Source organism: Drosophila innubila (assembly GCF_004354385.1).
Source record: "Drosophila innubila isolate TH190305 chromosome 2R unlocalized genomic scaffold, UK_Dinn_1.0 1_C_2R, whole genome shotgun sequence".
Taxonomy (NCBI): Eukaryota; Metazoa; Arthropoda; class Insecta; order Diptera; family Drosophilidae; genus Drosophila; species Drosophila innubila.
The window spans coordinates 9,540,891-9,815,779 of NW_022995374.1; the positions used below are offsets into that span (position 1 = coordinate 9,540,891).

Sequence of the window (274,889 nt, forward strand, 5' to 3'; positions counted from 1 at the left end):
TTATCAACTGATTTGCATATTGCGATACACAGCGACAAGTGAGAGTAGGTCGGAGAAATGGAGAGTGTACAGAGGAGAGAGGGTCTGAAAATAAACACTAAGACAGTGCATCTTGCGATACTACGGATATACCTAGAAATTCACTCCTCTACTCATGTATTGAACAGGAACAGAGCTAAGAGATTCCTTCCCTGCCCGACCCCTTTGACAATGTCTGCTACTCCTCCAGCAGCTTTGTGAACTACGCCACGTGGCAAGGGCATAGAATAGAGTCATAAAATTGAATTGGTAATTTTTTGTGTTAAAAGCAGAAATTAAAATAAATTGAATTGCTGCTAAGACGCAAAGATGCGGCAAATAGCAAAGCCAAGGCGCACAAAATGAAAATGCAAAGTACAAAAAAAAAAAAAAAAAAAAATGAATAAGAAAAAATAAAAATACCAGAACCCAAAGGCAAACGCACAGAAAATGCAAATGAGTCGCATCGGGAATGAGCGAAAGGGATTGGGGACAGGTTCTTTGGCTTGCCTTCGTTCTAGGTACAAAATGAGAGCAAAACAAAAGTAAAATGCTCAACGAGCTGAGCAAAGTGAAGTAAAAATCTTGTCGTGACATAAATGCATTGTTCTTACTATCTTACATACAAAAAGTTACAGAAATGTCCAGTTCACACTATATAAAAATAAACTTATGCTTGTACTTTCATGTATCAACTCTTTGGTGACATCTTTTCATTTTAAACACAGCCAGAAAAATTACATTTAAACATAAAGTTGTAACTTTAAATTTAAATTGTAAATTTTTTTTAATTTAATTTTTTTATAGTATTTTAATTGTATATTTAACACTTATATAAATCTATATTCGACGAGTTTTTAAATTGAAAACTCTTTCCAAACTCCACAAATGACAGATGCTTTGAGATGTTATACAATGATTAAATCATGTCCAATTCAGAACACATCATAGAGTAGCTCGTGGTCGTTCAGTTTCTGGTTCCCCAGTATTGTATTGTATTTTTTTTTCGTTTTGTTTTATTTTATGGCTGCCATCTTCCTCGTCTTATTGTCGTATTCCCCGATCGTGTTGTTGTTGGTGTTGCTGTTTTTGTAATAGGATTACTGCATAAATTAAAGTATTTGCCGTGGCATCATCCAATAAGATTTGCAACGCCGCGTTGGCATTTCACCCCTCAACCCCGCCCTCTCTTTGACCAACCTAACGAGCTACACTGTGCGAACATCAAGAATCGCTAGGGAGATTGCGAGGGATAAGTGCGGCAGTGAGGCGAAAAAAAGAATAACAAAACAGCACACAATATAAATAAATATACGATAGGGAGACTAACAGAGAAAGAGCGCGATATAAAGCTCGAAGAGAGAGAAGAGCAGAGGGGTGCATGGAAAGTGGCTGAGAGGCACGTAAGAGTAAAGTTTATTGCATAATTTTAGGCGGCTTAGTTAAAGTGTAATGTAAACACCACTAAGGGCCAAGACAGAGCAAAAGCAGAAGTAAAGAAAGCTTAAGAAAAACGAAAAAGAGAGAGAGACAGGCAAAGATAAGACAATAAAATTGCGGATTATATGAAAATAAGTCATAAAATGAGATTAACAACGTATGAAAAAGAGCCTCAAAGAGACAAAGACATGGAAATTTAGTTTAACAACTATAAATTATATCAATTAGTTGAATAAAATTAATAATCAATATTACTTTCAAGTTTCCCTATACTTCCTTTTACAATCATTTCCCCACGAGTTCACATATTTATATAACTCAGCTGGCTTTTTAATATTTTTATATTGAAAATATATGTACTTATTGCTCATGTAAAATTTACCAATACACAAATTCCATAGTCTACTTTTAGGCTTTTAGTTGAATCGCGCTTTTAAGCTAAGCTAAAACATATTATAGCCCAAAAAAATAAGCCCCAAAAACGTACCAAAAGCCAAAACTTCCGCTCGGCAGGAAATTCCAAGCTCAGCAGGGAATACAACATCGACTACTACAACAACAAAATAGAAATGGCAACCAACGATAGGCAAAGGAAAAATCACTTCAAAAATTTGAAACTAAACACACAAAAACCGCAAATTTCATTTTGATAAAATTTTAATTTGGCCAAAAGCACGCAGTCAACAGCAAACTAGACGGCAGTCGGAGACGGAGAAGCGGACCTCAGGACCTGAGGACCTCAATGGTCGGAGTGTCTGTGACCCCAAACGCGCCTCAATAATTCAAAGATGTTAAGCCGCAAATTGGCGATGGCATTGGCAACGTTGATATTAGGCAGGAGGTGGCATCAACATCGGCATCGGCATCAACATCAGGATACCAACAGCTGGGGCCACACGCAGACAGGATACACATCCGCTGGGGGTTACACACACACACACACACACACACACACTCTCTCACTCTACTGCTGGCTGACACGCACGCATTAAATTCTATTGGGTGCTAATGTTTTTTTGGCCCCGCCCTCAAACCAAGCATCAGCTTCCCATATCAGAGGGCAACAATTTTCATAAATTCAGCAATGAGCCTGTCGACACACACACATTCACGTCCTGTTCGCTGCATACGTAATAAAAATACGTTAAAATGTTTGTACCACATACACAAACACGATGCTTATTGCCTACTTCTGGGCGCGTGATGCAGGCGCTGAGAAAGAGCAGACAGGAAGCGGGAGAGCGCAGACGGAAGGAGGGAAGGGAGCACTACGGACTGGGGGCACTGAGAAGGTCACGGCAATGTTGTTCATTTATGGCAACATCCGTTAGACAACCGTATACCATAGCAATATTAAAGTGCGCCTCCAAATGTGCTATAAAAAAGTGAAAGACGTGAAGACATTTCGAAAAACAGTTGCCCCAAAAGTTATTATTGTTGTAATATTACAATTTTTAATTTTCGTGAAATGCTTCCTGTTCAACATGGGCGTTTTTGATATTTAACAATGAAAACATAGTATTTAAATATTCATCTTTTCTACTTTTCTATTTTACAATGAAAACATAGTATTTAAAAATTCATCTTTTCTACTTTGGTAAAATTAGGAGCTAAGGCATTTCGAAAAACAGTTGCCCCAAAAGTTATTATTGTTGTAATATTACAATTTTTAATTTTCGTGAAATGCTTCCTGTTCAACATGGGCGTTTTTGATATTTAACAATGAAAAAATAGTATTTCAAAATTCATCTTTTCTACTTGAGTGAAAAAAACAGTTTCCTTAAAATTTTGAAGAGTTTTTTCCGTATTTGAAACAGTGATTATTTATTAAAATATTCGAAATTGAATGAAAACATATCGTAGAATTTATAATTATTAGGGATTCCAATAGTTGTTATTGTATTGATATTAAAATTATTACTTGTTCGTAGTCTGATTTTTTAATAACTAGATGATTTTAGTATATACGAGCTTATCTTCTCAATACATATTATATTTTATACTTTATAATATATATTAGAAAGTGAAGACATATTTTGTGTTAATTTATCTTCTCTACTTTGGTTTAATTTCAGAAGTATCCCTGTTTTAGAACACTCTCCCTGTAATTTCAAAGGAAACTGGCATCCGTTTTGTATTCACGCTTATGCGCGGTCTTATCGGCGCCTTAAATAAACATATAGGGGGTTGCCATAAAAATTTGCATTTGACTAATGCCACATACAGTAAGCGACGCGAATCCGATAAGCAGCTTCCTCCATGTCTCCCACTCATTTTCCCACATCAAGACGCGCCTTAACCCTTGCACAACAACGAAAACAACAACAACAAGAGCTACAACAATGGATCTTAAGGACATACCAATGCGATTGCCGATTTCTTGAGCGCGATACGTGCAAGGATTTTTTGCCAGCATAGTTATGTGCAACCATCTCAGCACCCTCTCACCCCTTAGCCATTCCCACCACCAACCTTCCCTTTACGCTTTCCCATCACAACACTCATGTCCCTTATCAAGCTTCCTTCATATAGAAGGGGGCGACGTTTTTACGCTATTTCCTATTAAGCTATTTGTTGCCAGTTCGCCTTTTTCTCCTTTATTTCATCCACCCACCCCTCTGCCTCCCACTGCTGTCCTTTTGCCAAATTCGTGTATAGTAGTTGCATAGCAAAAGATACTACTAAAAGCTTAACCCTCGGCAGACACAAAACGCACACACACACACACACACACATAGACATGTGTGTGTCTCGTTTATCGATTTTCATCGCACTCAAATCCCCTGCGCCTGTCTGCAATAGCACCCTCCAATGCTCTATGCATATCTGTCCATGTGTATGTGACTGTATGTGACTGTTTGTGTGTGTGTCTGTGTGTGTGTGAATTTTTGACATGCCAACGCATTTTAAATTTGCATTTTTTGGCTCCGACACTGGCAAAATTTTTAGCTAAAAGCGATAGGAGTGTATCATATACTTGTGTGTGTGCCTGTGTGTGTTGGAGTATGTGGCATGTTAAAGTTGGCAAATATAAAAATTGCCAAAATATGCCGACTATTGCCACGCCTAGAAAAAGTGTGCAAGTTTCAGAGGCAGTGGGAACATCTGCCAGCAAAAAGATCTCGATGGCAGTAATCCTGACCCAAGACCCATATATCATAGGAGACATGCCTGCCAGACAATGCTTAAACCGCTTAAAAAAATAAGTATATGTGCACACCTTAAGAAACTTTTTGTTATTATGTACACCGCGAATATCAGGTTGTAAGACCATATGGAATTTTTATTTCCAATTTTCCGAATAAAACTTAAGTATCAATAAAAGTATTACAGATAGAGCCATTATGTTTTTAGTTCATTCAAAAATATATTTTTTTTAAAAAAATCTAATATTGTGTATGTATGATTGTAATCTAGTGTAATTCATTATGTTTTAAAGCGAAACTTATATTTACTATTATTTAAACAAAATTAAACTAATTTGCCTAGTTATTTTAATTTTCTGGATATTTTAACTAAGACAAGACCGTATATTTGTAGATTTGACTATTAATCTTTCATACTACATATCTATCCTATTAAAAGCTTCCAAAAAAGTTTATCTATAACAGTTTGAAATACACAGATATCCTTCTTTTGGCATAGCATGAATCCAAAAGTCAATATGTACACAATTTCTTAACTTTCGTTTTTGTTTTATTAAATTTATGTGCAATGCCCACATTTACCTTAACACACGCACACTCACACATAAAGGCAGCTACAATAAGTCACTGTCAAAAGCTGTCTCCGTGTGTGTGCGTGTGTGTGCGTGTGTGTGAGCCACAGCCTGCCACTGTGATTTTGAAGGTAACTTTTGTGAATTTTGTGATTTATTAATGCTGATACATTGGCCAAAAACCGAGGCGACCTCAAGATTTCCCAATTTTCTCAACACTTTCACAAATAATATTTCCTTCTTTTCACAATTTTTGGCCCACATAAATATTAATTAAATTTGAAATTCGACATAAACTTTTGCTTTCACTTTAAAGTCCCCGTCGTTGTCTAATTAATTCTTGCCACGCCCACAATTAAAAGCAACATTCACACTTATTAAAGATTTTGTCAAAATGGAGGCCATTGAAAAGTCAAAAAACATAAAAAAAAATATAAAGAAGAAAACATGAAAAGGAAAAGAAAAAGAAAATGAAAAAAGGCACCCAGAAAGCAAATTGTTCGAAATTAATTTGAATAAAATGTCTGCGGAATATGGCAAGAAGTTTTGAGATTTGTTAGATGTCAACCGCAGCGAGAAACTTTTAACTTTTAGCAAAATTTTTCTACCCACTTATTATTAAACTTTAAATTTTTATTATAGTATTTTGTACTAAATTTATAAATATAAATATATAAATTTATTCCAATTGTGTTTGAGTTCGAATATTGTGTGAATGTGAGTGTTATCATAATATAGATTTGGTTGTCAGCAACAGACGACACCAAAGCAGAAAGCAGCATTCCCACTTAGAAAAGATTATGTCAAAACGGACACCATTAAAAAGAAAAAAATAAAAGATAAAAGCAGCATAGGAAAAAAAAGAATTCCATGAAGCAAAGTGTATAAATTAGTTTTAATAAAATGTCTGCAAAAATTCTTAAATTTTGATTTATGTTAGGCAGGGTCAACAAGTTATATCTTTTAAGTTTTATCCTACAGTTGAACCTGTGAGTCATGTTGCATTGGGAACATGAGTTTATTCGTAATTTAGACATGCTTGCCTGCAGCGCACGTAATTGTTTTAAGCCGCTTCATACACCTATTCTTGGCTCTATGTTGTCTAAGCATAATCCTATTTTTCGGTAATCGAATAAAGCCAGGCCCTGAAAGCACTTAAGTCAGAGCCAATCTAATCTAATCAAATCAAGTTACGCACAGCAGTCAAATACATACATGTGTGTGTGTGTGTGTAAGTGAATAGATGTTAATGTGTATGTATTGTCCGCACTCTGCCATATCGACACCAGTTCAAATAATGCTGATTAAATGAATTAAGGTCAATTAGTTGCTTAGGACTTTTGATAGCAAAATCAAAAAAGCAAATTATAAACGGCATTGTAAATACAAGTGCAAGCTTAAATTGGCCAAAAGTTAAGTTGAGTTAAATGTTAAGACACTCAGAAAGCAGATCGAACGGAAGTCATTAATATCATTAATAATCATCTTGTAGGAATATTATAAATGTATTCGAACGTGCTTAAGAGAGCAGTTGAAGTCTGAGCACGTATACATTATAATTTATGTACATATATTTACAATGCCTAACAGTATGTATATTTATATTGATATTTACTTCGCATGAATATTTATTTTTAGAATTTTAAACAATTCCTTGCTTTAAGTCATCCATCAAAACAGAGTCTGTGCAAATGTAAAGCTCAAAAGGCAACGAAAAGTTGCCTTTTTCTGTTTACTCACCCAAATGTGTATTGCGTTGTCGTATTTAATAATAATAATAATACAAAAAAAACCTTTTTACTTAACAAAAAGTGAACGTAAAAGCGTAAAAAGGGCAAACAAACTCAGATCAAATGTCCCTTGGGCAGTTAGGCGCGCCTAAAAGACGACTACAGCTGAGCACACAGGGCAGAAAGTGCGATAAATAAATTGCACAGAGCTAGGGACAAGGGCTGCGCAATGTGGGGTTTGAGGAGGAATTGGAGGGTTGAGGGGACCACTCTGCATTCAAATTCTGTTAGCGCTCTCTGGCCAAGAGTGCACACTAAATGCTCGACTGCCTGAAAGTATGCTTTCAATTGTGCGCAATGTAGTACACATCGCCCAGCAACAACAAAGCTCGAGCCAAGTATGCGTGTGAAGGTGTGTCTGAGTGTGTGTGTGTGTGTGTCCATTGTGCTTCGGTTGACTAGGTGTGAACAAACGTGCGAAAGCGCCTAAAAACAGGCAACAGACAAGAGACGACAAGAAATGAGCAAATGGGCGCCGCTTCTCCACTGTTGTCGTTTTGCTCTGCTTTTTCCATGTTGACTGCGACTGTGATTACGATTATTATGATTATTGTTTACTACGAGCAGCTAGGGCCAGTTGGCAGCTCAGACAGAGAGACAGAAAGACAGAGGGACAGAGAGAGAAAGCTAAGACCCAACAAAAAGTAAAAGCAAATATCATAATAAAAGTTCATAAAATAAAAATGGCGCCTCCCCTTTGGGGCAATGGCTGTGCCAACAATGCGACACGGTCCCGCTAGTTTTATGTGCCACATAAACATTTCGCACCTCCTTTCTTCCTCTCTCTCTCTCTCTCTCTCTCTCTCTTTCTCTCACTCTCTCTCACCTATTGCTTTTTGTTGCATGCTTTTTGGCGCGCAAAAACTTTAGCAGTACCTGGCATTTTATTACTTGTTCGTACATGCCGCTATTTCGCTTGTCGCATTGTTCTGTGATACCCTACAACATATGCAGAGGGAGTGTGTATGAATATTATAGTAAACGGATTTCATTTACACAGATATAATCGAAATTAAAATATGTATATTCGAAAATACAAGATCTATCAATAATACTACAAATATTTTTAATTTTCATTGCTTACAGGGTATTATTATATCGATTTGATTTCGCTAGATACTAATTAACATCATTATGGTACAAACAAAAAACATACCAAGTAATTAGCAATTATTCATCAAGTCTCGTACTGGGTATCTGACAGTCGAGCATTTTAAAATAACACTTTCTTGCCGTGTATTTTGATATGCTTGAAAGTGAATTATGTTGGACGCTTGGCAAATGAAATTAAATGTCAAGGACCACTAAAAAATAAATTTGTATAAAATATAAAGGGGAAAATTAAAAGTTCAGGTTGTCACTAACCTGCGTAGATGTGTTGACGTTACGATCTGTTTTCGAGTCCACTTTGCCTAATTAGATGTCGTGTAAACTTCAGAAACAGTCGCCAAGTGAAGAAAACTCGTGAGTTTTGTTTAACAAGTGCAATGATTGAAATTAATGAATAAATTGTAAGCAATTCATTAATTGTTAATTGTTATTTATTAATCTGTTATTTGTTCACTTATAATAAAAAAAATGAGCTTCAGGTGTGCTTTTAATCAGATAGGTTTCAAATATTGTTTGATCAAACAAATGAGATTTAAGTTGCACTTTTCTTTTTTACCGGTGTGTAGAAGAGAAAGTTTGCAGCACGAAATTTTTTGGTGATTTATGATAATTTAACACTTTTTTATATATTTGTTTCGCGCTGGCAAATTTTGTGGGCAGCGCGCCTATTGCCAGTACTTTTTGCTGCGGACGCAAATGTCGCACGGCGGAAACGGAAACCGGAAATTGCGCGCACAACAAGCAGCAACGACGATGGCGACGGCAACGGCAATCGCGACACGTCGCGACACGTTGTTGGGAGTAGTAGTTGATGCTGTTTACTCACAATTGAAACCACAAGCTCGTTGAGTGTTTCACGTTCATGCGAAGCTTAATGCGTATTTAAATATGCTTGAAATGCAATTAATTGTGATTTTTATTCAACACAGACACAGCTATTCACACGCACAGGCACACAACGACAGATAGACAGCCAGACAGACGGTTAGACAGCCGGACAGACGGTTAGACGGTCGGTCAGACTGTTGGGCACAGCAATTAATTATGTTTGCCTTGTTGTGTCTCGTATTTATTGTGCATATTTAACATGTCAGCGTCGAACTTTTTAATGAGTTTCTCACTCGCGCTAATGACTGGCAAGCTGGCAAATGCTACGGCGGTATAGTAACGTTTTTTTCTTTTTTTTTTTTGTTGGCCGCCCCGAAGGAAAACTCGCAATTAGCTCGCGGCTTTGAGCGAAAAGCAATTTTCACAGCAAATATTCACTCAAACGTTTTTGCAGCGCTTTACACGTAGCGTAACACCAAAAATTCTATCAACTTTCCACGACGCACGTCCGATGTCAACGATAAGCGCTCGCAAACTGACGTTGCAAATGAAATGATGCTCGCATTCTATTGTCAACTGCTTCCAGTGAGCATTCGCTCTCAGCGCCATCCCTATGCTACTCTCTTTCCATTAATTTCTCTCTCTCGCTCTCTCTCTATCTCTGTATCTCTCTCTCTCTCTCTCAGCTGGCAGGACGTGCGCGCTCTTCGCTCCTTGTCTGCTGTTTTGGCTTCATGCCGGCATTATTTTTGTTTTTGTCGAGCACGCCTTTGTCGGCATTTACGACGTCATGACAACGTCAACCTCACTCCCCTCTCTGTCCCTGCCACTGCCTCAACCGACTGCACTTTTTAACGAAATGTTACCTTTTATTTTTACTGCTGCCAATAAATTAGAGCTCATATTGGGCTTTGGACTCGCACTATTCGTGGACCTTTTTATTAAATCCATCTTACTACAATGCAATGAATGAGTCCATTTACTAGTAACAGACTCATTCAAGCCATAACCGCAGTCGATGCTGCCTCTGCCTCTGCTTCTGCCAACGTCGCCGACTTTAGCGGTCCTACGACAAGTGCACACCTGTTGTGCTTCACGCAGGTGCTAGGGAGTATGGCCAAGATATTATTTGTGAGCATAAACATGATTTAAATATGAAACGAAACCAATTTATTTCCTTTATTTTTTCTTTCTATATTTAATTTACATATGTTTTATATACATATTATTTCATCCAAAATTTAATCTTTGCAACAGTTCCCGATCTGCTTTTAGTCAATTAGCTCTATACTTGTCTTTCACACCAGATGAAATAAAATTCAGTCCAAACATAAATCACTGAGAACTTTCTTGGAATTTACATACACGCATACATATGCAAATATCAAGACTTGCAGCCACAGATAGGGATGGAATTCTTCAGGAAACTATCGATATTGTTAAAATAGAAAATAATGCATTTATAACGATCTTACCGAATTCATACATATTTATTTGTATCTTAGATTTTATATCAGCTTAAATTTCAAACAGTAGAATGTTCTAATAAAAAAATTTTAGATGTAAATTTAGAAATTTTTTCATTATATATTTTTTTGACCTTTAAAAATCAAGAAGATTGGGAAAACAATAAAATAGTGTGTCTGTATTCATTTGAACCATGGTTCAAATCAAATACTTGGTTTCCTATCGAAACATTGCTTTTCTAAAAAATTTTGAAAGTCTTTTGTATAAAAATATAAATTCACGATAATATCGTACTTTTGTAACATCCCCAATCTCAGTTGCTATTCAGCGTGGGCTAAAAATTGTTTCGTTTGTCTCGCCTAAACATCATTAAAAATATATTCAATTAACGGTTTCGAGTGGCAGGCCAAAAACAACAACAACAACAGCAACAAGAACAGTACATTGCATGCGGGGTTGTCGAGGTAGTTCCAAAAATAGTTGCAGTTTTGGCAAAAATATGTGAAGAATGAATAACGAGCTAAACGAAGAATGAGGGATGAGAGGGAATGTCATTGGCTTTGCACACACACACATATACATTGTCATAATTGTGGAGTTGTTAGTGTTGCGGTTGCATTGTGAGCTGGGACGGAGAGTGCGGGAATTGAAATTCGGTTTTTGGTTTCGGATTGTTCTGAGTTCAGGGGTTGCTGTTGCATCTGCTTGACAATTCAACCCAATTTTTATATTTTTTAGCTCACGTTGATCCGCATGCTAAAGAAATGCGAAATGTGAAATGCAGCATTACGTAATACCCCTAAATAAGAACTCTGACCCCAGGGTACGACTTAAGAGCTCTACATTTAATGGCTTCCTTGGATTACAAGCAAGTTTTAAGCGATGACGTAGCGCAGTTTACCAGACAACTTTGTGAGCCAATGCACTTTTACACCCAAATGATTTCTATTATATTAATGTTAGCGGGGGAGGCAGAGGGGGAGGATGAGGGCACAACCCTTAAAATGATGACACTCTCGATTGAAATTAAATCGCAGATCTAAGTTTGAGTTGGGCACGCGTCAAAATTACTTTCTTTTCATTTGGTTTTATTTTTGTTTTGTTTATGTTTTGGCAGTTTACTAGTTTTCTGTAGTGTTTACGGGTTCAATGTGTGAACTCTAAACTATCAACTGCTGTAGGGTCAGCTTACATACATATAAGCGTTTAACTGTTCCCCTTTTCAAGGAGCAAAAGCGCAACTAATGCTGTTTTGATTTACTGTGTGTGCGTGTGTGTGTGTGTGTGTATAGGTTTTGTGCTCATTCAAGTGTTAAGTGTGTGAGAAAAATTACAAGCATTGCCAAGTTGGGAAAGGGAAAAGTGCACGTGCAAAGAGAGCTGTTGAGAATAAGAAAATATATGCGAGTCAGCATTGCATTTCCGTTTAAGAAAAGTTCGTAACAACTTTAATGCACATTTCGGCAAATGCTGGCAACCCTGGCAACAAAGAGAGTCTGCAGTGCACGGCCCTCTTAACTGCACGCCCAGTCAACGGTTAATGCTCTCTGCGCAGCATTCCAGTGAGCGAACGCACGCTTCGAAGAGAGCGTAAAATTGTAAGCGCGCTCTTTGGCAAATGAAATGCTAAGCATAGCGGCAACAATAACAGGGAAAAGGAAAGGCATAAAACAAAACATAGAACAAAACATGAAGCACAAGGCAGCCACAAGTTAAATTTGAAATTTATGTTTAACATTTGAGGCATTACAAAATATGCAAATAGCAACAACATGAAGAATAGCAATAACAACAAGAGCATCAGCAGCAGCAGCAACAACAACAAAGGCAGCAACAACTAAACACAAATCACGCAAATATAATTTATTATTTTGCGCCTTATCCTTGAGCCGCAGCCAAGGCGCGTCCTGATGTGTTTGTCTTTGCCTTCAGCTTCTCCCCCTCTCTCTCTATGAGCCTTCTCTCTCAAGTCTTGCTTCCTCTTCCTTTCTCGCTCTCTCTCTCTCTCTCTGTCTTGATGTATCCCCGGCTCCTTCGTCTTGTGTTCCTTGGCAAAATTCTATGCTTAACGCCATTTTTGTGTGCGAGACACGATGACGACAAATTTTCAACGTGCAACCTGACACTGAGCTGAGATTTTCCAAATTCCTTGTCTTCACTGCCACCCCTCCAGCCCCCTCCGCCCTGTCACACCTCTTTCTTCTGTCCAACTCTATGATTGCTGCATGCATGCAAAACTGCTTCACGACTCCAAGTCGACTGTTGAAAGGATTAGACCGGCTCATGTGTGTGTCTCTCTCTCTCCCTCTCACTCTCTGACTCTCTCCTTCTCTGTTTAGATGGTTGGGAGGGAGTAAACTGATTGCATGCGAAGAAGAAGAGTATGGTGAGGGGAGAGGTGAGAGGTGAGAGTGGGTGATTTTCTACTGTGTGCCGAGTGGGTGGCAACAACGTAAAAAGTATTTGCACAACTCTCAAGTGGGTCAAATGATTAGGCGGCATGATGAAGTGCCTTTGCCACTTGAGCCGACGCCGACGCCAACGTCAAGCCGACCCGCTCTCCCCGCCCCCCTGAAGCTTTCTCCAGCATTGACGCTCACCGACAGCGTCTAACGCCCATCCAAAAATAAACAGTTTAATGTTTTGAATGAGCAATTGAATTTGATTATGCACGAATGTGTAAGCCTCTATGTGTGTGAGAGTGTGTGTGTGTGTGTGTAAGCGTGTGTTTTGGGGAAGGACCTCTGCCTGCAACTGTGGAATGTGTAAAGCAAATGCACTTGCTGAATGACAACGTGTGAAGGGAGAATGGAAAACGAGTGGAAAGCAGAAGAAAACAGGTGGAAACTGGCTACATGTATCTGCACTGTGATAAATGAGCTTACGTGACATTAGACAACACCTTACGTAGGATTACGTTGCAGCATGATAACGTTGAAAATTGACAAACACATTACGTAGCTCACAGTCTTTAGCCCTTGTATTGTTACGTCAAAAGAAATTAGTTGAACTGAGACTACGTAATATTAATGAGCAATTCAAAGAAATAAAAAATTTGTTTAGCGATATTTATTAAATTTGCATAGCGTAAATATTGAATTTCTATATCAAACGTTAACTTTCTTTTAACTAAAATCTAAAGGAATTCATTAAATTTAAATAAATTTCCATAACGTAAATATTAAATTTCTATATCAAACGTTAAGTTTTTTAACTAGCAGAAAAAATATGAAATCTAAAAGAATTCATATTGATATGAAATTTATGTGTATTTAAAGTGTAAAGTTGACTAGACATTTTCTTTCAAACGATTTTCATTTTGGTTTAAATATATTTACATAATCAAAGTAAATACAAGTGATTTTCATTTTAATTAAAAGAGATATTAATATTTGTGCAATAGTTGTTATTTATAAAAGGCTAAAAGATTGCTTAATAAACCACACGATTTAATTGCTTTGTGTGAAAGCGAAAAGCAATCAAGTTCTTCTTGCTACCTGAAAATATTAAAAGTCAGGAAGAGAGAGAGAGGGAGAGAGAGAGAGAGTGAGTGGTAACTGGTGTTCTTGCCCATTTGGGCACTGGCCCAAAAATTTCAACTTTCATTACACGCTCAGGAGCAAGAAACAATGGGAACAACAACAGGAAATTGCTACTTAAAGTCAAAGCCAATCTGCGGCAATGTTGCCAAAAATGAGGCAACAAGATAAAAGCCGAGCACAAAAACCATTGCCAACAACAAAGGCAGACAAAATATGGCTGACAACCTATCGACCGACCAATGCTGTCGAAACGCAGCATCCATTAAACCAGAGACAAAAACTCAACGAAATGGCGACGACATTTAACGTTTTAAATCTGATTATTCCACAACAACTGTCAATAATGTTAAAATGCTTACCCCATAACACCATAGAAGCGTCAGACGAGCTAAGCCCGCCCCAATAAATGAGCGAGGAATGCGCCCAACCGCCTCAACATATCTACCTATAGACCTTTCTACCAATCCACCAATCCACAGCCCTCTGTGCACTTCCCTTGTTGTATAAAAACCGCAAACAACGCGAGAAAATTGTCACCAAAAACCAAAAAAGAAACCAAATATGAAAACAGGCAAGTGGCAAGGGGCAAAAAAATTGTGTAAATCAAAAATATAATTGCAACTGATAACAACATCAATAACAATAAGCAGGGTACCAGAGGGGTATAAAGGCCACCCGATATGATATGAAAGGTAGGGCCACTGAACAACGTGGCGAATTATAGACATAACAATAAAGGATAAGGCACAAAAGCAGCTACCACAGCAGCAGGACTATCAGCAAGATTAAAGACGCACTCAGAAATACCCTATAGTAATATTAACAATTACAGAACTAGCAGATGGCTTACTGAAATATTTAAATGTTTGCGAAATATTAAAATCTCAGGAAATATTTTGATCATCGGAGTTATTATAAGAATTTTGTACTTGAAGCCAAAAATTTATGTTTTTTTATTGACTATTTGCATGCTGAGACAATGTCATTTTCTCCAAATCATGTCTTAATTTAACAATAACTCTCTAAATAATTTAATTTTGAATTTAATAACCTAAAGTTTGTTGAGATACGAGGAAAGAGTATTAACAATATGTCGCTATGTTTGTTCCAGCCTATATTTCAACTGTCAACCCCTTTTTTTTGTTCTATTTAAGGAACAGGGTAGCGCACAGGAGGCGTCTCTAGGTGCTGTCAAAATAGAAACCAGTTACAAATTCAGAGTCTGAGTTTGGAAGTTCAGCTGTGGCTAATTTATGGGCGTTCTCTTAAAGTTTCGTTACATTTTTATGCCATAAATCTTTTCAACACCACACACACAGACACACACACACCATACACTCGCACTCTGATAATAGACTCCACTTGAGCTCAGTTCACTTCTTTTCAACACTTGGTCTGCCGCTTTTATTTACTTCATATTAATATTAAGTTCATTGTGTCAAGTTGGCAGCACCGATTTCTTATTACATATTTTCCTTTTTAATTTTAGTCTTCTTGCTCAGAGACTGGAGTTGTGGGTCGTGATAAAAGAAGAAATGGAATGACACTTTGCCGGATTGTCTGCTGTTCGCCTGGCTTCGCAGCGGCTTATCTTTTGGCTGCCTGGCATTTACATTCAACGCTTGACAGCTTCTTTGCAGGCGTCGGTGGCGTTGGCAGCTCTACGGCTTGGGTGTGGGCGTGGCACTTGGCGTATTGTGTTGCGCTCAATTTTTTTCGTCTTCTTTTTTTGTAGGGTACTTAAAGCTGCTTAAATTTAAGTGATTTAAATAATTAAGGTGGTAATTATAAAAAATATATATATTTAGTACTCTTTGAATTTAATAAATTTTTAAAATTGTATCCTATAATTTTTTGAAATTTACTTAAAGCTGCTTAAATTTAAGTGATTTGAATAATTAAGATAACAACTATAAAAATATATATATATATATATCCTCTTTCAATTTAATAAATTTTTAAAATTGTATTTTAATTTAAGACACTCACATAATTTTTTAAAACTTAAATTTTTAAGAGTTATTAATTAATTTTAATTTAATTTATATTAATCTAGCTGCTTAAAGCTTGTATTTAGTATAATAATTTATGACAACTGTCAGATTTTATACTTTATTCAAAGCACTTGACACTTATTAAGGCAGAAAAACTTATTTCCAGGTTAAAATCAACACTTGTCTAACTCACGCTCCTTCAACCGCTAGTTAAATGTCTCATGTAATTTCAAACGTCATATCTCAAATTAGCCAAGTCACGCAGAGTAATTCAAATCCCCAAAATTCGTTGGTCATTAAAAATTGTGAAATAATTTCAGAGCACGCTTCAATGAAATAATCCAAAGTGTGCCTGCAATTACTTTGATGATGATGCTGATGCTGATGCTGATGACGTGCATTATAAGAGTATAGGTACATCCCCCAGAATTAGTTTGAAATCCAAATCCATGCAAATGCTCGTCGTTCTCAAATGGGACAATAGAAGCAAGAGTCAGCAGATCAACCACCGAGCGTTGACTCAAGTGTCGAAGCTTAACGTCTCTCAATGGGGAGTCGACAATGTCGTGTGTGTTCTCCCACAGTCTTTAATCAGGGCGTATTATCAGTCAGCTATGATATATAGCTATTTGTTGCCCATACTCGAGCAGGCACATCTGTCGTGAAATAAGTCTCTCTGAAATGAACTGGGTTTGTAATAAGTCTGTTAATAATATTTAGAATTTTTTTTTTATTTTTGCACAATTGAATCACGTTTTATTTTTCAAAAAGAAATATCTAAATTTCAGAAAAACAAATCATTATCTTATTATATTGCTTATAGAACGTTACCTAACTATAAACAATATTTTTAAAAGCCGGATCCTATTTTAAGTATATCCAAATTTTACAAAAAAAAAAATGCTATACGCTACAGAAAGATAGCTTCCGAGCTCCTTCCAGAAGAAAGTGAATTTTAACTCGAGTTTTAGAGCTGCCACAAAATTTATTCTAATATCTGCTGTGGGATTCCATTGTACGACATTATACAAGATTAAATTTGAGCTAATAAAATGAAACAAAGGAATTTTGAATTGAGTTGACGATGCTTTTTCTCAGTAACCCCTCGTGCTGGTCCTTATGCGATGTCTGGCACACAATCCACAAATTATGCCACCGCTTTATAACAATTGTTGGTCCTTATGACCATTTTGGTCGGCAGGAAGGCTTGCCAAAATGTTTTGGGCCATGGCCATTGCCATTGCCATTGCCATTGCCATTGCATGCGGGTAAAATATTTGTGTCTTTTGTTTTTATTGTTGTGTGCTGTTGTTATTGTTTGAGCGAACAAAAATTGAGTTAATTATCTTGTCGCATAATTACAAAAGTTAAAACGACTCAAGCGAGCCGCGTTGGTCACTTTTTTCCGGCCTCTGACGTCCGAACATCCGATGTCCAGAGTCCGGAGTCCAGAGTAAAAGTCGAGGCAATTTCACGCTCTGTCACAAATGCGAACGCAACGAACGCATTTCAATTTTCTTAATTTCAGTTAATAACTCAACAAATACGCTGGAAGGCAAAGAACTTATAAATGCAAATATTGATAGATACTTTGAGCGTGCCAAGGCAGCAGGCAAGCTAATGCTGCTGCTTCTAGATGATAATAATGTTAATGATAATGAAGATGGCGAGAACGACGATGAAGTTGATGATGAAGATGATGGGGAAACTGCACGCAGGGTTTTGCGTCGAAACATGAAAAGCACTTGCTCGTCCAAGTGGGTGAGGGGAGGTGGAGGGGGGGAGCGAACTGGTCGGAGAAGTCGGAGAAGTCATATACTTGCTCGCACTCTTGCTTATGCCAAAGACAAACATTCAGATGGGCCACAAGGGGCCACTGTGGGCGCTCAGTAGCGTGTTTGAGTGTGGGCGTGGGAGTGGGCGTGGCAGTTGCCCGAAGCATAATGACAATTACAGTTACCGCGTGCGACGGCTGCCAAAGAACTTTTTACTGCTTCGCCTTCGCATCAACTTGGCAAATAAATCCGTTCAAAACGCTTGAGCGCCATATCAAAAGACCCATTCGCTCAATGAGACACAAACAAACAGCAGCAGCAGCAACAGCAACAACAACAACAACAACCACATTACAAATATGAAGCTGCTTTAGTGGTGATACCCTCAAGGGTCGGCTGCTAGAGAGAGAAATTGAAAGGGGTGAAATAGCTAAACATGACCTCGAGCAATGCACGCAGCAAATTCAACTCAATGCCCATCCTTGCCATTGCCAGACTGAAGTTCCAGAGTCCTGGACTCCGAGAGTCCTGGCGTCTCCTGGCATCATCGACCACGAAAAAAAAGCGTGGCAATACAAATAGAAATAAGGCAAATATACATGAGAAAACAAGTGAAAATGTTCTTACTAAACATGGGGTGTACTCCACTAGGAAATACCCTAACTGAAATGATCTGTTTCAGTTCTTTAAGAATTTGATTTTACAATTTTAATTGTATTTTTACATTTTTTATATAAGTAATTATTTTTTCAATTTCAAAATTTATTTAAGTATCTTTGTTATTTAATTGCTTATTTATTGAGTCATTTGCTGTGGTTGATAATAAATAGATAAGCATTACATTAATAAATATAAAAAATTTTACCAGCGTATATATTGTTTTTGTAAACTTAAGCAAGAATATTCGACAAAAAAGCGTTGTTTTAATTAACTAAACTATTATTTCGATTAATTTTTAAACTAATGAAAATTCGAGTTATTCTGACTTATGAAAATTTACTGAAAACGAGGAACAAGCGGTTCTAGTCTAAAATAACTTCATTCGCCTTTCTGAAAATAAAGGGTATAACAACAACAACAACAAAGCTAAAAGCAACCACTGACACATGCGTTCAGCATTGACATCGCAGCGGAAATGTTAAACGCGCCATGTTGGAAAACTCGACATTGCGTCCAAATAAAATGAACGTTGTTTGCGCAATGAAATGCATGATCTGTCCATGCACTCTCCCATCTAATAATTTCACATTTATACCCAGTATTCTATGAAAATTTCTAAGAAAGAGTATAATAAGTAGAAGTAAGTAAACTCGGTTAAATACTGTATCAAGTTGGTTTCCAAGTATAATAAAATTGCTAAATACTCTCCACACTAAACAGCAGTTATAAAATAAGAAGGGTTAAATTCAGGTTTCTTTTCGAGGTTTATTCCAGTCCCGGCTCTCTATCTTTTTTTATTTGCTTGATTTTTTTTATTTGTATCCAAACAAAACCGCAAGTTGGCCAAACGCACAAACAAAGCTAAACAATTAGAATAAAATGCGCACTTGGGAATTGAGCGATGTCCAAGGGAAGATTTAAATAAGCCCAAGAATATATCTGCACATAAATGGAACAAACAACGAAAACAAATGAAAACCATTAAGTAAATCATAATCTTGTTTCTGAAAATATATCGCAGTTGATAACTATAGCGTCAGAAAAGAAGCGCGTACTGTTTGGTATCTTCTAATAATAAAAAATAATAAAATATTGTTTGTTTTTGGAGAGTTATAATTTTTTTAGAAACTGTACTAAATTATTTACTCTTTAGAATACCAAAAAAAAAATTTAAGGATCTTTTAAAAACTATATAAGCTATTTTTTTTAGTTTTTTTAAACATTACTTGATAATAAAATAAAATCAGAAAATAAACAATTTAATAAATAATATAAAATTTTAATATTTTAGAACTGTAAAGATTTAAAAAGTTATGAAATAAGTTAGTATAAGTATTTAACAATGTGAAATGTCATAAAAAACAGATATAAAATCAGCATAAGCTCAGAATGAATGCTATTTATGGCAGAGACTGGAAAACATTTCATAACCTAAAGCGCTAAAGAAAAATGAAAAATCATGAAAATGACAATGACAATTGCATTCGCTTTCTGTTCTTGCTATTGCTTTTATTGATGTTGGGAATGTGGATGTTGAATCTGCGGTCGCACACATAAATCGAATAGCATTTTTGATTTCGATACCCGCGAATAATGAAATTAATCGGCTGTAATGGTTTATTGTGTGCCACGATTGTGGAATTTGTTTTCTGTCCCAGCCAAATGGCGTAGAACCCCAAATATAAAAAAAATACGAAATTGACCGCCAAGTCGTGCACTAGGAAGATCCCAACTTCTGGCTATGTAAAATATTGAGTTGTCATTGAACGTCGCGTTGCCATAAATAAACCAAGGCTAATGGTGCGCGGGTCGAGCAATTTTTGTTATTTAGTGCGGTTAAAAAATGAAACAGGAAACGGTTTCAGCCGGACGCAGCGCTATTGCCAACTTGGCCATATATCAATGGATTACTTTAAAATGGCAGCAAAATGGCCGCTGCTCGAAGTGACTGTCAACTGACGCGCTCTTATAAGCTAATAACCGAAATAATCATCATAAATCCATAAAAGAAAATCTCATTAATCCGTCCCACGCATTTACAATGGGTGACAAGTTTTGATGTGCAAAAGACCAAAAAGGAAAGAAGAAAAAAATGAATGGAGGTAAAAAGAAAATGAAAATGAGACACACGTCCTGGTCGTCTGTATGCATAAGACTTATAAGCTCATTCCTTGCCACACACATATACACTTCACATTCAAATTACTACACATTATGGGTATAATATCCTTCAGGATCTTAACACACACACACACACAGGGTGTTCCATGCTTGACACGTTCGCTGGGTTAGCGTGGCATGTACGTTGTATGCTGGCATATTATAGAGCTCGGGGCCAAGACTGTAGTTGGAGGAGAAGGAGGAGGAGGAGCTATGGGAAAGGCATCGACAGTTGACTGCCTGGACGCTAAATTGGCAGTTGATTAAGAAGACATCATTTTCAAGTTTAAATACAAAGCAAATACTATTTCTAGATGTGTCAAAATTTACAGTGCATGGCAAAAGTATGGCCTTAATGTCAAAAAAGTCGTATTAATGTATTTTTTTAATATAATATAATATTAATTGAAATAGCTGCTTAAAAAACACGTTTCTTTTTTGAGTACAACTTATTTTACCTATTTTTTCTTTATTTAATAAAAACAAAAATTTTCTAGGCATAACTTGAAGACTGAAATTATGTTTTTCATAAATTTTGTTGCTTCCTTTGCTTTGTTGTGTCGTTTTGTTTTGTTCGTCAAACTTGAAAACTGAAAACCTCAGCGAGAACGCCACGTAGCATAACTTGCGCACACAACTGTACTTTCACACACAATTTCAAGTTATAATCAGGGCTCATTACTATACAAGACACGTTTTCAGATTTCGCGTGATTATGCGCCGTGTCTCAGTCCGGGCATCAACTGAGAGGCAACTGAGAGGATCTGAGAGCTTGAATTTCTAGCGTAGTGGAGAAAGTCAAAAATTAAACTTGAAAATAACTTAAAAGATACATTCTGTGTATCTTGCAGATTTGGATGAGATAGTCGGGTTCTGAGTACCATAAAGTCAGCTGCCTGTTAACTACTTTTTCTGGCCCATGCCAAATGCTTATTGTTGTCATTTACAAGGCCCAGTTTGAAAGCATTTTGGGAATGGGAGCGAAAACTTTACGCCTTGGCGAAAAATATGCAAATTATAATGAAAAACTTGACACTTTACATGCAAAGGAACAATGTTGCGACGAGTGGGGTGGGGAGGGGATGGGAGGGGAGGGGATTTTATGCCATGGCTGATGCAAATCTGTGGCACTCGATTTAGCCAGCCAAATGAAGCGTTCGCACTGCCTGCGCATTTTAATTAAGCAACCAGCGAAAATGCTCATTCTCAACGTAGTTGCCATTGTTGTTACTGCTTTCCCTGCTCCTGTTCATGTTGTTGTAGTTGTTATCGTTATCGCTGTCGCTGTCTCAGTCTCAGTCACAGTCACAGTCGCAAAGTCACACGGCAAGCGCGAAAACTGTTACAAAACTAAACTTGCCGAAACGACAATAGCAATGGAAAGTTCACAATGTTAAGCCAAAAACGCCGCAACATTTGCATAAAGCATCTGGAACTGCAACTCTTAATGCAACCGAGTTTAAGCTTGAGTTCGACTTCGACTCTGAGTTCGACTTCGACTTTTGTGTTTGCCGCTAACAGTGAACGTTAACGAAAATCTCAAGAAATTTTGAGCATAATCAAAAGTTCTTAAACTTTTGTTCTGCTCAATGTAAAAATCCTTTACAACAACACAGTTAAGGTAACGTACGTGTTAAACCCGAAGCGTAATCCTTAAGAAAACAGAAACAATCTAATAAGTACAGACAATGTAATCTGATTAACAAAAAAAAAATGTTCTGCAACTTCACCCAATTTTTAAATATATATTAAAACAGTGCCTCTAATAAAATGTACCTTGTTCCGCAAGAAATCCTTTAAAACATAGTTATTCTAGGGTCAAACGAGAAAACATTTTTTTTATGATTTCTGATAATGAATGAATTATCAAACTTAAAAAACTTTAAGAAATTATATTATATTATATACGTCCTTAAATTGAAATATTTTTATTTAAATTATGTATGTATTATAATTTTTTAATGATTGGAAAACAGAATTAAAACTAGAAAACATTTATTTTTTAGTTTGAAAAATCTACATAATAACAAATTAATTATAATTTATAAACATAGACTTTTTACTATTTTACACAGCAATGCTATAAACTCTTAAGGCAGAACAATGTTTTGCCGTAGTTTACAAAACATTATAATTTTTTCATGATTGGAAAACAGAATTAAAACTAGAAAACATTTTTTTTTTAGTTTAAAAAATCTACATATGAATAAATTAATTATGATTTTTAAGCATCGGTTTTTTACTAGTTTACACAGCAATGCTATCAACTCTTAAGGCAGAACAATGTTTTGCCGTAGTTTACAACTTGAACCAAACGGAACCCACAAACCGATTGCAGTAAACTTTTGTACAGTATTCTTACCCACACACAACAAAGTTATAGAAATGATGGCGGAAAATTACCCTAACGAAAGGGCTTCCGCTACTGTACGAGTGCAACCTTTTTGACACAACTGTACCAGGTCAGCATTTGCGGGGGCGTTTTCAGTGTGACCCAAAACAAAAGCAATTAGATGACATTGGCGACGTTACCATTTGTTTGGCTGTGATTCAGATTGTGCGGGCGTCGCGTCGCTTGTCGCACGCAGGAAGAGCCACTAAAAAGTTTACCAACGCGATTTTCTTGCTGAAACTATAAATTTACAAGCCGCAGTGGTGCTACAGTGTTGCCACAATGGTGTTGCCACCGCCAGGCAACGGTTATGGCCAGAGTCGTGAGTGTTTCGTGACACCCGAATATATGTGTGTGTGTGTAAGTGAGTGTATTAAAAAGCATTCAAGTGAACCTGTGCCGTGTTCCGTGTTTCGTGTCGTGTCTCGGGCCGACAATTTTCCGGTCTTTCAACGGTTATTTGTTGTTTTCCTATTGTTGTTGTTGGGGATTTTTATAGCCATTTTCGTTGTTGTTGCTGCTAGTTTTTAAAACTTTGACTATGTCGTTGTTGGGGAAGGAGGGATTGATGGGATGATTGTCGAGGTTTAACGTTTCGGCTGTTGAGCATTTATCTCAGCACCCTCAAAGTTTTACAACGACTACTCTCGTACTTGTATAATACCTAAGCCAACAACAAAGCGCACGGATTTCAAGTGGGAATAAGTTTAATGATCGAAATAATTCAACATGTGCCAGAGTTTGGGCTTAAGCTTGTTTATGCCTGTTTATGACCTAACGTGGGTCGACTTTAAGCACATAAGCATGCCTTTTTTGATATACATTTGAAAATCAACCAAATTAAACACATTTGTCGTTCAACTTGCTCTCGTTCGTATCAAAATTATACAGTTTACTTATTTCTGATAAAAATCTATAATGTCACGCTTTATGAGCTGTCTGCTGAGGAAGCTAAGGGTGCAGTCCAGAGACCAAGGATCATCTGAAATATATCGCCAGTACTCAGAGAGCAAGTGCAAGAAACCGTGTCCCATAGGACCCAAGCCGAGAAACAGTCGCGATCCTCCGAACTGTTATGAACCGGAACGTCTGGAAACGACAGCTTTTAAAGTGCCGCCCTTCATAAAGCCCAAGATATTCAGACCAATCCAGAGGAAGGAGATACTTGGCCCCAATGCGAGCAAATGTGAATGCTATAAGAATCCAGAGTATTATAGCTATCATCGTTATTCGATCTATGATCTAAAGGCAGCCACAAATGCGGTGAAGGCGTGTATTAAATGCTGTGAATAAAGCGTGACATTATTGACACACTTACTTTCGAGTAAGTCCATGGTATTATGGCACTAATCGTATTAGTTGGTCGTTAGTTAGGCGTTCTCTGCTGATGTTCCTGCTGCTGCTGCTATCAGCGCCAAATGCGATTTCCGCACAATGAGCCGTTTGGTGGCTCTTGCTTCAACTTGCTATCCTCTCTTACTGCCCCCTCCCTACTCCCCACTTCCCACTCGACTCGCCTTGCTTCGAGCCGGCTTGTTTCCGGTTTACGTGCACCATTTTTCGTACAGGTGACATAATGACCCGACTCTGGACGTGCAGTGCTAACACGTAATTAGAGAGACGCGAGACGATTCTCGTCCTGGCAACTTTGTAATTTAGCAAATCGGTTTAGCTGGCGACAAAGAATGACAGTGCCTTCAAAAAGCAGATACTCCTAAATGGTTTTATTAAATTTACAAACATTAGCCTCTTACTTACACTGCCAAGTGACAGTTACTTGAATAGGTATTACTCTCGACAAAGGTGTTAGTTGAGGCTCAAAATTGAAAGCTATTGACAGTTGATGTTAAGGTCATGAGCCAAGGATTCCATTTGTGACACCAGCAGCAGCAAATATGTTGCCTCACATGCCCAACTTTGTTCATTTATCAATTTTAATCGCATGCAAATTTTATGCAGGCTCCCCATTAGCTAAATACCCTGAGAGAAACTATGTTTCTCATATGACAACTGGCTGTTAGTTTTTGTTAACAACTTTCGCCTTGGCTTTTGGACTTGTCCCAATCAACAACCTCTTCTATCCTCCGCTTCTCCTACACACCAATTCCATTTACTCCAAGTTTGGTCGCGATATTTGCATTTTGGTGACATAATTTCAGCTGCGAGTGTATTGTCAAATGGAAGGATCCCAACCAAACAAGAAACATGGCCAAAAAAACATTTGCATAATTAATGAGTTGAGGGCAGGAATTCTGTTAGTTTTATGAATTCGAAAACAGGCAACATAAGAAGATTAGTCCAGTTAATCAGGCTGGATAAATACTCGTACTATAATAAAAATATATTGCTGTATTATTTATTACAGAAAATTCAGCCGGAAATGTTCTGTACAAGCTCTCAAACATCCCAGAGCATTATAACTTTTAAAATACGCAATATTAATCACTGAAAGAAACATAAAATATTGCATAAAGTATTCCATCATCGTTCAGAGTTGAAGCTGAATTGAATTCTAAGGACATGTCAGAGGTAATGGCTCCTGGTTGTTAGACCTTTCATGGTTCAATTGCTTTGGATTTGCCAAAGAGCTGCTTGGTTTGTGTTTATTCCAAACACCTGACTAACGCTAATTTCCGTAGGTGTTTCTTTATATTTTTATTTTTATTTTGTCCTAGATCTAATGACATTCGTGTCAATAAAAATGATCAATCATTGGAACAGAAGAACGTTTTTGAGGGTAAGGGAACAAAGCTGAGGTTGCTGTGACTTGAGAATAAAAAGGTTCTCAATATTCGTATCATGGGTTGCCTTGATGGATGAGTGCAAGGAACGTGGCCCAAAGCAACTCCAATCCAACCCATTGGCAACATTGTCAAGCCAGTATTGAGGCACGTATTTGACCGGCAGCTACTGCAAAAGTTTAACACATTCAGAACAACAATAAAATGTACAAATAAGTTTTAATTGTTTTGAACAATTAAAAATTAAATTCAAAAATATTTACGTAAAATGCTATGGTAAAAATTGTACTTTCATTCAATTTGTGCAACTGTTCGAGTACGTGAGTATACGTGAGTTTTCTCTCTCTGTGAATGTGTGTGTGTGTGTGTGTGTGTGTGTGTGTATGTTTTGGCTGTCCAAATGCCGCTGCTGCTAAACAAATTAAATTAGACAACTTTTATTCATTCGTTTGACATTTTTATTTGTTTTCAAACTCATTTCGTGCAAGGCGAGCAAACAACTCCAACAACCGGACAATTAACAACAAATACAATTTGCAGACTTTTGTTTAAAATTTTCAGCAACTGCTGTTATTTAATTGTTTGTCAGGCATCTCTTATCTGTCCCTGTCCCCCCCCCCCCCTCTCACTCTCTTTGAAAATTTAATTAAATGCCATTTGCATTAAGGGGAAATGTGATAAAATGATTAGCATTTTAAAACTAATATTCAATTTATGTCACTTTCTTTTTTTTATACAATGCCAGAGTGATAAGAGACCTTATCGCTTACTGATTGTCAGAGGAAGAATTGAACTATACAAAATCAAAATTCAACATCGCGACGCTGCTTTTCAATAACGATAAATCAATTCTGTTCTTTGTTTGTTCTTTGATCATATGCCATCAAGAGAATCAAAGAGTATACGAAATTTAAAATTCAAATTTTATTCATTTCCTGAAAAAAAATATTTTTTGACGGATTTCGCCAGAATTCGACTTTCATGTTAAGGGTCCCCCCTTTAAAATATTGAAAATATTAAATTTTAGATCTCAAGTTTCAACATCTTATCAACTACTTATATTGTTATTAGTATAAAACAACACTTAAACAAAAATCATGAGAAACTGGACGTAAATTTTGATTTGTAAAGTTGCTAGGTCAGAGGCTTGAGCAACTTTGAACTGTCATAACTTTGTTAAAACCCAACCGATTTTCAAGCGGAATGTCATTTTGATCATGATTTGGCCTCTATATTCATTCTGTATTCAAACTTTGTTCAATTAGAAAAAATAATTATTTTCGACCAAGATTCGATTTGGATGGTAAGGGGGGACCCTTTGAACTTTTGAAAATTCAAATTTTTAAATCTCAAGTTTTCACTTTTAATCAACTGCTTATATCATAATTAGTAAAAAACAACACTTTAAACTTGATTCTAAGACGTTTAATTTTTTTGTCAAAAATCATGGCAAATCTGACAAAAATTTTGACTTGTAAAGTTGCTATGTCAAGGGTCTGAGCAACTTCAAACATTCACAACTTTGTCGAAACTGAACCGATTTTCAAACGGAATGTCATATTGCTCATGATTTGTCTTTTAAAATTATTCTCCATTCAAATTTTATAAATTAAAAAAAAAAAATATTTTTTGACAGATTTCGATTTTGATATGAATATTGAATTGAATTTCAGATCAAAAACATCGAATTATTTTAAAAACAACACCTTACTCTTAGAACAATACAACATCGTCTAACTGATTGAGACATATTAATAAAAATGTGAGAGCCACACAGAAAATAGATACAACTATCATATTAATGAAACCATAAGAGTTGTTATCTTCCGGCAGAGCAAGAAAATGAGAAACCCAATACACCTGAAAGGTAAATGATAAGATCGTCGATCGTCAGACGATTGCATCGAATTCATCAATATCAGTTCGTCTTTGACAGAGGAAACAGCAGCGCATGTTAAAAAAATAATATTAATATCTAGCATTATCTGTAAAATTTATCGAGGAAATATCTTATCGACAATGCCACTGCAGCTGTTTAAATTGTTGCTACCGTTGCTGCTGTTGAAAAGCCTGAAAGTGTCTGCCGAGTGTTGGTGAAGTGCGACAAGTGAATACTAATGAATATGACTCATATTTACTCATTTAACAGCGCCACAATGCTTTCATTTCACCTGGCTAGGACCCTATGAGAACAAAACGAATCTTCCCAAGGAGAGTTGCGAGGCAAGAGTCGGTGACTTTAATGAAATACCTTGTGAGATGCCCCTGGTGGCCACTTGTGAGTAATCTCATTATCAGTATAAATATATATATGTATAACTGTAAACATCTCATGTGTTATAGACAATGATACTGTGCCGGATGTGAAGGCTCTCTGGCAGAACGATACATTAAATCGTGAGCATTATTTGTGCCAAATGTCGCCCGGATACTCCTGTGTCAAATACTCGTACATATTCAAGGGCGGCAGTAAGTTTCCTATAAATACATATATAGCATCTACTAACTAATAACTTTTAGTACAAAACATAACGTATATGTGCGCCAAGGTGAATAGCACAAATGGATGCTATCGACAAACACATTCATCGGGTATGCAGGTCGAGGCTTGTGTCTGCACCTCCCGAGTGGGTCTTATACCCTGTAATGGCTGTGCAACAACGAAGACTATACATGTTTTGGGCTTGGCCTTAGCTTTGTTCAGCATTTTTATTATTGTCAAATAAACATGAAAGTAATGTACTCGATATCTGGCACTTCACTGGCAATTTGTTTAGTCAACGTCAACAATGAATGGGTCATGGGGGGATGTTGTTACATTGTATATGTATATTACTCATATACAATATTTATGCTATATATAACCTTTGTGGAAGCTAGCCCTCTTCGCTGTGTAATGTGACATTTCCGCGCTTTTGATTTTGACAAGTTTGTACGAATTTATGGGCGTTCTTTATAGGCCATATTTTATTTTTTATGGCTTTTCATTGGTTTCGCGTTGGCCAAATAAACTGCTATTATTTATTTAGTTGGCCATTAATCAAATGCAACGATGACGATGACTGTCAGCGAGGCATCTATTTAAAAGAATTGTCTAAAATATTTTAGACCAATCTGCAACTGAGTTATACAAATTGCTCTTCAGCTGTCGATATAAATAATACAAGAGTCCGATTTGACTTCAGCTTAGAATCTTCTCGTATATTAAGCGATAAAATTGTACAACGCTTTTAGCCAATTTTAAATTGGTCGTCTGACATTTGTGAAACGTGTTGCCAGTGCCAGACAACAGAAAAATCTCAACTCAATAATAACAATAAATAAATAAACAGTAAATCAAACAAACCGTAAAATATTGTCACAGACAGCAGCAGCATAATAATAGGCTGCCAAACACACAGAGGGAGGAGACGGAGATAGCTGGCAAGGCGACCGTGGCCAAATAGCAAACAATGCACTCGATAAACTGAAAGCAATGGGGCCCACTCTGCGTATGAGCAACGAATGCAATGAACAATTAAAATGCTGAACCGGAGAAGGGGTGATTGGGGTGAAGGGGCTTGGCTGTGGAATATTGGTAATGTCCAATGTCCATTAGCCGGCCCAATGCATTCAAATAAACTAATTTTAATTCCTCGCTCTGCGGACGGGTCACGCAATGCAGCTCAATTGTGAGTCAAATTGGTACTCGTACTATATTGAGAACGAAACGGGAAAATTGCTGACTGAGCCAGTTACTGGCTGGGTAGACGTGGCATCGAATATACGCATATATATATTTATTTTATTTAAAAACAATTTTTTATATTTATATTTGCCTTTTAATGTAAACCAATGCGTAAAGCTTTGACATTACTTGTGTTATGAGCGCGAAAATTAACATTTCAGAGTTGCAGTTTTTATTATTCATTCTTTTTATGATTTTATTGAGAAATTGCAGTAAAGGAATTTATTTAAAATATCTGCATTATTTTTGATATATTGGAAGTAATAAATCGATTTTTATTAAAAAATGTACGACAAATTTTTTATATATTATTAAGTAGATAAAGTATCTGAAATCCAGAAGAAATAACTGTTTTTATAAAAGACAACAGAAAGTTATAAGAGCAATACTTCCATGTTCAGTAAAGAAATTTTCTACTCTTAATTAATGTACATAAGCTTCTGCGTAACGTCTGTTATCCTACACAGTTTTTATTTATATCTAACCAATATATCACATATAGTATAGTTATGGGTAACAGTACAAATTGCAAATACAATTCGATATGCATAAACAGAACGCCTGAACGCAGTGCTTATCTTAGCCCCCTTCCAGACCAAAACCGACGCTTTCAGAGTGTGAAAAATAAACATAATTTGTTGTTGTTGTTGTTGCTGTAGTTTTGTGTTGAGGTCATGAGTATGGTTCCTAATATTATGGCATGTTTATGCACTGCCTATAACCAAATTGTTGTTATTGGCGCTGTGGCTATTTGTTTAGCATTTGCCTAGACAGTTTTATGTACAGTTAGATAGATAGCTGGAACCGTCATGCAGCCCACGCGTCGTATGTGTAATGATATTGATATGAATATAATTTATATGTCTGCGACCAACTCGCTTGTTTAACAAGCAATAACAATAACCAATGCCGATGGCAAATAAATGTGATTAGCTTTAGCACTTCCATTGATAAAGCCACATTTAGGTTGCATTTCAGCCAACATTAAAGTGCATACTAAATTGTATTGTAAATGTAAATGTGAGCATGGTTTTGAAAAATATTTTAATTTCTTTTTAAGAATGTGTTTTTTTGCTTGATTAATTTATCTGCATAATTATGAATATTTTATTTAATTTGATAAATGAAATGACCTGAAGATGAACCATCCTATTGGTTATTTAATGAGTTTGTATGCAAGTTCATGTTTATATGGAACTTTCAATAAGTGCATTCATTCATATTCACCACATGCTCAATTATTTATTCGCTGCATTTGCTCCACTTTTCAAAATGAACTAAATTTTCACCGCTGCTTTTTGTATTTATTTTGACAAAACCAATGGCAAGCACAACGAGGAAAACCACAAAAACCGCAACGAATTTAGCACGACGCTTGACCGGACCGTGGAAGAGGAAGAGGAAGAGGGAAGAGGGCGCTCGTGAAGCTGGATGCAGACTTGACTGCATTTGAATGCAACGGCGAACAATCCAAAACAAAATGGCGCCTGCTAACCATTGAAGTGTGACAGGCAAAACAAAAGCAGACTACAGACTACAGACTACAGCATAAAAAAAAGTGAATACACCAAAAATTAAGCATACGCCGCGTGGGTGACTGGCGGATAAAAAGAATTTGGTATTCAATCGCAATACTATTGTACATATACATATACAGATATGTACGTGTGAATGTATGTATGTATGTATTAGCAACAACACCAAGCAAAATGCAAATGAAACCCACCGCAGCGCGTCTCTGCCATTAATTGGCAATTTATAGCAGAAGCAAACCACATCAGGCACGCCCCCAGCACCACCAACACCACCAACACCACCACCCACTGCATCGCAATTCGCATCGCCCATTTTCACGTGCGCGCTCAAGTGTAAATTATCATTTCCAGCAACGGAATTTTTTATACAGCCGCAAAACAAGGCAAGAGGCAATGCTATAAAAATGTACATAGAAAGCGACATTCAAAAGCCAAAAAAAAAATATTAAAAAAAAAAGAATACAGTCACCAAACTTTAGCCGGGAGCAACCCGTCCATGACGACCGCAAAAGGCGATATCCTCCAAATTGTCCCGCCGACGAAGCGAGAGCGGAAGATAAAAAAGAATACACGTTTGTATTTCTTGGAATCAGACGAGCACACACTCTATGCGATTGTAAAAAACTTCAATCTTTGCCAGTACTAACTGAAACTTAATTATTAATCATGATACAAATGTTTCAGCAAACTATGAAAAGTTTCGCACGGCACAAATCTAATAATTAAGTGATAAAACTCCTGATAAAGAGTATAGCAAACCCAAGCGGCAATTTATCGCATTTTGCTGTGGTCGGCATTAGTTACGCTGAATTTTATCACAATTGCAATTCTTTCTAGACCCGCCAAAAAGGATTTTTGGATTACAGCCAAGCAGAAAAGGTAGTTGAGAATGAGTCAAAGTTGGAGATGGACTTGCAAATGCCTTGGCAACTGACCGAACGTGCAGCCCACAAATAGCCACATTTCTCGCCTTTAAATATAATCATAATTCGGTCTGATTTCTGCTTTGTGGTCTCTGCAAATGATTAACACTGCGGCCCCTTGGCTGCGTGGAAGGGGGCGTGGCAGCCCGTCCATTGCCAGAGCCCTTGGCTCTTTGGCTTTTGGCATACCACTGAGTTAGTTAAAGAGTTCAACACCAAAAAAAATTGCATATTCTTGAAGCCTGATTGCTCATTAGCAAATTCATTTGGCTGCACTCCAGTGCGAACCCTTAGCCTGACTACCCCCTCCCCCTTATGCAAGTACGTCCCTAACTGATAACTAAAGAGCATTTGCATCTCCGCTTCGAGTTTAGGAAGTGCTAAAATATCCAAAAGAAAAACTTAGAAATACTCTATAATGCATAATTAAGATTTTTTATTAGTTTAATTTTGTTCAGCTAATAAATGTCCTTTTGATTTCTATAATATGCTTTTAATCTTATCACTAAATAGCTGAAAAATAATAGGTGATTTTTTCTGATTCATCTTCTGAAAGTAATTTATATGTTATAATGAGTTTTAATTCGAATTATTTTTTCTTTAAAATGTTTTCAATTGTCAAACTTTATCGTTTATCAGAAGGACTTGAAACTTTAGAACTGTATTTCGTATTAGCGAATTGGAAAATTGCAGAAATGCTTCAAAATTATCATTTTGCGGCCTAATGACTTGTGCACAATGTCGCGGTGTTGAGAGATACTTGATACTTGGGAGAGCAGCTCACCAACTGCGTAATGCTGGAGTGTGTGCTTCTCTAAGCCTCTCCCAGTTGCCAACTTGGCGGAGTGGAGTTGAGCACAAAATGTTTGCTTAATTGTCAAAATTTATGTTGGCGCTGCTGGGGGAAACTATCTAAAGACCAGATCCACAGAGCTAGCTGGCTATGACTTTGGGGCATAGTTGATGATGAGGTATGAGAGGTTAAGGGTGATGATGATGAGGATGAGGATAAGGGGATGAGCATTAACCCAGTTAACCCATTAAAGCCGTGTCATAAATTCAAAGCCCACAGCACAACAACAGATTCGGCAGCAGCAGCAACAACAATTACAACAGCAACAACAACATTATGACTTGCTTTGTGGCTTTTAGTGGCCAGGCTTGGCACCGTTTTTCGACTCATTAAAGCCAACTTTACGCAATTAGCCTAATAAGCCGCCCATAAGTAGGCTACAAAAAAAGCAACAACAAGACGGAAACATTCACAGAGGCCACCTCTCAAATTTACATCACTTTTGGGCGCATTTCGCATTTCGCATTTTTGCTCAATTAAATTAATTAAATAACAGCTGAAATATGCAACGAGCTTGATGAAGAGATGACCCAACTGATGGCTGGCTACACAAAGTATTTACAAAGGGTCGTGGGCATAAAAGGCAAAATTGTCACAAAAGACCTTTGGGTCACAGTAATGAAAGCTACAGATGCAATCAATTTGAAGAACAAAAACCAAAAGGGTTTGACACATAGGATTACATACGATAAAATGTTTAAAATAAGATCCTAACTATAAATAAAGGAATGTGTGATGCCGATTAAATCTGTCTGCGATTTACTGTGATATATGCATAAATATATGCATAGACTATTAATTAAAAGTTAGTATATAAATCAAACACAATTTTGCAAACTAAAAAGTACTTTTACTATCCCCAGCTATTTTCCACTCTTAAAAAACATTTTTGTAATTTAGTTACTTTTTCTTTTACACATAAAAAATACTTTGGCAATCAGTATAAAAATACTTTTTAATTTATTTATTATCTGGTATAATCAAAAAATTATATTAATCAATTGAAAAAAAGTGGTTTAAAATAAAACTAAAAAATTACTTCACTTACATTTCATTTAATTCTGTTCTAATATTCATAAGTATGTCTGTAGTCATAATAACTAATAGCGATTATTACAGTACGTGTGTGTGAATAGTTTAAAATTTGAATTTTGACTACTGGCGGGTCATCCCCCACCGTCTGGAACAATTCAAATAACAATTAAATTTGGAAGTCCACAGGAGTGCGCAGAAAATAAAATATAAAGTCGATTGTGAAACGGAATCGACAGAAAGTCATAAAGTTAAAAAAGAAAAACACTAGGAACATCTACTTGTTGTCGGGACAGGCCATCTGGTAGAGGAACTGGATGATTGTGCGGGTGGGACGTCCCGTCATGCGATCCTTGAGCAAATAGGGCAATGGATTGTGGCGAGTCATCATGCCCACGTTGCGGATATCAATGTGGGCCCAGTCCACGCATGGCACCAGCTCATGGAGCACGGCAGCTGCAATGCAACTGGAGGCAGGACCACGGCCACGATTGCTAATGTCAAATGTCAGATTGGGCGTGACCAGTTGCTTGAAGTAATTCCAAAGGGGCAAACGCCAGACGCGATCGCCAGTTAGACCGCCAGCCTTTTCAAACTGCTTGTAGACGAAATTTGAATTACTAAAGATGCCCGCCGCACTGCCTCCAAGGCCAGAGCAGACGCCGTAACCCAATGTGGCCACGTCCAGGATGAGGCGAGGCTTGAAGCTGCTTTGGGCATAGAGCAGGGGATCCGCCATGACCACTGTGCCCGCCTTGCTCACATCCACAATGCCCAGTGTCTTGCCATTGAGCAGGGTGACCACATCGCCCGGCTTAACGGCCATCCCAGATGGCATATTCTCGCAGAGCGGCAGCACCGCGCTCACATTCAGTGGCAGCGACAGAGCAGCCGCTGCCCGAATGGTGGCCACACAGGCGGCTGCTCCGGCCATGCAGCCGCGATACATGTGCATGCAGTCCTTGGGACGGAGGCACAGGCCGCCGCTGTTGTAGGTTAATCCCTTGCCGAGCAGCAGGATGGGCTTGTCCTCGGGTGCAGTGCCACAGTAGTTGACCTCCAGCACGACGGGCGGCTCACAGCTGCCCTTGGCGACCATTAGAAATGAGTTCAGACGATTCTCCTCGATCCAGTCCATGGATCGTATCTCCACACTCACGCCACATGGACACAGTGCATCCACAGTGGACTGTGCGAATATGGTGGGAGTCATTTGATTGGCCGGCGTATCACACAAGCGTCTGGCCAAATTCTGTGACTCGGCCTTGAAGAGACCACGCGTCCAGGCATCCACCTCGGGTGAATCATACAGCTCCAGTTTGGGTATAAGCGTGCGATCCTGCTTACGCCGATTGCTATTATACCGCCAAATGGCCAAGGCGCTGCCCTCGGCCGCCTGTTCCGGATACTCCATGGAGTCCACAAACACATCGGTTACGCCCTGCATTTGCAGTGCTCGAGCTCCAACTCCAGCGGCAACTCGCGCATTCTCCATGCCCTCGTCAATCATTTCCAGGTCATTGAAGCCGGCACCCTCCTGACCCAGACCCACCACAGCAACGGAACTGAACTCTGCGTCCACATTCATAAAGACAAGTCCCTTGCCGAGATCACCCCTCATGCCCGTCTCGCGCACCAGCTCCGATATTTTGCCCTGAGCCCGATCATCGAACTTCTCACCACTGGACGTCAGCTTGGGATCCTTGTCGCCCTCCTTGGAATACACGCCCACCACAACGCCCTTGACCACGCTGCCTTCCTCGCATTTAAGGGCAAAGTGTCGAGTCTGCTGACTGGTATTCAAAGCACCTCTTGACAATAGTCTTCCCAAGACATTTTTGGTAGAACCCGCATGTCTCAAAGCCAACATGTAACGCACTCCTTGGATAAACTTCAGGTTCTTGTTCAACGATTTCGCAAGGCAACTGCTTAACATCATCTTCGATATTTGTAACAAAAACTATTTTAGTAATATTTCGAAAATTCTTAGAATATTTTTGTGATGTGAATGTGGAATGTGACCTAACTGTGTTAATTCTTTACAAGTGCTTTAAAGGAGTCTAAATAAAGCGTCGCCTCCTACAATTTATACATTTTGATGCTAGAAAGGGAAAAGTTCACCGAAAATGCCGAATACATTAATGTAAATACAAACTGAACACATTGTAGCCAGTTTAGCTATTTTTCAGCGGCTTACAAGATTTTAAAGCTAAAGAAAAACACTAAAATCATAAATTTTAACTCTAATTTGCTTCCATATATTAATTATAAATATCTGGCTAGTTCTAACGGTCAAAAATTGGCAACAGTGACTGAACATCAAGTTTAAAATGGAATTTTAATCATCCATCCATATCATCGAAATCTGAACAGATTTATCGTTTTATATATCTCAAATCCTGGAAAAATAACTAAAAATCAAAATTATTAACCAATATTTTATAAGCTCACAAAATTATTTAATAATAACTTGTAAACTTATTTAATGTTATAACTATTATAGCTGGTTTAATTTTAGCAATGTTTATTTTAGTACTTGAAAGAAAACCTCAATCACAAACATTGCAAATTGAATATGATTTCTATGCAAAATCGGTTAGCTTAACCCTATTAACCTTATTCCTCATCAGAGTCTTGCTGATTGTTGGGCTTCAGGCTGCCAAAGACCTTGGCCGGAATAGCTTTCTGCTCGAAACGTAGTTTCTTCATAATTAGACCTTCATCATCGGTTTTAGTGGCTGTTTCAGCATCTCCGTTTGCCGTTTGTTCAGTGTTTGCATTTTCCTCGTCTTCGTCTTCATCTTCATCCTCATCGCTGTCGCCAATGTCAATCTCATCGGGATTGATCACAGTGTTATCCTTATTCTTGGCCCCGCCTTGTGTCTCGCCACGCACAAACATAATATTTGTGGCAGCCCTCTCTGTCGGCATCTGTTTTGCCTCGGCTGCCGCCTGTCGCGCCTTCTCCTCCAGCAAACGCATAGCATCGGATCCTGCTCCGGCACCCGCATCGGCAGCAGCTCCACTGTTCGTATTGAGAAACTGGGCGGCCATCATATTGACCTGCGTGTTGTAAGTGGCCTGTACGGAGCGTTTAATGCGCAACATTTCACGCATCGTATCCTCGTTGCCATGACGCACCTCAAACTCCTTCCACGTCTGCCAGAAGTCAGCCGTAATGCGAGGATCACACACCTGACGAAAGGGAATACAAATTGGGTTTAATTAATTACTAATCCAATGGAGTATTGACTCACCTGTGAACAATGCGCATAGATGGCTCTGGCGCGATCCACTTCGCCAAGCTTCGTCTCCAGCTCCGAAAACTTGACACACATGTGCCGCATGTGCTGTTCCGGCAACGCCTCAATGGCCTTTTCATATATTTCCCGAGTGCGTGGGAGGCCATAAATCTCGGCTGCCTTCTTGATGAAAATGTTGTACATGTCGAACATCTCCTCCTCTTTGACAGCGCTCGTGGCGCGATCATAAACAGCCATGGCATGGCGGGCGAGTCCGTGCTCCTCCTCCAGCTTGGCATAGAGTAAATAAAAATACTTGGCATGCTCCGGCGGGCACTGATCCAAGCACTGCTCGAAGAGATCACGAGCGCGCTCCAGTTTGGTGCCACCATAGCGTTCCAGAAACTTGGATAGATACGAATTCCAAATGTCATAGACATTGGGCCACTTGAACAATGCAATGCCCTTTTCATAGGCGCGATAGGCCTCCTCATAATAGTTGTGCTCCTCAAGAAACATGCCATAATTGATGATTATTTGAGGCGTGCAAATCTTGAGGTCAATGATGCGTTCATAGACTGCCTTACAGGTTTTGAAGGTGCCAAAAGACTCTTCTAAGTCGGCGTACATGGACCACACTTTCAGTGATTTATACAGACGCGATTGCACTGTCTCCGTATCATCATGATATGCCACCTTGCGCTTAGGCATTGCCGTGGCACGTTGCATCAGTTTGAGGGCCGCTTCAAACTGTTGTTGCCGCAGCTCCAACTCCGCCCACTCGCACCACACTGCCGCCAAGTGCTCCACCTTGACAAACTCCACCTGGGTAGCTCGCTCGAATACCACGCGTGCATCTTCCACCTGCCCGTTGGTCTCATAAAACTTGGCAAACTCCACCCACAGTGTGTGGAGCTGACCCACCGCCAGCTTCGGCTGAACTGTCTGCACCGCCTCAGTATAGGTGTTAATGATCTCCTCGGGCTTATCCTCGTACAGTTTCACCCGCTTGTGCCACTCGTGCACGTTGTGCGGATTCTGACGCAGCAGAACACTATTGAGCAGCAGTAATCGACGTTCCATAAGGTACTCGAAGCGGGATAGTCGCAGCTCTACATCAATGTCATCCTCCTCGTTGGCCTCCTCGTCGTTGGCCACCTGCTCCATGCGTTTATTCAGCGACAGTTCCTCGAACTGGGCATATTCATCAAAAACTTGGGTGAAATCCCGCACAGTTGTCACCGTTTGTATGGCCTCCTCGTATATGTCACGAGCTCGATCAAACAAACCAGAGCGCACATAATAATCCGCCAGTGAGTTCCACAGATGTCCCAGTTGATCCGTGTAGCGACGCAAGCCACCACGAATGATGGCATCCACATTAAGTGAATGCACCTTGTGTGGATGCTTTGATATTAGATCGCAGAGTTCGTTCCACAGCTGATGATTGGATTTGCCATGCTTGGAGACAAAGTGCTCGTTATCCACAATATGAGCCAGTTGTTGTGCCGCCTCATCCAGACGATCAGCTTCCTGGTTAAGAAAGGGTTAAGTGAGGTATGGGTATCAAATTGACAGACTTACCTGCAGGTATGCCACATATTCTTCGGCATCCTCCGGAAACAGCTTGAGATAGCGCCTGTAGACACGCAGTGCTGTTTCGGGCATCTCATATCGCTGCACAAACTTCAGATACAATGGCCAAATGCGTCCGTGCTGTGTGATCGGCAGTGCTCGCAGTGCACGGTCGAAGACGTGGCGGGTGCGCGTTATGCGGCACTGTGAGCTCATAAACACGCCGTAGTCCATCCATATACGTGGCATCTTGTGCATGAACACCAGTGCCCGTTCGAATGTGTTGTTTACCTGCTCGTACATCGGATCCGTGGGTATCTTTCCCCTCACCTGCTTCCTGCGTGTACGCAGATAGTTGTACCAGATCTTATAGCTGCCGGGCAACTCTTTGAGTGCCCGCTCGTACACCAAATTAACACCATTGTTGGGCGCCTTCGCCTTGTGGTCAATGTAGCGCAGCCAGTGTTTCACGGAATACGCATTCCGTAGAATCTCCTCCTCATACGGCACGTCTTCCTCGTCCTACAAACATATGAACAGTTAAACAATTACTGGCAAACTGTAATAACTGCATACTTACAAAATTAAGCTCAATATGAAGAGCCGGTGTAGCTTTTTCAACCATTTTTCGTTTATTTTCCAGCAATAAAACAAAAGCCGCAAAACGTTTTCATGCGCGTCCGATATCAGCTGTTGATGGCAAGGCTGCCACCTATTTAAATTAAACAGTGCTACAGTACACTGCTGTTGGTTTTTAAATAACTTATCGATAACTAAACTATAGTGCTGTAAAAAACTTCAAGAACAGTGTTGTACATCAGCACGCGGCATCTTTTTTTGGCGGCCATCACAACGCAAAACTGAAGAACGCAAGACAAAACGCTTAAATTAAATGTGCTAACAAATAGTGAGCACATATCTAAAAAAAAAACATTATAAAACCAAACGACTTGAAAATGTCCACGGGCGCTGCAAGAGTTTACATTCAAGTTGAGAGCGAGGCCGAGCAGCAGGAGCATCTGAAGCAACAACGCAAAACTCTAAAGCCATTGCAGACAAACGCCAACGATAAGGAGAATTTGACTGGACCAGGTCGCGTCTCCATCGTGGATCAACTTAGTCGCTTGAAAGCCGGCGTGAATCTAACGCCAACGCCAAAATATGGTAAACGTAAATGCGTAGAAACGGGTACGGGACCCTCAACAATAATAAGCAAACAGGATGCGGACACACAAACTGAAGAGAACTCAATTCAAGAAGCCAAAGATGCTGATAAGCCCATCACAGCGGAAGATCTGACCAGCGAGTGTGAGCCGGGCGAGAATTACTACAAACTGTTGGCAGAGCAGCGACGCGCTGCACTGGAGAATTCACTGATCGAGAATCGTCATTTGCACGAGAGAATCGATGGCTTGGAGGAGGAGATAAACATAATGCGCAAGGAACTGGACGAAGCTAACAATCTAGTTGAGGTACTCAAGGAAATATGCGACGAGAATGAGAGCGAAGACCCGGAGGCAGAGGCGGAAGCAGAGGCATAGTTACAAAATGCTATTTACCAATAAATACAATTTTTATGTTTTTACGTTTAACATTATATTAGATTATATTATTATGAAAGTAGTTGTAGTCGAATCATTTCAAATTTCTTAACTTATTCAATTACACGCAACCACAATCTCCAACCCAATGGACTGGTCTCACTGTACTCCAGCAATAAATATTTACTAGTTTCAATAAATGGTTGTTTCCTCTGAATTCAAGTTGTGTTTTACTTCAGCCAGTCTGTGATGATCTCCTCGTTGTGATAGGTTTCCACATCAAACTGTAAGGATGTGGAGATATGAGTTGATGATATCTGTATATTCTCATATAACACTTACACCATCTGCTGATATTACAATGCATTCCTCGTATTTGGGATCAGAGACGTCTAAATCATTGTCGGCTGAATTCAAGTAGGCCGAATCCGCTTTGGCCGCTGCTATAAGTACGGCTGTCTCAGTGTCCGGCACAATGGCTTCATCATTGTCCGTGGCGGACACTTTGGCCAGCCGGGTATCCGCATCATCGGGATGCCCATGGGCGGACTTCATGTGCAGCCGGAGGGCAAAGGGTCGGGCATACTCCGCTCCACAGGTAACGCACCAGTATTTATTCGACAGGTGCTGATTTTTTATCACCTCGTTGGTAATGTTCTTGGCGTCGCCAGTTCGATGGGTTGCCATGTGCGACTTGACGGCATACATCGAGGCAAACGGACGATTGCATACGGCGCACTGATACGGCTTAGTGTGGGTGTTCTTATGCGCATACAGCTGCACGGAGGTGCGAAAGGATTTGGGGCAACTGTCACAGACGTACTGACGTTCCGTGCTGTGTATCCGCAAGTGATGAGCGTAAACCGTGTGCGACTTGAAGCTGTCCAATGAGAGAGAGAGAGAGAGAAGACTCCTTCAGTTAAGATACAATTTAAAAAAGTTAACAGTTAATTACCGCTTATTGCAAGTGGTGCACACATACGGACGTATGTTGGTGTGTGTGCGCAGATGTAAAGTCAGGGAGTAGGAGACTCGAAATGTCTTGCCGCACACCTCACAGCTGTAGGGCTTCTCTCCCGTGTGGATCCGCTCGTGCTTCACCTTCTCGTAAGGCCGCTGGAATACGCGCTCACAGTACTGACAGGCAAATCCGGGTTTATCCTTGCCTCCGGCAGTCTTGTTGCTATTGCTACTATTGTTGCTACTGTTGTTGACCTGTTGACGATCGTGAATCTTCAGATGCATCTCGTAGTTGGTCACTGTATCGAATTTGCGATTACAAATGCCGCAGGAGAACTGATTCTGACTCTGATGCATCTGTTTGTGCACCGTCAACAGATTCTGCTCAAAGCTGCAATGGAAATGAACTTAAGATTGATGCTGATTGAGATGGAGATGATGTTGCTACCTCTTGTTGCAGATCTCGCAGTAGAACTGATCCAGTTCGCTGTACTGCTGATGAGCACCAACTGGTAAGGCATCCTGTATGGATTTGGGAGAACGCTTGTTGTGGATGCGCATGTGGAACTTGAGGCACTTGGCCGAACTGAACTTTGTCTTGCAAATGCTGCAAACTGTGCTCGTGTTGTTGCTGCTGCCCGCCGCAATGCTCACGGGTAATTTGCGACGGATTGGAGTCTGTGTTTTGGCAAATTTTGGATTATTCTTTTTGGGATTTGCCTCGCCCTCTGGACAGCTGTGCTCCTCGGCGCTCTGTCGTGTCTCGAATATGCTATGGCAATCAAAGCAAAAGTAGCGTTCCGATTTGTTGGGACTTTCCTCTGCTTCAGGTTCAACTTCCGCCTCAGCTTCCGCCTCATGATCGGGATTAGCTTCCTCTTCGAGAATGAACTCTGTTTCGGCAGCATCATCGTCAACCACTTCCCAGAGCTGCGGTTCGCTAACATCGGCCAGTTCCTCAATTAATTCATCCTCAATGACAACTGAATCATCGTCGATTGTCTCCTCATCGAAGTAAGTTTCATCTTTTACCTCAACGGCATGAACTGTAACCTGGGATCCAAAATCAGCAGCGCCTGGACAACCGTTGGGTCCACTATGAGTCTTGTCGTACGACTCGATGCTATCGAAGTGATTGCCACAATCCTCGCAGTAGTAGAGCTCATCAGAGCTCGTATTAATTATGAAATGGTCAACATTGCTTAGATTATTTGACTCCACGTGCGACTGCGACGTTGTTGCTGCATCGGACTTTTTTCCAGTGCGACCTAAACGATAAACAATTGCTAAAGCTAAAAAGTTAAAATAAAAGAAACTAATGTTTCTATATTATACGCACCTGACATGGCATTATTTCGATTAATAAAAAAATACACTTGATTTTTTATGCTTGCTTTTTTGATGCTCACATAAAACCAAGGGTTGCCCACCCGGAAAAAGTTTCCGATCTGGTTTGATTTTTTGTACTTAAAAAAAACAAGTACATTTCCGAAATTGGATGTTTTTTTTATTTTTGTACTTATTATCAGATTTTTTATTTTCTAGACTTTTTTAAATTTTTGCATAATTTTTTTTAGAATTTTCTTGATTTTTCTATATAATTTTTTTCTTTTTGAATTAAGTTAGATAAACTTCTCTTCCCGACGGCTGACGAACTTCAAACCTTTTTAAATGTTAAGCTTAATTTTTTCCAAATCTTGAATTTAAAATTTTCATAAATTCATTTGAAACTTAGCTATTTTTCGTTCGTATTATGTTCAAATTTCGATAAGTTTTGAATATTGTTGTGGTGGTTGTCGATAGTACAAAATCTGTTAATGCTCTGTTATTTACATGCAATGAACATGGCTGCAGAGCAAAGTCTGTTAACACTCTGTTATCTACGAACAACATTAGCCGTTATTATTTAAAATTTTATAAAAATGTAGTTTTTATTGTAATTTATTTTCTCTATGCGGTTGGCGCTATGTTAGGCGTATATACAAAAACAATGTAACAATTATCAATATCAAATATTAAACAGTTTTCTTTACAAGCTATTTAAACACTTTAAGCAGGAATGATTGCAAGTATATCTCACTGACTACAGGGTACAATTAGAGCTAGGGCGACCCGAAACTAAAATATTAACGAATACAACTGACAGCCAATGCGCTTGCAAACATTCGATACAACATATGCGCCTGCCGAAACGGTTACGAACAGCGTCAACCAGCCAAGAAATGTGAATTCACCGACTCGCGGCCTTATATGTTGCTGCAGTCCAAGCCAGCCGCCATTGTCGATAAGCCAGTAGACCAGATCATCCTCAATTATCTCAGCCAGGCCATCGACCAGACACTGCAAATAGTCATAGTGGCCCTGACGGACACAGTCAATGGCAAATCCGCCGCAGACCGAAAATATCGAGATTATTTTGCCCCAAGTAATGCTTGTGCGAAAGAGATCCTTGGCAACCAGATTGAGTAGCATTGGCGCCATATCGCTGTCCTCCAGTTCGCCAAAAGGCGCACGTGACAGCTGTCTGGAGATGTTCGTGTAAACACGAGGATGCATACGCTCCAGTTCTTCCCCCATCTTCAAAGAAATTCAAATGTTCAAGTGAGTTTCACAAAGGAATTCATAGTTATTACTCACGCTATTGAGTGCTGGAAACACTTCGTAGACGACATGTGAAGATGGTTCCAATATGTTACGTAGTCTTTGCGTTACCTTGCGATTCAGAACCCCCGCACGTCGCAGTCGTGCTCTAATGTACTGTCCGCACAGGCACTTGCCCTGATAAATGAAAGGAATAACAACATTCAATTAATAACAAATTCAATCATATCAACTATTATATTCTATTCTGTATTTGATCTTTCGCATGTGGGGCCATCAGTGTCAGAATAATAATGTGAAGCATACAGATCGCACCACCTAAAGGTGTATTCATCAATTCCAAGTCAAAATTTCCGGTAAGTGGGAATCACGTAATTTATGAATTCTGGAAACCGTTCTACTCTTCTTTAAATTTTCTGTTGATTTTATCGCTTTTCGGCGCTTGCACTAAAAATCTTTTCCAGTTAATTTTTGAATATACCCTAACAAATGGCATTATTATATGGACTGCGAATTTGTTACATGTATTTGTACACTTTGTTCAGGGATTAATTTTATAAAATCTATAGTATTTTCAAATTGCTAAAATTTGATTAAATGCAACGAATATAAAGTGTATATTAGTGTATTAAGCCGTCGACAAGCAAAAAACTGATGAATTTTCAATCTTTTTGGCCAAACAAAAATTTTATTGGTGTCTGCGCTTTTGAGGTTCTCGGCATCACAGCGCAAGTGACACCTGCTAAATTTCATTCACACGATTTACACACCGCAAGATGGTACAAAAATGAAAGCCAACATTTAGCATTAAATTCAGTTCTCGCAAAAATACTACAAACACGAAATATAATGTACACATTGTATTGTATAGTTTGGGCTCATCAAAATGTAGAACACTAGAACTGTGAGATAATAATATTTATAGGGATGTAAAAGCCGCCTGTTACACACATAACTGCAGAAATGTTTATTGTAATTGAAGTATTATTATTAATCAAGATAAAAGTATTGTAAAACCTAATTATCCGCACGGTTGCACTTTTAAGAAGTAATCTCTATTAGACATCACAGAAGTATCTTTTATCAATTATATTTATCTCATATGTGCATGTTTAAAATTATATGTATGTGATACTTGTTGTCAGTTTAATTTACAATGTCATGCCGCTCACAATTGTTATAGACACTCACTGAATTTTTTTTTCGCACAATTACCGTTTGTCATGCCAACCAATTTTTGAAAACAATCAACAAATTGTGTCTTGGCGCCAACGTGGCATATATGACATTGCAGGCTGGAGATCGCCAAAAAAAAAGTTGGCCTTGTCCTGTTATTGAAATGTTGACAAGTCTATTGAAAGGTGAAACCAGTAATTAATAACCAGCAAACTAACTCGATAATTTTTTATCAAACGGTTAATCACCCCATCATGTGTTATTTACTCTACTTAGGCAGTCATAAATCTATCAAATTTGTTTATATAGCACTCTTTAAAAGCAGACATAATTATTACCACCTGATGAGCTAAATATTTAGACTACCCGCGTTTTTAAGGAATCCATCATCCCATCTAAACTCGTGGCTATTAACTACATTTGTGTAAACTTATTTTAAGCATTTGTAGAATTTTTTTGTTACTTAATTCTAATTTTTTTTGCAGCTGTTTTTCCCTAGTTTGTTTAGGTTTACTTTTTAAGTGCAAAATAATTGTTTAAGGTAGCCAAGTGAATATATCTTCGAGCAGGGTATTTTGTGCTTCCTTGTTGTAAGACTGATTTCAAAAAGATTGTAGTCCAGTAAAGATACTTTTAACAGGCTTTTTATGAAAAAACAAAAATAATTTTTAAATTAAACTTCAGTTAAAAAATCGTCTGTGTGCCAACGGTTTTTTTTTTTTCATATTTTGTAAGCTTTTATCTGAGATAAATGATATCTTTATAGCTTGTAATAATTATTTAAGTAATACATTTTATTGGTATTTATATAATGTATGTTGTTACACAATTCTCTTCTGAAATGCAACATTCAACTGTTTATCAGAAAATGATTAACAATTGCAACAAATTCTGCAGTTATCGCTGCTAAGTAAATATTTCTAAAATATTATTTAATGGCAAACAAAAAAATGTAAACATAAATCACGTAAAATGGGTGCATTTCATATTAACTTTTATTATTGTTATCAGCCGAGATAAACAAATTGCTGAATAAAAACTTATGTATGCGAGTTCTACGCGATGTAAGTATACCCTATAGGAATAACGTCAGCAGCGCACTAAATTTATTGGAATGCTTACCCGCCTCCCCCTCTTCTCACCCTAATTACAAATTATGTTTAACATTTTTTACTTTTTCTATAATGTAAACAAGAATGAGACCACCGACTGTTTTTTATTTACCTAAATTTATATCTAAATATATGAATGTGCAGTTTGTTTGCACAGCTTTCAAATACCCTGTTATTGTTGAATGTGAAAGGATTGTGATAGATCGAATGTCAAAGATAAACATATATTTTTTTTTATGAAATTTACTTTATTTTATGCAATTTTTTTCTAAAATTGTTAGCTAAAAAAAGGCGTTTTCTGAAAGATTTATTTTTATCCCTTACTATCATTTTGCAAAAAGGGCTGAGTTTCCCTATATCTCATAGGCTTTATACGAAAATCAACACATAAAAAGAGAGATTTTAGATTCCTCATTAATAAAAAAGAGTGATTGCGATTCAACTTTTGGCTGAATATAATTAAAACATCACGTTGTCATAAAATGCAGGTATAAATTACACTTGGAATAGGGTATTTCAGTAGTCGAGAACACGTCGTTGTTGTTTTGGCTTTTTTATCGCGCCCTCTTGCTGACATACCTGATTAATAATTTCCATTTTGTACTCCTGATAGTTGGTCATGGTGCGTGTACTGCTGGCTAGCGATGAGGTGGAGGCAGCTCGTGTCATGTGTCCAGTGCCACCCCCCGCCCCCGTTCCCGCACCACCACTGACGCCGCCCACATGCAAAGATCTACCGTTGAGCGGAGTTCGCAAAGCTTTCCAATCGCTGCTGGCTGCGGTGGCAATAGTGCCTCGTCTATTTGCCGTGTAGATCTCATGGTCCAATGAGGAAGACTTGAACTTGGCCAGCTTAGGAGTGCTGGATGTAGAGGCGATCGTGTTACCAGTGTTGGTCGGTGTTATGGCCATCGTCACTTATGCTTGGCTGCTGTTAAACAATTGTTGCAGCCTCTCTCTCTCTTTCACTCTCTCCTCTGCCTTCTCTTGTAAGCTCTGGGTGCATGTAAGTTGTGTAAAAGTTGAGCTTTTATTATTATTATAGTTGCTTTGCATTCGCCTTTCAATGAACACAGCTCGTTTTGCGCTTTTTTGGAGGTGGTTGAGATTGATAAAATGGGCAAAACAAAATAAAAATCGACAATAAATATTACGCGCAAAGCGTAGAGCAAGCAAACATACACGAACGGTGCACACAAAAGAAAACAACTAAAAACTTGTTGCTGCTGCTACTTGACGATTGATTTTTAAGCTGCCTGTTGCTTTCTTTTTACTTTTGTTTTTGTTTTTGTTGTTGCCTTTATTTTACCTTTTGCTGTGGCGCGTGTTATTATTGTTGCTTTGCTTTGCTTCACTTCACTTTGCTTTGAACTTTTAACCGAGAAATATATGGAAAGGCAAATGTTGTGCAAACGTTGGGGTACAAGAGTATTGCCTGGCGCTCTGCCTCGGTCACTAATTTAGCGGCCGCGATGTTCTAACGCGTGAGAGTGTGCGCCGTTAACTCAGCTGCTGTTTGCTGCCTTCTCGCATGGCTGCGCTGCCTGCTTTGGGGTCGAGCTCCAAAAAAAGCACGCAACAAAAGCTTGCGAGAGCGAGACGACACTAGCAGCTTTTCGCTAGGTCTGTCACTTTTACACGTACATTGACACCAGTTTGGCGCTCAATTCAATTGCATAGGCAAAGAAATTCACATACAAGAATTAAATTCAATAATCAACTATCGATAATGTGCAACAGAAGGCTGTTAACTGCAAAAAAATTACGCTATTAAAATCGGGTTTATAATTAAAGAAAAACACATGAATTTGAAATTATAGTAAGCTAGAGAGAAACGCGCGACACCTATCGGCCTGAAAGCTGACTTATATAGGTTAACATTGCAATGGTAACATTACCATGTTACCACTGTGTTATGTTAAATAACAGTTTAATGTTAGTTTACATGGCGCGTAATCTAATTTAAATTTTAGGTAATAAAAATTGCAAAATGCAATAGCCTTTGGCTGAAAAGCAAATAAATTAGTTTTTGTGGGCACTTTTGCACAGATTTAGGAATAATATTAATAGCAAAATATAGCTGAAAATATATTTAAAATATTTTAATTTTTTTTAGCAAATTAAGTTTGAAAATTGTTAGAGCTAGCTATAAAATGCTAAGTTTGCAACAGTGGTTGGTAGTTCTAATCCCAAGGTCACACAGTTCAATTGCGGGAGAAATCCGCAACAGTCGTTAGGTACAATATTTTATGTTGCCCGGCGTTGCCCGTGTGTCGAATTTTATTTGACGAAAAACTTAAAAAGGTGCATTTTACAGATATGATATTGTGCGAATATTCCGGATTAATGGTGGCAAAAACTCAATCTTTACTTTTCAGCCTTTACGCATTAAGTTTTCCTATCCGACAAATTAATTTTTCCAAAAAAAATAAAGTTGTGGTAGTAGTTCTGTATGTCGTGGTTACACCCATTATAAACATTTGATTAGTTGCAGGGTATTCAGAGTACTTAACTCTAGCAGACCATTCACTTTAATTCAGTTGATTTTTGTGCGTGAGACAGATTGGTCGTTGTTGAGAAGCATTGCATCGAAGTTGTTAACAAATACATACAAATACATAATTTTACAAACATACGTATCTTGCCAGTTAACCAGTTTTGTATATAAGCTATGAAATCGTTTTGTTTAATAACTATTTGTTTTCTATCGATCGTTGGCCTTCCATACTCTTCAATTCGTTTTCATGTTTCTGCGTATGGAGCAACATTGGATCCAGTATCTTATGCACCTTTTACATTCCAAAGGCAAATCAGTAAACAGGCACCGAAAACATTTGATATAATTAATGAGTGGAAATATATTGACTTTGAATATCCAACATTTGTCGAAAGACAATTGGCCATAATGAATGGGTAATAAATTCTTATAAATACATATATACATACATATATTTAAGAAAAATTAAATGAATGAAATGAAAATGTGCAAAAAAAAAAGCTTTGGAAATACCTATTTAACCACGGCTGCCACATTTGCAACAAAAAGTGGTACATTTTTTATTCGTTCGGTACATTTACTTGCAAGATAAGAAAAACAGCTGGCACCTTTATTTTTATTTTTTTTAAAAGTATTCAAAATAATTTCTGCAAGTGGCAACGCTGCATGTAACGGTTACGCTGCGCTAGAACGTTCTCTCTTATTTGAGAAATATTTTCAATGTACAATAAGTATTATTGTTATTATTAGTATTAGTAGGTTGTTATTACCGAAAATATATTTAAAATTATTGTTTCATATGATTTTCTTTGCAGCGACTTTATTCCAAAGAATAACTTGCCTTTGGGAATTGATGTATTTCGAAACCGCCTGTTCATCACAACACCGCGCTGGAAGGATGGTGTGCCAGCGAGCTTAGTGACCGTACCATATCCGACAAAAGAGATAAGTCCTGCAGTTCGTCCGTATCCCAATTGGCAGGCACACAGTAGTCCCTACAATCCCGACTGCTCCAAACTAATATCGGTTTACCGCACTACAGTTGATGTTCAATGCAATCGACTTTGGCTCATTGATTCTGGCATTGTGAATGCTACGATCAGTTTAAATCAAATATGTCCACCTAAAATTGTGGCCTTTGATTTAAACACCGATGAAATGGTCGTCCGATATGAATTGCCAGCATCACAAGTTAAACAGGATTCATTGCACTCAAATATTGCAGTCGATGTCAGGAACGGAAATTGTTTAGATGCCCATGCTTTTGTTACGGATGTCTGGCGTTTCGGAATTGTTGTCTATAGCTTGGAAAAGAACAGAAGTTGGCGTGTGACGAATTTCAATTTCTCACCCAATCCAGTGGCTTCAGATTTTAATATTTATGGCTTAAACTTTCAATGGTTGGATGGAGTTTTCGGCATGAGTCTCTCGCATGATCGCCTATTATATTTTCACCCGATGGCCAGTTTTAAGGTACGTAATAGGATATTTGAATCCCTAAACTTATATTCATATTAACTAAAATTATTATGTTAGGAATTCATGGTGCCGGTTGATCTGCTAATAAATGAATCTCTTTGGACAAATGGCACTGTGGACACAGCCAAACTATTCGTTACGGTTGGTGATCGAGGATTCAATGGCCAATCTTCCACATCTGGAATTGCCAGAAATGGAGTGATGTTCTTCACCCAAGTGCATCGGGATAACATTGGATGTTGGGACACAGCTAAACCATACACTAGAGCAAATTTGGAATCACTTCTCGATGCTGATAATTCTTCCATGTTGATTCAATTCCCGAATGATTTGAAAATTGACCGCAATGAAAGGCAAGGCGTATGGGTAATGAGTAATCGTTTACCGATTTACTTATATAGTCAACTGGATTACGGAGATATAAACTTTAGAATTTTAAGAGCAGATGTCGACAACATAATTGCCAATACCATTTGTAATCCTATTTCCGAATCGGCCAATAATGAAAAAATCGCTCTTGTGTCAATAGAAGAAGGTCAATGCTATTAAATGAAAAAAAAAATAGCATAAAGTAAATGAAATTAAATAAAAGCAATACTTAAAGTCAAATTATTTGTAAATACAAGTTTCTCATTGCATCAAAGAAAAGCCCGCATAAAATTATTTTAAATACTTTATTTTTGCTTAAGAATAATACAAAGTGATTAATTTATTTTAATCCAAAGTACTATACCTCTAAAAGACAGCAGTCATAAATATTTCCATTAAACTGGATAGGAAAAAAAAGCGTATGTTATCAGTTTGTAAATCGTTGGTATATTTTCGGAATCAATGTGTTAATGATAAAGCGTAATAACATGAAAAGTAAAATTAAGCCAAATACAACACCGATGATTAGTGTCGTCCATTCCAGAGGACTTAAGCTACTAGTGGTGGGTAATACGTGCGTGTTGATGCCGTTCTGAAATTAATATTTAGGTAAGTTTATATTTTGGTACACTTTTTAAATACTATTTACCCAACCACCATTCTCGTTTATCCAGGGAACCAGCTCATCCTCAATAACTTCGGAGACGCTCTCCATAAGCTTTGGCAAATATTCCGGGTGTCCTTGTCGCACACAGTCCACGGAGAGACCGCCGGCTATAGCAAACAACGATATAACCTTGCTCCAAGTGATCTCGACACGAAATAGTTCACGACCCACAGCTCCGAGAAGTAAACTGACAGCATCCGGTGTATGAAACTCCCCGCCAGGATTCCGACATATCTGTCGAGCGACTCCATTATAGACTCGTGGATGCATGCGTTCCAGTTCGTCTCCCAACTGCGAACAAATTACATTATAGGAAATAAGTTTGTTATTATAACTGACTCAGTATACGTACCACTTGCACCGCTGGAAACACATCCCGAACTATACCTAGTGATGTGTTGCTATTACCCAAAATACTGCGAATTCGCTGTAGTCCTAACTTTTTATTAAAAAGTCCGGAACGGCGTAGACGTCTTTTGATGTAGTGTCCACAAAGACAACGTCCCTGAGGAAATAAATGTACATATATTGAAAGTTTTAACATGTTGTTTTAACTTTAAAGTTGTTAATGTTAATCTAAATATATTAGAACTTTTACAAAAATCTTAAAAAAAAATCAAATCTTCTGTGTTACTCTTCCGTTTTAGACCCTGTACTCTACTAATAAAAAAAGACCCTGTACTTCAAATATACAAAAGGTCTATAAAGTTTGTCAAATGGACGTTACATTTATCGAAAATTCTTATTATTCTTATCCTTGATCTTATTTGGAATATGTTTAAGCTGAGAAACTTATTTATCAAATCTGTAACTGATATCAAGAGTTGATTGCCTTTACCTGGGTAATAATGTCCTGAGCAGGTATTTGAGCCGCTTTCCAGCCGATTGTATAGGACAACTTTCGGGTGACCACATCGCTGACGTTGCTGAGTCGCCTCCGAGTCGTCTCCCTCTGACCCACCTCAAGTAACGCCGCTGAATGGAGTGTGGCGGGAAAACTGAACTTGCGTCGATTCTGCGCCTGAAGCAGGCGTTCACTTTGTGTGGTTGCCATGGGAAAACCGTTGGAGAAGTTGTCATTATTCGATGGAAACGAGGTGCCTGGCATTGTGATCCGATCAAGAGATTCTGGAAATCATAACTGGAGGCAACATCATAAGACTAGTTGAGTTGTCGTTGACTTTTCATAAAAATATCGATATCATTAACTCGATTAATCAAAATAATCAAGTTAAAGTAGTGGAAAATGGTTCCGCGAAAATCCAGTAGTCTCTTACTTAAAAAATAGTTCAATTACGATTTAAAAAGTTAATTGAAATGAAATAAATCTTGAGAGCAAACTATGATCAAAAAGACATTCCGCTTGGATGTCGAAAACTCTGTGTGGCAAGCGTAGTTCATGTTAAATCAATTAATTGCCATTCGATTTGGCTGATGTGGCAAATTTTTGAGCGTTGTTGTCAATCTTTTGGGTGCCGGTGCCCATGAGAGATTTTTATCCGTATCTGTATCGGTTTCTGTGTCTTTAGATGTATCTGTTGTGACTGTCGCTGTACTCGTGGATTTCAGAATGGCCTACAAGTCAAAAACCTGATACAACAACGCAGTCTACAACAGCAGCCGCAACAACAATGGCACAGAGTCTCAGACAAGCGATTACAATCAGAAATAATTGCCTCAAATCATAAATGTCATGTTGAAATTGCATTACATTTATAACTGACATTATGAGTCTTTGGAGGCTCAAAGACATAACATTAAGTGCATTAAGTGAATAATAAAGAAAATGATAATCAGACATTAAAAAAATTGTAAATATTGCATTTATTAAGCTTGAAGAGTCAAATTATAGCAAAGACTGTAAATAATGATTATTTTTTTTTTAAATACAAAAGTCACTCTAATCATTATTTTTTATAAAAAAAAAATAAAACTCAAAAATAATGATTATTTTTGATAAAAAAAAATAAAACTCAAAAATGATGATTATTTTTGATTTAAAAAAAATAAAACTCAAAAATAATGATAATAAATGATTTTTATTTTTTTCGCTCAAAATAAAATTCAACAATAGTTTATTGCCTTATTTTAACACAAAAGCCATAAACTATTGTTGAGTTTAATTTTGAGCGAAAAAATAAAAATTTTTTATAATCATTATTTTTGCGTTTTTTATTTTTATGTTCAAAAATAATAATACGTAAAGGAAATCATAAAAATCATTATATGATCATTAAAACGTTATTTTTAAAATAAAACTTATATGATTACAGTCCCTGAAATAAAGTCTTTATATTTATTTCCGTTATGAGTCCGTCAAAAATGGCATAATTAATATAGAAGACTTATATAATACATGTTGAAGCTGGAAACTCAATTGAAGAATCTATTTGAAGTCTAATATATGTGTAAATTTTTTGGGAGTTCAATGTCGGAAGAGAATTACCCACACAATAATCGATGGCTTAGGTGCGATTAAGTTTAGACCACAAAAACGCCTCAGTAAAATACAAAAAAGATAAGTAATAAGCGGATTGAGAGACTTTGATGTGTTGTGTACTTTGGTTTTGTTATTGTACAAGCATTACAGTATTATTACTTTGCTTGACCATCTTTGGGCACATTAACGAAGCGTCGCTGGCGTCGTTGGTTCGTTAAGATTGATTGGCGCTGGCGTCTTTTTGTTTTGGCCATTTCAAACGGATATCTGCAGTATGTGGCCAAAATGTTGTTGAGAATACTCGTACCACATGTTGTCATTAGTTGTCCGCAAGCGGCATGTCAAATGGCAAATGATTTGTAGATTGTGGCCGGACTGTGACAAGTGAATTGAGTGAGGATGGTCATAGATACGGGTGTTGGGAACTGCAATTCTCCGGGGAGTACTAACGTCAATTAGTTTTACATAACCTGGCCTAATAAATGCGTATCGTGATTAAGGAAAGTTGTCACTACCAAATCGTGTACTATGTTCATATAGAAAGTAAGTTTGTTATTTGAACTCCACCAAAATGTATTCTACATGTATTTGGGTTAACTTAAATCACGATTGCGTCGCCTTATAGTACCTTATAAAAGCACGCCCACACCTGGATCAATCAGTTAGTGATCGAATAGAATGTCAACCAATTGGACGTATTTAATAATTGCCAGCCTAATTTCACTGGTGATTTCACCAGCGTACGCGGATGTGGCACATTTCTTTGCAGCTCCCGCCGAATTCGGCAGTTATCAGCTGCATGAACATTTGCCTTTTCAACTGCCACTAACACAGTCCACTCTCTATGGAGCTCCAGTGGCTGCCAATCCTGTAACTCCTCCAGCACCTGTGGCGCCTACAACGGAATTCAGTCTGCCGGAGATCATTGAGAATCGTAGTGTCAAGAGCTTAAATTCAGGACATGGCAGTTTTATACCCCTAAGTCAACATTATTTACCACCTGCGCCTGAGGAGCGACCCAGCTATGAAAGTCCCAAGCCTAGGTAAGTCGAGAATACCTTAAAAATGGCTTCTTTTAACCGCTTTAGACTCCTTAATTTAATTGTATTATCTTACGTCTCAAAACTACAAGGATTTCAGTTTAAATCTTCTAAAGATTAAGATTTCAAGCTATAAGCTATGCTTATTGTCTAAGCTTCAAATTATTCAATTTATTTACTGTTTTATTTTTTAAAAATTTTGGAAAATCGGTTTCGTACCAGTTCCGGTAACCGGTTTTTTTTGTCGGTTTCGATTTCAAAATATCGGTATGATTTCGGCTCAAAAAAAAATTAGTTGTTAAAAGGTTTTAAAATAATGTAATACAATAACAAACATTTTTTTAAATTTCAAAAAAGAACTATTTAATAGGATCGATATTCAAATTAAATATTAAAATTAGTTTGAAAACCGATAATTTCACCTTAACAACATAATTGAAATTAATGCTTTAATAAACCGAAGCTAACCTTTATGAATGAATCGGTTACTAATCGGTTACTATTTCGACTTGAATAATTTCGGTTTGTCGGTTTCGGTTAAGGTTATGGTTACCCATTTGAATCGGTTGATAAAATTTAAATGTTACAGTTTCGATAACGGTTCTAATCCCTTGTTTTATTTAATTTTACCAATTTTTTTTTTTTTTATTAATCCTTACAGTGATGACTTGGCGGGTTACTATTATCCGCAGCCCAGCGTCAGCAGCACCACAAGAATTCCAACGACAACAACTACACCCCGGCCCATAGTTGTCCAGGATCCCGGTGAGGAGAATGAGTTTGGGCAATTGCCCTCACCTGGCTATGATTACCAAGCGCCACCACTGCGACCCTCGACCCCGGCGCCCGTTTATCTGCCGCCCGCTGAGAGCAATCCTGAGCAGCAACAGCTGCGTTTGCAGCTGAAGGATATGCGCTGCCTGCAGTCGGGTTACTTTCGGGCTGCACTCAAGTTGGATAGCTTTCTGGGCGCTGCGCCAGTGTTGGACAACGACAGCGAGAATGTGCAGGACAAGCACTGCGAGTTGAAGATGTCGCGCAGTTTTCTGCTGCTGGACATTGCGGGACCGGACTTTGAGCGCTGTGGAGTACGCGCCTGTGGTCAGGACTTGTGCCTAAGGATACGCTTTCCAGCCATACGGGGACTGCGCACCGGAGGCGACTCCATTCTGACGCTGCACTGCAAGACGCAGGAGCGGATTGCGGTCAAGACACATGCCCTCAAAATGGGCGTGGCCAATGATGTGTGGGTATTGAATGGAATTTGTGGCAAGAGCGGCAAGTGGATAATTTATCATTTAACCCAACAAACAGGCAATCACGCAGCATTGGCACCTATGCCCATGGAGGCAACCAGAATCCCTTTCGCACCCATGTGGAACTGTTGAGGCGTGGCTCCAACGGCTATACGAGGCACCTGGAGAGCAATGGAGCCGTACAGCTGGGCGAGGAACTGTTGCTGCGGGCACATGTCCTGTCAGGCGATGGTAATTGATGTTGTGATTAAAATAATTACTTGAAATGTGCCACTTTCCATATGATTGCAGGCTGGAACTATACCAAGCTCAGCGACGTACAGCTGCAGCGCATCTCGGCAGCCGGAGAGCTCCTGAACAGCGCTCAGCTGATCACCTCACGTGGCTGCCTCAATCCGGCCATGCACAGCATCTGTGCTCACTCCCCCAACTTTGAGCCGCCCTTGGGTCAAAGATTGCAATTCCGGGCCATCATGTTTCCGGGCATGCACAGCGGGGATTTACTGGTCATGTCTATGCGCATAACGGGCTGTCTGGAGCGTGAGGATTGCCAGCTGACGGCGCAGGATTGCCAGCCTGGTGTGGCACAACGTCGACGACGGGATACTCTTCGAAGTACACATGGTAATGCCACAGAGGCATCGGAATTATCCCACATCACCTTCAGAGTGATTATGCCAAGCATGGAGCAGGAAATGCAACCAGCATTGGTAAATGATGTGGCCAGAGAGAACGTGGCTGAGATGTCCAAGTCTGTGGCCTTGTTGGGTAGTCTGGGCTTTGTGGTGCTGCTCTTGGGTGTGGCTATAATAGCAGTTTACAAGTTGGGCAAATAGTCATATAGATAGCTGGAAATTCTACATATTATAATGTGTTGATAACTGATAATTATCCAATTAATGCTTCCTATAAGTATGTTCCATTTATAACAAAAGCTAAAATTTAGAAAATAAAATACCTTTAGTGGATGTTAATTTTTGGTTTCACATAATTCTGAACAAATTTTATTTTATTTTTTACTTGCATTCCAACACCACACCTTTTTATTAAAAAAAAAAACATTAACATCAACTGAAAAACCTTTTAGCTCTCCAACAGTTCTATCTTTAGCATAAATCTTAGTAAAAATAATAAATAAAAAAACTGCTGCTCCTTGTCCAAAATTGCAGCTGAACTTATCACTTCAGCGGAATCAGGAATGGGCAAATGTTTAACCATTTTCAGCTACCAAAAAAAAAAAAAAAAAATACAGAAATTAGCACTTAATAAAATGTTATTTATGTTCAAGTCACTTGTAATTGGACGGCCGAAAAATAAAAGCAAAACAAATCTTAAAACATGACACGGCGGGCAACTGATTTCCAAACTGCGCGCATTTCAAAAATTGCAAACTCTGATTTTTATGGCCAGACTCAAAACTGAAATTGTATCACGTTTTCACGCTTGAAGCACATTTAATGAAACCAAATACGCGAAGAACTCGCTTTTTTTGATTTTGGCTTTGTTATTTGGTGCAATTTGTAGTCATTTCTTATGTTAATTCTCGTATCGGGCTTAGACCAGTTGGACCCTCGCGACCAGCTCAAATGGTATCCAATTAGCAGTTGATTGACGGCCTAATCCAACATGGGGGTTCGAGTAGTCACAGAGATAATTATTGGATTGGGTGTTAGGCGATTATGTGACCACATAAAACACTCTATATGAACGCATATGGAACCATTAGTCATTTGGCATTATAGATAACAAATATTGATAAGCCAAAGCATCAATATGTTGAACTGGATTCAGCATTTACGAGTCTATAAACTACTTAATATTCTTTAATAATAATAATTTTGTAAAAGTCGCTCATCTTTTGTGTATTTTATTATGTTTTAAATTCTGAATTAAGTGGTATATAATGAAACACTTTAATTTAATATTAATATAATAGAAAAAGTTAAATGCATAAGAATTTCAAAGTTCCCTTGGGGAAGATTCTTTCAATTCCCTTTCTCATAGTTACCATGGAATATCTGTTGTCTGTGCCTCTTAGTTGTAAGCTTTGAGATGAACATCTGAAGAGTAGGCAACATGTGTTGCAGTTGTTGCAAGTTTGGCCCCAAGCTCTTCGCAACATTGTTGATCACATAACTGAAGAGTGGCATGCACCTTATGGTTGGCTTTTAAGCCTCCTCAGAGCTAATTAATAAAATCGACACGTTTGCCGCAAAGTTGCTTGTGTTCCAGGCTAAAGGCAACAACTACAACAGCAACTACAACAGCAACAACAACAACATCATGGATAACAACTACTTTATCTTTGTCGCAAATGGCAGGCAAAATGTTCACTTGGTGCACATAAATTAAGTGTCGAACGTTCATCCGTCCGACTGTCCGTCCGTCCATCTGTCCGTCTGTCCGGCTGTGCGTCAACTCCAACTGGCGCTTAAGTCTTTAGTTGATACTCGCTTTGGATTCGGTGAGTACTGAGCCAACAATCAACACTTTTTATTCCGCAACCGAATCGGCCGAATCAACTTGACCAGGCCTAAACTATTTTCATGTGTCTTACTCTTGTACTGCTTAAATTAGCCACTACTTAGTGCCCAATTTAGCCATTACTGATAAATATTTATGACTTCACTTCATCTTGAGTCAGTTTACAGTATTCGATTTTCAATGAACAGCAATTGATACAAGGCGCAAGATTCTATGAATGGACTCAAAGCCAATATTGGTATTTATTGTATATTTAAGACTCATCCAAGTAATTCAGTGATTTCTGTGCTTAGTCTTTAGCCAACTAAAGAGTTAATTAACAGATTAACAGAACGATACAAAATATATATATATTTAATTTAATTATTTTTGCTGGTCTCATTTGAAATATTATTTTCGAATTAACTATGACTATGTCAATAAATCTCAATTGTGACAACATTATTCACTCCTCCCATTAATGTTTAAGTGACATTCCTATTGGTCAATCAAAATAATAATAATTTCAAATCACTTCAAAAGTCACGCCTCAACCGACTCATTAGCAACTTTTATTAACCAAATGTGTCGCGTGCATTTTTTGTAAAATTCACATTCAATTTCCAATTGCCATTGGTTCGAACTGCGAGTAAGTTACGCATTTTGGCTAATACAATGCGAGTTTTTTTCTCAGTTTCTTTTTTTCAATTGGCCATTGATTAAGCCGGCTTTGCAACTTGTTTTTGTCTCAATTTCTGTCTCCGGCCAAGTCGCAGCAATATCTCTTTTTATTTTTATTTTATTTATTTTTTATTTATTTTTTTTTTGGCATTTTGAGCATGTTAACATTTGTGTTATTGATTTTTTACAACAGTTGACAGTTACGCAGGCGCTATGGACGCCTATACCAACCTCTTTCCCTTCCTGTGCTCACCCCGCATTTAGAATGACTTGATTTTATTTTTGGAATTTAATTTCAGTTGACTTTTGCATTTTGCTCTCAATTGGCGCATGACAAACGATTCGAGCAATTTGACTTTCGAATTGTGATTGGTTAATCGAATTGCAGATCATTAAAATGCTATAATACTCTGATTTACACTTAATTGCATATTTTTCTTAGTTTAAACTTTAAAGCAACCACAGAAAAGCTCGAGGCAATGCACGACTCGGATATAAATGTTTAATAAATAAATACCATAATATTTTCATTTAAGTCACAATTACATGGGATTTTAATGCAAATCGGCTTGCGGTTTCTGGTAACTGTGAGTATGCTCGACTAGCAGCTACCTTGTCAATATGCATTTAAAATAGATATAGCAGTTGTTAGTTAAAGCTAATCTTATTAAAATGAGTCAATGAGTCGGACGATCCCATTGAGCTCAATGATGTTACAGGGTATATGTTGCCCAGTAAGTATACAAATTTTGTAAGTTACGGTAGCTGTTGTTTTTCAGAGTTATACGTAACTTACAGTTAGCAGGTGCTAAAATTGAATGTGGGGGATCATTAACTACTCGTATTTTTTGTTGTTGATTTTGCACTTTTCATTTCAGACCATCACAGGGCGAACTTACGTCATTCAATTCAAGCGTGTAAAATAACTAACAACTGGCGATGGGTCTTGTTAATTGCAATATGGCAAATATTGTACAATTACTCTGTGAACCGGGGAGAATTGCGGGGAGGCAAGTACTCCGGATTCATGTTGACTCAGTTACCCACTTGAATGATATTCTTTTGTTTATTTGCTAATGTCTATTAAGTGCCCTACTTAAGTATTTACATTTCTGTGTTTCAAAATGACAAGTTTATTGTGCATTTGCGCTTATTCTATATTTATATTTTTATTGCTTTTTTGAAGTATTGTCCGTTTTTATTTTTGTCCGTAAACTCTGTTTGTTTAGTTATCCAAGTGCGAAATAAAAAACCACATAAAGTAATATTTATAGCAAAGTGATTATTGCACTGGTAATGTAGGTGTGTAATGAAACAGTAACAACAACAGCAACACTGCCAAACACAACAATGGAACCGAGAAGTTAATTTAATTAAAATTCAGTTGACCTCTTCCCTTCCAGTGAGTGTATAAGCAAGAGAATAAGTGCGTTCAACTTGTTGATTTAGCGAATGGCCTTTGCCTTTGACTGGCTCATCGCTTTATTTAATTTGTATTAATGCAATAATTGGCTAAACAAATGATAAGGACACACCAATGTTTCTTATCAGCAAACAATTTCATTGATACGCGCACTCTTTCTAATTTATCGTTTATCTCTCCGTATCGGATGCCCGCTTTGATTCTGATAATGGTTTTTTGTATTGTTTGTGATAAATTCTAATACAAAGTAGAAACAAATTAAATCAGACGTACATGTACCGCCAGCTGTAAGCCGAGAGCTGAGTTGCATAAAAATAGCTTAATTACCTATGTATGCGCTCTGCGTTTTTGGGGTCTTGAGTATTCACGGTCACAGTTTTAGCTGAAGGTTTTTATTGTTATTGGGTCTATTTGTACGTACGTTTCCCCACATACAATATTTTACTTTTATTTTTAATTATTTGAAATAAACAAGTGGCACGCAAAAATCAATTGATTTTTATTTAAATTTTGCATGCTTTATTAAATATTTTAAATAAGTATTTATATATTTACTTATTGTAATAAGTAGAACACACAACACTAACCAATTAAATTTAAGCGGAAGTTAAAATTAACCGTGCGACAGCGTAAAACAGCATTCGATTGTTGCCCGATTCGCGTTCGAAGTAGTCGAGCGTTGAAAATGAAATGAAAACCATAAACAAAAATGGCGCGATGATTCAACTGGTTTCAGCTGCAGCTTGGCAGCACTTTAGTCTATCGCCCGACCGCCACAATCTGTCGACCGTTTGAAACAGAAATCACTGCTATTTTATTGCTAGCTCTGGCTATTTTCCGTGTTCCGTGCTTGAAAAATTTTTAATTGCTATTAGCCGAAAATATGGCCATTTACGATTTATAGTCAGCTATGTTTTGCTTTTAATATTCTATCTAAAACTATGCAAAAGTGCACTCAAAATAGTTTAAGAAAACTGCCCTCAAAATTACCAAAGAGATCATTTTTGAAAAATGAACTAGATCAGCTTTCTAGGTCAGGCAACGTTTTAATGAACAGCGACTTTTTTTTGCAAGGTGGCAACGTCATTGAACTTTTTCAGAACGAAACCGACACAAATGCAATATTAATTAAAAAGTGCAATAAGGAGGAGTCTGCGCTAGCTGTGTGACCTTTAAAATGTCGCTGCGAATTGTGAAATATCGTAAAACATCTGAAGGCCTTGTGCCGATGACGCCGCCTGTGGTCTTTAGGCCGAAAGTGCAAGTGCAGCCACAACAAATTATTAAGGTATACAAACAAACGAATTAATAATACATACATACAAACATATTCAAACCAGCTGATTTGCCGTGGACACTACGGTGTGGCAACGCTCAGCACATGTGGCTCAATAGAAATTTCGCAGAACGTTGTTTAGTTTACATTTAAAGTTTAAACTATTAAAACTATGAATTGCAGAAGCTAACAGGAACAAGCATTGCGATTGGCAAGATACCAGAGGGGGTCATCATCAAACCGAGCATGAAACGAGCCTCCAGCATCACAACTCCCAATGGTAAGCAAAATTCTAACTACGCAATCTTATCGGACTCAAGTAAATTGTATTTTGTAGCAGCTCCTTTGTTGAAGACTCCAAAATACGTGCTGCAGTCCAGCAGCTATGGTACCACATCAACCTCATTACCTTGGCAGGCGTCGGCGCCAGTGGTTGGCGTTAGAAAGGAATCGCTGGGCGAAGCAATCAGTTCCCTGCCACCCAATACGATTATCAAAGCAACCACAAGACATCCATTGGCCACGAGTAACAATTCACTGCCAGGCTATGTCAGTGCTCCCAGTACAGCTGCTTCTGCTTCTGCTCCAGCTGCAGCGCCTGCAGTGGCCTCCGCCGTGCGTCAAGCGGTGTTCCTTAAACGTGACATGCCACAACGCACGATGCGTAGTATGACGTTGAGCTCCATTGACATGGCTTCCTCACTGCATCTGGGCGTATCTGACATGCATTTGCCTCTGTTTAAAAGGCACATTTGTAAATATGCAAACTTAACCCATCTGGACTGCTGTATAACCCTGAGAAAACTGCGTCTGAATGAACCCTTCACGCTCCTCGCTGAGTTCTTTGAGCTGAGTGAGTCCGAGGTGAAGCAGACCTTCAAACGCACCATTGTCAAGCTTGCCCGCTGTCTGCGTCCGCTCATATGCTGGCCAGATGCTAAGCATTACTCGGAACGCTTAAAGCACATGCCGTTGGCCTACAGGTCTAATCTGCTGCATGTGCGATCTCTGATTGAGTGTGTAGAGACGGAGGTGAGTGCGACACTCAATTTTGGTTGCTCCAGCTACAAGTTTATACTCTGCCTCAATACAAATGGTAAGTGAATATATTCAATAGTTCCTATTTATTTATTTACAAATGTTAACTACTTTCAGGCATCATAAGCTATGTGTCGGATGCCTTTCGTGGTGATTGCGATGACCTGCAGCTGTTTGAAGCGAGTAATTTTAAGGACATCATACCCAAGTACCTGACACTATGCGCGGAGCCAGGGAAAGCAGTTAAACGAACGCGTAGCTCATACAAAACCAATGAGGACGACAGCCCAACGGACGAGGAATGTGATCCGCAGGATGAGTCCAAACCAGTGCTAAGCAAATACGACGAACAAAGGTTGGCTGGACAAATGGCCAACATGCAATCGTTGTGCGTGACGGATGGAGCTCTGACCTCGACACGTGCAACAAACCTCCAACTGCCCACGTTGCGAGTCAACGAGCCCGCCTGTCGGACACAAATGCGGCATATGGTTGACACACTGAGACAGTTCAAAATGCTAGAACACTGCTCTTTGCGGCAGACATCGCTGTTGGGCTACCTCAATGAGATGCTGATTGTGGCTGCTGCACTGTGTAATCTGCAGCAGCAATAGCATCCCATAATTATGTTTAAATTATAAATAACACCTGTTTTAAGGTTGTACCACTTGCTGTTTATGTAACATGTTACCATTACAATTTAAATTTTGATACTAAAACTGATTTCTTTCTGCCAACTTTTGCAATTACGTTCATGAAAAAGCCCTATTAGGTTTTAAGTTGCCATAACGTGTTGTTTTGTATGCGTTGCAACAGGTTGCTGCCGTTTCAATTGCAATTTGACTTTGTTGGCATTTAACAATTATGTTTTGCTAATATTTACATTTGTATGCGGTACCATGCCTGCCATCCTATTGTCTCATATACAAATATACTATCAATTCAATGGCAAACTGACAAACTGATGTCGCCTGTTGCAACCTTAACTGAGAACTTTATTTATGTCTATTTACGCAACTGTTCTATTTTTGCGGCTCTCTGTTGTTTTTGAACTGCGATCAAAGTATAAAACGATTTCTCCCATCTAGTGTGGATAGAAAGAAGAATATCTAACGATCTATGAAATAATTTTAATTTATTTTGAATAGATACCTACCCAGCATAAATATCTGTACTTAATTAAACAGCACAAAGCTCCGGATCAACAATCTCTATTTCAATGTGTACTTAAGTGTCAACGCCTTGAGAAAAGGTTCGGGTTTTTAAATGTTCGCTAATTAATTTTGGTAAAATCAGGCAAACAAAAAACACATGTCAAAACATATAATTTTTTTACTTTATTTATGGTAAAAAGTACGTGTTCATACGTATGCTACAAATTTAACGAAAGTTTTGAATGAACCAGCTGCAAAGCAATATCATCCATCGTGTATAAAGTATAATAAAAAACGAATGAGCAAAAATTGCTTGTTTGTTGCTCACATTTACATGGAATGCATTTTAAGTTCATACATATTCAGGGTGTATTTTCAATTGTTTTTAAATTTTTTTAACTAGGCACTATGCCGTATGGAGTAATGTATCAAACTGTTCGGTTCGGTTTCCATTTTGTCATCATTCAAAGAAAGTTTTTTAGCTTAAGCTAAAATAATTAAAAACTTGCTTAATTCATAAGTGACTGCGTACTAAATACAATAGTTATAAAGATATATGCCTGCCGTAGCTGAAGAAAAATACAATAAAAAATACAGAAACGAATTTTCGTTTTTGGACACTGCGGAATTTCCAGTCATCACTTCAAGTAGTTTTCCTCCAATTTTGTGCGCTTTTTGTGTAATATAATAACAAGTACGGTGTTTTTTATTTTTTTGGGAATGGTGGGAATGTGCATGATGTTGGGAGTTTGGATTGGGTATTGGATTCTGCTAGGAGTGAAGCTCTCAGAGCTTTTGAATAATTTCGAATTTCTTCTTTAGATCAACGCTCTCGTTCTTCGGATCGTATTTCTTCTTTGAGGCCAACTTGGCGCGCATTTCGGCAACTGTCAGTGGTAAATTCAAACTTCCCGCTCGATTCATGGTCATATTGGACGCTGGCATTGTGGGCGTGGCACTGCCATTACCGTTAACACTTGGATTGCCGTTTGTAGCGCTGGTGGGGATGTTGTTGTTGTTGGTGGTGTTGTTGGTGTTAGTGGTGTTGTTGGTGGCGGTGCTGCTACTGCTATAGACGCTGCCATTGTTATTCATGTTGGCCACTGTGGCCGATGGAGGCGGCGGTGTGTTCAACATCATCATGTTGTTGTTATTGTTGTTGCTGCTGTTGTTGCTGCTGTTGCTGTTGCTCATAGCTGGCGGCGGAGATTTGTTGCCATTCTGAATTGTTGAGATTGGAGCTACAGTGGCGGGCAGGATGGGTGTGGCTCTGTCCACCACATCCATATCGCTGGCATTCATTGTGCTGCCACTTTGAATGCTGCTTGCATTCGAGACACGCTTTGTGCTGACCACACTGATGCTGCTAATGTTGGCACTGGCTCCAGGAAGCTCCTGCTTGGTGCCCTCATAGCTGGGCGGACTGTTGCTGCTGCTGTCGCTGCCATTAACAACTGGCGATGACGATGGCGATGGCGCTGGCGATGAAGATGGCGCTGGCGAAGCCGATGTTGAAGTCGTTGTTGTTGTTGCTGTTGCCGGTACCGGTGCCGGTGTCGCTTCCGCCTTTGGCGACATCATGTCAATGGCTTTGCCATCCACATCGATCAGCAGCAGACGCACTTCATTGGCAATGGCCTTGATGCGGGCAACCACTTGTTTGTGTGTCTCGCTGCCAATGGAAACGCCATTGACTTCCAGAATACGATCACCCTCCTTGAGGCCAGCGGACTCCGCTGGCGAATTGGCATCCACTTTGCCAATGAATTGACCCGGTTTCACCTTCTCCGAGTGCAAATTGAAGCCATAGCCATCAAAATCGGGTCGCTTGACTATATGACACGTTTTGGTCACGCCCGGCGGCAATGTGGGCGGTGTGGGCATTTTGGGCGTGGTCGGCGTTGACATGGCTGCAAGTTAACAAAAATAATATTGTTTTATAAATGTTGTTGGACTACGAGTAAATGTTTAAAAAGTCCGCGTACTTTTTATCAAATTTTCTTATAGCACCTTTTTATATTTAAGTTAAAATTTATATATATTTTATTTTAATTAATTGTTTTTATTATATTTCCTAATGTTATCATTATAATCCGACTTACTTTTAACTATTTTTTAGTTTAGTATTTTGATCAATTTTTTATTAGACTTGCCCCACTGTGACAGAGATATGAGCCCATGGAAATTGTTGTACTTTCTGGTGTTCTTGTTTTTACTGATAAACATTCAAGATTTTTCTAATGAGCAGTTGTTTTTATCTGTGTATATAATACACACATAGTTCTGCAAAGTTTTGCTCTAATTAAAATGCCGCAAGTTATTGACGGTTTCCTATTAAGTTTAAAGTTATCAAAGCAAAGCCAAAAGGCCAGTAATCTATATATTTGTGGGTCAACAAACTAACATACTATGAGTAAGTGTAATAAACACCTTTATGACATAAGCTGAAAAGAATTGAGTATTGATATGAGATCCATGATAAGCACATTTTACATTCAATTAGAAATTCTTGGAGACTTATCAGCATTGTCTTATCACTTGCCCTTTTATTGACGGTATTTTGACACACATTCCATATTATGGAGTAATCTTCTTAATTTATGAATTTAAGTAGTTGCTATATGCACTTTGTTTTGCCTTACTTTAGCTTAAACTTAAGTTCCCCTTTTTTAGCAATACAATAAGGAATTCCGATAGCATGAGATCACGGGTTGAAAAGAATTTTACAATTTGACATTCTTATCGTGGGCGTAACGTCAGGCAACGTGAGTTTTTTGACATTTTAAGCCGTTCGAAGTACGAAATTTTATAATTAATGAAATTTGGTAGATCAACAACTATTTGATGGATTAGGGAGCTGTTTTGCGCATTTTCATTAACAAATCAAAGTTGTATACAAAATTTGAAAGTAAATTTTCAGTTTCTGAGTAGTATGATGCATCTTACTTGAAAGTATTGTTGAATTTCAACGACCCTTACTTAACTTATTCGGACACGTGAATGCCATGCATTATAAATTGAAAGGCCTTTTTGTTCCGAACTTCCTTTAAATATATTTTCACTTGCTTGAATCAGAATTAAATACTCGCATATACTTTATTATTTGCTGACTCATCTTTGGCAAAGGCAAACAAAAGTGTGTAAGATTTATGGCCAACATCTCCGTTGGCATAACCCGTAATTGCAGCCGTGCGAATTAATTTCAGCTTTTGATCATCAGTTCTCAGTTGAATAAAGCCTCCGTTCCCTCTCGACCCACACCTGATTTATTTAACAAAAATTATTGTTGTTTTTTTTAACTTTAAAGATGCGCTCAATAGACGACCTTGACTGCTGGAGAACAACAATTTGAGGTTCGCCAATTTCAATAGTAAGCGATATTTAATGAAACAAAGTAAACAATGAGGCGCAAAAAACTGAAATTGAAACTGAAAATAAGCAACGTGTTGTACACACGAAAAGGGGCACGAATTCAAAATAATAATAATAATAATAATAAAATAATTGTGCATGGTATATTTAGACGCGCATGTTTGTAGGTTTTTAGTACTCTGTCGTATTAGGAAGCGGAACTGACATTTGAAAAGCATCATAAATATAAATAAATATAAAATACAAAGAATTACTATTTGAACATTAATTGCTGGCAATTAATTAATAGGAGAACATACTCGTGTTTGTTAGCACATAAACAAGTCTGTAAGTAAAAAAGCTAAGTGCTTTTTTATAATAAAATCTAAAAACTAATTTGTCATCCCTTTACTTGTCAATTAAAATGGTTAATGTCAAACTATCGACACACTTGGGCTTAATATACCCAAATATGCCTGCCTCTCAAGCAACCCACAAATTTCAGATTTTAAAGTCGATGAAAACTAATAAAATATTATGCACATCATGTCATAAAATTCTTCCATAATGGCATTGTTTATAAACCGATATTAGAATTAGTAAATCGCATAATTCGTGCTTTGTTATAGGAACAAATGCCAATCAGAAGTATTTATCATAATGCTGACCATATTATTTATTAATTTGCGGCTTCTAGTTTTCGATACAGCTCATTTTCGTTTTCATTTTAGCTTTCCATTCATGATTCTCCCTCTGACGAATTCGCTTCTCTCTTCCAACTTGACGAACTGTGCAAACTTTAATTGAATTTGCAATGAAGCATGAAGTACACACAAGTTTTATCAGTCACAATCGAAAATTGCCCCCTGTAGCCCTGAATCTGTCAAATTCTATTGTATTTATTTTTGTACTATTATATTTGTTGTTGTATTATTTCCTTATTTAAGCGGTTTCTCATCATTAAAGCAAATTAGCCGTTAGCTAGCAGTACAGGTTGTCTGTCTGTTTGTCCATCTATTTGTATACCTCTTTATTGTTGCGATGTGTGAGTCTATATCCGTCTCCAATTCTCCTGTTACGGCTATTTCGCACACATATCAAACGCGATTATAAAGTCGACTTTGTGTATTCGTAGTTGCCGTTAAAAACTATTGTTAGAACATTATGTGAATTTTACTGACGCACAATTAAACGGAAATTCGCGTTACGTTTAATATCCGCGGCATTTTCCCAAGTGAAATATAATTAATATTTTTTGGTTGGTTTTTTTTTTTTGTTTAAGGAAATATTGCACTTGCTGACGCGAAATTTAATTAAGTTGACGATGTTTCATACTGTTCGAAATCAAATATTAGCACGCTCTGAAGCGAATATGCAAATTGAAACTGATAAACGAAAAGCAAAAAAGGAAACGCCGCGAACTAAATCCAAACAGTTACGGAATTTCTCAGATAAGAATTCGTTGCACAAGTTTTGAAAAGAACACATACTACTCGTACTTCTGTGAGAAATAAAATACATGTACTCGTAAGTACATAATATTGTACTATTGTTCACGAGTTCGGTTGACATACATGCTGAGAGGCTGCTGAGTTGAGATTAGTTGAACCACTATTATGAAATGTGATGATGTGAGAATTTTAACAACAATATGCTAACAGAAAAGATAGAGAATGACTCGTTTATTCGAGAGTAGTAAGAAACAACACCTTCAAATGTCACCTTTAAGTGAATAAAGACATTACGAATTTTTCCTTATTCCAATTGAAAGAGTATTTCTTATTTCTGTCCAACAATCCAAATAATAAAGATACTTTTTCGTAATCTGAATAAAGTTTCCTGTCGAGATTCTTAACACATTAATTACTGAAATTTCCGTTAGCTTTTTAGAATGCTCAAGTATTTCTTTACTTTACTGGATTTAACTTCCTTTTGGTTCGTATTTCAAATGAATTAAGCAGCTTAAGCTTAATGGGCAACATTAATGCTTAATGCTTTATAATAATTTTGAAAGCAAATTATATTATACTTTCGAAATATTGCAATTAACTCAGTTGCACAGGCAAATAGCAAGTTTTGTTTTTAAGTATTATGGAAGCCCTTCACCTTTTTTAAATGATGTATCACGAGTTATTTTAAAGATTAGGACAATAATTATCTACCAGCTGGCCAAAAGTCAAATTATAAGAAAAGCACGTCACAAATATAAGAAATGTCGATAATCACACTCATAAAAACAAATAAAAGACAACGTAGTAAATTAAGCACTTTAAATTTTTGGCTATATAGTGTAGATTTCAACTGTTTGTCAAGATTTTTTAAAGCTGCCATAAAAGAAAAGCTCATAGGTGAAATCCGAGCACCCAGAACTTTCACTGTCACCAGCTTAAGTCGTATAAAGTTGGTATATATATGAGTGCATAAAGCCCATTAATTTCAATGTTAAACACAAAAACTCTGCACCGACTGCGAGCCAGCAACCTTTGTAAATGATATAAGTATGTACTCATATCAGTAAAATTTAATACACATTTTAATTTTACTGGCGTGTGACTTAAGTAGCCAAAAAAAAAAAAAATAAATAAAGAATGTAGTTTATTATCACATTTATTGATTTTAGACAAGAATTTTGATTTTGTTTTTAATTTTCATGGTCTAGGCTGTAAAATAATCTTATCAATTTGAATCTCATTGTAGCTCAAGTATCTGGCTGAAGTTTCTATTTACAATAAACAATGACGTCAAGTTAATTAATATAGTTACGAGAATATGTACACACTCTCTGTTTACTGAGTTGACACTTTCGGTTAGCACACGGCCAGGTACAATAAGTGTCTTTTTCTTATTTTAATAATTTTTTTATGCCAACTTGGAAAGTGCAATTACTCGCAGTCACTTTCATGAATCACTTACAAAGATCTTCACATATTGCGCCCTGGGCAACCAAAAACTCATTAGCAGCTCTTAAGATGCGCCCAATGAAGAGACCCAGTCGAGGGTCTCATTTCCCAGAGATGCTTTCTGTCTCCGATCTTGGTGTTGCCCTTCCCCGTTTCTCGTTTCCCCTTTCCCGTTTCTGACTGAGTGGCTGGCGTTGTTGTCGCTGTCGCTGCGGGCATTGAGAATTGTTAGCAATGTTTTCTTGCCACTCTGGGAAACTCGGAGAAACTGGTTATGATTATTGTTAATGCCCTGTTGCATAGCCCTCAATGGGGTATGCCAGTATAAAAAATGGCAATATCAATGGTAAAATCAATATTGAAGTGTGTTGTTGTTTTAATCACTCTCTAACTGTTTACTCATTAATTTGTATATATTTCATCTAGGGCATTTTATAGCTGAGCTTACTCTCTTCATGGTGGTATTCTGACGCCCCTCAGATTTCACGTTGATATTCAATGACAATAACAAACAATCTGTGACCCGAAAGCCCCACCAGCATCAACATTAACAGCAGACACCTGCACCGCATAACTTGAAGTATAGTCAAGATCGTCTCGAGATCGTTTTGAATCCCCTCTACCTGCTCACTCAAAAGATGTTTGCTGTGCAACAATTAAGCACCCTCAATCTCTAACCAGTATCTGTGTAGACATTCTCCAACTTTATTGAGCTGTTTGTAAAAGCTATGAATAAAGTTTTAAACATTCAAAGAATTTCATTGAATAAATGTGAATGCGAATGGATTGGCATTGAAACGATTTTAAATTGTGTAGTATTACATCTAACCATGTTTTGTGTCTTTTAATATGCTCAAAAAAGAATTTCTAAAGAATATAAATTATTCAAGAAATAAACCGCATAACAAATGAGAATTGCTAGTTAATCAAGACAGTCAAGTAACTGACTAAGAAATATATTAAAAATAATTAATTATAAGATATTTAACATAAGTTCTGTAGTTGTCGATGATTTTTTAGTGTCAAAACTTGTTGAGAATAAATATTTGTAGGCGCAAAGTGCGAATCTGTCGGTATATATAAGTTCACAAATTGAAAGAATGCCAAGTTGGCGACATTGTCAGGGTACAGAAACTTTTAGCACATACTTGTACAAACAGGCAAACCACAACAACCAACCAAGCAACAACAACAACAACAACAGGAATTACCAAATAATAAAAAAAAAGTGTAAAGATCTCGTCTGCCTGCGTCCAGAGAGTCGCTTAGAAGCGATGCGAGTGCTCAAGGCATGAGTGTAAGTATGAGTATCTGTATCTGTATCTGTATCTGCAGCTTGGATGCTTCAACCTCAAACTGGCTGCCTGCTGCTGGGTCGCAGCCTGTTCCCCGTTCTGAGAGGTCGGGTTTACCAAATTCATTTTGAAGTTGCTTCAAATTTTTCGTGCATCGGTTTGTCGGGAATTGTTTTAGACTTTTTTCTCTTGGTTTAGCTTGAGAACATAAAAATTGATTCTAGAACCTGTTTTAGGCTTTGAATTGTTGGGTTTTGTTTAGCTTAAGTGTGTGTGTGAGTGTCCATGTTTTTTTTTTATATACTCGTATATTTTTGCCTTTATACTTGCTATGCTCTTTGGGTCTGCTCTTTTAAGACACTTCTCGTCTCTTCTTTGACTGCCTTTTAGCCCAGCTTGCTGAGATCAAGTTTGGCTTTTCGATCTGTTTTTTGTGTCGTCTATAAAAAACATTTTTTAAGAGACGCTTTTTGTTATTCGGCGCTTTCGTTTTCGTTTGTTTTGGGGCGTTGCAGCCGACGAAATGGACCATCCATTTAATTAAGTAGATATTTCGTATAATTTAAGCATATTTCAGAAAATAGAAAAAAACAAATTGGAAAGTTCCCCCAGCAAAGTGGAAAAGCACAAATTTTAAACGTCATTAATAAATCAATATTTATTTATACAACTTTTCTTAGAAAAATCAACATAATACAGGCCTTGAAAATAAATATTTTAAATAAAATTACTGACTCATGGCAGTCAACATTCTAATAGATGATGATTCTCAACTTAACTGATGCCAGAAGCACTTCATAAATTCGCAAGCCAAATGAAGATGCACAACAATAATAATTAGGAAACTTTTCTCAAATTGAATGCGATTGTAATACCTATTTATAGACCTGACATCTATTTTATGTGGGAGTTATACCTACAGCTATCTATTGTTTAGCGGTTTCATGCAATTGTTTAATATTTTCACATGCCAGTCTAAATGAATTATATGCAATGCAAAATTTAACTGAATAAATATGGGAGTTTTATGAATATTTAAGGCAAAATTGGGAAATTATGGTATTTATACAAACTAGCATAGTAAAGTACTCGTACATATGTACACAGTATGTGGTTAAACTCTTCTTAAGACTTACAAAGGTATATTACTCAAATAATCTGATGTAATTGACTAATTCAAAATTACTGACATTTATTCGAACGAATTTGTCAAGAACTTACAACAAAAGCAAGTTTATTGACTTAAAAAGTATAATTTTTTTAGCGCAAATTAAAGCCCACTCAGGAATGCGTCAAAAAGAGGCGGTCTGAAATGGAATCTTGCTAAATGATAAACTTGATCGAATACTCAAAGCCAAGATCATAAATTAAATTAGCATAGATTGGGAATGGCAGAGAACGCACCGGAGCTGTCTCCGTATAGTCTATAGACTCGTTTTAATATCTTACATTTACACTACTCACCAATGTGGAAAACGACCAAAAGAGTTGAAAACCAGAAATACACGCGACAAAAATGCACAACAAGAAATCAGGTGAAGTAAACCGGTGAATTAATAAAAATGCTCATACAAAATAAATGCGTTGACGAAACCTGCTCTGAGACATAGCTGAAATTCCAGCCTAGAGTTAAACTTACTCAGGCCAGCGTCACGAAAAAATAGAAAAACCCAACCAAGTTAACCACGAGCTGTGCTAAATGGCAAGACTATCAGATACTCTGTATTATAGAGTCTAAAAGCAGGTCTAAAATATATACAATAAAGTGCATATGAACACATGTACATATTTACTTTGAGAATTATTTTTATATTTTTGATAACAAATTATACATGCATACCTAAAAGGCCTGTTTGCTTTTGTTTACACTATAAGCCCACTTTGATTTGCTGCAGGGTATTAAAATAATAAAAATCGCATGCATGTCGCATTTGAAAATATACGCGCTGAAAATGGCCTTATGCAATAGCTCAAGCTGGGTACTGGAGGAGTTGGGGGAGAAGGAGGACGGTGCTGGGCAGCGGCACAGTATGCACAGACGTGGCAGCAAAACACACACACACACACACACAGACTGACAAATAGCGCAAAAGGAGCCGCAGCAAAGTAAATTAAAAGAGCAACAATTATTATGCAAGTTGTTGCTGCTGTTTGCTGGCCATTAAAAACCGTTAACAGGCCAACATATTTTGCTTTGGCTAAAGTTATAAATGTTTATTATTATTTAGTTTATTTAGTGTGTGGATTTTTAAGCTTGATTGCTCATAAGCCGCCGCTCTAAGCCGCTTTGCGTGTGCCAATTTTATGAGCAATTACAACAAAAATCACAAACTAAATAAATTAATATACGCTTAAATGTTGATTGCTATTGAAAATTTTATTTTCACGGTATTATAATTTTTGTTTTTAATTTAGTGCATTTACTTGTGTGTGATTAAGTATTTTGTGCAAACATAAAAAATTAATGAAAGTATATAATTTACAATTAACTTGTTTATTAAAGTCGTTTTAATAAGGAAATCAATTTAATGACTGTTTTGTATTATATATGTATGTATATTTGTTTGTTTTAAGTAAAGGTATGCAAATATTTAAAACAAGAATTAAGAACTACTTTGTGATATATTATTTGAAATAATATACAGTAATACTTATTGAAATTTAAATGTACTAAATCTTGTCTTTCAATGCAATAAATGTTACGTGACAGAATTATAAAAAATGCCTTTTAGGCAAGGGTAACTTAATAATGAATTCATTTTTCAAGTTCGGATTTTAAAACTGTAACCAGGACTTTCAAACTGTGCCAAGGCTGAGGCCGCACAGTGTGATATTCGAATTATATAAACTTTATAATTTTTCTAGCACTTTTTTCACATGCAAATTGTGGTTTTTTACAGCTCCTCCATCACTTACCGCTTAAATAAGCAATCCCTTGATCTGACTTTGTTTGTTTTTTGTTGTTCTTGTTGTTGTTATTGTTGTTAGCAACGTTTTAATGCCCTTGTTAATTCGCAGCGTGTTTTTATTGTAGTTGTTGCTGTGCACTTTTTGCAATTACTTTTTAATTGTATTTAATTTTATTCAAATTTTATTTCATTTAACTTCGGTTTCTTTTCGGCGACACATACACACATGCAAAGGCACAAATACATAAGCAAGCGATGTTTCGAGTCAAAATCAATCAACAACAAAGAAAAGTGGTAACGCCAGAGACGCGAGAAACAGAGACGAAGCGGAGCCGGAGACGGAGACGGAGAAGGTGAATTGCGAAGATAAAGTGTGAGGCGCATGCGCACGTAAAATAATTTGTTGCTGTTGTTTTGCTTCCACTTCTATTTTTATAAATGTCTGTATACCTCGAACGTTCGCTCGAATTCACGAAACGCTATCGAAATTCTCGCGCTTCAACGTTTCAACCGTTTTCGCGGGCAAATTGTTACTGATTGTAACCGGGCTAGCGACGAAACTTCAAGAGGGCTAGTCCCAAAAGCCACAGGTGAGCTCAAAGCTAGCTAGAGATGAGCGATTAATATCGAAATGTGAGTGTCTCGTGACTAAGTATCGTTTCAATGGAAATATACATACATATGTCTAAATTTTTTTTGAACAAATTTAATAAAATTTGAATGCAGAATAAATTTAGATGCCAAACCATGATCAAGATGATATTCCGCTTGAAAGTCGGTGACGTTTTGCCAAAGTTATGACACTTCGAAGTTGCTTAAGCCTCTGATCTAGCAACTTTACAAGTCAAAATATTTCTTAATTTTGACATGATTTTTTACAAAAAAATGAAAGTCCTCAGAATCAAGTTTAAAGTGTCGTTTTATACTAATTACGATATAAGGAGTTGATTAAAAGTGAAAGCTTGAGATTTCATATTTTGAATTTTCAAAATTTCTAAGGGTCCCCCCTTACCATATAAATCGAAATTTGGTCGAAAATAATTAATTTTTCTAAATGAACAAAATTTGAATACAGAATGAATATAGAGGCCAAACCATTATCAAAATGACATTCCGCTTGAAAATCGGTAAAGTTTTGACAAAGTTATGACAGTTCAAAGTTGCTCAAACACCTGATCTAGCAACTTTACAAGTCAAAATATTTCTTAATTTTGACATGATTTTTTACAAAAAAATGAAAGTCCTCAGAATCAAGTTTAAAGTGTCGTTTTATACTAATTACGATATAAGGAGTTGATTAAAAGTGCAAACTTGAGATTTCAAATTTTGAATTTTCAAAATTTCTAAGGGTCCCCCCTTACCATCCAAATCGAAATTTGGTCGAAAATAATTAATTTTTCTAAATGAACAAAATTTGAATACAGAATGAATTTAGAGACCAAACCATTATCAAAATGACATTCCGCTTGAAAATCGGTAAAGTTTTGACAAAGTTATGACAGTTCAAAGTTGCTCAAACACCTGATCTAGCAACTTTACAAGTCAAAATATTTCTTAATTTTGACATGATTTTTTACAAGAAAATGAAAGTCCTTAGAATCAAGTTAAAAGTGTAGTTGTATACTAATTACGATATAAGGAGTTGATTTAAAGTGATAAAGAACAAAATTTGAATGCACTATGAATTAAGAGACCGAATCATGATCAAAATAGCATTTCGATTTAAAACGGGTCAGTTTTCTTCAAGTTATGACAGTTGGGGAGTTTGTCAACTCTTTTACTTAGCAACTTTACCACAACCGTACCGGTACAAGCGTTTCGGGTTTCTTGAAAGACAATTAATTTCGGTAACGGTGTCAATTCCGGTACTAAAAATGAAACGTTTAGTTTCGGTTAACGGTTCCGATACAGGTTAAGGTGTTATTCCCTGGTCTTGAGATATTATAAAATCAAATACTAACTTAAGCAAATACCTTATTTTTATACTAATATATGTATGATTTTTATCATAATAAATTTTCGAGTTAAAAGCTCAAGATAACGCTCACCTCTAGCTTTAAACTTGATATGAGAGATAAAGAGAGAGAGAGAGAGAGAGTGGCAATCGGAGAACGGGAGTGATTCGGTGCAATCAGCTGACAGCTGACAAAACACATCTTATAGCATACTTTTAGGGTGATGAATGTATATAAGAGGTATAACACTTTATCAACAGAGTAATATACGAACTGCGCCCAGTTAATTGAATAATTCAGGGATTTGATTTAACTCTCGAGCGTTAACTCTATTGTCTGTCCACAACAGAGGACCGGTTATCAGCAGTAGCCACCGTTGTTTCCAACTGACTGCATCAGCTGTATGGCATATCAATTAATTTGAAGGACATACGAAGGATGAATGCAAGTGAGATGTGTGCAAGGCTCGTATCTTGTGGTAGACGAGCCAGATGCAAATGTATCTGGATGCTGTTTTGAAGAGGTCTAAAACAACAATATTTTAAGACATTCTCAGATAAATGCTTTTTGCATTTTATTTACAAACTGTTATTTTGTAATAAATTATTTAAACCAATATATATTTTTTTGTTGAATACTTTTGGGGATAATATTGATTATATTTTGCTGTGCCTGGGAACTTTCTGCATCGAAGGGCGCCTCCTTCGTGGTCAGTCAAACGAGCCTTTTGTTGACAACTGTACTTTTGTCTTTTGACAGCTGACAGGTGGCATTTTGAGTGGTTACTGACGTGTGCGATGGCAATGATTGATCGGGGTGCAAAAGTAGAAGTAAAAGCTTATGGAATTTATTTAATTTCCGCATGGGCATTCAAGCAGTATGCGTCAGGCAGCCCGCATCCAAAATTCTATCTGTTCTGTAGGCTACGAGAATTGTGGACCAACAAGGACAATGCGAAATTTGAGCTGATGCAGGACAGATAATAATCTAAAACGAAATTCGAGTAAGTGCTCAAAAGTGGAAGTGAAAAAGCGCGGCCTCTCAGCGAGTCGGTCGCTTTGCTCTCTTATCGTTTTAATTAGTTTTATAAAAGTTGGCAAACAAACAAACCAACAAACAAACCAACAAACAAACCAACAAACCAACCGTATAAAGCGACAGAGAAGAGAGAAAGATGCCAAAGGACGAGGGGTTGGACATCATATTTGCTTACAACGTTATGAAATTTTGCTCGTGTGTGCTCGAAAATGAACTTATAAAATTGCTAATTATTAGAGGACCAACATACTTTCAGCTGCAGTTTAAATAGTTTCGAGTTCAAATTGCATTGCAAATGCATTTAAAGTTTACACTTTACATTTAATTAAACTTAAAACCCATTTTGGAGCCCACGGACACACCTTGGCAGTAGCTTTATTTATCTTGACTATGGAACAGCTGGCTGCGAACTATCCTTAGCCTTAGTACTTTTCAGCCATTTTATCTGCATGCATATTTATAAGGAATTGCCCGAAATTAAATGCAACTCTCCTTATGGACAGTGAAAACGGTGAAGTGAAAACGGTTAAGATTAAGCAAAATACTTTAGCATTTTCTTTGAAATTTATATGCAGCAAACAAATGAAACTGTGCGACGGGTGGATAATTTTACCTAGAAGCAAACGGCTTAAAAAGTTGTGCTGCTGAAAAGTGAACTTTTTAAATCCCCTTCTATAGCGGATAAGTTACGACGAATTTGTAATAAGCAGAATTCGCTATATGTGAGTAAATTTAGTCAGTAACCCAAACCACAAAAAAAAAAGTTATTTAAATAAATGTTGATGATTAAGTTGAATTGTTTTCTCTCAGTACATTCGATCGAAAATTATAAAATTCTGTAGACGCCAGTCGATTGCTCGATGATCTGGGCGATTTCATAAGAGATCTAAGTGTTCCACAGTTGCGTTGCTCTTTTCCGGTATGTGGGCTGGTGGAAAAGGGAACGAGAATGGAACCGAAATGAACTTGATTTCGAAAACCGTGCAAAAATCGTTCAATCATTTAAGTAAAATGCCAGGCGATCAGCATGGGCAGACAGTGAAACTGACGCATTCAATTCAATTGCCAGCAAAAAAGACCCGTAAAGACGTTGAAAAACATGCGCCGTCATAAGAGAGCGACGATAACCCTCGCACACAACAGACACCCATACGAAGAAGCACATACACACACAAACACACACATATTTCGTTTGGCTCGTTCTTGGTTTTCGCGTTGTCTCGCTCTAGCTTCATAGCCGTCTGCATCCGGCGGCTGTGTATCTGTCTCACTTCGATACATAGCGAGCATTTTACAGTTTTGTATTTTGAAACGATCATGCGGGCGTATCAAAACAACAACAGCGATGAAAACTAAGAGACGGCGCTGAATCGTTCGCTTGTTGTACATTGCTGTGCCCCTGTTAACTACATGGATCACTTTATCGATTTTACAAATGAAGAAGCAAAAATGCGATCGATTGTGATCTTAAATCGGAATATTGTACACAAAATAAAGATCGTGCACAGTCGCAGAGGCCACACATAAACTCTGAGCACTACGACAAAAGCGCCAAGTGAGCAACGGCAATCAGATGAATCAACTCGGCAATATTGTTGAAAGAGCATTTTCCAACTGTTACTCAGTTGATAATTAAAAAATACAAAAAATGTACTTGGAGATGCCGGGGATTGAACCCGGGGCCTCTCACATGCAAAGCGAGCGCTCTACCACTGAGCTACATCCCCATGTTGATGTGCCAGAGCTAAATGCTAACAAGAGCTCAGGGCTCAGAAGGCAGTTGAATATTTTTTGTATTATTCAGTAGATTAAATGTAAATAAAATAGCTTGCAATACATATTCTTATGTACATTAAATACCAATTTGTAATATTTATTTCTAATAACTATATTTCACTATATTAAAATTGCAAGTAACAGTAAGTTTATTTTGATTGGTTTTGCTGAATTTCGATTCATTGCGCATGTGGATAAACTCAAAACTCGTTTGCTTCAACTTGGCATTACGCTGCGGCTCTTCCAACGGGGATGTAGCTCAGTGGTAGAGCGCTCGCTTTGCATGTGAGAGGCCCCGGGTTCAATCCCCGGCATCTCCAATTACATTTTTTGTTTTTTAAAATTTTTTATTTTGACATATTTAAAATTTGTTTCAAATTTTGGTTTGAGCGATTTAGTGAGTCTTTCAATGCTTTACATTCTAGCTAATATCCAAGTTGCTACTGTGGCAACTGCTCTTTGTGGCCTTTATGTTCCTTGCTTTGGCCTGGCTGACTTGATTTATGCGCAACGAGGCGGCAATAATGAATAATAATATTTATGCCGATTTACGGCTGCCAAGCAGGTCTGCATGTCAATTGGCAAAAGCACTAGCGTTGCCAGACGGCTATCAGAGTGAGCGAAGGAGGTAAGCCGGGTGAATCGGATCACAGCTGAGCGAACTGACTTCGGGCAGCGACTTTGACTTCTTCTTGCCATTTTAGCCACAATGCAGTCAAGTGGCTAAAGTGTGTCCTAGTTTGTTGTTGTTGTTATTGTTGGAGCTGTTCAGAGGAAAGTACACACATGTACTGGTAGAAGAAGTCAAACGACAGGGGCGGAGCGAAGGACTTTGCATATGCTTTTTGTTTTGACTTTTGAAATGAAGGAAATTGCCTGTTCGCACTTTAGCAGAGTTTGGTTGGTTTAAATTAATACTAAATTTTGCATGAGCTAACATCGTTCCCTTACCCAGTAGCTACCAATATCACAAATTGATTTTGTTGAGGGCCTGGTCATGTTGAGAGTACATACATACATGTCCATATACATATGTACATTCGTATTCAACAATGCTGAATTATGTTTTAATGTTTTTATTTGCCAAACAGCTTGACGCTCATCAAATTTCATTTGATTTCTGATTAGAGCATATTGCCCATCAATTAGTAGTAACAAAAATCTGGAAATTCTACAGCAGCTGGCACACATCACATAAATATAATTATGCCAAGTTTTAAATGTATGTATGCAAAATTTTCGAGCATATTGAAATTAATTACCACAACGACGTCTGTTTTTGTCAGCATTCAAATTTCTTGCTTTGGGTATGTGTGTGTGTGTATGTGTTTAAGAGTGTAATAAATATTATATAACAATTGGCTAACATACACACACAAACACGTTTCTTATGCGTCTGCGTCTCTCAAAGGACTCGAAGGCATTATTTAAATAAAAGAAAATACAAATCGAAATTGTCACTTAGAATTTATGTAATTGCATAAACACCGCAAGGACTAAGAAATAGACATGCACACAGGCATGAAAATTGTTTATGGCCTATTTTGTTACTAAATAATTGACGTTACAAACTAAACAAATGACATAACCTCAATTTTGTGACAGGCGTGTCATAAGTCGAAAGTGTGCATGGCACTTGGTTAGGGATTTGAAAGTGGAATTTCTCTTCAGTTGAATTGCCTACAATTGCCTTAATGGCTTAAGTTGTTATCACAATGTGAACTATCTGAAGTACTCTTATTTTATTATTATTGAACAGAATATTTGAAGTATTGATTCTTTAGTACTTTTTGTTAATATGTAAAACGTATTCAGTTAAGTCTCACAAAACTACTTAAATTTAAGATTTCAATGTTTTTCTTAAATTCCATAACAGTTAAGTTAACCAAACTTACACACGACTTAGCCACTAAGTTTTCAAAAAGCTCAGTGCTTAGCCACAAATTTGATCAAATGCAGTTGAAATATACATAATACTTATTAGAAACCCAAATTGACATTTGCTGGATGTTAATTTGGCTTTAGGATGCAGCTTAATCACATTAAAAGTGCATTAAAAATTCTCTTTTCAGCAACAGAATCATCATCATTGCCAGCATTGGCGTCATAATCAAAATCAATGTCGTTCTGTGAAAGTGAAAAACCATATTTCCGTTTTGAGGCAACGTGAGTGTGCAACTATATAAGAACATATAAGGACAACTCTCTGTGTGTGTGTGTGTGTGTGTGTGTGTGTGTATCTGTTTGAGGGGGGAATTCATAATGCATACAGTATCGAAGCCATTTTGCATTCAAATTCAATTGTGCGTGCGTGAAAATTGAATTCCCCAAAGCCTACAAGCATAATGCACTAATGTGTACTATATATAGTACATACGTACATATGAGAACATTATGTAAAATTTAAGCGCTGTACTATTTTTTGTCGGGGATTTGGCTGAGTCCAATTAAAGCTCTAAGCGATCCATTTTGGCGCTGATAATTGCAATTGCAAGTGTCAAAAAAGGAAGGAACAAAACCCCAACAAAAACATCGACGGTTCAGTCTCAGTGCCGACTTCAACACAATCACGTTTCAATTAACACACATGGTCAAGCCAACCCACTCCCTTTGCTGGACGATGCCAGCTCTTCCTGGCCATATTCATATGTAAAACACGCACGCACATCGCCCCGTCCTATTCAGTTGGTTTAATGGGCGTCGGCTGAGCGTTGGCTGGTCCTGGACATCATAATTCCGGCCACAATTCCCAAACACCGCAAAAACAACAGTAGAGCACAAGCCAAACTCTGTCTGGCAATGCAGCAAAGCCCAAAGTGCTGGAATGTCCCCGTTTTGAAGTTTGAGTTGAGTTTGGAGCCATGCTACGTTATTCCCCCGTCATTACCCCACACTTGTTACCACATCATTCCGTTACCCCGTCAACCCGTTACCCTGTTACCCCCGTTACTCTGTTACCCTCGTTACCAGTTGCTGCAGTTTGTCGAGTTCTATGGGGCGCATGAACTAATTACGTTAATATGCGACAACGTTTTCATAGGCGAAAAATGTGTGCTCCACAGCGGGAGGTCCATGAATTGGTGGAGATTGCGCGGGGCATCCACAGTGAGTGGGGCCAGCAGCCTGAAGGGTGAAATGTGGCCAGGGTCAGCGCAATTGGTTAAAGGAACAGTGGTCCAAATGTGTTGATCGACGCACTTGGTTTTGTACTAAAAGAAAGAAAGCAAAATGAAAGACTCTTAGATGTACTTTTGAAATAGTGTTCTCTGAATTTTTGTATATTTAATTTAATAAAGTTTTACAGTGTCCTCATTTATGAGTTAAACTTGCTTTGCATGCTTTACTGATATGTGTTTAAGTTAAGTATTTCGCTTGAGTGAACTTATCCACATATGGCAATATCTTTGTGCAATCAGATGCTTTCATGAGGTCAACTGTAGCATCGATGGATTTATGGGTCCCCAAAAGCTGTAAGTAGAAAAATAAAAAAGAAAATAGAAGTAGATCATTCTTACAAGAAAACAGGATAGTAAAAAGATAGGTTTAATCGTCTTTATCTGTGAAGTTGCTGATTTGAATTCTTTATGAAATATAAAAAGAACTAAAGTATACACACTCTCTATATACTTGTCTCTAAAATTTAAATTCTGGCTTAAAAATACCCTAAAATATATCCAACATTTTTCTGCTTATTTTAAAAATGTATTAATAATTTTGCAAGACTTTGAAATTAATATACCCTTTTTTTAAGCATTCGATTTGATGGATTTAATATACCTACATGAGAGCCTTAGTTTCGGTGCAGATAATTGGGTTAAGCTTGTTAAAAAATGTAAAATTAAGAAAACATACAAGTGATACAAGAGACAATTTTACCCTGAAGAATATGAATTGGAAATTTTTTTGAAATCGTCTATTCCATTATCCGTATCAGCAGTCAGTGTAGCTTGATTATTTCAATCAGCTTCTGGCCCACATCAGCCCTCAACGAGCTGGAGACCTTGCAACTGTTTAGACATTTGGCTATTAGAGATGCCAACGTAGACGTGGAAAAGTGCTCGGGATGTACGTGTTGAATGTCGGTTATCATATCAGGTGTAGAACATGCTAAAACCCAACAGCATTATCCAGGGCACACTGCCAGCCTAAAACGTTTTTGCATTCATAAATAAGACATGCAAGGAGCTTGCATCAACAACAACAACAACAACTACAATTGTGACACAAGCTGTACAAATCCCGAGTTGTCCATCTGCTCATCTGACCATCAGCCCATCAGCCCATCTGGCCATCAAGCCATCCAAACCAACAGACCAGACCGTCCACATTCGATCATTCACTCACGTATGCACACAAAGCTCCACGGAGGGGGGTTAAATCTCCACATTGCGTCAGTTGCGTGCATTACACAGCAGGAGATGAGGGAGGAGCAGAGACAGTGGAAAGTGGGAAGTGGAAAGTGGGAATTGGAGCAGGAAAGGGGGGATACATTCTCGTCAATGTCCTTATCGTGCCAGTGCTGCTGACAGCGCCTGCTGTCATTCATTCATTAATGCATTTTCCTGATTTTCACTCATTTAACTCCATAGATTTTTCATTTTGCCTATTACGAGGCTGCCCCATGTACTGTTGTGTTGTGTTGTGTCAGAGCCTTCGTCCTGTTGGCTGCACTTCAACTTCCCTTCTGGTCATCTGCTGCTCTGTTTTGTCCAATCGCTTGCTATGGTATCGTATGCTCTAAGCGCCTGAAGCTATGCTTCATTTACTTTGTTGTCAGTGGCCATTAGTTTTGACGCACTTTGGACTGGACCAGGTACCAGTTGTTACCCTTGATGAGTATGCCCCATTGCCAATGGGGCTTTGGTATACCAATGCGTACGCAAAGTGATTTGTGTGGCAATTCTAATAGAGTTGCAGCCAGCTAAGCAAAGGAAATACAAACTTACTAAACTCGCAAGTCAAAAATTCTCATTACATGCCTCCCGATTAGATTAATCCTTTTTCAGTTTTATTTATAAATTTTTTAAAATTTAATTCCATACACAACAAAGCAGTTAAGTAAAGGCACTAGTCACTTTGCATAAATTCTTGTTAAATAGAACCCTTTACAGAAATAGTTTCATTCACTTTAAAAAAATGTCAACAACCACAAAAATGGAAAATAAAATGCAGCTAATTTATTTGCAATTTTCAACGTGGTTCAAGAAATAACTGAAGTGCGAAAGTAATCCAGTCCTTTACTTGACTAAAAAGAAGTATAAAAATAAAAAATAGCAGCTTCAAAATGGCGACAAAATATGCTGCGACTTTTTCTACGAACTTTAGAGGAAGGTATAGTAGAAGGTTTTTGAACTGCCCCTTTGCCCAGACAATTTGAGGCAATCATGCACTCGTTAATCTTGCTCAGAGCCCAAAATTAATAGTTAACCTGGCCAGCAAAAGGGGGGGGTTAAGGGTGTGGCTCTGGTCAGGTTGTATGGGTCGAAAGAAAAATGTGTTGTCGAGCAAATTAAACTCGTTCTAAATACATTACGATAGAGCTGGGCAGCTCCTGTCGCGTTCAAGGAGCTGCTGCCTAGAAAGACAAACAGAAGCGTCGGGTGACAGACAACAACAGCAACAGCAAACATTACAACAACAACAACAGCAACAACAACATTTAGAGAAACAACAGCAAAGGCTAAACAAGATTAATTATACCTGAAAGCCAAAGTCAGTTACTCGCTGCCAGGCGTAGCCTTTTGACTTTTCAACTGAGCAGAGATGCTCAACGCTAACGCTGACGTCGACGTCGACGCAGATGCCAACGGCGACGGCGACGGCGACGGCAGCAGCGACGCGACGTCGACAAGAATTCCTTGTCATTGCCCTCGAGCGTCATTTAGTATGAACATGGTCCTGATTCGGCCGACGGACTGCACCAAGGACGAAGAGCATCGCATGGACTCTGACTTCTGTTTACTTGCTGTCTCTCACTTTTAGTTGTTGTTGTTATTGTTGCTTAAATGCTCGGAAAATCGAGTTGTAGATAAAACGCAGCTGAAGCTATAGAAGTGTAGTCTGTTTTTGGAGAAAAAGTCACTTGAGGTAGTTGAGATAGCAAAAAAAAGGACAAAAAAAAAGGAAAATTGTAGGAAAATCATTTACCATGGATCTGGGAACTTAACAACTTAAAAGTAAGCGATGTAATGAATTTTCGCAAAAAATTAAAATGTTGTTTGTCTATTGGGCTTCAAACGCAAGATGTTTTATTATCATTCATATAACGTAACAGATAAAGTGATTTTAGAACGTAAAATAAATACATATTGAAATATAGTGAATTTGAAGATATTTAAATTGTACAAAGTTGGGAAACTTTTTGTATTTTTATCTCCTCTAACCTCGCAGCTCTTTAGATTACGATTTCGATTCCGCAGTCCTTCATCCAACCATGTTGTATCCTTTATCTTCTTCTTTCTTGTTTTCAGAGTGCGTCGTGTGGCTGTTGTTACTGGAGAGTAAAATGTTTTCATTGTATGGAATATGCTGGCAGACGATTTAGCTTTCAGCTCTTTGTTTTTATTTTTGTTTTCTGTTGCTGTTGCTGTTTTTGCTATTGTTATTGTTATTGCAACAAAGCTGAATGTGTTTTTGCTGTTGACACCTGAAATGCAAACACATTTGCCACACTTGCCACAGACGCCGCACAGCAAACGGGATTCAAATTCTGATTCAGCTTTGCAGCAGACGCAGCAGCTGCTCATGTGCAGTGCATGTGTTAAGGTTATTTTTGGGTGTGTTTTGGGTGTATTTTGGCTATGTTTTACTTATGTGAATGCACATATATTTATGTGCATTCAGTTGCCAGTTGGCAGCCTGTGTAGTTTTTCCAAATGAAACAATCTGCAAGGACAAACTCATGTTCTTGTTTTCTAGGTACAAGCAAGAGGTACATATACCATTTGACCTCCTCGTCGGAGATCACATTTGAATCGGGTTAAGTACAGAGCAATTTCAAATATGTCGAATGTCATTTTTATTATTTGTTAGCCAATATGTTATACTCACCTGTCAACCTTCTATCTATACACTAAATATTTTAAGCAAATCATATTGTATCCGTTACGAAAAGCAAACCAATTTATTTCAAATAATGATACTTTTGTAAAACATGCACAAATAAACAAGTATACAATGAATAATTTACAATTTCTTAGTAAAGAAAATTAAATAGAAAAGATTTCTTTAAACTCATCTTAACTTCTGCTTACCTATCGATGCAACCCTGCGGCGACCTTAGACCACATTTGCATTAAGTGCCACTTAACATGGAATCTCAATATTTTATGCAAAAGTAGCTAAGTTACAACTCTGTTATTTTTTCCGCATTTTTCTTTGTTACAGTGAGCTTTCAATATCTTTTTTTACAACAGACATTTGAGACTCAGTTTCTCTGATTTTCTCCTACTATCTGTCTGACATCCAGTTGGATTGTCTGTCCACTACATTTTGGCTTTTACATTCAAATTTCTCAATCTAAAAAACGGAATTTATATTCAAGTGCTGCGATTATTGACTCTGGCAACAGCTATACAATACATTCAATAGAAAAAACATAGATAATATTATTACCAACGTCGGGTTAGATCAATTAAAGTCGTATCAAGTAAGCTTTGATTAAGTAAAAATAATTTTGTTTGGACTCACTTAGAACAAATCTAACCTTAGCCTAACTTTTTCATTCAGCCACCTCCGACAATTGATGCAATTGCGAAATGAACTTTTTGCTTTTGGCCCGATTTGACCTCTGGCTGTGCAAGTGCAAGTGCAAAGTCAAAACTAAAACGGTTTTGTGCATTTCAACGATTACCCAACGCAGCGTTGCATAATTTCAGCATCAAATATTTAACGTAAATCTTTTGTGCACAATCAAACAGTTTTAGCTGCTTCGCGATTCCCGTGCGCTCTTCTATAGTATTTGCCAAGTTTGAAGTTTAACTAGTTTTATTTTCTACTTTTTCCATCGCCAAGCGCAGTCAAGCAAACGTCTAAAGGCAAACAAACTTTTTCACCAGCGTCAGTTAATTTAGTCAGTTCAACGCTCACTTCTCTCCTTCATTTCATCTGCCCCTCTCCGTTTTTAACCTCACTTTACCTTAGCTGCTCCCGTTGAATGAAATGCAGTGAAAGCAACAAATTCCGTGCCGCACTAAGAGTACATTCCGGGAGTATTACGACTACGTTTCATTTCTTTCCGCAAACCATTCAACGAGAAAGCCTTAGTATAATTTTTAATATGAATTTCTACAGAATCAACAGAGAATTTACTCAACCTTCAACATGGACTGTGTATTCCTAGAGCTCTGATTAAAATATCATTAGGCTAAGCACCTAACTTCATATTTCCGGTAAGTAGATTGACACTTTAACCAAGCAATTAAACTCGAGAAATAAATGATGGCCAGTATGATATAATATTTCTAAGAAGAGGCAACGCACAAAATAAATGGTGCAACAAATTAAGTGCACTAAATCAGTGCAATTTTCATATCGAAATACATTATTCACAGATTTCTCGTTTTGTTTATTTGCAATAGATATTTGGATACACCTTTCTCCTTTCCCAAAGCAAACTTTATGTTCGGCAAAAGTGCTGCAAGTGGCCATATTTTATGTTCTTTGAGCACTGCAGGAAAACAGTATGCAAATTTATGGTTAGACAAAGTTGTGTAGACATCTAGGAAAAATAAAAACCTAACAGCACCTGGAAAAGTCAAGTAGACATCTAACTGTATGCCTGGTTTATAAGGCATTAAGGTAGCTTAAGTTTTTTAATTTTTGGCTAAATTTGATCAAGTGTTATATCAAATTCAAATAAACAAAACATTAATTTATTTTTTTGAATGTAGGAACAATTAACAGATGATAAGGATTATCTTCAAGCTTTTCATTTAGTAGTAAGTCCTTTGATTTGTATCTGATGCAATAAATTGAACCCTTTAATCGTTTCAGAAACTTGGCCTTAGTGAACTTATTATTCTAAGTGGTTTTCCATTGAGTTTCTTTTCCGGGTATTTGCCCAATCAAAAAGTTGTAAAGCGGCTTTTGTGCCAAAGTTGATGGCTTTGTATTGCGCACCTGGAGGCGCATTTACTTTGGCCTAACATTTCAATTAGGAGAGCAGCACATTTTTAGCGTTTTTGTGCTGATCAATTGGTGAAAGTTTTTGCCAGCTAAACAATGGAAACTCTTTGCAGTCCACCTCCCCCAATAAAGTACAGGCGTGTCCCGAAAGCAAACTTAAATTTATGCTCTGACCGAGAGTTGAGTTTATCTATCTTAACCAAAGACACCCTGTGCTCCACCCGCTAACAGCTCTCAATCGCAACCCGAAAGCCAAACCCTGCACTAATTTGTCCTCGTTATGCAAGGTAAGCCATTCATTTCACCTTGGCCAAGGAGAAGCCACCGTCTGGATTTCCTGCTCCAGGACTCTTAGACTCTCAGACTCCCAGACTCTCAGACTTTCCGACTACCAGACTCTCAGCTGAGACTCCTTCGCTTAACTTGCACATAATTTACGCACGCACATTTGTCGCTTGCTATTTCGCTCGCACACACACCCCTACTACCCCTACTACCCCTACTACCCCTACTGTCCGTCTGCTTCTCAAAAGGGCGTGCTACGTACCGCTCCGCTGTCCTGGCATAAGTTAATGCGTCTTTATAGGCAATAAAATTTAAGTTTCTTGACTGACTTTCTGCTTGTTAAATTTTTCATGAATAAGTTTCGCCTCCAATAAGTTTCCCCTCCCTCACCATTCCTCAACGAACCACCTTGCGAAAAACTTTGGACAAAACTTAACAGAATTTAGTGGCAAACTGAACTGCGGCACTTTGTTCGGGGAAAGGGTCGGCATTTCGGTTACATGGCTGGCCAAGGCCCCTCTTTCAGCCCTTCCCCCCCTCTGCTACCGTAAGCAAGTAGTTGTTCTTGTTAATTCAAGCGTTCGGTTAGTGCAAAATTAAGTTTGTGGTCTGCTCCAACAGCTCTCCTTCGTTTCTCTGCTGCCGAAACATAATTACTAGTTAATTTTTATTAAGTTACTGGATGCGATGTCTGCTGTACTCGGATAAGACCAGATTATAGCGGCAAAAGTTGCATTCAACATGACGTGGAAATCAGTAAGATATGCGAGATTATCTAAGTTGGCTGTCCGAGCGCTTCTCGATAAGTTTGGAGTTTTTCTGATCGATTCCAATCGAAAACTTTTGAAATTGCATTTTTAAATTTGTACTTAACTCCCTATTTACCCATTAATACACAGTGTTTGCTCTTAAATCATTCCATAAACTAAGCATTTAGTACCCCAAGGGAATTTATTGACACGTGTTGTGACCAACCCTTTCCGAGACAGCTACTCATCGTCTTTCAGCTTTCAGTTCTCAGTTGGATCAGGGGAGGCATATATACGTGTACATATATATATATTTAAAGGGTGTACTACCTTGTTTTCGATGTTGATGCAGATGCCTTTAGGTGTGCGACTTGTTGTGTAAATATTTAGCTTGACACTATTAAAATTTACTAAAAACAAATGGCTCACAGCTTAACATGTGTGTATGTGTGTGCGTCACGGCAGTTTTTAATTAACGTGATTAAATTAATTTCATGAGCTCGCTCTGTCTCGTTCTCTGCCAGTATCCGCATCAATTGCACTCGTCTGAGCTGCTGTACTCTGTAAAATAGTTGCTGCTACTGAAAGGGATATCATACAGGTCAAACATTTTGTGTCAATTTAAAATATTAATTAGATAATTTACGCCAAAAGTTTAACTTATTTTAATAATCTATAATACTCAGCATGCTTGTGAATACTGATGTTTACTTACATTCTCTTACAGGGTATCTAGAGACGAGCAGACTCGCTGGGAGTACCCTTATCGGTTTAAACTCACTTAAAGCGACAATTAAATTTTGTTTGTTGTGAGAGGACAAGGACGACCCTGACATCAACAATGATAACGACAACGACAACGACAATGACGTAAACATAAACGCCACGTTACGTGTTATGTATAACGTGAAATGATTTTTACGATGCTCGACGACCGCACCACATGTCTCATCAACGTCAGGACACAACAACTTTCAGCTTCACCAGATCCCTCAGACAGCATTAACAACAACATGGGAAAGTGCCTCCCCCTTCTCTCTTCGCAACCCAAGAAGGGGAAGCATCGTACATTCTCAATTGGAGAACAGTTGGGGCTGGGCATGTAGGGGAAGATAATATAACAATTTCTATGTTGACTTTTATAACCTCACTTTCATAATCTCACTTTCCCTAATTGATGTGCGTTAAGTAAAATTAAGCTATGTTCAGGCATCATCTCATCCGAGGAGTGTCCGATGCAACTAACAACAGCTGAATGTAATTTTGCAACGCCATGTTGCACTGGCAGCATCCCCACAGACATTGTCACGGGGTCACAACGGCCCCAACCCCCCATGGCAACCTAGGGGTTAAAGCTGTCGCTTTTGCAGCGCATTTGTGTGTGAAATACACAAGTTGCATTCCAGTGTGAGTGCATTGGTGCACCAGCAACTTCTTTAAAAGGAAAAAAAAAAAACAATGCGACCTAAAAGAAAAGAAAGATAAACTTTAGACTAAGACAAGTTTCCTTTTCGCAGCAAATTTTCAGCTGCCATGTGGCAGGTAGATGTCCTTTATTCCAACACTGTCACCTGGGAAATTTAATGTGCTTGCGTGCGCTTAACATACCCAAGCTTATCAGCCAACCCATTCCCGCAACTTTTATGTTTCGAGTACATTTACATTTTATAACTACAGATAGAATATGTATAGCTATTAAATTTATGTACTCTTGATCAACAACTAATTAGAGCAATTATTAATTCAGAACATTTAGTGATAATTGTTACTATTAATTACAATGATATTTAAAATAAGGCTTTATTTCCCTTTATACGATAATAGCAAATTGCAAAGCCTTCTAAAATACCCACAAAGGCAAATAATTTTATACCCGCATACATTAAATCACTTAGTCATTTAGCAAAAAAAGCTACATTTGCCACGTCATTGTTGATCGTTTGAATAAATACCCGTTTAACCAGCAGTGGGTATAATAATTTTGCTTCAAGCATTTCAAGTGATTTTATAAAGCACATTTCCTCACCACTGTATCAACGAGCAGAGTGGCGCAGTGGAAGCGCGCTGGGCCCATAACCCAGAGGACCGAGGATCGAAACCTTGCTCTGCTATGTGGAAATCATTACTTTTTTACATTTTTATACCCTGAGCCCATTGAAAATGGGCAAAAAAGGGTATAATGTGTTTGGCAGAATGTATGTAACAGGCCGAAGGAGGGGTGGCAGACCCCATAAAGTATATATATTCTTGATCAGGATCAACAGCCGAGTCGATCTAGCCCTGTCCGTCTGTCTGTCCGTCTGTCTGTCCGTCTGTTTGAACGCGTCGATCTCAGATACTATAAGTGCTAGAGACTTCAAATTTGGAATGCAGGTCTGTGAATACCATACGCAGGTCAAGTTTGTTTCCAATTTTTGATGCCACGCCCCCTTCGCCCACAAATTGCAAAAAAACGATTTACAGGCGCAATTTTTGACATAGCACTCCCTAACTGAACAATCAGTTGAGAAGTATGCGTGTTAAACAACCCTGAAAATTTCAAAGCGATTGACCCATAAATAGAGAAGTTATTTCGGAATTTACATTTAATTCAATAATTACACTTGCATGGCAAATCAAACGTGCTAGCGAGACAGCATGATCACGTTTGTATGCAAGGCGCGCGCAAAGACAGAACGAATAAGTACCCATTTTTTTTTTGGTACCAAATAAGAATTAAGCGATAAGCAAAAATATTATCGATATCATGTAATGAAAATGTTAATGTATAATTTATGTATATACAAATATACAATTTGATAAAAATATAATTGTGTTAATATATAAATATGTATTTTTGCATGGCAAAAATCAGCAGAAGCTGATAGCTATGTATGAAATTGCATGAGACAAATAGCGATCATTTTGCAGCACTACTCTTGCATCTTTGCCGAGCACTGAAAGCTGCAAAATAATAATTTTAATTATTAATATTTTCGATTCCTTACACATATATATAATAAGTATCTGCTTATTATCGTTGTAAAAAAAAACGTAGCATTTTCCGCTTTAAGAATCTCATAAAATTAGACATTGCCTTTTATTTCAAATTTCGCGCGCACTGCAGCAGCCTTTGGCAGGCTTGAATTTGTTGCGTAAGTGGGAGAGAGTGAGAGAGGAAAATGGGTGCTGCCAGATTGCAGGCTGAGCAAAGTTGTAGTTTGTGGCTACTCTTGACACACGCTACATCGATTGCAAGCGATTACGATTACGACTTGCGATTTACCAATTTATCAATTTCTAATTAGTTTTAAATAAGTTTATTATATTAAAGTTTATTATATTAAACTTATTTAAAATTAATAAGAAATTGATAAATTGGTAAATCGCAAGTCGTAATCGTAATCGAGTGATGTATTAGTTCAGTTCAGTGTCTGCAGTGATAAGCACAGTGATTTAAGAAAACCGAAAGTTGTTCATAGTTTCGCGTGTGTAATTTTTGATACCCTGAGCCCATTGAAAATGGGCAACAATCAACTTTTATAAAAGAGTACATGGGCTCAGGGTATCCTACTGTCGAGCGTGCTCGACTGTAGCCGCACCTCACCGCGAGCGAAGCGAGCAGGGGGCGGAGCCCCCTTGTTATTATTATCTAGACCCAGCCAAAATAAATAAAATAAAAAGGCATTTGCATTTTTTTTAAATTTATTTCATGTGTTTTTATTGTATTTCATGGTTTTTTTTGTTGACGTTTGTTTTTTTTTTAATGTTTTACTTTACCGCTAAATAACTTTAAATGTTGTATTTTTTATCATAATTATTCATACAACTTGTTATTCTTGTAGTTGTTATTTCTTAGCTTGTTGTTCTTGTTTTCGCGAACGCAACAATTTCGCTGTTTGCTGTGCATCTTTTTATTTATCATCTTTACTCATCTTGTTCTTTACATGTATATAATAACTAAATTTGCATTATAATAATAAATATAATAATAGTTAATAATGATTTGTTTATTAAATATCTTTAAAAAATGTTCATTTTAGGAGTATAATTATCATCATAATTTTTATCATTACCTTTATCATCGATGTCAAACGAACTGAAAACGAGTTACATATTTTTGTTTGTTAATAATATATATTTCTTAGTTTTTCTCGTTTCCTCAGTTTTAAATTATTTCTCATTTCCCATCGCTCATTGCATTACTGCCTTCACCTTAATAACTATTATTTCAATTTATCAATGTTTTGTATATATGTATAGTTAATTGTATATACTAGTTTATTAATTAATTTATAATAAGTATATATATGTAAAATACAAAATAATACACACGTATTATTCTTGCATGTATGTAAAAATAATCCTCAAAAATATTCAATATGAACACAAAAAGAAAAAAAATTAAAACCAACAACAAACAATTTTTATGAATATCACAAAACATAAAATAATATTAATAATAAGTGAGATGAAAACATAGAACATATAACTGTCAACTTTATAGTTAAAACAATAGCTGGACTACGTCTGAAGAACAACACGCTAGCCATACATATAAAACATACAGAAAAATTCGTTGATATCACCTGACAAAAATGAAAGACTACTTACAATTTACACATGCATATTTATATACATACATATGTTACTATATAATATAAGTATGTATAATGCATTATTAGATTCAATTTGCATTTAAGTCAAATTATAATTATATTATAATATTCGCACACTAAAATTTTTCACACCTAGTTACTGTAGTTTTCTTAACTTTTTTCTTATTCGTTTGCCCGTTTGTTCGGTTTTGTAGTACAACAAAGTTATTTACGTTTCATTACACTGCAACATTGAATTTTTTGTTCTTTACTTTTCAATAAACACATCACATCATATTCACAATTAATAATCATAATAATCTAATAGTATATATATATTATGTATACGTGTAAATATAAACTAAAATTAACAATAATAACTATGACTTATGATCAAACATAGTACTCATTATTACATTTAATTATTTTTTTTACTGGTTCTGCTATTATAATTAGAAATCTTCAAATGCGCCATATACAAGCGTCATGTATTACATAAGTTTTAAGGGTTAATTATGTACTCGCATGTAGAGCAAAACCAACTAAAATCTATGAAACTAGAATTTATGTAAGTATCAATAAAAATTATTCAATGTATTCATTATAAAGTTGTTCTCAATATACGCACATGATCATGACATTCGCTTGATAAGACTTTAAGGCAAATAAAAGTTTCGTTTCTAGTTTACATACACTCGAGATTTTCATATCGTACACCCGTGCCATGTAAATAAATACATGAGACTACCGACTCTCGACCAATGATTTTCGACTCACGATTTTCGTCTCACGAACTCTGGTTCGTTTGTCAACAAAAATTGCGAATTTCTTAAGTAAACATCTTATGATACACAGACTCTATGTTCATATTGTAGATGTTTTCATTTTTTACGTTTATCTTCAAATCTTATTAATTATTTTCTTCTTTATAGAACACTTATATTTTTTTTTACACAATAATTTTTTTTTTCTTTTTTTTTTGCTATATTCAGCTTATTGTTTTCCCAATTTATAATTATATAATTGTTAGAAACTGTTTAAAATGTTTTCGAGTTTAATGTCGTATTTTAAGTACCTACTAATATAATTTAATTTCTTTTTAATATGTTTTTTATATATTTTTTTAAATTTATCTTGTATACAACTTTGCTTTGTCGTTCCACTTGTTGTTTGAGTTCTTGTTCTTTTTGCTGTTGTTGTGGTTGCACATAGATTTAAGGTCTGCTTATAATGGACGGAAACTTATTAGGCATTTTTGTTGGAGTAGTTGTTTATTTTCTCTTTCTTCATTTAATGTCTATGGGGAGTATTTTTTATAAAACACTTGGTTAGAGATTTGATAAAGTTGTGTTTGGATTACGAGTTGAAGAGTAGACAGTTTAGAATATGAGTATGTATTATAAAGGGTACTGGTTAAGGATATTCTGATTGAGGAAATTGTATAGCTAGAAAAACCAGATAAGGAAAAAAAAGGAAAGTCAAAAGGAATTCGAAATCCATGGTGTGTGGAAAATCAAAAAAACAAATTTCCGTATATTATAATCAGCCCTTAAATGTATATGTATTTGTAAAGTATAAGTATTACACTTAAGACTTTGAACGATCTTAGCTTATGTTGATTTGTTTTTTTATGTATGTTTGAGATACTCTCGTCATTAATTTATTTTATTATTAAATGTGTTGATTAATGGAAACAATTTAAAATTATTTTATATTTTTTTTTTGGTACTTTATTATATTTTTGTCATATTTGCTTTTATTTCAGAAACTTTTCTAATATTGATTGCTACTATTTAATATATATTTATATTAAACTTTTACCTTTATCCAGTTTCTTTTTTACAAATAAATTGATGTCAATTCTGTTTACTCAATAATGATTATTTCCCTTTTGTTCTTCTTTTGGTTTTTATTGATTTTTCTTATTATTTTTATTTCTTTAAAAGATCACATTTCATGTTTTAGTTGCCATTAGTAAATATATATGTATATATAAGTATATATTTTTATATTATACGTTTATATACATAAATATATGCATATTTGTTGTATATTTATAATAAGTAGTTTTCCATTTGTAATTATTGTAATTGTAATGTTCTGTCGTGTTGTTGTATGTTACGTTTCAATTATATATATCAAAAATTAAATTTACTTACATCAGCTCAAAGTGTAAATCAAATCGGTATGAAACTTAAACTGCCCATTTCCATTTCTTATAATTATTTAATGGTTTACAATTACAAATAATGCATAGGAAGATACAGTACTTTTTTTTTATTTAATTATGTTTATTTTGTTTTTTTTTTGTTTCCATTTTCTTGCTAAAACTATTTTAAGTTATTATTTATTTTGTTAATGGTACTCACTTAATATGTGTCTGAGTGTGTGTGGTTGAGTGTAATAAGTATTTTATGAAATGATTCTTTTAAAATATTTTTATTTTTCTAGAGATTTCAGCTAAATTAATAATACACTCTTAAAAAAGTTAGCTTTCAGTGTTTGTTTAACTTTAAATTTTAAGTTCTTTTTTTCTATAATTTATTATTTTGCAAAAAATGCTTACAGTTTAATTTGATTATTTTTTAGTGTTGGTTTTTGATGCTTTTCATGCTGATGAAATTTCCGCTTCGTATTTTGTGTTATAATTTGTATATAAAAAAATATTTTATTTAGATTTGTTTATTTTGTTGTAGTTGCTGATTTACTTGTTCGTCTTTATAAAATGTAAAAAAGGAATATGATTTTAGTATTTTTAAAAAAATCCATTGAAATCTTTTAGCCTTTGCTTTTGCATTTATATTAATCTGTTGTTTTGTAGTAAATCGTTGTTGCAAAAATAGGACGTGACTGTACTTATTTATTTATTTTTTTCCTTTAACATACTCGTATTCGTCGTATTTCTTATTTGTTGTCGCTGCTAAACTATGGCCTAGGAATTTCTCGTTTTGATTAATTTTGACTATTTTCCATGTATATTGTTTTAGATTTCTTTTAGGCTTTACATCTGCTAATATTAACATTCCTTACTAAATCATTATTATTATTTTTTCTTGTTTTTTTTTCTTTATTTTATTTTTTATGCATTGAAATATGGAACACTAGAGTTTAAAATAGTTTTAAACTAATTTTAATGCAGCTGTTTTCCAATTTTGGTTTTTTAATCTTTTCAAGTTCAATTTTTAATTGCTAATTTATGTTTTTCATGTAACAACACTAAACATGTATATATGTATATATACACACATATATATATAATTTTTGTTTGTTTATTTATTTTTTTTTTTTGTAAGGTTTTCTAGTTTTAAATATTTTCACTTTATGTATGCCATTTATGTGTAAATCTGATGCTTACAACACACTTTCGTGAAAGTCTTGCTATACGTACGAAAAAGTTTTGTAGAATTCTCAATATATATGTTTTTTTTTAATGTTCATTTATTATTATTATTTTCTTTTTCATAATATCTGTTGCATTTGTAAATAGTTCATATCAACCTTTAATTTGCATTAAAAAATTTCAAGTTTATTTATCAAGTATGAGAGTGTGTGTGTGTGTTTAAGAGTATCTGCCTGCTAATATCCATTTCAGATGCAGGACGATGGTGCAGCTATTGTGGCCGGTGTAACGGTGATTGTGGTGGCGGGCAAAGCAGCCACTGTGGTTGCTACCACCGGATAATGATGGCCCACATACGCATGTTGCTGATGGTGTATAAGATTGTGATGTTGCTGCTGTTGCTGATGAGAAGGTCGTGCTTGTGTTGTATACTTCAACACATGTTGCTGTGGCAGCGAAATAAACGGTGTCGCCTGAATGGGTATACAGTTGGAATTGTAGTCACTACTTAGCACCAGAGTGGGTGCAGCATCGGCATAGTAGGCGGGCGCCTTGAGAAATGTTGCTGCCGGCGCCACGGCGGCAGCATACTGTTGCTGCGGTGTAGGCATTGTTGCTGTTGAGGTCGTGGACAGTGTTGTGGCCGAGGACAGTGTAGGCGATGTAGCTATCGAACAGGAGGATGATGATGAGGCCGACGAGGGAGAGTACGGAGAGTTGCAGTGATAGGTTATGTGTTGCTGCTGCTGCTGCTGCTGTTGATGTTGCTGATACATGTTGTTAGCGTGAGATACTGCTACTGTGTTGCTCATATTGTTGTGATAATAGTTGGTGTTGTTATTGTTTGCATGATAGCTGAACTGTTGCTGTTGTTGTTGTTGTTGTTGTTGTTGTTGTTGTTGTTGTTGCTGCTGCTGCGGCGGCTGCTGTTGCGGCTCTATGATGATCAAATTATTGTTGCTATTGTTATAGCCAGCAGCAACTGCTGCTGCTGCGGCTGTTGTAGTTGCGACCGCATTGCCGGCAGCTGCTGCCGCCTGCTGCTCACTGGGATTGGTAATCATGGCGGCCATTATGTTGGCCGGCGGCAATACAATTGGTATGTGATAATATTTACATTGCTTGCGACGGCACTGGCTATTGGCATGATCACGACAGACAGCAACACGTTGATCAATCACCTCTACCTTGTCATCTGTTCAGAGAATGTTGCATAAAGATAAACAAACAAATAAATTAGTAAGTGCAAGCATATTAAACATGTATATTTTATAAAGGTACTTTTTAGGGAAACAGTGAAAGCAATTATAAAAATAATTGTTACTTTTACGCTTTGGAGCAAAAGTGTTTTTTTAAAGCTGCTTTTCAAGTGGAATCCATATCTTATTTTGGAGGAAATATTTATGAAAGTCTGCGCTTCGGGAATTATTAGAACATATTGAATATGATTTGAATATTCAGTTATTATGGATAAATGAAATCGGACTTCAGTTGATTTGAGAATCTTGAACTTGAAAAGAATATCTAAATTCATCCAATTTAATTGTACATGGTATTAAAAATTTTAATATTGTGTATTTTTGTGTGTGTAATTTCTTGTAATTTGATTGAATTTAGGTGTAACCTAAAAAAAAGAACGGGAAGATTAAATTAAAATATAGCCAATAGAGCAAAAATAAAGACAACAAATCTTGTGTTCTCTCAACTACTTAAAAATAATATTCGTTTAACAATATCTATAAGAAAAGCACTAAAAGCAATAAAACTAAATGCTAAGAACTAATAACTAAATAACTTAAACACATGCACTTACCTTCAGTTAAATGAACGAATCTACAATTTAACCGACTGCACATAGATCTATTGAAATCTTGGCACACCGGGAGGGTGTCCAGTAACTATATAGAATTTTGTTTATTTGCATAAACATGAGATTTTTGGGTATGACAGGATGCAAACGTAGTAAATAAACCAATTGACAAAAAACAATAAATAAATTTTTTGTTGTTGAATAGTATTTTCAGGGAATTATTTTTTCGGGTATCGGTTGAAAAAAAGAGAAGAGCAGAAAAAGAAAAGAAAAAGAGCACAAATTAGTTATATTCTTATAATAATTATATGATATACTAGATTTGTTAATGGTTGTTAGTTTTTTTACGCTTGTTATACGTAATTTATTTAATGTTATTCGCTGTTTTATATAATATATGTAACTAGTATTTCAGTATGCAATGTTTTTCTCCTTCTTCAGAATTTATGGTACATTAAATGTATGTTAAACTAGGTGTTCACTTAAATAATCTTAAATTTAAGGAGAATAAATTATAAAATGGCGGCGCAAATGAATTTAAAATTCTCTTTGAAAGTTGGTTGTGAATGTATCCTGAAAATGGGTCACGTCAATAAGGATGTTAACGAGTTTTTGGTGTTTAAATGAGACAATTTGAATAATAAATTAAGTTATAATAATACAAAAAAAAACAGTGTTGCTGAATATAAATTTGATTGATTTTAATACTAAAAACTTAATAGCTAAGCTTAAAAATAAAGTTTGCCACAAAAGCTATAAGTAGAACTTAAGAGTTGTACAAAAAAGTTTGGAAATAAAACACCTTTAAAGCAGCAAGTATTGGACAACAAAAATATAGCTTTGAAGAAGCCAACTGTATATGGAGATGTCAAGAAGCTTTTAAGCACTGCGTAGAAAGAGTAGGAGAGCGAAAAAGAGCTTTTGGTCTGTAACACTCACTTTTTGATAAGGTTTAAAACGCGCCTTATTTACGAGTTATTTATGTAAATGTACATTACATGAAAAGGTTTCATATTGATTGATTGCTTAAGTTCTAGTGGGCTGTATTATGCAGTAACAGTTACATATCCTAATAGGCGGCACTAGAAATATAAGAAAAAAGAGAAAAGAGAGAGAGAGAACGTAATACATACGCAATGTTAATTTGTATACCATAAAATCATCGCCTGGGTTTAATGCCTTAGAAGAAACAGTCAACAAATTTAAAGAAAAAGGAAAAGAAAACTAAAATAAATTATAAGCTTTGGCTCGGATAGCGCGCAAAAGCTGCTAAGCTAACTGAAATTGAGAAGCTTAAAAGCTTTAATACAGCGATCGCCTGACATACAGAAACTAAAGCACGGAAAAGCTTAAGCTTTTTAATTTTTATTTTTTTGCGATACTATTATACGATTATGTATATCAAAAGTGTCTTTGTAAGGCGCGAGAAGCACACAAATTAGATTGAACATTTATTATTGAAAATAGGTAGAGAGTGAGAGTGAAAGAAATAGAGATAGACAGAGAGAGAGAGAGGGGCATATCGTATTCGTATTCAATGTAAATAAATTTAAATTACTCGCCGCTCTTTACCTAATTATGTAAAATGTGCCGTTCATTAGCATAGGACACTGAGTGTATAATACGCCCCGTTCCGGCTGGGCTGTGATTATGTCAAATAGAGAGAATATTGATTGTAGATTAGCTATATGTACGTAGTCTATAAGGTACAAGTATTGAATATTATTTCATTGTTGATTTTCTTTCATTTCTTGGCTCTGCATAATGCGCCTGTTGTCGTTTGCAAATATTGACGCCAACTACATATGTATTTTGTATGTGCCAGTAGCTCAGTGTGTGTTTGAGTGTGTGTGTGTGGGTGTGGGTGTTCATTTGGGAGAGGGCGTATCCCTGAATGCGTAGTGGGTCAGACAGTTGTGCAAACAGTTCCTAACAGCACTGACACTCAAAGGTGTGTCCATGTCATAGCGCTGACATCATCGCTGACAACGTTGGCAACGCCTTCAAAATGGCCGTCAACGCTTGTCCTTTCTCTTGTTGTTGTTGTTGGTTTCGTTGTTGACGATGATAATGATGATGTTAGTGTAATTGTTCTAATTCTAGTTCTTGTTGTTATTGTTGCTGTTGTCTGCCGTCGTTATTGTCCCTTGAGGCGCGGCGAGGCATTAAATTTTATTAACCCAATTCACGCAAAGAGTGTTGAAATGTGTCGCACTGAATCTGAATACCCTTGCACAGAACCAAATGAAATATGAGGTTTGTTTGGTCGGTTCGATAAGTCTCTGATAAATTATTTTAAATTCTGTGTTTACAACTTGGAAGCCAATTAAGGCACTTTAGCAAAGGTATCAGAGTTTCGGTGAACCGAAAGCTTTTTCCATTTCTTATTCTACGTTTATTTACCTAAGTTTATATATATATTATATACCTAAGTATGCTCTATAATAATAGACATTTTACAATGACACTTGACACTAGAGTGTTAAATACTTGCTGCTCTAATAATGCTTTATTTCGATTCTCTAGATTATATCAGAGTACAATTCATCACTAATTGAATTTGATGGTTAAATGTTTGTTTTTGTTTTTGTCACTTTTTTGCCTTCAGAAATTGCTAATTAAAACTTAGAATTAAAGAACAATAAACATAATGTATGCGCACTGTATGCCAACATGCAAAGCTGTCACATTAACAGCGATTTAGCATGCAGCTAACAGTATGTTAGCATTAATGGATTCACCAAGGCAGAGACTGTACCTGTCCACTTGCATCGGTGTAGATAACACAGGAAGCATTTAGAGGTGGTATTTTAGTGTTTGCTATAATTATCGATGTTATAAAATCGGCAGAACATGCAATTTGTTAAATGAATAAATTAAAATATATATAATATAAAAGAATGCGGCATTTGATTGGTGAAAAGGCATTGCAGGAAAGAAATAGAAAATGTGATCAAATGTTCGATAATTTTTTGTTTGTTATTTGTTGTTGTGGTTTGATTTTCATAATTGCAGTTCGTTGTATGTTGGAATCCATGCAAATGTGTGTGTGTTGTGTTTGGTTGGTTATTCAGTTGCATTTTGCCATATTTAATCCCGATCCGTGCGTGTATTTTGTTTTCAAAATATAATATTTGTTGCATGCAAATTTTATAGTAAATTTCGTTAATTATTATTATATTCATTTTCACGCGAATTTGTAAGCATGTAAAAGAAAAAATAAAATTAGTAGAAAAAAATAAGTATGTATGTATGTATAGACACGTTAGAGAACAGAATAAATTATTTGGCATTAAATATTAATGTTAAATGAAAGAGGATTTAATAAAGCATAAGTTGCATTTGCCATTCAACAAAATATTCTTTTATATTCCACTTGAATTGAATTGTTTGAAAACTCAGTTTAATAGATTGTATAACATTATAAAAATATGAATTAAAAACTTGATTGCCGTCGACTTCTAAAATATCTACTGCCTTATACTGTGTCCTATGTGACAATGAAGCCATAATTACTTTCAAATTATATCAATAAGAATAAAACCCATGAAAAAGGGAAAACAAACAAAAAAATAGAAAACTGTAGGCTACACAAAAACAACGAGTTAATAAATGTAAATTAATGACATGTTTTTCCATGTTCGCCCATTTGTGTTCTGTAATTACTGCGGGGTTTTTACACTGTACACAAGTTGTAAAACAAGTTGTGTGCACCAATATTTTGTTGAATTGCATATGCAAATGGAAAAACGCAGTTAAAACTATTTAGATTAAATTAGTTAAAAGAGAATTTAAGCATAATTATATGAGCGTATTTATAAGAAAAGACTGTAGCTCTAAGCGAATTAAAATATATGTTGCATACATTTCAGCGTCTATGTTAAAAGCCATGTTAATTGTAACCAGGGGCTGTAAAAAAATGTATAAATTTTAAACAAGAAAAAAGCGCGCGCAAAAGCGAAAAGAGCAGCAACTGAAAAATAAAACAAAATTCATGAATCTTTGGGAAGGCAAAAAAAAAAATAATTAAATTAAAATACGTAAATAAATGCAGCACGGCAGCAAATTGTATTTGAAGCGCATTTTAAATTGTTACTGGCGCAGCAGCTGTAATTAAAAAACAAACAGACAATTTAAATACTTGTATAAATATTTATATATATGCAGTTAGTTCAAAGCTCTGGATAGACTCAGACATGTTACGCACGCATAAAAAAAAAAAATACAAACAATGCGAATACTTACTACATTAAGTACATACAAACAAGCCTGTAAAGGTTGATCAATCATAAGTAAAGATATAGATAATATATTTGATTAAATGAGTATTTATGTAATTATATTGCCTTGTATGTGTGTGCGTGCTGTGTGTAGCAGAGTTGTTGTTGTAAGATGGCTAAGATTACTGTTGATTCATTTATTGTCAGCTCAAATAAAAGGGTAAGCAACGGTTAAGACGCATCTGATTGGCAGATAGATGTGTGTGTGTGTGTATGTATGTGGGTGTGCGTATAATATGTGTACCTATCAATATAATTTAGTTACTTGGACATTACGCGATGCCGTTTGATTGAATGTGACAAATTAATAGCTCTGAGTGTTGGTGTTGTTGTTGTTGTGTGTATCTGTGTGCATGAATTTGTTTTACATGTGTTGTAATCAAACAGTCATACACATTACATTTTCAATCCTGCAGATACATAAAAAGAAAGAACAAATATGTTGAATGGAAAAAAAGAGTCATGTTAATAACATTTCAACAGGTGTGCCAAAAATTAATGTTTACATTATAGGTATGTATTTACTGTGTGAATTGACAGTTAAAGAGAACAGAGAATGAAACAACTGATGCTAGTCATATTATTCAATTCTGATTTAATTTAAAAATTAACCGAAATCATTTGCATTCTTGATTTAAAATTGAATTTCTCTATTCTCTTTACATCTTCGAGTGAAGAACTCAAAATAGCTTGAAACCAAAAGTATGACACATACGATTACTAGTACTTAGCGCCTAGTTAAGATAGTTACTAATTATAAAATATGTTTGATAGAAATGATTAATATACGTACGGGTATAACAGAAGCTATTTGGGCAGTGCACCAGCTTACCTTAAAAGTGCGTTTAGCATATACGAGTATTGTATCTCATTTACCATCATACCACATGCCTCAGAAGCCAAATACGAGTATAGTAAACAAACGTAATATATTTAGCGGATACTCGCAATTTCAATCACAGTTAGCATGATAGTGACAGCCACTTGCAACAGGACTGGCAACTTCAAATGTTGGCGTACAGTTTTTGATTTTAGATTTTTTCTGGTTTTTCGAGTTTTATTTGCTACGAAAAGTTCTTATTTCATTGATCACATGCTGAAAAATTACAATACGATACGCTCCAGAAGGAAAAAATAAATCATAATTAAACATGAGGTAAAACTTAATAACATATAGAAAAAAATGCACTTCCCATTTGACAGACAAAGACAGAGAGAGAGAAGAGATATAAATGATAGCCAATAAAAACATAAATGGACCGAGAGAAAGATAAAAAACGACAGCAAGGACGTTGAAAATATTACTGCATTGTGTTGAAACTCGATGGATACTTTTGTAATGCATTCAAAGATGACTGACAATTATATCTTCGTATTAAGAATGAAACTTATCTTGAAGCTTTTAAGATTTCTCTTCAAGATTTTATAGTTTTAATGTTTTCACAGACTTTAAACATGCCAGAGATTTTATAAATGACTGAAGGTGTGTCAATATAGTGTATCATTTAAGGTAGAGACAGAATGTTAAAAAAAAGTGAGGACAAAGAGTAAATACGAAACGTTTTAGCAAAAATTGAAACAAAAAAGTTTTTTGAAACATTACAAAAGTACACACATATATATTAAAATTGTGTATGTAAGCTAATTATTAAGTTTCATAAAATATACAGTAATAGTTTCTAGTCAAACAAAGAAACCATAAAGTACGAGTACATTTTGGATACCAGAGCTTAAGAAACCCAATTGTGGAATATTTGTTTTAGAACTACCGATAACTTGGTAATTCTAGGCTGGCGTATGTGTGTGTTGAGTACGTGTGTATTGAATACGAAACAAAAGTCGAGCAGAGCACACAATGATACCCAACAGTTACCAGTGAATTGGAAAGGCACAAAGGAAATGAAAATCTCATTACAAAGCTCATGAAATGAAAGCAGCAAATAATACAAATTACAACTAAAATAAAAATCAAAATAAAAAATAGTAAAATCATAATATATGATATGTAATAAGCAAACTGAAGAAACTTATAATATAAGACAACGCACAGCAAAACTTTAGGTACGAGTATTAGTAGTGAGAGAGAAAATTACGCAGAGTATTAGTGTTAGGTTTGCCATTTAGCACTTTCCAGGCTGATTGTACGAGTAAGTAAAAGAAGCAACAAGTTTTTACGGTTTTTACAATAAAACGTCTATATAATTTCAATATATTTTTGTTAATTTTTGTATTTTATGTATTAGTTTTCATGGTTTATAATAACGCATATTTAATAAGACTAATTTTCGTTTTTTTTTTTTTTTTTATATAGCACATAGAACATTTTCATTAGAGTGTATGCTTGTATTGGTTGCTTTGTGTATAGTTGTGTATAAGTTATATATAAGTATATCGGTTTTTTTTTATTATTTATTTTTATCAAACATTTCTCATTTTTTCATATTTTTCAAATTGTTAATAACTTAGATTTTTCTTTGCTGAACATACATGCAATAGTTTACTTAGATACTCAGAAACTTCATAGGGGTTTCATTTTTTCTGCATTAATATTATATTGATAGCACTAATTTTTGTAAGCTAAAAGAAATGGAATGCAAACTGAAAGAGCCATCGTTTTGGATGTGCTTATAGCCGTACATTAAGTCAAAAGATTTGTTGATGTTGGTAGATGGTTGTTTTCAGTGTGATGTGTAATTGTTTAACTTGTATGTTTCTCACATGTGTTTCACTTTATTGTTGTGTACTTTACAAATAACTGTGCAAAATTTTTGCTATTTTGTTTTTTTTTTTCATTAATTTCTTTTTTTAGTTTTCATCTACGAGTACAAAATATAAACTTGAAGTCTATTGTGGACATGCGATACTACGCTACACTTTTTTCTAAATGGACGGTACTGTACTTGAATTGTTACCTAAGAAATTTAACTAACTCGAATAAATGAATCAGAATCTGCCTCGTATGGTGTAAGGAGCTTCGAGGGCTCAAAAACTTGAACATGAATTCAGCTTCATGACTAACAATTGATTTCTGTTTTTTATATTGATTTTTGCACTGTTAACTCGATGTAATTGTTCTTTACTATCGTATTAGTTTTGTGTGCAGTGTTTTGCTTTGGAATTTAAAACTATTATGTGTATTAGTTGAAGCAGAATGGAAAACTGTTGTTCTGTTTAAATGTGCTTTGAAAATTGGAAGTTATAAATTCAAGAAAGCATAAACATTTCGCCACGCGTGAAAAAAGTTAAGAAATTTATTTCGAATACATATTTAAAAATACAAGTTCGTCATTTGCCTTATAGGCTGCGTCGCGCTTAGAAACATGCAGTGTTGTGTAGTGTCGAAATATGTGTAGGTAGAGTTCCTTTGGTTTACTGGTAGCGTATTTTCTAAATGTGTTTTGCACATAGATCTCTATGATTATTGTTTTCACCAAATTGCTAAATAGCAACAATTCTACAATTTTAACGAAAAACATACGACAGCTAGAGAACTTGACATATAGAGATTAATATTAGTATAAGTACTTTTAGCAAGACATATCGATTGTTTGTAGTAAGTATCTGCTATGCTTGGTATATAATAGTTTCATATTTTTCGGATTTGCTGTATGTTAGATAAGCATCGTTCTTATTATGTATTATAGTATATGTACGTAAGTATTAAGCCTGCCACAAGTCAAGCAATAATAGCTATATTTGAATATATTTTTAGATTTTACAGCTAGTTTCTACCACTAAACCAAAATAGTATTCGGTAAGCATACTTATTTTGCTTGCCATTATTCTAAGAGCTAAACATATATAGAGATAGGATGATTTTCCATTTTTATATGTATATACGATTTTTATTTTCTTTTGCGAAGGTTAAGGGTTATGAAAAAGCAAAAAGGTTGAAGCAGCTTAAGGACAGTCAAGACAGAAGATAGAACGTGTTTGTTTTGGATTGTTGTAAAAAATATGTTTAGGAAAGTATTCAGGTTTTATACTTAGATAGGCATTGCTAATCAAAGCTGGGATATGCGCAAATATAGCACAAACATAAAAAAAAGCTAGAAAAGATGGCCGTAAATGCAGCTCTGCCTAAAGCGCGGCATATTAAATGCGTGGCATGTGGCGAACGTGTCGTTGAGTGAATAATTATATTTATTTTCATTTGAAAAGGCTCGTGATCTGAATAGAATTAAAGTCAAATGGTAGAATAAGTAGATGTGTAAGAAGCGGCACAACAGAAATTTAAGTGAATACTAAAATAAATACCAACACACAATAAAGTATTTTTTGTTTTATAAGGATCAAACTATATTTAAAAAAACACACACGATATTTTAAATAAACATTAATAAAAACTATCGACAATTCAATTAGAATTAGTGGCAAACATTTAATCATTGTAAATACTAGAAATATGGTTGATGTAACGTAAATTAAATAATAAACGAAATTTTACAGAGATTATTAAAGTATGTATGTGTAATTATATTCATATAATAATATAATAATAATAATAAATGATCGAATTTATCAACTTCGAGCGCAGAGAGCGTTAAAAAGATGTTTCTAAGATCTAAGTGCGCAAGTAAGTGGCATTATTTTTTTTTTGTTTTTTTTAGGTACTTTCCGTCATTTATGTAGCGGAAAATACAAAAAACAATAAACGTCAAAGTATCTATTTAGAAATTGCAATAGTTGTAAGTACATAAATTTCATAACGTAAAAAATACATAGAAAACATATATAGAAAATCACACGAGATCTAATTTAAAAAAACATAGTTCTGCTGTCATTGATTTTATTTTTATAAACATACATTATTTTGTCGCATACATAACGTGTATGTAAATTTTGTATAAATAAGTAAGTATATTAAAAAATTTAACATGTTATAATACATCGAGAGATAGGAAAAACGAAAATTGTACATAGTTTAAAATTTAAAAGTGTCAACATAATAGTAGGAGTCAAAATCTTGAACATAACATTAACATAAACATAACATAATTTTGATGGCTTAACATTTTGAATGTGATTTGGATAAAAATGTGTGAGTGTGCGTGTGTGTATGTGATTATGATTGTGATTTGGATCTGGGTTTTTGGGTTTTGATAGTTGATAGCTGATAGATTAGTATGAGCGTTGTATAGCTAGGGCTACGAATATGAATGTTTATGTTTATGTTTGTATGTATATATGATTGCTATACGATTTACATACAAATCGATATTCGTCATGTTCTAATCGTGTAGATTGGTTTTGGTTTTGTGAGAGTGTGCAAACAGCTAGAGTACATAGTGTTGATGTTGTATATGTATTATATATAATATATAAGTATATATTAGCAGCATACAGCATGTATATTATAGTTTTTGTGTGTATATATATGTATGTAAATTTAAATTTAAATATATTATATATTATCGGTATATATATAATAGGTGTACTTTCTAAAACTAGGCAATATTCGTTACGCATGTTCGTTGTTCAACAATTCAAAACAATTAAAATTACAACAGCATTCACGATAGCTAACTACTGAGCTAACTATTTGAAGAGACAGACTGATAACTAGAGAGATAGAGAGACAGAGATAGATAGAGAGAGAGTCAGACTGAAAGAGGAACTGAAAGGTAGACGACAAGAGATAGCAATGATAGCTTAATGGCAAAAACATTTGCAGACCAACAATAAGTACCCAACAGCAATTGGTATTTTAATTGTATTGTTTTCCTATTAATGACATATTCGATAGAAGTGACATATGTTAAACCTTTTAATGGACTGATCTTGGAGGTGGAATAAAAATGGTTTGCTTTATCTATTATTGTATTGTGCAAGCTATCACAGTACTTCGTTATACCAAGTTGCAGTTTCGTTACTAATTCTGTTTCCGTTTCATTCAGTTTATTGTATTCTTGTGTATGATCTCGAATTAAAAAACTAAAAGCTTACTAAACATGATCAAAAAAGGAACTTAACTATAAATCTATATGATAACCAAAAAGTAAAGTGCTTTAAAAGCGTCAAACTTCTATAGCCTATACTATGTAAAATGGCAACAACTTAAGTCACAGTATTGGTATTTTCTGTAAAATGTATTTCCAAGTGCATCAAAAATCAATTTTCAAAAACCTTTCTGTTAATTGGCGGGCAAGAGAATTACTTGGAAAAGCAGCATATTAAAAGTATATTATTTAAATTATTAAAAGCATTTATAGAAGCTGTGTGAAAGCTTTCAAAGTGGTTGAAAGATCGCCAATAAAAGTTAAGTTGACTGAGCTTTAAGCAGCTTTCATAATTTTGACAGGCATTGCAAAGTTAAGAAAGCTCAAAAGCTCTCTCTGTGCAATAAATATGTTTAATATGTATGTCATGGTGTAATTCAAAATCTATAATTATAACGCTATCTAGAAGAGCCCTTTATATATATATATATGGTATAACTAAAAACTAATGTTCCAAGACAAAACTGAGGCACATAATCTTACGTCTTCGATGTGTACTATAAACTACTATTAAAAATACGTGGACCAACACTCTATATATATGTATTTAAGTACAGTTGCGTTGTAGTGACTTGTTCAGCTTCTTAAACAGCTGCTTAGGAGGTCTTCATTTTCTTGTACGGATTCAGCACCATGGCACTACCTTGTGCACCACTCTGTGCCGCTGCAGCTGCAGCCGCTGCATATTGTTGCGCCGTTGCCGCAGCCTGGCTGCTGGGCATGGCATAGGCATAAGCTGCGGGGGCGGTGCCAGGTGCAGCGGTCATAACGCCCGGATAGAAGTAACCCTGGGCAGCAGCTGCATACTGCTGTGGACTGGCGGCCATTTGCATGGGGGCAGCGGCACTTGGGGCACGCAACAATGCTGCCGAGGCGCTCTGAAGATAACCAGCGGTGCTCGGGGCACGCAAAGGTGTGCCAGGTGTCACAGGGGTGGACAGTCCCGAACTGGGCAAGGAACCAAACTGACGTAACTGAGCCTGAGCCTGAGCTTGAGCCTGAGCTTGTGCCTGAGCCTGCATTTGCAGCAGGGTTGCCATGGACATGGGTTGACCCTGCTGTTGCTGTGGCTGCGGCACAGGTTGCGGTGCTGCCGCAGCACCCACATAGCTCTTGTTGAGTGTCATTCCCGTGTAGGCGGCAGCAGAAGCAGCCGAAACGGGCTTCACGGCAGCATTGGCCACCTTCATGGCATAGTTCTTTTGGGCCACCTCCTTGGCAATTGCCGCTGGATCGGCATAGTAGCCTGTGGCAGGAGTCAGACCTGCGGCAGCAGCATAGGCAGCATAAGCCTGTTGGGCATAAGCAGCCTGGACATGAGCTTGAGCCTGAGCCTGAGCCTGAGCCTGTGCTTGAGCTTGAGCCTGAGCTTGAGCAACCTGTTGCTGTTGCTGCTGCTGTTGTTGTTGCTGTTGCTGTTGTGCCTGGACATAGCTGCTCGGCATGTTGCTGTTGCTCATGCTGACAATGGGCGTGGCATTTGAATAGCCGCTATACAAATTGGCATAACTATAAGCCGGCATTGCGTAGCTAAGACGCTGCAATTGCTGAACCGACGAAGCGACAGAGGAGACAGCAGAGTTGCAACTGTTGCTACTGTTGTTGCTGTTGTTGCTGTTGCTGCCGCTGCTGCTGCTGGTGGGAGTGGGCAATATGCCGGTGCTGTGACCATTGTGATTGTAGCGCTGATAACTGCTGATATCGCTACCATTATGTTTGGGCGCGTAACTGCGTTGGGGCGTGGCCTGAATATAGGCGGGCAAAACGGAAACAGAATCAGCATCAACTGTTGCTGTTGCTGCTGTGCTTGTTGGTATTATTGTGTTGCAGCTGTTGCTGTTGCTACTGTTGCTACCATTTTCAGCCTCGTTTGGCAATTCGTCGCCATTTAAGGATTTCAGATTATTATTAATATATGACATATATTTGTTGCTGTCGCCATTTGGCAGGGTCACGGGTTCGCCCAAGAGGACTGCTGTCTCGTGGGGAGAGGGGGCTGTTAGGGGGCTACCGCTACCATTGTTAAGGTCAGGGGGCGTGGCTGTGTCATCTGTTGTACCTGTTGTATCAATATCTGTTGCTGTTAATGTTGTTGCTGTGTTTGCTGTTGTTTTAATTGTTTGTGTTGTATTACAATCGTTAGCAGTGTTTGGTGTTTCTGTTGTTGTTGTTGTTTTTGTTGCTGCTGTTGTGTCATTATTTTCTTGATTCTGATGTGTGTCATCATAATCGCTAGCTAGCACTTGATTATCACGATTAATATTATTATTAGTAGCTGTTGTTGTTGTTGTTGTTGTTGATGTATTGGTATTGATATTGGTATTGGTAGTCATAGCAGTTACAGTTACAGTATTATTATGATTACTGCCTGTTGTTGCTGCTGTTGTTGTTGTTGTTGTTATGGCGCTACTTATTGCAACTTGTGGTTGTTGTTGTTGTTGTTGTGGGAGATACTCACATGACACTGGCACGTAGGGCTGCATTAATTGTTGATAGGTTGTCGCACCGGGTTGATACACTGGAATGCCAGACTTTTCGGCAGCTGGACGTTTGAACGGTACCATGCCAGAGAATTGCTATAGAATCCAGTCCAAAAATATGGCAAACACATCAAAGAAGAGAAGAAAACAATTCAAATCGATTAGGAAAAATGTATACAGCATAGTAATTTATTATAATATGAGTTGCACTTTAACCATACGATATATCATTAAAATCTAAATAGCTTACAAACGAGCTCAAGTTAAACAATTTGTTTCTTTATTTCAATATTTTTGAATTTACTCTTCATTTTATTAGACATTTGCCAATGTGTATAAATAAAACAGAGCAATATTGTTCAACAATAATCCAAATTATTCAAATTGAATAAAACACAAAAGCAGTACAAAATTATCACTTAACCAAGGAAACTATTTCATAAAGAAAACACAAATCTTTTCGTGCATTTCAAGAGCGGGCTTTTAATGTGCTACAAAAGCAGCTATAAAAGCAGTTAATATTACAAGGATACTGATGAGGTTATGGCCGGGGAATTCTTAAACAAAAGACAACTGAAATCTTAAACTGAAAATAATAAAACTATCACCAATTTAAATTTAAATGAATTAATGAACCGAATCTACTTATTCTTTAAATTAAATTTCAGTTATGTTAGGCAGCTGAACCAATTTACATATTTTTAAAATTCCAATTTTGTGCAGCTTTCGAACGCGTTAATTTTTTTTTTAAGATTTATATAATTTTGCTTTTTTATATATAAAAGTTTTAATTATTTAAATGATTGTAAATTTAAAGCATGCACTGTTGTAAAAAATTCATTTTAAGACAGTTTGCGTTTATATTATTATTTAGTTTTTTAAGCTGGGTGCCTTTAACTATGGAATTAAGATATATGATTTCTCTTGAAAATTGCAGATCTGACTTAATAAAATACAAAAGTATTCTCTTGTTCAGATTTCAAAAAATAAAAATTTTAGTTTATACTATAAGTACGAAAGAATCTGGTTGGAAATGACTAGGACTGAAAGAAATTTGCACAAATCCGATTTAGTGCTAATTTTTATTACTTGCAGTAGACATTGAAATTAAATTTGAAAACCATTTAATGTTAAGTACTATATATTTAGATTCTAGAATTGATATTCGAACAAAAGAGTTGTTCCTCAAAATCTTCTACATATTTTGTAGACAAGAAAGACAGCTAAATATGCATATTTATTAATTTTTTTTATTGTGTTTGTACTACTTATGATTGAATCTTTTTTTTTGTTGTGTTTTAATATGTTGCAATACTTGATGGATAGTTGTTCATTTGATTTGTATATTATTTGATATTTTTTGGAGTACTTACGAAATTTTCATAGTAAAATGAACCAACCGTTTTAACATCCATCTTTTTGGTAATTGTGCACATTTATAGTTATAGGTTTTATTATTATTGATGTATTCATGTAATTGTTATAATTGTTTATGATTTATTTATGGTTAATTTCAATGATTTGTGGTTGTTGATTGATGCATTTGTTGTTGTTTATTTATTTGGATTTTGGGTTAGCAGACATTTGTTGTAGTAGTTGTAGTTGTTGATGTTTTGTTGTTGTTGTTTTGTTTTTCGCATATATAATCCGCAATTATATTTGAATTGTTGGCAACAAGTAACATAGAGACACATAAAACAAACGAAAGTTGAATCGAAAAACAAACGAAGAAGAAAGAGAACACAAATGAAATTAGTGAATTTATTCAGCATAACTAAGAATGTATTGTATTAGCAATAAGTTAGAATATACTTAAACTAGCGTGATGTAGTATGTGAATGTGTGTGATAGATTCGTAAGAAGATAGGTACGAGTACGATTCAACTCGTATTCTATTCATGTAAATACTAGCCTAAACATACATAAAATATGATACATACAGGAATTAGATATATATATATATATATAGAGGTATATACATATAGAGGTATATACATAGTGATGGCAGACATTAAAAATGCCAGACTTAAGATTTATCAAAATGAGCAAAAGCCAGGTCAAATAATGGGACAGGCCGCAGAATGCATGTTCAGCTAATTAACCTGGAAAAGCACTTAAGCACTTAAGCAATTATCGTAAGCTGGCACTATTGAATGCAGTTGTAGTTGCAACATACATATACATACATAGTTGTGTGGTACCAACACCCGGATAAATAAAGAGTGTAAAGCGAAGCCGGAAGAACTGTCGAATTGTCGGATAGTCGAACAGTTCGTCATGCAAATGCGAGTGTGCGGGTGAGTGAGTATCTGGGTATCTGAGTGTATGAGTGAATTCGTTCTGTGCCTCGGCAATTATCACTTAAATCATTTTAATTAACACTTGCCAGGTGCGTGTATGTGTCTGTCTGTGTGTTTGTACATGTAATTGTGATTTATCATATGCTATCCTTAATTGGTACTACATGGAGCACGCAACTCGGCAATAGAAACGAGTCACAAACGATGATTGCAAGTGGAAGCTGATGATGGAAGTCAAATAGCCATCGTGTTGTATTGATAAATTGATTACTATGGTCTCACTCAGCGTGTGTGTGTGGAGTGTTTGTGCTTTTGATATATCTGATAATGGTTTCACTGACTCGCTAACTAAATGACTGACAGACATTTCTGATTTGCTGCCAAAACTAATAATAAACGTTAATTGATGGAACTTTGTAAGTGCATGTTAAATTAGCAAGTGAATGGGTGAGTGTGCGAGTGTGTGTAAAATTGCCGGGCTTATATACTTTGAAAGGGTTACAAATGTGCATACAAATTTTATGCAGCATACTTTTGCGCATCGCAAAAAAAATGGAACGTGTCCTTAAATAAATAATTTAAAGCCCAAAAGTATGCAACATAAAATTAGAAGTCTTCACGATTTGACATCAAAAACAATTAAATTTTAAATACCATCTATTGCAGCAAACTTTACACTGCTTTTTATGACTAGCTTAGCAGTTTTATTTTTGTATGCATTCGCATCTTGATAGCATGCACAAATCGTATGGCAAAAAAAGAAAAGAAACAAAAAATCAAATAGAAACTTGTAACTCAAAGTCGAATGCGCAAAAAATGAAACAATTAAAATAAATAAAATCAGAAACGAATCGAAACGAAACGAAACGAAACAATAAAAATGATGAAAGAAATTAAAGAAAATACCAGTGGAAACATTTCAGGATCCGCTGCCCGCTTCTTGCCCACTTCCAGTGGATGATGGCCCATGATGCCAGCAGCGGCAGCGGCGGCGGCAGCAGCAGCGGCAGCGGCAGCGTTGTTTGTTGTTGTTGTTGGTGTTGTTGCGCCAGCAGCGACGCCGCCGGCCGTTGTGATGGCGTTGTTGTTGTTCTGCAGTTGTTGTTGTTGTTGCAGATGGTGGTGTTGTTGGTGGGCCGTAAGGGGTGAGGTCTGTTGGGTGTTGTCATGTGTGTGTGTGTGTGCGTGTGTGTGTATGTGAATATGTATAAATGAGTTTGGGTCAGTTTAGTGTATTTTTTTTGTCAAGTTGCAATCGCATTGATTCCCATATCAATTAAATCAAATTTACAGAAATTATTATTTTAAACAAGCATTTGAATTATGCGTCAATTAAATATGGATAAATTCCATTTAAATTATTCAAGCAGCATTGGTGTTGGCATATTTAATAATTTTGCACATTTTTTGTTGTGGTTTTTTCATAAATTAATCAAATATATATATATATATATATATTTTTAATATTTGTAGATATATTTTTGTGCATCGTATTGTGTGTGTTTTGTGCATGAATGATTGTGTGTGTATGTATGTATGTGTGGTGTGTGGATTGTGTGTAGATACCATCCATCGTAGAAGCAATTACAGTGTGGCACAGGCGAACAGATGAAATACATAATAGTAGAAGAGTACGAGTGTTTTTTTTATAATAAGTATAAAATTATAGTCGAAACAAAACATAAATCAAGTTGAATTTAATATTTGTTCAGTTTGAATTAAGAAAATATATATTATGTAAGTAAGTATAACTAAATTAGAAAGTATTTTTTACGTTTTTTTTTTCTTTTAATGATATTATGATAATTGATTCCTGAATTCAAATTTTAAATTCGTAATACCTTATAAAAATGATTAAAAACAACTCATTAATTGTTATTGTAGTAAAAAGCATTGTGTTTAAATAAGCTCAGAAGCGAATATTGTAATATGTCAATATTCAATATGCCTTATTATTAATATTTAAAATTTATTTATATTGTTAAGCTTGCATAAGCGAGCAGCAAAAGCCTTAAATTATATTTTATACCTTATATTTATTTATAAATGAATACATCTAAAGAGACCATCATCTTACATATACCTTAAAAATCATTAATTTTTTAAAAATTCAAACAAATTGCTGGGAAACGCAACAAAATCGTATTGTTTATCAATCAGTTGTTGCAAGCCAATAGAATTATTATATTTATTTTGCTTTCGTTAATTTTTGATTTTGAAATATTGCAATATTATAATAAAAATTGATTCGATAATACACACACATTCTCGTTTGATACTTGAGTTTGGGTATCAGTTAAGAACTCGTAGATAATACCAATTGTATACCTAGTACCAATACCTACCGATGCATCGTTGCTGCTGCTTCACACATTTGTAAATCATAAACGAAAATTATAATAGAAACCATCTATCTCTCTTATGAGTGTATAATGGACGTTTATTGCTCACAATTTTAATAAGTTTAACACCACAATTTACAAAAAAAGACACAAAATGGTGTCACAGTTGAAACTCTCTTTGGCTTTGTAGTTATCTAGTTGCCCTGGACTAATAACAAAAAAACCGAACAGGTAAAAAATGCCAAAAACATAACATAACTTAACATACATTTAGGCTGGCACGCTGGGAAAACTCGAAAGAGTGCAAAAATTTGCATTTAAATGGAGTCACAGTGGAAGAAGGTTTCCCTTTTTTTTTTTTGGGTGTTGTGTTTTTTTTTTGTACTATTCTTGTTAAAGGTAGTCTTTGCAATGTACATGTGGCTTAGGTAGCTGTGTCCCCAATGCCAGAGAACTGTTTCACGTCACCGCCAATGAATGCTATAAATGGATTAATTCACTTGGGCAGGGCAATATGTGGACTGTCTATGTGAGTGTGTGGGTATGTGTGTGTGTAAGTTGTGATTCTGTGCTCTACCGTATTTTGGGGTCAACAGCGACTGTGAGAAGACTATCAAAAAAAGGGGCCAGAATACCACATAAAATAGTCGAAGACGAAATACACTTGAAATTATTTCATAGCTTAATCAGAAGATCGTATTTGACTTGAAAAATTTGGGATAATCAATACTAAATTTGTAGCTCAGCTAGAGATAAAGAATCTTTGAAATATATATTACGCGGAACTAGGAGTCTATCAAATCGCAATAGTCGTTTCGTGTTCTTGGGCAAAATGAATACAATTTGGGCAATACTCGAGATCAGATATTGAACTCGCAAAACTGACGCAGCACCGTTGCAATAGCCGTTGGACAATTCATTGGCATGGAAATCTCTGCTTTTAGTTAATTTTCCGGTTCAAACGTTATCCTGCCGACTAATCCGTGTCGTCGTTCACCGTGTCCTGCCTGCCTGCCTGCACTGGTTGGCACTGGTTGACATTTACATTTTTAGTTGGGGACAAAGACCTCACAGCGGGTCGTCCAACAGCCTGCCATTTTTTTTTGTTGTGGTCCTGCTGTCCTCGTTTACATAGGGATTATAGTTTGGGGTTGGGTCAAACTTGTTTGTGTCGTGGCAGGACGCAGGATGCGAGGCACACTTTCAACTGTAGATTTGTTTCGACAGTTGACATATTTTGGAATGTCCTCCATTGAAATATATTGCTCATTTTTGCGTGGAGATCGTTTTAATTTCATTGAGGCTTTACTTATTTTTTTCAAGTGTTGCAAAGCCCCTACAGGTCCAAATAAAAGTAGAAAGAAAACTCCAAATATAACCAGAAGTAAATAAATGAATTAATGCTTAACACAAGAGTGTGTGTGTATGTTTGTTTTTACAACAGGCTGTGGGAATGTATTTGTTGTTCATGTTTATGTTGTTGTTGTTGTTGTTGTTCTTGTAGGTTCTCTGTATGCGACATAAACACTTTTATATGTATAAAATTGAGTATTGTATTTGACAAGAAAATAAACTAACAACATTGAATAAAAGTTTTTTGAATGATTACCAGTAGATGTTAAGTAATAACTTGGGTTTCAGGGCTGCACATTAAAGTAGAGGGCTGGTCAGGCCAGAGTGGAAATTACATGAATTTTAATAAATTTCTTAAACAATTGTTTTTCCACACTGCCACTGATAACATGCATGAATATCCCTAATGATAATTCAATTGGTATATCGATATATACATAATTACTGATAACATATATAATGGATATACATACATATAGTTTGTCTAGGGACCGTTTAAATATAGGACTATAGTTTTTCAACTAAAATTAAAAATTATGAAGAAGTTAATAAAAGTATAAACAATCAATGTTTGTAGAGTAGCTATAGCGAGATATTACAACGTTAAACATTATATGTTATAGCTATTGGATTTAATGTAGTCAAAGTATCTTGTTTGGTACAAAAATGGCATTATGATATAAATAAATAATAGTTTGGAATAATTATAGCAGCGCTGCATCGGGCGTAAGCTAGGGGTAGAGGCAGTCGAACTTATATTACTAAGAACTTTGAATAACAATATCACATTAGAGGTTTATGAATTTCGATAAATTTGAGATTACCGATTGGAAAATTAACTAAAAGAATTTGAAAATGTTGTTACAAAACAATAGATCGAAAGATTGTAGAACAGATAAAATCAACTGCATAGTACATCATTTTTATTATCTACATTGATTGTGAAAAATTTAGAATATCTATATTTTAGTTATCTTTTAGATTTTGTTGCATTGTGAAAATGATAAGTGGACAACAAAAAATTGCATCAGGGATAACTTAAGTTTATAGTTTAAGGTTACGAAATATTATGGTATATTTTACATATTGAATACTGTAATTGCTAATAAGTAGATATATCAATAATTAGCTACAAGCTATTAAAACACAACTAGTATAACATTAACGAGGCATTGAATAATAAATAAGTATGTGTATTTATATGCATTTAAACGTTTCAGTACAGGTGCAACAATATACAGGTAAATTCGTTTTTTCTCGAGCTTATAATCACATTAAACCTGGGACCATAAATAAAATTATGCGATGCCAAGGCTATGTGTGTGTATGACAGAGAAAGAGATTGAGAGATGGACAAAGAGAGACACAGAGAGAAAGAGAGAGAGAAATGGTGCAATTTCAAAGGACAATTTGATACAATAATCACGTTTGTCGTGCCTGGTCTGAGGCTCGATTGAATTACGCCTAAAATGCTGCAACAATTTTTCACTTTATGCGATATTATGCTGCAATTATGTGTGTCATGTTTGGAAAGGGCAAGAGGACTCGGTAACGTGCGACTGCCATAGAAGCATGACAACAACAAGGACACAACGACAACGTTGTTTGCAGCGTCAAATAAATTTTCAGCCGAAAGCAATTAAGTCGCGAATTAAGTGCGGCGCATAGTCAGGACCCCATGGGCCGACAGGACCAGCGCCAGAAAATACTCACAGACAGACATACACAGACACATATATTTTTAAATATACAGAGAACACACATATGAGAGTATGGCAATCAGGAACGTGCGCCCACGTGTGTCTATACTGTGTGTGTGTGTGTTTGTGTGTGTGTCTCCCGTGTATGCCTGGCTGACTATACTGCGTGCTCAAAGTTTTAACGCGTTGTAATAAATGTTAATTTTCCCCAACGAAAATCAACATTTATGGCGTGTTTTATGTGCAGCTTCAACATATTTTCCATGTTGTTGAATTCCAGCAACGCCAATGCCTGTCAGTTTCTCTCTCTCTCTCTCTCTCTCTCTCTCTCTATCAGTGAATGTGCGTGTGTGTGTGTGTGTGCCAGGATTATAAGCTTGAGGCACACACACAACACTCATACAACATGTTTATTGGTGTGCATGTTGATGTTATTTTCTTTCTTGTCAAGCCAAATTGTTTAAAATGTAATTTCGGCTTTCATTGTTGTTGTGTTATTTATTTATTTAATCATTGAACACCTTTAACGCTAAAATTTCATTATGATTAAGAACATTCATGCTTAAATGTGTATAAAAGGCACGTTCGAATTGATATTGAAATTGGAATATGTTTGTATGAATATTTTAAAACAAACTTCAATTGAACACGTGTAACATTAAATCTAATGTCAATTACGAATTATACAATAATCTGTGAAAACTACAGCAAGAAATGGAATAAAGTTAAATGAAGGAAATGTATTCCATATCTGTCTATAACTCTTATTCAGTCATAATTAACGAGAGTAAATGCGCATTTAATTAGGCAGAAAATCTAATTTTATAGTTCGACCAAGAAATTTATTTATATTCTAATTACAACAGCAAATTACATGATTTAATAAATGTTTTCAATTTTATCCTGTACATATATTTTTAATTATTTTATAGAATAATTTAAATGCGGCTAAGCGTTTGCGGCATAGCTCTAGCAACGCAGTCAATTATTGCGCAACTTAAATATTGTAATTTTTGCTTTTTATTGATTTATTTATTTGTTTTTTTTTTTTTGTGATCCAATTGCTGTTTTTTATTGTTGTAGTTTTGTTTGCATTAAGTTAATTAAATTGTGTGCATGCAGCATTAAGTTTTCAATAAATTTGCTTTGAATTGGGAGAAAGAAAAAGGGTGACATTTTTGTTTAGGTGTCAGTTATTAATAAATTCAAATTGATGTGATGTTTAAAGATCCATTCATTGAAAACTCAAATCTATTCTAAAAAAATATATATAATACGTATAATACGTATATTTTTTTTTTGTAACTCTAAGAGCAAAAGTTGTTGCATACTTTGTGGCGCGTGTAAGTTACGTGGTGTGCTGGGAGTAAAAGTGTTTAATTTGTTTATCTTTGTTCAAGTGAGTTTAACGGATAACCGAAAATCACAAATGTGAGTTGCTAAGAAGCAAAAAAATTAAAAAAAAAAATATATATAAATAAAAATTAGGAAATTTTTATATTTTTAGTAAAATAAAAGGTAAATCTTAAACAGCTGCGCGCACAGAAAAAAACGAACACAAAAGTTAGGCTGCTTAAAAAGAAGAGAAGGAATGAAAAACAAACATTTATCGCTGTCCCATTCACACACAGGCACTCTGCTAACAACTGGAGTATGAGTGAATGAGACAGCTAATTGGGGGGAACGGGTTGGGTTTATAAGTTAGGATTAAAGTAAGAGAAAGTATAAAGTAAATATAGAAATAGCCATACCGCAGCTGCAGCAGCGACAGCGGTGGCGCGTGTTTGGGCCGCTTTTAATTGTGCCTGTAGGTGCAGGGGGGGATGAAAGTAGCGGCAGGGGTCACGTGCGCATCTGCCCTTCACGGCGTCCATGCAAACCGTTATGGAACCATCGTCGTGCCTTGCGACGCTCTCCTGCGGATGCGCGAACCGGCATTCCGACTCGGCCCGTTTGCAGGCGCCGCGCAAGAATTCGCGACAGACCTGGAAACACATTTTGAGGTTGTTGTTTTTTTGGTTGTTGGTTTTTTTTGGATTTGGATTTGGTTTGATACGGCGTTGATGTTGTTGTAGTTTATTGTTGTTGTGTTGGTTGCACAGTTGATTGCAGATTGCAAATTGCAGTTTGCAGTTGTTTGTTGTTGGTTGTTGGTTGGTTGTTGGTTGGTTGGTTGGTTGGTTGTTGGCGGGCAGCAATAGCAAAAGTGGCAGCAGTTGTGGTTCAGTGTGTGTGTGTAGGCGTAGTTGTTTTTTATTTGTTGTTCATTTTGTTTTGTTTCATTTTTTTGGTGGCAAAAGTTGCAGAATTGGGTGTGTGTGTGTGTTGTGTTGTGTGTATTGGAAATAATGGAAGGATATTCAGTAACATTTCATTGTTTGTTGTATTTGTATTTGTTGTATTCATCAAAGTAAGTTAAGTATTTGGAACGCAACAACTTTTTACTTTATATTTTTGCCAGTTTTCATTTTTTTTTGTTTTTTGTATTAGTGCCAATATGCAGTTGTTGTAGTTGGTTGCTTATAGAGCATGCTTCCATTTACATATATCGTATATATATAGTCAGTACTGATATACATATATGCATGATTTTTATAGCGGCTGCCAATTGAGATCTGTGTTAGCAGTTAAACATTAAGCTGCAGGAATTATCTTATGTTTTTGGCCATATCATATTATTTCAATTAATTTTGTACATTTCAGCGTGCCGATTAGTTTTTGATATTTTGGATTTCAGACAATCAGATTACAGTGAATAAAACACATACACGAAATAAAACAAAGCAAATATCGAGTTAGAAGTTAAATGCAAATATTAAATTAAAACATTAAAGCTTTCATTGCTTTGAGCCTAACAAACTTAGCTTGAGCATTGAATTATTGGGTAAAAGAAAATCGTGTTTCTCAACCGATATCTGTGTCAACTAAACAAGTTCTATGTATTTTTAAAGACTCACCGAAAACGGGCTACAAAATTTTCTTCTTGCTAGACCATAATTTTTAGACTATGAAAAAATTTAAATTAAACGAAATAAAGGCTACTATATTTTAAGAATTTGGTTCTCCTGCGTATTAAAAACAATGTTCTAGGAATATGTTCACAATAAACTACATCAAAATTAATAAAATACCCCTTTGCAAGACACTATTCAGTGGATAAGAAAACAATCAAAGTTATATGTATTTTTAAAGAACATAAAGTGCAGACAATTTCAGTTTCTTTTTTATTTTCAAATGCGCTGGAGAATATTCTGGAAGCGCTTATCGTAAGCTTTTGCAGGGTAGAAGCCGCTTGGTGCCGCGCATTTTGTTTTACAGACTAAGACAATTTGATAGATCAATAAAGTACACCATATACAAAAAGAAATAAAAGAGAAATCGAAATGAATTCGAAACGATTATATTAACTAATGGTCATATAGTACAAGATGAATAACGATTTTTGAAAGCAATTTGGCGATGTTAGAGAAAAGTTCAAATACGAATGTGTGTCAACGTTTTCAAATCAACTTTTATTATAAGCGAATTATTAATATAATTTGTTGTATTATAATTTTTCTTATTTTTCCCCGTTGTTTTGATTCTTGTTTTCTTTTTTGCGAACTGAAGAAAACTTATAACACTGTACATGGTTTTAGTTGCAACAGTTTATACATAGTTTAAATATTAAGTCTTATAAGAAGTAATAGTACATTAATTGATTGGCATGCCAAAAAACAAAATTGAAACAAGTCAAAACAAAAACATTTCTCTCGGCAATTTGTTTGGCATTGTCGACGAAATTAACGATAAACAAAATAAACATGAACGTAAGCATAAATTATAATAATAATCATAATCACAAAGATAATACATAATTTTATTGGCTTGTCTTGTAGTCAATAATTGAATAATTGAATAGAATTTTAGACACGTCACTTACCTCTAATCTGTCGGAGCGTGGAATTTTCTGTTGTGCCACCTGAACAGTTTGTGGCACCACTGGACCAAGTTGCGAGGCAACGGCCGTCGGATCGTGTCCCAGCAAAGTAGGCACTAAGTGTCCGGTTGTATAGTATGGACTATATGTGTTGGCTGGTATGCCAGTCAAGTATGGACTTGTTGCCTGCAAGTATGTGAATGATATATAGATCAGTAAATTAAAATGTGATCAACTATACTAAGTGCGAATAAATAAAATTTTTTTTTACAAATAAAAACTTAATTAAAAGCCATAAAGTGTTACTTAAACCTCGTCTTCTTTGGGGTTCTTAAATTTTAGTGCTATTAAGTATTATAAAATGTTTGCTTAAAATCCCCTTTTAATTAATTATGAGACTTATCACAGCCAAGTATCAAGTATCATTTCCACATAGATTCAAAGTGTGCCCTAATTTGTAGCACTCGGTAGCATTTTAATTTCCCTTTGCCTAAATCACCCTTAATACGCGCTAATGAAACCTCATGCATTTTTCAGCACACATCAATGTCATCAGCCCTTGGCTAATGGCCAACGCCGTTTAACAAGCAGCCAGTAAACCATGTTCAAATTATTTTAAAATTAATTTTCGATTTGTTGGAAAATGTTAGTAAAAAACGCCGAGTGTCGAGTGATTCGCTTGCCACCTCGGACATCCTCCGAGGCATGAATAATGCATGCGATAAACCGGACAAAAACTTCTTATGTATTCCTAAGCTTTGCCTAGTTCTTGTGCTACTCATTTTCGCACATTTTGAATAACATTTAACAATTTTGGGGGCACTGCGATATTCATAGTCATGGTCGCTATTCGCTGTTCGACTAGGGAAATGAAAATTGAAGTGGAATATCTGCTTATAAATATTCATATTGTTATGAGTCTCTCAGTTGCTAGATGGACGTTGGTTGTTGGCAGTTGGCAGTTGGTAGCGCTTAGGAGATTCAATTAAAGTATTATGTGGTTTTCTGGTCATAAGTACTTACCACAGCTGGCACTTGGCCCGATATGACCGGCTGGCCGGGTGCGATGCCCATTTGTTGCATCAGTGCATTCTTGAGGGCCAGATGATTTCGTCCGTTAATCAAGAGCTGATCCTTCAGATGTTGTGGTGGATGAAAATATTTGCACGGCGGTTTCTCACGATTACAACGTCCCTGCAAGTAGATAAGAACAAAGTTTTAAAAACTGCCGATAACGATAACAGTAGATTATTGGTAAAGTTCAGTAACCTGAATTAAAGTAAGGATCTTTGGTCAAGACTGGCAGATACATTTTACAACATTACAGACATTTTATACTCCCAAATTGAATTGAATCAAGAGAAATCATGTGTATTATTTATATTTGTATTTGTATTTCATTGGGGTTCATTTTCGAATCAATTTGAACAACAGCTGTAAATTACTGAGATGTTAAAGCAACCTTAAATGAACATTCACAGCTTATTGAACAGCAGGCCAACAGAAATCTTCTTGTTGCGACAGCAACGCTCCATAAATTACGGGTAAATTTATGTTAATATGTGTGTGTTTGAGCTCGAGTTGCCAGCTGTATAATTTATGTGGGACAGTGTTGGTTAACGCAAGCACAAATTGCCAAATTTAACATTAACAAAGTATTGTGCAGCGATTGAATAAACGGCAGTGCTTTAAGTCAATAAAGAATAAGCTCTGGCTTATATTTAAGAAGCTTAGATAAAGCTGGAAATATAAGAAAAGTCTACTAAAAATTGAAAGAAATATTGCACTCAGAATGACTCATTGCTTTCGTGTTACCAACTTATATTCGTTACAATTTTCATAAAGAGAAAACAATTAACTGCACGTAACTCCAAATATTTTGCTCTTGCATTCTAGTTGCATGCCACACTCACGTTTTCATGTTTCGCATACCGCTAAAAACATTTAAAAAAAAAACAAACATGCATTTTAAATCGATAAAAAGTAATTTCACTTCATTAGCACGGGTAATTATGGCCACGGATTAAGGCTCACACACAGGCAGGCAACCTTTTTATAAGTCCAGGTCTAAATGTCAACAATAATTATAATGAGACCGGGCCAATACCCCACGGCAATTGGATTGAGGTATGCAACATTGCATGTGAGCGTGTATGTGGTGAATTGGGTGCGCAGACTGTCAAGCAAATATGCATGTAAATTATATTTAATTCAGAGAAAATGAAGTTAACAAATATTTACACATACCCATGCGGACAGTACAGCAGGACAGCAGGACAACAGGACGTCAGCTGCGTGTCCTTTGTCCGTGCGTCATGCGCGAGCGTATATATTAAAAAACAAAAATATAAGCAAAAAAAATCGGAAAAGCTGCAAAATATTTATACGTATGCATAAATTGATTGTTTGCTTGAACAGCCCTCGGCACGAACAGTGTGCCACGTAGATGGTAATTTGCTTTTGTAAGGGTATTGTGATTTCATCACGAAAATATATAATTCTTTTAAAAGAAGACTTTTTATGGCAATTATATGTGAATAAATAAATATGGTTTCTCTGATTATTTTAATGTGAAACATACGTATACGTAATATGTACATATATGCATTAAATGGAACGGCTTAATATACCTTATTGTGGTAAGAAATGCTTATTATACAGAATCACCTTATATAACTGCTTTATATAGGAGCAGTAAGAGTATAAAATATTCGACATATTGGTTTGTTGTCATTTTTTGTTGTTTTTTGACCTGGCATTCACAATTTATGACGCAATGAAAGCCCTGCAAGATTTATAGCGTGAAAAAGAAAAAGAAAAAGCAAAAACGAAATGTGATTCGTAGAGCTGCTAACTTACAAATAATTGTAGTTGAAAATTTCTGTGCCCATAAAATGTTATTCACTGTTGATGTTGTTTGGCAAATAGCACGAATTGTAAAAATATTTGCACAACTATTTGTTTGCATATTTTTTAATGCCAATTTGGAATGACAAATGTTGGACAAATGAACAAAAAGATGTGTTCAATGAAACATTTTTGCAAATAAACAATTCAATTTGAATGCAGTAAATAAAATGTATTGATATTTGATTTAGCTAGTCAATTGTTTCGTCTGCATTAGACATTTGTTATCAATTAATTAGTCCAATTATTTATCACACACAAAATACAACATTTAAGTAAATAATTTGCTTTAATATTGATTTACAGATTTTGTTGTTTTGTTTACTGGACAGCAAGCAAACACAAATTTCAATCAGAACTACGTACAAAATACGCTAGCGCTCAAAAGTAGGCAACACTAAAAGCCAAAATCCAGACAGAAAATCCGTTAGCTCGATTGCCACAACGACACTTTTGGCTTATTTGTTCGTGCTTATTGGCGCCACTGACTGTGTAATTTTCTGCATCGATTGAGTTTATTCAACAACAGCAACAACAACAATAGTACAAAAAGATAGCAACAGATTTCAGGAGTGCAGCAGAAACTCGCTTGTATCTGTATCTGTGTCTGTATCTGTATCTGCAGATGTTTATGTAGTTGCATTTATATGTTGTAGCTTTAACTGCTTCTCTTTTTTTCATGCTGCTTTTGCAACAACTGTATATATCATGCTCTATCTCCCTCCGTTGTCATTAGGTACACTCTGCAGGCGATGCTTGTACTAATTTCCAATAATTAAATACAAATGTGATTTTTAGTATGCCACTGTAACTGCCACAGTTACTTGTTGCCATCGTATCGTCGCATCGATGGTGGCAGTTTGTTTCGTATTCGTATCTAGGTTAATTGCAGTTGATTGGCAGACAACCGTTGCCATGAAGTGTAGAGCATTTACAACATGAGCAAAGCGCCTGATTCATTTATAGCCAACCAAGTGGGTCAACTGGTGTTTGGTGTTTTGTTTAACGTTTAATTTGATAGCTAATCGATTAAGTGTTTGATTATTTAGCTAATTATTTATACATATAAATTATATTAAAGTTGTAGCAAGATTGGCAACAACTTTGGTAGCGTTTTCAAGACATTTTCGATGTCATTTGCAAAATATTCGCATTTAAATTGCATTTGGCATTGCAATCAAATAAGATATTTTCCTCTCATTTCTTTTCGGTTAAGAGAAGAGAAATGCTCTTGGAGGCTAGAGCCGTAGGAAGCTCTTTTGCACGTTTGTCGCATCTAATGGCTCCGTGGCAGACATTATCTCTAATGCCAAGCGGAGCTTCGTCTGCGTCTCGTATGCCAGGCCGCTGGCCAATTTCTTTGGGTTGAATGTGCAACACTTTTAGCTAGTCTTTTTCGTTTTCATTCTTTCTTTCTTTTTATTTTTATTTTTTTTTTGCTTCTGCCACACTAAACATTTTCATGTCATTTCGATTGTAATCTGCATGACTGGCTCCCCCCACGGACACGATACGCGGCCGGGAGAAAACCTGAAAAAGAAAAAAAAGAAAAAAACGTAGGAAAAGCGAGTGTGAAAATTGCAAATGGTGTCCACTCACGCACACACACACAGAGTGCAAGTTGGTGATGGTGATGGAGATGCAGGGTTGAAAAGAGACATACAGATAGACTGACAGACAGACGGACAGACAGACGGACGGACAGACGGACGGACAGCATATTTGCATTGTGCGCGTTGCTGGTCTCGCTGTCATTCTCACTGCATTTTTATAGCACCCTCTCCATGAACCAGTAGCCTCAGCCTCGAACCCTTTTTAGAGCAATTCTTTTTTTGTCACCATAGCCCAGCGCAGATTATCCGCTTTAAATTGCAATGATTACTTTTCCTTTCCTTTTCTTTTCATTTCTTTTTTCTTTTTTGGCTGATTGCTGGCATTGGTCTGGCATTTTAGAGCCATTTTTCTTCTTCGCAACGCTCGAAACAATGTTGCTGCCTGTCGCATTCGTCTGGCCGACGCGTCGTCCTCTGCCGTTGTAACGGTCCCTGAACTGAACCGTGCTGTGCATGTGTTGTGTGTTGTGCGTTGTATGTTCGTGGACTGCCCGGCTAAGGAATTTTTCATGTTTTCATGCCAAGTGCAAGTCAAGTCCAGTCATGTATATCGTCGCATCGTATCGCATTGCCGACATGCGTCTTGAGAAGGCGTCCCCAGCAGGAATAGGAACAACTGGAGGCATGAGAGGACCGATAGCCAAGGCACTCACAACGTTTGGCGTTTGCACGACGACGACGACGACGACAACGTTGGGGTATTAAATGTCATTTTGCATTTCGTGACAAGTTGGCTAATCTGACTCGAAAGTTATTTATTTCTTCTTTGTTGAGTGCAAAGGAATTTTTCTTGCACTTTGCTAGCATTTTACATGACATTTTTTTCCTTAGTTTGCTCAGAGTATCCTTTCAACTATTTTTTTTTTTATTTTCCTCCTTTCGAGTCCACCCCAACTTTAGCTACTTTTCTTCAATTTGGCGACGATAGGAATCGCCTTTGAATGTTAATAAAATGGATTTTTATGCAAATTTAAAACTGTTTGGCGGTTGGTTTGGTATGCATTACAAATGCCAGAGGGTTAGACTTAGACAATGAGTTTGCCATAAAATGCAAATGCTGTTTTCCCAGCTGAAACTGATAGCCAGGACAAGAGGCATTATGCAATATTAAAGCTACTCTTTTTATAATGTGAAATTAACCCACGAGTTACTGCACTAACTTGTTTGTAATAATAAATTTTTTAATTAAACCGAAAGAGTAGAAATTAAATCAATTTGTCGAGCAAATAAAAAAAAAGTCACATTTTTTTTTATTATTTTCCGAATTCTCGCTTATTTATATATTGTAAATGAATGTTTTTTAATTTGATGTACAATTTCTGTAACAAAATGTATTTATAACACATTGAAAAAGGTTTACCAAGATTAAAAACCATTCTGTGAAAACTTCAATCATTTTCAGTTTGCAGCTGCATTTTTAAGTCAGTTGTCTAATTTTAATTCAATTTAAATAAACTACAAGGTTTGGCACTTAAGCTCTCAATACATAGATATATTTTATGCGCATATTTTTAGTAAGTGGCAGTTGCAGCTAAAAACTATTTTGGACGCGAAACAAAGCAACTCAAATTGTTTCAGTTGTCCATTCAAAAAAAAAAAACACACACACATACACTGCTCACCAAATAGAGAATATCAAATGGCAATTTCGATTGCAAATAACAACAATAAAAAAAGAATTAAAAATAGAGTGAGAACTATAACGAAAATCAAATACACAAAGACACATATTTATAGTTAATAATTGCGAAAAAAATCAAATCAAATTTAAATGTGATTGCTTTAAAAAACCGTTGCAATTGCTGAAAATGACACGACTAGGAGATACTACGCAAGCGGCCAAAATGTAAGAGAAGAAAGAAAAGGGAAAAATATAAATTGGATCGCAGAAATTGACCACAGGCGATATGGCAGATATGTTTTTTTTTGTATTGTGACAAGTCAGAGGGTATAATAAGAATTGAAATTGGAATTGTGTTCTTCTTTTAGTGAAATTTCAATGGATGGTAAAGTCGATAGCGTGGCATTGGGAAATTAAAGTGGAAATGAAAATATTTTTTGGAAAATGCAAACAAATTGGTAAAGGCAAACGGTCAATATTTGTTTATGCATAGAAAGCAAGCCAGGCGCAACAACGCAAAGTGTTTGCCACGAACAAAACAAATGAATCCACATAGAATATGGGCAAAAGAGGGGGACGGGAAACTATCGTTTTCCGATAGTTATAGGATGGCGACCAACGGCGCATGTTAAGCGTTTTGCCACAGACTGTGCAAAAAAGTAGAAATAAAAAGCAGAAAAGCAACAGCCGGCATAGGTTCAGGCAATCTGACTGTTAGTCTCTCTATCCCACTGTCTCTTTGTCAGTCTGTCTGTCTCTGTTCTCTACTGTCTCACTGTCTCTGCAGTCACTGAACTCGTTGTGTGTGTGTGTGTGTGTGTGTGTGTGTGTGAATGTTTTTTTTCAATCATGCGTTCATTCATTCCATGACCGCCATTGCAATGCATACTTTCGGGATTTGCAACAGATTTTCACGCAATATGTGTATGCACATTTGCATGTGTGTGTCTATGTGTGTATGTGTGCGTGTCCTCTACGCGCAACTTCGTTGTGTCCAACACAATGTCACATTGTTGTTTTAATTTTCACGTCGCTCGGGCGACAAACATTTAGGGATTTCGGATTAGTTATCACCAACAGCAACTGAAAAACTCAAAATAAAAAATGTTAATCATAAGAGACTTTGTGCTAATTGAAACAGCTGCTAAAATGAAAGTACTCTTATGTGTTCGGCTGTGTCATTACATACTGTACAGTGTATACACTTTAAATGCATTTGAAAGTCATTGAAGATTTTTATGCATTTATGTTTGTCCCTTATTTACTTTTACAATTCTACCTTAGCTGTTTGTGCTACTCTGCGTGTTATTTTCTGTTTATCAGCTTCGAAAATCACTTAATTTAATTAAAGCGCAGGCGGAACAAAAGAAGCAAAAAAGATGGAAACTTGAGCATGATTTTCACGCCAAAAGGTATGAAATACCAGTCGAGGTCCTGCTCATTGTCCGTCCGAGCTGTCATCATTGGCATCATCCCACTCCTGACTGGTCATCAACGAAGCGTCATTGCTTCATTTTTTGTCCGATCCCGTGTTGCAGTTCCCGATTTCCCCGTATTTCCCAGTATTGTTTCTCTGCCGCGTTGAAACTACCGTGCAGCACCCCCGAATTAATTTCCGTTTTGCAAACCAATTGAAAATCCAATTTTCAATACACAAACCGTATAACGTAACTATGTATGTGTGTCTCCATCTCTTTCACTCTCTGTATACACACATATATATACCGTATGTAGATATGTTTAACTAGCATGGTATAGGAGTGATGTCTTTCTCATACTCCTGCTCTCTCTCTCTCTTTCTCTCTCTCTCTTTCTGTCTCACTGGCAGGCTGGCCTTTTATTCAGACCGATGCACACACGTGCAAAAGTTTCCTCACATTTAAAAGGGCTTTAAAAATGGCCAAGCTGGGACACTGACCAGCGGGCATTGCCATGTCATTTCGCCTAAAAGTAGGCAACAATATATGGGCATTAAACGTAAACCGACTGCAGGCCAGCGTTGACGATGGCCTCGTCCTGTGGTCAGGCCTCGTTCCTCCTTCCTCTTTCCTCCTTCCTCCCTCCGCATTTCTCGTTCCTGGTTGCTCGAGCTGGACGCGTGCTTGTTTGCATTGCCGTGTTTATTTGTATACAAACTCATGCGCCAGCCAAGAGGCGTCCATATGGCCACATAATGCACGCCATGGCGCCTGTGTGACAGCCCCCAGTTCGGGCTCTCTGGCTGCGGGGGCCTGAGCCCCAGCTTCAGTCTTCAGACTGGACCTGAACCTGGGCTCAGGTTTGCCCAAAGGCTGCGGGCTGTGAAAACGCTACGCGTGCGGTTGTTGTTGTATATGTGTGTATGTGTGTGTACATGTGGTACATTGATTTTTTTCTATGAACAACAACACGAACTGCATATAGGGAGACCCCATGGATTGGTTGGCAGCAGGAACAGTTGCAGTCCCCAGTTCACAATTGTGAGCCTCTCCGATGCGAGTTGACCACATGCTACGCTATTTTTTGCCGCTCTCCAAATTACAGACCACGCACAGTGGACTGAGGAGTTTTAAATAACAAGTACAACGACTCTATAATATTCTGTTGAGTTATTAAAAATTAATTGCGTATACAACAACAGGTATAATTAATATACAGTCAAAACTAACTATTATTATTGATTGAATTAGATTATTCCTCTTAGTGGCATTAAGATGAATTTCTGTTTAAATACAACATTATGTACAACGACTCGTATGATTAATTTTCAGCTGTCACATTTAAAGAATTTATAATTTTTGGTTTACAATTATTTTTTTTGTCTTTTTTTACAAGGTTTCGACACACTGTGCTGCGCTAGTCAATTGGGTTGCAGTTGATTTGTTTTCCTTGCCCTCAGCTCAGCTCCCAGTGAACCTGACGGCAGATACCCAACTTTACATATACATACAAAGTATGTATGTATATGAATTTAAATAAAGTTGTTGTTAACATTTTTATGTTGCGAATGAATTTCAACAATATTTGGTATTTTTGCATATAAAATGCACAGAATTTGGTTCAACGTGCTGTATTTATTTTTTCAGTAAATATTTTTAAATTTTTAAAACATATTTGATGTCTAAAAAAAGGCTCAGTTGGTTCTTATATAGCGCTGATAAATTCAAAAATCGATGACTGCCATTTCAAAACTGTTACTCAAAGTTGAGGCATCATACTCGTATAATTGCACAAATGTTGAAATATTTAGACTTTGAGTTGACTTCCCAGCAAAATTTGACTGCTACTTTTATCGCAGCGCGATATCGATACTTTCCAGAAGTGTATAAACACAAGCACACACACGCATATATGCAAACAAAATGCGGTAAACATTTAATGGCGAGTTTCGTTTTTGGCAGACATTGATGACTTTTTAACTGCAGTCATTTGCAAGGCGGCGGGCATCGTTTTTAAAAGCACACATATACACTTCCATTCTTGCTTAATATTTGCCTAGGCACACGCATACATACAAACGTATACGCATACACATCTACATGCATACGTACACACATATTTGGTGGCGTTTCCGTTTCCGTTGCCTCTAACATTTCTCCAACTTCTCACACACCTCCGGCAAGCCATTTTGCAGTGCGGCACTGCGGCATGCGGCATGAGGCATGAGGCGTGTGGCATGCGGCATTGCGGCGACAACATCGCGTGACGCGGCGATAAAAATAATCATCATCATAATGTAATATGAAATGGGACCAAGTGAGCAAAGTGAACGTTAATGTGAAGGCTGCCAGCAAAATGTGTCCCTTTACTTCTCGGTAATCGATTTTTGCATTTCTTCTACTTTTCTTTATTTTTTTTTTGGTGGACTTTCTTTCATTTTTATTTTTGGTGTATTTGCTTTCTGTTTTCCATTTGCTTGTAATGCGATTATTTTGTGATTTCTTTGCCGGACTTGAACGCAAGTGCCCACAAATTAATGAGGCTCCATAATAATTTAGTCGCTTCACACACACACACATTCCCATACACCCTGTAGAACAAACAGGGCATGCTTTCGTACCAAGCCCAGCCAAGGTCGTCAACATTTGTGGGCTACGAGCAAATTGATTTCATTTCATACATTTTGCGCCCTTGGCATATGTTGCCGACTTTTTGGCGCCCCATATGCAAGTGAGTGTGTGTGTGGGTGTGTGTGTGTGTGTGTGTGTTTGTCCTTTGTGACATTTGCATGGCCATAAAATAAGAAATAAAAGTGCGGGTCGTGTTCTACGGAGGCGCTAGCTGCTACTGCGGTCAAATAATTGGGTACGCTCTTATATGCCGCAAAGTAGGCAACATTAAATTTCTGTGGGTTTTTTGGGCTCTGCAGCGCTTGAGATGCTATAAACATTTTTATTGTCTGTGGGTGTATGTGTGTGTTGTATACATTAAAGCATTTAACTCTTCCCGAGGCGTGGTAAAATATGTTTAGCTCATCGTTTGCAATTATTATTGCATACTTATGGACGCGCATAGCTATATGATCATTTTTAGGGTAAGTAAATCTGTTGCCTAGACTTTGCTATTTATTAGACTGATCATATGAAACATAATAAATGGCTTATTAACTTAATTGCAAAGTTATACTATTTCTAAGTTCTGCTTCTTAAATATGACTAAATAAATAGTAATAAGTTTACTATTAAATAAATCCTAACTCTTTAAGTTCAATAGCTAACAAAAAGCAAGGATTGCTGAATTTGAGCGGCAAGTTGAAGTATTTTTTGAGATGCTCACATTGCAAACTAATTGAAAGGAAGGAAGTGCACAAAGCGCAAGGACAAAGTCTATGACAAGTTGTTGTTTTTGTTGCCGTTGTTGACTGCACACACACACACAAATACAATCACACACGGGGAGGGACAGAAGACACGCATTTAATAAATCCATCACATAACCCGCATTATTAAAAAGATCCAAGGTACTGTGTCCTGGCACGAACCGGAAAAGTTTTCCTGCAAACAAACTATATATGTTATGAGCAAACGTATATATGACGAGAAAAGTTGAAGAGGGAGAGGCCTTAGCAAACATGAAGAGAAATAGGAGACTAACTCAGAGTCAGAGTCAGAGACAGAGACAGGGAGAGGGACAGAAACAGAGAAGCGAACAAAAAGCGCTTATCAAATTTCCACAAACGATGACAATCAAACAACCATGTCGCAGTCCAAAGTCCAAAGTCTGGAGTACGAGGAAGGAAAATGTGAAGGGTTGCGTGGATGTGGCAGCATCCTTCGATGTATACTCGTTCAATCGAGAATTGCTGTCGAAACGAGATGATTGAGGTTTGGCCATGTGCCCAGCCATCTTTAGAGTGAATGTAATCGCCAATAAAGTGCATAAAGCGCATATGACAATAGCTCAAGCCAGAGCCAGAGTCAGAGCCAGCAGGACATCGAAAGGATTCAATCAATGTGCAAACAAAAAGGCAAACACAGACTGGACAGACAAGATCATCGAGCAAGGCACCTAAATAATTCAATTGTCCACACGATGTTGAACGATGCAACATGCGATTATATTTTTGTCCCGTTTCAGCATCTAGAATTTAACAAGGTTACTACTTCACGCTCTCTCTTTCTTTATCTCTATTTTTCTAGTTAGTTCCTTGCATTTCTTTTTTTTTTGTTAGCACCATATTCGCATTTGTTGGCATCAGTTGAGGAATGAGAAAGAGGCAGCTGTCAAGGCGCAAACTTTTTCCGCACAAAACTTTATTGGGCGGGTCGTCAGAACTACGTGCATAATACAAAAGTAACAACTTTATCGATTTACACAAAATGAGGCTCATTATTAGTTAGCAGCTGGTGAGCAGGACATCCCCGGACTCCCAGGACAACAGATGGCAGGATTGGAAAAAGGATTGACTAACCAAACTAACCAATTGTCAACATAAGTTTTTCTTTAAATATGAAAATCATAAGAGAGTGCTGAGAGGCATGAGATACAAAGAGAGGCATTTAAAAATTTAAATTTTGCATTCTCATTATTTTTTAAAATATTTTTCAAATGTACTTTTACACTTAAGACTTAATCCAATCGAGTCTTAAGAGCCTAACAGTTTTATAACCTGAAAAATCGTTGCCCTCAATTAAAGTCATGAACTTTTTGGGCTTGGACCTCATGCTCTCCGCTGACTAATCCTAGCCAAGTCAACCCCAACTTTTCTACTTCCTTCTCCGTTTCTACCAGCACTCAGTCTTCAGTTTTCTATGGCTTCCTGCTGTTCACTTGTCTCACATTTCTCGAGCATTTTTTATTGGCTTTCTTACACGCCACTTTGCCTTATTTTTTTTATGGCTTGCCACAGCAAAACCTTAAATCCCCAACACCAACATTCTCCCCCTGCAAATTCATCCATATGATCTAGCCCCCGCACACCTCACACCATGAAACAATTTTTTATGATTTGTTTCGCTTGGTTTCGTTTCCATTGCTTTCGATTTTAAAGGCTTGTCCATGTGTGTGTGACCTCCATCCCCGACCAACCGACAAGTCAACGCTTGGCCAATTTTTTATTGTTAGAAAATTGTTTTTTCTCAGCAGAAGGAAAAAATTGATTTCTTGTCTTTATGGCATTGTCCTTTTGCCAGCCGATGCTGTTGGCAAATTTAATATGTTATCCCTCGAAGTGCGTACGGCTTCTGATACTCTGCCAGCATTTATTTGCTGTTTGTTATTGTTGTTGTTGTTGTTATTTCTTTGAAAAATATTGAATTTTTGCCCGTGTCGTTTGTGTTTGTGCCACAAGCAAAAGGATAAAGGATAGCATCTTTGCCGTGTTTGCGCAAAATGAAGCAACCTAAAAGGCGCCAGTCAGTGGAAAATTGTCCAGTGAGAAAGACCTTGAGTGTGAGTCCTTAAACTCGGACTCGGTCCTCATGCTAGTGCTTATCTACGAACCGTTTGCACATCTTTTGTGGTTAACTCGTATCAGCTTTGCTTTTATTGTCTGCTTGTTCCTCACATGTTTTTGTAGTTATTGTAGTGGTTGTTGTTTTGGAAAGCATGTGTTTTATGTGTTTATGTCTTTCAATTGATACTTGTTCAGATTTTTCGTGCTGTTCGGCTTGTTGCAATTTTTCAAAGCTTTCCCTTACAAATATACGTATTTTGTTATGTCCAAATTGAATTGCATTTAATTTGCTGCATTGCTTTTGACCAACAAATTGAAAATATATAATAATTCAATTCGGTTGACAGCTTCATACAAAAACAAATTATAAAATGAAATACCTCTGTATTTTAAAATTTGTATAACCCTTACTTAAAGATATTGATGGATAAATAACGATAAAGAATAAAATTCCATTAACAAAAAATCAATTGAAAACATGAAACATAAGTTCTCACTGAGTATCTTTAAGTCGAAGGATTTTAACTTAAATATATAGTCTTACTGTCTTTTTTATTGGTCGTAAATTATGAAGTGATTTTCATTTTTGGTTATGATATTTACCTGCAAGAAAAGAAAAGAACAAAAAAATTATTTATTTTTTGAATATTTTGAGTATTTGTTAATTAATCATTTAATAGGCCGCAGTTGCAATTTCAACTCACATAGAAACATAAATAGTCCCAATAGCCTAACAAAGTCATAAAAAAGCATCACCATGAATTGTGCAATGCTTAAGTGGAAGTTGAAAAATCTAGATTTGAGTTGGGTTAATGGGGGGATTTTCAAAGAATTGTGGTTGCCTAAAGGCAATAAACACCGCCAAAACGATGAACAGAAAAAAAGAAGAAAAAAATCCAACAATTAATAAGAGAAAAGTGTCCATTGAGATTGATAGACTAAGGGATATCATTTGGTTTAATTTTTTAAAGAACTTTAAGAATGTAAGTTTCTATATTTAGCCTATAATAATATTTAATGACTTATTAAGAAAAGATTCTCGTTAACTTTATAATAAAAGCTCAATTTATGTCATTCCTTTAACGAGGAACTTTTTATGTCTACAGGGTATAGAAACCGACGTGCTTTAAATTTTCGTTTTTATGCAAGCAAACCTACACACACATGAACAAATATTCTAACCAAAATAAAGGCAACATTTTAAAATATATAAAGAGCATACACACACACACACACTTGAAGCTGGCAGAAATACATAAAAAATAATATCATGAATGCAATGACTTTTAATGTACAGTTATTGCGCAGCTGTCTGATGTGTGCTCCATCCCCATTCTGTAAAGCTTCAGTGGCCCATAACAATATATATGTTTATACAAACGTATATTTTTAATATTGCATACTTTTTGGCGTTGCTTACATTAAGCGCAATGCACAGTCGAGTCGAATAACATAAGCATAGCATACTTTTGAGCGCATTGCATGCATGGCATGTAGTCTGTACTCTGCTTACTTTTTTTTGGTAAGCTTCATTGCCACTTTACAGTTACAGTGTATGTGTGTATGGGTGTGTGGGTGTGTGGGAGAGAGAGAGGGAGAAAAAGAGATAGAGGCACAGTATCGTTTGGAACGACTGTTGCCCGTTGCACATACTAATAAGGCTAAGTGGCAATGACAAACACAAATGCATACATACATACATATGTATAAATAGAGTAAAGAGACCGACCCTCTGTTGATTTTTCTTCCCTCCCCCCTCTTTCGCTACCTCCACCTTCTACTCATATGTCGCGTTTCGTCCTTGCCAGTGCATTTTGCACACGCTTCGCATCGTTTCGTTTCGCTTTGCGACAAAATGTCAGTTCTCCAAATACCCCACACAGCAAACAAAAATTTTATGACTGTTGATGACCTCATAAGCATGCGTGTTTATTTCCTTTGTTGCCCGCCAGTGTAAAATCCCCGTTTCTACCGCTCTTTCCACAGTGTTACACACATTTTTTTAAGTTTTGAAATTTATAATATGTTCTGTTGGTCATTAAAATGCATTTTACAAACGAATACCATTGACTTTAAGTCAGCTTTAGTTATTTATTGCTCAGGTTTCGAACAGTTTAGGAACTTACATCAATGTCAAAGTGATTGTAAATAACACAGCATTGTCATTTCTGCTGCTATTTAAAGACAGCTGTCAAATTGCAAATTGATGCCTAGCACTTTTGACTACGACTGCGAGTATTTTCTGTTGCTATTTTACCTTGTAACTCTGCACACAAATTCCTACTTTCATTCTTTATTTTTTCAAATTCTGTTTTTCTTTCTACATTTTTTTTTTTTACTTTTGGCAAAGAGATGTGCGTACTTTGCTCTGCAGCTTGTCAAGCCATAAAATGTTATCACAAAAAGTATTTTCCAAGTCAGCGCACACACAAAAGTTTCAGACAGAGACAGACACAGGGTGTGTGAGTGAGAGGGCGGAAAGAAAGGACTGTCAGCTTCAAAGCAAAAGTTGTTGTAGCTCCTGCACACATACGCCCAGACATATAGTGAAAGTTACAAATAGAGTTGCCATAAAATTTCATATGCTTATCACGTGCGTTTTGCCAACACACACATACACACGGCCGACAGATGGCGCCACATCAAAAAAATAAAAAAGAAAAATTGAGAAAATAAAAACCAAAAAAAAAAGTAAAGTATTATTGTTGTGTTTGCTGACTGTACTTGGCGCTTCAGTCTAAAAACTTGCCATCGGGAAGCTTTTAATGTTGTTGTTGTTGCGGTTGTTGTCAGCATATTCACACGTTACAGTCATGGCACCGTTATGTACTGAGCTAACTGTACCGCGAGTGCACCCAAAATATTTCGTTTATTTCAAGCTGCCAACGTTGCTGTCAAGCTGCAGTTGTTTTTGTTGCTATTATTGGTCGATATGTGTCCATTTTATTGTCATATTTATCAACAACCAGCCGAAAAATAACAAAAAGGTTACAATTTCTCTCTTATTTTGGCTGCACGTCGCTGACATTGACGCATTTTTGCTTTATGCCACATCAAAAAATGCTCTAAAAATAAAACATAACCAAAACAAAAGAACGCATAACAACAATAGAAGCAGCAACAACAATAACAACAACAACAATAGAAGATAAGTCAATATGCCTTGCGCGCATTTCAAATTGTCAAATTTTTTTTTTGTTTTTTGCATAGTGTGTAGAAAATTGTTGTATCTGCAGTGAGAGAGCGAATGCATTCAGAAAATGGAAAATATGTGTGCATGGGAAATGCGTTGGCTGCTATTGTTGGTCACCAGTTGACATATTGCCAGAGATAAGCGTCAGTGTGCAAGTAGCTCCATATTGGATAAAAAAAAAAATAGCAAAACAACAAATATTCCACTCAAGTTGAGGGTTATCCGACATGAGCACAGGATCTATTCACTTTCTCTGCATGGTTAACAATGTGAAATGGTTTTTAGTCTTAAAACAAAACAATACACAATTGTAAATTTTGGAAAAAATAAGAAGCAACAGGTGCTACAAACAGCAGCATGTCTTTTATGATAACACCGTTAATGCACTAGAAAAAAGAAATACTAACTAGATATATTAAAAAAATAATGTTTTTTCTAATTCTCAATACTTTTGTTCAATATATTTTCAAATAACAAAAATATTTTGAAATAATAAAATATTCCTCGCCGCAGACAGAAAAAACCAGTTAGAGCACTCTAGTCGAGAGAGCTTGACTGTAAGATACCCTGGGCCCAGTCCTTAAATAATATTTGCACACGCTATATCTTTTACTATTATTATTGTATTCTAAACTAGTCTTTTTTTCTAGACTCTCAAACAAGAAAGACAAAAATATATGAGTTCTTAATAAAGTCAAAGTTATTATACCCGTTTGGCCCATTTTCAATGAGTATGGCGTATAAAAATAGTGGATCTAAACTCAATTAAAATGGCAAAAATAAACCAAAAAGTTGAACAAACAAAAACTTTTGTGACTGGCAGCCGCAGTTAGCTGATAAGCCTAAAAGTCGACTGCAAAAAAAAAAGTGCAGACAAATTAACGCTCAAATTTGGCATTGAAAGTGGCCCGCAGGATTGTCGAGCCAAAAAATACTAGAAATTGGATAAATACTACGTTGACTAAACAGAGACAGCGAGCAGACAGCAATGGGCCACATCTGGCAAATTGCAATATAAGTGTGGCATAATTTTTGGAAGCAGTGCAAAAGTTTTATTTGCTGTTCGAGTCGGCGAGAATGACGGAACGTTAAGTTGGCCAAAAGTTAAGCATTTGTGTTTAACACATGTGACCCAAAAAACTCATCGGATGCCATCTGTAAATTGCCATTTAGCTGAGCTTATTATGAACTCATTTCAAATGCAATAAAGTTTTCCAGTGGCACAGAAACACAATTAAATTAATACAAAGAGTATGAGTATGGGTTGAAATTCTTCATATGACTATGTAAATATTATATAAGCTTGTAGGCACAATTTAATGCCAGCAGCTAGTCGAAAAAACATCAAATTTGATTTTTATGTAAATTTTATGCAATGCATTTGCTCATTTTCTCCTCTTTTTTTATATGCGGTCAGAAAAAGCGAGTAAGCAAACACGCTACAAAATTGCTCTCCAGCCCAAGAGTTAGTGTCAGCCCAGCGGGTCGGTCAAACTACCCAACCAGGTGCTATAGAGAGTCTTAACGGCCGCCAGCTGTGGACCTGAGACTTCAGACTGACCCCTTAATCTGCATAATTTGTACAGACAGCAAAGAAAAAGTTAAATCAAAAGCAACAAAAAGCAAAGGAAATATAAGTAAGTAAACTGCCAAGGCAAAAGGTGGCAAACTTCTGCCCGCCTGGACATTATAAATAGTCCTAGATATTTATTTGTAATGAGTCTTGGTCTTGAGATTAGGGAGGATGTCGGTTCAGTATTGCACAGTCATTGGCTGCCTGGAAGGGTAGTTTAGAAACTGATGCTGTTTGGACTTTTGTTGGATTAGAGCTGAGAAAACACAGGAAACATCTGTTAAGGGTCGATTTTTTGGCGCTTAAAAAAGGCAAAGTTCAGTCTAATGATGACGACCACTAAGTTATGTTAATGATCGACCTAAAAACTTTATTAAAAACTACAAGCACTGAGAGCTCAACTTATGGCCACTCATTAAACTTGACATAGCTTATGATTGTGTATTTAGAACTGACAGACAGTTGTCTTGGGCTATTTTTGTTGAAGTACAGAGGTCATTCAACTGCCAACAACTGCCAGCTGAAACAACGAGTCCACCACAAATGAAATTTTATTATTTAATCAATTCGGTTGACTGGCCTATCATTTACCATTTCCACATAATTGAATTTATTACTCAAGTGTCGACAATTTATTATTAAATGACCAAGCATGACAAATGAATAAGACTTGCACGGAAAAACGAAAACATAATCGTTTTCAGAGCAGTAAAAATAGAGTTACATTTAAGGCAGATAATTCATGAGTATTTCATTTATATTGAAAACTTTTTAAACGAAATTTAATTATGTGTACCTATTTATTAATTTTGTTTTATCGTTATGAGACATTTCCAAAATGTCCTGCTGTCCTTATCACTATACAGAAATCCCACCGTCATTTACTGGATCTATGCCTTAGATTTAGTCAATCATGTCCAAGTTAAATGAATTTATCATGAGCTTCTCAGCTGTTATTGTCGTTTATTGTACTTGGGGGATACCGAATAACTGACAGACCCCCTTCGCGTGTCCTTCCTATTAGCCTCGAACCTTTTGGACAGCCGTTTGGCATTTGTGCTCACATTTCGACATATATAGGTAATGCCAATAAATATATGGAATGGCAAAATTATATCGATTGACCTGTGCGCCTATTCATGGGAACAGGGCAGGGAATTGAGGTGGACAGCCTACAACCTGCAGCACCTTCTCTTATCCTTTGCAGTTGTGGCTGCCATTTACAGACCACCCAATGTTTGATTGGCATTGGGAACAGCGGGTGTTTTGGGCTTTATAGGCCTTACTTCTAGCACGAGTTATACTCATATGAGTAATTCTCGTATTGTGTTTGCTCTTCTCTCTCTCTCTCTCTTTCTCTAGTTATTTTTTAGCATTTGGCAGCTAAACATGACAGGTGTTTGCTGCTAGGCGTGACAGGACGAGCGACTTCCGTTTGCCAATTTTAAGTGGTTTAAAATACAGTCGGACTGCTTAATTATGCAAGGCACAAGGCACAAGGCTTGAGGCTAGCTAAAGCTATAGCTATAGCTATATAGCTTGTCCAGTGTCCGAAATCTGCAGGAAGCAATTACGTGGGCGGCGGTCTGAAAAGGGTCTGAAATCGGATAGTGGTTGAATGTGTTGCGTTTAGCGACGGATTCCAAACGAAGGGTGCGAGTGACTCATGCAACCTATATATATATATATATATATAGTATTTGACCGGGCGTTGATGACGTCAACTTAGCGCCTGAACTGTAAAAGGGCGGATTGTTGAATTGAGCAAAAGTTAAGCACAAATCAAAGTCAAGCGAGTTTGCATTGGAGAAGGCACCAAAGAAAGGTTCAACACTAAAATTCCTATAAGACACTTAATTCAATTGGGTATCTGAGACAAAACAGAGTGAGAGAGAGAAAGAGAGGTAGGGTAGCAACCAATTGGGGGTTGTTAAAGAGTAGTCTTAGCCTTAAATTTGAGTGTTGGTTTGAGCTCAAGAGCATTGGGAGTTGAGTCAAATGTAAAGGGTGTCAAAGAGCAAGAAAGGAACTTGCTTTGAGTTAAGGGTTGATCTTCGCAGCGCTCATAAAGTGATCCAATTAGTCAGACACGCAATCCCATTAGATATTCCAGTGGCAAAATAAAGAAAAGCTCCAACTGAAAATTATGATAACACTACAATGTGTAAATCGACCACAAACTGCACAAACTTTGCTGGCAATTATATTGCATGAACTTTCAAATTCAAAGTCAAATTTAAGTTTTATTTAAGGAAAAAACTTTTGCAATTAACAACATCTATTAAAATTGAACAGGGCACAACGTTGTTGACAGCAATTTGACAGACATTGAGCAACAAAAACATTTACACAGCAAAATAAAATAATAATAAAAATAAGATAGAGGCAGCGAGTAACGAATTCCAGAACACAGAACCCTTATCACACCCCCAAAAAGAGTCAAGGAGTCTGTTAACTCAAGGGTTGTGACACTGACAACAATACTCGCAAGTGCGAAAGAAAAAGTAAAGAGAGCAGTCATAAGAATGCGATTGTAACGGAGAATGTAAAACAAATTTGTTGATTGTTGTCGCCAAGGACAATCTTTGGTCTGAATGAGAAGAAGTTAAAGCAAAAGAGGATGACACCTTAACCTTTCACCGGATCAGCGCCTATTGTGCTGACTGCCCCCGGGGTGAACAACAAAAACTGAGAAGGGTTCCGGATATGGGACACCAAACCGGTACGAGTACAATATCGAAATCTCGTCGAAGTGCGCTTAAGATTTATGAGCGTGTGCCCGACTCTATGCCATATTCATATTATTTATCATTTTACTCATTCATTTTTTCTGTTGGTCGGCAGCTTCTTTTGCATGCTAATTGCCAACGGCTTCTGTTTACGGGATATGTCTTCCTCACCCTGCGGAACCCGAGACCGAACACCCAACAGAACCGTTGAAACTAAGCCCAAAACTCGAGTTACGTGTGGAACGTGGCGCGTGTTATTCAGGTTTGCCTTTCACTCGCTTTACTTATTGAATTGCTGCGCATTTGGGACACTTTTTTTTTGTTCCCATCTCAAGGCATTATTTGCATTCATGCGGGTAATTTATGGAAATTTATATTGTGCCATTATCTGAACCTGGGACGGTGTCTTTGGCGCGTGTTTGCTGTCAAAATATTGCGTTCTTGCGGCTCATTGCCTCGGCTTAATCAATTAATAATGAGATTTTGAATGTTTGTAGATTAAATGACTGCAGATGTGCTCATAACTATGCACAGCAGACAATTATATTGTAAATTTCAAGAGCTTTATAAACCATACTCTTACAGTGATTATTTAAAATTGATAAACAGTACATACTTATTTTATATTTACTAGATTTACACACATTTAAATTGTAGTTACTTAGATTATTCTCTAATTTACTTGTATTTTAAGGAATAATACTGAAACTGTTAACAGATAACAGAAACAGAAAACAGGACAAAACTGAAATAGAACCTTTTACTGAAATAGTTTTTTTAAGAAGTCCTGGAACCAAAACCGGAACCTATATTTGTTTCGATTTGACTCCCTGACATTTCTAGCCAAATTTACATTTATTGATCGTTCTGCCGTATTTTCTCAGAAATATTATGACAACACCCCACAAAACAAACGCCAATAACCCCTTATTTCGAATTGTTGTCAGTTACTCCATTTTATTTATTAATATGTCCCCCTCTTTGGTATTTCACCATTTGCTTTTATTGTTTTATTTGGAGACAGTCGACAAAGACACCCTCCTTGATAATAGAAAGAACAAAGTCACCCAGGCCATAAAACTCCCCGAATAAACTCAATTACATAATAAAAATTTATGAACGCAGCAAAAGGACATTAAAATTTTGCGCTACTAGCAGCAATATCCTTCGAGCTACAACTTCCCACTTCTTCGATGTGACTGTAAATGTTTGTCCTGTTTTCTATTGATTTTGGGGCTGTCGACCGCCGACTTAAGCCACATTGATGAACATGGCCGAAATCCAAAATCATTAATACATATGAGACACAACATGGACTGTGGCTCCTATTCGAATTGGAATTGGTATTGGGATTGCGATTGACCCTCATTTATACGTATATTTCATGTAATTCATCTTAATAAAATGCGAAAAATCCACACAACAAATCCGGCAACTATAAAATAAATGTAGGTCCAGTTTCAGGCACTGCATAAACAGCTACCAAAGATAAAAATCAACAACATCAGCGCAGAGGGCAGTTTGTGAACGGCGCGTGTCCCATTGCGGAATGGGTTGCCCTTTGACATCAAATAAGTTTCGTGGCGTATAAAATAAAAAAAAAGAAATACACATTGGGGTTGCAATGGGTCAATTTATGCAAACACATGCGAGTATCTGTATCTGTAATTGTATCTGCGAATGAATAGTGAGGATAGTTTGCAGTAGGTGGACTAAGAAAACTGATAACTCGACCGAATATCTGAATATCGTGACCAAATTTCAACAGCAGCTGCTAATTGTGAAACGTGTGAACGGCATTCGGTTGACCTTCAGCAACTGAAACTGAACTTGTTATCAACGCAAAATCAAACACAAAATACACAAAAATAGAATAGAAAACCAAAAGATGAAATTCTAAACAAGTTTTTCATGATATTTCTGGGTTCTAATGATTTTGGCCCTGGGAAAGACAGCGCAACCCTTGAGTTCTCAACTGAAACCCAAAGATGTTAAGCATCCTAAGCATCAGGGGCACAACAATATATTTATAAGCACATTATAATGCATTGTTGTTGCTCTCTGTTCCTGGTTTTTGGCTCCTGGCCGAGTGTCCTTTGTCACATGCACAGCTCAGCATATTAATGATTTCATGTGATGTCCAGACTCCTCAAAAGGAGTCGAACTTGAAATGTTTAGGTTTCCCGTCCTTCCCATTCCCCATTCCCCATTCACAGTGGACAACCCTTTTGAATGCTGCATATGCACATACATAAATTAATTTTCTTGTTCGCTGAGTTTGATTTTCTTCAAGGGTTCTATTTGGTTTTCGTTAATGATGATCAGCATAAATATACCCTGAAAAACTTGTGGGCTGTTTTAGATGATTTGCTTTGGAATTTATTTGTTTGCTGTTTGACCATGGAAATTTAATATGAAATTCCGGTTTGATAACAATATTTAACGCTTAATTGCTAATGCTCATGCTGACACTGTGAAATATTTTGTGAGGTGTGAGAATTTCTATTGAAATTTTCATGATAAGTGAATAGATTACTTACAGAAGTTCAAGTTTAATAGATAAAGCAAAGTGTCAAAATGTATAATTACCTGTAAAGAGATGAAAAATAAATGCATTAGTATAGATTTTGAAGAGAGTGTTATTTATGATATATTAATATAGTCCTTAGATTTAGCAGAGATTTAAAAGCGTTAATTGTTACACATATAAAAACTGTTTATCAGCTCAAAATAAAGGAACATATTAAGGGTGAGTTTAAGCTCCATTAGCACGATTATTGTGTATTCAACACTTGATTTCTTTTCCCTTTCTTTGCAGATTCACAGACAATTGCACTTGAGTGGACATCGCACTTTAAATTAAGTCAAATGCCCGCCGAAAAGTAGGCAAACAATGACAAATTCCAGCAGAAGGCACACACACATACACACGCACACACACATAGCTCAATTGGCCATTAAATTTAGCTGGCCAAAGAACGACATCCGCCAGATACAAGATACATTTCGGACTCGTTTGCTCGCTCACTTCAAGGCCATTAAACGCGCGCACAAATAAACAGCCAAATAAGAAATCACAAAATAGGTGGCTTTGAGCTTTGAGAGGCTAAAGCGAGCACAGCTTGGGCAATTTTTAGCACTTTTAGCAGTCAAATCCACGCAAACCGCAAAAAGTCACGTATCCACTGACTCGTGCTAGAAGCAGCGATGAGATGTCAGATGAGATGCGATGCGATGTGAGCAGAGAAATGGAAAGGAGGTTTAAGGTGAGGTGAGGTGAGGTGACATCCCTAACAAGTCTACAAACTGCTCAAGTGCTCCAAAATGAAAACGTAGTGTTGTTGTATCCCATGTACTTACATTTCGTGTCGTCTATCGTAGTTACATAGCCTATCTCTTTCCCCCCTTTGTCGCCCACAATTACAAATCTGGAGGGGTCTTAAGTGAAACCCTTAAAGTGCCTGGCGATGGCAACGGTGACGCTTTAAGTGCTCAATGTGAACGCGTCGAGAGTAGCTGCTCATGCACTGCGAGATATTACTAATACCCAACTACAATTTCAATAAAATAAAATAGTGTCACTAATTTAAACTTCAAATATTTTTTTTTTGTATAAGAAACTTTTATGAAAAATATTAATATAATACAGAAAAACAAATTCTTTTATCGTCGAAGGCCGCAGCAGCCAGTACTCTATATTTAAATTAATAGTTGTAATTTAATATTACAAATTAACTGTATATAAATAAAAAATAACTGTCTTATCAGTGCATACATTATAAATACTACGAAAGTATAAAAATGAGAACTAATTAAATTATAAGTTCAACTCACTTTTGTTGCATGCATTTCTCTCTGTGTAGAGTTTTATCTTTCAGTCCAACTTATACCCCATATGTCCCATATCTCTCTCTCTCTCTGTCGCTATTTCTTTCTGGCTCTCACAAAGCCTTAGACACAGTGATATAACAAGAGCAACAACAACAACAACAACAGCAATGAAATCTTAATGCCTTAATGGGCCACACAATCTAATTTACTTTTGTTTGCTTTGCTCTGGCTTTGTCTCTCTTTCTTATGGCGTAGTTGTTGTCTCCTTCTAGTTCAGTTTCGCTGTATTTACTATAAATGAATTTCTGTATTTTTTTTTTTGCTAGAGTTTTATTGTTGTATTAGTTTGTCTGTGTGTGTGTGTGTGTGATTTAATTGTTGTTGTTGTGTGTGTTTTTTTTGCCGTTGCTAATGCCTTTGGCTTTGCTTTACCAATGTACAATTGTTGTTGCTATTGTTGTTATTGTGCTAGTAGTTGAATGTTGTGCTTCCTAATCCTATTAACAATGGCGGCAGCGACGTCATCGCCTTTGCTTCGTTCGCATTCCTCGTATACGAATATTTTTACCGTTTTGCCATGCGACGCCATTTTTTTATACGCTGTGTTTATTTGCTTAATTGAATATTGATTTTATAGCTGCCCATAAATATAATTTTCTTCTATTTGGAACTAAATATAACTAATACTACTAAAAGTGCATTGAAATGTATTTTAATGCATTTAAAGAAAAATGGTACATTTTATGTAACAAACTTTTATATATTTTTTTTAAAATCAAAATAATAAGTTTGTTGAATAATAGAAGTATTTTTTCTCAAAATTCTGACACAAAATATTTTCATGAAGTGGGTACGAACTAGTTGGGAAATGTAGGAAAATTGGAAAGTGAACTGAACCCGTCGTCAATTTACCGATCAGGGCTAAGTACCATATGCATTATTTTATTGAGCTCTGCTTTTCCATAAGTCCTCCATTCGCATTCCCATTCCCATTTCCCTGCCATGTGTCAATCCCAATCCCAAATGTCTGTGACTTCCGCCTCAGGGAATTTCAAGATCTTTTAGGCCAAGCGCCATTGAAGCTTCCTTCTATTTCTATGTGCATTATACTAAAAATTGTCTACAACATTCTTGCGCAGCTTAATCCCAGCTCACTATAAATCACACAGATGCACACACTCGCACTCGCACACATACACAGACAGACAGTTAGAAGACATAGTAAGCTCCCAGGCGCATATCAAGTTGAGTTTAAATATTCTAATTTTTTGCTCTTTTTTCTAGAATTTTTTTTGTAGCACTTTTTGCTGCTTTGCGAAGCTGAAATTCCCTAAAGCTTAACAAGTTTAAGTTGGCTGCAGCTCAAAAAGCTTGCAGAAATGCCTTTTTTTTATCTAACACACACACACACACACACACATTTGCAGAGATACTTTCACACAGCACGACGCACTTTAGCAGCATGTAAAATAGTTTTAAATTACACACCGAGCCGAGACCCAAGGAGCTAGAGAAATTCTAATTTAATTTAAATTTGGCATACCGGAGCGCCAACGGGTTTATTGTGAAACGGGTGCTGGAAGGGGGGATCGGGAGCGGGTAGGTGTAGGTAGGTGTGTTCAGATTCGCTTTAAGTGCACGAAACTGTCTCAAGTTGTTTGCCATTTATTTATATTTCATGCAAATTAACTGCAGCAATAAATTGGCAGCAACACTTTCCATGCCAAAAAAACTTGACAGACAGTGCAAAGGATTCAACAGCCGGATATGAAGGGATATATGTATCCGAGAAAGAGTGAGCGAAAGAGAGATGTGAAATTTAGCCAGCGAGAAAAAACCTCTTTTTCCGCCAGAGTTTTGACAGCCGCGACATTTTCTGCTTGTTTACCGCTTTTCAACTTTTTATCCCAAGCCAACTCAGAGTTGAAGAGTTTCACCTGCTGCTGCTGCAGCTGCTTACCTGCAGTCCCCTTCCTTCCCCTCCCCCCACTTCATTATCATCTTATGCCAAATACTGTCACATGTCAAAATCTGCGACAGATGCGTGTGGGCCAAAAGTCTAACACACCCTTTTTGTTTGTTTTTGTTTGTCTGCGTGTGCTGTTATTTAGGGAAAAGTTTGATGTCTTATGAGTAGTTGGCTTAACTAAATTAAAACTATGCCCAAAATTGATTTTGATCTGTCTAAGGAACAAAACTTGCAACATATCTCTAAAAAGTTCAAGAAATTAAGCTTAAATAGATTAGAGTTGACTTGGAAGCATGACGAGATGAGCAATTGATGTGGTTGGTTTTATATAGCCATATATTTCAATTTAAACTTTAATATTTTTTTTTTTTAATTAATTTAAAATAAAGAATCGAACCGAAACCAATAAAGGTTCTATTTCAGTTTTCTTCTTTCGGTATCTGTACCGGTACGTTACGGTACGGAACACAATTTTTTGAACGAATTTAACAAAATTTGAATGCAGAATAAAAAAAAATGCCAAACCATGATCAAAATGACATTCCGATTAGAAATCGGTAGAGTTTTAATAAAGTTAAGAGAGATCAAAGTTATTGAAAAATTTCAAGGGGTATGCAATGAAAATTGGATGATAGATGACTGAGTATCGAAAATATATCAAATTTTTTTGATGGTAAAAGTATAAGCGCAGAACCAATGTAGAGGCCAAATCATGATCAAAATGACATTCCGATTAGAAATCGGTAGAGTTTTAATGAAGTTAAGAGAGATCAAAGTTATTGAAAAATTTCAAGGGGTATGTAATGAAAATTGGATGATAGATGACTGAGTATCGAAAAAATATCAAATTTTTTTGATGGTAAAAGTATAAACGCAGAACCAATGTAGAGGCCAAATCATGATCAAAATGATATTCCGCTTGGAAATCGGTTAAGTTTTGATTAAGTTATGAGAGATCAAAGTTTTTGAAAAAATGTCAAGGGGTAGGTATGGAAAATTGGATAATAGATGGCTTAGTATCGAAAAAATATCAAATTTTTTAGATGATACAAATTTAAATGCAGAATTAATTTAGAGGCCAAATAATGATCAAAATGACATTCCGCTTGAAAATCGGTTAATTTTTAATAAAGTTATGAGAGATCAAAGTTTTTGAAAAAATGTCAAGGGGTAGGTATGGAAAATTGAATGATAGATGGCTTAGTATCGAAAAAATATCAAATTTTCTGGATGATACAAATTTAAATGCAGAATGAATTTAGAGGCCAAATCATGCTCAAAATGACAATCCGCTTGAAAATCGGATTATTTTTAATAAAGTTATGAGAGATCAAAGTTTTTGTAAAAATGTCAAGGGGTATGTATGGAAAATTTGATGATAGATGGCTTAGTATCGAAAAAATATCAAATTTTTTAGATGATACAAATTTAAATGCAGAATCAATTTTGAGGCCAAATCATGATCAAAATGATATTCCGCTGAAAAATCGGATTATTTTTAATGAAGTTATGAGAGATCAAAGTTTTTGTAAAAATGTCAAGGGGTATGTATGGAAAATTGGATAATAGGTTGCTTAAAATCGAAAAAATATCAAATTTTTTAGATGATACTTATTTAAATGCAGAATCAATTTAGAGGCCAAATGATGATCAAAATGACATTCCGCTTGAAAATCGGTTAATTTTTAATAAAGTTCTGAGAGATCAAAGTTTTTGAAAAAATGTCAAGGGGTAGGTATGGAAAATTGGATAATAGATGGCTTAGTATCGAAAAAATATCAAATTTTTTAGATGATACAAATTTAAATGCAGAATTAATTTAGAGGCCAAATAATGATCAAAATGACATTCCGCTTGAAAATCGGTTAATTTTTGATAAAGTTATGAGAGATCAAAGTTTTTGTAAAAATGTCAAGGGGTATGTATGGAAAATTGGATGATAGATGGCTTAGTATCGAAAAAATATCAAAATTACTAGATGATGGAAATTTAAATGCAGAATTAATTTTGAGTCCAAATAATGATCAAAATGACATTCCGCTTGAAAATCGGTTGATTTTTAATGAAGTTATGAGAGATCAAAGTTTTTGAAAAAATGTCAAGGGGTATATATGGAAAATTGGATGATAGATGGCTTAGTATCGAAAAAATATCAAATTTTTTAGATGATACAAATTTAAATGCAGAATTAATTTATAGGCCAAATAATGATCAAAATGACATTCCGCTTGAAAATCGGTTGATTTTTGATCAAGTTATGAGAGATCAAAGTTTTTGAAAAAATGTCAAGGGATAGGTATGGAAAATTGGATGATAGATGGCTTAGTATCGAAAAAATATCAAATTTTTTAGATGATACAAATTTAAATGCAGAATAAATTTAGAGGCCAAATATGGGTCAAAATGACATTCCGCTTGAAAATCGGTTAAGTTTTGATGAAGTTATGAGAGATCAAAGTTTTTGTAAAAATGTCAAGGGGTAGGTATGGAAAATTTGATGATAGATGGCTTAGAATCGAAAAAATATCAAATTTTTTAGATGATTGAAATTTAAATGCAGAATTAATTTTGAGTCCAAATAATGATCAAAATGACATTCCGCTTGAAAATCGGTTGATTTTTAATGAAGTTATGAGAGATCAAAGTTATTGAAAAAATGTCAAGGGGTAGGTATGGAAAAATGGATGATAGATGGCTTAGTATCGAAAAATTATCAAAATTTCTAGATGATTGAAATTTAAATGCAGAATTAATTTTGAGTCCAAATAATGATCAAAATGACATTCCGCTTGAAAATCGGTTGATTTTTAATGAAGTTATGAGAGATCAAAGTTTTTGAAAAAATGGCAAGGGGTAAGTATGGAAAATTGGATGATAGATGACTTAGTATCGAAAAAATATCAAATTTTTTAGATGATAAAAATTTAAATGCAGAATAAATTTATATGCCAAACCATGTTAAAAATGACATTCGGTGTTTGGTTCTTGAAAGAGTTTCGGTTAACGATTCCGATACCGGTTACGGTGTTATTCCCTGATTTTAAATAACTTTTGGTCAACTGAACTTAGTTGACAATAAACAAATATAAATGGCACATTTGATCTCTAAGTTAATCATACCTATTTTTAATAATTGTATTCGTAAACTTATGAGAAATATTATTTTGTTGTACCTGCATTACACTTGTATTAAACAGTTGCAGAATAGTAAAAATTCCAAGATAATTGCCACCACAAAGTTGGCATGTCTGAGCGAGCTCTTTGCCGTTGCAACGAGTTGGCTTTGCCTTATTGCCGGCATTCTCGACTCGTCGACTCCCATTTGCTTGCCACTTGCCAAGACCTATAGATACTTGTAGTCGCATTCATCGTAAAGCATAATGGCGCGACATTTGCACTCACGTTGCCGCACTTTGCGTGGCATGCAAAGCTTCATGCAGCTGTAGCGTCTGCCGAAGCCGAAGACATTGCAAATTTGTCGTGGCAAATGGAAAGTGGGGGGAAAATACGCATCTTGAAGATACTCGTATGCGCATCTCTGCAGTTGCCTGCCGCCTGACACGCTTGACAAATTCGCTTGCAATTATTTATAGAAGTGCCACGCCGGAGAGAAGACGTCTTCTTGACTACTTGACTTGACTGCAATTGCCGTGGCATATGAATGAATGAATGAACGACTGAATGAATGAATGACTGATACAAGCAAACTGTCGGCAACCCCTTCCCCTTCATCTTCATCTCCATCGTCCATCGACCATTTCCTTGAGCAACGGTGAGTGCTCCACTTTTTGGGCAATTTAATTATGAAATTCCGAGGAACTATTTTTATGGTAGCCTCGCTCGCCCGCTCATAATATCTGTTTCAATTTCGATTTATGTGCCAAGTGTCAGCTGTTATTGTAAATTGCATTTCTTTCGTTTTGGCAATAATAAATATTTATGCTAAATTTATTTGCATTTGCTTTTAGCCTTTCGACACTGTTTGGCAGTTCTTTTCCATTATTTTTTTTTCATTTTGCTTTTTCAAATCTATTTTCTGCTGTTCAATTTGTGTCAGGGCAATAGAGAAAGGATAGAGGGGATGACAGCTGTGACTCACTAACTGGCGGTTAATTAAAAAACTTTTTGCTATTTGTATAATTTTTAATAATTTACATGCGCCGTGCCACAAGATACGAGTAAAAATTATAAAACAAGAGATAAAGAGAAGTAAAAAGAACTGGAGCCAGTAAAGCGTAAAGTTTTCCATTTTTTTTTTTGTAATGGATCTATTTTTTTTCTTCCTTGTGTCCAGTTAGCTTGGCTAATTAAGCGATGCAACAAGTTAATTAGCAGCGACAAAGGACATGCTGCAGTAAAGCACACAGGGCTCAGGACTTTGGACAGCCCCATTATGTTGAAAAGTCAGAGCATACTTACAGGCGCTCGCTCATTATATCACTAATATAAGGATTTTTTTATGCTACTACTACCTACTACTTTTGCTTGTGTTGGGGAGAGACGAGAGGAGTTATGCAAGTTATTAGTGGGGCTTTGTGGTTGCGGATAAAACCTCACAAAGCGCCAGCTGCAGCTCCAGTTAGCAATATGTCAATGATTAGTTGCTTCCTGGCTGAGCAAAATAATCAGTGAGGCAAGTTTAAGCCCGAGCAGAGCTTGCATTGTGCATTGGCCCGAATTATCTTAAAGCTGTTGGCTTTAATGTGCACATACATACATATACATAAGCATATGTGACAGTTGTCATTCACCTGCAATCTTCATTAGCCACAACAGAAACACAATCAACGAAATGCAACCCACTTCGTAATTGTTCCACAATTTGTGGCAACGAATTTTAGTGCACATTTTACTCTTTTTTTTCTATTTTTAATTTTGGCAACCCTTTGAACGGATTTTCGTAATTAACTAAAATGGCAAGTGTAGGTCAATGGGGGTGGAGGGGGGCGCAAAGGAGCGCATAAATACCAAGTGCTCGACAGACAGTCAAGGATTTCATTTAGTTGCCAGTTTCTCCATTAAGCGTCGTTTAGTTTACCTATTTTTAGTCCCTCCCTTTCAAAAAAATTAAAAAATAAAACAGCCCTGAATTCTCTCCAGCAAAATACTCGGTATTTTTTCCTGTCCATTTTATTCTAATTTAATTTAGTTTTAGTGACATGCTCGAATCGTACAACTGCTGTTGGTTGTGTGTTGTAAAGTGCTGCAACTGCGACACAGGGTGTGTTGAGAGTGTTGAGTAATTGATTTTATGTGCAAATTGTGTGTGTTGCCAAGTGCAAGTGGAAGCTAATTTAACTTGAATACTCTTTCTCTATGCCCGTAAATTCAATATGCAACACAAATTGCTAAAATAAAGATATGATTAATGGATTCAATTATTAGCCGGGAACTAATTGAATGGATTATCAAAACAGAACAACAAACAGGCGAAAGCACTCAGCTAACTGACAACAATTGTGCTTCATGTTAAGATCAAACATAAAATTGCAATGACAGCAGCAGGAGCAGAAGTGCAGCTCCAACAGATCCTGCAGGCCATCAACTTGCACTAAAATGCAAAAAAAAAAATAAATAAATAAAAGAAAAAGCGCAAATAAAGTGAAAAAGAGAAAACAGATATCAGAACAACACTGACGCGTCCATCGAGTTTGGGTCTGAACCAGCGGGCGAATTACATTTTTCAATTAGTGAAATTAAACTTGAGGGGAGAAAAAAATAACACATTGTGGTAAATGCTGTTTTGCGGTGAGAGTAAAATATCAGAGAATATTATTTCTACACATGGGTTTTAAGTAATCGCAATCAGCTAAACAAATGTGAATTCAATGTTAATAGCGGAAAAGAAGATTGAAAAGAAATGAATTAAAAATGAATTGGGTAACTAACAAACAGAAAGATATTTCAAATTAAAAGAACTTTTAGTTAACATTTAACTTGACCATAATGAATATATAAGTTTAATCAGACAATAATTAATAATATTCTATAACTTGCCAAATAAAATTTAACAAACATGTTCTTCAAATGTTAGGGCTAAGAACAATAACAAAAGCATCGAAAAAGCAAATCGTTTGCCTTTGTTTTTTAATTTGTTCCAACAGAAAAACACAGCCCTTTCATTTTGGCCGGAAGGACTCGTCCTGTGGTCAGATTGCACAAACGGCAACGGATCTCAATGCGGAGCTCTAGTCCAAAGCTCGAATCCGAACCTGAGCTCGAGTCAATGCAAAGTCTGTCTGGGATAAGAGCAACCCCAAAACCCATCCACCCACAACCTCACCCACTGTTCTTCAGCAGGCAAAACATTTTGCGTATTTCACGTACTTTTTTTTGTATAAACATTTTCACCCTATTTATTTTATTTTTATTTTTTTTTTTGTATTATTATTTTATTTTTGTGTGTGCGGTGGCTGCCGTTGAGTTTTCAAGTTTTGTGGCAGTTTTGCGTGTTTGCTTATAATTTTGTTTGAGTTGCACTGCCACGCCCACTAAGCGCCCAACCACAAGCCCACCGCCCTAGCGACTTGCTGCAAATACAACGCAGCCAAAAACTACGCGACCGGCACACAGCAAATTTGTAATTACTTTTTCATGCAGCAATTAAAAATGGCGTAAATAGCAAAGCAATAGAGAGAAAGTGAGTGAATCAGAGACAGAGAGAGAGAGAAAGATGCATGGATAGAACGGTAGAAGAGAAAGGAAAGCCAAACTTGTAGATGGAGTTGGATATAGAGAGATAAACACTGTGCCGACCGGACTTGCCCGCAGAGTTGCCAAAAGTGGAGTTTTATTTTTGCCGCTATTTTAAGTGGTTTTTCACTTGTTTTAGTTTTCTTTTCATTCTCTTGGCTAACAACTTTAATTGAGTTACAGCAGCAGTGGGGGGAAAAGAATTGCGAGATCGGAAAATGGGAAGTGGAAATTAAATTATATAAGTTGCAGTTTATTGATTTTGATATTAGTTGCTGCATAAATAATCCATGATATTTAATCGTACAAACACATACATACACACAATGTCAAACAGGTAGGGAAAAATCGTATAATAATTCGTATTTAATGACATGCAGAGTCAAAAGGTTCTTGTAGTTGTTGTAATTGACGGCGTCATTAGCGTAAATTACAAGCAATTAAGTGCGCATACACACACACACACACAAACACACAAACACAGTAGTGCTTGCAAAAGCTGCTTGTTATCGTACTGCATCAGAGCACAATGGAGAAGAGAAGCGAGTAAAAGGCATTGCAATTGCATTGGCGATGCATTAAATTAATTGAAAGCATTAAACGCAAACAATTTAGAAACCTGTAAAGCCAAGGATACTAGAACGAGAGAGGGAGAGAGAGAGAGAGTGGAAAGGAGGGAAAGGAAGACCCTTTTGGCCTTTCAATCAATTTGCAATTACTTAAAGTTCATTGAAATGCGCTAAACACGAAATCGCCATAAAAATAGAGCAGCGTACTAAAATAGCAAATGGAAAATTGTGCTATAAAAACGTGCAGCTTGTTGCTAAATGAAACAAAATAGAAAATGTTGCATAAATAATTGAGTAGATAAACGTGGCTCACAAACATACATACAAATATGCTCGTCTGTATATGTGGAGACCTGCACATGTGTCGTATTCCCCATGGAAATCAGCATAATATCAAAGAACTAGTATCCAGGCACATCACTTAGTTGATATGGCTCAAAACACGATAGACACAACATACAACAAAAGCACAGGCTGCAAACTGCATTTGGTGGTTGCTTTATGGCCAGGCCAAGAAGTGGTGCAGGCGGGACACGTGACTTACCATTGACACGCCAACTTGTGTGTGTGTGTAATGTGTGTAACTTCATGTATTGGCTAATGCGTGTTTCATGTATGTTTTTCAGTTGTTCACGAGACAACACCATCTACGAATAAGATGCCCATTTCTACCATACAAGCTAGTAAATATATATAGACTCTATAGAGTATTATTTGCAGTGTAACATTATTACATCATCATTCCATTTGAGGTAGTAATTTACTACAGCTGCTTAACTAACGCCTCCTAATTTGCACTTATTCTGTTAGTTACACATTTTATCTTTAGGCAGAGTGATTAGTAACGGCTTAGGCCTAATTCAAAATCAAAAGTATAGTACCGAAAACAGGGGGAAAAAAAGGGAATCCTGAAAAAGTGAACATTTTGCTTTGTTGCGGCGCCTTTTGACGTTTTGCCAGGCACATTCTTTGTGTGAGTGTATGTGTGCGATTGTTGTTGTTGTGTTTCCCCATTATTGTTGTTGTTGTTGTTGGCCTACAAGGATAAACATCTAGAAAGGCGCTTTGCAACATGCAAATGGGGAAATGGAAATATCTCTTCCCTCGCAACCTTACAACGCGCAACTTTGTTGCCTATCTGTCTGTCTGTCTGTCTGTCTGTCTTTCGGTCTGTTTCTCCCTTTACCTATGCACACTTTTAGTTGCTTGTGCGCTTTTAATGCGCCTCTTTTGTCTCTACTTCTGCTTCTGTTCGGTTTGAGTTGTTGTGGCCACCTTTGCCATGGCAACGCGTTAAATAATGCCAAAAAGAACGGGCCATATAAAAACGTTAAGTGGATTGGGCGTATGTAAGGCAGGGGAAGATAAAGGCGGGGACGTCGGATGTCGTGTGTATTTGCAGCCATTGTTTCACACAATACAAGGTAATTATATAATTTTATTTATAGCCAGATAAGTGTGGCGAAAATGCAATTAACGCAAACATAGAAAGTGGTTATTTAGATGGTCAGCTTTAAAAATATTTGCTGCATACATTTTTGAGACATCTTTAACCCACACACACATCCAAGCACATACACGCACACGCATACAACGAAACAAAGAGCCATAACTTCAATTACGTGAAAAAAGCTGTCGACTAAAGGCAATTTATTCATTTGATTATTTAGCTACGGACCAAAGAGGAAAATGGAACGCACATGAAAATAAATATATAAATTTATTAAACTATAATTCAGATGGAAAACGGAAAAGCACTTTGGAGCTCATACCTAACAGCCCAGAGGAACAGAAGACGACAAAAGTGAGTGCAAAAAAAAAAGTGGCCAAGTCGCGTCGCAATAACAACAACAACAGCAACAGCAACAATAATAAACAACAACAAAAAAAGGACAATGCAAGAAGCGACAGGACGAAAGGACGACGCCATGTACATAAACAAGTGTGCATTACGTGGTGCGAGTGAAAACACCAAGAGAAAAGCAATAATAAAACATAGCCAAATGGCAAGCAAAATGGTATACGACGAGGAAAGGACTCCAAGAGAAAGTTGAGAGAGAGAGAGACAGAGCGACAGGCCGACTGGCAGGCAAATAGCACATTCTTACACCAAACTCAGCCGGATCCTGAATCCTGACAGTTGTTGTACTTGCTCGCGTGTCCCGTCCAAGTAGCGAAAAAGTTTTGTTTGCATGTCTGCGGTACATTTCCGCGACAGGCACAGAGCTCCGAGATCCCAACCGAGCCACGAACCGACACCATATGCTATATCAACTATATACATATACACGTACATACAACAATATGTGCTCATATACATAGACAAGTATATAGACTTTATTCGTTTTGCCCTGACAGCCATAAAAAACTAGAAACACGGCGCTAAAACTGCAGCAAATTATAGGTTACATTGCTCAACTTAAATTATATAGTATATTATGATATAAACAACAAACAGTTGAATGAACAGTTCTTAAAAGGGGTTGAGTAACTTGAATGTTATCGATAATTCTACACAAATTAATCAATATTCAACAATTTAAAGAAAACTAAAAAAATCTATATAAAATTTCTCAAATATACTATTATCTTTAACAATAATTATAAGAATACAATGTGGCAATAACACTTATTGTACAAATAAAACAAAAAATTGGCAACTATCGTTATTTATAATAATAAATACAATTATACATTAACCAAAACTCATTATAAAAGGGGTTTTACAACTTTAACGATGACTAACCAAGAATTCCTCGCTAATCGTTGACAAAAATAATACTTTATTAAAAAATTTTTAATACGGTGTCCTAATTTACAGACATTGTCTATAAAGATTGCCTCAAATATCACAATAATCGTTTTTGAATTAAGTCACAGTTATTTTATTGGTATAAAAATAAATATAATAAAAATATAAAAATTTCAATATAAAATTTTTCTTATATTTAATTATAGTAATCAATATTTATATAATAACATATTTTTGCTCTAACATCTCCAACAAATGCTCAAATATCCAATTATCGTTATTAATTATAATAAATATAAATGTTTGCATTAACCAACACTTCTTCGTTTCAATTTAAGCACAAACTGTGGTAATTGTGTCTTTAATCTAATGATAGCTTTGACTGGCAAGTTGCTTAAGCCTGAATCCCCCTTTTTAGGGGTCTCAGCAAAGTCAAACGACGCCATTGACCTGCTGTGACCACAACAGAACAAAGTAGAAATTGGCGTGTTTGCAGGAAAGGGCACACGGTGTCGAGCTCCAGTGCCTGTCTCACTGTCTCACTGTTCCACCCCATCTATAAGGCAGTGCTCCCCATCATCCCCCCCTGCACAACCCTCCAGCCCATTACACTAAAGTGACTGACTGGCGCCATAATGTCGCCTCGCCCGGTTCGCTTAGTGTTTTTGCTGTTGGTGTCTACTGGCGAACCATGTGGCGCCCAACCACTGAACCACTGAACCACCGAACCAACCAATCCACTTTTACCATATGTACAATCCCATATATTTGTGTACCTAAGCCAACGCGCTTTTTATTGTGCTGTGTTGAGAAACTTGCGAGTGTGCGAGTGTTGTTGTGTCCGTGTTGTTGCAAATAATAGTGTTGAGTGCTATTTTAGCCTTTTCCAGTGTTTATTTGCTGTTAATAAAGCGTCTGCTTGGCTCTTCGTTTGCCTAAATAAATAAAGTTATGAAGCCACTTTTACAATACAACACAATCCTTGTTTCTTGTGCCAGCTACAAATTACTTTTTCTATAATTTCCCTTTTTGTTTTCTTTTATTTCGTTTTTGCATATATTTTCATGGAATTTATTCGTATCTTTAGATCCAGAGCGCATAATTTCTAATATTTTTTCTAGCCACAATTCAGGTCCTTGACAAGCCTTGCGACTGTTTATTTATTTATTTATTTCTTTTTTTGCTACATGCTTGATAAACATCGCCGTTGCCAACTCGGAAGCCCTCTGACAATGACAAGATTTACAGCACCCCAAAGCAGAAAAAAGCAGAGAAAGAGAGAGTGAGAGAGAGAATGAGAGAGAGAGAGAGAGAGAGAGTGACAGTTGAGTATGTGAGAAGCGGCCCAAATCAAAGGCTTTGTGCCATAATAATCTGGGACCACATTTGAGATTTCAATGAAAGCTGCTGCACACACACATACACACACATAAACTCATACACTCACACACACATTGAAAAATGATTTATTTTCCATGTCGATAAGCGAAAGAAAAGCGTAACTTGAAACGTTGCCTTAGTTCTCTTCGGTTCTCTACCCTCGGTTCCTGTTTGGCAATAGACTTGGAGAAGTGTAGCGAATGGACGCATAACATTTTACACAATAGATTGAGCATTTCCGGCCAGAATGTAAAGAAACTTAGGACACAAAACGATGAAACGAAAGCGCGCCGGCAAAACATGTGTAGAAGTTTAATTTAATAAGTTTCTCGGTTATAGGATATGTTAAACATGACGATATTTTGTTGTTGAACGCCTGCAGGCCAACACACTCCTCCAACTTCCTCCCAAAAAAAAAGGGTCTAACACAAAAGAAATTCAAACCGAAAAAAAAACCATATATCTACAAGTTTGAGCTGGTCTTTTTTTTGTTGTTGTCCTGTAACATGTTGCTAATTTTGTATGTTGTAAAGTTTGATGAGGGAAGTTTTTCGTTATATTTTTAAAATGCTACGCTTCAGTTTAGAGGTTACATAAATCACGCGTAAAGTTAACATAAACTTTGACTTGTCGGCACATGTGTTGCGTAATTTGTAAATTTGTAGTACAAAAATTTAATGACAGAATACCAAAGAACAACACGACTTTTCTATATCTTGTTGTTATCGAAAGAGAATTGCCTAATTAAATGGCTTTTTGCCTAGCGACAGGAAGAAAAGGCCAAAGACATTTGAAAACATCTTCTTGGCATATCTCATTAATAAGCCGGGGAGTGAGAGGAGGTTCTGCCTCAAAGTTCGTTAGGCAAATACAAAGCGGCCAAGACGGCGACTTCCGTTCGTCTACGAGTTGCGACAGCTCAATAGAATGTGGCTCCCAGCCGGAAAGGGTAGCAGGGTAATGGAAAGGACATTAGACAGTTGCCGCAGTTTCCTGCGTGTGGCTGACAAGTGGCCCAAGCAAAGTGAATCAATTTGGACCAATCAAATAATGGTGCGTTATTCATTTTCGGTTCAGATCTGTCTGCGTCTGCTTTGCTAATTGTTTGTGGACCTTCTTTGTTTGGGATTCTCTGTTACGGAAAACCTTTAAGCGTTGCGCATTCATCGGCAGTTGAGTACCCTTTTTAAGGATCTTCTTTTTGTTATGCCTTTGGGTTTATTTACAGTCTGGATTCGTTTTCTTATGCCTTACGCTTTTGTATGATTCTATTTCTGCTAAAAGCGAAAGTGTTGATTTCTGCGTAACTTGAGGCAAAACAGGTGCATCCTGTTCAAAGAACTTTTGTTCAGAGAGAGGGAGAGATAGAGAGGAGAGAGGGAAAGGTAAAGAAGGAGGAACAACTCGTAGGACTGAAGCTGAACAACCTTGAAGCTGCAAAATCAAAGAAGAATTTCGCAAAGTATTGAAAAAGTGCGTGATAGATGCGACCTTGGCAGTTTTTTTTTTCTTGGTTGTTGCGTAGGCAGCGAATAAAAAACGTGGGAAAAGTTGCTGAAGGAGAACTTAAAGTACCAGAAGTTTATTTTAATATTCAAGTCAATAAGGATTTATCTTCAATTTACAGAGCTGCTTCAACTTGGAAGTGATTCAAAAACTAAAATTACTCATGGAGAAATAATTGTAATAATAGCTTTATAATTTTCTCTCAAGTATTTTACAACGTAGAAATTAAGTTAGTCTAACACATTTTAATATTACATATTATAGAGAATTACAATACGGTTATCACTGCCAACATTTCTACAAATAAAATTTAGTTTGAGTATGTTTTATATGCCATCATTACATTGGCCTTCAATCATCATTTGGCAAGGCAATTTGGGCACAGATGCCGCTTCAATTTCATGGACTGTTCGTAGCTGCCACACACAGTGCACCACAAACCACCTACCATTCGACACCACTGCCCATTCTCTCTATTTCTCTCTCTACTCCTCTCTGTTCTCTCTCTTCTCTCATACCGCATACGCACTCAGGCTCATGAAACGCGCCCGGCAACGAAATTACAACTTGTCAACTCAATCAAGCGCGCTTTATGCAGCAATTTCCGTCACTTGTGTGAGTTCCCACACACCAACACCAACACACACACTCGCACACACACACACACACCCTCTGGCAATAAAACGCACATAATCAGCTAATATAAAATTTGAATGAGCAAACTGAACGAGTGCTAATAATCCTTTTTTGATTTGAGAGCTCAGGGAAAATTAACAAAGCTTCTGACATATTCCATATTGTTGTTGTTGTTGCTGTTGTTGTTCTCCCCGTTGTCGTTGTTGTTGTATACTGCGGATTACCTGAAGCCCAGACGCCTAATATTATGCAACAGCCGCAGGCAATGGTATTACACTTGCAAAAAAAAAACACATTGAGTAAGTTACAAATTTTTATAAAAAAAATATACATATATAATTTATTAAATATATATTTGGTTAATAATAAAATAAATAAATATACATTTATTTTCCTAATTTACCATAGAGGTTGTTCGGTTTTCCTTATATTTTCTCTTTCTTTTTTTTTCTCTGGTGTTGGCTGCTGTTCAGCATTTTAATTTCATGCTGGGGCATATTTCCTGCCAGGCGACGATGCCATTCGGTTTAGCGAGGACATCCGCCGGCGCTTCCGGCAACAGTTGCCAGCTGGCGCCTTGTCCTTTGCCTGTGTCCTGGCCATGTTCCTGTTCGCGGCGGCAGCTACTTCAATTTGCCGCCAGCAAAGTAGCAAAAGACCAGAAGCTTAACGACAAGGACAACGACAACGACAAGGACAAGGACAGCGACAACGCCAACGATGAGATTGAGAATGAAAATCAAGACGAGAATGAAGAAGAAAATGTTGTTAAGCTGCTACTGCTGCGATTTTATGATTTTGCAATAGTTGCACAGCTTCAACGCGAATGTCTTAAAGTGCACAAACCGTCAATTAGCAATTAGCCAAGTTCGTGGTGGTGGTTTTGCTAAGCCAGCGAAATAAGTCCACGCATCGATTTCAGCACACAGCAAACTAATGAACTTTCAATCTAATCCCCTTCTCCATTACTTTGCGTCTTATTTTTGCCTTTAATTGAGAAAAATCAACAAATGCCCGCAGCTTTGATTTATGCTGCACATGTGCGTAAACTCCAGCCACGCCCACATCCACGCCCACACAACACCGCCCCCCATTCACAAGCTGTATTTAGTTAATTACTGACAAAGCATCTGCGATGCGGGCGATTCTCGCCCAGTGGCGACTTTTGAAATTTTATGTCTTGCAGAGCTCAAAGCGAACCAAAATTAACTCCCCAGCGTATCATTTGGCCAAAACGGGAAAACGGGAAATGGAAAACGGGCAACGGGCAACGGGTACCGAGAAACGTACGAAAAGTGGGCGGGGCCCAATGTTAAACTTTTCCTTAACTGCGATGCGACTTTTCCCAGTGTTTACGACTAAATTAAATGTGCATTAAATAACGGTTAACAACTGTCAGTCTCTGCAAATGCTGAAGATGCGATGATGGAGACAACACGATTAAATGGCACAAGGGGCCAAGTTTAGATTTGTATGCCTTGCACTGGTCAAAATCCATCTAATTTGGCATTTTATGTGACACACGTGGTGGGAGGGTCTAAAAAAGGAGGGAGCAACGTCTTTAGCCGAAGCAAAAGACAATGGGAGCATTTGGCTTAAATGTGTTGTTAAATTGAGATGATTAAAGCGTTGAAATTGGAATAATAAAAGAACAATGGCAATGAAAAATAAAATATCTGTTAAAGATTTGATAATTTTGAAATATAAAAACTGAATTTATTTTAAAGTTGCATAAGTTGAATTAACAATTAATTTATTTATTGTGAAAAATATATGTGTGACTATTTTTGGCAATGGCAATGAATAATGAAAACAAGCTGTCGAATTTGTAAATATCTGTTAAAGATTTAAAAATTTTGAAATATAAAAATTGAAATTATTTTTAAGTTGCATAAGAGAAATAATAAATTTATTCATTGTGAAAAATATATGTATAACTATTTTTATTTTTCAAAATTTAAAACAAATTTATGGCAGCCGCAAGCTCGAATGTTTGAGTTTCAGGAACAAATATAAAACTGTTACTGAAATAAGCAAAAATCTACATATAAATATATATGTTATGATATTAAATCAAATAAAAGTATCTAGATATATATATCAAGAATATGCTTAACAAATTTCCAGCACTTGTTTTATCCAGCAATTTGTATTTACATTCCACAGTGCCCTTAAAAGCAATTGATTTTTAATTTAAATGCGTCAGTTTTATGGCCTGTTTCTGTTCCTTGGGCGGAGACGCAATAGACTAAAGTCCAGTCGAAACTGTAATGTCGTCACGTTGATTTGATTTTATTGCCGTTATTCCCGTTGGGCAGCAGGAAGTTGAAACTTTGAAAGCATCCTGGGAGACCTGGAGAAACATTTGGAGGCCTTCTTATGTGTGTGGCGTTGTGGGCTGTGACCTGTGCACCCGCTTTTATGTGACTCGAAATGACCTGCGTGGCATAATTTATGCATGTCTCACTGAGCGAGCCAGCGAAATAAAATGAAACGAGAGCCCAACACATAAGTCAAAGTTAGAGCCCACTTAGTAGACCAATAAATACCTAGGACTCGAATACCTTACCTTAGAGATGAGAATAACTCACCTCCTCTCGCTCATTTGGAAACATTTGGAGATGCGGCTTGCTTTATGACCAAGCCGCAGCATTTTGCGCTCTTATTAAATTTTGTGTGACGAAGCATAAAAAAATGCCTGAATATGTTGCAGTTTCTTTCTTTCGCTTCTATTTTGTTGACTGCGTTGTGGCTCTTCATAAAAATTTGTTTTATATGCTGTCACACACGAGGAGCAGCAGTGGGAGCTGCTGCAGTTACTCATGTGGGCGGGTTTTTTATATATATACATATATATATGTAGCAGACAACGTCGACGACTGCCAACAATAACCCAAAATGCCAACAAGTATGATAACCGCAACAGCAGCAACAACTCTTGTTACATACACTCCAGAGGAGCAACACAGAGACATAGAAAGGACAGCTTAAGAGGGAGAGCGAGAGGAAGAAAGGGATCCTTTAGGTGGACAGAGCAAGAGAGGCATGGCAACCATGAAGATGTACTGACACATTTTTCTACTAAGCGTATTATGAAATTTTTTATATATTTTACAACATGTCTTGGCTGCTCCTAAGTTCTTATTTGTTTTCTTTTTCTTGCTACGAGTAAAGGGACCAATAGTTTTTCGTTTCCAAAGCTATATTATATTAAAGAGTTTTCAAATAAAATTTAAAGCACAATATGCTTGAAATTGTTTAAGATATGCAAGCTACAATAAAATAGTTTTATTATTAAAACAAACTACTAAAAATAGGCAGTTTTAAAAATACAAGTAAATAATCTTTAGAATAATTAAATTACTTGCCAAAGACTTTAAAAAATTGTCTGTGTTAAGTTCAAGTCCATTTCATTTCCTTTTCATTATAAAATTTATTCTCACTTGCCATTTTCTTGCAAATATATTTCTTGTTACTTTTGTTGTTTTGTTTACGGCCAACAAAAGCAAACACTTCATATGTTAATTTTCCAATTAGACTGAGAAAAATGGCACTAATTACATGCGCACGTAGCAAACACAACAACAACAAGAACAACAGTAAAAGTAGCCACTTGAAGGGCGACTTGTGGTCCTGTGTTCGCCTTGGTCCTGCGACCTGCTGGCTGAGCGGAAAAAAAGTAAATAAAATTAATTTCATACACCAACAGTGCGCAGAAAAAACAAGAGAGAACCAAAGCCAAAGCCAGAGACTTGGAGTCAGCATAAGAACAACAAAAACAAAATAAAAAATAAAAATAACAAAATTCAAGATTAAAATAAAGCTAAAGAAATGCTGCAAATGTCTGGGCTCAAGTGCGTTGTTTGTGTGTGTGAGTGTGTGTGTGTGTGTGTGTGTGAGTGTGGGTTGGGCAGGTGTAAGAGTATGAGTATGTGGGCATTGAAACGGGCGCTTGACACGCGACGCCTTTGCATTTTACACGCAGCAGGCGCAACAACAACAACAGCAACCGCATTGTGGGCATTGTTTCATGAACCGCACACACACACACACTCACACACACACATACATTCAAGTAGGCGAAAATATTAACCGCACTGTACAATTCTAATTACATTTTGAAGCCAGGCAGTCGACCTACGTTTCAAGCTCCTGCAGAATTCCTCCCCTTTCGTACTCGCTCGCACTTTACAGGAGTCGCGTGTGCCTTTAATTTTATTTATTGCGCAAAATTGCTGACTAGAGGTGTGTGTGATGGTGTTGGTGTTGCGCAGCATCGCGTGTCGCATTGCTATAAAGTGCAACAACAACAACAACAACAACAACCCCACGGTTATCAGCAGCACGAAACCCGCCCTACTTTACATTGACTCCTCTACATTGTTTGTTTCTTAAATCTCGTGCAAAAATATACAATGCTTTTATTAAGTAAACTGAGAGACGAACTTCTCTATATATTAAATTTCTCTTTCTATAATAGGGTGATTTCTCAACTGCAAAACATTTTCTATTCTATTGCATAATTTCTAAAGAGAAATTTAATGCTTTCTCTCCATCTAGGGTATTGTGATGGTCTATAACAATCAACTGCAACAACACTTTTATTTGGAGCTAGAAATAAGTACCTTGGGGTTGTAAGCTTAAGTTAAGTGCGTGAGTGTGAACAACTTTGGTTAAAGGATCTGCTTTAAATCTTTTCAGTTGTGCTTATTCCTCGAGACTTACGTGAGTTGATTGCAAAGTTATAAACTTTGGAAAATGTGAATTTGCAAACATACCTGCAACAAGAAGAAGAAGAAAAGTAGATTAGTTATGAGTTGCAAGTAAGGATATGTAAGAAATGTGTAAATAAATTGTGTGCAAACAGAAAGTCACATTAAAACACATGCAAATTAGGAACCATAACTTCAACTGTATGTAAACTTTTATTATATTGCTTAAAAAATAATACTTATTATTAACACTTCAAAAACTGAGAAAAAGTTTATATTTAAAATTAACGGACAAAAAGAATTTTTCAATTTTTGTTAAACAAATTACAAAGTAGTGTAATTCTGTATCTTTAAAAAAAAATTAAATGATTTAATATTTTATTATTATTTCTTTTACTTAAAACAAAACAAAAATTATTAAGATTATTTAATTTAAAATTGGAAATTTACTAGTAATTTTTAAGAATTTTCCAAATTCACTTTAACAATTTCGAGCATTTTTCCCCTTTATTAACTGTCAAATCCTTTTTGGGTTCAACATCAAATTGACAAAAACAACAGACAACAGCAGAAAAAATAAACTCAAAGAGTGCAATATAGATGACAAATAACGACACATTTTACGCTTAATTAAACAAGTTCAATAAACCGAGCGTCGACAGTTGAGTGGCGAGTGAGGAGCTCAGTTTAATGCTGTGTCCTGCCAAAAGAAGGAAATATGCCAGAGACCCTTTTTTTGTCATTGTTGTTGCATAATTGCTAGCATAATTCATAAAATGAAAGAGTTGGCCAAAGAGAGAGAGCAAGAGAGAGGGGAGGACAAGGAAATACATTGACTTCATTTTGTGAGCATTTAGGCTCGATATGAATACAAAAGAAAGCAATTCTCAGTTCTCAGTTCTCTTTTCTATTTTTTTTTTTTTTCATCGCTTTGACACACGCAGCGCAAACAAAGTGGCAACAAAGTGGAGCAGGAACAGAAGCTCTTGATGATGCTGCAGAAGAAGCAGAAGCAGCAGGATATCAGGATAGCATCACAGTGAATTCTCTTAGCCGCCACCGCGTCGAGTCGAGTTGAGTCGAGTCGAGTCGAGCTGGTTCATCAAATGCACTGCCAGAGCCGAGCCACTTGCTTTTTAATTAAAATCCAAAGTCATTTGCATGCGCTTTGAATGGATGGCCCAAAGAAATTGGCTCGCAACGGGGGCGGTGGCATGAAGTTCTGTTCTGTGCATTGTAATGTAAGTAGTTCTTGGATCGGAATGTGGGAGACGATGGCAGAATAGGGGTTTTAGCTAGCGACCGACAAGCGACGACCATTATAATCATTATCAATTGCCGAGCGCTGACAACGAGCTTAACAATAGCCACACAGACAGTGTAGAGGACTCTAAACCCAAACCCAAACCAAAACCAAAACCACAGTTGTAGCCACAGAGACTCAACCACGAGCCACAAAGCCGTTGCCGCGTTGCATAGCAAGTAGGCTGAAGTGAAGTGGAAGTGCAGAAGATGCTGTTGGCCATGGCTGCAATGGTGTACGAGGCGGAAGGAAGCGGCCAGCAGGCCATAGGGCAAAGTGTGGCAACGTGGCAATGTGGCAATGTGGAGAGGGTAAGCAGGCGGAAGCGCAACGCAAGCGGAAACGGAAAGCCTTATTAAGCGGAAACATTTCGCCTTTTGGCTTCGTGCGAACCCGGCACGAAATGCTCCTCATAATTTATGCCAATATTTTTGCAACTACACCCCAAACTACATTCACTGTCTGCTCCCACTTTTGCATCAGTCAAAATCTCAGCCAGAGTAAGAGAGAGAAAGAATTTTGCATTCTTTTCTCGATTCCCTTGATATCAATTGAAAAATTGCAATTGGCGAAAAAGACAGAGATAGAGAGAGAGAGAGAGAGAGAGAGAGAGAAAGTGAAACAAATGGTGCAAAGTGTAAGAAATGCTCTCAAAGGATTCACAGCGGCTTTTGAAGTGTAAATCACAGTGCAAAGTAATGACAATTTTCTGCAGCGTAGTCAAGTGTAATTGGAAAAGCGGTAAGAAAGAGTGTAAATGGCAATTGTAAAAGGGGAATGGATATTTATTAAGCGCCAAAAAAATATATAATATTTTAGAAAAAAAAAAACCTAACGATTTGTTTGTTTTTCCTGACCACTCACCAATCTCAAAACCCTCAAATAATAATGTTGATGTGAAATATTTAAGCTGGCATTTTAAACAGAGTTTAGAGTCACGCATTCTGTAAGTTATAAGCTGTCATAAATCAAAGTCAAAGCCTGAAAATATTACATTTAACGAGAGCACAGTCTGCACCGACTTTAATATGTTGAGGTTGGCCCAAAATGTCCTACAAGTTTCAAGCTCTACAAATTTGCTTAGACTCGTTGAGTGGGCCAAAAAAGGAACCCAAAGGCAAACTTTGCTCATCATTAACAAAGCAAAATATTGAACATGCCTGGCAGTCCCAAACTACAAGTATTCATAGAACGAGGCTTACATTTCAAGCTATTTTATTTTTTTTTTATTTCATTTTTTTGGTTTCCAGCTCGAACAACAGCAACGGCAACAGAAGTTGCACTCAAGTGCCTATTTATCTTATTAAGACGATGGCGACCAGCTTGTTTGGGTGCCAAAAGCCATGGCTGAATTGTGGGCGTGGCATTGTCTGTTTCCTGTTTGCCTTCCCATAGTTTGGAACTGAGGAACTTGAGCAAGGACAAGCAGAAGGATATGCTCAAGCCGAGCATTCTTTTCCTCTCTTTTTTTTTTTTCTTGCCTATTAGTTTATTTTGCTGCTTGAAGTAGTTTCTAAGTTTCTTGCACAACTTGGGTTGCTTCAGCGTTTGTTTTGTTAATTTGATAGGGCATGGATAGATGGAAACAGGAGCAGAAGAGAGCAGCAGAAATTGTTGAGTTGACTTGTCCACTTACACTCGCATATATACGTATAAACATTGTGAATGCTGTCGCTTTCCATGCATAAATGTGACTGAGCAAACAAAATGAAAATGCTCTTGTTGACATGCCATAGATGTCGCTACTCTAAATGTGACTACTGACTGGAAATGGGACTGAGTTTGAATGCCATGAATACGTTTAAAGTGCTCTGAACATTTTTGGACTTGTTTGATTTCGACAAAACTGTGTGTGTGTGTGTGTGTGTGTGTGTTTGTGTGTGTGCCAAAATGTATGCTAATTGGCTTTTGATATTGTGCCATGTGGGTGGGTCAACATCTGAGTGTTGGGCGTAATGAGTTTAAAACTGGAGCTGGCTTGATATCATTGTGTGGTCTGCGGTTGCAGTGTCGCTTCTGGTGTTGAGTGTGGCGTTTTAGTGGTTGCCAATGTTGAAATATATACTGGTTACCTTATGACTGTATTTGTTTGCTATTTAAAATCAACTGAGACTTGTTTGAGTGACTCCTTCATTAGCTGTCTTAAAAGAGAAACTCATTTGAATCAGTTACTCTTTTATTTGTAATTAATATACTAAGTAAACCTATTTTATTCAGGAAATAATACCGGAACCGTTAACTGAAACTAACCGTTCCATTTTTATGCCGGAACTGAAACCCTAAAAGAATTAAATTATTTTTAAGAACCGAAAACCGATACGCTGCTAGATCATATATGTCATTTTGATTCACGTTTGGCCCTTAAATTCATTGTACGTTCAGATATTGTTAATTTCGTTAAAATAATTTTTTTACTTCTAAATATAAAATCAATATATGCAAATCTCTCCAGTCCATGATAACTATTTATTAACATAGTTCGTAATAACGAATCGGTATCAGGTATTACGCTTTTTGTATCATACAGTTTCTGCCTTATCTAAGTCCAATATATTACGCTTTTTACTGTCGAAAATTACCTGCTCAATTCCCCCACTGCATTTACATTTTACAATTGTACAATTGTGACAAGCTAATGATTTGTGGAACTTATTTGCATGACCAAAAGCACAATAACTTTCTGAATGAAAGGAAGGAAAAAAAATACGAAGCTAAACTTTTAATAGAAGTAAAAAGTTTTCGTTAGCTTAATTTATTAACCTCTCGAGATTCGATATGGCCAGATTTCGATTCGAAATACACACACACACACAACGAACAACGCACCACACACACAACGGAACAACGTCTCATAAATATCGATTTCATTACCAACGCATACATTTCATGGTTATCGGGCAGCGCACCCAAAGCTGATGAGCACTGGAGAAGGAACTGAAGCAACTCAACAATTGGGGACTGACTGGGAGCTGGGGAACCGTATATCGTGTGCGAATCATCCGCACGCCATGGCTAAAAGTTACTAAATTTTCCGGCCGTTTGCGTCATTAATTTCCAAAAGAGAACAAAAATTCAGCACAGAAAAAAAAGAAAGAAAGCATAAAAGAAAAAAAAAGAAACCCAAAATGTGGAAGTGGTAAAATCCTCAAACCAATCGAATAGCACACTAAAAGCGAGAGAGAGCAGGGGAAGGAGGGAAGAAATAATGGAGCAGCAAAAGTTTCGCGAACGCGCGCCGATGGTCGTCCACTGATAAGGATAATGGATTTGGACTCCTGGACAACGACAACGACAACGACAACGATGGCGACGAACGACAAGGATGAGTGCGAGTTGTGAGTAAATTTATTCATTGACAATTGAGTTGCGGGCTCCTGGAAATTGAGTTTGGGTCAGCAGCGCGTTATTTAGATATTCCTCTTCTGCTTCTGCTTTTGCGTTTGCTTCTCCAATTCCATTTCGAATTCCAACTTCAACTCCGACTACTTCACATCGTCATCAACATCGTCGTCATCGTCATCGTCATCGTCAGTTCATCCCAAGTAATTTCGAGTGCTGCATATTTATTTGCACAAACGCTTTGCTTTATTATTATGTATTGCCATGGCTGTTATTATAAAGGCCGCAAGGGGCGTGGCCAAAGGAGGCGCAGGGCAAGTTCAGTCAAGTTCTTCAGTTCCAGTTTCAGTTCTCTCAAGTGCTTTGCGGTTTGGGCTTTCGGGTCAGGCATCTCGAATTTGAAATATTTTCGCGTAAAAATGTCAAGTATACTTTTTGGCTTACTGAAGGAGCAGAGGAAAAACACTTTGAAATTCGATGGATTTGAATGAGCAAAAGCAACAAGCAAGTTGTATAATCGAAGCATACAAAATATTATAGAAAACATCAATTTATGTAGTTGCTATGATTCTGTAAAAACTTTAAAGTTAAATGAGAAACTTTTTTTCTTAAACCTCTTTTATTTAGTATTTCCATCTTTTAGTTAACTCATTTTAAAGAGCTTTACTTTCATTTATTGCAGCAATTATTTACATGGTTGCTGATATTTGCTAATGCCTCATTTTATTTTTCATTTGTATGAAAGTTGTTTTGCTATTCTTTTTACAATTTGTTGTCTATTTTCTTTGCCGCATGGGAAACTCGTAGATGTCGTTGTCGTCGTCTTCGTCTGGTTCCATCCAAATGCCATATAAGATAGATTTTTTTTCCTTTCTTATTTTTCTACTATTTCTTGTTTACTTAGTTGTTGTTATTTGTTGTTGCAGCTGCTGATGTTGCTACTGCCATTTCATTTGGGGCTGCTTCAATTCTGGCAGCTGGCCAAGCACAAATTTGTTTTGAGTGCCTTGGCGACGACATGTCCAAGTTCTCAGACCAAAGACTGCTCTGCCGTCCATTCAACCGTTAGTATATCTTTAACAATGCTTTAAATTTGTTTAACAAATTTTCAATTTTAATATACTCGTATTTAAAAAAAAAAAAACAGTAAAACTTGGCCAAAACAAAGACACAATTTATAAATAACACAAAAATCTCTGAGCGCTAACCACACTTTTTTTTGAAAAGAAAAAAGAGAGAGAAAAATAAACTTTTGCGGCCAAACACGTAATAACATTTAAAAAGTGCTGATGCCACAGAGCAGCAGCTAAATGCGGTGGAGAGGGGAGAGATGAAAAGTGAAGCTGCTGCTGCTGCTGCTGATGATAATGATGATGATGATCCAACATTTCAAGTTGTTGTTGCTACTGACTCTACGAGTATTTGTTGATGCTGCTGATTCGACACTCTCGCTTTTTGTCGTCTCAGTTTTGCACTTATTTAGTGTTGTATTTCAAAACATTTTCGCATTTGTACTTAATTATCAAGAGTGTGTTTTTTTTTATGAATTTGTTTTTATTTTCCTCTATAAATCTAGCTGCCACACTGCATTGTTGCGCCCCAGTTTGGCGCCGCTTCACCCGCGAAGCGCTACTGGCCTCACACAGACACAAACAATCACACACATACAGCCCACACACTCGACATACTTTATCATGACACGCGGCGTATTTCAACATATCTTCCACACTGACAGATGAGCCAACATCCAGACAAACAGACTGCAGTCAGTCCTTCTCCCTTTTGCTTTCCCGGCCCTCTTACCCATGGCCAAAACACAGACTGCAGACTACAGTTTACAGACTACCGACTACCGACTACAGACTGTCCAGCAACCATGTCTGTGTCTGTCCTGACTGTCCTGTTGTCTGTTTTGAACATATGACAGTTTAATTTACTTTTATTTTTGTGTGGATTACATTCCAACTGGAATGTTGGTTTTTGGGGTTTTTTTCCAACTGCTATTTATAGTTTTCACATTTTTTGTTTTTTATTTTGTTGATGTTTATGTCATTTAATTTCAATTACAGCACAGTACTTTCATTTGTATTGCAGGCTCAATTATCAGAGAGAACTAGAGAGAGACAGAGAGAGAGAGTAAGAGAGGAAAATAGAGCGTTTCCTTCCCTTGCTATTTTAATTATGCGGCTGGCTGGTAATTTATGTTAAACTCTGAGTTATTAGAATTTATGGCGAGCTGCTGGCAAAAAGCGTCAAAGTCAAACGGCCTGTGAATTGCTAATGGCCAAAATTTTGTGTTAAGGCTTTAAGATAATAGCTTAGTCGGTCCAAATGCCCCCCTTCTACAGTTGCATTGTTAGATGTATACATATACATGCCAAATAAATACACGAAAAAGCAATCAAATCTTCTGCCTGGCAGAGGGGCAGGACAGAGTAATAGAAATCCAACGTTTACAATATTGTATGAGTATAACAAAAAACAGTATAGTAGAAAAGCACAGCAAAGATAAATAAAAATAAGCTGGAAATGCATTTCAAAAAAAAAAAGCGAAATCCAAATGCTCTTTAATATTTAAAAGTGTTTAAAGTGGGACATAAATATATTAGAAGAAATAAAAATGAGAAGAAAATATTAATCATATTAATTATATGATAATTTCATATAGTAATGATATAATAATTACATAAATTCAATATGACGCCATTACTTAATGCTTTATTATCAAAGTTTTTAATCAAACAATGTTATTGAACTAAATCTTCTCCAAAATGTTAGAGGTATACTAAAACAACACTCAGTCTAGTAGACCTAGTAGACCTTTGGATAGGGTATTGCAAGGAGTAAGAGTGAAAGATCCTGACAATGGGCAATGGGATGCCAACAATGACAGCGAGAAATCAACGCGCCAAAAACTGACAAACTGACAAATGAGTAAAAAGCAAATTCCATGCAAAGGGTCTCCAGACCCAGAAGTACTTCCTATCCGAGTCCTTCCAGTCAGACAATGAAAGCGACAGTCTGATGATGACGACATCGGTGACAGACCACACTGAGTAACTGACTAAATGACTAACTGACTGACAGACTATCTGTCGACCAATGTGTATGTGTGTATGGTGTGTAATTTGCTTTGTTTTGCACATCGACGGGGATTTCCCCCAAATACGCGCTGATAAGCAGACGCTTTGCCAAACAACAACTTTTTGAAAAAATTTCCAATATATGCATAACTAAGCCAAATACTCATGCCCCAAAGACAAACGAGCTTATATATAGTACATAGATTTGTATATAGTATATACAATAAGTATATACTTATGTATGTCGATTCGCATGCAAAATTGTGTGTCTGCACCACAACAGTGGTTGAGTTTTTCTTGTTGGCTGTTTCTTGCCTTGCCTGCAAATACTTCCACTTGAATACAATTCCTTTTGCTCAGCTCTCAGGAGATTTGTTTTGTTTAGTTGTACTCGTATTTTATTTTTTGTTTGTTTTGTTTCTGTGCACTTGTTTACTGTTTCTTTGTACAAAACAGAAAATAGCAACAGCAGCAACAACAATGCATCAGCCACATCTAGTACCACTCTCTGCCCCCTCCCCCCCTCTATCCTCCTTGCGGCTCTACACATGTCACAGACATAGAAGCTTTGCTCCTCGAAGGGATTTTTCTCGGGGTAAAAATGTAAATTTACATTAGACGCAAGTAAATTTAAATAATGCGCGTTAAATTTACTACTTTTTTGCACATTTCTCCAACTCAGTTGTATTTTGTTTTTTCTGCTCTAAGTGTGTGTGTGTGTGGCAACAATGGCAACAAAACAAAAAGCTTTAGATAACAGTTATGGTATCGCCTTTGCTGCTACTGTTGTTGGTTGCCATGAGGCGCCATTATGTTGGCAGCTTTTGCTGCTACAGTGGCTTAGAAAATATGTTGACAAGCATAAAGCTGAATTGTTGCTTTAGATTTTGTTGATTTTGCTTGAGAAGATGATGTGGATTCAGTTCAAGTAAAACAAGATATTTATATATATTTGCCTTAAGCATTTATCATATTTTTTTAGTAAACTTTTGGCAACGCTTAATTTATATGTACATCATTAGCTTGTCCGCTGACTAAGCCACCCGCAAAGAGCCGCATTTATGGATTGTCCTCAGCCACTGATGATCACACTAAATCCACATGCATTTTTCATGCTTTGTCAAATAAACAGCATCTACATATAGAACACACACTCCCCACAAACACAAAGGCAGCATTTTTTTTTTCAACGGCTAGACTATAGCAAATCGTGCCTGGGTTACAGTTTTATTTATTTTAATTTTTTTTTTTGGGGATATTTTCGTGGAGAAACTTTGGCCGCGCATTTACTTGGCAAAAAATTCATCGTATATGTAAGATGCTGAGCACGAGGACAAAACACAGAGAAGCTTGTCTAATAAAAGTCTAGTCGACATTATTTTGCAACCCTCCACGAATTATACACAGTTTGATCCGTTTTGCGACCCCAGTACAAGACCCGACAACTGGAGTTGGGGTTATATGGAGAGAGGCAATGCAATTTTCGTGCATGACGCAAAAACGTGGCTCGAATAGCCAAGTAAGTCTCACATTATAAATAAATAAGCAGCCCGACAGTCAGCACAACGAAAAGGCCAAAATAGAACTACCCTCTTGATAAAGAAAAAAAAAAAAAAACGGCAAAAGAAATTATATTAAGCAAGCGAGGAAAAACATTTTAACAAGTCAATAACATGTCAAGTGAAAACTTTTTTAATATTTTCAAATTGTTGTCGCCCCGAAACGAAAACGACATAGAAAACTTCAAGCGTCAACTCGTTTGAACTGTGAACCGCTAGAAATATTCTTCGTTGGCACGTTCTTGATGCTATCAGAAGGAGAGGTTGGGTGGGTAGAGGAGTTGAATAGTGGGCGTGGCCGACTCGTGTCTGACAGCGCAATTAATCAAAATTTAAAAATTTACAATAATTTTTCTGGTACGCTACTCAAAAAATGAATCTCTTGTGTTGTGTCATGCTTCTGAGATTTTTGGCTTTGTTATGCGGTGAATTTTGTGGTGCCACAAGTGGAATTTGTAACAGTATACTAGCTGTCTATTAGCGTGACAACTTTACAGAACAAGTGTATGTGTTAGGTCCAACAAGTGAACAAGACAAGGCTTTAATAAATTTCTTTATAACAATTTCTACCTACTCGAGTTGAATATACATATTTTAGAAAGGTGTTTAAGTTCCTTCTGGGTACTTAGCTTGATTGCATTCATGTTGCAGCTGGTGCAGGTTTCTTTGACTCGAAACTTTCAACTTTCAACTTACATTTCAATATTAATTTCAATAAATCATAATGTGCACTTCTTAAATGAACAAACTTTTGCTCTACGCTGTGGGAGATTCCACTGAAAAGGTTCAACAGGATTTGATTCCAGTTGCAAACATGAATCAACACAAACTAGGCAATAATGCGCCATGAAGTATGCTGCAAGTTCTTTTTATAAAATGCAAATATGAATTCTCTGTGTGTGCTGCAAATTCAACTAGAAAATATTTACAAAACTTTTCGCATTCAAATGTATTTACTTAATGTATTAAAATGTACATTGATGAGGAGCTGTTCCCGTTTCATTTTTACAGCATTGAGTTATGTGTAAGACGTTATACAAATGTGCCCAGACTCTGATTTTATTAAAAAAAAATGGAAAAAAATGGAAATAACAGGAAAAATGTGCAGTTAGTCGAAATGTGGCAAAAAGTTCAACTGCCATTTTTTTAAGAGTCGTGTTTCCTATACATACACCCACCGCCCGTGGCAAACTTTTGCTTATGAACTTTTCGCTAATGCTTTTTGGCTCCATGTGGAACTTAATGTCTGCCACTTTTATTTCATCTTCTTTAAAGTTTTCCCATTTTTCTATGCTCCTTTTTTTTTTTTGCAACACACGAACAAAAATTTTCATGTTTTTATATATATACATATTTTTTTAGTAGTGACTTTAGCACGCAAGACAAAAAAAAAATACAAATTTTTTGTTCTTCCTAGAAAATCAGCGCAAAGTTTGCTGCTCCCCTCTATAACCATAAGCCAAGTATATAACCAAAACCAATATGTATGTATGTATGTGTGAATGAGTGCGAGTGTGAGTGTGCGTGCATGAAAACAGTCAAAGTTTTCCTTGGGGTACATGTCCTTTTTTTTTTTTGAGCTACCTCACATCGTTCTCCAACGTTGAATGTCTACACTCTTTTTTTTCTCAGTTTTATATTTTTTTTCGACTTGTTCTTCTGTGGCTTGCATTTTGGGCAAATATCATTATTCTTGTCGTTTTGCTGCTTTAAGCGATTTTCGAGAAGTCGTTGTAGCTTGACTGCTTTGAAAAATGTTTTCCCTTTAGATTTGCAGCAGTGACAGAGCGATGTGAAAGTGGAGACAGAAGGGTTTGTGGGTGTCAAGAGAAAAATGCGCTAAATAGTTTTGAAAGAATATTAAAAAATTCCTCATGACATACGTGGGTTTAAAAGAGTTAGGAAATTGAAGGGGAAAGTGTTTGAAAGTATTATGAATAAAAAAACACTTAACTACAGAATATTAAAGCTTGTATAGCTACAAATGATATGCAAATGCTGTAATTAGAATACAAAAGCAGACACCATATGGACCTCATTGTACTTGGTGAGCAAATCAAATTAGTTCAGAATCAACATAAGCATCATCTATCCGGATATTAACTTAAAGCCGAATGAAATGTATATTAAGCCAACTAGAGATTGGGTATATCAAATTGCAGCCAAACTGAAGCTCAAGTTAATAACATGACTAAATAATTGCGAATTTACGTGAAATGAGTATGAGTTTCAGTTAGGAAATCTAGAAGGCTAAAGGTGTTGATTGGTAGAAGGAGCTGCTTGCCAAGTTGCCTGGCCGTTTGGCTGTTGGCTGTTACGTGCTTAACTTTGCCACGTTACTTGTTGACCTTATGGCCACGTTGGCAATTCATGTGTGGCTGGTAACAGCTGCCAGGGTCAACATTTGTGGAGCGAAATCAAGTTGTGGGCCAACAAATGTGTCTAATTAGTTGGTTTATGGTTCAAGCAATGTGTGCCTTCACCTGGACTTGGGCTATAAATGGAAGCTATGTAAGCATTTATAGCAAAATTTAATAAACTAACTGTACAATTATTCTGGATATACAATTAAGTCGTAATATTCTAGCAATTGTTTATATTACTTATTACATTATAAGATTTAAGGTTGTCTATACAATATTATAATAATTTTCATTTTTAATTTCTGGTTGCATTCATACTTCCAATGTGGTATTTGCTATGGACTGTTGGACATTTGCTAAACACGATTTTTTTTTGTTTTTGGTTGCACTCCCTCATTCTCCTCATTCTTGCCCCTCTCATGTGCCCTGCGAATTGCTAGCCAAAGAGCAAACGGCAATCGTTTGCCAAAAATCAAATGCAATCAGTGAAAACAAATAATGGCATAACGTGCCGTATTCCCAAACACTGAGAGTGGTACGTGTGTGGATGTTAAATGCAAATAGAAACCACCACACCAACTCCTAAAACAAACACACACACACACACACACATACACATTCTGGGACTTGGGCAGGTGCATTAAATGCAGTCCAGCTAATAAATATTGAAAGCGATTTAAGCATATTGACAATACCCTCTCTACCTAATAGAAAAATAATGAAATAAATATAAAATAAAAAACAAAAATCAGTGATGGTTGACCATAAAAAATACGATTGTACACAATCGATAACTGCCTTCCCTTTGCCATGAAAACGATTTCACAATAAATAAAACACAATGCACTGAATGGCAATTTGACATTCTCACAACAGAAAAGTGTATTAAAAATGCATTGTTTGAAATACAGTTAAAGATTTATGCCGAGGTCTTTAATTTTAAACCGAACGAGACTCTAAAAATTTAAATCCAAAGTATAGAAACTCTTGTATACATACACTTAACGCTATTCGTGTGTTTTTATTTTTCGGCTGCCGTTTGGGATTTATTTTTTCATCCTCAGCGGAGCCATGTTTGGTCCTGGTAAGTGAATGTGGACAGCCAATGCGCGTAAATTCAAATTAGCTGCAACACGAGAGCCATGCACACATACATACGCAGCGGCCTGTGTGTATATGAAATTACGTATACGCCACGTTGCACCACATTTTGACTACTTCATTACCATGTTTAATCAGATCATTGCGTGTGGCAACGACAGCAGCGACTGTGGCGTCATCTGCTGCAGAGGTCAGTTCATCAGTCTGCGGCACACTCCTCCCCCCCACAAACCCCTTCCTGCCACTCTGCAGTTGTTGTCGTTGCTGCAATCATTTAAATGTTGTGCATTAATATTTCACACACACACACACATCGCACGCACTTTTGGTCAACAGGCAATGATTCTATCTCTCTCTCTCTCTCTGTCTATCTCTCTTTCCCTCTGCCTCTGTTGCTGAATGTGTTCAACTATCCTCGACTGACTTTAGTTTTAGTGTTTTAAATAACAATTTGCTTTTGCATAAATTTACGCATGTTTCTCGCACAACTTTGTTGCTTTTTGCACATAATACGCATGACTCTCATTGTTTTTATTGTTGTTGTTATTTTTATGGGCATTGCTATTGTTATTGTTTTGACGCGTTGTTGTTGTTGCTCGTAAAGTGTCAAAGGGGTAATACGGGAGCAAAAAAGAGGTAGCTTAATAAACATAAAATGTTTGGTTCGGTTTTGCAGAACTTTAAACATTTTGTTCAAGTCAAACAGCCATAAAAGTTTTCAATCATTTAAATAATTTAGTCATTTACCGTTAAATTTTATTAGAACAAATTCATAATCGATTCGATAGAAATAATTTTTTTACTAAACTGAAATAAAGGGTTAAAATTTATCAGTCTATTTATTTAGTCTATTGTCTATTGTAAAAAATAGTTTTAAAAATATATGGATTATTAAAATAAATAAGTAAAATATTTGGTGTACAATTATAATATTAAAAAAAATATATATCTTGAATTTTCATGTTTTTATTCTAAAAAATTGTGTACAAAATTAATTTAAGAAAAAGTGACATTTCATTAATATTATAAAGTATTATTGCCATATCGATGTCTTTGTTAGCAACTCTTCAAACGATGGCCAACTGAGCATATTTGCTTGGTAATCACATAAACTAACATATTCATATTGTCAATTCGTTATTGACTTTATATAAGCCAAGCATCGATTAGCGTGATTATCTATTTCAATCTCTATATCTATCATGCTCTGTCTCTCTTTCTCTATCTGCTGTTGTCTCTGTGTATTTGATTTATGCACATCAAATAGCGAGAACAACAACAAACATGCATAAATTATACAGCGACACGCACACCCAAAAGGAGAATACAAATATTTGTGCAATTTCAAGAACAACAACTAAACGCAGACAATGGAGATGGACAAACAGATATAGATATAAATATATATATATATGTATATTAATGCATTGATTGTAGACAGACATGGATAGATAAATCTAAGAGAAAGAGAGATAGGTATATCTGGTATATATATATATAGGTATATATCGATCTTAAGCGAAATAAACGTTTCTGACACCAGACAAACTGCATACAAAAGTTATGGTCTCTGTTGCTGACAACGGCAGAGTGAATGAGAGCAAGTGTGCTTCGCATGAGTGCAAGCGAGTCAGAGACATGAAACATAATTAGCATCGGGTGCTTTAATTGATAGTTAAAACAAACGCTACACAACACAACATAACACACACACATATATAAAATTGAAAACTTTGCTCTTTGCTTGTTTATAAATGTCTGTTGTGATGTTAGAAAATGTTGCTGTTGTTGCTGTTGTTGTTGTGAAAGTTGTACTTGTGTGTAGTTGTTGTCTGCTGTCTGACATGTCAGGCTGCTTATTTAGCTCATTTATTTTGAATGGCAGCTTTGGCAAGTGGATGCACTTGTGGCCAGGCTAAAACGTAGGAACGTCAGGAGTTTGTCTGCTTGCAGCATTAATTTCTGACTATAAATGGCTTAAATTACGCTCCAGCACATACAAACACATACAAACACACACACACACACTTAAACATACACACTGCACACTTTTAGGCGTTGCTTGAGCTTGCTTCACTTTATCTTTGGCTGACACAGTTCAGTGCGTATCTTATCGCATGTCGAGTATCTTTCGAGTGCCTCTCGCACTTTGCGGTTGCCTGCTGCAAATTTATTAGCTGCCATTTAAATTGCCCCACAATTGACGAGCCACCCAGACACCCTCATACCCAAGCGATGCGGTTTTCAATTGCTGCAGCAGCTGCACCACCTGCACAATTGTCCTGTATCTATCTGTATCTTATACAGCTGCGGTTGCTTGCGCAAAACAGATTAATTGTCTTTGCTTCTCTGCTTTCTAAGGCCTAAAGCCTAAACATTCAACTCGCAAGCTACTACAAAAGTTTTGCATAAACTTTTCTATGTTATGCAATTTATCCAAAGGTACTAAAACTCGAAAACTAACTCTGATCTGGGCACTGTCAATTAGAGCTATTGACAGGCTGGCATAGACATATTTGAACGCAACTAATTAGCTGTCAAAATAGCATAATATCAACTGGATTTAAACAGCAGACAGCCGGACAGACGGACAGACAGACACACTAAATTTGAATGGCAAATAACCAGCAACTGTATTATGTACAATTTGTTTAATCAGCAAAGGAAGAGTCGGTGGAAAAGGGAATTAAGGGGTACAGTTTGAAAAATGCTTGTAAAATCAAACAAATCGAAAAGCTGTGCAATCCTCTCATACACACGCACACACACGCACACTGTAGCAGAAGAAAAGTCAACACAACACACATACACTCACATGATTTACATGCCTATCTATGCCTGTCTGTATCTGTATCTGTATCTATAGCTGTAGTTGTAGCTGTATCTACATAAGCGGCAAAGTCAAAAAGTTTTCAAGCTCTGTGAATTTTTGTCCACATATTGTCACTGTCTCTCTCTGTCTCTGTCTCTGTCTCCGTATCTGTCTCATCTCTCTTTCTAGCATTTTCTGTGTGCATAATCGAGCGGATACAATCATTTTAATAGACACGCCGGTGTTATAATTTATATGCAAGCATATCCGTTCTCTGTCTTTCTGTCTCTCGCTCTAGCACTGTACAGAGTCCAACCACAATTTCTATGCCATTTGCATATCTGTGGCAATGTTGTTGTTTGCTCTTGTTGTTGCTGCTGCTGTTGCTCTTGCTCTGGCTAGCTATTATTGTGTTAATTTGCAGGTTGATGCTACCAAACGACTGTGTGTGTGTGTGTGTGTTGGCCATATGTGTGTCCATAGAATTTGCTGGGCATATGACAACTGGCAAAAAGTTTTTATTGTTGCCATTTGGCGCGATATAATTCAAAAAACAATGTGAAATATTTGTCGCTTGTTGGTTACTTTTTGTGCTCGTTAGCTGATCAAAGGGCAAGAGAAAGGTTCAGTAAAAGAGGTAAAGATAGAGGGTGAGGAAAACATAAAACAAATTGGAACAGAGTCTGAGGATGACTATAAAGAAGTTTGGAGTTCATAAAATTGTAAATAAAGGCAGTTGATCAGGTCAAAAGGAACCACGTTATGAAATACTTTTCAGCAGTCAATTGTTGCAACTAATAAAGGACCAACTTATATCTGCTATGTGAATAAATAGCATGTTTACAATATCATTTAAAAACTGAGCTGCTGCTAATTAAAATTATTACTTAAAATTTGTAGGAAATTTTAAAAAAAGTAATCAAACAATTGTATTTTCTTAATATAATAAATAAAAACACTTGACTGTATATAATATAATTAACAAACAGGAAAATGGGAAAAAACTGTTGAACCAATGTGTAAAATAGCATCATAATAATAAATGTCAGCCTCGGACCTTACAACAAAAGCAACATGTGCACAATAAAAAAGAAATCAACTTTGGCAAACGAAATATATTAAATAAGGGAAGCAATTTTTAAACCTGCTTGAATTGCAACTGCATTGCCCTTTAACTGTCCAGGGGGGTAGCTATTTTCACGGCAAAAGGATAACTATATCGGTGTAAAGGGGAGTGTGTGCTCTGACCAACATAATTATTATGCAGAGCGCTCTGCCAACGTCGACGTTGCAATGAGAGATAAATATCAGCGATTAATTTGAAATTTATTGCATGCATTTAATAATTTATTAGTGCGAGGTGGGCATGAATAAGCCTTACTCTGGTTGTTGTTGTTGTTGTTGTGGTAGCAACTTCTTGCTAGTTGCGCACGTTACGCATACGCCGCATTGGCCAATACAGCCCTTTGGCATGTCAGCGCAGCGTGAAAACCAACGTAATACATATGTGTGTAAGTGCGTATGTGTGTGTGTTGTGGTGTGCCTTGGTGTGCGTACTGTTGTGCATTAAACAATTGCATTTAAAATGCATGCTGTTGTTTGACTTTTGGGCTGTTTGTGCAAGTTTTGCAGGCCATAAATAAAACACAAACAACTCAATTTGCGATGCGTTCAATGCTTTTCGGAGTGTAATGACAACAAGCAGTAAAGGGGAACATTTGCTCATTTTAAAGCTATGCATAGATTTAATGCTAATAAGCAGCTGAATACATATAAAAAGACAATGCAAAGTATTATCGTATGTATTTAAACTATCTTGTTTAAACAGATTTTTAAAAACAATTTTTTGCAAGTTAAAAATTTATTTTTTTTTACAAAATCAATCCATTCAATTCTATAAGTGAAAAGCGAACTAATATCAGTTGTTTCACTATTTAAACGATACATTTCTTTTTGTGATTTTACCAATTTTCCACAATTTCTGTTTATGAATAATCTTTTCTAAGGCTTGCTTTACATGCTAACCTTATTTGCTAATTAACTCTAAAATAAGCTAATCATTTAATTTACAGCTGTCACTTTCCATTGCCACAAATCCACTCAACGAAATTCACAGCAGCCGCTACACTAAGCGAAAAAATAAGCAAAAAAGAAGCCTGAATCAGCCTCTACCATTTCGCATCCATAGATTTAAGCCAAACTTTTTAATTAAAAACTTTTTTGCTGAACTCCATTTCGTTTTCATTTTGCTTCACGTTTTCGCGCGTTTTTCGTGATTTTTCCCTTTGGTGTTTCCACGCAACATTTTTTGTGCCTTTATTGTATTTATTTTTTATGCGTCTTTTGGCTGGCGCCTGTCTGACGTTGCCGTTTGGGTCTGTTGGGGGTTTCCCCGCTGCAATCGTTCTTGCCACCAAAGCATTTGCCTTTGGGGAGCGACCGCAAAGAGCACAAACTTATTATTATTGTTGTTGCTGTTGCTGTCGTTGTTTCTGCTGCTGCTGCTGCTGTGGTGGCAACAATTAAAAGTACGCTACTGGTGTGGGCGTGGCAAGAGCATCAGCACTTAATGTCACATTTCATTAGCCGCCCAAAAGCAGCAGAAAAACAAAAAAAAAAATGTTTAACTGCCATGATTGCTGTTGTTGTCAAAGTTGTACAAAAAAGAAAAAGTGCTGCGAGTATTTTTGTGGCTAATAAAGAAAATGTGTTGCATACCTTGCAGAGGGAAATAATAATGAAAACGAAAACTAAGCGTGAAATCGTTCAAGTCGAACAATGTTTACTAAATGCAATGATAATTGCAAATTTTCGGCTAAAGTAATTATAAAGATAAAATAATGATCAAACGAAAATATGCGGCATGGACATCGGTTCAGTTTTGACTCAGTTATGGTAATAGAAAATCTTAAAAGATGCGGAAAACAGACAACGAAAAACTTTATAAAGAAATGCAAAATTAAATTACTCGCTAATTAGGCACAAATCCATCAGAATTAACCACAATTAACTAAACTTTGTTGCAACAAAATATTCTTGAGTTTGCCATCCTTGCGGCCTTGCTACTGTACAGACAGGCTTCCTGTACATCCTCGCTTCATTTCAATTATTCAATTTTACACCTTGAGGCATTTCGCACCGAGTATAAGAAAAACCACGCACACACACCACACACACATATAACCGAGCAGCAAGAAATGCCACCAAATTTGGCATCCCAGTGCTGGAAGTTGAAAGAATCCTCCTTCATCTTGTACTCCGCTTCATCCCCATCAACCTTCATCTTCGCGTTCTCATTCTCGTTCCCGTTCTTGCGCTTGTCGCATTAATCGCACGCGGCAAAAGGACCAAGTTTTTCCCCTTTCTTTCACTCTTCAATTCCACAGCTTAGTTGCAAAAATACCGAAAGAATGGAGCTAGCTTGAGGTATACAGAGAATGAGAGCTACTGAGCATCTGGAATTTACAGCAAGGCTAAATGAAAAATTGCAGAATACTTCACGGCGCTTAAAGCAAATGGCGGACAGCAGCCAGGAGCCAGTAGCTGGTAGCCAAGAGTATTTCCTTCAATTGCGATAAGTCCTGGCCAAAGTAAAAACTGTAGCCACTCTGTAGCCTGCATTAAGCGTGTCTGCCTTTCGCTGTTGTGGGCGTGACTCTGTGGTAAATACAACACCCAAAAGCACCTAATGACAATTGGAATCTCGAAGCGTAATGCGCTTAATGCGATATATATATATTATTTTTTTGTGTGCTGTTGTGGATTTTGGAATGCATTTAAATGGGAATATTTGAGATTTGAGCAAGTGATACAATCCCAAGTATGAAAAGAGTAAGACTGCAAACAATTTCGGGCGCATTTTCAACATAAGACCTTCAAGACAAAGACTTAAAGGAAAAAAACCAAGTTTATAGAAAAGGAAGGTAATTAAGGATTTTATTCTTCTTACTAAAAACATATCTTTGTCATACGATTATTTTTATATCTATAAATTTTTATATGGATTAAAAAAAAAACGATCAAATAAATTGAATAAACAATAATTGACATGCATAAGAAAATTCATAAATTACCAAAAGCCATTAAAAATATTTATAAATACAAATGCCAAATACGTGTCTCTATTACGGCTGCCAATTACACATGAAAATTATTTCAAACTGTCGACACAAAATGTATCTATACACAAAATACGCAATAAAGCAAAATAAAACCTACAAATTGTCGAGTTGTCGTTGTGCCCCAACCCTTTCTCTTTGTGGCACCGAGCCAAGAAATTTGACTTTAGAAAACTATAATTTGACACGAATTTATTCTATAAAATATTTCTTCTTGTAATCGAGTACTATTTGACGTAGTTTTTCGCCTGCATCTTTATTCGAGTCTAACGAAAAAGAAATACTGTCATGTTTTGATGACGCAAATGAATACCCTCACTAGGGGAATTTGTTGTTTGAATTTCAAAAGTATTAAGTTAGGTAAAACTGTACAGTGTAATGGCTCACATAGTTGATGATCAAATTAAAATACCCTTTGCAAAATGAGCATAAAGTATTGCAACTGCAATGGCCTTAAAATGAAATTAGGCAACATTTAACTGAGCGTGCCAAATGTTTATAAACTAAACAGACACGCCGCAAATATGTAAATGCAATGTAAGCATTTTATAATTGAATTTCACAGGCGGATGCTGTTTTGTTTTGCTTTGTTTCATTCGGTTCGGTTCTGATCGACTTATAATTTAGTACGCATAAAATCAGTGGCAAGAACTGCACAACAATTAAATAAATGGATTTTTGCGAAATGTGCATGTGAAAATTTTAAATGATTGCGCTATGCGAAATTAACTCATTATAAAATTAATTAAACAATTGATTGGAGCCGCACAACGCCAACAAATGTGACTGTAATTGCAAATTCTATGTACCACAGCATATCTCCCTCTCTCTCTCTCTCTCTCTATATATATCTCTTGCACTCACTCACTATCTCTTTTACTCGCTAGCTTGTCGATAACCAACGGAAATTGCACTCAACATAGGCCTAAAGCAGGACAAACAGGAGGATGTGTGGATGTGTTTGCAATCAGTTTTCAGTTCCCAAATCGCCAGCAGCAAAACCGAACAGCAAACGATGCGATAGCAACAACAACAACAACAACAATATCAACAACAACACAGCAAATGCGTAATGCGTTTGTGGCAGAGTCGAGAATGGATGTGTGCGAGAGGCGTGGCAAAAAATATATATACACAATAATAGAATCAATTTGTAGTAAACCACATGAGACACATGAAAAACGCAATAAAAATGAACAGCAGTCGCCTCAATTTTCTCTGTATGTTGCTGCCGAATGCTTTGTGGTCGCTTTTGGGGCAACCGCAAAAGAGCTTTAAATTATTGCATACTTTAGGACACAGCTCACTGGAGAGTTGTTTTTTTGCCCCCCTTTAAAGAGCTGCATTCCTTTTTTTTTTTTTTATAAATTTAATAAATGCAAATACAATGAAAATATCACAAATATTTTCATGCAAAATAGCCAAAAAGTCTGTTGAGTAGACAGTAAACAGACAGGGGCTTTTATTTAATCAATCTAGAATTTTAAATTTGCATTAAATAATAAATTATTATTTAACATTTTCTCAACTCTTTTCATCTGTAACGAAAATAGGTAACGAAAAAAAAAATGTCTCTAGACTATGCACATGAAAATGTCATTTACATTTATTTTGCAAACACAATATGCGCAAAATGTAGCAACAAATGTCGCTTAATTGTTGACACTGTCTGTCAGCCTGAAGAACATTTACGAGTCCTCGCTACTGAAAATATAAAACCTAGTAGAAATTTTACATAACACCAAATGTTGCCTTGTTTGGTTCATTCCGTATTTTTCTGTGGCCTGATATCTGTTTAAAAAGTAAAACTCCGCTCTGGTTGTTACATTTAAAACTCTAAAAATGCCACCAATAGCAGCAAAAAGTCGTTTGCATAGACGTAAATTAAGTTTGTGTGTGTATGTTTATGAGATGTGTGTGTTAAGTATTCAACTTGCATACAAAGTATTGTGATAGACTTGAAAAAAGCCTACTCAAAAATATTAACCAATACAAACTAAATAGTTAATCTAATATTTAATTTTATGATGGTTTCATTGTAGTGCAACATTTTGCTTTTTAAATTCATTAACTAATTTAAGTATTGTGTTAAATGTCTGCCATTGTCGAGCATATCCTTGACGCTGTTTGCTTACAGGGTATGAATTAATTGTGCTGGAAGCAAAACGCGTTGCTCAATTGTCTTGTGCCTTTGCCACCTGTCGCAAAGTGTGGTAAAGTTGAGTAAAAATAATGGAAAACAGTGTGAAGAGCAATGCGAAACGAAACGAAACGAATCAAGGCAACTTTTATGATTGTTATTGTTGTTGCGTCTGCCGTTGTAAAGTACACTTACATACACACACACACACACATTGTATCTGCGCAATCCTTTGTCTATAATTTTCATTTTGTCAGCGCATTTAGTAACTTAATTAGCATTTTTATAAATCTTTTTTATTTTGCTTAGCCAATTTCTTGTGGAACTTTTGTTGATGTCAAAAAGTGACAGCTTTTAGTTGTTGTTCTTGTCACGGCTTTTAATTAAGTGTAAATTAATATAATGCGACAAATTTAAAGTCATAAAGTGGGAAGGATTTTAGAAGGAAACCTAGTAATATACGCAGAATACCTAGCATACAAGTAAATGCTTTTATTTGCAATATTAATATTCAGTTTCTTTAGTTCTATGGCAACTCACATTCAAAATTGAGTTCTTTTCAATGACATTTCTAAGCTGCAATTAAAGGGGACACTTGGTGCATATTTCATTACAATTTGTTTCAAATTTGCGTGCAATTTATTTAATTATTTTAACAATAATTTAAGCTGCTTGCTGCGCTATTTGAAGCTTGTTAACATGACTTGACAAGACACATACAAAAAGATACGACACATACACACACACACAAACAATTTTGTTGTCTCATACAAGCAGAAGACACATCCCTTCACTCCTCTCCTGACAGAAATGTCCTTAGAGAACGACAGTCTGACACTTGTCTGAGCTGGCGGCTGCTGTGTCTGTCCTGTGTTTGTTTTGTTTTGTTGTTGCTGCTGTTGTTGTTGTTGTTGTTGCTGGCATTGCATAAATGCCTTTTAAGTCGCTTTAATCTCCTTACATTTCAAGTTGTTTGCTTTTACTGCATAATTAATTAGTGAAAATAGCAAAGCAAAAATAAAAGTGATGCAAAGATGCGAGAGAAGCTAGAGAAACCAAACTTGGCAGCTTTTGACGAGTGCTGCAAAGTGTTGCATTGCCTGTTTACATTCACCCAGAGTCTGAAAGGACTTACACACACACATATACACACACACAACGAGTGTCTTTTATTTTTGCTTTACCCTTTCTGCCCTGCTCTATTATTAGTTTTGTTGTTCACACTTGCCAACCTAAAATCCTGCCGTCTCTCCCCCCTTTGCCACTCGTCAAGACTTGTTTCAACTTCTTTTAGCTGATTATTTTAATGAAGCATCTTTGCCAGCTGTCAAGTATTGCCAACTCTGCCGCTTATAGCCGATGTGGCGTATGCGTGATATATTGTCAAAGGTGGCATAGTGCAAGGCACTTGTGGCATGCTACTTACGAATTACATGATGTGTAAACAGCTGAAGTGAACTTAACATACCTGCAAGCAGAAGAAAGAGAAAGTACTTTTAATTAAGTGCTGAAATAGTTGAATTTAATGCAGTTAAAAAGCTTTAAAAAAAAGTAAAAAAAAAGATATTCGTAAGAGTTTGCATATGTTTTCAGCATCAAGTTCACTTTCGACTCGATTAGCTGCTTAGCATATCAGCGAATATCCCTAATGACCCACAGAATGCAGAAACTATGAGCTGACTCTTATTTTATAAGCACCTCGACACTTCCCCTTTCTGTAATCTCGACTTAATTTACTGCCATTCGTTAGGCAACCTTAATCTAAGCCCAAATGACAAAGCAGCTCATCTTAGTCTCTGTTTCTCTTGCTCCTGCGCTTACTTTTCTGTCTATTTCTATTTTTCCATTGACTTCTCTGCTGCTGTCATCAGCATCAAAGCAACTTGGCTGCATTTTGCACTTGGACTTGGGAGCAACCTCAACTCTGGTTCAAGCGCACTTAATGTGCAACTCAGCACCACACAATCTCCATCTCCATCTCACTCTTAGCCTTACTTCCTCTCTCTGTCTCTCTCTCCCTCTGTCAGTCTGTGGTAATCTGGGCCAAAGCTTTCGCGCACTTTAAAATGTAACAAGAAAATTGGTAATTGCTGCAGGTCACACGCCGCTGCTGTCGACAACGACTTGCAACACGCCACAGACACAGTTGCCCCTCGCACATACATAAAAGGACCGCAGCAGCCGCAACAACATCTTTGGGGCCATTAACGACAGCAGCTTTGGCAACAACAACAACAACAACAGCAACAATGCTTAGAACTTTAGCTTTGCGAGTTACTCGTACATTAATGTCAATTCTCTGCCACGTTGCATACTTTCGGGCGCCATTTAAAGTTACCCAACTTTTGCCCCGCCCAGGTGTCAATCATCAAATTTGATATGCCCCATTGCCACGCCCCTCGGCCCCCCCTTATGCTCCCCAGGCAGCCGCACAATAACGCTCCAATTCAAATCACAACAGGCACTTGAGAAAACTTGCCAAACTTACACAACTGTCATAAAATAAAAAATGAAATCTCATGGCTTCTAAAGCCACAAGAGTAGCTCGACTAATAGAATACCCTGCATGTCGAATAAAAAATAATAAAATTAAAAGAATACCTTTAAATCAAAATTAAAGTTGCTCTGAAAGGATTAACAATATTTACGACAAATATTTATGTTGATATCTAAATATTAAAAAAATGCAGACAGTAAGTTCTGGTTTTCGTCTATCCTTATATATGCAAAATTGTTACTGCAAGCAGACGCTTATAAAGAACCAAGATACCAAGTTCAACATTCAACTGCTCAGCATTAAGATACAATGAGTGCGAAAAGATTCAACAAAAAACTTTTGGGCACACTTTAAAACCCATTTCGAAGGCCACAAAATGCCAATTGGCAGCACAGCGGCATTGTCTTAATGTGCCCGCCAGCAAGTTAAGAAGAAAAAGAAAAAAAGAATGCCAAGAAAAAGGAACTTCAGAACCAAAAAGTACTTTAAATTCAAGTGAGACGAGCATGTTGTCGGTCAGGGAAAGGGAGAATGTCGAATGGAATCACAGTTCTCAGTTTGAACATGGCTGCATTTGGTTTTTATGCGCCCAATTCAACTGGCAGTAATTTAGTTTGATGGGCGTGTCACAGACGCCGCCCATTGCCCCAAAGGCAATAACAGAACTTCGTCACATGTTGCATCTGCCATTCAACACTGCCCGATTTAGATCTCCTCCTTATACATTTATTGGCCAACGTAATTTTCGCAGCTAGTTGGGGATTATGTTCAGTTTGAACTCCCGTCGAGTTTTATGTGTTTGTAATTAGTTTTTCAACGCGCGCAAGGAGAAATGGAAAAACAACGAAAGTTGTGAAAAGTGGGGAGGGTCGAGAGTCGGAAATGAAATTGCTTGCAATCATTTTTCAAAATAGTAAATGGAATATTTCCAAATTTGGAATTAGCGTCAGAGATAATAATAAACAACAGCGGGCGACGTTTGAGAATGGCTTCAACGAAGAAATTTGTGGGGCGTTTTAGCCAAAACAGATAGGTATGTGGAAGGGGGAGGGAAGGCAAGGAAAAGAGAGGGGGCTTAATCGCTTTTTGGGGTTGGCCATTTACAAAACGCGCGTTAAGCAATTTCGCCGAGTTTGTTGGTTTTTGAGCTCTGAATTATTTAAATGAATTTGAACGACTTAAAGCTGTTAATGTTAATGTCTAAGGCATAACCAGAAATAAGTATTTAGAACTAATGAATTGAGATTATCATAAAAAATAAATTAAATTAAAATTGCAGTGAAGTTAAAATTAATTAAAGTATGAAGAAATTAATTAAACCTTCGAACTAAAGCTCTCTTGACTTTTAAATATGCATACATTTAAATTTCAAACGAATTTCATATCTTTTAATAAAGTTTAACAAATTTCACGTCCTGTTTATTTACTGTCCGTAAGGAATAGATAAATAAAATGCATTTAAGTGAATGAAAATTATGAAAAGAATTCAGAAGTCAATACTAAAATCTTATTAAAATTATATATAAATTAGACATTTAGACGTTAAATTTCAAACGAATTTTTTATCTTTAATAAAGTTTAACAAATATCACACACTGTTTAGTTAATGTCCATAAGGATAAGATAAATAAATTTAATTTAAATGAATAAAAATTATGAAATTAATTCAGAATTCAATACTAAAAGCTTTTTAAAATTAAATACAAATTCTTATATGTACATTTTAATTTAAGCATTAAATTTCAAACGAACTTCATATCTTTAATAAAGCTTAACAAATTTCACACACTGTTTAGTTTCTGTCCGTAAGGAATAGATAAATAAATGTTATTTAAGTGAAAAATAATGAAATTAATTCAGCATTCAATACTAAAATCTTTTTAAAATTAAATACGAATTCGTGTATGTACATTTTCATTTCCCAAAAATTTCAAAACAAATCAAGTTTAACGAATTTCACACTCTGTTACAAGCTTTATGTGCTTATTTCTAATATAATTATTTGCATTATATATACGATTAAGCGCCTCTCAATGAAGCTTAGCAGCTTCGTAACTCTGCTTAAAGTTGATACACAGCAGGAAAACACACATGTACTCGTATAATCATCATCATTAAATGACATTATGTAAATAAAACCGAAGTGGGAAACGCAGCCTCGCAGATTTAGCCAACTTTTCAATAGAACTTCAAGGCAACCAAAAATGTCGCCAAGTAAGGGAAGCGAATGTGAAGGACGAAGGACGAAGGAGACGCCTAATAAACTTCGGCGTGCCCATAAAGATGCGCTGACAATTCCCGCAAGGCAGCAACAGAACAGTTTCTGGGTGAAGGGAAGTGTTATCAGAGGGATATTGGTTAAGGCAAGCCAAAGAAAAACTGCTGGGTTACGCATACGCCATGTGTGCGCGATACGAGAAGAGCTTCCGCAAAAGGACTAAGCAAATGCAAAATTAGAAGCAGATCGCAGCTGACAACAAGCAAGACAATGGAGAGAGGAAAGCAGATGGGAGAAGTGGAGACAGAGAAGGGAGAGCATCGGTTGGACAGTTTCATTTCGTTGACACTTTTGTCGTTGTTTTTTTTTTTTGGGCGGCAAAGACAAAGCAGCCGCCTCTTAAATGCCTCGCTGCGCGCAATGAATTTGTTATGAATTTATGTAGCGTTCGTAGGGGGCGTGGCAGGCAAATGAAAGTAATAAGTTCCATGTGGCTGCCTCCTTCATTTGCAGCAGCGAGTTGGCAGCCAACAAACGTGCGACAAACGGCAATGATTATGCGCCGAATAAGACAACAGGCTGCCTCATGCCGCATGCCACAGTCAAGGCAGAGGGCGCAGGTTAACTCCAATTTGCCAGGCACATAATGCCGACAATGCTGACAATGTCGTTTGTACCAAAAAAAAAAACAAGAGGAAAAGAGAGAAACCTCCTTAGGGGGTAGCGAGCACTGGGCGCGAAAAACATTTTCTATTTGGCATTGCTTTCGTTTTCAATTTGGCTGCCGCCGGTTTTCATGTTTCCTATCCTCCGCATCAACATTGTCATTCTCATTCTCATTCTCATCCCCATTGTCTTTGCCTTTGCCTGTGTCTTTGTATTTGAACTTGCCTGCAGGCGTTTCTTCAGCTGCTTTGGCCAATGTTGGTAACTGAGTAGAGACTGTAAGCCGAGCCGAGGGAAGGAGAGCAGCAGCGCTGTGCTTTTCTCAGCTTTCCGTGAAAAACAATAAATATTAAAATAAAATTTGTTATGCGAGACAGGCAGACACGCTAGATGAACGCCAAAAGCAGGTGGCAGGTGGCAAGGGCGAGGGCAAGGGAGGACAAATGTCGCTGGGTCGTCTTTCTGGTAAACGCTTTAAGCGGACTGACAGTAATTTTACATGTAATTTGAATGCCATTTCTGTTATAAATGGATGGACAGAGAGACAGACTGGGGAGCTGGCAGTTAGAGTAGGTGGAAGACATTATAGGACAGTTAAAATTGTTAAAAGATTTGATGGGTTTAGCTACTTAAACTGTATAATAACCTAGCATATAGACTTGAGATCCACACACCAAATAAAACTCTACACTTCAATATATTTCAACATAATATAATTAAAATTCATTGCATACTATTTGGGGCAAATTAGAACTAATTTATTTATTATATTATTATCTACATAGATTTTAGAATGTAAATTATAATAAATGGAAAAATAAAAGAATTTGCTTATAAATAAAATGCAAACATCTCGAGGCTTGTAATCTTTTATGAAGCTGCTCAATTACAGACCAAGTGACGCCTTCAATAGTTCAAGTTATACAAAAATTGTTTGCACAGCGTCGACACGCAAACTCAGATACTTAGAAAACAGATACTTGAGCTTTAGATACAGGGAGAGAAACTGACTGGGACGCTGTTTATAATTTTATCAACTTGTATAAATATGACAAATCGCTTTATGACTTCTCACGCAGAGAACGGGCCGCAACGGATGGCGCCATGCTGATATGGAAACCCGCAGCTGGCCAGGAAAGATGACAGCCAGAGGCAACTGAAGCAACAGACACGCAAGAAATGCTGTACATACAACTAAAATAATCAAGAAAAATGTTTTGTACTAAATCAGCAGAGTTGCAGGGACACGAAAAGCAACACCGGTGAAGAAAAAGTGAGTAAAACAGAGAAAAAACAGATAGATAGAGAGAGGGAGAGAGAGAGAGAGAGAGTGAGAGAGACTGAAAGAGAGAGGGCCAAAGGTTGCCAAGTCGAGTGTGCATTCGTATTATGGCAGCAAGGAAATGAAAACCGCAGGCGACACTGACGACGACGACGACGTCACTCCATGGCCACTTCCTTAGCGTCTTTTTAGCTGGCTGACACTTTTTTCTCTTTACGTATTGCTGTTCTGTTTCTTTTTTTTCTACTTGGCTACGGGCACAAAGTTATGTTCTCTGTACGTCGTTGTCTCTGTGGCTGCAACACGCGGCGTATACGCAACGTCAACGCGTAGCTTATGCGCTTTTCCGCTTTTCCGCTTTTCTGGTCCAACACGCGAATTCCGACAGCTGCAGCTGTCGAGTGGAAATTGTGAAGCACATTTGCTTGATATTATCGGTGCGCTTTATGTTTGTTTTTTCATTCTACCCTCGCCATTTTAACCTTCTCTCTCTCAAGTAATTTACGTAATTATTCTTGCCTCTTCTTTTGTTGTAACATAGTCTGTGTGTGTCTTCTTAAATTGAGCATTTAATTTGTTGTTCAAATATTTGAGGCAAACTTAATTAGCGGCCACAAGAAAAGCGCGGACACAATGAAATACGTTGGGTATGGAAAACTCAGCAGGAGCAAGAATTTAATTCATTTCACTCTTTCTTTTAATCTATTTTTAAATTTATTTTCGATTAAGCAAAAGCAGCTATTATTCCATCTTTATCTTTTACACACATATCCATTGGAATCATCCAATTTAGTTTTAGCCTTTCATTTAGAGTTCTACTACGTAATGTTCTGCAAAATTGCCATGACTACAGTTACAGTTACAGTTACGTTTACAGATACGAGTTACATTTAATGTCTTGATAATTCTGGCAAGGCAAGTCACCTGCAGAATTCACACCCTCTACAAAATCCGCTCCCTTGTCGACTGTAACATAATTTTGTCACTAATCCGGGTAATAAGATTGTTTAATTTTGCGCTAAACTTAACGTATACTTTGCATTCTTCTTCTTTTTTCTTCTTTTTTTGTATTTTGGCAACAGCTTTGTTGTCGTCTTTCTTAGCTGTTTGCAGTTATTTTGCTGCCGTGGCACGTTCTTTGCTACGTATAATGTATATGTGTTTGCTTAGCTGCCCCATCCAGCAGTTTCGGTATCTGCCTCCCTCATCAGGACGAGGGCGTCGGCAATGGCGAGGGCTGATCTATGCAAATTGTGGCACACCTGCCGTGAAGCAGCATCCAACTAGAGTTGGGGGTCTCATGTGGCATTGGCATACATTACCCCCTGGTAAATGTTACAATCTAGTTGTTTCGCTCTATGAGTGTGTGTCCGGGCTTTCCCCAGAGCAAGCCATTCCAATTTCTGTTCGCAGTCTCTTGGCAAAGCCTCTGTAAAATGCTTTATTTGCACAAAGCTTGCGCGCCAGGATCCGCATTCACATCCCCATCCACACTTTACTTTCTCGTGTATATGTTTGCATCATTTCGTTTGATTTTGTGCTCTGCGACTGCTGTGACTGCTGCTCCTTCTGCTGTATCATCTCATCTCTTCTCTTCCCTACTACTTTTTTACTGTAGCTACTACTACAGCCAGGCAGGCTGCTACTTTTTTTTATAGATTGCCGACGCCAGAGTTGCTTGCCCGTCTGCATCGTCTTTTGCCTTTTGTGTGATAATAAATTTGCTTTGGTCTAAGGCAACAACTGGGGGATTGCAGCTTCAGTTCCTTTGCACAAAGACCCAATCCCTACTCCCATTACCCTTCACTCCATCTCATTTGCCCCAACTACGTTTGTCTGCTGCCTTTTGCTGCCTTTCATTTTCTGGCCGTGCCTTTTTCTTTTCTTTCTCATTTTTGGTATTTTTATGCAAACAATGCTCGAGTGTATGCAAATATTTGAGTTTTAAGTGTGTTTGCCACCCATGCACACACTCACACACGAACACACACCCAGCACACACACACTCTCCGACATCTATTGAGCAAAATTAAAAACCGACACAAATGAAGCAAAAGGATGTGCGTGAAAAAAAAAGTCCTTAGTCTACAACTTGAACTCGGTAGCTGTGTGTGAAGCTCCCTTTGCCGTTTTCTTCGTTTTGTTTCAATAAATGTGAAAATTATTAAATTAAGTATGTGCCTTTTCCATTGGCCTTTTCCTTTTCACTTCCTTATTCAACATATGCCTAACACACACACACATATTTATATGTAGGGAGTGTGTGTGTGTGTTGCCATTGTTCAGCGAAAGTGGTTTTATGTTTATAAGCAAATAAATTACTGTGTAAATAGGTTAAATTCTCTCGCATGAGCATTGGAATTTGCGCCGCTCCTCAGGGTAGAAAATATCCCAAAACAGGCGCCAGCTGCTCAAGAGAATTTACTCTTCGAATTTCTAAGTAAAGGGGATTCTGTACGTGTGTGTGTGTGTGTGTGTGGGTATCTTAAGGGACCTGTCTTTTAATTCCGTGACATTTAATGTGACAATTAAATTTCATTTTGTGAAAGACTTAAATTATTTTTGCTGTAGGCATGAGGACCCCAAGGACCTTTAAGTAAACCAAACATGCAAATCTCAGACAATTAAGAGTTGAAGTTGGAGTAAACCAGAATCAGATTTCATTCAGAAATGGGAAAAACTTACTAGATTTCAAATGAAAATTTAAATCGATAAAACTCCACTATACTCGGCGAATATTCAAGTGCAAATTTAATTAATTTACACGCTTCGCAGATTCCACTTAAACGGAATTGAAGATACGAATATTTCTCACATGTTCGCCAGAAAACTTTTCTTTTTTTTCGTCTTTCCGCTTGACACTTGCGACTTGCTGTCAGCATAAAAAAATAATTTTTTTCTGTTGCGCACTGAGAAATTATTAAATAAAAGTGCAAAAATAATTACAAAAAATGTGACAAGACAAATAGCAGCAGTAAAAGTTGCCAAAATTAAAGGAAAGTAATTAAAAAGTGCGATTAAAAACAGGAGAAGAGCTGACCGACCAGGGGAAAGAGGGGAAACATGAAGATTGAGATGGAGATGGAGACGGAAGAAACGAAGTTGGGCAAATTGTTGACGCTTGCCATTAAGCTTAAAGCTCAAAGCTGTGCGCTGTCAACGCTGCGCTATAAAGTCGACGAAAGGATTTAAGCCGAAAATAATGATAATAATAATAATAATTATGAGTGAGAGACAGATTGTCACAAGTTGTCAAAGTAACTGCGAAAAGGGGAAGAAGAGAGAGAGAGAGAGAGAGAGGTGTTAAAATAAATGGGAATGGGATCGTTGATGGATGGCTCGTTGGCCCTCAAAATCTTAAAGAATTTGCGAGGTGGGAGAAAATAAAAGTATTGTGACATGACCTTGACGGGATTGCAAAAGAACTACAAGTATGTTCATGAGTTGTAATATTATTTTACTAGATAATGCCTTTATTATGAAGATAAGTTTTAGTTTAGTTAGTTTTAGTTTTAGTTATAAAAACAAATGTAATGATATAGTCAGGGGTTATAATAATAAGTAAATACTCAGACTTCCGATTTTTAATAACTTATTCAATCTTAACCGGGCGGCGTCTCTTGAAAAAGTGACGCTTGCTCCATTTCAGCTAACTCTTATTCACGCCAGAGGGCGCTTCTTAGTAATCGATAAATGATTAATTATATTTACAGTGCGATAAATATAATTAATAAAACTATTTACAATATAATACAGTCTTACATACTACTTATGACTACGTGTGCTAAATATTACTACAATGAGTATATTTCTTAATTCAAAGGATTATAGTATCAAGCATATCCGTAGAGATTTCAATTTTTCACAAAGCATTTTAAATCTAATGACTTAACAAAGTGTTGTCATTGCCTAGATTCCCATCTGTGACACACCGTGAGAGTATACACAATGGCATAAGTACGCGCAGCTGTTGACATTTATGATGCCAGCTTCGTTTTAGCTTCAACTCTCTGTTCGTTACGTTTCGCTTCCCCTGTCACCTTTCTCTTCACGCACACACACACACTTCATATATTACTCATACGCAGCATAGGCCAAATTGTTTTCAATGAACGAGCTCAACCCGCAAGAGAGCTCGGCCTGACACTTGAGGCTGTCTGGGCTGAAAGCAGGTGCTTTTGTTTGTGTGACAAGGTGAGGCGAGAGAGTGTGTGTGTGTGTGTGTGTGTTTGTGTGAGTATGTGTTACTGTTTTTATGCCACTCGAGTGTAAAGTAAACAAACACAGACACAATGCCAAGACGAAGGTAAAGGCAACGGCAACGGCAACGGCAAGTGGAAGAAAAGGAAGCAAAGGACACATTTACCTGCTTCTCGCACTGCTTCAGCTCTTGAAACTATTATAAATGTTGACAATAATGGCTTTTTAAGCCCATTTCCAGCACACAGTTTGTGTGCGGCGTCTTAACAATAAATGTCATTTAAATGAATGCATAATAAGTCACTTGAATTAAAACTCACGTCTTGGGAATGGATCACATACATTTCTTAGATAACAAACTGAAAGACGGAAATCGTTTTGTAACCATCATCAATTATCGGGTGACATTAAGATTGCTGTATATAATTTACGCAAGGTGCAATCAAAGCTGAAAAGGCTATTAAGTCATAATCATTTGGTAGCAACAAATTGCCAGCCTGTTTTTAATTGGTGAGCAAAGCTTACAGGCGTATCAGTATAACGAGAAAAGAAATGAGAAAATGGCATCTGAAATATGGAAAAAAATATCACTAAGCTTTTGCCAGCAATCGAAATCGAGGAGTAGCTAATCTTTAATCTCTAGCCAAACGGCAAAAGCCACAAGCAGCATATGCAAATCATGTTTGACAGCGCAAAATGGCAAGGAAAAAAAACGCTAAAGCAAATCAAGCAACCACACACACACAGAAAGAGAGAGATAGAGACAGAGAAAGACATATACAGTTACTGGGATGCAGCTCTGTATCTATGATACATGACTCTTTGCGCTGAGATTATAATGCCGCTGATTGTTTAATCGCTTGGAAAGTGATTGAAAAGTTGACGTCACAGCGCTCAGTTCGTTGTGAGCAGGAGCGATAGGGACATAGGGATAGATAGGGACACAGTGCGAATGAGTCAGTCAAGTGGAAGCAACTTGGCAGGCAGTTAGCATATGCTTAAAATTGAGAGACCATAAAAGCTCTTTGAAGCTGAGATTTTGCAAGAACTGAAATGCTTACAAATAATATTCAAATATTCAATAATGCAATTCAAATGCGACAAAAAAAAAATAAAAAAAACCTTTCAAAATGTTTATTTATTTAAATATCAAGTGACTTTCGTATTGAATACTCGTTAAAACCCATTCACTTCCGTCTATTACAATAGCAATGGGGCAAATGCAACTCTGTTTGTGCTGTTACTTAGCAGGCAGCTAAGCTGTCTGCTGCACATCATCAAAGCTGCCTGCTATGACAGCGCACACTTGAACAATCAGCTCAAAAGTGCAGCTCATGACGCACTCAAAGAACAACAAAAGCAAAAACAATGCACAAATCGTGTACAACAAAAAAAAAATGGAAACAAAATCAATAAGCCAACATTTAAGTAAGCCGCTGTCATAACAATGCCAAGCTAATGCGACTCTGCCGCCACCCACACAATAACAGTGAGTGATATAAATAAGCGCCCATCTTTGTCGTTTTTTATATATATCTATGTATGTTGAAGTATTTTTACTGCGACTATGTGGCGCCACTTTGATGAATGGAATTGTGGGCTAAAGGGATGGCAGTTGGTTAGATATATAGCCTGGCATAGTTATAAACAGTAAAACTGTCTAAAAACTGCTGGCACAATTCAAAAAGGATAAAAATCTCTCTCGCTTTCGCTATGTCTCTCCCTCTCGCTCTCTGTCGCACTCTCTCTCTCTCTCTCTCTCTATCTGGCCCAGCGACAGCCGTAAATCATGAAAACGTTGACTCGAGCTCCATTTCAATTTTTATTGTTGTCGTCACTCTACACTCTGTCTATCTCAGTCTCCCTTTCTCTCCCTCTCTCTCTCTCTATCTCTCTTTCTCTAGAGACTACTTCTTCACTTTTGCCTACTTTGCTGCGGCAGTAAACATACCGAAAATGCTTTTTGAATTGTAATTTTTTTCTACTCAGCTGCTGTTTCTGACGTTTGTCGCTTTTGTAACTCCCACACTCCCCCCGCTCCCCTTTCGCTAGCCAGCTCGTTGCCTCTGATAAGCGTGATTGAATTGATTTTCTATTTCTATATATTTATTTATATATATATATATAAACTCTGTATTTCCCATTTTTTTGTTGCGCCACTTTGCTGATGGATATCAATTGAACTGCTTAAACAGTCGCTTTGCGCATTTTCAACACTGAGCAACAAAAAATAATTCCTTTTAGTACACCCAGAGAAAAAACCATAATAAAAAAAAGAACTTAATTTTAAAATTTAATAAAAAACTCATTTCAATGTAATTTAAACACTATCTATACAAAGTAAATAATAATACATTAACATAAAAGTCAAAATTACTCAAAATTCCAATTGCCGTATTTATTATAATGTTAAACCATTTTACACTAAATTGAATTCATATTAAATATGTTTAAAATAAATTTCTTGTATTTTTTTCAAATTAAAATCAAAGAATAGTGTTTTTATTTGCACATTTTCATTGAATTTGAATTAAATCAAAGTGTAAATATTATTATTTTTAAATACATAAATGTGTAATTGTTATTTATATAATTTTTAAGTTAAGTTGCTTCTTTGCCAGACAACCTTAAGTTGCACTGTCTTTGGCTTAGCTTTCAAATATATGTATATTCAATTCACACACACACACACACACAGTTACACCTATATTAATTCATACTACTTCCTTTCATCCTTTCTTCTTTCCTGTTTGCCTAGCGCAAATTGTTGTTGCTATTTCGTGGCTGGGCCTTCAAGCAAGCAAAGCGGAAGTAATCCATTGATTGCGCATCTTTTGCCCAAAATCTTGTGTATGTGTGTGTGTGTGTGTATCTATGTGTTTTCATATTAGATTTGTGTTCTATGGCACGTGTAGAAATTGTTTGTCATTGATCTGATGAGTGTGCTTAAAATGTTATTGATATGGATATTAAACGGAGATATCATGTGTTTTGGAATAGTATTTGAATTGAAGCAATTACATTTGAATTAACTGTTAAAAGAATAATCTAGAAGTATAAGATAAATATATATATTTCAGAAAACTGTTTACAAGTGACAGCTTAACTTATTTTTTAGCACAACATTAAGAAGAACAAGTAAACCATAACCTCAGTTTTCCGGCCAAACACACACTACACTACACACACATGCATATACTTTTCTCATAATATGCAAATTGAATTGGCAAAAGCGACAATTTCCCTGGCCTGCAGCTTCTATTGTCTGCATTGTCACCCCGCAAACAAAATTCAAACACTTATTCAAACATTTATCGATCTCGTTGTTGATTAGCATTTTTGTGTGTGCGATTGCTCGTTTTTCATTAGAACGAAGACGAAAGCAAATAATAGCAGTAAAAGCAACAGCAACAACAGCAGCAACAACAACAACAAATCAACCCCCTTTGGAAAATGGTCTATGAGAAGTTTTCGTATTTCATCCCTAGACGAAAAAAGGTGCCACCTGTGTAGGAGGCTCTGTAATTTGATGCGCTTGTCTTGTCCCTCAACTATTAAGTAAATTGAAAAATCTTTTCTTTTCCCCTCTCTCGCTCTCGCTCTCTTATTCTTATATTTTTAGTCAAATTTTTCAATCGGAGAGCAGTTAAGTGGAGTTCTAAATTACACTAATGGACACCGAAATGTAACCGAGCAAAGTTTTCAGATGAACTGCACTGGGCATTGGTCATGGCATTTGTGGGTAAAGGATCTGGGCAAAATCAACATCAACATCATCATCATCAACATCATCATCATTATCATCATCAGCATCATCAACAAATAGCCAGAGTAGAGAGCTCACTAAATAGCTGCGCTTCAAGTGTTCTCCACAAAATGTGTGCAGTAGCAAACTTTTGACCATAAATTATGGCATTTATTCAAAGGCAAACCCGGTCAGTTCCAGACAGACTTGACTGGTCAGACACTACACACACACACACACACACACACATACGATAAAATGGCTGCAAGTGGTCATCACAGAACTGCAGGATGTCTATCGAATGTCGAATGTATTCTGTCTTTTAACCCCTTCACCCCTTTTGACTGTATGCACACATTCATTTATTAGGCCAAAACTTAACTCCCAATTGACAGGCGAGTCCACTACAGGCTTCGAGTTTGAGGCAATTGAAGTTTTGGCCACTCAAAATCGAGTTTCTCATTATTGCTGCATTTTCCGAGATATTCACAATTTGAACTGGTACCGAGCTCATTTAAGACTGGGTTCTTTTCACAATTGCCAGAGTGCCCTCTCAGTATGTCAACAACACACAAAAATGAAGCATAAAAAGCGCAAGTTGCGCCAATGGCGCGTGCAACTTGAAGGCGCTTGCCGCATGCCGCAGCTTCATTAAAATTGCAGCAGCAATGCCAACAAAATGGGAAGATGGAGCCTTAAGAGACGTTGTAGAATGGCCTAACGATGTCAGCACACAATGGAGAGCACACAATGTGTGTGTGCACATATATGGATGTGTGTGTGCTTGTTTGTGATGTTGATTGTGTGGGAGAAGGCTGCGTTCTACTGCAGAAAAAGGCAATAGAAAATTCCACAATATACCCGCAGCACAGCAAGAAGAAGAAACTGACGGGGACAGTTGGCAGTTGGCAGAGAGCAGGGATTGGAACGCCCTGGCAGAGTCTAAGACGAGCTCTACAGTGGATCAAATATGTAATTTTCTTTAAAAAAAATCTTTTTTTTTTTTAAATATGGAAAATGTATTTATTATTAAGTGTTTAATTTGTTATATATTTTCTTATACGCCTCATACATTTTTTGTATTCACAGAAATTGCATTCTTGCCCACTGTGCCAGGCCAAGACGCCGACGACAACTCGCGTGACCTGAATTATTGGTGGCATATTGCCACTCATTGACTTTGCCGCAACGCCAGCGGCAAAAGAAAATGCTGCAGTCACCAATGAAAAGAGGCAGAAAGAGAGAAAATATATATATATATATATGTGTATTCTAAGAAAGAGGGGGACAGGGGGATGCTTGGAAACTAGCGCGTGGCATGAACTTAAAGTTCAGTTTGCAAACAATTTGGGCCGCTTTAATCAATGTCTGCTCAAAAATTTAACAGTCAAGACAATGAATGCCTGAATAGATGCCAGAATATTCACTCAGCGAACTCCTGCTGCAATAAGGACGACAAGGCTGACAATTGTTTGTTGAGTTTGTCAAGTGTAAAAAGTCGACACGGCAACGGCAACGGCAACGTTGAATGCAACAGGACCAAGCTGGAGTCCTGTTCTCCCACTGTTTGCTTGTGCCTTTCTTCGCTGCCTATGTCCTTACAAATGTGCAGCAACTGCTTTGTTTGTTTGTCTCGCTATATTTCGCTTGCCATCTCACTCTGTCTCTCTGCTCGCCACAGTCGTCGACATTGCGGTTTAATAATGTGTAAAGTCAAAGTTATTTGATATACCTAAACTCCCATTTCTTCTCCTTGGCACTTTGTCACTACACACACACAGACTCAAGTCCTTTACTTGCTTTTCTTCTTTAAATTTATTGGGTTTTCTGTCTTCTATTATTTGCTAAGCCCCCCACTCCCCGTTTCACAATGCCACGTTTCATTCCATTTTATTCCGTTTCATTCCGTTCGCCAACATTTTCCGTGACGCTCCGCAAAATTGAAAATAAATTGAATGACGTTTTTATTGATCCCGATTTTCGTTCAACGCTTCAAGCGCTTTTCCCATCTCTTCCACCACAAAGTTACCCATTTTGACGCTTGACTGTCGTTAGAGCCTTGCAGAGAAAATCTGGAAGAAAGAGATTTTTATGCTGCCAGACAATGAAAGCTGTTTGTTGTTAAAGCTTCGCAGCCTTTAAAGTGTGGAACATTTTAAATCTCATCTTATTTTATACAAGAAATTTAGTTTTTTATTTCAAACTGAATTCAATCTTTATTTATTTAAATTATGCTCTTTCTTTTCCATATCAAGCTAATCCAATTACAGTCTTACAAAGGTAACTGCAACTTTATTAGCAACTCTCGCTGAAAAACATATGAAATTGACAACCTCTTTTTCTGCTGACATCCATCACAAGTTCGTTTGATTGACAATCACATGAATATGTAATACGTGAAATGAAATGAATTTTGGCAAATCTAATGGAAATCAAAATTTGTGACAAGTAAAAGCCTGCAAAGTTATTTTCATATGCACTTTTGACACATTTGTCAAGTGAGTGCATTAACGCCCACCTGGGGGCATGGCAGCAAATGAAAACTTTACATTTGACTGAAAACAAAAAAAAAAGGGAAAAAGGGAAAAACTTGTGACATTTTTCTTTCTTAGATAAGTTTGGCGAACGAACATTCATATTCATTGTAGTCGAGCATTAGTTTTTATTTGCTTGCCAAGTTTCTGGCATCCATGCGAGTGCGATATGAAAAGAAATGGTTGTGGAGTGATATTTGTTTGTTGGTCAGGGTGCAGCTCAGGAACTGAGAAAGTTCCCAGTTGGAGTTGAAGTTGGAAATGGATTTGGAGATGGAGATGGTAGTTGCTGGAGTCTGGGAGTCTACAGTCAGACGGCAATTTGTCAGGCTCGTGACTGTGTTTAGTTGCTCGTACTCAGGCGCTCGTCTCTACACGTCTGTTGCTTCATTTGTTGGCTTAAGTAACTTAACAACTTTACGCTTTCAGCTCGCGTACGCGACGCGACGCGACGCGACGTCCTCCTCTTGTTTATATTGATAATGTGCCATTTATTTTATTTAAGACATGCCATGCCCGCTCGATTTGCCGCCATCGTTGCTGCAGTCACGTTCCGGACGCAGCCAGGACGAATGAATTGTGTAGGTTTCAGCAACTGCAAAATGACTGCCACACTGCACACAGACTGCACATGTGTGCAATTTACTCTCATCTCCTCACTCTTCCCTTTCTGTGCAAGGACATGCCACAACTTGCTGCTGCATAATGCATTAAGTGCCGGCTCCTGCGGGCTCCTGACAACCAGCTACTGAGTTATTGACTTGAAGTTTGTTGCGGAATTTCAAAGTGCAACGTGTGTAAGGCATAACAAATTAGCGGCAACTCCTTGAACACAGATTTTCGTAGAGCTTAAAAGGTGCTGGCAATGCCAAGGATTATACGGAGTGCTCATAGCAGCCAGCCTTGTGTTAAGCTTGGACAGTCAATCCTTAGAATCGCATTTTAAATTATTAATTGACAATTAACTGAAATCCAAATCGAACGAATAGATTTCAAAACAAGTGTAACAAAAACTCAATTTCACAGAAAATTCGAAATCATTTTCATCAATGGATTCATAATGCTTTCATTGTCGAATTTTCACTGCAATCATTTGCTAACAATTTGCAACTTATTTTGGTTTAATGACAACTGTAGAGTTTTCTTACTTTCTTTTATTACTTTATTAAATCAGCCATTCAATCGTCACGACTGTCATTCAAAGCACAATTTCAGAGAGCTCTCAATTTCTCCATTGTACTCCCGCACTTCCAAATGCTTTTTGTTAAGCAACAAAATAGCTTTATTTAGATTGAATATTTTGGTTTATTTCTACGATAAATTTGTCAACTATAAAATGGAATAGAAATAAACAACAATGTTGAAAACTAAAACAAAATAACTTCAAAGTGGCGCACATTGTTGGCTTTCCGATCTCCTCAAACCAACCCACTTTTCATACAACCATGCAACCCATCTGTCCACTATTTCGAGACTCTCTTCTCACGCTTTGTGGCGGAAGAGTTGCCATTTTCATTTTCTTTTGCGGGATGCCATATTCTTTTTATTTTTTCTTATTATTTTATTTTATTTTATTATTTTTTTGTGGCTCAAGCTCATAATTTGCATGGCATGGAACTTGACTTTTGTTGGCCCAGTGAGTGCCGAGGGGAAAGTGTGTTCGTTCCAGTGGCAGTGTTGAAAACATAATAGAAAAATAAGGTGCCACACAATATGGCCGAGAGCTTTACAGTTGGTTAAGTAGCAAAAGCGCGCGAAAGGCGAAAGGACGCAAAATGCGGCCAAGCCAGCCGGATAAAGTGGCACCAACCAACAGCCAGCAAGAAGAAAAATCCCCCTGAATGGAAGTGCGGGTAGGGACACCAGGACCAGCGCCAAAGCATAGCGTGAAAATTGTTGTGACAAGAAAATTATAAACCGGAAAATGTTTTATGTTGTGGCCATGGCATTTTTTACTCCTTTCCGAGTGCCTTTTCTTTTAAAGTTGCGTGTGCATTTTCAGCTGGCTCATTGTGCTCAAATTGAGAAAAAAAAAATATTGAGAGGAAATTAGCAAAACGTTAAGAGACCATATCGAATGAGTTGTGTATTTTTATAACCTTAAGAAAAATAAAGCTGTTATGGTTGATTAGTTGGCTAAGCTACGAAAAATTACGGAGTAATCACTACTAACTTATAATTTTGATATTTTTTTAAATCTGACTACAAAAATATGTATAAAATTATTTACGAACGATTTAAACTTTGTGAAGTACAACAATTTGACATTGGCCTATTTAACAAGTTATTTTTATATTAATACAAACACTGCTTGAGTTTTTAAACGAACCTACAAGTAAATTTCATTGCAAAGTCCACAATGCGGATACTTAACTATAAATTAGTGTCGTGGCCATATGGAAAAAGTTGTTGCCACACACCCACACACCCACACACACACACACACACATACGCGCACGCCCACACACTTGGGTACTAGCGACCCGTAGGCCTCGTGTCCTTAAACTGGTTGACATCCATTATATGCTGGTTACTTGCACGTTTAAGTTCGTTATACATTTAAACCCAACTTGCCGCATGCCTCCCGTTTTGTGTGTCAAGCACACACACACACACACACACACACACACACACGCACACACACATGCACACACACTGACTCTAGGGAAAAAGAGGTGAAAATGAGTACAAACACACTCAGCTACAATTACAACACTCAAAGCCTGAAAATAAAAGAGAGAAAAAAAGAAAAAAAAGAAAACTGTTCACGTCATGCGACTGGGCAGAAAAAACTCGCTCAGCGAACCAAATTGCTTGGCAACTTTACTGCATAGTTAATTAATAGGATAACACAATTAATTTGTGGGCAATGAATGTCTGAGCTTTATTTGCCAGCAGCAGCAGCAGCAAAAACTTCTTCCCTATGGAGGGACTGAGAGACTGAAGAACTGAAGAACCGAGAAGCTGGGCAACTAAGGATCCCCTTTATACGACCGTGTGGTCGATGGTTCGTTGCCTTTCGCTTTTCATTTTCATTTCCATTTCGTCTAGCAGCTGTTACAGGGTCGAAGCTGACTCATTTTGTGACCAGTTTATGTGGGTATCTGAATCAGAACTTGCTTAGCCCAACACAGCTGTGGCTGGGGTTCAGTAATTGCCAATGTCTTAAGGGATTTCAAGGGTAGACGATGAGCTTAGCTAATGCCTATGAACATGCAAGTGCATACACTCTTGTATTAATAATAATATTTAAACAATTTAAGCATACTTCTTAAATAAATTTTAAAAAAACTCAACAGTCGGTTCAAATGCTTTTAAAATGTTAGAGATTTCATTGCTCGGACATATTATCAATAACACAAAAGTTGACTACCATAAATTGCAAATTTCAAACATAATAATAAATTGTTTTTATTTTTTAAACAATATTTATTTAAATTTATTTGAAATATATTTCATTAGTTATTAATAAAATTAAAAATAAATTGATTTGAACTCATTATATTTAATATTTTAATAAACCTCTCAAAAATTATTTTAACATTTGAATTTGATTTCTTCTGATATCGCAGATATCTCAATTAACAGAATGGGAACTTCCAGATAATTTAAAAGATAACAAAAAAGCATATACTCGTGTATAATAATTTTTTTAAAGCCCTCGGAAATGCTTTTATTAAAGTGTCTATCAAAACAAACAGACTCCATATTGAGGGAAAAGCAGGAAAACAGGACATGGACTACTAGAAGGAACTGCGTCCCTGGCAGTGGCTCAATTAAGGCCGCCGCTCCTGTGGACAGGCGTGAAAAGTACAATAACAAAAGCGAACCCCGACAACAACAACAGCAACAACAACAACAACAAATAACAACGAGCTACTTACAAATATCAGTTTTAACTATTGTTTGCACACTCGACTCGGGGATGCGAAAGAGCGAAGGGGAAAGGGCAAGAGAGAGGCCAAGAGTGGGAGGCTGTGAGATGGCCAACTTTAAGGCTCGACTCCTCTACGCTTTGGGGTTTTGTTAAAATAACAAAAGCGTTCGCCACTCGCCGCAGCCGTTAACCAAACAAGTGGCAATGGCTGACGCCTAAAAAGCGGCTACGAAATTTTTCAAACATAATTTTTTATGCTGTCACAAATTTGATGATGATGACAAAGATGATGATGATGATGATGATGGTGGTGGCATTTTGTCAACATTAAACAAGTATATATAAAATACTTTACTTTATGTTGCCATTTTACATAGTTGCTTCGTTGTTGTTTGTGTTGCCAACATTGTTATCACACACATACACACAAACGCAAACGCAAACCCAGAAACAAAAAGCTTAATAAAGCAAACTACAACAACAAATCGGGCAACTTAATTTTTCCGCATAGCCCACGACATTGTCAAGGTATTGTCGCCCTTTGTTTCATTGCTGTTGTTGACGTCAAGCTGAGAGGAAAAACTGGGAAAAAAATCTGAAAAATTGAGCCGTACTCTTCGAAGCTTTGATGCTTTTGTTTTTCACTTGGCTAATTTTCCACGTTTCACAATTTTTTTCTCTGTCGCTTTCAGAGGGGAAAATTCAATATTGCATGATAAAAAGCACATTGGAAAAAGGACACTGCCAATTGTGCACTGCTTTTTTACGAATAGAATGAAACTGATCAATAGACAGAGCTCTGTTGGATACAGCAAAAAAGTTGAATGGCCAAATGGAAAAATGTAAATGGCAGGTAAAGAAGTTAAGTACTTAATGGAAGGAAGTGGTATAGAAAGCTTAAAAATATAAATTTACAGACTGTATTATTTTTTCTTTGTGGTTTTTTGAAGTATTACTTAAAAACGTGATGTGGTTTTTGTTGAAACATAAAAAGCATAATAATGACACTGGCTTAATACAATATATCTTAATGTGAAACTTTATAAGGTTTACCTTCAAGTTATCCATGTCTAATTGCAGCGTCGCCTAGAATCACTCAAAATGTGATAGAAATTGTATTATTTATGATACTTTTGTTCACTTTTCTTTTCACTTAATCAATTCGTTTCAATTATTTAACGTTTGATTCGTTATCGATTCGTTCTTTTGTATTATTTTATCACTGGAATTCTCTCTACTCATTCTACAACTTGACAAGCACAAGATCGTCATTCACATACAAGCGCACGAGCTTGGATAAAGCTTTTAAAAGCTCCCTCACGTAAAGGCTTAAAAGCGCACAATGCTTAGGGCAATTAGATAATAAAGGCAGGAGCAGCGGAGGCAACACACAGGGAGAGCCAGAGAGAGACTGTGACTGAGAGTGAGTGACAGAGACAGCCACTAAGCTTCAGCTATATATTTAGATTTAAGCACAAAAAAGTAAAAGCACAAAAGCACATTCAACATAAGCGCGACAAGATCAGTAATTCTCTTATTGGGATTCCCCTAAAATGCATTGGTTGGAGGGTTTTGTCTTATATAGGGTAAAAGTACTTAAGCCATGATGGATTAAAAGTAAAAGTAATAGTAAAAAATAAAAAATAAAAGCTTACAAGCTACATTCCATACATGTACACGATAGAAGCAAAGTGGTAATGGGCTCATGTTTTGAGGGGGGGTAGGTGGAAAGGGAAGGGAATGTTTGGTACTCTCGTACTGGGATACTGACCTTGATACTGTCATAGCAAGCGGTAACCTTGCCGTTCTGCACCTCAACATTGGCCGGGGGATGGGCGAACTTGCACTCCGTATCCTGGCGCGAGCATTTGTTGCGCTGAAATTCGCGGCACACCTCCAGTTGCAGCCAGCGCGAGTCCTTGCCATTGAGCAGGCTGTTCATATTGACAACGTTGGCCATTGCAGCGGCAATTCTTCAGTATTATAGTATATAGTAGTAACTATACTATATATTAAGTATATAGTATATGTATTATCTTTTAGCTGGGAAGGCTTTATAGATAGCTTAGCTGGCGACTAGAAATGTTGCGCGTTTTACTTTATGACGTTGGCTTTCAAATATATGTATATGTTTTTCTTTTTCTTTTTTTTTCACATAAAATTCAACAGCTCTTAGCACAGATCAGCACCTATATATATAAGGTATACATATATATATATTTAGCATAAATGGTAGCGTTATTGAATGAGTTCGTATTTTGTGCTTTTAGCGCTTACACTTGTATCGGTTTTTTTTTTGTTTGTTTTTTTATTTGTGGATTACAAAGCTTGGGGATAGCTGATAGTTGATAGCTTGGGTACTTGAAGCCTTTCTTGGCTAAGAGTTGTAAATGTTGTTTAATTTTGATTCGAACGACCGTTTATATATATAAATACTTATTATGTATTTTACATATGCAAATACGCTGCTGTAACTTTATTTTGGTTTTTGTTTAGGTTTGTAAGTTTAGCGGCTTTTTGTTTTTGGGTAAGCTTTTCTTTATTGAGCATACGCTGATTTTACATTATCTGAAATGAGAATAAAAAAGAGAAATAGTCGTTTAGGCTTATACCAAATATACTTGGTTTTTTTATCTTTTTGTTTCTGAGATGTTTAGAAGAGTAGTAAAAAATTATTAAGAAATTGACCAGCACACGCGCTTGGATGAACAGAAACAGACAGAGAAGACAAGATAGAATATGACAAAGACAGAAAGACAGCGCAATGTATGAATGTATGTGAGTGTGAAGTAATTAATGAATTTTAGATTAGTAGAGCGCAGTTATTGGGAGCTTTTGTTAGTTTTTATGTGGTATGCAATGAGCGGAGTGTAAACTAAGTAAACAAATGAAACAATGTGCATAATAAACTAAAAGTGTACATAAAATATTATTACTTTTATTTTCGAATGAATAAATTAAAAACCTGTCCATAACTTTTAAAAATTTATTTCAACTATAATTAAAATAAATCTTTAAAATGTAAAACCAACTACAAAATGAATTGAAAATTAAAAGTATGTGTGTATAAGGGAATGAGTGCATAAAACAACAAAAAATAAATAAATAAAGGCAAAATAAGTTTTATTGGTTCATATATTTGTGTTGATGTGGCAATTATGGTATAAATATATTTAGAAATAGAGCGTGAGCAGCAACAGCAACATACACTATGCAGCCACAGACCGAAGTTGCCACAAATTATATCACGTTGCGCTCGGAGATTTAGCGAGAAAGACCAAACCAAGCACGGTCCATAACAGCAGCAGCAATGCACATTGACAAACTACAAATAAAGTGCGTCAGGTATTCCTTAAATTATCTAATATTTCATATATCATTTCACTCAGCTGCATTTAAATTTTTAGCGCTCAGCGTAAATAAAATACAACAATCATAATAAGTACATACTAAAAATAAATTATTTTTTTATAGCAAAAGCTACAGATTAAAAAATAAGAGATAGAGATGGAGAGAGAAATCGAGGGAGCCACTTCTCTACTTATAAGTAGAGCCAGATTTTATTTATTTATTTTTATGGCAAGTGACAAATAATTGTTGGTCGATTGCCTACCGAAAGTATAAATTTATATTTCTATCGTATTACTACGCGTCCATAGCAAAGCGAATACAAAATAAAACGCACTTACCGCTCAATTTGTTTAATTATACATTTGTTTATGATTCTTATAAAATTTATATAGATATTACTGTAAAAAATGTTAGTTATTCTTGACAAATATAATAAGTTGCATTTGTTGTTGTACGTATATATTATAATCAATTCGCAATGCTGTGAGCAATATTTATAAAAATTAATCAGTATAAATTGCAAAACTCAAAATGATTCAATCATCGATGACGCCACACAAATTTCATTTGTTGTCGCTTGCTTTAATGTCTTGTTTGATTGTTTTATCTCTGGTTTTGGCATTTTACTTATTATTGTCAACACTCTTATCTTATCTACCTTCTTGCACATGAATCAAACTTTTCATTCAAACTCAAACGAAAGTAAATTATAATGTCTGAGAAATCAAAAACGTATATAATAATTTTTTGTTTCTTTATAATTTCTTTTTGTACCAAATTAGCATTAGCTATGGGCCAAAGATAACCGAGATTTCGTGAAAAGACAAATTAATAAGTAAATAAACAGAAACTTGAAATAAATGAGGAGGAAATACATATTAAAAAAAAATATATACGAATATAATTTAAAGTGTTTTATTCCAATATAATATGTAAAGTTTTTTTTTTTTTTTGAGTTACCAAAAGAATTTTTGAGATTATTTTTCATACTGAAGAGATCTAAGCTGAACACATTTCTTTATATTTTTAACACGGAAATTTCAATTAAGAAGATATAATTAATATATTTATGTATTTAGACTTGCCCTACACAACCCTAAGCAACATACGAGTACGATTTTGCAATATCTAAAACAGTTTTATTTTTGTTTCCTACCAAGTCCCATAACTCACTATCTAGCCTTTTGAAGCTATCTACACACTTGTAGATACAAATGCCAATACATTTGCAGTATATTATCTATGGCTATTTTCGAAAGATAAAAACAAAAGCGAATACTAATAAAAATTATAATACAAAAAAAAAAAATATCATTTATAAGCTTATACATTTTGTCTATATTCTTTAACTTGTTGCTTAGTCGGTCAGCGCATAGGAAACTTATAATTGTCTTAATTTCTGATATGCTGTTGAGATCTGCATGATGTCAGCTGCAAATTGCTTTTCCGTATTTCAAGTTGATATCCACATAAATTTGAAAGAAAAAAAAAAGCAAAAAACGCAAATATAAAGTATAAATTCTAACTTAATTTATGAGTTGATTTTTAGACGAAACGCGTCTGTTGATGTGTGTGTGTGGGTCGTAGTTAATGTTTATAGCGTGTATTTAAATAATTCCTGTACGTCTCTCTATTTATTTTTTTTTTCTGAAAAACTGAGAAACTTTTTCTGTTTCCACAGACACAGCAAAAACTTTTAAACAACGCAACCATCGCCCACACAAAAAGTGCTACCAAATCGGACGTGCTGAACATCCAATGTGGATACAAAATATAAATATATGTATATATAGATATAGATATACATAGATATATATGTAAATGCAGATTGAGATACACAGCTAATGCTACGCATAGAGGCATGTCATTGACGTAGTTTTTGGATCCATGGGCTAGGAGAGAATTTATAGTAGTGTGGAGAACATTTACAAAAATAAACTTGCCTACAACTAAGTAGAAAAAGTGGGCCAAAAATAATCGAAGGCTCCAACGATATCGATAGGCGATGACATTAGCATCCGCTGACCTACAAACAACCTTCAGCTCGCTCATAATTATTCGATATGCATATGTAATTGTACTTGTATAAGGATATTAATTTGTTGCTAATTGAGACTGCGCACTTCTATTTAAAAATTATTAATACATTAATACAATCTGCAGCAGCAACAATAAAATTAATTTCAAAAACGAAACAAGAAGATGCAAACTGCTTTAGACGCGGACTACAAAAACAAACCAAACAAGTTCCACAAGTTTTTTTGGTCAGGTATTAAATTTTTTTGGAAACGCTTTTTTCATTTCTTTTCTTCATCTCTGAAGGTTAATTCAGAGAAATAGAGAGAGAGAGAGAGAGAGAGCAAAAGAGCAAAAGTTTCAGCTGCTGCCGCTGAAACTGAAATCGAAAACTGTTAATTTTTGTAGCTGTTAGCACAATCTCACTAAATATTTGCATTCACAGTATTCATATTCGTACGAGCATTCGTTATTGTATTCGTTTATACACTCATAAGTATTTATGTAAGCTGTTCCAACAACGCAACAACGCAACAAAACTCACACCAGCTGTTGATAAAATGAGTCGAAATTTGTGTATCACATGCGAGGACAATTAACCGACAATAATTGCAAATATTTTCTAATTATGTATGTTCTCATTTTGAACAAGCGGAAACGTGGTATTGCCAACCGATGCCTTAAAAGTTTGTAGAATATTCAACATTTTATAGAAATATGTTAAGCTAAGTTTCTGCAATTTGTTGAACAATAAATAAAATTGAAAAAGAAAATGTTTGCAATATATGTAAAGTATACACGGGGGACTTTTTATTTTAGTCACGCAATTTATCCAAAAAAAAAATCTCAAATGAAACGCATTTAATATTTCACCAATAATTAATTTGTTTTACCGTTTAAATGAAACGCATAAATAAATAATAAATACAAATTAACACTTTGACAACTTGGCTTTTATTATTGATCGATTGCTAAATATTATCGAGTTTTGCTATCGTTAGCAAGCTTCCTCTTTCAACTAACTATTTCACTTAACCCGCATGCCCCACTTATTACAGAGTACATGGAATTGAGTACGCTCTGCTGATAAGGGAACTCACAACACTTACAACCGCCTCCGCCTGCGTCTCTGCCTTTGCCTCCGCTGGCTGTTCACAGTTTGCTGTGAAAAGTTGTCGTATATGTTATATATATTTCTATATATATATATATATTGTATATTGTAGTTTTTAGATATGCAGTTTGCAGTAAGTATATATTTTGTATAGGGTTCTCGAACCGCATTGGCAAGTGATTAGCAGGCGGGTTGACGGGCTGACGGGTTGACGGGTTGAGGCTCCAGGCACCTAACACTGCCCATAAAGCTGACTAACAATGGCATTGCATGTTTCCATATAGCCCGTATGCCCGGAGACCGTTGACTGTTGGCTCTTTGGCTATTTTTAAAGCCCTCACATAATCGCGGCCGCAATAGCGGCCAACAGAAATGGGAAACCAACAAGGCAAATGCCTCGTGGCATCTCAATATGGAAATAGTCGTATACGCAACACTCTTCACTGCCCTGGAAGCCGTAGCAAGGCGTTACTCGTTGCTGGGTCGGTCACTAACCGCTTTGTTGCAACATTATACAACATAAGCCCCGACTAAGTGAACCTAACGACCCACCCTAGTATGACACATATATTAAACGAAGCACCCATAAAAAATAAAAATAACAGAAAACATAGTGAAATGTGAAAGAAAAACGCAAAAAGCTCAAACAATGAAGCCCCTGCCGGTAGAAAGGGCGACCCAACTCGACGCGGCTTCGACTGTTGCTATCAATAAATGCGATTAGATAAAAGTTAAACACCGTTGCTTATATGGCTGCCTCAATAGGGAACTAAGAACCACCCCTTCAACCAACCTGATAAGCAATTGCAGCACTGCAGCACTGCAAAGAAAAACACTTGATTTCCCCAGCAAAATGTCAACATAAATAGCAAAAGAGTTTGTCTTATGACTCAGTAGAGTTTAATACCCTCATCAACATTGTCAACTTTAACATCATTTCATTGGTTCAGCTTATGTCACCACAGGTGACATTTGTGGGTGTATCTGATGCTTCACTGTACCGCAACTAAACTGTAAGTTGACTTTAGGCTAATTAATTCTCATTGTCATTCATTGACGTGCATAATTAATATCGCATCTCACAATGCGTGGGTTATAGTAAAAAAAAATCATCTGTCGAAAAATTGTCGAGGTATTCTCATAATATTTCCGTGTCAAAATGGCTTTGTGACGCTGACTGATTTCTTTGACAACCATTGAGCATTGAAATCTTTTTCTTTTTTTTTTTTTTTGGAAAGTTTTACATCAATTTAATTGTTCAAGTTGTTGTTGAAAAATAGCTTAAGTCAGCCCTAAATATGGTCTGAATATATTCATTAGCAAAAGTGTCAAGCTAAGATTTTTCAGATTTAAAAATCTTCTTAGACTTTCGATTATTCAAAAGGTTTGCCCATATATGGATTTCTAACTAGTGGGGAGCTAATAAAACGTGCCAAAACTGTGAAGAGCGATGGAGTGAAGCATAAAAGTCTTGGAAATGCAAATGAGTTGGCGTTAAATGATTTGAGATTGATTTCCTGATGATTCAGTGCAACACTCTGCAAAGGTTTTATTGGCATTTCATGAATTTGTTTGATATGGAATATTGAAATTCTGCGGGCTGATTAAAGTCGAAAATGCAGAATTTTATAACCAAAGGTTGCGAAAAAATCTAGATAAATCCACTTTATAGTGAAGCAATGACTTGTTATGCGATCTCAGACTAAGTCAGTTGAATTTAATTAAGTCAATGTCTGAGTTTTATCTTTTCTATGTTTGTATTGGAGCACAGACAATTGGAATAATTAATTAGAATTCAAACTTTGCCAGGAAGTTCCCATTAATTGGGCATAGATAAAGGTAACATTTCGAACAATTCAAGACAACTAATCTAATCACATGAAAAGTTGATATCTTTGCCCTAGTCCTCAATTAAATCAGAAAACAGCCTTTAAATTAGCTTAGATTTTCTTCGATTTTTATTTTTCTTTTTGTCACGTTTCTTGATCAAAATTCACAGTGCACATTTAAATTCATCTACTCACACATAGATTTCAACAAAATCAATTTCTTTAGAGGCAGCTAATTACGTCAGAGTCTAAAATCTGTTTTGGAGGCGCACAAATATCGTCTGAGAAAAAGAGCACGCGAACGAATATAAAAACATTTCATAAATGCCAACGGCTAAGCAACTTTTTGAGACTGTCGAAAAGTGCTCTCTTTTTCCCATTCCTTCACTCTCACTCACTGTCGCTAGCTCTCTCGCTCACACAATCAACGTCTTATGAAACATGCAGTCATATAATAAATTTTGGCATATTCATAAACTTTGCTTATCTTAAAATACTCTCACTCGCACAAAGAGAGAGAGAGAGGGAGGAAGAGAGAGAGAGTGAGAGAGAGAGAGAGAGAGACAGAACGGGTAAGCGCGAACTAAATATTGAAATTTGTAGCATGAACAAATTTTTAAAACATTTTTGCTTAATAATATTTTTTTGCATGTGCAAAAAAATCATTTAATGATTTGCTGTGTAAAAATAGCCTACAGAAAGAGAGAGAGAAAAAGTGCAAGAGCGAGAGAGAGAGAGACAAGGAAAGAGAAAAAATTAATTACATTTTCTCAAGAGCGTTTGAATAATGTGGCGCCAAAGGCAGCAGCAACTGAAATTAAATTAAACTTTGAACTAATTTGTATAAACTGCTTGCAGACAGCAGCCGTTACGCCCCTACGCCTCTTTCCCATTGCCCATTGACCCTCGTCCTCCCCTCGCAAGCTCCAAGAAAAGGTTAAACAATCAATTTCGCTTTCAATTGATCTCAATTTAGCATGAAGTGAAGGAAGCGAGAGGGCTAAAGCGGGCAACGGGGCGTATTAAGTACGTTGGGCCAGCCAAGGGTTAACATTGCACTGCTTATGTAAATGAGGCAAGCGCTTGTTGTTGCTTATATTGTTGTTGTTGTTAGCTGCTGACGCTGTTTGCATCGCCTGCCAAAAATTTCATGCACGAAAAACTTATTTTTGGTGGCGACGTTTCCAAAATGCACCCAAAATGGGCCCGCTGATGGGCCAAGGGGCAAATTGGTGGCAAGGGGGCGATGCTATGCACTGCACAGCTGCAGATACAGATACATCCAAAAATGTATATTTCACCACAGCTGTCGCTGTTTGTGTGCGAGAGAAGAACAAGCGCAGAGAAGCCAGAACACGTTAGATTTCATTTTTCATTTCGAGAAATGTTCAAGTTTTCAAATAAAATCTCTTCTTTTTTTAAGTAAAACAAAATGCACTAAATTTAATAAAATTTTCTTCTATATGGACAATTAAAAAAAAAATTGAGATAGAAAATATAACAAGATATTTGTTAGGCAGTTTTCATTCTTTCAACTCTTTTGCTAGCGCGTCACTGAGAGGCGAAAATTTGTGATATTTTTAGAAACGAACACGAGCACATGTTTCAAAATATCAAATCAAAAAGCATACAACAAAAATGAAATGTGAAAAAAATATAAAAATAAAAATGATGAAGAGAAAGAGGAAGCTAGAAATGAATTTGAGAGAAACCAATTTGTTTATGTACCAAGCCACAAAAAAAAAAAAAAAAAAAACACAGAAAACCAGACAAAGCGAGCATTGATATTAACCGAATGTAGTTCCAAATATCTGGTACAATTGGAACGATCTTAATAATAATAAAGATCGCTGTTTTCCTACTCTTAATATTAAAATGAAAACAACTTTAGCTATTTCGATGCAATACTAATTCACTTTCTTATGAACAGATTACGAAAAACCAAAGCAAAAGCAATTTAAAAGCATTTCCTATTTATTGTGCAATTATTTAACTTCATTTTGCGCTACAATTTGTATGAGTTAAAAACTGGTCACACTGTTATTGAACGCTAATTAAATTTCCGTGCTTTCGCAACTTTTCATTCGCAATTCAATAAATAAATCTACGAAAATTGGTTTTCTCTTAATTTAAAATATACTCAAGTTTAACTCGTGTGTTTATTTGATTTTCTATGCAATTTTTTCCGTTTCGTTTTACACTGTTCTGTTAGTTTCAGCTACTATAAAACACAATGTCTGACCTCTCGGCACCTTTTAGATCTCGTCGTCATCGTTGTTGGCGCATCATTTAAATTGCAATTTCAAATGTCGTCGTTGGCACTTGAAAAGCTCCTAAAATTTGTCCAGTGACTTTCAAGTTTTTTTTAGCGGGAATCGAAGACAAAACGTTGAAGCTATCGATATTTATTTATTGTTGTAGACAAGAAGACGGGGAGATGGGAGAGGGGAGACGCAAAGAGGCCACAAATGCGATTGCCGGCCAATATTTTTGTTGTATATGCTGAGAGTTTGGCATGACTTTCTGGGCGAAAAATCGAATCGATTAGTCATGCCAAGTCCTCAGTCTCAGTCTCAGTCAGAGTTTCAGTCTTGGTTTCCAAAGCAAAAGTATCTCGGCCTCACCTCTCACATTTTGGTTGAGTTTTTTGGGTTTTTGAGGGGTTCATTGTGTGAGCTTTTAAAGTTGTTGTTGTTGTTGTTGTGATATTTTTTGTTTAAAGCGAATGACTTGTCAGTGGCGTTCGAAAGACGAATATCGACAGTCAACAGAGACATGGCAATTTATGTGGCATTTTCCAAGCGATTTCGTTGCTTCATTTATTAAATTTTGACAGTTGCTGTATGTTGTTTGTTTGCTAAACTTGGTAGAAAAAGTGTCAAACATACAAATGCATGTTTATGGCACTATTTTTGCTTTCATTTCAGGCGCTAATTCGTTTGAACAATTCAAATTACAACGAGTTATTATAGAAAATTAAACCAAACATGTCTAAAACTGCAAATCGAAATGCCAATTTTTAAAGTATACACAAACTTTATGTTAATAACTTAAAGTTATGCCAAAGGCCACTCGAAAAGCCGCCAGAGAACCAGAACAAAAAGCAAAACCAAAACCAGACCTAGAATAAAAACTCGAACCCGAATCGACGACAGAAGCCCCCGGCTTGAAAAAACGTGACTTTTCATAACAAAAATAAAAGTAAGAAAAAAAAAAAATGCAAGCAAAAAAAAATAAATATCTCGCGCTTAAATCTAGCGCAAAGTAAAGCAAACAAAAATAAATAAAAAGGGAGGCAAGACGAATTTGTAGCCTAGGCCTTGCCCGGCATTAGGAATAAAAATTGCTAAATTTGCATTAAGTTTAAGCATGATTTGTGTTTTGTGTGTAGATTTGTATGTATGTGGGCGTGGATGGAGGTGTATGTGTTGTTGTGTTTGTGTGCATATGTGTGTGTGTGTGGCCAACTTAAAATTCTGATCAGTTTCTAGAGCGCTTCACACACCAAGTTATGTCAGAAAATGGAAGTTTTTATACGTAAAGGAGATGTAAACTACAAAAATATAACTTGGATAAATCTGATGATTAATTAATCATTGAGTTCACAAACTTATAGAGATGACTTCATACAAAACATCTATATAAGTCTTATAATTAATTTTTTAACCTAATTGTGGTTTGCTTTTCTCACGACTTTGGGCGAAACGCAATACGTAACAACATACAATACATATTTAAAAAAAAAATTATATTTTCTGCTGATCACATATAAAATACATTTTAATGGCTCGGAGTTCATTAGCCCTGGTTAAATCAAATATGGCTCAAGACAATAAGAAAATCTATTGATTTATTTAAAATCATTAATTATTATTTAAAAAAAAAAAAAAAAAAGATATTAGTTTCGGCAATAGATAAAAATAAATTAATGTGCAGATTAACGAGAAAGCAATAATACTTTTAAAAAAATGATTTATAGCTACTTTTCATGAGGTTTATGTTTTTCCAAATTTAATACCATTTTCAATTTATTTATCTTTTATTTGGCTTTTCACTATGAAACTTGACACCTTTAAACTATATTTGACATATCCGGCAAATATATTGACTGCAAATAACTTAACTTCTGACTTTTTGCGTTTTTTCTTTTAACGAAATTATGGAAAGTAAAAGTTACGTATTCTTGTTGTAAACATAGGTTATTAAAGAACAAGAAATACATTATGTTAATAAATAAAGAAGAGAATATTCATTAGTTTTATTTAGAAAAAAAACAAACTACAAATTTCTTATTAATTTTTTACCTCAATCAATACTAACGATCTTTCGATTAAAACAACACAAAAACTGCGAGTTCAAGTGGTAGAAAGATAATAAAGAGAAACGAACAGAAGTAACAGGAAAAAATAACCTTATAACTAGATAAACACCTTGTGCTACAGCTGATGAGAGGGCGCTCTGTTTGTTGTTGTTGTTGTTGAGGCTGCTTTTGTTTATTTGCCTTGTTTTGTTTGTTGTTACACATACACAAGTCTCACACGTAGCTGAAGCTGTATTTGTTGTTGTCGTTGTTGTTGTTATTGGTGTAATTTTCAACTTCTTTTGCGTTATTTGTTTGCACGCGCACAGCTGAGAGAGCAGAAGAAGCGCACGAAGAAGAAGACGTATTGGCAACTGACGAAAAAAGACGCGCTTGATATTATTTTTTTTTTTCTCTTGACTTTGCTGACTTTGCAGTTGTTGTTGTGGTCGCTGCTTTTGCTGTTATTGCGCGGCTGCCTTTGTTGTTGTTGTTATAGCTGCTGCTGCTGCGTCTTGACGTGACGTCATTAAAATGCCGGTAAAAGCTTCAACACTTTAATACAGAGCACTCGAACTTTTGGTTTTCGTTATATTCTTCACTGACAAACCGACAAACTGACAAACTGACACTAAAGACGAGACTGAAGCGACACACGCACACTGATAAAGTGACAAGCACACACACACACACACTGACAGCGACAGCGACACGTGAGTGAGGAGGAGAGCAGATGTCAAAAATTGACAGGCAACAAAAACAACAACGAAGCAAGTTGATAAAAAAACACGAAATATTTTTGTTGACAGCTGTTTGTTGTTGTTGCTGCTGCTGTTGTCGTTGTTGCTGTTATTGAAACGCGCGCGATTTTCAAAGAATGTTGCTGCTTCTTCAACTTGTTAACAATGTTGCATAATTTATGCTTATTTTGAATTGTTTTAACTGAATTTCGTTTTTTGTTTTTAGTTTTGAATACTTTTTTAACACTTATTTTGTTTAAATTTTGCGGGCAAGGCAACTCTGCACGATTTATTTAATTTTACAATTTATGCCTTCTGTACGATATTTGTTAGTATAAATAATATGATAACAGCGTTTGTTGTTTTGCCGTTAGATCTCACACACAGAAATTTCTAAATATTTATCAACAAAATGCGCCACACACGTCCGCCTTGCTCGGTGTTGTTTTTACTTCTGTTCGCTTGCTGTTATGCCGCTGTTATGCACCAAAAATTCCAATCAGCAGCCTAAAGCAGCCAAGCAGCCAACAGCCAACAGAGGCAGCAAATGAGCAGACACACTCTCTTGCGCTCTCTCCATGCTGGCAGCGGCTGTTGTTGTTGCTTTCAGTCTGCACTGAGTCAGTGTCGGCTGTTGCTCTTATTGGTTTATTTTGCTGGAGTTCTTTTTGCTGTTGCGTGAGCAAGCGAGACAGCCAGCCAGCGAAGCAAGAGAGCGTCTGTTTAATTGAGAGCGCGTTTTGAGCATTTTTACATTTGAGCGCTGAAATATGGTTTGAGTGCTTTTGCTTTTGGCTTGCAACTTGCAAGGGGTTGAGTGTTTGAGTATATGGGGTTAAAAGTAGCTGACTTGGCAATTCACTAAGGGTTAAATAGTCCAAAGTGCACAGCAGGAATATTAGGAAAAGAACTCTGAGTAAAAATTAAGCCTTAGCTGGGAAAAATGATAACTAATACTTATATCTTTTATTTGGTTTATTAAGTTAATATATTATTATATTTTTTTTATTTTATTTATTTTATATTCCACACAAGCATAGTCAAAATTTCAAAATTTCTCAAAGTCACCTTCAAATTGGTTTAATATTTTCATTTAATATTTTCAAACGACCTGCACAAAATGCACATTAAAATCGACTCATAATTACGCACAGTTGGTCAAGTAATTGTTTTTACAAAATAAACATTTAACATGATTGTGTTTTATTTTTAAAAAAAGCTCAATGTATCTCATTAATTTATTTTTTTAATTTGTACTAAACAACATAATAAATATAATTATCATACGAAAAACCAGAAAACATACATTTTATTCAAAAAATAGGATGATGATAGCATACTATTTAGATTTTTATAAAAAATATATATATAAAATATAAAAGACAGTTTTATTGAATTAAAATCTTAATAAGTATATTTTTTGTTGTTCTAGGAACCATAGTAACTGATTTGAAAAAATTCAAGAATATGTATTTTAGTTTTAAAAATAATATAAGTGAGTTGCTTACTAAAATAAAATATTTAAATATAACAGTTCTATTCTTAAAAATACTTAAGCACTATAAATGCTATTAAATGTTATTTTAAATTGGTTTAAGAAGAGACAAATTAACGAAAAGGTCATTTAAAAATGTAAATTTTCAGTTTAGTCAAAAAAATAAATTTCTTAACTGTATGTAAATAAATAAATATTTATATCTATGGAAGTGTATGCGCCCCAAAAATAGCTCAAAAAGCTGAAAACTGAAAGCACCATTTGTTTTGGGTGTTTTAGTGCATTTAAATTTTGACATTTGTATGTCATAAATTTGGCTTCGGCTTCGGCTTCTTTTACACCCCCACAGAGAACAACCCATAGAAGGAAAGTCGTAAAAAGTATCTACACACTCATTTATGTTATATACAAGTGAATGTAAATGGATTAGAAAAGCAACAACAAGATATCTTAAAGATATTGAGATACAGAACAGAAAAAATAAAACCACACGCGATACAAAGAGCAGCAACAACAACAAGAGCATAGTGTGAAAGCAGGCGAAATAAAATACAAAGAGAGCGGCAGCAAAGTCAAGTGAGAGCGAAGAGATCGAACGCCCCCGCAATGCTGTTGTTGTTGTTGCTGTTCTTGTTGTTGCTTGGAGAGTTTCTTGTGTTTTATGTGTGATTATAATTATTATTATTAGAAGTTTTTTTTTATATACATGATTGCATGCTTATATGTATGTGTGTGTGAGCGTCTGCGCTATTTATAAAAAACGTTTGGAAATTGGAGTTCGTTGTGGCAGACCACATGGAAGCTGCGCAGCGACGGCGACGGCGACTGCAACGGCGACTGCGACGGCGACTGCTGCTCGAGGGCAAGTGAAAGGTTTATTTGTCTTGTTATTTTCTATGCGGCAAAGCTCGCATGCAGCTTGCCTGACATTACAATGCACACACACTCACTCACACACACACACACACACAGACACAACCACCTCTGCACTCATTCATTATGCAAAATCGAAGAAAAAATAAGAGAGCAGACAATTTTTAGTTATCCCACTTTTGTTGTTGGGCACATGCCATGAAAGCACAAAGCACACATTGAAAGTGGAGTACAATGAAGCGACCCAAAAGTTTTCAATGCACACACTCACACACACACACACACACACACACACGTTCTTATGGGAAGCTGTTTGGCCAGGAGACAAGCAGTCAAGACATCGATTTCAAGATCATATTCTCAACTAGCAACAATTGCCAAATGTTTCCGGAAATACTGGCTTTTAACTGGTTTGTTTCAGCTAAATTCTTAGTCAACTTTCTGAAAAAGTATACATTTTATTTTGCAAAAAAATAAATTATTTTACTCTATTTTCTTATGGTTCTTATAACAAGTTAAAATAAAACAAATATTGTTATCAGTTGGTTTTCACAATTTAGGAAATATATAATATATGTAAACATAAATTCCAATAAAATGCGTTTTATTGATTAATTTGTTTTTTTAAGTATATTTTCGATTTGTAATATTTCCCTTGGGAAACACTTAAAAATTACTCGCCATAAACAAGTGTGCGTTGTTATCAACGATATCGAGTTTCATACCACACATAAGGATTTCCCCAGAAAGATCTTGGCTACACAAAACGCCCACAAAACAAACACTTGAGTTGATCATTTAGTACAAATTTGTCGGTTGTGTCGCCGTTGTTAGTTGTGATGTTGCGCGTTGTTGTGGGTTGTTCAGGGGGTCAGTTGTAGATACATACATATACAAGCACAAAGATACACACAGACTCCGCAGAGACTCAAGACTCGAGACTCGAGACGGATACTGGAACTAAAACTGAGGTGGCAAACCGGTTTCAGGCAAAATCAAAAGTTGCGCAGACGCCGACGTCTCAGTCTGCGTCTCAGTCTACACTGATAAAAAAATGCGTTGTATTTTCTAAATCTCATAGTTCTTAAAATTAACTATGCAATTTTTTTATTAAACTAATAACATACTTAAATGGCAAAATTAATGTGAATATAGTAAACAAAAGTGAAAAAACGTTAAATCATATTTATTTTAAACTTAATTCATATTATTATTCAACTTAATATATAAAAAGAATGTTTTTTTTTATAAATAATTGGTAACAATGTTTATGTTAAATATTATTTATATATAATTTAATATTACCAATCGATACTAGGTGCTAGCGAGCACATCGATGGATACTAAAAAATGTTACTTCCCTAAATCATTTCTTCACATATTTTTATGCTGGAATATAATACGAGTATTATTAATTTTTGGCAATTATGTTTGATTTTTGAATGAATGATATATAAAGTATGTAATATTTTTGTTTTTAATTTAGTAGCTAATGCTTATATTTATTCTATATGCCTCTATAGTTAAAAGACACGTTATTTCATGTTATAATATTATTTTATCCACATTAAAACAAAGATTTAAATGCAAGTGAACAAAAGAATTCTACAGTGGGAAAGAACTGAAATCAAAGTGTAAATAGATTAACTTCCATGGGTTTCTTTTTTCTCAGTGTACGTCTCAGTCGATGTCTTAGCTTCAGCTGCTGACCGAACTGAAGTTCGAATGTAGATGAAAAAGCGAAGCTGAGAGAGAGGAGAGGAAGAGGGATAGGCAGAAGGAGTACAAAAGCAAAGTTAAAGTTTCGCCTGCTGATCGCTGGATGCTGTTGAAGTTGGGCACAAAAGTAAATCACTCGAATGCTGACCGGCAGCCATTGAAACTCGTTTTGTGCTGCACCTTTTGTGCCTGTTCCAAGAACGTGTTCAAGGCTTTCTCAGGGTGTGCCTATATCTGTGTCTGTGTCTGTGTGTGTGCCTGTGTCTGTGTGTGTGTGTCGCCGATCTGTGCGTTTGTTTGCGCGAGCAACCGAAAAAGGAAAAGGAGGTCGCAAAGGTAGAGCAAAAAAAAAACGGGCGCATAGGGATTGGCTACTTAACCAGAGCGAAGAGAGTGCGCGAGAGTGTAAAGAGAGTCTAGGTTACGCCTTTTAAAACAGAGCAGCTAGCTTGTCATTCTAATTGGAAGCTAACGGCAAAGCAAACGCTGCTAATGGGATTCAAATGTGAATCTTCATTAGGTGACGGCACACACTCGATTGCAAAGAGACCGGCAAACTGATCGCCTGCATATCAATTTGAGTTGAGTGAAAAAGTCAAAAGCCACAGCAAACCAGTTTGCACTACTGAGATAGACAGAGAGCGGGAGACAGAGAGAGATACCAAAAAAAGAATCGATAACAGAACCAGTAACTAAACTGCTGGCACGGGCCAGACGAGACGCTGATGACGTCGCCGTCGGCGTCGCAGTTGATTATATGCAAGCACATACATACATACACACACATCTGTTTGGGAATTTACATATGTATTGCAATGTGTGAGTCAGCCTCCAGACGCAACAAGATCACAGTTAACAGCCAGACAGCAACTCTCTCTTCATATCTCGTTCTCTCCCTCTCTGACACTCTCTCTTAGTGAGCGCCAAGACGCCTACGCACATGTGCTGCTAAATGTACTCAGTCAACGCAAAGATCAGAGATCAACAACTAACAAAATTACTCAAAGTTCGACGCTACGCTATTTTGAGTAACATTTGTCCTGCTCTTGAGTGGTTCGCTTGCAGTGCGCTCAGTTAACATTTGTGAGTGTCTTTTCTACAGAGAAAACATGCTAACAGTAGCATGAGCACAAATTGAAAAGTGTTCCCAGTTTTGACAGCTGCTTAATGTAATTACAGTTCTTTTGTTTTGTACGATTAATTAACTTTATAATGCAAAAAATTAATATATTTAATTATATTATAAACAAATTGAAATATGTGAAAATTTTAATTTTCGTATTAATTTATTTGTTGCATACAGAATGAGTTCTAATGTTTTTTTTGTTGCATACTTTAAAGAGCTGTTAAAATCAGGAATTGTTATAAAGAGTTGAGTGAAAAAAAAATTAAGTTAAAAATAATAAATTATAACAAATTTGTAAGAAAAGTTAAATATTTGCAAGAGATCTTTATCGTTTATCAAGATTGGATACAGATAATATTTTATTTTCAAGAAATATTTTATTAATCGATTAAAATTGTTTTTTTTATATGTTATTTGTAGTAAAAATTCAAAATTCTAATTTCATAAAAATATGTATTTAAAAATTAACTCTAATTTTGTGCTTTACAGACATAATTAAAAGTAATAATTGTTTCTGATTAAAATATTTTACATTTATAATTTAAACTTAATTTTCTAAAGATTTCGCTATCTAGGTGTAAGCCCCTTCCCACCACATTATAAGGTAAATCTGCATTCAAATTCAAATTAACCAAATTACCAAAAATTTCGTCTGTTTCGAGGCTTCATTTTCAGCTCCTTTTGTCTGCTGCTTCTAGCCTTAATTACTTACAACTAACGGATGCAAGTGGGCTAAAACTTTGGATAGTCAATTGGCAGCACAAGACGCACCCCTTGCCACACCCCCCGCCCTACACCTGTAACGACGCGTCGTGCAATGCAATTGAAACCATTGAGCCAAGTTAACAGCGAACAGCAACAAAATCGCTTGTCAGCCAAGGAGACAATGGAAAATCGGAGGAGTGTCGGGGTGGGCGTGGCAGTCTGTGTGACTGCCTCCCTTGCCAGCCTGCTGCAGTTGAAGAAATTACGCTGATTGAACACTAATTTATTTGTTTGTTTGTTTTAACATTTGGCGCATTAAAATGCGGGGAGAATTCGCCGAAAGTGGATAAAAACTTTTATTTCTCGTTTGAGTTGCCGGAAGGCACTAAAAACGCAGTCAAGGTGCAAACACCGAGAGTTTGGTTAGAACAGCAAAAGAGAGAGAGAGACAGAGGGAAGAGAGAAGAGTGAGAGACAGCGAGAGAGAGAGAGATAGAATACTTGTATTGATTGTCTGCAGCTGGTAGCATCTTTTGGCTTTCGTTAATGTTGCAATGTAAGTGCAGTAATTCCTTCTTCTTCTTCACTTTCTAGCTGTTATTTGCGAGTCCTTTTTCGCTTAATTGGCTATAATTGAAATCAGCTTTCGGAATGGGCTAATGAAAGACTTGAAACTTGAATCTGATAGATTCGAAAGTGAATAAAAAGCTATTTGAAATGAGCTTTAAGCAGCTTTGCAAAGCCAGCTTTCATGCAAAAATCCAAAACCAATAGAAACATAAGTATAAATTTAAATTAATAAGTTATACATAAATTTCAAATATTTGCATTAAAATAAATAACGTACAAGTAATTCTTTAAATGTTGATAAAAAGAGCTTTCACACAATGTATTAAAGAAAAACACATTTTAAATGCAAATAAAGCTAAAGTGTGCTTTAAGGAGCTCTTGAAAAGAGCTTTGAGGCAATTTGTCAAAGAAAAACACGCAACAATGCAAAGCCAAATATAAACATAAATATATAAATAAATAAAGCCAAGTGGCGAGACCAACAACTGGTCAAATAGTCAACCTGCCACGCCTACACTAATTCACTGACCAGTAGTTGGGCGTGGTGGTGTGTGTGTGTGTGGGAGTGTGTGTGTGAGAGTGTGTGTCGCTTTTAAGCTGCCAAATCCGACAATTAAATTATTGCATGACAAAACATGCGCCGCAAAAATATTCAAAACGCGCCAAAAACAGGATGTAAACAACAATGGACAATGGAAACATGGACGGACAAGGACACAGAAAAGGATACAAAAAAACCTCTAAATACACAAGCACACATACCACCACAAACAACAACAGCAACATGAGTAACAACTAGTATAAAAAACTCCCCGAACCGAAGCAAATTCATCTTCCGCAAAAAGAGGAGAAAGGCGAGAGATGGAGAGAAAACTGCCCAAAAAGCTGGAAAAATCGTAAAAAAAAAAATAATGAAAATACACAAACAGGCAGGAAAAATTCGACACGCTGGCAAGTAGGAAAAGCGTCAGAGGCTACCGGAAAACGGCGCGTTAGAAAAGAAAACATTGCAAATAAAAATAAAAAAAATACAAAAATGTATGAAAAGAAAAAGAATTCGACATGTGAATGTGTCCTGTGTTGTCCTGTCCATTCTGCATGTCAGACATGAATATAGCTCATGGCAATAATTTGAAATTCGATTACCATAACCAAGTACTATGAAAACACAAACACTGTCCCATAGAGGGGCAGGAGGAGGAGGAGAGGAGGGAAAACAGGCATCAAGAGATACGAATTCACATGAAAAGGCAAAAGAAAAGCAACATATAGTGTAGTATAGTACATATATATGTATTCAGCGGCCTACTGTGTGTGTGTGTGTGTGTGTGTGTGTGTGTGCCACAGGCGAAAAGCTGCAAATGGCGAAAACGTTCGTTAAAAGGTTGCCAAAGCGGCAAGAACTGTGGCCAAAAAGCCAAAACGTGAATATATCAGAATTTTGAACAAACAAAATAGCAGTGAAAAAAAAAAAGACACAACAACAACAGAGAGAGTTGTTGTGTGTGTGTGTGTGTGTGTGCGTTTACACTTTGTGTGTTGCCTCGCATTGGGATGCTTTTGGCCATTGCCACAAAATGCAGTTGTTGGCCTCAAGTCCAAGTGAAAAAGCCGCCAGCTTCAAATTTCCAGCATTCGAGCGCAACTCAAAGGAACTTTGCTCAATGGCAGGAGGTGGGGAGGTGTATCTGGTATCTAGTAGCTGGTATTTGGCCAAATATGCCGTTTGATAATTTGTTAAATGGATTTGCAAATAGAGCAAACCGAGGTGGATTCAATTCTTGAATTTCTCCGGGTGTCTTTATTCAATTTTCATGTCTTTCCAAACGATTTAAGTACTCGTATTCGTGCCTGTATTTTTTAAGTGTGGCCCGATTCGAAAGTGTATTTGATTATGTTGAATTTTTTTAGAGATTATTTAAAGCAAACCTAGAAAAAAATAATTTATCGAATAAGTTCAATAAAAAATCTATTTAAGTGAATTAAAAAACTTAATAAAAATTAAAGTTAATATAAATAACTATTTTTGTGTTATATAAAGTCAATATTTAACTAAATTAAGAAAATAATTTTTTTTGTTTTGCTTATTAGTTACCTTTTTTATTTTTATGAAATAAATAATTGTTTATTGTTATCGTATTCATATTATACATTCACATTGTACACAAAAAGATTTAAAAAATCACAGACTCACAGTCAAAACGTGGATTGTTAGTTACCAAATTGAAATTTGAAAATTTGCCATAATAATACTTGCTTTATTTTAGTCCATTCAAATAAATACCATATGACATAATTTGATTGTTTTCATTTTTTCTAATGCTTTGCAAATTGTAGGAATTGCATAATTTTAGTAATTCCTAATTATATAATTTATTAATAATATAATATATAGTTTATCAATATTATTTGAAATTTGCTTTGCTTTTATACATGTAAATTTCATTTTGTAAATTAATAATTTTAATGTAAAAATACTACAAGAAAACAATATAGATATTGCAAACAAATATCAACATTTTATTGTTTAATTATTTTTCTAATATTCTGCAATTGTCCAACGAAATTCTAAGGATTTTATTTAAAGTAGATATTTCTGTTACTTTAAATTTGCAAAATTGTAAATTTATTTTCGAATCCCTCATAGATATCAAGGACACCTTCTGTTACAGAACTAATCATCTGCAAGGTAATGGGTTGCATATTGAGTAACCAGTGGGTGAAGGAGGTTAAAGGTTAAAGAGGGAACGGAGGTATAGAAATGCAGTGATCCAATAAGCGATGTAATCAGGTCGCCCTCGGTGGCAGCCTTGTTATCACTTGCAGCTGCTATCGTTGCATTATAATTAATAATCAACAGCAGCTTAAAGATTTTAATTAAAATCAACAACAGACGTGAAGGACGCGAACTCAGTTGCTCTAACCGTAAACTGTTACTCTTACAGTTGCAGTTACTGTTGCAAGTTCCGGTGTCCATTGTCCGTTGTCCGGGTCACCTTTATCTCTGGTATTGTTAACTCTATGGCAACACAAGGTGCCACCCGCTCGATTTCTTTTAATTTAGCCGCAGTGACCTGCATCGAAATGCTTTTGTTGCAAGTATCCATGTGTCGTGGACATTGGCGCTGCTGACGTTGCATTCCCGTATCCCGTATCCCGTATTTTATGTTCTATATTCTATATTCCGTGTTGCGTATCCGCACCGTGTACTCTATTCCCTTATTCTGTATCTTGATAGCTGCTGCTACTTCAATTTTAGTTGCAATTCGTTTCGTTTCGTTTCTATTTTCTTTATTTAGTATTTCTTTTTTCTTTATTTTTATTATTTGCAACTTTGCCAAGTTTCAGTTTCAGTTGCAATTACTTGGCGCACCTGAAGTGGAAGTCGGGTTAAGGGTTAGCGACGATTGCGACCATTTGTTTGTTTGTTTGTTTGCTTGTTTCTTTCTTCGTGATGTTGTGGTTCTTTCTCTGACCATGCATGAGTGTGTGTGTGTCTGACTAACGGTTTTAAGCTTGCACCAGTGCCCCATCCAAATGCAGCAAGAATTTTTCTCCCTTTCTCCTATTTATATACTACGGGCCCATTGAAAATGGTCAGGAAAGAATAAGATACTTTTGTGCAAATGTAAGCAACAGAAGGCAACTTCGAGTTTAAGTATATATATATATTCTGGATCAATATCAACAGATCCTTTTTTTGTTTTTAAAGGATCCAAATTTCAAATAAAAATTCTGAATGTTTAATGGAGAACGAAATTACTTAATATTTTTGGAAAAAGGATTTTTTTTAATACTTTCACTATAAATACATAAAAAAAAAGTTTCAACAAATGTATAAGGGAAATTTACATTTCATATTTTCTTTCACTATAAATATATAAAAAAAAATGTTTCAAAAAATGTATAAGGGAAATTTACATTTTCTTTCATATTGACTTTAAATTATTCTATTGAAAAATTCCTTACATGTATCTTAAAGTATTTATCTTTGAATAATTATTAAAAAATAAAACTCAACTGTTAAAATAAAAATAATTGAATCTTTGAAGTATTTAAAATATTAACAGTACAAAATTAATATAATTATTGAACATTAAGGGACTGTGCAGGGTATTTTGTAGTCGAACTAGTTTCTCAACTAGCGCGGTCTTAGTTGTTTCAGTTTATTTTTGAACTTTTCTGTTGACTTTGTGCTTTCTATTTACGCTTTGCTGTTGTTTGTTGAATTCCAACTGCAATTATGTGAATTTTTACCGTGCACAGCATAAAACATTTTTTTCCCTCACGTTCCTTGGCATTTAGTTTAGTTTTTACTCGTTGGTTGTTTAGCTCTCTCCAGATTTTTGGTTACTCCATACTTAAAGATACTCTATGTGGAAGTCCATACGGATATATATTGAAATATAAGTTGGCCTGCAGAACATTTTACCCGAGCTCAAAGTTAAACAGCACGGGAAAAGTTAACTGAGCCTGAAAGTCAACCAATAAAAGTGCAGGGAAAGGGCAGAGATAGAGGACAGCGAGTTGAAAGAAAAGCGAAAATATTGGGTTGAGGTTACGATAAGAAAACTCTTAGATTTTGTATATTCAGCAAACTTTTTTATTTATTATTTTCAAAGTCTAAGCAGGCTCTGATAACTAACCCGTCGAGCTAAAGCTTGTTTGAAACATTAAAAAATTTCAGTTTACTCATTGAGGTCAACTGAAACAAGTCAAATTTTTTTTAATTTTATAATAGTTTTTATATACATTTTTTTTTTTTAGAAATTTTGAGATATTTTTAACATGAAAGCGGCTAGTTCAAATACCAACGTAAGTAGACGTCTGAAAATGGATTAAAGCCCTGTTTAATTATATTATCTCAATGCAGTGCCAAGATGTGCCCATGCCAGATTCACCGGTGAATCCTCAAGAGCCACAGACTGCTGACAGTTCCCCGACAACGAGCCAAAAGCTTCGAGCCCGAGCTAAGAAGCTGTTAAAGCCAAGTGTTATACGACGTGTTTGCAAAGTACCAAAAGGAAAGCTGAGGAAGGTTCCCAAAAAGACACCCGCCAAGGTTGTGTATACGAACTCACAGTTTGGGCAAGAGCCAGTTCCCTGTGAATCGGGTTGTACCTCTTGCAGTTTGGCCCCTCCCCGACCTAAAGAGGGCAAATTGTCCAAGATGAAACGTCAGTGTACCGAGTGCAAAGAAAAGCATGAATCTGCAAAAAGCAACTTAATTATAACTCTAACTGAAGCTGAGGAACGTGTTATGAAGGAACATCATTGTATCTGCACGGAACATGATGGTCAGCTCTACAAACTGATGGATGACAATAAGGATTTTGATGATCTTAGCTCCCTTCTGCTCGCTTTTCGACAGCAAGCCAGAATGCCACGCCTATCCACTAAACGTAATGTGGGCAACAAGCCAATGGGCAAACGGAAGCGTTGATTTAAGCCTCGAAGCAACAATCTAAATTTAACTATTGTGATAATGGATTTTATGATATTTACTACTGATATTTGACACGCCTAGATAGTAAAAATATAAATATCTTGATCAATTGTTTTATTTTATAATTAAGATGAAAATATCGAGAACTCTAAATTAATCGAGACTCATTTAAACTATGGTACAACTGTTAAGATATTAAGACTGAAGAACGTTGCGATTCGTTAAATGAAAAATAAGGAATACCGATAGATAATAAAGCTGATCAGCTCTGCTAAGTGGAGGTTTAAAAGTATGACATTCTCAGTCTGCTTTTCGCCATGTTTACCTCCACTTCCGGTGCCTGTCACGTAGACTTTTGCAGTTTGCTTTGAGTTTTCAGTTACAAGATTTGGCCGGCCAAGCAATCACCAAATAAAAAAGCGAATGCCTGCCTGGACAGTTGCTGAGCTGAGTTTCAATTTTCACTTAAAACAAAGTTGGCACATGCCGAGAAAAAAAAGTAAAAAAGAAAGAGATGGGGTATAGAGAGACAGAGAGAAAGAGGAGCATAAAAGGAATTTTTGTGGGGCGCTTGGGCGTTAACAAAGCGCGTCTAGCATTTGTTGTTATTCATGTTGTTGTTGGGCTTGTAATCAGAGCAAAGTAAACGTAGACACATGACTCAAAACCTCTCAACCTCACCCTTTCTAGCCAACATTGCCAGTTTAAGCCACCAAGCAGCGACTTACGTGATTTGGCCTCTGCGTTTGCCATTGCACCATATCACGGTTCAAGTCGAGCCAACTAAAGCAAAAACTAAAAAAATGAAAAAGAGAAACAACAGAAATTACGGAAAAGCGAGAAAAGGGGTAGCCAAATATTTTTATGTGTTTGCTTTGTCCTGATGAAAAAGAGAAAATAAAAAAAATATATTTATATAGAAGCAGAAGAAGTATAAGTTTGTGGCTCACGTGACATTTGTTTTGGCAACTGTTTCCTTTTCCTCATTTCAGTGTTGGCAAATCAACAGAACGTACCTGCAATGCAGAAAAATAGAACAATAAAAAAACAACTTGGTTAATGCGAATAAATCGAAGATACAAGAAAACTTAGTTATGAGGCCAAGAATTACCCCATATTGTGAATATTATCTTAAAAACCCTCGATATTATACGATTAGAAAACTTTTTTTTATAATTTTATTTTTCTTTATTATATGTTGCAATTATTATAAATCACTTTTATTGGATGAAAATTTTTGTATTTACATTATATAGTTAATATGTAAGACATTTAATTGAATTCGTGATAATATTCGAAGCAGTGTTAATCCTTGTTTTTACCAGTGAGGATCATTCCGGCCAAAGTCGTAGCCATAGCCAAACCAGCCGTCCGTGTAGAGTGTCGTCTTTGGGGTTACGGGTGCTACCGTGCGCTTTGACTCTGTGGTTGATGGAGCTATATGCTTATCCCAGAACTTCCTAAATGTGCCCTTCTGATGTTCTATATCATATTTGATTCGTCGGCACTCATCCATTCGGCCATTCTTCTTAAATCCATAATCACATTTAGGCGATCGTTGAAGAACTTTTGGTACACACTCCGTTGATTCTTTGTTCCATCGGTAACCCGGAGCACAAGGAGGAAGCAGTGATTGCAGAAAGTCCAACAGTTCCAGTTCCAAGTTTGGTGGTGGTGTATTTGGCATCAAGAGATCCGCATGTTGGGGTGCAGATATACCAGAGTACAATCCCAGTGAACCATCCAAAGTTGCCATTTCTTAACAACTGAACAACTTAATTCATAGAATATTTTTAAATATCAACTAATCTAATCTTATGTGAACCATGCAATAGTACAGTTTAATACTATTAAGTTCAATTTGATTTGCTTGTATCTTTGTGAGAATTGAGATATGGAAATAAATATAATAATAAATGTCTACTTGACTGAAAATAAACTAAACCACACATAACAGTATAGTTAACAGTTTCAACACTTTTAAGCATTATCTCGAAAACAAATAATAAAAAACAAAATTAAAAATATAAATATTGTATATTCTTTCTCTTTCGATTTGTAGAGCATAAGAATGATTAAGAAAACTAGAAAACAAATTTCTTCATCATAGACCCTGTTAGAATATTGGCACAAAATTTGGTAGCTCTAGCTCTTATAGTTAGTGAGATCAGAATGTTAATAAATTTATCTATATCTATGCGCCAATTCTTCCTTCTATTGAGTATAAAAACATAACATTACATGGTACTCACAATCATTCTACTCGCTGTAAAACATTTTAAAGTGCCTCTGATTTTAGTCGCAGCAATAAATTCAATTTTCTGGCTAAATAATCGCTGTAATTAAGAGAAGCCCTCACGCACACTAACACACACACACACACTGATATAGATAACAACAAATCAAACAAACAGAGTTTCATTACATTCTCCTCCTTCTCTCATTTCACTGGTTGCCCAGTTTTTTGGGGCTGTATATTGGCCTAAAGGTCCACGCTTAACAAACCTGTAGAAATGTTCGCATGCCATTAAATTGGCCAACACACGCGTTAATGGCTGCCTGTTGTGTGTGTGTGAGTGAGAGTGTGTTTAGTGTGTTGGTTGTACAGGATGTACACGTGGAGAAGGAGGAGGCTGAGGAGAAGGAGGAGAGTTTGATTGAATCCCTGCCTGGATGTGCCGACATTTCAGAATTACCTTTGCCGGGAGGCAGACTCTGAGTGCGCTTTTAATGAGTGAAATGAAGTAGACTACTTGTCGATTACAAAGTGATTCAACTGATGAGTAAGCGAGCAAAAAATGCGAGGGTGGCTCTTAAAGTGTGTTCCTAAGTAAACGAATATAAACCAAAGATTTCAGTTAGTTACTGAAGGTGCAACTCATGATATAACAATTAATACAATTTTTTTAATGCATTTTTCATTTTCACTGGCATTGAAGAAAGTATGGCTAATAAAAAATTTTATTTACTTGCATTTTATTTTTTGAAAACAATTGAAATTTAAAAAATTAATAATTTTTATATAACGTTAAATAAATATAAAAAAAACTTTATTTAATTGGCAAAATGAAATTACATATTTTAAATTTGGAATTATAAATTATAACTTATATGTTACACAATGTTTATAATCTAATAATTTTAAAAATGTAAAAAATGACTAAAAAGTTAATTTCAAAAATGCTAGTGAAGTGAAACACTTGAAAATTATGATAATGCTCGTTGATAAATACCAAAGTTGTTTAATCATAGCAAATTATCGGCTGTTAAAATTCTTAATAAAATGCAAATTATGTCTAGAATATACACATGATACTAATCTAACGATAAAGTCAATCTTAAACTCAGCGACAACTGCGAAAATCTCTGTCAACATCTGTTGTCAATGCCAAGCGATTGACAATGGCAACTTGAAGGTGTTTTAGATGCAAAAGTGACTGACACTTGGCCAAAGGATAGCGAAGTCATTTTGACTTTTCAATGGGCCAAGTCTCTTTGCCTGTATGTCTGTTTGCTTGTTTGTCTGTTTGCTTGTTTGTCAGTTGCACTTAGAGAGTCGCCTGAAAGCAACTGATTCGTGAAGTGAGCATCCCATCTCCATGTCCACTGATAACAGTTTATCTGAGCTGCAGCAGCTTAGAGTTACCTTTCCGCTTTGAGCATCAAGTTGCCGTCGACTTTACGTTGACTGACTTGACTTTCATTATCATCAAAGCGAAACGGACTTAAGAAAAACGTAAACAAATATCAGTTGTCTTCGTATTTAATAAAGATGATGACTCTCTAGTTTTTTACTTGCCACTTTCATTTTTATGCATTTCGTTAGATGCTGAATCCGAGGCATCGTTTTCAATTACCAAGTTGATGTCTCCGATTGCGAATCGAAAAAGAAAAGCCACTTTAAAATTAATCTACGATAATGATATAGATGTGGAAGTTTTACAAGTCAAATATATAATTATTAAAGGGAGAATATTTATTAAAATATTCTACATTATCTTACTAGTCAAAAACTTTTGTTAACTATTTTATAACAAGATTTATATATAATTTAATTCAATTTCAACTTATTTATACAAAGTGTATATAGTGTGAATATTGATTGTTTTTCAATTGTTTATTGAATTTTGCTATTTTAAAATTAATTAGATAAGCAAAAACACTTATGTAGTTTATTTTGTAAGATGCATAGTACAAATGTCTTGATTTATGTTTAATTTTACTCAATTTCTATTTATTTTTAAAGTTAGCACAAGGCTGCAATAAATTGAACATGAAGCAAAGTTCAAAGCAGCAAACTTTACAACATTTTAGAGTAAATCCCGTTCGGTTTGGATATGTGAATCCACTTAAAGTGCCCCTTAATATACTCGTACACACGCATGACACCTCGGGGCATTACATTTGGCTCATGCGGTGTCCATCAGTTTTATCTATGTAAGTTTTGCTTGGCAATTGCAACATGTTGCAGGCAAGATGAGCATATTGCAGCTTGTTATGTCTCTGCTGCCTCGTCAATTCCCCGCGCTGTGGCAACAACAACAAGGGAAAACTGACAACTCAAAACTAAAGGCAGTGAAAAGAGAATGTAGAATAGAGAATATAGAATGGAGAATGAAGAACTGACAGTTGGCTAAAAGTGAAGGCGGCAAAATGTTGCGGCATTTGCTGCCTGCCATATGACATGATTTCTCAGCTCTGATTCGGCATCAACTTCAGCTCAAGAACTTGCCGCAGGATGACGGCAACGACGGCGACGACGGCGACTGCATGCAAACTGCAGGCAACAACAACAGCAACAAAAAAGAGGGAGCAAACTTTTGCTTATCTGCAGCACAGCCGCAAGCCGTTGCCCAGAATGCGAGCAACAGCAACAGCAACAACTTCTCACCCATCCAGCGAGTGGTGGCAACGTCTTGAGGCATGCTTCCCTTTTTTCCTTCAACTTGCTCGTCCTTGTCCTGTGCCTCAATCCGTTGCACATTGCCATTTCTACACATGGTGCCGCTGTGTGAAGTCGGCTCTTGGCTCCTTGTTTGTGCGTGTTTCATTTTATTTGTTGCACAAAATTGGGTTTTAGTGGAATTTGTGGCAAATGATTTTTGCTGCTGCCGTTACGCTTGCATAAACTTTAATTTAATTTTGCAACACAACGAACAGAACACAACAACTTGGCCAGAGGAAAATGGAAAATCACAGAAAAAAAAGTGAAAATGTAAAGAAAACATGTTTGATTCCATCACAGAGGTTGCTGAAAATTCTCCTTGTAGTTTGAGCTACAAGATTTTGCTCTTTGAAGTGTCGAAAATGATTTAAGAAATAACTTATGTACATTATTTAAGAAAACATTTCATTGTGGAAGGCAGTTGGGTTTTGTTTTTAAGGCTTGTACTCAATTTCCTTTTCAATTACTTGTGTGTGATTCAGAATTCAAAAGACAACTATTCATTTTTTCTAGTAACTTCATTTAATCCATAGCCAAATAAATTCTTAAGTACTTATTCACCTTTTCGGCAAGTTATATTACATGGATCATCAACTCACACACACTGTGAGAAAGGGGGAGAGAGAGAGAGATTGGGTCTTTCACTCTTTAAAAAATGCACAAAAGTGCAATTGACTTGAAAGATGAAAGGCAAAATGGCAAAGGGTGCACATGCCAAGGAAAAAGCCATAAAAATGGCACTCGCACATGCACAGGTGAAAAATTATAGCGTAAAATTCATATTTGATGACTTTTTGATTGCCAGCCCGAAAGCAGTCGCTGCCTCAGCTGCAGCTCCAACTTCAGCCTCATTCTCAGCCTCTTGGTCTGCCTTAGTTGCAGCCACAACTTGAAGGACTGCCTTAGGAGGCGCTGCCACATAATGCAACGAAAAGTGCTTTCAATGCCATCATTGTCAACGTTGTCGTACTCCGCATAATCATCATCATCATCATCATCCTCAGTTGTAGTAGTTGCAGTTGATCCAAAGAAATGCCAAGCACCGGGATTAAGTTGAAGCCAGATTTGGGGCATACACTTCTCGTGGCCGCAGCATCTGCTGCAAATACCTCACAAAACTGACAACAACTTTATGTGTGTGTGTGTACAACATTTGCCCTTTCACATTGCACTGCTTTTCATTTTTCAATAGGTATTTTGTAGAGTTTTGCACTCCCCCGAGCTGTTGCTCTGCGTGTCTTGTTGATGATGTGCTAGAATTTCAATTGTGATGCAAGGCATAAAAATAACTACACGGCGTATACGTAATGTGAACACTTTGACGTTCAGTCGATAAAGTTGAATATGGCACTGCATTTATTATCTTGTCAAATGAATATTTTATTTATTGTTTAAGTTCAAGACGTTAAATTGAAATCGTAGCAAGACTTTTATTGCAGATTTGGAAACGATCGATTTTATCTGTTGTTAATTTTTTTTTTCAATGTGTAGCTCACTAAAATTGGTCAATAATATATTTAATTCATAGAACTACTAAAATTTCTCAACCACATATTTTATTAAAATTAAAATAATAAGTATTTAGTTTATTTCAGAATTTTTATTTATTATTTTTATTTAACTAGATTTGAAAACCTTTGAGTTTAATGATTCATTCATTAAAAAAAAAGTCTCCTTGAGTCTATTAATTCTTTTTGTACTTAACTAAAGTTAGTTAATTTTTTATTTGGGTTAATTTAATCCAAAGCTTTAACTTTAAACGTTACCATAACTACCATTTATAATATTAATGACTTTTTTTTTTGGTTTCACAGAGTAAATATACATACAAAAGTATGTGTACGTGTGTTTGTATGTATAAGCTTGTACCTGGCTTAAAATCCCTGACAATGTGCAATTAATTGTGCAATTTTTTATGAGCAGGCTAATTTCAATTAAGAACCAAAGAGCGAGGTTCCTGAGCGAATCCCCAGTGATGCTAATGTGTAGGCGGCAGGAATGTTGATGACACTAATGCTTACAGTTACAGAGAGAGAGAGAGAGAGAGAGAGAGAGAGAGGCAAAAAGCAGGACTTACATGACACACACCCACACAAACACACACACACACACACATAGCATGTCCATGTCAATGTGTTAATGACTCGACGGCATTGCATAAAACGCGTCGCTAATTTGCATTGTTGTTGGACTCCTGACAGTATGTGTGAGCGTGTGCGTTTGCATGTGTGTGTGTGTGTGGAAGTGTGTGTGTGTAAAGTGGCCGCTGTCAACGCCCGTTTGCTCTTGTGTGTAATCATTTGTGCCAGTTTCGCAATTTTCCTTATGTTCGCCGTCCCTTGGCTTATGTCATACAATTTATATAAACTTTTTACCAACATTTAATGCGCAATTATAAAGCAATGCCTGCCCCCTTACCCGTACCCTTACCACCACCCCACTACCCCGCTATTTCTCACCGGAAGAAAACACTCACAATTTTGTTACACATTGACCTTAATTACGTGAGGTGACAGTACGCACATTGTGACAAGGCCATTCAGTTGACCTTTTAAAGTGGATAATGTATAAATTTTAGATATCGATATATCGATAAGGTGTGTGAACAAAGACGAAATAATTCCAGACCAAATATTTATTATTAAAAGCAACAAATGAAACCGAAACCATTAAGTTTGGAAAATTTGATAGATGATGATTAAAATTTAAATCCAGAATCAATTTAGAGTCCAAATAATGATCAAAATGACATTCCGCTTGAGAATAGGATTTTTTAATGAAGTTATGAGAGATCAAAGTTTTTGAAAAAATGTCAAGGGGTATGTATGCAAAATTTGATGATAGATGGCTTAGTATCGAAGAAATATGAAATTTTCTGGATGATACAAATTTAAATGCAGAATCAATTTAGAGGCCAAATCATGATCAAAATGGTATTCCGCTTGAAAATCGGTTAAGTTTTGATGAATTTATGAGAGATCAAAGTTTTTGAAAAAATTTCAAGGGGTATGTATGCAAAATTTGATGATAGATGGCTTAGTATCGAAGAAATATGAAATTTTCTGGATGATACAAATTTAAATGCAGAATCAATTTAGATGCCAAATCATGATCAAAATGGTATTCCGCTTGAAAATCGGTTAAGTTTTGATGAATTTATGAGAGATCAAAGTTTTCGAAAAAATGTCAAGGGGTATGTATGCAAAATTTGAGGATAGATGGCTTAGTATCGAAGAAATATGAAATTTTCTGGATGATACAAATTTAAATGCAGAATCAATTTATTCCGCTTGAAAATCGGTTAAGTTTTGATGAAGTTATGAGAGATCAAAGTTTTTGAAAAAATGTCAAGGGGTATGTATGCAAAATTTGAGGATAGTAGGCTTAGTATCGAAAAAATATGAAGTTTTCTGGATGAAACAAATTTACATGCAGAATCAATTTAGAGGCCAAATCATGATCAAAATGGTATTCCGCTTGAAAATCGGTTAAGTTTTGATGAATTTATGAGAGATCAAAGTTTTTGAAAAAATGTCAAGGGGTATGTATGCAAAATTTGATGATAGATGGCTTAGTATCGAAAAAATATGAAGTTTTCTGGATGATACAAATTTACATGCAGAATCAATTTAGAGGCCAAATCATGATCAAAATGGTATTCCGCTTGAAAATCGGTTAAGTTTTGATGAATTTATGAGAGGTCAAAGTTTTTGAAAAAATGTCAAATTTGATGATAGATGGCTTAGTATCGAAAAAATATGAAATTTTCTGGATGATACAAATTTAAATGCAGAATCAATTAAGAGGCCAAATCATGATCAAAATGATATTCCGCTTGAAAATCGGTTAAGTTTTGATGAAGTTATGAGAGATCAAAGTTTTTGAAAAAATGTCAAGGGGTATGTATGCAAAATTTGATGATAGATGGCTTAGTATCGAAAAAATATGAAGTTTTCTGGATGATACAAATTTACATGCAGAATCAATAAAGAGGCCAAATCATGATCAAAATGATATTCCGCTTGAAAATCGGTTAAGTTTTGATAAAGTTATGAGAGATCAAAGTTTTTGAAAAAATGTCAAGGGGTATGTATGCAAAATTTGATGATAGATGGCTTAGTATCGAAGAAATATGAAATTTTCTGGATGATACAAATTTAAATGCAGAATCAATTAAGATGCCAAATCATAATCAAAATGGTATTCCGCTTGAAAATCGGTTAAGTTTTGATGAAGTTATAAGAGATCAAAGTTTTTGAAAAAATGTCAAGGGGTATGTATGGAAAATTGGATGATAGATGACTTAGTATCGAAAAAATATCAAATTTTTTAGATGATACAAATTTAAATGCAGAATAAATAAAGATGCCAAATCATGCTCAAAAGGACAATCCGCTTGAAAATCGGTTAAGTTTTGATGAAGTTATGAGAGATCAAACTTTTTGAAAAAATGTCAAGGGGTATGTATGGAAAATTTGATGATAGATGGCTTAGAATCGAAAAAATATCAAAAAATGATACAAATTTAAATGCAGAATGAATTAAGAGGCCAAATCATGCTCAAAATGACATTCCGCTTGAAAATCGGTTAAGTTTTGAATCGAAAAAATATCAAATTTTTTAGATGATACAAATTTAAATGCAGAATCAATTTAGAAGCCAAATTATGACCAAAATAACATTCGCTTTAAAATCGGGTCAGTTTTCTTTAAGTTATGACAGTTGGAAGTTTGTCAACTCTTTGAACTAGCAACTTTACCACGACCGAACCGGTACAAACGTTTCGGTTTTCGGTTCGTGAAAGAGAATTAATTTCGATGACAGTTTCGGTTCCGGTACTTAAAATGAAAGTGTTAATTCGGTTAACGGTTCCGATACCGGTTACAGTGTTATTCCCTAACTAAAAATAATTATGACGTTATTCAAAAGGTATTAGTATTTCTTGTTGATTTCTAAGAAATATTTCATAATCATTTCTTTTTTCTATTTTTAATATTAATAAATTTATCGATATCTCGTGTTTCGTTAAACGTTCGATACGCTTAAAAAAGCAAAGGAAAATCTTCTCATTCTAACCGCACTTCCGTTTTTGTTTCCTTACAATGTCACACGCTCATGAATCTCAAACTGAGCTAAGTCCGTTGGATCGAGTAGGAGAGAAAAGAGAGGGGAGAGTGGGGAGTGGGGAGTGGGTAGGGCGTAGGGAGTTGGCTTGACGACAACAATTCCAGCGATTTTTATATGCCATTTGGCGATTTTACAACTTAGCTGGCGCCTGCCTTATGCCAAACCCAAACCAACTGTGGCGCGCTCGTCATCGTCATCGCATCGCAGTCTCAGTCGGTGTCATTCTCCGGCGCCATGTTGGCCAAATCCCAGCTAGACTCAGACCAGGTTCTCGTCTCTGTGTGTGTGCGTGTGTGTGTGTTGAGGTCGCGTGCTGTGCTCGTGATGGCAGTCGCCAAAATGGCGTTGCGTGCTGCCACAAAATGTTTGTTAAAAATTTCTGCGAGCTAACTAAATAAAATTCGAGTAATACATGTATATATACTATATAACATATATACTCGTACTACGAAACGTGGAACGAGTCGACGTATTAGCAAACACACATAGAAAATTTGTATGCGTCACAGTTAGAGACAAATCCAGTGACAGCGAACAAAGTCATTTGGTGCTAAACAAAAATCATAAAAAGATTTATGGCGCTTTCAAGGCAACAGAATCGGAGACAACATGGAGTCGAAGACGGGAATGACATCGACATCAAGGCATAAAAGTCGAACCAAGCGCCAAAACTGCGTGCGAAAAGTGCTTTTGTGTTTCGTTTGTTTGTTTGTTTGTTTGTGAAAAACAGGCAAAGTTGATAACTAAAATGGCATTAAGGAAATGGATAAAGTTCAGCAGTAAATGGCCATAAATCGAATGGATCGAATGGACTGCAAAGCAGTTGAGGTGATGACTGCTGATAGTTAATGAGGCGTGTGTGTCTTAGTCATGGAATGACATTGAAACTCTGCACAGAAACGCACAACATTAGCTCCAATGTGACCTGTCAATCAAACAAATTGTCACATATATTCATAGCAAAAAATACAAATTATTTTATATATTATTGTAGCTTAGAATAAATTATAAACAACGCTATTTATATTTTTATTTTATATGTTAAATACTGAATTTCAAATCTTATAGGAACTTCTGCTTAGCTACCATTTAAAATAAAGTTATAAATTAAATTTTTAAATTAACAAATAAATTATATAATATGTCTCAGCTATGTTGTGTAAAAATTTATATGTTAAATACTGAATTTCAAATCTTATGGGAACTTCTGCTTAGCTACCATTTAAAATGAAGCTATAAATTAAGATTTTAAATTAACAAATAAATTATATAATTTGTCTCAGCTATGTTGTGTAAAAATTTCATCCTCCTAGTTCTTATGGTTTGGGCTGTGTAATGATCAGTCAGTGAATAATTGAGTCAGGACAAAGAGACAATATATATATAGATACCATATTAAATTTAAAACTGATAAGTTGAGAAAATTTAAGCTCTGGTTCTCAGCCTTTGTGTCAGGTGGCAGAAGCTAGTTGCATGCCTTGCTGCACCTGTACATTTTGATAGATGCTTCGATTTCAGAAAAAAATCTGAAATCGTGTAACTTGCCACTGTTGGCCCTATTCTGCAATTTTCCAGTCCGTCTGTGGTGTGAAAGGTCAGTGTGAAAAATATGTCAAAATGCCAGTCAAATCGAAATGCTTCACAACGCATCGATTGGCATCGAGGGTGTCAGCCTGTTGCCTGGGAACATGCCACAAATCCATCATCACGCTGCCAGCAGCTGTAGACATTCTTTTGGCTTTTGGGTTTTGGTCTTTGGATGTCGGCTTTGGTTTTGATTGTCGAGTAAGCAAATTTATTGGTTGCCTGCTAATTAAACTCGCCTCCAGAGCGGTAGCAACTCAATAAATTAAACGCACGTTGGCCAAAAGTTCATAAATTAAGACTATGGCGCCTGCAGTTGCCTTTCGCTAATTGTTGTTGTTGTTGTTGTTGTTGCAACAGCAGCAGCCAACAACAAAAGCAAACAAAAACAATTATGAGCTCAAAAAAATAGAAACAAGAATACAAAAGAAAGACCCAAAATCGAAGCTCAGCTATAAAGATACTCTGTACAAACATTAATGAATTATGTATTTAAGAATTTAAAAATAATTTTAAATATCTGTAGCAAATTGATCTATTGATCATACATGTTTTCATATACTGTTTTAGATAAATGTCTTCATACTTTCCCTTTTCACTAAGCCTGTTTCTATTTCTAATTTTCCCGCACAGGGTAGACCCTAAAAAGGGAGGCATTGAGCATAATTTACCACGCCGGAAGTCGCCACGGATGCCGAGAGTTAAATGCGGCGGCTGTTCCAACAATCTCTACCCGTGCCACGCCCCGTCTCGGCTATCCTCATTTTGTAGCGCCCATAAGTAGGCTATAGTAAACGTAAAGTTGCACTTTGTTATTGTCTGCTTGCTGGGCGCATTGTTTGCTGTTTTCCTTTTATTTTTATTTTTTTTTGTTTACTTTTTTGTTGAGGCCTGGCACAAAATTTTATTGTTACACAAAGTTTCCAATTGCACACAATGAAAATAGGCAGAGAGTGTGAAGGGAAGATGCAGTGAGAGAGAGAGAGTGAAAAGTCCTCTGTTGGTTCTGCCACTGCCAAAAAGTTTACGCCCACTGGCCACGCCTTGTGCAACGCCTCAAAAGTTTCGGGCGCACAATTGCAAATGCATTAAAACAATGAAATTTTGCTATATTGAGCATGGATTGCGTTCCACTAGTATCCCGTTTTCTTTTGTGTCCCTTAAATCTGTTTGGCGTTTCCAGCGACTCGCAAGTGGCATGTGGCATGGTCTACAGGAGCCACTGGAAGCTAGAAATATGACGTTATTTACTAGTGATCGTCAGCTGATCGACTCAAAGATTTGGGATACCCAAATTGGCTAAAGTTTGTGGTAGTATTTGTAATTTTTCTATATGTATTTAAATGATATGACAGCAGTGAAGTGTTGGCATATTTGAGAATAAGATAGATCTGATTGGGATTTTAATAGAGTAAATACCTATATTTATCTATGCCTTTAGAATTTTTTATTAAAATCAAGGGATTTGATTACCAGTTCAACGATTAAAATACGCTGCCAGTTGACAACAGTTGTAAGAGAATCTAAAGCTGGAAACAACTTGAACAGCATCAGCTCAGTGGCCCAAAAAGAAAACACAACCACCAGCTACCGCCTACAGGGTACACATATTGTGGTCATATGCAAATCCGAAAACCGGCAATGTAAGGGAGCAGTAGCAGCTTCTTTTACAGCGAAGTTGAAGCAGCAGGAGGAGTAGGAGAAAAAGCTAAAGCGGATGAGGGTTGCGGGTTTCGGGTTTCGGATTTCATATGTATGCGCATGAAATTAACACCATGCAGCGTGTGGCATGTGTGAGCGTACTCCTAGATGCAGATGCAGATACAGATACAGATGGGTAGACAGTGAGTAAGACAGAGAGGGAAGGAATGGATAGACAGCTAGTCGAAATGCAAATGCAAATTGCATTTGTTTGCGTTGTGTCATTTGTCGCTTGGTTGCTCTGAGGATGCGTAACTCCAGCTAGAGATCTCGTACATTCAAATGCGACAACTTGTTACAAAATTCATAAACTTATGAAATATACATCACACCGAGTCAGATTCACAACCACACCAACACTCAAACTTTGACTCAGACTCAGTCTCATACACAGACAATTTGCCATGCAGCTCATTTTATTGACTCAGATGCCAAATGTGAGAGTAGTTCTTAAATGAATTTGCAGCTTAAGATAATTTATATTTTATTGAAGGTCACTCAGTAGGCTAAATCAGACTAATGACAATTGGCCTACTTGGATATTTTTAAAATTCAAATGGACAATGGTATCAGTTTAATAGATTTCGAGTAATTTCCACGGAAGGACTATTTTTAAAAATAACAAAAAATTGCAGCTCAGTTGTTGAGAACTAAAATATAAAAAGAAATATAGTTATGTTTGAAAGTTAAATATAGAAATCAAACATATATTGTGTGTCTACTCCATAGTACTTAATATAAATACAAATTTAAATTGATCTTAGTGAGCCGAGCATTTGAAAATGAGTACCTTAGGAACTCAACCTTAAACTTTCCTCATTCGTTTCCTACTGCTCGGACGAGAAACAACATTAAAATTTAACATATAAAATTTATTTAATAATACTTTGGTAATTTAAATGTTTTTTAATTTTACAATTTTGTTTTCTTTTTGTTCTAATATCCCGTTTAGTATTTAGTATTCCATAGAATTCAAAAATGGGCGATGAAGCAGCAGCAACCCCATCACCAGCACCCCCAAAGACCACCACTTCGGGTGCCCATGCGGTCCTCCATGCCAACGCTTGGCTAACTGCAGCCGCCGTTGCCGCCTATTCGACCCGTGCCTTGTGGTTGAAGATGAGGAAGTTGTTGGGCGCAGACAGGTCTGCGAAGAATGAAGACTGTGCGGAACCCGAGGAGATGCCAAATTCCATGAAAACAGTTACTGATGTTTTGGATGAAGTGGAATGTGAATTTGAGGCACCACATCCACCTGGACTTATTCAAACACAGGCCGTTAACATAAATCCTATTTAGCTAATGCAACGCACACACACACAGGAAGACAATTTCACACTTACACACACGATAATTGTATGTTAACCAGACACGGAAGACATTAACCAAGAAGAGTCGGAGGACGTTGGAATTCTTGCGACTTTAGGGGGGTCGCAAGACATTTGAAACGCTATATCATACACATTCCTTTGCTGTTGCCTAGTTTAAATGTTTGTAGTTTGTGCTATGATGACAAGTGAGGTGCATAACATCATCAAAATTGATCGAAATTAAAAATTGTATAAAAAATAAATATCTAGTTTTTATTTTTACATCGCAGAGCTGACTTATAGGCTATTTCCACCACCACTCACATTTGGCACATTTGCTCACATTTGAATGTGTCAGATTTTTGGCTATCCACGACCAAATGTGAAACTGTTAAGGCAATTTCTATTCACTCGATTTAATTAAGCAGTTCGATTTCTGAGCGAAAATTATAAAATGCTGAAAAAATTACATTTTCATTTTTATTTTGCAATTATAATTTTGTGCCAAAACAGCTGGTTAAAGTGATAATTGCATTTATTTCACGAGCTTATCGATAAACATCGCATGCTCGATAAAAAAAAAAATGCTGAAATTAGCCGGGGCGAATGGCAAAAAATCTTCACATTCATTATGAATGAGCCGAAATGATAATTCGTCGTGAAAATGGCGTCGAATGAGCCAAATGTGCTGTCGTGGAAAAAGGCTATTATTCTATGACAGCTATACGATGTATTCTATCAACATTTGGTTCAGATAAGACGCGAGCAAATCTACAAATATTTGATATGATTGACCGCTTGTTTCATTGATATAGTTGCCCAATTTGAACCAAATTTGGAAAGGATGTATAAGACCAAATGAAATGCATATTCTGTCAGATTATTTGTGATATCTTAAAAATCAACGATTTTTATACTAAAACTTGACTTTCGACTTTCCGATCGTTCCTATGGCATCTATATAATAAAGTGGACCGACTTAAGCCAAATTTGATCAAAATCGGTTTTCTGGTCCGCGATGAGAAGCATTAAAAGGTGAGATTTTCGACCGATCGTTCCTATGGCAGCTATATAATATAGTTGAGCGATTTGAACCATTTTCGCGGGAAGGGATCGGTATATACTTAATGAGGTCTTCACCGCCTGCTTAAATTTCAACATTTTTACATCAAAAAATTTTGATATTTGAATAAAAAAAATTCATCTTAGCATGCGGCGGTCGAAAAAAAGTGTGACCTATGGGTTTGCTCTACAAATATTTTCATTATCAACCAGCACTTCAGTCTGAAAGCAACACAAGAAATTTATCAAGTTTATTAAACAATTTAAAAAAAGTTTTCAAATTTATTATACTATTCTAAGTAAGTAAATATTCTTGGCAAAAATATGCAATTAATATAATAATATAATATATTTTACAATTTCTGAAAAAATGAAGACTACAAGAATATTAATAACTTTCCTTCCATAGTATTCAAGAATGGGCGAAGAAGGAGCAGCAACCCCATCACCAGCACCACCAAAGACAACCACATCAGGTGCCCAGGCACTCTTCCAGACCAATGCTTGGCTAACTGCAGCTGCAGTTGCCGTCTATACCACTAAGGCTTTGTGGGTAAAGCTCCGAGAGATGGGATTTGGAAAGGAAAAGAAGGAAGACAATAAGGAGGGTGCCAATACAGATTCCAATACTGAACACGCTAATGCAAATCTAGTTGATGACTCGTTTCCAGAGGATCTGGATCAGGAAATCGATCAGCCGCAGTCCAAATTGCACTCGCAGTTGCAACTGAATAATGTTGAAGTATCCTAGGTCCAGCATGGGTAACAAGATGAGGACACCGTTTGATGAATTGCATTTTGCAAAAAATGCCAAATTTTTTTTGTTTTCAAAATTTTAATTTATTGGTTTCTGCTACGGTTTCATGTGATTTTTGTCTCATATGAATAAAAAGTAAATAATGGCGCAACAAAATTATTGCCCTTTTTCACTGTGGTTATTAATTAGCAATCGATAAGTAACTAACTGTTAAGGAGGTAAAATAAATGCTATATTTAGTTTTTAATTTGGATTGCCAATAAATACTCTTGTTTAACTATTTATATGATGCGTATATTAAAAATGGGTATTGCTGGGGAGAAAATGTATGTGATACAAAGAAGTCGTTTGCTAGCCTTATTAGTAAATACGGATCATGATCGGAAAGCCGACAATTAAAGTTGACCCCCAAGGCTGTAAACCATATTTCCGCTTCAATTGAAAGAATGGGAATTAAACTTATCAGAAATGTTACTTTGCAGAGTTCTACGTGTTTGGTTGAGATATTTCTAGAATAGAAAAAAAATGATGTATAAGAAACCTTAATTTTCGATCGACATGTGACATATTTACTGCCTGCAGCAAAAAAACGGGCCTGAACCAATCTTCTTCGAGATAGCTCCAAAACTGATAGATAAATATAATTTACGATGCCTTTTTGACAAAATTATAATACCGCGTCTACAAGGGTATAAATAAAAGTCTACAGCAAAATAAATTTAAGGTTATCTTAAATCTGTTACAGTGTATTTCGTATTTTTTAATTTAATGGAGTAGGCAACTAAAGACAAGTCAGTCTGTGACTATGACGGAAAGTGCTAAGCCAGTTGCGTCTGTTTTTTTAATTATTCGAAACGAATTTTTATTGTGTAATTTCTTGACCAAAGATTTTCATTCTCATTCAGAACTCCGATCTGAAAGTAACACTAAAAATTTTAACAAATTTATTCTACTATTATAAGTAAGTATACAATTTCTGAACAAATTTGAAACAATTAAAATTAAAAAAAAAAAACAAAAAAAAAGGAAAAAATCTTTGAATTGTGTCTCGTTTGCTTTAAATAAATTTTCTTCCATAGTATTCAACAATGGGCGAAGAAGGAGCAGCAACCCCATCACCAGCACCCCCAAAGACAACCACATCAGGTGCCCAGGCACTCTTCCAGACCAATGCTTGGCTAACTGCAGCCGCAGTTGCCGTCTATACCACTAAGGCTTTGTGGGTGAAGCTACGAGAGTTGGGATTTGGAAAGGAAAAGAGTGCCGATGCCAATGCCGATAAGATGGGTGATCGAGATGCTCAGAATAATTCAATTGATCAAATTATGTCGGAAGATTCCCTGGATTTAAAGCAGGAAACCGGCCAAATGCAGCTCCAATCTCAATCGCAGCTTCCGTCGATGGACCTTGACGTTTTCTAGGCCATTAAAAGGGAACAGGATGAGGACACAGCCAAATATTGTTAAATTTTCCTTAGCACGGTTTGCTAATTATTTTTCTTTCAAAATTTGTACTTAATTCATTTTTCATGTGGTACAAAAATAAATACATTGGGGTCAACAAAAAGAAACTGTGCAATTTGTGTAATGAAGACTCTTCTAACAGCACGTACTCATGCTCGAGTACTTGTTTTTACATAATCTCTGTTTAATATATTTACCATCAATAATTTGTTTACAGCGAAGAAGCCGGCAAAGAGAAAAGCAAACGAAAAACGCGTCAAATGAATGTACAAAAGCAATATCACAAGGTATGTTTAAGATGTCAGATGAAGACATGACTGAATCTGTTAACAGAGAAGACTAACCAAATGGTGTGTGTGGTATGGCTGATGATAATGACAAGGCAAATAGGAATACGCTAAGAGTTTGTGGCCCGGTTGGGCTCTGTTGCAAATCTGTAAATATATGTTGAGCGTTGACTCGATGGCCGGACAAACATAAATATTATTTCCCATTGCATTTTCATTGATTTGTAACACATTTGGCAACCGGTTGACACCTCATCAATTTCAGCTCTCGGCTCGGCTTAGCCTCAGCAAAGCAAAGCCGAAAGCACCATCAATCAATCAAATTCGCAAACGCACGGTGCGTCATTATGTCACGGCAGTGTGGCAAAAACGCCACAAAATCGCAGCCAACGGCAATGGAAAATGGGAAATTGGAGCACATGCAACGAGCCGGTTACAATGTTTGTTTCCATTTCATTCCATTCCCGTTACCCGTTTCCCGTTACAGTTCCCACAACTCTTGTGCCGTCTCTCGGTTGCGTGTTTGTCAATCTTTTCAGTTCTACGGAGAGAAGTAGAAAGCTAATGAATGCAGCTGTCAATTAGTCATGTGCGATGGTCTGTCAACATTCGATCGATTTGCATTTAAAGTGAATACATAAACTGTATTGAAAAACATCCAAAATTCACAGCCTACTAATCGAATATATACAATTAAAAATTTATTTGTCAGTTTTTGTATTAAAAATACATTTTTTGTTGACATATTTTGTTGTAGAAAAAATATAGAAATTATTTAAAGGGAAGATATCAATTAATCGGTGAGCCAAGATGTCTGACGACGGTGGATTGATCGCAATGACCGAAGCAATTCCAAATTCAAGCATCATTTCAGTTTCTCTTGACGTATGTCTGATTGCACCTACTATAATTCTAGGTTTGTGGCAGACGCTGTGTGTGATGAAGAAGATGATAGTTTCGAAAATTTAGACATGTTGCATTTGCTACTTTTCTATTTACACAAAAAAACTTTGATGAATATATAAATTTTTAAGAGTAAATAAAATGAACTTTTTGTGTCTGTATTTTATAGCGATTAATAATTTAACAGGTTATTTTTAGATTTTATAGCCTTATAAATGGTAGCGCAACTAAGTGCTAAAAGATTTGCAGAAGGCTTTTTTTATTACTGACAATTATCAATCTGTTTTATAATATGCAATACAATTTTAATTCAATATTTCGCACTTTTTAATTACAGCTAAAAATGGCACAGTTATCGCTGCCTTCTTACATTTACTGACTGAGTGGTAATTGTTGTTGCTTTTCCTATTACTTGCTTTTCTTTTTGCTGTCGTTGTTGTTGCTGTTGCTGCTGCTGTTGCGGTTGTTGTACCCGGTGTAATTATGCTACCAACGATTTCATAACACGCCGCAAACGTGTTGACGCTGAACGCTCTAAAAACCAAAGCTCCAGCGAATCAACAACAAATTTTTTGCTATATTTCTTTTTTTTTCCAGCTTTTTCAATTTTTGTGTTTTAATTTTCGCTTTATACCCTATTATTTGTGCGTTATTTGTAATTACAGCAGAAATTGCAAAAGCTGTAAACCTAATTTTAATACATTGTTCAATGATAAAATAAAATAAATATTATATAAAATAAATATTTTAAATTATCATACATTGGTTTTATTCTTAATCAATTAATAATGTATATTAAAAAATTATATTTATTAATCTATGTATTTAATTTCAACTAATTATAATTACAGGAGAAATGGCAAAAGCTGAGAACCTAATTTTAATACATTTTTCGATGATAAAATAAAATAAATATTATATACAATAAATATTTTAAACTATCATACATTGGTATTATTCTTAATCAATTGATAATGTATATTAATAAATAATATGCATTTATCTATGTATGCAATTTTTAACTAACTATAATCAACTATAAAATTTTAAACTAAAATAAAATAAAATGAAATATTTTAATAGCACAGTTAACATTTAAAATTAGATACTAGACATACCTACTGAAATTAACAATATTCTAGTTTGTATTAATAATATTCTTAAATATTAAATTAAATACTTTATTACAGGGTATAACGCAGTGTAATTCAAGTTTTTTTATAAGTTTTTATGCAGTCAGATCAATTTCCTTGACGTCTTTTCCTCAACTTTTCCATTTTATTTTTTTTCATTTTGATTTAATATTGCTTTCGTTACAATCTGCCACACATACACGCACACACACAGACACACACACTCTAAAACACACACTTACACACATAATAAACGCGCTTTTGGCATAATTACTGGAGCCTGTGGCAGCAGCACAATCAATAATTATGATGTCAGTCTGGCTGTTGTTGTTGCTATTGCCAGTGCACTTGCTGTTATCGTCATCGACAGCCTCGATAATGTGCAGTTAAAACTGGGCGAGGCCAGGCCCCGAATAACGCTTTCAGACATCGACTTCGACATCGACTTCCACTTCGACGTTGACGTCGACGTCGACTTCGACTTCGGTCTCATGTAATATTTGCCCGCAATTATTGCGAGACGCCAGAGTCAATTTTGTTGTTGCGGTTGCATGTTGCAAAATGCGCATTTCGCTTTCGCTTTCAGTGGCAGCCAGAGCTAAGCCAGTTAGGCATTACTTTTCTTCATGCGGATCGCATTTAATTGTGAGTCATTTGTAGCGACATCGACCGCAGCGGATGCAATTCACATGAAATGCCTGTGGATATGGTCATATATAGGAGATCGGGGAAATGGGGGAATATACACATACATTTTGGGGGTAAGCAAACACTGTCGATCTGGTTGTCACGCCTCAAATGTGTAGCTACAACAATTTGTCGTTGTCTGTTGTTATCTGCATTTTTCGACAGGCGTTTGACCATATTATTCCCCATTCTATGACTACATTTGGCAAGAGCATTTTATGGCCATCGATTAAGTTGGGAGACACTGAAAACTAGTTTCAGCTTCAAATCGCATTGATTTAGGCACAAACAGTTAACAAATGTCGCATACAGATTACATAAGTTAATCCAAACTTAATACTATTAACTATTCGAACGGAAAACTAAAGAAGTAAATGTATTTTATAAAAACAAATTAATACGTTTAAAGCACAAATGTTAATATAATTTTATATTAATAAGCTTAAAGAACAAAGCAGCCCCACGACATATTTTGTATTATTAATATGCGCAGTGTATGAAAAGTTTTTCGTTTAAAGTTTTAATAATACGGAAATGCACACACACACACACAAGCGCAATCTCATGTCACCCTGTGCCATCATTTGAGCTACAAGCAGAAAACAAATGAGCAAAGGATTAAAAAAGTTGGTCTCTTTCTGCCATCCTTTTTAAACTTCTTGGCTTCTGAATTCAATTTAAATTTAATTACTTCAAAATTTGCAACTTTTGACACACATTTTGTGGGCTAATGAGCCAAGACTTGTGCCAGCCAAGACGTTGTCAATAAGCTTGGCAATCTGTCAGTCACTCAGTCAGTGCTTTGTTCATGATATTATTTTGTATTTAGCATAATTTATGCGCACTGTCTGCAACTTATGTAAATGTATTTATTACAGTGTATGAGTCGATGGCATTTCCTCAAATGGCCCAAGGCGCATTGTCGCCGCCTTTAATCAGATCAGCATTATTAGCATTGAGAGCAACAACAATAACAAAAACAACTAGAGGATATAAATCCTTTTTCCCCATCAAGCATCAAGTCATAAAGCACGTTTTAGACCCTCTCCTGTTCTCAACTCCCGCTCCAATTCAATCCTTCACTCAACCCAGTGGCAATTGCCTTTGAGCTGATGTTTGAATCAGTTTCATTGGCTGTTACGAGTAGTTTCCCCCCTCTTTTCCATATTCTCATTCTCATTGTTATTGTTATTGTTGCTTAATATTAATCTGATTGCTGTTGGCATAATCTATTCCTCTGTGTGTTATGTGAAAAGTGTTTTGTCAACTCTTTAGAATCATTAGCAATTATTATGTTAATCTGATTTAGTTAGAAAATATATTATATATAATTATGCGAAGTTGTAACGTTTTTCAAATGATTTAAAAGACTTTGCACAAGTTGTTTGAGAGATTGCAGCAAATCTTTAAATTAAATGTAGAGGGATTGAAACAATTTGATTGTAATTCAGCCGAGCTCATGACTTATTGAATTAAAACATAGGAAGCAGAAACTTTAAGAGCAAAGCGAATTACAAGCTAACCCCAAGTTAACCTCAAGCCCAAAATGCCAACACGGCGACAGCCAAGACAGGGGATAAGAAGCTGAGGCAGGAACAGGACGAAGGCAAAGTGTGAAAATGGCAAAAGTGCCAGGCGCTACCGGAAGGAATCAAAAGACGCAGTCGAGTCGTCGCGACGGCCGTGTAGCATGTTGGGATCGTCTAGAAACTTACAAACATGACATTAAATGTTGCCCGTGCGTCCCAGACAGCAAAAGGAGTCGAAAAAGAAGCAGGAGCAGCCAAGACAGGCGAAATCAAGACAAAAAAAAAAAAACAGGTGAACAACGCACTGCAGCTAAGTAAAAGTTTTGCCAAGCAGACTGAGGAGTTTCTTTCTCTTATTTTCTTTTTTTTTCCTGGCTGAATATGCAAGTTGCGCATACGCCACATGGGTCCAGGTCAGACTAGGAGCACATCGTTGGCTACCTATGGGAATTTCATTTGTTGTTCATTTTTAAGCAGCTCGCGATTTGAATTTTCTTTCGCATTTATATGCAGCTTTATGAGCAATAACAGCAACAACAGCAACGAGAGAATCTCATGAGCAGTGCCGCAGTAAATTTACACAATGAAATCTTAAGCGCTCCCCTGAGGGGCTCAGGAACTTAGCCAAAGCAGGCAAAAGTTTTGCAGACACACACACCATTGTATATACACACACACACACACAGGTACCCACTGTATTGAGCAGTGCACACTTGACTCCAGCACTTGAACAATGCCACATTTGTATGCCTCCCAAAACACACATATGTTATAAACCAAACCTGCCGCATGGATTCAAGAGTCGCTCGCCATTTGACCGGAAGTTCGACAAAGTTCAAATTATACACACACACACACACACACATATAGAGCATAAGTCGTATGCGTGTGCGTATGCGTGTGTATGCGTTGTGTATGTGTGTTGTGGGTGGTTGCGTATGTGGCCTGTTATTCATTCGTTTTTGCAAATAAATGAACCGTATACTAAAACAAACAAATTCAATTGAATCACTCTCCTGGGCATTACAATTGAATGTGCCCAGCGAGCAAAACTCAATAGAAAACTCTATCGAACGGGATTTGCCGACGTCGCGTCGTCTGCTCTCGAATTTTCTTTGTTTTTCTCTCTCTCTGTGTGTGTGTAGATTTTGCTGTCCGCCCAGCAAGCACAAAATCTAATGAAAATGTTCAATTTGATGTAAAAAAAAAAAAAATCCAAAAAATACAAATAGAATTCATGTTCAGGCACAAAATCTTCCAAAAATTGAACACACACACACACAATTGTTATTGGGCAACTGACTGCACTTGGCTGATTGGAACTTTGGACTGTTTTGTTGAATCAAGGGCAACATTTCAGTTGAATATAATATCATTTAAATTGTTTGAAATATTCTTAAGGTATTTCGGAATTTACATCCGACTAATTGAAACTGTTTACTGGCAGGGCAATAAACAAATTAACTTTATTGCTTACTTTCAATAAACTGACTTTAATAAACTACCTATTCATGAATCAGTCTAAGACGAAAACAAAACTTCAAACTAAAACCAAACAAATTTCCTGGGTTTTGTGAAAGGTTTTTCCTGGCTTCGGTTTGATTAGAAACACACCCACTCATTTATTATCCAAGACTATTTTGATACTAGTTTTGGCATTTTTACGGCAATTTTATGATATTTGTGTTGGTTGTTTTTTTTTCGACTTTTTACTGGCTGGCAATAACAATCAAACAATCGCCTATTGAGCTGAGCTCATCAGCTGGCTGGCAAAGACAACACCGCACCCTTACCTTGACGGACAGCTGCCACGTTGTGGCAAGCTCTTGAGTTGCCGCCGTCTCTTTCATCAGCTGTCAGACCAGGAAGCACAAGCAAGAGTCGGACCTCTGTTTGGACCTGCCGTTGTGGTCAGGCTGGTATTAAGTATTATGCATTTATCAAATGAAAATCATACAAAATTTGACAGAAAATTACACGATGAAAAGCCGCCCACTTAGTGTTGGCTTTGTGCAAAAAAAGAAACACAAAATGCACAAATTGAAAACGTTGGTTAAATGTGATGGACTGAAACTCACCCTATACTTTCAACGGTGTACAAAATTAACTTAAAATTCCTTGCTTAAATCATAATGGACTATGATCAATTGATATAAGCTGAATTGTGTTTGCCAGCATATTCCATTTTGTGCATTAGTAAATACAGGGTATTAAACGGCAACAACAATTGCATTGGTCATTTGAATTTCAGTTGATTTTGTTATTTTACTTAGCCAACGGGGCGTATACGCAACGCTCGAAATTAGTCAAAAACAGAGAGGGCTTAGACAAATGGCCAGTGCAGAGTTTTGGCGAAATGAGCAATTTATTTAATGATGATTTGCATGGTGCACAATCCAAGGAGGAACTTTGTATGTAGTAGTTGTGAATGCCATTTCTTGTAATTGCAGTAAATTTACAGCTGAATGTTTGAGTAAGTGACCTGACCAAATGATCGACTTTTTATGAACCACAACAATCAACTGAGCATTTTCGGCACTTCCTTATTCGAGAGCTTATTAAACTGACACAGCTTGCGGTTGTTAATACCCATATTATAGTTACACACCTTTTCACTTTAAGTGCAACTCTTAGGACCAGAAATAAATGCCAGTTGATCATCAAACATAAAACTTTTAATGATTATGGGAGGCACATACAGCACGTAATAATTAAAAGCATAAATGGTCATCAATTGGGTAATGTCTGAGTACGAGAAATTAACAATTTTATTAACTGTGCATCATTGCAACGTTTTCTACTTATGACATAACTTAATCAGCTTAAGATGACATGTGATTCGTCTGCCTTCTACATTTCAAACTCATCTTCACACACGCAATCACAATGTGTCCATATAATAATAATAGTAAAAACTAAAAAGCTAACTGAACTGCAATCAGAGCTGACGTTGTCCAAGTCCAAAATGCATCAAATGTCCAAATCAAAAACCAAATATTAGCTAGGCAGTCGCCGCAAGAGAAGTTGCAAAAATGTTTTCACTTCACTGACTTTTCTGGCTCCATGCAATTTTCGCACTCAAGTGGAGTAATTTGCGGTCGTTGTTTGGATTGGCTTCCACCACTTGACGCCACCTCCCCATCCATCTATCAGAGTTTTCGCTTTTGACGGCACGGCCAATCGAAAGTTGAACAAGTCCATTTCGAGGCTGTATCGGACACATATTGTGCGCCTCCAACTCTGAGCCTGAGCCCGAATCTGTGTCTGAGTCTGAGTCTCAAACTGCAACCGCGACACCGACTGAGTGATTGTTAAACGTGATGGCCAAGAGACAGGAAGAAAGGGAGAGCGAGAGAGAGAGAGAGAGAGAGGACGCACATGACATAATGATGGCTGAACATGCGGTAAACATTTGTTATAACATTTTTGCCGATAGCCTCAAACACACCAAACAACATCAGCTTTAATAATATGGTTTAATATACCAATAAAACTACCCTCCATTTATAAAACTATTACTTTCAAAAAATAAATTCATTTAAAACTTGTAAAATTTAAGTGTATTGGGTCAAATAAGCTGAGAGCCACTGTTTAGGCTTGACTTTAATTAAAATAAAATTATAAAATTAAAACAAACTTAAAAAAATGAGCATAATTTTAAACATATCAACTTTTGCCTAGATTGTTTATATTTTTTGGGTTTTTATACCAAATCTAGCATTGAATGTTGAACCAATTTATTTAAATTTAAAATACCACCAGAAAAAAAAAAATAATTTAATTATGTCAACTACACATAAGTGATATTTATTGTAAGATATCTTGAAAGTAGTTCACATTCTTTGTTGCATAGTGTAATTAGACTGTGGTTGCACAGCAGGTACATACATTAGCACACTTGATGGATAGGAAAACCTTTCATTAACAAGATAGGAGTTATGAATGCCGCCTTGGTTATTGACAACTGTCGGTGACTGTGGCTGATTGGTGTTGATGGCTGCACAATTAAAGTTTTACTGAGGATATTTTGGCATATAACTGCAACGTGGTGGGCAGGGGGAGGGGGAGGGGTAGGGGTAGGTGGTCTTACTTACATAATGGCAGAAATGATTTACACAAATTATTTTGGAATGTGCGTTTGCAACTGAGTGTGGCTGTTGTTATTGCTGGTTTTGGCCAAGCTTTAAGCTGCTCCAGCTACCACTCTCCATTTATCTATACATCTATCTGTCTATCCATCTCTCTCTCTCTCTCTGTCTCTTTCCAACTACTGCCTGCTGCTGTCGCCGTGAGCCGTAAGTCAAACAAATCAGTCGTGCCAGAAGATTAATGGCAGCATTATTGTGTCGCCTGCATAGTCATCGTCAGCCTGAACATCAGCCTCTGCCACCGCTTCTGCCTCTGCCTCTGCCTCAGCTCCAACCATGCCTCATCATCATCATCATTGGTAACTTCATCATGCGTCTGCCAACTGCCGACTGCCGTTCCTGGTCATCGTTTGCTAGCATAACCCGCTCACGCTTTCTATGCCAATCCCAATCCCAATCCCAACCCAATCCCAATGCGTTATATTCCCCTTTCTCACACAATCCAGTCGGCCTGCCTTTAGGGCCTTGTCTTGCCATTCTACTCGACCCGCACTGCAAAAATGTTGCATGCGATTTTTCTTGCAGTAAATAATTTTTCATGCCAGCTGTCCTGTTATGTCTGCCTGGTCCACTTCAGTCCATTTCAGTCCTGAAAGCCTCGCCCACTGCCCACCCTCCAGTGGTCTGTCGTATTATAGCCCATTGATCAGTTTGTTTTACTAGCTCTGGGCTCTGTCTGGTCTCGTCTGTGCTCAATATTAGTAAAACTTAACTTGAAATCTGATTGAGGTTTTTCTTCCTTGCCAAAAATGTTGCAAATATTGAGCAAAATGTACCCCATTTAAATTACGAACTTTATCAAATGATTCTTAAAAACGTGCTTGATTTAATGTATCATTAAAATAAATTAACTAAATTATTAAATTATAATAAAACTAAAATTTTAAAGAAATAATATATAATTAAATAATTAAATTTAAATTTTAAATTAATTTTTTTTTTTAATAAATCATAACATAACTCTTATTTTCACACTTTTTTTTTTAGAAAAATCTAGAATAAAAAATTTTTTATATAGCTTTTATTTTTGACTTTTTATTGAGACTTTTTACAAAAAAATTATTTTTCAAAAATATGCAATTGTGAAACGTTTGATTAATTTTTAGTATGTTTTTAATCGACTCTTGGCCCACTGTAGCTAAGCACCTTGGTGAGTCAAATGGCTGCGTCTTTCTTTGGTACTTTTGCTGTCAAAGCGGCTTTCACATCTTGTTAGTACCGAAACTTGTTGGTCCAGGCATAAGGCAGGGACCTTTGCAGTGGGGGGGAGTGCACTTAGAAGGGCAACAAGCAGGCCAGGGCTATGCAAATTTGTCAAGTTTATTGAGCTGCGCTGCTGACGACAGCTTAGCCTGTTGGCCTGTGGCACGGGCCAACCAAAAATGCCGCCTGCCTAAGCGCAAACAACCAAATTTCCCATTGTGTGGCCGAATGAGGTGGCTGTGATGGGGCTGCTGCAGTGCCTGTTAAACTTTTACTATGGCAGTGAGAAGAACATTTAATTAAATTCCTTTGCACCTTTAGTGCTGCGCTAAAAATTCCAGCGCCGACAGGACTTCCTGGCAAAGACCTACAACTACAACAACGATAGCTGGAACGACAGGAACGACAACGACAACGACAACGACAACGACAACGACATTCAGCAATAACAAATTAATCTTTGCGGTTTGCGCTACCGGAACCGGTAGACTCCGACTACTCCGTCCGTAAGCGTAAGCCGTACAAATGAGGCATTTGATTTTAAAACTGGCGCAGCAAAAGTTGCCAACAAAACGGATAACGGGCCATCGACTATAAAGTATTTGATGTCGCCGACTTTCGCTTTAATAGCAACCAACACAATCCCCCTTTCCAACCCCTTTCTGTAGACCAGTCTCAGTTCCTGGCTCTATTCAATCAACTGCTGAATTATGTTGACAAGGCACGCACACGGCCAAAACCAACTGCCAAACAGTGTAACACAACGTTGAGGGCAAAGTTTTCAATTTACGTTTTTAAGGCCCTTGTGCCCTTGGCTTCTCTTCGGGTTACTTTGTTGTTGTGTTCCCATTGGAGGCTCCACAATTTGCTGGCACTTGCACTTCGTCTTCAATTTTACAAATGCGCCTTAAGTCAGGCCACGTAAGCGGAAGGAAATGCATAACAAAGCGTTTCTTATTAGCATGACAGCCACACTGAAGGAGTTGAAGAGAGAGAACGGAAGACAGACAGAGAGAGAGAGAGGGAGACAGGGTCATGCATGTTTAATAGAAGCTAGAAAAAGGCACAGTTCAGAGGCCTTTCCATTTGGTCGACTGTTTAATCGATAAGTTTTTAATATTACTTTGTTTGTGTGCCGTTTATGGTCGACACAAATAACTACAATTTTCAGTTTGTCTATAGGCATTCAATACTGTACACGAAGTGTCTCTAATTTTGATTTTCTTTGGCACACGTGTTAATGTGTCTAATCATATAATTTAATTATTGCTCGTTTTATCTTAAGACTCGAGTCTGAAAATGTAAATTGGCAGTATTATTTTATGTTTTTTATGTTTATGTGAAAAACGCACAATAAAGATACTTTATGGATGTGCTAGCCGTAATCAACACCCAATTTACCTGGCAAAATAAAATCAAGCGAATTGGTTAAGATTGTTAGAGTAATTTGTTAATTAAGTGGGTAATAAAAATGTTTAATACAATTAACAGATTATTTTGTAGGGTATGTGACTGTAAACAAAATGAAATTGAGTTTGTAAAATGTTGTATCCAATGAATTGTGTGCGATATATATCAATCAGCATTAAATGCTAATTTAGATCATCTGCATGCAACACTTTAGCTGCTGGAAAATCAAAGCCCGGCTCAAATCAATTGATAAATGTCAGCAGAAAGGACGAGCAACAACGGCAACAGTTTAAACAACTCGGAGATGATGCTGGCAGTGCGTAAAATAGACGAGGCAACTTTTCAATTTCTTTGCACGCACACAAAACCAAAACAAAACAAAAAATTCCACCCACATTCCCATGCTCGGAATCTATCAGAAATCATCTAGGGGTGCCCATTTCACAAGCGCTCTGAATGTCCTGGCATTGAGCAGCGGCAGCGGCAGCGTTTGTCCTTTAAGCCACTTGACGTCTTTTGTCCTTGGGGCAATCAATCCGTGTTAATGGCTCCGCAGCTAAATCAAAAAGATTGCCACAAGTCGAAAAAATGAAAGAACCAAAGGGAAAGCGATGAACTGCACAGCACAATGTGAGGAACACAAAAAAAAAAAATAAGGAGGAAAATCTGTTGAAAAATTGAAAAGTTTGCACAAATATTTTGCCACTTAAGTTACAAAATCTTTGAAACGATAGAAAGATGGCACAAGTTAAATTGTTGTTATGTTGTTTTCGGCTTGCCTGCTTTGCTGGCATGTTTAAGCTATTTAATTATGTACTATCTGCAACTTGGCCAAAATCGGCCAACAAATCCCGGGCAAAACTTGGCTGCCTGCAGCGGACCGACCAAAATGGCAAACTAAGTTAGACCAAGAAATTGAAAGCTCTCACAACCCAACACACACACATACACACTTGACATGGTTTTAACAAAACGCCAAGAGACGAACTGGGAGTAAGAACTGTTCCGGCCTCCACTTGAACCTCAACCTCAGGGGGAGGCAGAGGCAGGGGAGAATGCAATTTGTATGCCCGTCAAATGCGGCTCGTTATTGCGAAATTTAGAACTGCTCGAAATAATTCCAACAAATTTTCGTACAAACGAGGCAGACGCAGTTACAACAACAACAATAACAACAACAGCAACAACAATAACAACAACGACAGCAATAACAGTTTATGCTAGCAAGCCAGGCTAACACGCACATGTAAACACAAACTACATTCCAAATAAGAATCTGACAGCCAGCACAAATGTCATATTCGAATTCAGCTTTTAATTGTGAAGAGTCACTAGAATTACATTTAATGTTTATAAAATATTTATTTCCATACAATAATAAAATTTATATAATTTAAGAGAGATTTTAAGAATTATTTATATATTTTCAGCCCGAAGGCTTCAGTTTCTCTGGCTATAATATTGCACTCCAGAATTTATTCTTCAACACAATAAAATAAATAAAATAAATATTTTACCTATTTAAAAACTTTAGAACCAGATGGTTGTTAAAAAAACTTTGACTTTTGTGACCCTTAACTGGTTCAACTAAAATAATCAGAAGGTTTATGTATTTTTACAAAATGGGGAAAAATATGAAGATTATGACTGTCTATGTTATTGCATCATAGCTAATAGTTCTTTTAAGAAAGTAGTAATTTCAAATTAATGGTACTTCAAATTCAATGATTATTATCTCTGATCGAACACATATTTTCATTCATTATTTGTAAAAAGTATATATAATTATATACATTTCATATATTTCAAGCTGTTGAATTAGTAATTTTTTAGTAGTTGGCATTTATTTTTATTTTTTACTATTGAAATAAATATAATAAAGTGTGTAAATTATAGTTTTTTAAGAAAGTATTAAAATCAAATTTATGGTACTTCAAATTAACTGATTATAATCTCTAATCGAACACATTTTTTCATTCATTATTTGCAAAAAGTACATATAATTATATACATTTTATATATTTCAAGCAGTTGAATTAGTAATTTTTTAGTAGTTGGCATTTATTTATATTTTTTACAAATAAAATAAATATAATTAAGTGTTTTATTAATATTTTATCTATTTCAGTTCTTTATTTTCTTCACTTTTTAATTGAATTTATTTAATAGTTTTTAAATTAAAATGTTTTGTACAATTTTGTCGGCTATCGGCGTTGCCATATCAAGCAATTGCAGCTACTGGATGCCACCGAATGCTGCCACAATCCGTTGCCCGAAAGTCAGCCACTACCTCTCTCTCTCTCTCTTTCTCCCCCTCTTTGTATTATTCCCATCGTTTCTCCCACTCTCTGTCTCACTCTCTCTTTCACGCTGTTCCTGTCTTTCTCTCTGTGTATTCTGCACGTGCATTAAAAGTTTAGCGCCAAAGTTGTGGGTCCTCGTTGCTCGTTGCTCGTTGCCCGTTGCCCGGACGCAGCCGACGCAAACCGGAAGTGGTGATGGCGGCATGCGCCACGCACACGTAACCGTAAGCCGAGACGGGACTGTGGCACTGGCTGCTGTTGGAGACACGGCAAGTGGCAGGGCTGATGTAGTTTAATTATGTAGAAATCGAGACACGCACTTTGCCAGACAGCATCAACGATGGATGCACAAGCTGCCGACCAGGTTTTGTCGATCCTGATGCTGCCTCTCCCATTCCCCCCCCTGTTTTACCTCCTTCCACTGCCAGTGTGGGCTGGGGTTGCAATCGACACGCCCACTTGGCGACACACCGCCCCCACAACTAGCGCACGCAAAATTTGTGGGTTTTTATCGGGCAGGTGGGAGCAGCAGTTGCAATGTGTGTGCGATTATAAATTCTGTTGCATGTCAGTGTTGCACACAGTGGGTGGATGCAACGCTTAGGCAGCAGCAGGTGTAAATAAATGCCCTGAATTTCATTAGACTGACGAATGCAGCAAGATCTGAACTTGCGTAAAGTTTTAAGGAGTTGAGTTTAAAATGAAAATAAATATAATAAAGAAAAAAGTGCAACTCTTATAGTGGCATCGCATAAATTTCAATAAAGTGAAAAGTCAGTGAAAGCTGCACAGGTTTTTCCAGCTGGCATTACGAGCCGTAGGAGACAGTCGTTTATATCAATTAGCCGCCGCGTCTGCCACAGCAAACAGGACAACAGTTTGGATTCGGGTTTGAGTTCGAGTTCGGGTAAGGATCCTTGCTCAGGCTGAAATGGACTTAAGCTGAGCTGGGCTGCAGGTGTGACAAAGGTGTTGGGGTAAGTGTGCTAATTGATTTATTTGCGCGCTTACTTTGCTCAAAATGTGTAAATAAATTGTAAAATGTGAAAGTCATGGCGTTGAGTTGGGTACTGGGATTAACTACATTAAATGGAGATCATTTTAAAATTATTTGCACTTACGATTGCAGGAACCACACGCATTTCTAAGCCAAAGTATTGGATTTACAAGGTATTCCCATTCAACCATGTGTACACATACCATAAAACCCCTAGACAGTTGACTGAAAAACAATTCGCGTTGCCAACGCAATTTCACACTTTACCAGCTACAAATTGCAACATCATAGTCCAGCGGTTACACCCACATGGCGAGATGTTCAACCGATTTCTTTTTGTCGACTTGCCAAGGGGTTTTGGCTGAGATGTAGAGATGTAGAGAGAGAAGATAGAGTGGAGAGAGAGGAGTGTAAACGTAGCCGCCTTGCCAGATTATAAAGATGACGATGGCGCCATAGCTGCTACTATGGAATTTTATGATTTATGAGTGCGTCCTGGCAGACATGAGCTTAAGGGGTTGTGGCAAGAGCTGAGCAGCGGGTTGAGGCATTCTTCTTGGCTCTTGGCGCCTTTTTTCTCTGCTGAACGTGGCGCCACAGAAATTGTTGCACTTTTTGTGGCAGTGCCATTGGTCCAAGTATGGAGTGCAGGTTCAGGTCAGCGTTCCTGGCCATTTGATAAATGAGTTTTACAGTTTTCCAATGACCAAGCATTGGCAAGAGTTGAGCCCTGAGTTATGAGCGATGCAAGGATGCGAGGATGCGAGGATGCGACGATGACATCTTTGGCTCCTGCCTCAATCTGTCAGGGCACAGCAAATTGATGTGACGACTGTGGTCGGTCAGACCGGACGGTTGTCCAACAACAACAAATGTGCTTCAAATCACGTCAGTTACGCCCCCTCAAAATGCGGCAACAACAACAAATGCAATTAAGATACCCCAATCATTTGAACATCGCCCGCATTCACAACTCGAGAGCTGTGTGTGAGTTTCCCTTGTCTGATTTGCAACAAAAAAGGCTTTAATACAGGAATTTCATTGTACTTAATTTAGGCTTATGCAAACCACCCTCTATAGGGATAAATCCCTGTAAATATTCTCAACAAATTATACATAAAAACAGAATAAGTTACTTTGTTTGCAACTATTATACTTGCATCCTGATATTTCCATGTTAGGTCTTAATATATTTTTTAAATTATACAGAATCTTGAATTCTAGGAATGTCCATATATTTCTAACCCAAAAAGTTGTTTGACAGATTTTCATCCATATTTTTTGTGGAAGTTTCAAAATCATATCAAATAATTTCTACACCATCCTTTTCTAATCAATTAAATTTTTTGTGGCATTACTAAGATGTTTTTCGAATTGTATACTTTTTAGATTTTAGAAAACAAAATTTAAAGTAGTCTAACCGCAAATAAATAAATTCAAAAATAGGTTGAAAGCAATTTGCAAGCAAATTTACAAGTATGTCAATTTGTTTTTGTGAAAGATTGACGAAAATAATTTTTATTCAAGTTGGTTAAAAATCATTAAAATATATATATGTTTGAGTGGTAATTTTAATAAAATTTAATAAAGCTATTTCAAAACAAATAAACACATACAAAAAGTTAACAAAAATACACTTTGAAAATGATTACTTTGAGAATAATTTCATTTCATAAATTTGTAATATTGTATAATTCAAAATTAATTTGAACTTAAAATGTGTGTATGTGTTTGGGACGATATTTGGCCATCAACAAAGATAACCCGCTGTTTATCTGGGTATGCAGCGGCTTTGCAGATACTAGTCGCTGCACTTATGTTATATGTGTTAATCAAAGAAGGTAGGTGGATTGATAATGATAAATATAAGTCAAAAGTAATTATATAATATGCATTTCATGAATCAGATCAAGGTCCCCTCGCACTTGGTGTAGCAATAGCAATATTTGTTTTATTAATCTTATTGGTAATCCTGCTAATCTATGGAATTTGGAAGGTGACTTGAATATAACTTTTAAAAATTGTGTTTCGATAATTGTGACTATTTTTCAGCAACACAAGACTGTATTGAAAGTGTATTTCGTGTGTTATGCAATTTCTGGAATTGGAGCTATTGTATTTTTAGTACTCAATGCCTTCCATCTAATTGAGTGGAGCGAAAATGAGAAGTCTCATTATTGTTGGTTTGCGTATGTACTTGCAACATCATTTACAGGTGACTTGAACTCTGACCTTTCTACGATTCTCTAAAATAATACATTTTCTTTGTAGGTATATACGCATATTCATTAGGCGTACTGTACTTTTACATATCATTTTTAAATGATGAACCATTGTAATGTGGGAGTGCGTATAAATCCATATTTAAAGATAACATGTTGACAAAAAATTAAATTAAAATAATCAAAATAAATTTTATAATTTCCTTTAAAAGACATTTACAAAATAAACGTTAGCTTATTATGCATAAGCCATAAAATGTATTTCAGATCATCTCGTTTTTAGCCCGAATCTGTCAGACTTCAAAACAATTCCGTTTATTGTCTGCCACTCCCATTCCCACTGCAGGTGCGTGGCGCCTCCAAACCAAGTGTCAATTGGTTGAGTGGCATGCATGACTAGAGTTACCGATATGCCTCTCTGTTCCTTCTCTGTTTTTTATACCCGTTACTTAAATAATAAGTAAAAGGGTATATTGTGTTCGTTGGAATGTAAGTAACAGGAAGAGTATATATATTCTCGATCAGCATCAACAGCCAAGTCGATGTAGCCATGTCCGTCTGTCCGTCTGTCTGTCTGTCCGTCTGTGCGATACCTAGATCTCAGAGACTATAAGAGATAGAGATAACAAAATTTCACCCACAGGATACAAACGCTTTGGAGCAGGTCAAGTTTGTTTTAAATTTTTGACACGCCCCCTTCCACCCCGGCAAATCGCGAAAAAAAAACACCACACACACAGACTTTAAGATAATACAGTTTATATGGTAGATAACGTTATCTATTAATATTATCTATAATCTCACTTAACCGCAGCCAGATCGGACAAGTAGAACTGGAGTATTAACCAACCAAAGTTATTAATAAAGGTTTTATTTTAAAACAATCACCTAAAAGTATGCAGTAGTTTTTATTGGGTAATAATTTCTATAAAATAATTTTATATATATTGAAATAAGTAACGGGTATCCTATGGTCGGGATCTATAGCCTTTTCCACTTGTTTTTTTTTTTTTTTTGATGTTTTCATCTTTTTTTCTTTTTGCTGTTAAACGATTTGGTTGCCCCAGCGACCAGAAAGCCAAACAGCCAGCAATTCTACGTGCTCAGACAGGACCAACGAGTAGCAATAGGCAGGCAGAACACCAAACACACACCCACACACCCATACACCCATACACACTCACTACAGTGGTGTGTGCACATTTCCAGCTCAATTGCGCGCTCAATGAATAATTTAGTTGGAAATTTCGGCGCACTTTTTGTGTGAAAATGCGGTCTATACAGTTATTTGAGTGCAACAGCTAACAACCAACAGTCTCTGCTCTTCCTCCTACTCCTCCTCCTCCTCTCTTCTCCTCTCGCTGCCTCTGCTCAGTCAGTCATAAAATTTATGCGTTTTTCCTTACAGTTTTTCTCATTTGGCAAGCGTCGCTTATTCTTCATTCTTTTTTTTTTGTTCTGTTGTTTTGGGCTGGAGTTTTGCTCTCGGTTGCCTCATAAAATGGCTTGCGCAACAGTTGAAAAATTCTAAACGTGCTAGAAATGCTAGAGAATCGTGCCACACTCACTCCTACAACCCGCCCATTACCAAGTGCACTTTGCTGGCGTTGCCATATCAGCGTCATAAATAAATTTTCTGTTTGACTTTTGGCGAAATGGCAAAAAAATTAAATAATAAAAAACACTGCATGATATGGCAATTGGGGGCGTTGGCACACGGCTGCTTTAGGGCATGGCATATGTGTGAGTGTGCTTGTAAATGTGTGTGTGTGTGTGTGCACATTACTTTTATGACTGCAAGCGACTTTCTGCGGGTAACCAGAATAACAAGAAAAACACTATAAAATCAAATGTAAAATAAAAGCTACAAATTAGACGGCAATTTTTGAAATTGGTTAAGCTTTCAAATTAAGCGACTGTAAAATAAATGCATTTTTTTTCCTAGCCTTGACTACAATTCTTGTTTATTTCTGACAAAATATTTAGTCAATCGCTTAATTTTCATTAACTTATTCTTTATTTTATATGTTATAGTATATATTAAGCTGTCACTTTTTATGACTTTGACATTTATTTTATTTCAGTTGATTTTTTTTAGACATTCATTTAAATTTTCCTTATTGGCCTACTGACTTTTAGTTGAAAGCCAGGTATTTATTGCATTTGCAAAGAAGATTAAACGAAAGAAAATTCTATGATATTGAATAAAATAACGATATGACACATTTCTTGAGCCGATTGTCCAGTGAGGCAAGTTGATAGAGCTTAAAATATGAATGTGCATGATTCAAGCACTTTGAATGGACTTCAATTGTGGGTTAACTTTGACAAAATGAACTTGCACTCAGCTGTAGATTTAAGAGTAAATTCATAGTCAAAAGTCCTTGGAGCGAGTCCTTTGCTCAAAAATATATGCAGAGCTTAGAGTTTGTCTTCTTAATTAGTGGCCAAGTTGAAGAAGCTGCACACAAAGCTCCGACACGGTCCTTGTTCTTGTCCTGTGTCTATATCTATGTCTATGTCTATATCTGTGTCGACTGTCGAATTGAATGGCTTTGTCTGCTGTGTGTATATATAACATACTTATATTTATATATGCATATATATGTGTGTGGTATCTTTTACTATGCAGCTGTCTCTTGAACATTTTGGGGGCACGTGTTTGCTTTGTGCGGATTATGATTATTATATGGCAATTATGCGTTTGTCTTTTGCCAATTTCGTAATAAGTGAGATTGCCTTAAGTAAATGCTGAGCCGCAATTTGTCTCAATTTGAAAATGACGCTTCAGAATCAAATTGAAATTTACTCTTGCCATGTTTTATTTGTCTTTCAACTGCATGTGGCATGTGGCATGTGTCTTGTGGCAGGAATGCCATTTCAAATAGCTATTTAAATCGATAATTATCTTATGAGAGAGTGCAGCTAAGTTGACACTGAACAATGTGCTGTAATTTGAGTTTGGACTTGATAAGCCAGACACCAAACGAAGCACCTTCAATAGACAAATTAACATTTCGACAAAGGCAACCTAATCAAATGTCACAATCACGCATGCGGCTGTCCTGGTCTGGACATGGCCAGTCCCTGTCGCATCCTGGCTAAAAGTGACATTTTGTTATACTCATTGGACACAGACAAAAGGGGCAAGTGGAGAGGGGGGAAAGGCGGGTGTTGGCCACTTTTTGCAGCCCCTTCGCATAACTTTCACTCTTGTCAGTTGCAAATTACGCTGCACGTTCGCTCAGGACGAGCCTGGAGAGGCAGAGATGTCGTAATTTAAAGCTTATTTTGACACTCACTGCCTGTGGCAACTGCCTGGAACCTGCCTCACCAACAACATCAGCAACTCCACCAGCAACAACAACAACAGTAACACCCAATTTGCATCTTTCAAAATCGTGTTTTGTTACATTTTGTGGATGCGCAAAAATTTGCATACGACAATTAACACTCCAAAAGGCGCGCACGAGGACGAAGGACGAGTGCCGAGGGACGAGGGGATGAAAGAAGTGTGAGGAATGCTGCTCACATGTGTCGTGTCTAAGGGTGCAACACCAACTGTACGTATCTTGTGTGAGCAGCTTATTCTGCATGCTGAAGCAGTGCAACAAACGTTGCAACGTTGCAGGCGTTGCTCGTACAACGTTGCGTATGCGTAACGTTGTCTACCCCATTGACAACACCAACAGAGACAACAACGATTTTGTTGCAGTGCCCCACAGTCATAAGAGAGAATTGAGATATGTAAATGCTATGACTTGAAAATAGCTATTTTGAGGGAAGTATAAGGGTTGGGAGCGTAGAGTTGCCCAACTGCCAGAAATTCTATTATTCAATTTCGCAAAAAGGAAAACAAACTAATGAGAATAACAAAATATTTGTCAACAAGCAAGTGGTGAAGTAATATCAATTTGAAAGTATGAAATTGTAGCTTATTATTCGCTTACAGATTACAATTTAATTTAACTTAGTTTCAATCAATTATAATACTATTTTTATTGATAGATACAGTTATTATCAAATAAATCAGTGAAGAAAAACTAAAAGTTATGAGAGATCAAAGTTTTTGTAAACAAGCCAAGTATGTATGGAAAATTGGATGCTAGATTGCTTAGTATCGAAAAAATATCAAATTTTTTAGATGATACAAATTTAAATGCAGAATCAATTTAGAGGCCAAATCATGCTCAAAATGACAACCCGCTTGAAGATCGGTTAATTTTTGATAAAGTTATGAGAGATCAAAGTTTTTGAAAA

General features: G+C 36.5%; 16 protein-coding genes, 2 long non-coding RNA genes and 3 other non-coding genes across 38 annotated transcripts; 12 read left to right on the forward strand and 9 right to left on the reverse strand.

The window, feature by feature from the left end:
• Window positions 1–23,746: 23,746 nt before the first annotated feature.
• LOC117783890 lies at window positions 23,747–24,232 on the forward strand. The gene has a single exon (XM_034621456.1). It carries the CDS (start codon window positions 23,813–23,815, stop codon window positions 24,185–24,187), a length of 375 nt encoding a protein of 124 aa, XP_034477347.1. The 5' UTR covers window positions 23,747–23,812; the 3' UTR covers window positions 24,188–24,232.
• A 3,336-nt stretch (window positions 24,233–27,568) lies between these two features.
• On the forward strand, window positions 27,569–28,382 carry LOC117784603. 2 transcript variants are annotated; one of them, XM_034622391.1, is made up of 4 exons: window positions 27,569–27,724; window positions 27,785–27,913; window positions 27,979–28,104; window positions 28,156–28,382. In XM_034622391.1, exons 1-4 carry the CDS (start codon window positions 27,655–27,657, stop codon window positions 28,359–28,361), a joined length of 531 nt encoding a protein of 176 aa, XP_034478282.1. In that variant the 5' UTR covers window positions 27,569–27,654; the 3' UTR covers window positions 28,362–28,382. The 2 variants fall into 2 exon arrangements, with proteins under 2 accessions (XP_034478282.1, XP_034478284.1); XM_034622393.1 differs by having other exon boundaries at window positions 27,624–27,728.
• A 5,326-nt stretch (window positions 28,383–33,708) lies between these two features.
• Window positions 33,709–35,729, reverse strand: LOC117783997 (cytosol aminopeptidase). Its single transcript, XM_034621588.1, has one exon. The coding sequence runs from the start codon at window positions 35,642–35,644 to the stop codon at window positions 33,983–33,985; it is 1,662 nt and encodes a 553-aa protein (XP_034477479.1). The 5' UTR covers window positions 35,645–35,729; the 3' UTR covers window positions 33,709–33,982.
• A 483-nt stretch (window positions 35,730–36,212) lies between these two features.
• On the reverse strand, window positions 36,213–39,244 carry LOC117783995 (pre-mRNA-splicing factor syf1 homolog). Of its 3 annotated transcripts, none has more exons than XM_034621583.1 (5): window positions 39,103–39,242; window positions 38,532–39,044; window positions 37,051–38,480; window positions 36,963–36,987; window positions 36,213–36,900 (listed from the first exon to the last, which is right to left on the reverse strand). In XM_034621583.1, the coding sequence occupies exons 1-5, from the start codon at window positions 39,145–39,147 to the stop codon at window positions 36,322–36,324; spliced, it is 2,592 nt and encodes an 863-aa protein (XP_034477474.1). In that variant the 5' UTR covers window positions 39,148–39,242; the 3' UTR covers window positions 36,213–36,321. The 3 variants fall into 3 exon arrangements, with proteins under 3 accessions (XP_034477474.1, XP_034477473.1, XP_034477475.1); XM_034621584.1 differs by lacking the exon at window positions 36,213–36,900 and having other exon boundaries at window positions 37,051–37,079; window positions 37,412–38,480; window positions 39,103–39,244; XM_034621582.1 differs by having other exon boundaries at window positions 36,963–38,480; window positions 39,103–39,241.
• A 34-nt stretch (window positions 39,245–39,278) lies between these two features.
• Window positions 39,279–40,281, forward strand: LOC117784004 (geminin). Its single transcript, XM_034621597.1, has one exon. It carries the CDS (start codon window positions 39,479–39,481, stop codon window positions 40,061–40,063), a length of 585 nt encoding a protein of 194 aa, XP_034477488.1. The 5' UTR covers window positions 39,279–39,478; the 3' UTR covers window positions 40,064–40,281.
• Window positions 40,253–42,415, reverse strand: LOC117783996 (zinc finger protein 260). 3 transcript variants are annotated; one of them, XM_034621586.1, is made up of 5 exons: window positions 42,363–42,415; window positions 41,472–42,309; window positions 41,019–41,414; window positions 40,406–40,943; window positions 40,253–40,347 (listed from the first exon to the last, which is right to left on the reverse strand). In XM_034621586.1, exons 1-5 carry the CDS (start codon window positions 42,367–42,369, stop codon window positions 40,294–40,296), a joined length of 1,833 nt encoding a protein of 610 aa, XP_034477477.1. In that variant the 5' UTR covers window positions 42,370–42,415; the 3' UTR covers window positions 40,253–40,293. The 3 variants fall into 3 exon arrangements, with proteins under 3 accessions (XP_034477477.1, XP_034477476.1, XP_034477478.1); XM_034621585.1 differs by having other exon boundaries at window positions 41,472–42,315; window positions 42,363–42,399; XM_034621587.1 differs by having other exon boundaries at window positions 41,472–42,291; window positions 42,363–42,384.
• A 533-nt stretch (window positions 42,416–42,948) lies between these two features.
• LOC117784001 (bcl-2-related ovarian killer protein homolog B) lies at window positions 42,949–47,458 on the reverse strand. Its single transcript, XM_034621594.1, has 4 exons — window positions 47,222–47,458; window positions 46,492–46,908; window positions 43,661–43,801; window positions 42,949–43,600 (listed from the first exon to the last, which is right to left on the reverse strand). Exons 2-4 carry the CDS (start codon window positions 46,822–46,824, stop codon window positions 43,142–43,144), a joined length of 933 nt encoding a protein of 310 aa, XP_034477485.1. The 5' UTR covers window positions 46,825–46,908; window positions 47,222–47,458; the 3' UTR covers window positions 42,949–43,141.
• Window positions 47,459–48,741: 1,283 nt separating this feature from the next.
• Window positions 48,742–50,438, forward strand: LOC117783999 (protein yellow). Its single transcript, XM_034621592.1, has 3 exons — window positions 48,742–48,825; window positions 49,225–49,882; window positions 49,946–50,438. Exons 1-3 carry the CDS (start codon window positions 48,818–48,820, stop codon window positions 50,435–50,437), a joined length of 1,158 nt encoding a protein of 385 aa, XP_034477483.1. The 5' UTR covers window positions 48,742–48,817; the 3' UTR covers window position 50,438.
• A 243-nt stretch (window positions 50,439–50,681) lies between these two features.
• LOC117784003 (bcl-2-related ovarian killer protein) lies at window positions 50,682–60,913 on the reverse strand. 2 transcript variants are annotated; one of them, XM_034621595.1, is made up of 5 exons: window positions 60,815–60,913; window positions 51,763–52,065; window positions 51,277–51,429; window positions 50,907–51,215; window positions 50,682–50,849 (listed from the first exon to the last, which is right to left on the reverse strand). In XM_034621595.1, exons 2-5 carry the CDS (start codon window positions 52,030–52,032, stop codon window positions 50,685–50,687), a joined length of 897 nt encoding a protein of 298 aa, XP_034477486.1. In that variant the 5' UTR covers window positions 52,033–52,065; window positions 60,815–60,913; the 3' UTR covers window positions 50,682–50,684. The 2 variants fall into 2 exon arrangements, with proteins under 2 accessions (XP_034477486.1, XP_034477487.1); XM_034621596.1 differs by having other exon boundaries at window positions 60,555–60,891.
• Window positions 53,847–56,539, forward strand: LOC117782846. Its single transcript, XM_034619904.1, has 5 exons — window positions 53,847–53,907; window positions 54,104–54,407; window positions 55,066–55,650; window positions 55,719–55,891; window positions 55,952–56,539. Exons 1-5 carry the CDS (start codon window positions 53,847–53,849, stop codon window positions 56,494–56,496), a joined length of 1,668 nt encoding a protein of 555 aa, XP_034475795.1. The 3' UTR covers window positions 56,497–56,539.
• A 404-nt stretch (window positions 60,914–61,317) lies between the features above and the next one.
• On the forward strand, window positions 61,318–63,647 carry LOC117783998. 2 transcript variants are annotated; one of them, XM_034621589.1, is made up of 4 exons: window positions 61,318–61,515; window positions 61,687–61,783; window positions 61,841–62,599; window positions 62,659–63,647. In XM_034621589.1, the coding sequence occupies exons 1-4, from the start codon at window positions 61,405–61,407 to the stop codon at window positions 63,153–63,155; spliced, it is 1,464 nt and encodes a 487-aa protein (XP_034477480.1). In that variant the 5' UTR covers window positions 61,318–61,404; the 3' UTR covers window positions 63,156–63,647. The 2 variants fall into 2 exon arrangements, with proteins under 2 accessions (XP_034477480.1, XP_034477482.1); XM_034621591.1 differs by having other exon boundaries at window positions 61,844–62,599.
• Window positions 63,648–64,399: 752 nt separating this feature from the next.
• LOC117784000 (Na(+)/H(+) exchange regulatory cofactor NHE-RF1) lies at window positions 64,400–74,683 on the reverse strand. The gene is made up of 2 exons (XM_034621593.1): window positions 74,158–74,683; window positions 64,400–65,605 (listed from the first exon to the last, which is right to left on the reverse strand). Exon 2 carries the CDS (start codon window positions 65,601–65,603, stop codon window positions 64,482–64,484), a length of 1,122 nt encoding a protein of 373 aa, XP_034477484.1. The 5' UTR covers window positions 65,604–65,605; window positions 74,158–74,683; the 3' UTR covers window positions 64,400–64,481.
• A 4,115-nt stretch (window positions 74,684–78,798) lies between these two features.
• On the reverse strand, window positions 78,799–78,870 carry Trnaa-ugc. Its single transcript has one exon. It is a non-coding gene; the product is annotated as a tRNA-Ala (tRNA).
• A 297-nt stretch (window positions 78,871–79,167) lies between these two features.
• Trnaa-ugc lies at window positions 79,168–79,239 on the forward strand. Its single transcript has one exon. It is a non-coding gene; the product is annotated as a tRNA-Ala (tRNA).
• Window positions 79,240–91,118: 11,879 nt separating this feature from the next.
• On the forward strand, window positions 91,119–91,190 carry Trnam-cau. Its single transcript has one exon. It is a non-coding gene; the product is annotated as a tRNA-Met (tRNA).
• A 6,866-nt stretch (window positions 91,191–98,056) lies between these two features.
• Window positions 98,057–224,401, reverse strand: LOC117783102 (protein muscleblind). Of its 9 annotated transcripts, XM_034620301.1 has the most exons (10): window positions 223,315–224,400; window positions 212,346–213,142; window positions 124,203–124,373; window positions 123,183–123,365; window positions 121,012–121,245; window positions 114,772–115,017; window positions 112,939–112,980; window positions 111,544–111,661; window positions 98,810–98,894; window positions 98,057–98,191 (listed from the first exon to the last, which is right to left on the reverse strand). In XM_034620301.1, the coding sequence occupies exons 2-9, from the start codon at window positions 212,532–212,534 to the stop codon at window positions 98,857–98,859; spliced, it is 1,221 nt and encodes a 406-aa protein (XP_034476192.1). In that variant the 5' UTR covers window positions 212,535–213,142; window positions 223,315–224,400; the 3' UTR covers window positions 98,057–98,191; window positions 98,810–98,856. The 9 variants fall into 9 exon arrangements, with proteins under 9 accessions (XP_034476192.1, XP_034476194.1, XP_034476193.1 ...); XM_034620303.1 differs by lacking the exon at window positions 112,939–112,980 and having other exon boundaries at window positions 223,315–224,399; XM_034620302.1 differs by lacking the exons at window positions 98,057–98,191; window positions 98,810–98,894 and adding an exon at window positions 102,876–102,913.
• LOC117783104 lies at window positions 188,096–188,627 on the forward strand. The gene is made up of 2 exons (XR_004617351.1): window positions 188,096–188,203; window positions 188,303–188,627. It is a non-coding gene; the product is annotated as an uncharacterized LOC117783104 (long non-coding RNA).
• LOC117783105 lies at window positions 211,256–212,316 on the reverse strand. Its single transcript, XR_004617352.1, has 2 exons — window positions 211,561–212,316; window positions 211,256–211,529 (listed from the first exon to the last, which is right to left on the reverse strand). It is a non-coding gene; the product is annotated as an uncharacterized LOC117783105 (long non-coding RNA).
• A 10,732-nt stretch (window positions 224,402–235,133) lies between the features above and the next one.
• On the forward strand, window positions 235,134–235,967 carry LOC117785254. The gene is made up of 2 exons (XM_034623183.1): window positions 235,134–235,227; window positions 235,286–235,967. Exons 1-2 carry the CDS (start codon window positions 235,201–235,203, stop codon window positions 235,853–235,855), a joined length of 597 nt encoding a protein of 198 aa, XP_034479074.1. The 5' UTR covers window positions 235,134–235,200; the 3' UTR covers window positions 235,856–235,967.
• A 15,799-nt stretch (window positions 235,968–251,766) lies between these two features.
• LOC117784731 lies at window positions 251,767–253,811 on the forward strand. 3 transcript variants are annotated; one of them, XM_034622541.1, is made up of 2 exons: window positions 251,767–251,886; window positions 253,424–253,811. In XM_034622541.1, exon 2 carries the CDS (start codon window positions 253,433–253,435, stop codon window positions 253,763–253,765), a length of 333 nt encoding a protein of 110 aa, XP_034478432.1. In that variant the 5' UTR covers window positions 251,767–251,886; window positions 253,424–253,432; the 3' UTR covers window positions 253,766–253,811. The 3 variants fall into 3 exon arrangements, with proteins under 3 accessions (XP_034478432.1, XP_034478430.1, XP_034478431.1); XM_034622539.1 differs by lacking the exon at window positions 253,424–253,811 and adding an exon at window positions 251,997–252,500 and having other exon boundaries at window positions 251,774–251,886; XM_034622540.1 differs by lacking the exon at window positions 251,767–251,886 and adding an exon at window positions 253,212–253,305.
• Window positions 253,812–270,126: 16,315 nt separating this feature from the next.
• On the forward strand, window positions 270,127–270,824 carry LOC117784722. The gene is made up of 4 exons (XM_034622530.1): window positions 270,127–270,248; window positions 270,315–270,403; window positions 270,460–270,622; window positions 270,679–270,824. Exons 1-4 carry the CDS (start codon window positions 270,224–270,226, stop codon window positions 270,744–270,746), a joined length of 345 nt encoding a protein of 114 aa, XP_034478421.1. The 5' UTR covers window positions 270,127–270,223; the 3' UTR covers window positions 270,747–270,824.
• Window positions 270,825–274,889: the final 4,065 nt, after the last annotated feature.

What these genes read in the sequence shown, in the direction of transcription:
- LOC117784004 (XM_034621597.1), top strand. Translation starts at nt 39,479, where the DNA reads ATGTCCACGGGCGCTGCAAGAGTTTACATTCAAGTTGAGAGCGAGGCC.
- LOC117784722 (XM_034622530.1), top strand. Translation starts at nt 270,224, where the DNA reads ATGTTATATGTGTTAATCAAAGAAG. An exon ending in ATATGTGTTAATCAAAGAAG is followed by an intron (nt 270,249 to 270,314) that starts GTAGGTGGATTG and finishes TTCATGAATCAG; the next exon opens with ATCAAGGTCCCCTCGCACTT. An exon ending in ACTTGCAACATCATTTACAG is followed by an intron (nt 270,623 to 270,678) that starts GTGACTTGAACT and finishes TTTTCTTTGTAG; the next exon opens with GTATATACGCATATTCATTA.
- LOC117784001 (XM_034621594.1), bottom strand. Translation starts at nt 46,824, where the DNA reads ATGGCCATAACACCGACCAACACTGGTAACACGATCGCCTCTACATCC. An exon ending in AAATGGAAATTATTAATCAG is followed by an intron (nt 43,802 to 46,491) that starts GTATGTCAGCAA and finishes TTCATTTATCAG; the next exon opens with GGCAAGTGCCTGTGCGGACA. An exon ending in TGTTTCCAGCACTCAATAGC is followed by an intron (nt 43,601 to 43,660) that starts GTGAGTAATAAC and finishes ATTTCTTTGAAG; the next exon opens with ATGGGGGAAGAACTGGAGCG.
- LOC117784000 (XM_034621593.1), bottom strand. Translation starts at nt 65,603, where the DNA reads ATGTCAACGCCGACCACGCCCAAAATGCCCACACCGCCCACATTGCCG.
- LOC117784731 (XM_034622541.1), top strand. Translation starts at nt 253,433, where the DNA reads ATGGGCGAAGAAGGAGCAGCAACCCCATCACCAGCACCCCCAAAGACA.
- LOC117783890 (XM_034621456.1), top strand. Translation starts at nt 23,813, where the DNA reads ATGTCACGCTTTATGAGCTGTCTGCTGAGGAAGCTAAGGGTGCAGTCC.
- LOC117783997 (XM_034621588.1), bottom strand. Translation starts at nt 35,644, where the DNA reads ATGATGTTAAGCAGTTGCCTTGCGAAATCGTTGAACAAGAACCTGAAG.
- LOC117782846 (XM_034619904.1), top strand. Translation starts at nt 53,847, where the DNA reads ATGCGTATCGTGATTAAGGAAAGTTGTCACTACCAAATCGTGTACTAT. An exon ending in GTACTATGTTCATATAGAAA is followed by an intron (nt 53,908 to 54,103) that starts GTAAGTTTGTTA and finishes TGATTTCACCAG; the next exon opens with CGTACGCGGATGTGGCACAT. An exon ending in ACATGTCCTGTCAGGCGATG is followed by an intron (nt 55,892 to 55,951) that starts GTAATTGATGTT and finishes ATATGATTGCAG; the next exon opens with GCTGGAACTATACCAAGCTC.
- LOC117783102 (XM_034620294.1), bottom strand. Translation starts at nt 212,534, where the DNA reads ATGGCCAACGTTGTCAATATGAACAGCCTGCTCAATGGCAAGGACTCG. An exon ending in CTGTCGCTGCTGCAGCTGCG is followed by an intron (nt 115,018 to 121,011) that starts GTATGGCTATTT and finishes AACACCCAACAG; the next exon opens with ACCTCACCCCTTACGGCCCA. An exon ending in ATCCTGAAATGTTTCCACTG is followed by an intron (nt 112,981 to 114,771) that starts GTATTTTCTTTA and finishes ATTACCAAAAAG; the next exon opens with ATGGATGTTAAAACGGTTGG.
- LOC117783995 (XM_034621582.1), bottom strand. Translation starts at nt 39,147, where the DNA reads ATGGTTGAAAAAGCTACACCGGCTCTTCATATTGAGCTTAATTTT. An exon ending in TTCATATTGAGCTTAATTTT is followed by an intron (nt 39,045 to 39,102) that starts GTAAGTATGCAG and finishes ATATGTTTGTAG; the next exon opens with GACGAGGAAGACGTGCCGTA. An exon ending in AATATGTGGCATACCTGCAG is followed by an intron (nt 38,481 to 38,531) that starts GTAAGTCTGTCA and finishes TTTCTTAACCAG; the next exon opens with GAAGCTGATCGTCTGGATGA.
- LOC117785254 (XM_034623183.1), top strand. Translation starts at nt 235,201, where the DNA reads ATGAAAGCGGCTAGTTCAAATACCAAC. An exon ending in CGGCTAGTTCAAATACCAAC is followed by an intron (nt 235,228 to 235,285) that starts GTAAGTAGACGT and finishes ATCTCAATGCAG; the next exon opens with TGCCAAGATGTGCCCATGCC.
- LOC117783999 (XM_034621592.1), top strand. An exon ending in ACCCGATGGCCAGTTTTAAG is followed by an intron (nt 49,883 to 49,945) that starts GTACGTAATAGG and finishes TTATTATGTTAG; the next exon opens with GAATTCATGGTGCCGGTTGA.
- LOC117783998 (XM_034621589.1), top strand. Translation starts at nt 61,405, where the DNA reads ATGTCGCTGCGAATTGTGAAATATCGTAAAACATCTGAAGGCCTTGTG. An exon ending in CAGCATCACAACTCCCAATG is followed by an intron (nt 61,784 to 61,840) that starts GTAAGCAAAATT and finishes TGTATTTTGTAG; the next exon opens with CAGCTCCTTTGTTGAAGACT. An exon ending in ACTCTGCCTCAATACAAATG is followed by an intron (nt 62,600 to 62,658) that starts GTAAGTGAATAT and finishes AACTACTTTCAG; the next exon opens with GCATCATAAGCTATGTGTCG.
- LOC117784003 (XM_034621595.1), bottom strand. Translation starts at nt 52,032, where the DNA reads ATGCCAGGCACCTCGTTTCCATCGAATAATGACAACTTCTCCAACGGT. An exon ending in CTCAGGACATTATTACCCAG is followed by an intron (nt 51,430 to 51,762) that starts GTAAAGGCAATC and finishes TTATTTCCTCAG; the next exon opens with GGACGTTGTCTTTGTGGACA. An exon ending in TAAACGAGAATGGTGGTTGG is followed by an intron (nt 50,850 to 50,906) that starts GTAAATAGTATT and finishes TATTAATTTCAG; the next exon opens with AACGGCATCAACACGCACGT.
- LOC117784603 (XM_034622391.1), top strand. Translation starts at nt 27,655, where the DNA reads ATGCCACTGCAGCTGTTTAAATTGTTGCTACCGTTGCTGCTGTTGAAA. An exon ending in CCTGAAAGTGTCTGCCGAGT is followed by an intron (nt 27,725 to 27,784) that starts GTTGGTGAAGTG and finishes CTCATTTAACAG; the next exon opens with CGCCACAATGCTTTCATTTC. An exon ending in GATGCCCCTGGTGGCCACTT is followed by an intron (nt 27,914 to 27,978) that starts GTGAGTAATCTC and finishes CATGTGTTATAG; the next exon opens with ACAATGATACTGTGCCGGAT.
- LOC117783996 (XM_034621585.1), bottom strand. An exon ending in TGCGAGATCTGCAACAAGAG is followed by an intron (nt 41,415 to 41,471) that starts GTAGCAACATCA and finishes TTTCCATTGCAG; the next exon opens with CTTTGAGCAGAATCTGTTGA. An exon ending in TGCACCACTTGCAATAAGCG is followed by an intron (nt 40,944 to 41,018) that starts GTAATTAACTGT and finishes CTCATTGGACAG; the next exon opens with CTTCAAGTCGCACACGGTTT.